The 217,260-nt window shown below is 38.6% G+C and overlaps 4 protein-coding genes and 1 long non-coding RNA gene across 7 annotated transcripts; 4 read left to right on the top strand and 1 right to left on the bottom strand.

The window, feature by feature from the left end:
- Positions 1 to 11,254: 11,254 nt before the first annotated feature.
- On the top strand, positions 11,255 to 19,157 carry GTF3C6 (general transcription factor IIIC subunit 6). Its single transcript, XM_031456163.2, has 6 exons — positions 11,255 to 11,391; positions 11,738 to 11,818; positions 12,866 to 12,929; positions 13,030 to 13,074; positions 14,585 to 14,698; positions 17,526 to 19,157. The coding sequence occupies exons 1-6, from the start codon at positions 11,278 to 11,280 to the stop codon at positions 17,825 to 17,827; spliced, it is 720 nt and encodes a 239-aa protein (XP_031312023.1). The 5' UTR covers positions 11,255 to 11,277; the 3' UTR covers positions 17,828 to 19,157.
- A 104-nt stretch (positions 19,158 to 19,261) lies between these two features.
- On the top strand, positions 19,262 to 56,507 carry RPF2 (ribosome production factor 2 homolog). Of its 3 annotated transcripts, none has more exons than XM_010991993.3 (10): positions 19,262 to 19,629; positions 26,021 to 26,153; positions 28,446 to 28,483; positions 32,190 to 32,229; positions 35,272 to 35,353; positions 36,010 to 36,086; positions 36,942 to 37,041; positions 44,385 to 44,487; positions 49,712 to 49,856; positions 50,592 to 56,507. In XM_010991993.3, the coding sequence occupies exons 2-10, from the start codon at positions 26,097 to 26,099 to the stop codon at positions 50,766 to 50,768; spliced, it is 819 nt and encodes a 272-aa protein (XP_010990295.1). In that variant the 5' UTR covers positions 19,262 to 19,629; positions 26,021 to 26,096; the 3' UTR covers positions 50,769 to 56,507. The 3 variants fall into 3 exon arrangements, with proteins under 3 accessions (XP_010990295.1, XP_010990293.1, XP_031312020.1); XM_010991991.3 differs by lacking the exon at positions 19,262 to 19,629 and adding an exon at positions 22,263 to 22,355; XM_031456160.2 differs by lacking the exon at positions 19,262 to 19,629 and adding an exon at positions 22,308 to 22,355 and having other exon boundaries at positions 26,025 to 26,153.
- A 35,773-nt stretch (positions 56,508 to 92,280) lies between these two features.
- On the top strand, positions 92,281 to 194,893 carry SLC16A10 (solute carrier family 16 member 10). The gene is made up of 6 exons (XM_031456164.2): positions 92,281 to 92,781; positions 148,781 to 148,925; positions 152,644 to 153,106; positions 177,337 to 177,480; positions 186,536 to 186,764; positions 189,032 to 194,893. Exons 1-6 carry the CDS (start codon positions 92,445 to 92,447, stop codon positions 189,262 to 189,264), a joined length of 1,551 nt encoding a protein of 516 aa, XP_031312024.1. The 5' UTR covers positions 92,281 to 92,444; the 3' UTR covers positions 189,265 to 194,893.
- On the bottom strand, positions 170,720 to 209,768 carry LOC135321489 (uncharacterized). The gene is made up of 3 exons (XR_010381270.1): positions 209,569 to 209,768; positions 185,212 to 185,293; positions 170,720 to 172,178 (listed from the first exon to the last, which is right to left on the bottom strand). It is a non-coding gene; the product is annotated as an uncharacterized LOC135321489 (long non-coding RNA).
- A 132-nt stretch (positions 209,769 to 209,900) lies between these two features.
- Positions 209,901 to 216,753, top strand: MFSD4B (major facilitator superfamily domain containing 4B). Its single transcript, XM_010991998.3, is given in 5 exon segments — positions 209,901 to 210,212; positions 212,086 to 212,254; positions 213,360 to 213,476; positions 214,782 to 215,992; positions 215,994 to 216,753. Coding segments are annotated over 5 exon segments (1,584 nt in total). The 5' UTR covers positions 209,901 to 210,161; the 3' UTR covers positions 216,030 to 216,753.
- The last annotated feature ends 507 nt before the right edge of the window (positions 216,754 to 217,260 follow it).

Here is a 217,260-nt window from a genome sequence, read left to right as displayed (position 1 = left end):
TTAAAGAACTGATTCATTAAAACATCAATTAAAATTATTGTCCCAAATTATTATGAAAAATATGTATTCACAGAAATCTTAAAAATTCCACATCTTATGTTTAAAAGCAAAGCTTCTATTACATTCTCATTAAATGAAATACTAGAATGTAATTCTCTATGTTTTTATTCATTAGCTAGATTGTCAGAAACAATACTAAAAAAGTCAAATACTAATGGCATTAAAATTTTTGGCCTTTGAGCAAAAATGTCAGTGTTTCCTCAATTTTATCCTTTTGTTAATAGCAAAATTAACTCAATTTCACACATCTGATTCCTGACCCAACCACTTACATGGTCTTTGACCTTAAATAAGTCCCTAAACCTCTGTGGATCTAACTTCTTTTTAAAAATTTAATGAGTTGTGTTAAATTGTCTTAGACATTCTTCTAATGCTAACATTCTACTGTAGGTTCCTTTTTACAAATAGGGAAACAGAAACTAAGTAACTTTCTAGAAGTCACATGATAAGAGGAAAGTCTAAATTTAAAAGAATCCATTAACTGTATCCAGTCTGGAGTCATCCCCCAACAAGGAGCCCATTGTAGAAAAGCTGTCCTAAACTCCCCAGGCACACCTGCTGTCAAGGATTCATCCTCGAGTGATCAGTTGCCAACAGTCATCTCACTCTAAGAGGGAGAGTTATAAGCTCTCTGGTTTGGTCTTGGGATTGTTTTCCGTCTGCCAGAGGCCAGCAAACCTCCTGGAGACAAGAGTAGGAAGGAAGAAGAGGCCTCGCAGTCAACGTGATCTCCACAGAGACCTGGGACGGGAGATCACTTGGCCATAGCATTGTGGCTTCGATAGGCCTTCTGTTTTGTTACCCTTCGTAGCTACTCAAACACTTTCTGGTAAGTGAGAAAACACATTAGACTCATTTGCATCCCTGCCCTTTTTATTTGATTTTAATTATGAGTAAGGTGTACAAAAGACTGAGTACTGATCTCTGGCTCAGCAGCAGGTGGTAAAAGATCTAAGCTTTCTTTGTGCAGGTTTGCCCTGCTGTAAGGCAGTATCCTAGCTCAAAGTGTCTACCCCTCTAAGGCAGAAAAGTAGAAAGGAAAGAAAGGACAAACTCTGAGAGTTAGGTTTTCTACAGTAAGATGGGCTATATCCAGAAATGAACCATTTTGTTGGAAAGCGCAGACTTTTCTGATAATGGCAAAAACATACACATGGTGTGTACGTGGCCAGGCTCTGTTCCAAGCATCTTACATATACTGACTCATCTAACCCCTACAACATTTTTCTGAGATAATTATACTGTTCTTCCCATTTTGTAGATGAGGAAACTGTGGCACAGGGAGGTTAAACAGCATGCTCAGAGCACAGATTTAGTGATGAACTCAGGCAATCTGGCTTCAAGGTCCATGCTTTTAACTGCTGAGCAGGTACGTTCATGGGCCTTGTGTGTGAGTCCTACCTTGTACTTAGGGCAGTGGTGCTCAGACTTACAAGAGCATCAGAATCATCTGAGGCACTTGTTAAAAGTGCATATTTCTGGTCCTTAAACCCACCCACCCAACCTCACCCCTACAAGATTCTGATTCCAGTAGGTCTGTGGCTGAAGAATCTCTATTTTTAACAAGCATCCCAAGTGATTCTAATATAGGGCATCCAGTACCACACTGAGGAACACCAGCTTAGGGTAAGAAGACTCTTCTAAGGGTAAAACATTTTTCTTTGCAATTTATTCTTCTATTACAGAAACATTTATTAAGTACCCATTGTACACTCAGAATTGCATGAATTCTAAAATCTGTGTGTAAAAGGACTGGCTCTCTGCAGTGAAAGAACTTGTACCCTTATTGCAAAGACTAAACCCAAGGTATATTAATTCCTTTCAATAACCAATCAGCATTTTCTGAGCACTTAACATGAGTCAGGCAGTGGGTCAAGTCACTCCTGTAGAGAAGAAATAATATAAATGGTGAATGAGTAAGGGTCAAAAATGAGTGATTCCAGTAAAAAATGCTTATGGAGGAATGTACAGAACAGAGGTAGGTCACTCAGTTGAATCATCTACAACATAGACCTCAAAGCTGTTGGACTTAGAATGACTTTTTATTCTATTAAAACTTTTAAATTCTAGTTAAGTACTTCCCTCAAATTCCTCTGAGTTAAACCAGCTTCACATTATTTAATTCATCCATCCATTCACTTAATAACCTTAACAAATCCACAACACTGTACAAAGAAGCCAAAAAAGGCACTTAAAATCAAGTTGAGAAAAACATACATATACACTAATTAACAAATACAGGGCAGACTGTGAGCAATATGATTTAAAGTTGTCTTAAAAGATAAAGTAAGGCATAGTAAAAATTTTAAAGAGTTTTTTTTTTTTTTTTTTGAAAGGGGAGGGTATAGCTCAGTGGTAGAGTGCTAGGTTTTAGGTCCTGTGGTAGAACTCAGCGGTACAGTGCTGCTTCACAGAGTCCTGGGTTCAATTCCCAACACCTCCATTAAGAAGTAAATAAATAAATCTAATTACCTCTCCCCTCAAAAAAACAAACTGAAAGAAAACTTATTTTTAAAAAATGAACTTTTCTCTCTAAGTTTATTTGAGTAAAAATCAATTCCAATTTGACAGTGCCAAACTGGAAGTGGTCAGAAACACCCCATCCACAGGATCTGGGGAGAGATTTTTACAGAAGATGTGGAAGTAAAGTAAAGAATTTATTAACTTAAAGCCTAGTTGGCTGTTTGTGATAGGTTGCTCTTAGGTTTCAAATTCATAGCCTTGGGGCATTTACAAGCTTAGATCTTTGATTACTTACTTAGGCTGCCGCAGAATTAGAGCCACTTCAGGCTAACGTCCTTTTTGTTTAGTTAATTTAACAGTTGCGTACAGAAATTCATAGAAAAAATGGAAGGAGGGCCTGGCACATATTAAGTGCTCAATAAATGTGGGTTGAATGAATGAATATTAGAGTAGGCTAGTCAGGACAAGTTTCTTGGAGTAAGAGAAGTAATAGGCAGGGACTGAGAAGGAGCAGCCTGGCAGAGTAAATGACATTAGCAAAAGCCCAGTGGCAAACAGAAAAAAAAAAAAAAAAAAAGGGAGGATGTAGAGTTTCAACAGATTGGCTTGATTGGAACAAAAGGGTTAGTCAATGGGTGAAAAGGAAGGGTGTGAGGTTTGATAAAGCATGGTTCGTTTTGATAGGAGCCCGACTGTCATAACACATTAAAACATTTGTAACAACCTAAATATAAGTTTTGTTCTTAGAACTTTGACTTCCTTTCTTGAAATGTATTGATAATAAAATGTTACTTCTGTAAGACCAAGCTAATTAAACAAGTAATATTTTGTAAATAGACCACATGCCATCAAGATGATAAAGCAAAAATATAATGGTCTAGGAAATGTCATGGATGGAAAAAATTTGGGAATTCACTCTTCTAATTCAACCCCTCTTTTACCAGATGAGGGGTCGAGGATCCAGCAGGGTAGGGTCCTAAGGTACTGACAATGCCAGGTTAGGCTGCTGCCCATTTACCAACAGGTGATGGAAACTTAAATGTTGACAACTCCACCTGAACTGCATAACTGTTATTATTTGAAGACCAATATGGAAAATGTGAAACATATAAATAATTTTAAAAAAGAAAAGATACAGGCACCATACACAGGAATGTCAAAATCTAAGGATAGGAAGTTTAGACCTGGATTAGAGCAGTAGTCAATGAGAGGAGAGGCTAAGAGACATTCCAGCTGAAAAAGTAATAGTACTTTTTCTGAGTGACTTCCTGAACAAGGAGGCCAACAAAAGAAGTGAAAACAAACAAACAAAAAAAACTCGAAGTATGAACCTGAGCGTCAGCCCTGATGGTTAAGTTTGGAAGTTGCTCAGTTGTTCAGGTGAAAAGGTGACAGCATGAAAATAGATTTCATCAAAAAGCAATTCTTTAAAAAGTAATTCTTTGCCAGATGAAAAAGTTTTGGAGCTTGGTTGCACAATGATGTGAATATATTTAACTACTGAAGTGTACACTTAAAAATAATTAAGATGGTAAATTTTATTTTAAAAAAGAATAAAAAATAAGTACGTAATTGAAAACAAAGAAATTATTTCTATTAAACGTTTGCTCCAACTACTTTGGAGCTATATCAGCTTTTTATGTTTTGGGAACATAGACTCACTCAGGTCACCTCAAGTAATGGGAAGCCTAGCTATTTTAAGGACACATGTGACAATAAAGGAGATAAGGATATCATAGGGACCTAAGAATAGCAATATGATTGGGCTTCAATTGGGAACTAAAATGAACAAGGAACTGGACAAACTCCAGGCATACCTAGGGACTAGGGTTAACTTGTCACTCTCAGCTGCAGCAGGAATGCAGTATTCCCAAACATAGGGTGTCACCATTCCTGTCTGTCTCTGTGACTACCAATGACCTAATGTAGTCATAGCTCTGCTTACTCATAATTCCAGCTTACTCATAGTCTCTCTGTGACCGACCTTCAGCTTCTCTCCCCACAATCAACAGACTGATTCTCTCTGCACAACCCACTTCAAATTCTTAAAAGGAAGAAAAGATCTGGCCTAGCTCAATTTCCAATTTAAGTGTGCATCAGAATCATGTGGAGAGCTTGTTAAACCACTAATTGTTGGACCTTATTCTCACCATTTCTGATTTAGAAGTTTGGGGTAGGGTCTGAGAATTTGCATTTGTAACAGAACCTGGGGTAATGCTGACTATGTGCATCTCGGGACCACACTTGAGAACCATTGGTCTGGTTAGTCACCCTTTTATCTGTTTGGGCAGAGCAACTGGGGCTCTACCTCATGTTGCAAATGCCATACTTCTGAACTGACTCAGGCTCATAACTGGAGGTTTTTTTTAAAAAAATTCTTTCTCTTAATGACCACTTCATTTAAGCAGTCATCCAAGTCTTACTGCTTTTTCAACTGGAATGCCTCTGATCTCTCCTATTTTCCCCAGTCACTGCCCTAATCCAGGGTCTCATCTCCCCAAACCTGAATATCTACAGAAAAGCTTCCTGTTCTGAGCCATGGCCCCTGCTCCAACATCAAAATTACCTTTCCCAGTGCCAGCCCCCCAAATGCTCATCTACTGGCTCCCTTTGTCCATCTCATGAAACTGAATGCTGTGACACCTCTTAACTTTTCCCTTTTAAGTCAATAATATCTAAATGCTTGTTTTTCCACACTGATATTTCCTTTCTATCATGACTTCGTACCCTTTCCCTTGAGAAACTCACCTATCTAAACTCCTTTAGGATCAGATTTTTAGGGAAAAGCTTCAATTTCTTTCTTATAAAGATGACTCTAGAGTTTAACCTCTAAACCCTCTCAAGTTCTATGACATTTCAACTACTGGCTGCTCACTCCACCCAACTGTACTCTGAGAAGTGCAAACTTGGTGTCCAGGGCCAGCCTCAACATTTATCCCCTAATACGAGTTCCTCCTCATGTTTTCTTATTCCCTTAAAAACAAAACAAACAGGGGGGAGGGTATAGCTCAGTGGTAGAGTGCATGCTAGCATGGTTCAATCCCCAGTACCTCCATTAAAAATAAACAAACATAATTAACTCCTTCCCTGTAAATTCCCCTCCCCCCAAAACAACAAAAACAACTCCCATTTAACCAGTCATCCAGGCTCTTAATTGTAGTTATTTTGTTTTTCCTCTCTTTCTGCTCTCCTCTCTTTTCCCCTTACCCTAGTCTGTCTAATTAGAAGCCAAGTTCTACAGATTCCACATGTTACAGGTGCTGCTGAAACCTGGCACTTCTCCAACTATGAACGTCATCATGATGTTCCAAGGCAGTATTTCTCAAACATGTCCACAAAGGAACCTCTAACAGCAGAGAAAGTATAAACCTTTAGGAAATGTATCCCTTTAGCAGCTTTGAAATCTTTCTCTACCCATTTTGGAGAAACTTCTTGGTAGACTCCTGAAAGCTTTAAAAAGTTGGGCAGATTTTGCATCCTTCTCTATCTACTTTTTTTTTTTTAAACTGCCTCTTTCTTCAATTGAAATATAGTCAGTTTACGATGTTGTGTCAATTGCTGGTGTAAAGCATCATACATACAGATACATATTATTTGTTTTCATATTCTTTTTCATTCCTCCACCTATTTTTGTTTTAGCATTGTAGGAAGCTTTTCGTTAATTGTCAGTGAGCCAGAGTGATGCTCTGGGAACATTTTCCATGTTTATCAGGAGCTTTATATGGGGACCCTGTGTCCTGGTCTGAGAAGGGCCCTGGTAGGCTCCCCCTGGTCTCTGTGCCCTCAGTCTGTGTGCATGTACCATTTTACTGCACCACTGCCTCAAACACACTCCAGTAGCTTCCCATAGGGCCACGCTGCTACCAAACAGTATACACTGGTTTGTTTTGAAGTCAAAGCCCTCTAAAAATGGTCATTCCAATTTTATTTCCAATACTAGGTACTTTTTTGCAAACTGAAATGCTTTGGTTAGTATGTTCTCAATATTTAATTGAATCTGGTTAATTGGCAAGCGGCTTACTTCCATAGCCAGCTAGCTGACACAGTAGTTCTGAAAGTGTATTCCCCAGACCAGAAGTATTAGCATCACCTGGGAACTTGTTAGAAATGTGTGTTTTCCGTCCTGTCCTATACCAGACCTGCTGAAGTAGAAACTCTGGCTGAGCAATCTGCGCTTTAAAAAGCCCTCCAAGGTGACTCTGAGGCAGCTCAAGTCTGAGGGCCACTGATTTAGTATTTCGTTTTTGGATTTAAAACACGGTAAAAGTGTAGCACAACCAACTATATTCAATGACCTGTGATGAAAAAAATATGAAAAAAAGTATATGTATAACTGAATCACTGTGCTGTACAGCAGAAACAAATACATTGTAAATCAAAAAATTAAAATTGAAAGAGTAAAAGATGTACTTAAAAAAGAACTTAATGGAATATAAACTATTATTTAAATGTAAAATGTTCATTTTAAGACAAAATGTTAATACTCACTAACGGCTCTTTTGCAGGAAATCCACTAAATATATTTTTCATACAGGCTCTTCTTAATTTAGAAAATGCATTCTAAAGGAAGAGCATTTCAACAATTTTTAATTCATCTGTCTCCTCCTAGTGGCAGGCTTTTAAATACTGAGCACAACATCCTATCTATGTTTCTCAGAAATTATATTTCTGACTTTTTCCATAAGATTTCCCTTATTAACTACAATTGAAATCAACGGACCCTACCACCAAATTATATAGATTTTTCTCTATTAGCTCCAATTGTGGCTGTAGAAAACCATGTAATTTGCCCCTTCCACGGTTCTTTTTAAACTGACTTGTAAACCTCCCCTTATTTTGTTAGCCATAACAAATTCTAGCAGTAGAATTCATCACTTAGAACACTTTGAAATGAGTTTTCTTCTTTTACAGAAGGTCAACAGCATCCAGGTGTTTACCTTTCTCTCCTCACCACCACTCCCTTTCTGGCAATGCCCCAGGAACCACACAAGATCTCCAGGGTACTCAGAGAGCCTCTGCCACCTTTTCAATGAGCACTTTAAGGCCTCAGGCTCCTTGGCTATATTGACTCAGTGTGTGAACAAATTCCTTCGACTCTTAAAACCAACAAGACAAGGTTTGATTTCCTGCAAAAGGTTTTATCGATACAGCAGGACAGTTTATGGAGATAATAGTACACTACATTTTCCCATTTATTCCTTCAAGCAGGCAGCCAGACCATTTGTATTCCTTTGTCTGGGATGTCTAAGGGATGGAAAGCTGAAGCTACTTGGAGACTGTGTCTTTTCCTGCCTCTTGTTAAGAGTCTGAGCTCAATGAAGAAAGTACGCTACATGTCTGAGAGGAAAAAGGGAAGAGGAGCCTTTATTTCAAAAACTAGAGGGGAGACTTCCTTAGGCTGGGAAGGAGTGTAAACTGGTGGGTCCTTATCCCCCTAGCAGAACCCTACAGAGGTGTCAAGACCTATGGTCTGCTTAGAAAGGCTAGCCCTCTCGCATCAAGGTTCCTAAACACAGCAGGGATTCCCATGCTCTGTGGAAACAGAGTCCCTGCATTTCAAGGATCTGTGTGGCTTCCACCATGGGCATGACAGCAGCATCCAATGTGGGCTGAAGACTGGAGCAGTCTCTCCAAATACTGTGTATGAGCCTTGGGTATAAACGGGAGAAAACTGCCAAGAGATTAAATTTCCCTGCCATCTGGATGTGACGAGGGCTCAGTCAAATTCAATTTGGTTTAAAGAAAATAAACACACTTCGTTTAGTTTTTAAAAACAAATCCAAGTTTGTGACTGCAAGTCACATACTAGGAAATACAACAAAGAACAAAGCAAAAAGAGATGGAGAATATAGTAATGCACAATTCACAAAACAAAGGACGGTGAACCTAATGTCACTCAAGTCTTACTATACAGATGACATGGCACACACTAGGTGAGCAGCTCCTAGGTCTTTGCCTCCCCTTTCAACTCTGTTAAAGTTGGATGCTCGGTCTCATTCCTCCAACCTTAGCCAGCTTGACGCAGGGGTTGGCATCCCTACCAGGTCTCTCAAGCTTCCTGCTTTCCCAGAAAAGAGAACAGAGTATTGAGGAACAATTCAGACGATCAGTTTCCTAATTTCCTAAGTCTCAGTTTCCTAATGTGTAACATGGACGTTAGACTAATATTTAGCTTGTATGCGCTGATAAACTACACCAGTTATTAAAACTGTTGAAACTCCTAGTTTCAGTCAGTAAAAAGCAACTGCCCCATTTGCTTCCCAGTTTAGTTTAAAACTAGCTGCTTCTATTACTGTTGTCCTTTTTTTAAAAAAAATAACAGCTTTATTAAGATACAATTCACATACCATAAAATTCATTCTTTTAAAGTATACAATTCAGTGGGTTTTAGTATATGCAGAGCTGTGCACCCATCACCACTAATTCCTGAACATCTTCATCACCTCCACAAGAAACCCCATATCCAGTAGCTGGCATTCCCAGTTCCTCTTCCCCCCAGGCCCTAGCAACCACTAATCTACTTTCTCCAGCTATAGACGCGCCTATTCTGGACATCTCTTACGAATGGAATCATGCAATACGTGGCCTTTTGTGTCTGGATTCTTAGCGTAAGTTTTCAAGTTAATCTGGGTTATAGCATGTTTCTGTACTTCATTCCTTTTTATTGCTGAATAAGATTACGTTATATAGATATAACACATTTTGTTTATGGCTTCTATTTTTAAGCAAAGATAATTTAGTTTTTTTTAAAGCTGGCATCTGTGCCTTATGATCTCTGGTAGGATTGAGTAGAAGGTTTTAAGAATGGACTCCAATTCCAGGCCATGGAAATTCCTCCCAGTCACCAAAAGGCTTCTTTCAAAGCTGATGCTGATGGGTTATTCTGCCCAATAAATTTCCTGTTTTCTGTCTGAGAGATGTTTCAACTTTTAAGCTAATTTTCAAAGGGCATTAGCTCTAAGCCTTGGAGCCAACTCTATAAGGTCGTCTTTCCTCCCAAAGGAATGGTTTTCTAGTCTATGTGCTATAATATTAAAATCTACACATTTTGTATAAGCATATGTTTTTGTAAGTACATAGAATAGCTCTTAAAGGATACACATAAGCTGGTAAAAACGGTTGCCTACAGAAAGGTGAGCGGAGGAACATGATGAAAATCTTACTTTTCAGTCTATATCCTTTTGTAAATCATTTAACATAAATAAAAATAATAGTTACTTCCTAAATAGTAAATAATAATCTTGACTAGAAGTATGAGGCTTGTTTATTTGAAAGAGACATTTCAAGTTACTACACTGACCCTGTAAAACATGTTTTCATTCCTCAAGCCTTTATGTTTGCTGCTCCCTCCGTTTGGCTTGTCCTCCCCCTTTATCCTCCCTGAATCCCCAATAAAATCTGACAATTTATATAATTTTTCAACTTACAAAGCACTTTGAGATACATGATCTAATCTTCAAATAAAAAACATGCAGTAAACTATAAATGTTTTTACCCCCACTTAATAAATAAGAACACCACGGATGAAAAAGTGTCAGCTTTGTGCCAGATCATACTTCTTATATTTCAGAGCTAGAATTCAAATCTACAACTTCTAACAGGTCGAGTGCTCTTTCTACTTTTTTTAAATCTATGAAATCCTACTTATTTAATGGAGCAACTGGGTAAAAATGCACAAAGATGTTTACTAAAGTGTTGTGCAATACCAGTATTACACAAAAAATATTATCACCTACATCTATATTTACCATGGAAAACATGGGAAAAAATCCATACTACACATAGTGAGGAAAGAAAGTTTAAAATAGATGTACAGTTTGAACACATTTTTTAAAAAGTGTGCATGTAGAAAGAAGCTGGAAAGATACACTGCGTTGGAAATATCTTTTAAAAGTCACAATACTCTAATTTTTGCATATTATTACTAATAATAGATTAAATGTAATTAAGTGCTTAATATGTGCCAAATGCTATTTTATACGTAACATCTCATTTAATCCTCTCAATAACCAATTTGCCTCATGCCTTGCTGTTAATAATGCAGCAAATACTAGACAAGTTTCAGATCCCAAAGCTCACGCTCTTTGGCGCTAGATAATCCTGTCTCCCGTACAAAGATCATTTATTTTGAAATCAGAAAAACCCATGAGGTTACTTTAAGAAAATTCTGTTCAAAACCTCACTTCCCCGGGCCCCTAGTACTCCCATAACAATCTGTGTCTCTTACAGCACCGAGGGCAATCTGATTAGCGTATAATCGGTTGCTCTTTTATCTACCTCTCCCGCATCTTTTGCGGCGGGAAACCCAAACTCACTTCCTAGCGCGGGCCTTTACGCGCCGTGGGCGTTCGTTACGTGATGCACTGAAGTGCGCCCTTAACTTGGCTTGAGGAGCACTTTAATTGAGGATCGGTGCTCCCAAGATATAAGAATTTCTTAACAGCAATGTAGGCTGAGGCCACACGAGGCCTCTCCATTTCCCTCGCGCACCGTGGTCTCCTTGCTAACATCTTCTTTAGCCCCTCTACCCCGTCCGCGCTCTAGTCACACCTGGGCTGGGGTGCCTGAGGGTTGCCTAGGCCGCGGGACCTCCCCGACCGACGCCAGAGCCCCGACCCCGCTCTCCGGACAAGAACAAGGGGACGCCTGGCGCCGGCTCCACGTGGGCCCGGGAGCCGCCATCTCGCGTGCTGGCAGGAGCGGCGGGCGCGGCCGGAACCACCGCGGAGCAGGGAGCTGCTGCCCGCACTCAAGATGGCGGCCCCGGAGGGCGGGGCCCGCCGCTCGGAGGCCGCGCAGAGGGGTGGCAGTATGGCGGCGGCCGAGGAGCCGACCCGCGGGGAGGCGGACGAAGAGGAGGAGGAGGCAGTGAGTGCAGCGGCGTCAGCCCGCGCGGCGGTGGCGGGGGTGGCCGCGCCCGCTGCGTGCGGGGAAGGGAGTCGGGACGCGGCTGTCGGGAGGGGGCCCCGTGCGTCTGGCAGGATGGTGCCCGTGGGTGCACGGAGCGGCGGGCAGCTGGCCCCAGCCCCCGGAGCCACACGGGAGGCGGGAAGGAGGGAAGTTACCTTAGGTAACGCTTGCTTCCTCTCGTTGAAAGCAGAACCTGGTTTTCAGAGGTTGCCGTCATTGCATTGGGGATGTTTGGCTGCTCTCGTTAACTGCCTCTTCCTGCCCACTCGCCTGCTAGCCTAGTAACCCCTCTTTCTTCCATCAGGAGCAGTTGGTTCTGGTGGAATTATCGGGAATTATTGATTCAGACTTTCTCTCAAAATGTGAAAATAAATGCAAGATTTTGGTGAGTCTTGTAGACTGGGAGATTGTTGTAGATGTTCTTACATTTAAAAGAAGAATGAATGGTGAAATACACCCGTCCTCTAAGAGTGATAAATTGATTCCACGTGAACAAAGCAGTGAAGGCTTAAGACAATCACAGGAGTACAGGGGGACTATGGGAGCAGTTAAGGGAAATTAGATGCCTGACCCTACTTGAGTGTCTGAATATTGGGCAGGGAGTTGAAGATTTGGAGGGGTAGCATTTTGATATGAAATATTGTTTTGGAAAAAATTACAGTTTTAGATAGGAGAGTGACAGAAACACAAAGGGAAGGGAGGATAATCAGATATGCACACAGAGGTTAAACTGGACAGGAGAGAGAGGATACCTACTAAGAAAAGACCTCAGGGACCTCACACTGCTATTGATTTGAGTTATGGTATCAGTTACTATCTGTTTTTATCACAACTTTAAAATCTTGGAGCTATTGTTGGCAAAACTCTCTCTGTTCTCACTTTAAGTTGAAGAGGATGTTGCCTGAGAAAGATCTTGCTACTTGGGTGTGTGTGAATTAAGTAGTCTTGAGGTTGTAGCTGCTGTGATCTGAGCAGTTTTAGCTTATCTTGTACTTGCTAGGACTAAAAGCGCCAGATTTGGAGATAATCTCCTTGGCAGCAGTTATGTGTAAAAAAGCTTTTTCTTTCTTTTTTTTTAATTGAGATATAATTGACATATAACATTATACCAGTTTCAGCTCTATAGTACTCTGACTCAATATTTGTATATATTATGAAATGACTACCACAATGTGTAGTTAACATCCATCGCTACACAGTTACAAATGTTTTTTATGTAATGAGAACTTTGAAGATTTACTCTTAGCAACTTTCAAATATGCAATACAGTATTATTAACTATAATCACCATGAAGTACAGTATATGCCTAGGACTTATATATTTTGTAACTGGAAGTTTGTCTTTTGACCCCTTCCTTCACCCATTTCACCCACCCCCACCAAGGCTTTTTCCAGTGATGATTTTTTTTAATGCTCCTACATTCTCTTGCAGGGAATTGACACTGAGAGGCCCATTCTGCAAGTGGACAGCTATGTCTTTGCTGGAGAATATGAAGGTAGGAAGGTGTCAGGAAGATTAAACTTCTTTTTTAATATGTCTTTGAGAGAAAGTAGCTCTGTTTTTTTCTCAACAAGTTACCTTCACTTTTTCTGCAGACACTCTTGGGACCTGTGTTATATTTGAAGAAACTGTTGAACATGGTAAGTGATGCTATGTTGCCTCTTTTTACTTTGAAATATTTCAGACATACTTATATATGATGGATATTAAACATCTCATATGCCCATTGTCTAGCTGTATCAAATCCTACCATTCTTCAGGTAGTTAAAAAATATTCCAGATACATTTGAAGTATACCCCTCTCCAAACTTACTCCCTTCCTTCTGTCTTCAGAGGTAATCACTCTCCTGAGTTCGGTATTTTTCTTTCCTATATCTGATTTGATATTACATATATATGTATCTGGAAACAATAAATAGCATTTTCCTTATATTTTTGAACTTGGTATAGCATATTATATATATCATCCAATATCTTTTTTCAATTAGTGCTGTTTTGAGATTTTTGCATGTTGATTTATATAACTGTTTTCCCTGTTACTTAATATTCCATTTGTAACTATACCACAATTTATTCTCCAATTAATGGACATGCTGGTTGTGTTCATTTTTACCAGTCCTTGTTAATAACTACTAAAGTTTATTGAGTGCCTTCTATATGTCAGGCACTGTTCAAAATGCTACATGTATTAACTCATTGAATCCTCACCACAAGTCTATGAGGTATGCCATTGTTATCTGCATTTTATATTTAAAGAAACTGAAGCACAGAGAAGTAAATAACATTCTCAAGGTCATGCAGGAAGAGGCAGAGCCAGGATCTGAACCCAGGTGGTCTGCTCCAGAACCCGTTTTCTTAATTACACTTATTAACTCACTGCAGAAATGCTCCCATGAATATTTTTATGTCTCCTTGTGCACACATGTAAAAATGTCTCTCAGGTATACACTTAGAAATAGGATTGCTAGATTGATCAATGTGTGTATTAGATTCAGCTGTATGAAAATACCAATTTGGGCTGAGTATCAACAGTTTCATGTGGTTCGACTTAATAGATTATCGCTGTGTTGCTTTCTAAAGTGTAGTATCAGTTACCCTGACAGAGGCAAGGTGTGGAAGTTTTCAGCGTGCTTCACACCCTTAGCTCAGAGCCTCATCCCCCTTCTGCCCGTGCCCACAGTTTTTATAAAGCTGTGACCCTGGGCAGCAGGTTGGCGGCAGTTTTTTCTCATCTGTCTTTGATGATTGGGAATGTCCTCCCTCCAGTCTGGCTTCAAGTAGGAAGTCTGGCTTTGGTCCTTCATTTTCAGTGGCAGACTTTTAGACCTCCCTGGAAGGCCAAATTCCTGCCCTACTTTTCCTACTTTAGGGGTGAAGCCTAACAGCCTGTAGCTTTAGTCTCACTCACAGCTTTGTGTTTCTGTACCCTGGAGAGGTTTGTTGTTTTTGAGTTCACTTTTGCCTTCAGTTTTTATGTATTTTATCTGTCATTTCTCTGTACTTAGAGCAAGAGGATTGAGTTAAATCTTGAACTTACTACACTATCTTGACTGGAAGTAGTTTAACTCTCTAAACTGGAATCTTTGAAGCTTAACATGATTATTTGATGACATCAAGCAGTATAGTAATTGCATTCATTTTATGTTCTAGCGGATGCGGAAGGCAATAATAAAACAGTGCTAAAATATAAATGCCACACAATGAAGAAGCTCAGCATGACAAGAACTCTTCTGACAGAAAAGAAGGAAGGAGAAGAAAACATAGGTTAGTTCCCTTAGTTCTCAGGAAATAGGAGATTTAATACTGGCTTTGACAATGACACATTGCTGCCGTGACTGTCTTTGTACTTTGTAGTAGCAACTATGCGTGATGGGTTAAGTATATTAAAATTGAGGGTACCCAATGTAGATTTAAAATTTAAGTGAGTTCTTACATTGCAGAGGGCACTTGAGGCATAGAAGAAACCTCAGTCTGCTTTGCATTGGAAACAATTGTAGGAGTTTGTCAAGAAACTTGACATGATTTCCAACCCCTTGGGAATTCAGCAATCTCCTCTCTCTCTTTTTAAATAGAACGTCTTTGTAAGTACAGAAGGTATGATGATAGCAGTTCTGGATTCCCAAGGAGTCACCCCACAGGATGTCCTGAACTTCTGGCATGGGTAGCAGCCTTCCCCAGGAAGCTCACAACTGGGAAAAGCTGGCTTTGTGAGGGAGGGATGCCGGGACCACAGCTGTTCGGTCCTGAGTCTTGTTCTTAATAAGCATCCGTTTAGCCACCTCCAGACTGGAGACTTTAGGCCAGTGCTTCTTGCACCCATAGCAGGCACATGTTTGCAGAGATGAGCAGATAATCATTTGATGGTTTAAAAACTCGTTGCTACTGACTGCACCAACCTCTTTCTCCTGCCCTGGGGAATTTGGGACACGGTCAGAATAAAGGTGTTTGCCTGCCAGAAAATAAAAATGAAAAAGGTTCATTGCTCAAAGACATATTTGAAATTCTAGTAAATAAGACCCTGTTGGTGAATATTTATGGCTTGACTTATTGTATTCTGAGGAATAAATATTTGAAGGTACAGCAATCATTTAAAAATTAATTATACCAACTACACATAACTATACAACAAATCTTTGTATCATGTATATCCCACAGCTAACCCTTTTTTTTGGCACTCTGAAAATAATAGGTAGAAGGAGGCACTTGAAGTGCTACAATGAACTTCAAAGGCAGATAAATACAAGATAGCTTAGCTATCATTTAGATACTCTTTTTAAAGGAAGTTTAATATAGAGTTTTGCCTGCTATAGTCCTTAATAATCTAATAGATATTTGGGAAGATTTGGGTGTTTCATTTAATAAATAAATTAGTAACCAACTATTCAAGGCTGTATTGGTTATCTATTGCTGCATAAAAAATTACCCCTAAATTTAATGGCTTAAAACAAGAATAACAAAACACCATCTTACAGAGTTTCTGTGAATCAGGAATTTGGGAGCAGCTTAGTTGGGTGGTCTTGGCTGGGGCCCCTCATGAGGCTGCAGTCAGTATGTTGGCTGGGCTGCAGTCATCTGAAGGCCTAAGTAAGGCTGGAAAATCTAATTGTAAGATGGCTTACTCACATGGTTGACAAGTTTGCACTGGCTGTTAGCACAAGGCCTCAGTTCCTTGACTCTGCATGGTACTATTTGAGTGCCCTACTGACATGGCAGCTGGCTTTCCCAGATCAAGTGATCCTTGAGAACAAGGTAGAAGCCACAGTGTCTTTTATGAACTATCCTTATAAGTTACATTAAGTTACATTCTTCCATTTTTGTGATATCCTATTCCATGTGGGAGGAGACAACACAGGGGCATGCATATCAGGTAGGAGGGGATCACCGGGGACCATCTTGGAGGTCAGCTACCAAATATCGCAAGATGCTGGAGACAGAACAAAATAGACAGATGTGATCCTTACTTTCTAGGAACTTGCATTCTAAGGTAAATTACATTGAAACAGACATGAATGACTGTGACTGGACCCCCATTTCACTCAACTTATTCTAAGTATCTCTTATGTGCCAAATATTATGCTCAATAACAGAGTAGGCTTCGGGAAGTCTTTAAAGTTTTGAGCTTGTTGACTAGGAGAATGATGTTATCACAAGAAAAAATATGAAAGTCAATAGCTGAAGCTGAACTGGAGGGGAAAGAACTAATCAATTTTTGAAAGAGAGAGACTTTATAGTAGTAACACTTGGGAGAAGATGTGGGATCAGCAGTAAAGATATTTCAACAAACAGCTGTAGAAGAGTTAGTTTTGTAATGGGGGATAGGAGGAGATGGATGTGTGAACAGGGAGGCAAGATAGGTTGGGGTATCTTAGAGATATCTAGTGGAGTTTTGAAGATAAGAGTAAACAGCTTGGGCTTGCCTTAGAAATTGAAGATCCTTTTGAAAATACTTGGCTGAAAGGGTCATAATGATAAAAATAAAAATGGCTAGCATTATTGGAGCAATTTTTTTTTTTGAGTTTAGTAGGAGCAATTCTTGATTATGGGAGTTCATTGAGGGGTAAAGGCTTTGTGAATATGGAAAGGAACAAAAATTTTTTTCAAGGTTTTTTGGGGGGGAGAGGTGTCTTATTTCATAATTTGATTTTTCCAACTCAAAATGACAGATATGTGTTAATTTAGAAGATGGTAGAGTAGTATCATCCATTATATTATGAAAAGTGAGTGGGTAAGGAGAAAACTAGGGAAGTGACAAAATTTTCAAGGGAAGAGATGGCAGTGGGAGCTAAAATTATCTCTCAGAATGAGTTGAGAATTGGACTCTGGTAAAAGGGCTTAGAATAGTAACTGAAGTTGATTACTCTTAGTGATTTTTATGATACATACCCCACAGGCATTCCAGGGTCTCCAAGTAAGATGGAAATTAGACGATTATTTATCAGTAGGTACAGGCATCATGTTCCTTGCTTTATGTTGGGGTTTTATTTTGATAAATACTCATAGGATGAACATTTAAATTAAAAATATATTTAAGCAACTGAAATTATTTTTCATGTTTCTTGGTTTGTTCTCCCATCCCTCCCTCCCCCATTAGGTGGTGTGGAATGGCTGCAGATCAAGGACAATGATTTCTCCTATAGACCCAACATGATTTGTAGTTTTCTGCATGAAAATGAAGATGAAGAAGTTGTAGCTCCGGACCCAGATAAACCTTTGGAGTTGGAAGAGCAAGAGATTCAAGTGAAAGATAATTCAAACCTAAGTTACGAACAGGGGAAACCACCAAACTTGGAAACAGAGGATTCTGGTCCTTTTATTGATATCCCTTCTTCTGAGACAGAAGGCTCTGTTTTTACGGAAACTCAAGATACTGCCTTAGAAGTCACCCCTAGATGAAAAGTTTCTCATAATAGCTAGTCATGAAATTTTTAGGGTTTTTTTGTTTGTTTTTTTAGGGTTTTTATATAAGATAATTGGCTTTATAGCTTTCAGTTCATAATTTCATTATTTTTGTTGGCTATACACACATTTCCAATTACAGCAGTTTGATATACCAGAATTATTAAGGACCAGATATGAGTTTTTTAAAATATGGTTTATATGACCATAGTGACCCTTCTGTGATGAGTCCTTTAAATTGCAGGTTTTACTAAGGTAAGTGTGTAAGTTTCTTTTGCAGCCATCATAAATTACCACAAACTTAAAACTGGCTTAAACTACCTAAGTGCATTGTCTTACATTTTGTAGGTCAGCTGTCTGACATGGGTCTCACTTGGGCTAAAATCAAGGTATTTGTGGAACTTCATTCTTTATTGGAGGCTGGAGGTGGGGTAGGGGACTCCCATCTCCTTGCTTATTCAGTTGGCAGAATTCAGTTCTTGGCGATGGAAAGATCAAGGTCCCATTTCCTTACTGTGGGCCTAGAGGCATTCCCCTCTTGTAGAAGGCTGCCTGCATTCCTTGACTCATGGTCCCCTTCTCTTCAAAGCCAGCAATGGTCAGGTCCCTCTCACTCTCTGAATCTCTCCTTCTTCCATCATCCTGTCACTGATGGGCCCTTCTGCCTCCTACTTTTAAAGATCCATTTGATTACATTGGGTACTTCTGGAATTTGCCTGTTTTAAGGTCTATAACCTTAATTCCATCTGCAAAGTCCCCTTTGCCATATAATTTAAATAGGCATAAAACAGAATTATGGCATGAAAATTTTGGGGCGGGGGCCACTTTCCAGTCTACCAAAGTCAATGTTACTTCTGAGAACATTAAAATAATTCAGAAGTGCTTAAGGATAAAAGAATAGTTCCTGATATTTCAGTGTAATTCCACTCCTTTCCCACTGAAGAAAGATTGGAATTCAGCTGTGAATAAGTCATTCTACTATGGTGATAACCTATATCTGCTCTAACTTGTATTTTTTAAAGTAGATTATTCATATAACTTTGATACAGGTTGAACTGTATGAAATAGCCAATATTTGTTTCTGACTACAAAAACCAGCAATGTCATATGGTTTAACCCGGTACTTAGTAAGTTCAAACACACCTCACATTAATTACATCTCACAACTGTTGAGGATATAACTTTGTTGTGACAGATTCTAATTCTAATTCTGTTCGTAATTCTAATGTTCTAGAATGAGGAATTTTTTCCTTCAGTAAGTTTTGTAACTCTTTACTATTTAATTGGAAAACAACTTACCCTGATTAAAAGTATTTCCAAATCATAAGCATGTGTATCTTCCTAATTTTTATCTGACTTTAGTCTCAGCTTTTGTTTAATCAAAAGCGTACTTTTTCCACCATATGTATGTGGAGAGACTGCTAATTACCTGACCCCATATCTGGTCTTCCTTTTTTTTTTTTGTAACAGAATCCCAGAGTTTATTCAGGTTAATAATGTGCCCAACCTCCTTAGCATATATAAAAGTAGCCATATGACTGAGTTCTGGCCAGCAACATGGAATTAGAAGTGTTGAGTGATTGATGCTTCTGGGAAGTTTCCTTAATATTTAAGGCATAAAGGGAAATGAACCAGCACATCTCTGTTCTGCTGGAACATGAATGTGGTTGCTAGAGCTCCAGCAGGCTTCCTGGATTATGAAGTAACCTTGGAAATAGAAACCATGATTAGCAGAGCAGTAAGATGGAAGATTGGATCATGAACTGTGGTGCTGCCCTGGACTGCTGTGAATAAAGAGGGTTAGTAAAACTTTTCTCCTTGTACAATGACCTCAAGTTTATGTTTCAGCACTGTCTTCTCTGGAAATCTACTTGGCAAGGTAATAATAGAATGTCAGCTGTGATGCCAGGCAATATTGTTCATGATTAAAAATGACTCCTTATTAGTAAATTGTATCTGGACCAGGAAAACTAATAAGAACTACAAATGCCTATTGGAAAACATGGGCTTTAGGCTTTCTTAAGTGCTCTGTCTTCTACAACAAAGATCCCTGGAAGCTACAGTCGTGGACTGTTTCAAGTGATACTGCTTCTTGGGGAGTATGAAGCTCCTAAGCCAGTGTCAGATCAACATGATCTTGTTTCCTCACACCTGAGCTGATACTTGGGCAGTTGGAGTAAAGACTCCTACCAAACCAAGCCTCATGCTGCTGTGCTATTTCCTATAAAATTAAGTGAGTCTAGTGCCTAAAGCGTAGTGTATGGCCCACTGGGTCCTGTGAATGTGAATGCCATTCCAAACTTCGGACTACTGCTGTTCAGGCAGAGAATGCATTGCAACTACCTACCTTTGGTCTTTTATATGAGGGACAAATAACTTCTCTCTTGTTTAAGTGTCTGTAACAGCCACACTTAAGCCTAGTTGATACATGGTACATTTTGAAAAATACAAGGAAGTAGAGTGCAGGATTCTTGAGATTTGTAATCTTGCAAAATTAAACTGATCCAGACTATGATGTAGTTCTACCTTAAATTGAAGAGGATAATAAAATCTCATTCTAAAGAGAACATGATGTATTTTAGCTTCTTACCAATTAATGTTTGGAATTTATTAAAATAAAATCTTAATTGAAAGAGACTCACAGATTTAGAAAACAGACTTACAGCTACAGAGGGGGAAAGGAAGTGGGAAAGGATAAATTGGGAGTTCGAGATTTGCAGATACTACTATGTATACAATAAACAGCAAGCTTATATCGAATAGCACAGGGAACTATACTCAATATCTTGTAGTAGCCTATAATGAAAAGGTATGAAAATGAATATATGTATATGTCTGACTGAAACATGCCATACACCAGAGATTGACACAATACTAAACTGACTATACTTCAGTTTTTTTAAAATGGAAAAAAAATCTTAGTTTTGTAAAATTAGAACTTCATATATGAATTTCTCCATCATTGATCTGCTCACTTATTAGAATTAACCTAAAAACTAATCCTGAAACCACAGTCTCTATATAGCAGCCACACTAAATACTATTTCTGACATTGAATTCAGTGGGTGGCTTTTGTTTACAAATAATGGCGTTCTACTTAAAAGGATAATATTGATATGTGATAATTCTTGAGAATTGTTCCTGAAAGCCATTATAAAAATGTTGGAAAAATCTATCCATTTGTTCATTATGTACTACACAACTGATCATAAATTTATTGACAGATATGGCCAGCTTAGTGAAACTTGATTTGTGCTTCTCTATTCATATAGCAGCAATTTATAATTTTTTAGAAGTTACTGTTTTCATTTCCTCTTGTTCCAACAGCTTATGTGAACCTGAACAAGCTTCCTAATGAACTCTTCCTAAAGAACTGAAAACAAAAACTTGTACATGAATGTTCAAAGCAGCATAATTCATAGTAGTAAAAAGATGGGGATGCAAATGTTCATAAATGTTTGAATGGATAAACAAATATGGTATATCCATAGAATGGACTATTATTTGTTCCTAAATAAATAAATGAATGTACTGAGAATGAAGTACTGAGACATGTTACAACATATATGAACTTTAAACGTGAACACGTATGAACACAGGGAGTGAAATAAGCCAGACACAAAAGGCCATACATTGTTTGAAACCACTTATATGTTCTCAGTAGGCAAACCTATGGAGACATAAATTAGTTGCCAGGGGTTGGCAAGGGTAGAAAGTGCGGAGTGCTACTGAGTTACGAGAGGGCTGGTAAAAATGTTCTGGAATTACATGGTGGTGATGAATGCACATCTTTGTTAATATACTAAAAACCACTAAGTTGTACACTTTACAGGGGTAACATGGTGTATGAAGTTTAAGGTAATTTAGAATTGGGGGGGAGGGTATAGCTGAAGTGCATAGCTCATAGAGCACATGCTTAGCATGCATGACATCCTGGGTTCAATCCCCAGTACCTCCTCTAAAAACTTAAAATAAACCTAATTACCTCCCCCTCCAAAAAAAAAAATACTGGTGAGTATTTTTAAGGTCAGCAGTGTTACTTTCTGCACACCTCTTATATGCTAGAAGTTGTGGCTGTTATAAACTCTGCTTCACTGATTTCACAGTCCACTAAACAGTGCACATTTCACATTGATCATTTTAATGACTGAGTACTTACCATACTGTCAACCTTTCTAGCATCCTTGTGATTCCCAGATGAGTAACACCTGGTTCCTGAACGTGATTCCGCGTATACACACCAGTGTGTACATCAAGCTGTTAGAGGCCATGTTACTTAAGAGCGTTAATTTCGGGAAAAGTGGAAAAACAAAAACCTGTAACTAAGGGAACAGAGCGCTATTACACCCAAAATGACCGCGGGCGCCGCCAGGCGGCCGTGAGGCGGCGGCCCCAGGAAGTGGCGTCATGCGCAAGTTCCGGTTCCGCCTGTTCCGGGCACAGCTGTATCTCCGGTAGCCGCGCGGGGCACGTGCGTTCGCTGGGTTCGCGCTGCGGTAGCGATGGACGCCTTGGATCGAGTTGTGTGAGTCCGCCGGGACCTTCCCCGGGTAACGCTGGGGAGAGGGGCTCCTGCAGCCGATGGAGTGACCGAGCCTCTGTCTCCCGCGCCTTCTGGCCGTCTCCTCTCCTTCCTCACGCCGGTTGCCAGTCGGGGAGGATCGACCCACTAGCTTGGGTCTTCCTCTGCTCGTGCCGCCTTCGGGGGGCCGGGAGCAGGGAAGGCCATGAGTAGGGCCGCGGGGTGGAGGTGGCACCGAGGCGCTGGCTGCTTCTCTCCTAGCCAGTTAGAACTGCCTTGGCTTCCGCAGGTGTGTGAGGAAGGTGGTAGACTGAGGGGTTCCGAGCACAGGCCTCGGTGACAGTCCGGGCGTGTCCACTTAAAGCTTTGCGACTGGGCTATTCTCCCTAAGTCTCAGTTTACTCTGTAAAATAGCGTTCATAATAGTCATACTTCTTACAGCTGTGAGGATTATTTGCGAGAATATAGGAAAAGCCTTTGCCACCGCACGTAGAAGTAGCTCACTAGCTTTTTCTCTTTCCCAAACTTGTACACTTCTCCCAGTTATCCATGTGTAGTATCTTTTAAATTCGTTCAGAAAATATTTACCAGTCTCCTAAATAGTTTTGCTCTTGTTTGCTATGGTTTTTGTTTCTGTTTTTTTGTGTGTGTGTGTGTGTGATTTACCCGAGTTAACGTAATCAAAGCGGCAGATTCTTCTCTTGGTCTTTAATTCGGGAGTTTTTGCACATCTGCTCTAAATTCCTCCAGGTGTGGGGACTGCAGAGATGAGTAAGATTAGTTTACTATCTGGAGGACAAACAGCTAATAAAACGTACAAGGTGTTATTTGCATTAGTTGCTGGTTAGTGAGAAGTAACAAACTACATGGCATGTAGAACATACACACTTTTATTGTCGTATAGACACACTGAATCTCTTGATTTGACTTAAATAATGTACATCCTTATCAACTAGTAAATGATTAGAGGCTTTATATGTGCTTAACATTTTATCTGGAGGAGAATTTTTAAAGTCTGTTTGGTAAAGTAAGTGTGTTTGTGTGTATTTTTTTCTTTCCGCAAGTGTCTGTGGGACCGGAAGGAGGGAGGGTCAGTTATTTAAGAAAGAATTCTTGCAGTAGATGGCAGAGAACTGTTAGAAAATTAAGATTCTCGCTGTAGTGAAAGCAGAGGTGAAGCCCTCTTTCTGAACATAAATGTATAAAAACATTCTACTGCTCTCTCATCATAAAATCAGAATAATGGATTTGTTTTCCCTTCATATTTTGCAGTGATTGGTCTAGGTGTTTTTTTTTTTTTAATTGAAGTGTAATCAGTTTACAATGTTGTGTCAATTTCTGGTGTACAGCATAATGTTTCAGTCACACATATACATACATATCTTCATTTTCATATTCTTTTTAATTATAGGTTACTACAAGATTTTGACTCTAGTTCCCTGTGCTATGCAGTAGAAACTTGTTGTTTATCTATTTTATATATAGTAGTTAGTATCTGCAAATCTTGAACTCCCGGTTTATCCCTTCCCACCCGCACCCCACCCCCTGTAAGTTTGTTTTCTATGTCTATGAGTCTGTTTCTGTTTTGTAAATAAGTTTGTCTTTTTTTTTTAGATTCCATATATAAGTGATATCATATGGTATTTTTCTTTCTCTTTATGGCTTGCTTTACTTAGAATGATGATCTCCAGGTCCATCTATTTTGCAGCAAATGGCATTGTTTTACTCTTTTTATGGCTAAGTAATATTCCATTGTGTATGTGTGTGTGTATATTATATATATAATACATACATACATACATACATATACATACATACACACCACAACTTCTCCATCTAGTCAGGAAACTTCCAGCGGGCCGTCTGCGCTCACCCCCACCACCCCAGCTGGTGAGCGGCGCCCCCTTGCCAAGGCTGTGGGCAAATAACTTCTTGCTCAGCCGCAAGTGGGCTGCGGAGCTGTGGGAAAGGGACCCTTTCCCCAGACGCTTACCAGCCCGGCTCCCTGTTGGGTCGGGGAGAATAATCCCCTCCCTCTTCCCTTAGGATTGAATCCACCCCCGTTCTGTACATAGCCTTTTCTGTTGGTCTTGTTGAAATCTAGTTTCAGATTTTTAACTACCCAAATCTGCTGGGGGTGGGGGTATCTCCCCCCTCTTCCTCGCTGGGTGCTGGACCCCGTTTGGCCTGGGCTCTGCCTTGCACTATTTCCCCTCCCTGGCCTGGCGGCCCCTCCCCCTCCTTCAAAGGGGCAGGTTCAGGGGCCCGGTGCTCTCCCTCTCTCCCAAGCACCCCCATGCCCATTTGCACAGCTGCCCAGGTACCCCCAATAGTGGGGGGGGGGTTACAGGAAGGGGGTAGCGGGACCAGTCCCTATATCTATTTAAAAAGTGATGATGTAATATATTGGGGTTGGGGGAGGTCAGGTTGCCCTGGGCCTCATCTTAGCATTTCAGGTGATGGGGGAGCCCAGGGCTGAGGAGACCTGAGGCCTAGCCCCAGGGAGTGAGGACAATGTGGCCTCCCCTCTCCCCCCTTGCGGCTTCTCCACTCAGTGCCTTAGGGGGGGAGGCAATCCCCCCTCTCCTGTTCCCCTCCCCTTCCCCTGCCCCCCACCTCGGGTGTAAACGACAGGAAGAAATAATAATAATTTAAGATTCACAAAAAAAAAAATGTAGCTCATTTTGAAGATGGGATTACTTGGCAAGCTGTGTGACCTTGGGCAGATTACCTCTCTAGCCTTAGCTGCCTCACCTGGAAAAGATTAAACCTTAGTAGAATGACTATGAAAGAGTCAGTCATTATTCCTATTTGGTGGCAATAATGTTTGACTTTCTCAGCAGTGATGTTGGAGTAGGGCAGTATATACTTCCTGGTAGGTGTTGTTGTCTTTCCTGGAGGAAAGATCAGCAACAATCAGCCTCCCTGTGTTTAGTAGCTGCCCACAGGTTGATTAGCAGTTGGTGTGCAATTCTTTGTGTTACGGTACAGAGTACTGTTTTGACTGCTTTAAGATTGAAGATAAAGTAATGGAGTGAAAAATAGCAATATTATTCACTTGAGTCCTTTTTTTTTTTAATAAAAATCTTTAGAAAAAAGCAGTAGTAAAAGAATGCCAAGAATATAAAAATCTTTTTTAAAAGACCAAAAGCAAATAAAATTAACACTTATTTAAGAGTAATAACGGAGTATCTTTTAACTAATATTTCTCTTAAGAAATGAGGTTTTGTTTAGTGGTAGAATCCTGATAAATGTTATGTAATGTCTCTTGGTTTTTAAGAATTTGCACATAAGTCATGGTTTTATAATATGAGGAAAATGTTGGGGGTTTTTAATATATATTTTTACTAAAGTATAGTCAGTTTACAGTGTGTCAATTTCTGGTGTACAGCACAATGCTTCAGTCATATAGGAACATATATATATTCATTTTCATATTCTTTTTCACCATAAGTTACTACAAGATATTGAATATAGTTCCCTGTGCTATACAGTATAAACTTATTGTTTATCTATTTTATATATATATTAGTTAGTATCTGCAAATCTCAAACTCCCAATTTATCCCTTCCAACCCTCTCCCCCTCCCAGTAACCATAAGTTTGTTTTCTATGTCTGTGAGTGAGGAAAATGTTTTAAGCTGTTATAAATTGTGATTTTCTGAACAGAAAGCCTAAAACAAAAAGAGCCAAGAGATTCCTTGAGAAGAGAGAACCAAAACTCAGTGAAAATATTAAAAATGCTATGCTGATTAAAGGAGGAAATGCAAATTTGACAGTGACACAAGTACTTAGAGATGTGGTACGTATATATTTATATATATACTTATTTTTTAAATGGTGCTGAAAGTAGAAAGTTTTTAGTGTACTAGTTGGGCTGTCTGAGAAACATACAGATAAATTTGCCTTGCCCTAAAAACTGCTAGCTGTAGAGAAAAGCTAAAGTTGGAGGTTATTTGCTTTGCCAAGGCACTGAATACTGGTTTTCCTTATAGCAGATAGTTCCTTAGTAAATTTCAACTGATTTCAATAACTGGATTTGATCTACTCACTTTTAAGGAACATATCTAATTTGTAAAATGAGATAACTGCATATTACTATCAATTTATTCTTGCAGTAATGCCAACTACTGTGCTAGCTGCTGGAGATTAGTAGTTATGTAAGACAGTGTCTCCCTTCAGTGAGCTTAGTGAGGGAGACAGACAAGTAAAAAATTATAGCATTGTGAATTAAGTGCTGTGCTGGAGCTACTCACAGGGTAGGGTGGGCAGGCTGAGTTAAAATCCATGGAGGTTGCCGCACACAGTATGGGCTTCCTAGAGATGATACTTAAGCTTCATTTTGAAGGAGGAGTTGGAACAAGAAGAGGGAGAGGAAGAGAAGAGCTTCTAAGGCCTAGGAAAAAACTTGTGCAAAAGGGAGTGTGAATGAGCATGATGCATTTGGGGAACTGCAAATAACGGGATGGCTAAAGGAGAGCGGTCCAGATGAAGGCAAAGGAACAGGCAGGATTCGATAGTAACAGAGAGTTTGAGTTTGGTAGTGAAAGCGCTGAGAAACCACTGAAAGATCACAAGTGAGAGGTGTGATCAATCCTTTCAATCAATTTGACTAGAGAGGACCGAGAGCAATTGTAGGAAACTAATTAAGCTATTGCTGGCAGCCAAGTAAAGAGCATCTGGAGTCTGGTGGTGGCAGTGAAAATGAGAGATGATCAGAGAGAGCAGATGTTGACAGTAGAACAGTTTGGGTGTGGGTAAGAAGTATGACCTAGCAGGTTTCTGGGTTGGATGTCTAATGAGCAATAATGCCAATTAGAGAATGTATCAAGTGGAGCAGGTTTGGAGGGAAAAATGACAGGTTTGTTTTAGGACATGTAATTTAAGTGAGGAAGATCAAAGCTCTTTTTTTTTTTTTTTAAATCTCTATTGTGTTGAGTCTAATTGTGTCCAGCTCAACTTAGGTGCTCAGTAAATGTTCAATCAGTGAATGAAAGGCAGGCATAGTTTGTGGAGAAATCTAGTACTTAGTTGAGTATTTAGGCTTTGAGTACAGGAGATAGATTGTTTGAGTTAAATCAGCTAAATAATTGAAAAAGTTTAAAAATTTGACTTAACTTCCTATACTTAGTAAACATGATAGTTCATACATCCAAATTTCTGATATAAGCTTATCCTTTTTGTTTGTGTGAAAGTCGTGTTGATGGGATAATGTGTCGTCTTCCCAGCATCGCGTCAACACAATGGCTCTACATACTTGGCTTAACTCTAAGAGCAGCACCATATTCCAGATTGTTATAGTAGTTAACATTTGAATTGATGACTCTGAAGTTAGCCAGAAAAGATGGTAATATTCATTACGCTGAGGCAGGGAAACATTTGGTCAAGAATCATCAAAAGTTTTAGTACTTAAAAAGGTAGATTTTACTGGTGAATTCCCTTTGTTCACCAGCTCTGATAGTTGATGAATGATCATTTCACTTTATTTTTCACTGTTTCCTCATTTACCCCTTTCTCTAATGCAAGGTAGTCCCTTATGATAAGGGCAGTACTGACCATATAGGAAATGAGTGATCATTAGTGAGTGGGTAGGTGGAAATAAGTAGGAAGAAAAATGAAAAGAGGGTTGAAAACAGGAATTTTTCAAGGGCTAGTGTAAACTCTGGCTAGTATTTTGATTGTCGTCATTGTGATCATTTCTCTATTCTCTTTTTTCCACACAACATTATTTCAATTTTGTCAGCCTTTCCTCATAGGATTTATTTTTTCTCTTTTCCTCTGCTCTTCTTTCTGTTCTCAGATTGTTTGCCTTGAAATAATGGAATAGGTAGAATTTAAGGAAATGAAGGGAATCATTTAAATTGGATAGAATATTGAAAGGACATGGAAACTTTTAATTAGGAAAGTTCAGTCTAAGAATATTAAGCTTATGTTGCAGGTTGTTATAAGTGATCAGAAGGGAACCATGCAGAAGACATCAGAATAGGATTCAGGGACCAGGGTAATCTTGTATAATGACTGTTACAATGCTTTATTTTTACCTCTGCTTTTCAGAATGTGTTTTGTTTTGAAAGTTGTAAATTATGTTTTACAGTATGCACTGAAGAAACCATATGGCGTTCTATATAAAAAGTAAGTCATTATCTCTTCACTTATTAAATCATATTCCATTATACAAGTAAGAAACAACCACTTTATGGAAGAGTTAGAAAAATAATTTGTTTAAAAAATACTACAGTTCCTTACATACATTACTATGAGTATTTTAAAACGTATTTATTTCTCATCTTTGTTTTCATTTGTATTGAATATTCTTACATAGTTGTAATCATAGCATGTATATATTATTTTGAAATAATTATAGGCTTACAGAAAAGTTGCAAAAATTAGTAGATTGCCCATATACCCCTCCCAGCATCTAGAATATTGATAACTTTCATATTCACAGTGTAAGTACCAAAAGTAAGAAATGAACATTGGTTAAATAATGGTAATTAAATCACAGACTTGATTTGGTTTGCACCAGTTTTTCCATTAATACTCGTTTTCTCTTCCAGAACCCCACATTGTATTTAGTTTTCATGTCTCTTTAGTCTCCTCCAACTTGTGACAATTCTTCAGTCTTTCCTTGTCTTTGATGACCTTGGCACTTTTGATGAGTATTTGTCAGTTATTTTGTAAAATATTCCTCAGTTTTGGATTTGTCTTAAGTTCCTCATGAATAGATTGAGGTTATGCATTTTTGGCAAGAATACCACAAAAGTGATATGCCTTTCTCAGTAAATCATACCAGGGAGTATATGACATATTATACTGGTGGTGTTAACCTTGGTTAAAGTGGTGTCTGCTGGGTTTCTCCACTGTAAATTTACTATTTTTCCCTTTGTAGTTAATGAATGTTTGGAGGAGATACCTAGAGACTATGCAAATAATCCTGTTTCTTCTCAAAGTTTTACTTATTAATTTTAACACCCATCGGTGGATCTTGTCTACAACATTGATTACTGCGGTGTTCTAGTGGTGGTTTGCGATTTCTCTCATTCCCTCTACATTTATTAATTGGAATTCTGTAAGGACAATCTATCCCTTTTCCTCCATTTGTTTACTTATTTATATCAGTGTGGACTTAAGGATATTTATTAGATTCTTTTGGGTTAAAATCCAGTGCTACCATTATTTATTTTGTTGCATAAATTGTTCTGCCTTTGGCCGTTAGGCTCTCTTTCAGGTTGGCTTGTGTGCCCTTTCAGCATGCCCCCTGTGTTGGAGGGCTTCCTTTCTGGCACCACAAGATGCACCAGGCTCACTTGTATTTTTCATTGCCACAGCCCTTTCTCCATGGAGTCCTCGTTCCATGTATTGGAGGCTGATAATTATCTGGGCACTAAGTATGCTCATTGGTTACTGGAGTGTCATTGTCACTAGGTCCTGTCAGCAGTAAAATTACGTACTATATTATCCTATGTACACATGCACATTGATATTTGTTTTTATTTATTTATATATTAAAAAGCCCTGAGTTGATACTGATACTTCCTAAAAAATCATGAGTTCATACTAATGCTTCTGATTCCAGTCCAACACCACAGACTTCATTCCAGCCTTTCTCCTTTTCTTCTTTGTAACGCTTTTCTTCTGACAGTAAGAAACTTGGCTTTCATTATAGTATATTTACTTATTTGTATAATTCTGGTAGTTTCAGAATTTCTAACCCAGTAAGAAACAATTTTATTAACTAGAGTATGGAATCTATGTACAGTTCTTTTTGTCTTTAACCTCACAGTATCCAGTCAAAATGTTGTTTTCCAGTGTAACTCCAGTGTAGGTTTTTTCGCCCCTTCATTGTGATTGTGTTAGTCATTTATACTATAGTTAAGGTTATTTATTACAGTTTGTATTCTATTTTGGTTTTCCATCGCACCCTGGCTGTTGTTTTAATTTACATATGTGAAATCTGCTGTTTGTGGTGTACACTTTTAAGGATTTGACAAATGCATTTAGTTGTGTCTGCTACTGCAGTCACAGTACAGAAACAGTTCCAGTATCCTAAAAATTCTTTTGTGCCTTTTTCATTTGTATTGTAAGCATTTTTCATTTTTTTGTTGATAGGTGGTCCTTTAGATGCTTTTTGGGAGGGTGGTATTTGGTTTATTTATTTATATTTAGAGGAGGTAACTGGGGATAGAACCCAGGACTTCATGCATGCTGAGCATGCACTCTACCACTTGAACTATACCCTCCTCCCCTTTAGATACTATTTTTAATGCCAGTATAATACCTATTAAATGTTTGTACTAAAATTGCTTATTTGAGAATTGCTGTTAGGAGAGTGGGTATAGCTCAGTGATAGAGCACATGCTTAGCATTATGAGGTCCTGGGTTCAAGCCCCAGTACCTCCACTTAAAAAAAATTAATTTTAAAAAAGAATTGCTGTTAGCTATTAATCATAAATGCTGCAGTAATTTTTCCTGGTTTGTTTGCCTTGCATCATTTTTTTTAAAATACCTATTCTTTTAACTTTTTTTATTGAGTTATAGTCACTTTACAATGTTGTGTTAAATTCCAGTGTACAGCACAAGTTTTCATTTCTATGTGGACATGTATATATTCATTGTCACATAAAATACTTTTTTTTTTTTACTGATTATAAAAGTAACATGTCTCTTAGATAATTGGGATAATGGAGTAAATAATCACCCATAGATAACCACTGTGTACATTTTGACATATTTTCTCACATGGCTTCATATCTATACATCTGTTTTATTTAAACAAAATTGAGATCGTGTTGTATATGTAATTTTCTTTTTAAATTCATAAATTATGAACTGCTTTATAGACACTTTAAGTACATGACTAAAAATCAGAACTATACAGTGACAATATGAACACACACTTTTCCCAGAACAACCACCATCATTAGTTTCTTATATATCTTACTAGAATTTCTTTTGTGTATTTCAGCTAGTAAAAATACATAATCTTATTTCTCTCTGTTTTGCATGAAAGACAGTGTGTTCTACATTTCCCTATCCTCTGCTTCTCCATCTCCACTATTATTATTCCTGATCCATCCCACCATATTTTTTCCTTTTTCTCCTGGATTCTTGTGATAACTCCTTATTAACCCCTTTACTCTTGCTGGGCTACGTTCCATTGTCACATAGCAGACAGAGCAGACCTGTAAAAACATTTGAATCCAGTCGTATCACTCTCTTGGTTAAAACCCCCCAGTGCTTCCCATTACTCTTTTAATAACCACATACCTCACCTTGACCATCAAGGCCCTTCTTAATCTGGGCTGTGTCTACATCTTTGACCTTATACCCCACTGTTACCCATCTCTTTACTCACTAAGACCCAGTGACATTTGCTTTTTTTCTGTTTCTTGAATAGTTTAAGCTTGTTTCCATCTCAGAATCTTTGCTTATTCTATTCCCTCTTCCTAGAATACTCTTAACCTCCCAACTTTTCCATGGCCACTCATTTATCAGGTCTCAGCACAAACAGTCATTTTCCACTCTTCACACTAACACAATGCCCTATTTTATTTTTGTCACAAGAGTTACTACTTTTTGAAATTGTTTATTTTTCCACTAGAATGCAGGCTCCATGAAAGCTGGGATCTTGTTTGACATGGTACTGTCGTATCCCCAGCTCCTAGAATGGTGCCTGGCACATAGTAGGCAGTAAATAAAAGCTTGAATGCATTAGTATTGTTCCAGCTTCTTTTTTTTTTTAACATCTGAATATAAAATTATCTTAATCTATTAGTTTATTGTGATGGGTAAATTACTTATTTAGATTTGTAAAATTAAGTTCACTTTTTTATATTAGGAAAAATATTACAAGACCATTTGAAGATCAGACATCATTGGTAAGTACAAGAATCTTTCTGATTTAAGAGCATATAAGTGATTATTCAAACTAATTCATTTAATAGTACTCCTAATTTATGATTTTTTTAAATTAGACATCATCCTATATGAGGGAATTTTGATGTAAAATACAGAGGAAATAAGACTTAAACTTATTTCCTTAAACTTACTTAGTTAAACTAAAGTATAACTATAGATCTTATATTTCACTATGACTAGTATGTATTATTCACTGCTTGGAAGTATATTGATAAAATTTTTTAAAGTTAAATTACATTTTAAGTGTATAATTAATGGATTGTCAAAAGGAAGCTTGCTATAAATCCATTTTATACAGCAAGTTTAATTTTAAAAAGTTTTACTTTTCTTTTTTTGGGTATTTTTAGAACAAGAAACACTGCGTGAATTACTGCTAACGATCGTCAGTTGTTTCACTAGAGTTAATCAAATTCCTGTTTGAGTGTATTGGCAACCAAAACTAAATGAAGAAGGCTAGTGAATGAAATCAGAAGATAAAAGGTGGTAGATAGTAAATGGCAAATGATGAATGGACTTTGAGTATGTGATGATATTAGTTTCTTTTTAAAGAAAATCTTAAGGAAATACATGGGTTAAGCTATTTAAGTTGACTTAAAAAAATCTGAATGTGATTATGTTCTCTTGACAGGAACACCATTGCTTGTTCTTTTAGTTAGTAAATTTAAAAGAAAAAAATTTCTGAATAGAATCACAATAATTAATTAGAAAACTGACATTGAAGATCTTATCCTAATGTGGCAACTAACTGCAATGACAATTATAATAGATTAAGAAAAATATTGTCAAAATACTGAGTTTTTTTTTTAATAAAATTGCTTTCATCACAGTCTTGGGTTTTTCACAGTCATTTGTTGAAGAGCTCATGAAAGTAAAAATATAGGGTCTAACCCAGAATTCTCCCTCTTCTATACTGTACAGGACTTACCAAGAGCTGGTTTTGTTTTGTGACACTATAACACTTTTGGTTGAATGACCACTTTGTAGCAGTGTTATTTTGTAGAATCTGTAGCATTCTGTACTTTTTCAATCCAGTGTTGTTAGGACAGCTTTTCTTACACTAGAAATTGTGACATTTCCTCTTGTTGATCTCCTCTTTCCAGAGACAGGATATATTTCATTGACTGTAATAAATCTCAGACCACTAGAGCTCAGAATGGCTGTGGAAACAGTGGTCATGTTGGAAATTTGGTTGAATTCCTCTTTCTGACCACTCGTCACCCAATAGCACATTTCTTACACTACAGTCTAGGAACTGTGCTTTAGGACAAGAATTAGCAAATATATCTCCTGTGGGCTAAATCCATTTCTGTGAGACCCATGAGCTAAGAATGGCTTTTACTTTTTTTTTAATTTTATTAATTTATTAATTTTTTGTTGAGGAGGCAGGTAATTAGGTTTACTTATTTACTTTTAGAGGAGGTACTGGGGATTAAACCCAGGTCCTCGTGCATGCTCAGCATGTGCTCTGCCACTTGAGCTATAACTGCCCCCCTTGTACTCCCCCCCTGATTTTACATTTTTTTAAGTTGGTTTTTTTTTTAAGCATAAGAAAAGCCTAAAATATTTACTGTCTGGCCTTTTGCAGATAATTTAACTGCTCTTGCTCTAGAATTTTAATGGAAGACAGACTTTACGGAGAAGAATGACAGATGAATACTATATATATGTAAAAGGTAGTTTATGGAAAGCTTTGGGGTGTTAATCATAACAGAATGTCAAAATTTTTTTTGAAGGATGGATTGTCATTGACTTGGACATTTAAAAAACAATTTTTGAACACCTACTTTGTGCCAGACACAGTCTAAGGAAGATACTTTGACATATGACATCTCACATGGCCCTTGGAGAATTTTGCAGGAGGTGATTTTTTTTTAAATTTTTTTTTATTTACACATGATAAAGTTAATTCTAAGAAAGGTTGGCCAGATCCCATAGTAAATAGCAAAGCCAGAATTCTTGGACTTTCTGACTCTGCACCTTTACATGGGGAGTGGATAGGCAAGTGGGTAGCTGTTTGCCTCATTTGCTTCTAATTAAAACACTGGAATGAATGATAACCAAACTAAAGGCCCACACCCCAAGGGGGTCTTGCAGTCAGTAAAGGAACGTTGAGGATTATGATTGTTTCAACGTTATTTAATTTTTTTTGTCATTAAATTAGGAAGCTTTTCCAACTAGGCTAGAACTGGACTAGCACACATGCAAGCTAATTTTTGTGCTGAAATTGGGAATGTCTATAAACCAAATCCAAGTATGCGGAATGTGAAGAGACATCAGTGTAGACAGACACTGGTTTAAAAGGAGCTGTCTAGGATTGGAACCCTATAACTGTGTTTCCACTCCTCTTGAATCTGTAGTGGAAGTCAGTACTTTTGAGAGCCATATGGAGGAGCTGCCTCTTATTGGTGGGAACATCATAGATCTGTCAGTCAGTCCTTGTTGGGTTCACAAAATGGAACTAGTCACAGGTGAAATGGTGTGGAAATTCTAGGACAAGATTGCTGTGTGGATGAAGCTTGCAGTAGAAAGTAGTTACATGCTTTGTAAATTTGTAAGTCCAGTTATAAACATCCCCAAAACACCATATTGATTAATTCATGTAAGCACCCATTATATTTGTGTTCTGAATGCATGGATGGACCACTGATGATAGCAGTATGTCATATGAGTGAAGGCATCTGTTCAGCAAATGCAATACTTGGTATGCTATTCCAGAATAACTGCATAGCTGAAAATAAATGGCCTCTTTTATTTATTAACTAGTAATTTTCATATATTTTAGTCTTAAACTTATATCTTTTCCCTAGGTACCTCAAATCAGAAAATTTGAAGTAAAAAGCTAGAAATAAAACCTTTTCCCTCTGTTTATTCCTATCTAGTTTATTAAGTCTTCTTTAACTTCCACTGAAGAAAACCGATAGACATTTTTTTAGTTCAGAGGTACAGTACTTAAGTTTTTTATATTTATGCATTGATTGAATGGAATTTCTTTGGTTTTACAGGAATTTTTTTCAAAGAAGTCAGATTGTTCTTTATTCATGTTTGGCTCCCATAATAAGAAGCGACCAAATAATCTAGTAATAGGTAAATATCATTTACTTTTTAACTTTTATTTACAGTCAGTTCTGTGACTCAGATTAATTGATGGTATTGAGGATTCGGGAATAACCAGTAAGCCCTAAACTGTTTTTTTATTTTCCTTGTGAATTTTAATAGAATTTTTTTTATTTACCAGTCTGCAGGTAAAGAATGGGCATGTAAATATCACCCTACCTCAAGTTGTAGAAAATTTTTTGAATGTAAAGCATATATATCCTGAGTCAGTCAGTATTAGATTTAGGGGGGAAAAGTAGCATACTTAGCCATGTGAATTAACCCTTCCCTAATAAATACCTGTGTAATGAATATATTTGAAAATGAACCCTTGCCTGTATTGTGTTTTGAAATTTGGACTGGCGTGTGGACTGGCGTGCTCACTGGCTTAGGCAAGCCCTTTACCCTCTTTGGCACTTTACTCTTATATAAATTAAGGGATTTGGGGTAAGTGATCTCTAAGATCCTTACCAGGGCCACCAATTTATTCTAGGCAGAGTTAAAAATTTAAGAAAGAAGCGACATTCTTGGGAGATATAAGAAGGAAAGAGGCAGATATTAGAGCATTTTGACATGCAGATAAGTGGATACACATAAGGTGGCTGTTTGGGAAAAATAAATGGTTAAAAGAAAATATATTTTTCTAGGTCGTATGTATGACTTCCATGTGCTGGATATGATTGAATTAGGTATTGAGAAGTTTGTTTCTCTAAAAGACATTAAGGTAAGATATGATCTTAAAAATAAGCATTTTATGATGTTGCTCTTGGGCAATAGTGACATCTTGTGGTGAAGAGTACTGTACAGTTTTGTAGCTTAAATCTTTTTTACTCTAGTGTGCTCTAAACTAAAAGCGCAATTTCATTGTACCTTTACTTTAAAACGCAGAATATATTTGTAGCGTATAACACATCTGAGCAGTTAGACTTTAGAGTGATTCCTAACCCTTTGTCTAGGCCCATAGTTGAAATGCTATCATCTCCTTAATTATCACAGCACCTATTTTATGGAACCCCAGAAATATCACAGTTTTCAAATGAGCCCTATTCTAAAGCTTGGAAGCTTTAGCTGATCCTACAGTATTTTGACTGCTAGCCACCAAATTGCAGGCTCAGTTATCCCCTTGAGGACTTGGATCTTTGTGTCTCCTTTGATTGAATGGGATTATGAAATAGAAAATAGTAAGTAGTCTTAGAATGGCAAGAAAAGTGTCCTAATGTGGCTCCTGGGTCCAAATTGGGCTTCTGCTCCTTCAGACCATAGATCTAGTACAAAAATCTATAAATTTAAAAAAATCCCACTCTGGTTTTTAAATCTAAAGTCAGTATTCAAGGGGGGAGGGTAGTAAGTTGAAAGCATGGTTAGCAATGCACAAGGTCCTAGGTTCAATCCCCAGTACCTCCATTACAAAACAAACTAAAAATTAAAAAATTAAAATCAATATTCATAAACATAGTTATAGGACGGATAAAAAATGTGAAACTGAATCACTGTTTTTAAGTATTGACTACTTTAAAATCAACATATAGACAGTTTAGACTTGATAATTTTATATAATTACTTTTCTTTTATTTCCTAGAATAGTAAATGTCCCGAGGGAACAAAACCTATGTTAATATTTGCAGGTGATGATTTTGATGTAACAGAAGACTACAGAAGGCTAAAAAGTCTTCTTATTGGTGAGTATTTTAATACTTATCTGCAAGACAGCTTAGGTAGGCAGTCTTAAGACTTGTCATTGGTGGTGGCCATTTGCCACTTCATTCTAGATATACAGCTTTTTCTTTTTTATCTCTTTTTTCCCTTTTTATTATTTTTATTTCCCCACTAGCAGCAGGGGAGAGTTAAAAGGATGTTAAACTCTATAGATCATTATTACTTTTTGATGATACGGTTAACATCGGGACCAACCTATTTATATAGAATTTTATACTTTATGAAATGCTTGCACTTACCTCCTGTCATTATTTGCATCATTATATTAAATTTGGAAAATTGAAAATTTAAATTTTCAAGCTTATACTTCATCCATATTGAACTCAAAAACCTCTAGTAGTTTTTCTTACTCTTATACACAAGGCTTTTCACACTAAAAACCTCATGTAATTTGTTTTTTTGATCTCCACCAATTTCCTTCCTTTTCTACTAAAAAAGTTTTGTTGAAAATATATTATGCACATTCCTATTGTCTTTACTAAATCATTCTTATTATCTAGTTTCTTCCATTGTTGCAAATTTCAGATGAAGTTTCATTCCTAGGAAGCCCTCAGTGACCTCCCCAGCTCCTTTTATTTCATTGTCATCATCATCCTAAGCGCCAACCATGTGCTGGGTACTTTATGTATATTGCTTCATCCTCACAGTAACCTTGTGAGGTTGTTTTATAGATGACTTATTCCTAGTGAGCTACACTCATTCCTAATGATATGTAATGACTACATCCTTTTCTATGTGTTCACAAGTCTCCTCCTTAAAATCCAATATACAATGTATAGTTACTGTCTGGGATTGATTTAAATTTACCAATTTTAAACCACTTGTTCTCTCCTTTTTCAAAAAGCTGACATTACTGTTTTCTATAATTTCTTAACACGTTGATCGCCCACTGTGGGTCCAGTGTGTTTCCTGCGGAGCCCAAATTCACACTTCATAGCAGTGTGACACACTAACAATATATGTGCTTATAATTAATCTGTTTGTTTCTCCAGTATAATTGGAATTATTTAAAAAAAACAATTTCTTTTCTTACTTCCAATTTTTAACCTCTTTATATTATAGTTTTATTTCTTCCTGGAATGTCATTGTTCTGCACAGAATAAATTCCAGTAACAATAGTCTGGGACGCTGTGGCATTACTTTGATATTTGTTAGCTCGAGAGTGATATGCGATCTGATTAGTAGAACCGATTGATAAGCAGTTGTTTAGGATGGTACTCTGTTCACCTGCTCTGTTTGACTCAGCTTGGCAGTTCTATTCTGCATCTTTCAAGAGTCATTCTGTGACTTTTGCTATCCTTACAATGTCTGTCAGACAATGTAGAAATACAGCTGAAAGTGACACTAGTAGTGATGATGAAGTGATCCATGTCAGAAGAAGATACATTAATTAAATTTTTTCAAGTTCAAGCTTAGAGAATGAGGAGAAAGACGATGTTGAAGTTGAAACTGAGGAGGTTTTAGAACAATTAGTTGCATAGGAAGAGGAAGAAATAGATGATGATGGCGCGCTGGGCAGTACTCAGTAGAAAGAGTTCACTGGCAGCCAGAAGTCGTTCATATTCACAGGAAAAAGTGGATTTCTGACAGAACTACATTGTGGTATCAGTCCAGGCTAAGCTCTTTTGCTGTTTTTAGATGATGAAATAATAAACCCTCCAGTAAAGGAGACAAATAGATATGCAGAACAAAAAGTACTTCAACATTTAAATACATAATATAGTCAAATAAAGAGGTAGAAATCTACTTCTTCTGAAGAAAGTAAAAAAATTCCTTGCTTTTCTGATTTGGATGGGTCTAGTGAAACTAATGTTATGGACTAAATATTGGTCAAATGACCTGCTTTACAATTTCACATTGCCACGTACCATGAAGTCTTGCCATTGTTTTGAATTATTATAAAATTTCCACTTTGCAAATCATGAAATGATTGAAAGAGGTGATAGGCTTGGGGAAATATTACCATTGATTAATGCTTTGACTGAAAATGATATCAAAACATTTTTTCACTGGGCCCAGATACCATAAAATCGATGAGACAGTGGTTCCTTGAAGGGGAAGTCTTATATTTAGACATTATATACCGAATAAGACACACAAATACTGAATAAAGTTATTTAAGTTATGTTTGACCAAAGGTTATATGCAGTTGATAAAAATATATTTTGGACCAGAGACTAGTAGAGCCAGGCAAATTGGATTAGCTCAAAATGTTTGCGGTGAGCTTGCAGAAAAATTATTGAATGAAGGTTGTATCTTGTATGAAGATAACTCCTACACCAGCTTCAAATTGGTTCTAAAATTTCTGAGTTTGAAAACTCATGTTGTTGGGACTGTGCAGCATAATAAAGTTTATGCCAAAAGATGTTATGTCCCATCCACTAAAAAGAGGTGAAATGGTGTCACGAGAAGATGACAATGCAGTGTCAATGGAATTGTCATCTTGAAATGGAAAGATGTTCAGGATATAAGAATACTTTTGACAAAACATGCACCCATTATGGGACCAGTTCAAATTCATCTGCTTGTCACTGCAATCTTATAAAAATGAAACCACCTACCATACTTAATTATAATAAAGGATAATGTGGCATCAGTAGAGGTGACCAGATGGTTTCATACACAATGACATTATGAAAAAGTATCAGTGGTACTGGAAATTAGCACTACATCTACTTACTGGGATTTCTGTCACAAATGCACATATTGTATACCAGCCAAAGGCAAATTAAAACTTAAAATATCAGAATTTAGGGAGCTTTTAGTTAAGGAATGGTTATATTCTTCAAATATTAGGTCCAGTAATATTCAAAGGGATAAAGGAGAAGAGATTCACAATTTGCAAAGTAGGAAAAATCCGCAAGGCAAAACAATCAGAAGAATGTGCGTCCTCTGTTATCAGAAAAGCAGGCAAACTTTGGAATGACAGGAAGCTAGAAAAAATGTAGAAAAGACAGGAACATATTGTTCTCGTCCCAAAACATGGCAGCAACTTTGTATAAATTGTTTCAGTGATTATCTTAAGAAACGTAGTATTAAGTAATTTTGTTTAAAAGAAAATATTTTTAGCTATCTGGGTATATACTTACATGTTGTTACTATTAAATAGTTGTGCTACTAATGAAAACTGTTGCAAATTACTTGTAAAAAGCTGCATAAGGAAAAGTAGCACCTATATCTGGGCAACGGGGCCCCTGAGGAAACACAGCTGTCACCTAGATTTGAGTGACATGGAGATTAACGTGTTAAAGGTTACTAATACTTAGTACTCTGTGATCACATCTGCCATCTCTGTTCGAACTCTGGAAAGTGATTTAGTTTGTCCCAAAAGATATGAACTCTTCTGATACTCAGTGGCATTTTCTCAAGTTTAAATAATTTATTCCATTTGAGCTTTTCTTGCACCATTCTTAGAAGGTAAGCTGTAACTTCTTTGGTTGCCCTTTTGGATTTTTTTATACTTTGCCCCCAGGATCACTTTTGAAAATTCGGTGGGTATATATTATAAATAAATTGTATACATGCTCTTTACAAATCTGAACCAACCAAAAAAGTTTGTGGGCAGACACATTGCTTTCATTTTTCCTTATTGGGATTATATATGGTCTTATTTGGGGATTACAATTTTCAGGACTTCTCGTTTCTCTTCTTAATAATGGCTGTTTTTGAAAAACTGAATATCATTATTACCTGTTCAATCCTTACTAAAGCTGTTGAGTTTGGTGACGTTTCATTTTTCCAATGGGAAATGGAGGTATGGAGAGGTTAAGAGCTATTAGGTAGGTGAGCCAGAATTGAAACCCAAAGCCTATGCTTTTCTGCCTCTGCTGTTCATCTTGTCCATGGTGAATAATTCCCTTGCAGTCTCTCTGCTGTAGGTTCTTACTTGTGTTGTCCATGAATTTATATTAAAAAAGCTACATGGAAGACAATGACCACATTTCTTTCAATATTACACACCCCAAAACATCAAGGGGGTTTTTGGGGCCAAGATTCCTAGTACTTGTACTCCACTGGACCAGATTTCCTGCTTATTTCCCCCTTGTTCTTCTGTATAATTATAATTTGTTATAACAGAGCTTTATTGCTTTTGTTTGAATGGCTTTATCTTCTTATTTTGTGCTTCCACTAGATGGCAGGAGTAACCACATACTGCGGTGATAGAGTGAGGGAGTGAAAACCGAAAAGGAATCTGGGTAAAGAAGAAAGGAAGGCAGAGGGATGGAGTGAGTTTGTCTGGCACTGAGCAAAGTTGAGTTTTTAATACAAATAAGAAATAAGAAAGTTGCAGACTTCTTGGTTTGCCTGGTGTGTTCAAATGAAATAGAGCAGTAGGAAAAGAGTTTTTATCAAGGGCTGTTTTCCTGCTAAAGAGTGCCCCCTCCTTTTTTTAATTGGCTAGAAAGAAAAGCTAACGTCAGTATTTTCATGTTAGATATCCATTTTATTTATTATGAATTTTCCTTATGTTTTGCTTAAATATTATATAGATTTATAGTTCATCTTAATGGGTCCTGCTTTTTCTGTTTTTTTCTTTTTTTTTTTTTTTGAAGAAAACCAGTATTTTTTGATTCAGTCCATCTTACTTTTTATGGTTACTTTTTAGTATGACAACTTATAAAGATGATAATGAATCAAGTAATAGGTTAGTTTTATTAAGTATTCCTTTAAAGCCAACCTTAAATTTAACTTCCTGACTGGGTTATTTTTCCTTCATTGCCTTTGCATCAGTAGTCATATACTGCTACATCTGCAGTTGTCATTTAAATTTTTTTTAACCTTTCTCATTTCCTAATTCTTACCCACTTGAGTATATATATTAATGAAAGTAACCATAGGTTAGGTCTGGCAATTTATTAAATTTAACCCTTTCTACAACTCTGCAAAGGTAGTTATATTAGTCTCCTCAGGCTGCCGTAACAAAATACCATAGACTAGGTGGCTTATAAACAACAGATTTATTTTCTTGCAGTTCTACAAGTCTGAGTTTTTGGTGAGGACTCTCTTGCTGGCTTCTTACTATGTGCTCACAAGGCTCTTCCTCTGTGTATTTGCATGAGAGGGAGGGAGGGAGAGACAGGAAAGAGGGGTTCAAGCTTTCTGGTATCTCATCTTATAAGGACACTGAACCTGTGGGGTCAGGCCCCACTCTTACTCCCTACCTCATTTAACATTAATTACTTTCTTAGAGGCCTCATTTCCAAATATAGCCACAGTAGAGGTTAAACATTCAGTTCATTACAGTAATATTATTCCTATGTTGTGGATGAAGAAATTGAGACCAGTTAACATTTGTCCAGAGTAAAGAGGTAGTAAGTGGCAGAATCAGGATCTGATCTCTTCTCTGACTCCAGATCACCTGATCTTTCCCATCTACAGGAGTAACCACATACTGCAGTGATAGCAGGAGGGAGTGAGGTCAGCCCCCTGTGCCCTTTCCCAATGTGTTTACTCATGGACACAGCCACACCTGAGGTGTTATTTTCACTTGGAATTGAAAAAAATGTCCAAACTGGGGCTTTCCTTCTAACTATAACCAATTTATCTTCTACCTCTTCTATCCCCTACAATGACAAATGGGATTGTTTTCCTTAATTTTTTTTTATGGTAATTCATTGTTACAGTATAGGAATGCAACAGATTTCTGTATATTACTTTTGTATCCTACAGCTTTACTGAATTCATTGATGAACTCTAGTGTTTTGGAGGGTACATCTTTAGGATTTTCTAAGTTTAGTATCATGTCATCTGCAGACAGTGATGTTTTTTAAAAAGCAGAAGTTTTATATTTTTGTGAAGTCTATTTTATCCTTTTTTTCTTTAATAGTATGTTTTTACAGTGTTTTGTTTAAAAAATAAAACCTTTGCTTATCCTAAGATTGCAGAGATTTTTCTCTTAAATTTTCCTTTGAAGTCTGATAATTTTAGATCTTACATTTAGGTTGTGATCCATTTTGAGTTAATTTTTGTGTATGGTGTGAGGTAAGGGTCAGTCTTCTTAAACGTTCTACCTCATTTCATTCTTTTCTTTATGTCTTAAAAGCTTATGGAAAAAAGCACCTATGCCTGTGAGGTTTGCATTACAAAAGCTATTTCAGGGAGGACTGGAATGTACATATCTTGTTCCCCAGAATGATTCTGACTTCAGTAATGGTGCCACAACAGTGAGTGGGTGTTTACGTTAGTAAGTTGGCCACTGAAGGAGAATCAGGCTTTGGCAGAATCATGGGAAAGTTCTTCATTAATTGTGATCAAATTTTAGATCAAAATACCTTGAAAAAGTGCATATTTGGTTTATAAAAATATCCCTGAGGGATTTTTGTTTGGGGTAGTAGGGAAGGGTGGTGTATACAGGTGCACTCACACTTGCATCCATTTTATGTACATTAGTGCTGTAATTTTCTTTTAGTTAACCATGAGAAAGAAAAAGCAAGCAACGAAAGATGTTTATGTCCATGCACATGGAGATAATTCCCATTTTATGAGCTAATGGGAAGAGGGAAGAAAAATGCTGGTTGACTTTAGATTGGGACAGAATGAGATTTTTCCTGTTCACAACATCACCTCTCTTGGGGCAGCTCTTTCTAAGTAATTAAGTTGGATGGCCTTTTATGCATGATTTTTTTCTTAGCTAAATGTTATTCATATATTTCCACTTATCCTCCTCCAGGTTTAATCTTCTTATCTGTAAAATGAAGTCACCAAACATTTTTTTTTAACATTTTTTATTGATTTATAATCATTTTACAATGTTGTGTCAAATTCCAGCGTTCAGCACAATTTTTCAGTTATTCATGGTGAAGTCACCAAACTTGATTGCTATTTATATCCAAGCTTCCTTCATTCATGTGCCACCTTTATAACTTCAGCCAAGTCCATGTAGTATCCATAGTATTGTTCACTGGAGATTTTTCTTTATAAATTGATTCTTCTTTTTAAAAGGAAACTTTATGTCCCTGCTCTGAATGGAAAATGGTATGTAATAACATAAAGAATGTATTGTAAATTATTTCTACTTGTATATTATTTAAAATCATCTCACTTGATATGATCTGTGGGAAAACAGCCTACTCATTGATCTTGATGGTTCTTTTCGGGCTTTGACACTTAGTTTGCTTTTCTTTGCTCATATAATTGAGATTTCTTTGTAGAATTTTCTTGCTTATTGGCCTCCACCGTAAAACAAAGGCTAGTTTGATTTAATAGTCAAAGTTTGAACAGCTGAATTTTAAAGGTGTGTCAAGTTTTGTGGGGTTTTCTTTGTGTTTTGTTTTTTTGTTTTCAACAACTTAATATGTGCTTTTAGATTTCTTCAGAGGCCCTACAGTATCAAACATCCGCCTGGCAGGTTTAGACTATGTTCTGCACTTCACTGCATTGAATGGGAAGATTTATTTTCGAAGCTATAAGTAAGTGCATTTCTTAGCATGTTTTTATTAATCCTCAAGGTTAGCATTTTAATGTGACTGTTTTATAGAGCTCAAACTTAGAATTGGTGTCTGGCCAAAAGCCCGCTTGGAGAGTTTGCAGGGTAGTAGTGACACAGCAGCTCTGTGCTTGCTGACCCTCAAGTCTGCCATCCCCCTGCTAACTTCTGCCTCGGAAACCCTACTTTTACAGGGCTCTGGAGCACTGAAAGCTACGCTCCTTCTGAGCTTTGAACACTGATTCAGTCTTGACCCTCCCTACCATTATGCAGTGTCTCCTTACTTTTCTTGACTGGATTTAGAGTGCCAAACCACAAGTTTTAGGCCAGCCAAAGCAAATCTCAAAACCCCGAGTCTGAAAAGTGGAGTCTGAAAGGAATAAAGAGGTATCAGTGGCTAGATTCATTTTACCTTCTTTCTCCAGCCCAGGCCTTTCTACCCTACTCCCACCTCAGTATAAATATAAATCCTAACAAGCTGATTTTGTTTTCATTTAAAACCTTAATGACATGCTACAACTGTGCCTTTTGAGGTAAGCCTGACTTTTTTCTCTTATTTAAAATAGTGTTGGCACTGGTAATGGAGCCCACGCTTTTCTAGAGAATACATTGACCCCCACAAACTGCCTTCCTTTGTACGTCGAATTCAGACTGATCTCTGTTTTGCACTGCAGCATGGCATTGCTGCCTGAGGGCTGACAGCCCAGTGTGGACGGTGTCTCCTGTACAGTAGTGCTATTTGTGCAACCATTTGTGGACTTGAGCATTTTATCCATGGTTGTTTTTGGTGGTTTTTTTAAAAAAAATTTATTAAAGTATAGTTAATGTACAATGTTGTGTTAGTTTCTGGTGTACATCATCCATGGTTTTAATTTTGCTTTTTTCACAGTGGAAAGTGTGAGTTTTTTTCTTAGTTAAATAATAATAATAGTAGTAGTAAGGCAAAATGCAGTAAAATATCCACATGACTGCAAGATGTAATTAGGGATTTTATTCTCATTTTTAACTAGTTGAGATTAAAAGCCCTTTAAGTCTGTTTGAATTTCCAAATTTGATTTTGGGGCCTTTAATAATGTTACAAAGTAGGTCACTACTATTTATAGAGCAAGAATTAAAAGATGAAAATCACTAACATAAAAAAAAAAATCTTTTTCAAAACATACTAAACAAGAAGACCCTGGGGATACAAAGAAAGCTAGGAATATAAACATCTTTGAGAATGAGAAATGAATAATAACAATAACCAAAAACTCACAGTGGACAGTTTCAAAGAAAGTATTCACTTGTATCAGAACTTGTATTTAGTGAGAAGAAAGATTAACTTGAAAAGAAAGAAATGCAGAGAAAGTAAAACAAAATGGACAGAAAATTAGCAAATCAGACTTACAAACAAGGGTAAGTTGGCAATGTAACTGCACATATCCATCCATCCACTTACTTTAAGAAGCATATAATTGCTGGAATCACTGTTAGGTTAGCATGGCATCTCCCATGATGAAAAAAAGATTGGAATTTTTAAAATCAGAGACACTAGTGTGAAATTTTAATCCCAGTTGTTTCATATAAACCCTGTAATACCTGTTAGCTGTTGATTTGAAATAGAAAATGGACAGTGTGATTGAGAGCGAGCCGCTAGTGGGAAAAAATCCCTTGACGTGGATGAGCCCCCAGGAGTCATGCCATGCCTGGGAGGGGAGGGAAGAGGTGGTCCCAGGAATGAGCATCACCTCTGAGCCCAGTGACCTGGCTCTGTGCTAGGCTTCACCACATGACACAGATAAGTCACTTCTCAGGGCCTCTATTTTACCTTTACAAAGTGTAGTGATACCATTTAGGTGATTCTGGGGTCCTTCTGAGATGGATGGTTCTCATTTATAAGAGGGAGAGGGGTGTGGATAAAAGTGGGAAGGTGCCTGAGAAGTGTGTCTGACACAGTGGGGCCTCTTAGGCGTTCCCACAGGCTGCTCTTGGGTGTCCTGCCTTCTTTCTTTTGCTATGAGCCAACCCTTAAGCAGCTGGTAAAAGATAATATTTAATACTGACACTAATTTGTGAAGATCGATAAGGCTTATAAAATGATTTTGAGCTTCTGGTATGAAAGGAACTCCGAACACTGAATTACATTGATAGTCTTCGACCCGACCTTTTGGGGAAATAAATTATAGAGTTCCTGACATCTTCCTGCATTTCCTATAATTAAGTCCTTGGAGAATTTTATTTACCATAGGGCCAGAACTATTACTATGAAACAGAGAATCTTTAGTAACTGCCACATATACCTTTGCTATGGCATTGGTTAGGTTTTATGGGGAAAAATAAGCAAAACAGAAAGTATTTGCATACCTTAAAAAGCAAACACAGCATTCTAGGCAAGGAGTTTACGTAATAAAAACAGAATGTCAATAGATACGGAAGAGAGAATAATAAGGAAATTACAGTTTAAACAAGAGTCATAATTCCTGTCTTTCTCAAGAAATAGGGAAATTGTATTTAAATATGTAACCAGTTAACATATTGAATAGCCTAAATACATCTGAGAGAAAGAACTAAGTTCTGTTTGTCTTTGTGTTCCTGCATCTTATACCATGTAGTCTTGCAGAACTGAAAATCACTTTTGATTTAGAGCTTACAGGGAAACAAAAAACAAAACTTGAGGTTAGGATCTGAGATGGAGATTAGGCATGTGATACAAAAGTTTGGGGCAGTAGATATTTGGCTGGAGATAGGAAGGCCTGGAACTGAAATGTCTGTCTTTTAAAAAAAGTGCAATGTGTATGATGGGATATGGGTAAAGGAAAGGGTTTTAACTTTGCTTGTTTTTAAAGAGTCAGTGTCTACTAGTTTCTTCATTTTCCTTAGTCTGATCACAAAAATCCTTTATAAATTCTCTTATTATTTCCCCAGGTTGTTTTTCAAAGGATTAACAATTGATGATTTTAGATTCTAGATTTCACTGTTAAGAACTATTAATAGAGAGAAGAAATATTAGCCCCAATGCCAGAAACTATATGCAGAGAACTGAAAATTGGAGAAAGTGTCCTTCTATTTTTTAAAATATATTTTTATTGAAGTATAGTCAGTTTACAATGTTGTGTCAAGTTCTGGTGTACAACACAATACTTCAGGCATATAGGAACATACATATATTTGTTTTCATATTCTTTTTCACCATAAGTTACTACAAGATATTGAATATAGTTCCCTGTGCTATACATCCTTCTATTTTCTATGAAGTAGAAATAGAATAATAAACATACTCAGTGAAGTGATTAAGGTAAGATCATTCACACAGACAGTATGGCACGGTAATTTCATTCAATAAATAGCAACATATGTAGTTACGTGTAGTTATTTGGAAATAATCTTAATTTTATATACCACTCAAAATATTACTTTGATACATCTATCAAAATTCATCCAATTGTACACTTGAAATACGTGTAGTTTACTGCACAGTAACCATACCACAATAAGGGTGTTAAAAAGGGGAGGGGGAAGGGTATAGCTCAAGTGGTAGAGTGCATGCTTAGCATGCACAAGGTTGTGGGTTCAATCCCAAGCACGTGCTCTAAAAATAAACAAGTTATGCCCCCCCCCAAAAACCCCAAACCACAACAACAACAAAATTAAAAAATTACTTTGTTAGGAGGACGCTTGCATAAATAAAGAGGTACTTGGGTAATCTGCCAACCATCAGGCATGGCATGAACTGTTCTGGATTGACAAATTTTCCATTTAGCTGAAAATCAGCATTTTAAGTGGTAGAAAATTTTTTCATTGAAATTTTATTTATGCAGTTTCTTAAGCAATCTACTGAACCCGAGATATTAATCAAGATTTATCTTGATGAGAGTTCTGCATGATAAATGTCATTTATTTGGAGGTACTGAAAATGTGGATGCAAATTCAGAAGGACCTGTGATTTAAGAGTTAAATGGTCCCTGCAGAGGTAGGCTTTGAATTAGCTATTAGGGAAGATCCCATGATGTCAGCCAACTTTAGCCTCTACTAGTGTTTTCCCCTCCAGTGAGCCTGGGACAGGCTTTCTCAGGTCTCTTCTGGCACCACTGTAAGGAGAGTGTACTAAGGGCTTTTGATTAGGTTCTTTTACTCTGCTTCTTTCCTTCATGTCCCATGTCAGTATTTCTTTTATCTTTTACAGTAGTATCTGTTTGTTTGTTTGTTTGTTTAACATTTTTGCTCTTTACATATCCTAGGCTGTGGGGGGTGTTTTTATTTATTTGTTTGTTTTTTGTTGTTCAGTTGGGTTTAATTTACTGTGTCTAATACAGCGTATCTATCATTATGACACTTCCCATAGCTAGTAAATATCCCTCGCATGAGTGGACTGTGTTGGTTGGTCTGCATGCGACGCAGGACTGTTAATGAGCTTTTGCACCCTCACTCCTGCTTCCTGGTGTTCACGTCTCTCCTGTGTCTTCCTTACTCCGCTTTCCTCTCCTGTTCTCTCATCTCTCATGTCAACTATTGCCTCTTTACACTCCAGCTTTTATGTGAAAAGGCCGATCTTTTTAAACATTATTATTCAGTCCTTTTTTTTTCCATGTGGAGATCTGGCCACCATAACAAATTGAGTCTTTCAACTCAAATAACCTTCAGCTTTTTGAGCTGTTCTTGTGGTATCACTCACTAAAAGAATTTGTGAGAATCTCTTTTTTTCCCACTGTATCCCTCATATGTTCTCAGATCCAGTGCTGTTTGGACATATGGTATCCAGAAAGTTGTGGTTTTATTATTAAGATTTTTGAGTTCATTCCAATCTATAGAGAGCAGTAAATGTTCTGTGGAGAAAAGTTGATGCTGAATGGGTCTTAGAGAAAAAAGAATTTGTTAATCATGTAAATATGATGTTTCAAAGACCTAGTTAAAATTATTTTTATTCTTATGTAAGATGAAGAAGTAAAATCAAAGGATTTCATTTCTTAGAAGAATTGTCTGTTTCATTTGCTGTTTCTCAACAGTGTTATATACTTTTGGTTTTGATTTTTAAAAATAATCAAACCAAAGAATATACTTGGCCTACATGTACAAGTATTTAATAAGCTTAGCCTTTCTAAATATTTTATATTATTTATGGAACTGATTTTTGTTCTCTTGAACATGGGAACAAAAATATTTGGGGGCAGAGTGGGGATGGGACTTTTATCAAAGTCAGAGCAACATTTCTTTTTTACTGTTTTGTAAAGGTTGCTGTTGAAGAAATCTGGCTGCAGAACACCACGAATTGAACTGGAAGAGATGGGACCCTCACTGGATCTGGTTCTGAGGAGGACACACCTAGCATCAGATGACCTTTATAAGTTATCTATGAAAATGCCCAAAGCCCTCAAGGTACATGACTTGCAGATTGATGCAATGTTTATTTATATACTCCAGTCTTATTCCCAAAAAGGATTTGTGCCTTATTACGTTAAAGAACATACATAAAGAGATTAATAAGGTAGATAAAATTAGACTATCAAAGCCAAGGAAAGAAGGAAGATGCAAATATGCCCACTGTAAAGGATAATAGAATTGTAGAAACCAGGCATCCGGTGTTGCTGGGAGTTTTCTGGTAGCCAAGACTGCCAAAAAGTTTTCAGCCAAAAAGAGAATCATTTTGGGCATTGTGAGGAGGGATTTAAGCATAGGATGTACTACCCGGGTGCATGCATAAAATGGATTTGGACTTTTGAATGGTTTTAAAAAAACAATTAGAAATGGCATCTCTGGAATGCCAACAAAGATGGAAATGATAGTCACAATTCCTTAAGCTAAACACGGGAAATTCTCTCAGTGCACGATATTGTTTAGGGTACTGTGTATTAATGCTTCTCAAAGTGTGGTCTGACAGTTTACCTGGGAATTGTTAGGAATGCTGAATCTCAGATCCCACTCTAGTTTTGCTGAATTAGAAACTGCTTTTAAACAAGATCCTCAAGTGATTTACATGTATACCTAAGTTTGAGAAAAAGGCCTTTAAGGCTATAGACTCTGTATTTCCATTGGTGCTCACCAGTGGAAATTGATACCAGTTCCTGCTAGTAGACACCATTAAATATATATTTATATATTCTTGTTTCATAGCCAAAGAAGAAGAAAAATATCTCTCATGATACTTTTGGTACAACTTATGGAAGGATTCATATGCAGAAGCAAGACCTAAGCAAGCTACAAACCAGGAAAATGAAGGGGTTAAAGAAACGACCTGCTGAGAGGATAACAGAAGACCAGGAGAAGTCAAAGAGAGTTAAGAAGAATTGATGGAACTTAGCCAATAACTACAGTTTAATTGTAGTCTTTACTTAAGAGAATTATCAAGCATCAGTTATTTCTGAATTTCTTACAAAGTTTTGTTTTATATTTTTATAACTTGATAATTTACCTAAACTACATTATGTATATTATGAACAATAACGTACTAGTATTAGGTTGAAAGTTATCTTCTTACTTGAAACTGTACCGTGGTGTGCCATTTTCTCTCTGTGATATGAATTTCCCTCTCATCCCCCACCACACACATACACAAAGTCCCCTACCTCATTGGGTAGGTGAGTGAGGAGGGATCTCCAGAACAACCACTGGTATTAGAGAATTTTGGATTAAGCTTTAGGTAAAGGGAAGAAGTCATGGAAAGTTGAAATGGTCCAAAGTAACTGTATACACACTCAGTACCTGGAGCTACCTAGAAAGTTGAACCCATATCACAAGACGTACTCACAACCTGAATGTATTTTTTTCTTTCCTGTTACTTTGCCTGAATTTCTACCAATTAGAGATTTGTTTTGAGATTTTAAGCTTTTTGTCTTAAAACACAGGTCTGAAAGAGATGCCCAGTACCTGATCATTGATATATTACTTTCTACTGATTATTTTAAGAGATTTTGCTACTAAGTGGAGCCCTATCCCCTTTCTTTGAAGAAAGGAAGTTTGATAGGGATAAAAATGAGGAAGGAAAGATCAGGTAAGTTTTAAGACACAGGACACTTTAGGGCACTGAGCAGCTCTAGGCAGCTAGAGGTCACATGAAGGCCCTGGGTGTTTGCATACCAAGTAGGAGTAAGCCAAAGCCAAACAGCTTGTTTTGAAATTTTCTTGAAGACTGGCCCTGTGCCTAGGATAACTGGGAAGAGCTTTCTACTTCCTCATCCTAGTATTGCACACTTGTTTTCCCTAAATGTAGAATTTAGTTTCCTTGATTGAGTCCCTGGCAAAGAAGCTTCTTTATACAAGTGTAAGCCGATTATGTTGTAAAAGCACTAACATACATAAACCATGTGTTATATGATGTAGAAATGCTTTTGTTTTCAGTTCCACGTTAAGGAGCTCCTTAGTGCCTATGTGTGCATGCATTTCTGAGTTTGCTGACACTAAGCAAAAGCTGGAATCTCAGTTTTACATTCTGTATCCTTTCCCTTCTCTTAGAAACTCATTCCTTAGCCTTCCCTCTCCAGCCCCTCCAGATGGCTAATATTCTCTTCCCCATAAAAATGGGAGCGCTGATATCACTCATTTACACTTAGTGCTTGATTATACATTTAATCAGACTACACAGTTCTGGATCTGAAGTAGACATTTGCATTTTATGTCTAAATGGGGAGATAGGGCTAAATTAAAATGATTCATATCCTGCCATCTGCAGGTAGATGGACAGTAGTTGGGGAGACAGGCAGTCAAGAAAGGGACCTCAGAAGTGGTTGCAGTCCTTCCCCAGTGGCTCCCCTTGACTGGTCCAGCTAACACGAAGATAGTGATTCAGGAGCTGAAGCAATGGGACCTTCTCGCCAACCACTTCCAGGAAGGGTCCTGACACACTGTATGGTTGTTAGCATGACTGATGCCATCTTGGGCCCCATCAGTTCCTCCTGTCCTTCAACTGACCCTTCCTAGGGCTGTATTGTGTAGTAAATCTCTTCTGTTGTCAGGGGAATTGTAGTTAGTAGATGTTGTTTAATGGTCATTAGGTCCAGGAGGCCTCTGTGCTGTTATTCTCCAAACAATGATGAAGATCTTTGCTGACGTATTCCTGGCGCCCGTGAGACTGGTTACCCATTTGTAAATCTTGTTTTAGGAATGCACTTCCTGTCTCTGAGCACGTACCCCCATACCCTAGGTTAACTATAAAATTGTCCCAATGGCAGCAGCAAATGCTTCCGGATGTCACCCACCCAGTCCCATCCTGTGAGTGAGCTACTCTATAATAAGCTAAGCCATTGATGACGTGGAGCTGCCTTCTTCATTTTTCAGCCTCAAGATACCGTCTCAGTTTGGTGGGTATTTTTCATACCATTTGTCCCAAAAACACACACCTTGACCCCTATCAGGAAGATCTACCCCAGCAATTCAACCAATCTTGATATAAAGGTGACCACGTTTTCTGCAGATGGGATGTTGTCTTAAGAGTGGTTTTTTTTTTTTTTTTGGTTCATTTTAATCAATAACTCTCTCATTTGAGATTTGGTAATATCATCCTGTTTTCCTATGTAATTTTTAAATTTCTGATAATAGTGTCTAATAAGTATTTGGATGCATCTTCATAAAAGAAGTACTATATAGTATTACTGAAAGCTAGTTTAAAGCTTTTTGTTGTAGTTGCTCTTGAGCCACCATTTATGTCACTTTTATGGGGAGTGCATTTTAATTTCCATTTATCCTTGGACTTCAGAACACAACATATGTAGATTGGAGAATATATATTCATTTCAACAGAGGTGCTAAATTGCCTATCTTAAGTTTAACTTTGAATTTTAATAGTTGAGGAAAGCAGGTTTTTTTTAATGTATATACCAAGTATCTTGTATTTTCTAGGATGTTAATACTAATACCAAACTATACGTGATTTCATGAAATTTAGTTCCTTTTTTATAAGTTAAATGCTGGTATTCGTTTTCTTCGTATTGAACATAATCCAAAGTAGAGAGATTATTACCCAAATCAAAAGAGAAAGGAGAGGGAAAGAACTTACCCCAAATTTAGTTTGTTTTCAATTATCTGATTATCCAGCTGCTTCTGATCTTTCTTTCCTTTCCCTTTTATTTTTAGCCATTTCTCCTCCCCTCCACCTAAGGTTGAGGCCAAGAAAAGATTCACAGAAGCTTTAAAATGGAAGAAGTTAAAACTACTAAAACCACTGCTAAATTTGACACACAGGGAAGGTCTGTCTTTTAATGGAATTTCAGGTATCAGTACTTTGTCCGTTATAAAAATAAGAGCCAGCAACAATACAGCGTCTTCATTTATGTCCTTAATGCACTTTTTTTAAAATTACTTTTTTGGGAAGAGGTAGTTAAGTTTGTTTATTTATTTCATTTATTCATTCATTCATTCATTCATGGAGGTATTGGGGATTGAACCTAGGACCTTTTGCATGGTAAGCAGGCTATACCACTGAGCTATACCCTGCGTCCCATCCCTGCTCTGGTAATGCACTTTTAATACATCATAGAAGTAGTCAAAACATCCCAGAGCTTCATTAAAGGCATGTGTATCCTAGTGTATATTACATTATGAAACTGTATAGAATATTATTCACATCCTTTTAAATAAGCTACTGTCAACAAGAAGATAAATTGGGCTTGGTGGCTTGAGGTTTATGCTAGTTACTAGAAGAAAGTCAGCTTGCTTTTAAATGTATATTGTTTTCGGTAGGTAGGTAGAGAGAGAGAGAGAAAGAAAAGAAAGAAAGAGAGAGAAAGAAAAAGGAAGGAAGGTAGGAAGGTATGTTGTTTTCCTCTCATACCAACAACTCAAGTGATTCAAGTTTATAAACAGCAAAGATATCACTGTGTGTTTCCTGTACCAGCCAGAGTGGGCCATGTTATGCCATGTTAGGAATTTTAACTGTGCCTTGGTTGAGTTGGAGCCATTTTGTGCTTTTCTCAACTCAAAGCCCTTAGGGAAAAAGTTTTAGAATACAGCATAAATGTAAGGTAGATTTTTCTTTTTAGATAACCAGCATGCATTTTAACTCTGTTCGTATTCTGCTTCTGCCTTTAAACAACTTCCCTCTCCGTCCCCTAAACCATTGCAGTGCCCCACCAGTACCCCTTCATACTCAAGCATGGGGAGAAAGATCTGGTGCTGTGCCGGTCAGGGCCTCTGCTACTTAGTGGGGCTGGGGCCTGTATGAAAGAAGGTGAAAAAGGGGGAAATGGCAAAGCTGCTAGAACTCAGCAGCTGGGGCTTTTGCCAAGCAAAGATCAAAGCCCCTGAGCTTTTAAGTTCTTTACTGGATTGGGATTGATTCCTTAAACTAATAACTGCCTCAACCAGAAGCAGAGTGGCAGCTGTTGCCTCTGTGAGGCGGGCCCTCCTGCTAAGCTGGAACCCAGGGCTGCAGAGGCACGAGCTCTGGGCACCAGATCAGCGGGTGGGAGCTGCACCCAGAGTTCAAGTTGAGCTAAAGTGGACGCTGTGTTCAGGGAACCCCTCTGTCCTCAAACAAAACATGGCATGCAGTCTCTAAAAGAGGTTCCCGGAGGGCAAAGCACAACCTATTTAAAGTATGTTTTAAGTGGACTTGGAAGATTCACATTCATCACTTGTTTATTTTCCCAGTCCCTTAACTAGTTCCCCAGAGTCAGCTGACAGAGCAGATGGCAAGGTGATCTGAGTAGAAACATCACTTTAGATGACAGCCTGTAACAGGGCTTCTAGCTTGGCCGCTCAGAGGCAACCCGGGTTTATGGCACTGGGAGAAAGAGTGCTAATTCATTGCTGTCCCCTTAGGCCCCATTTCCATCATTTGGCTCATCACTTAAAGCTAGTCTGTGTCACAAATGAGTTTTACACCCAGCACCTACCTCCACATAGGGAGACCTTGGGGAAGGATTAAACTGCATCTTGAAAAATCAAAGATCAAGTGGTGTGGGGGATCCAAAAGTAGAGTATGTGGGAGGGAAGTGGGCAGTAAAATGCTGGGAGGTGATGGGGCAGCGGGGTGGTGGTGGTGACATTAAAAGAAACTGTCATCCTCTCCTGATGATCTGAGCTGAGCCTTCAGCTAATATTTAAAAGGACAAGGCCGCAAAGACAGGGCAGAAAACCATGGGCAACATCAGTTTGTGGTATGGTTCTCTAAGAGTGATGTTAGAAATGTTAGTTCCCAGCATTTTTCCAGAAATGCAAAGGAAATAAATGAAGCTTTGTTTTGTTTTGTGGTGGTAGTAGTATGACAATTTTTTTTAAAGGGGGCCTGATAAGGCAATTCTGACTAGCTGCCAGAATTCTGTGATTTCCATGCTTAGAAAGTGAGAGTAGCAGAGCCGTCATGGTTGAGAAGTGGGGCATTCTACCCTCAAGGGGGTGAGATGTGGTATCAAAAGCACCAGACTGATTGAAATTACTTGGAGCCTCAATCCAAGAAGAGGAACATTGGCTAACCTTGAAGGAATTGTGAGGAAGTAGAGGGAGGCAGAGGTAGTTATTTTCTAGATTTGGTTCTGGCAACATTTGGGGAAGAATCATTACATAGGTGTCTTGTTAGCTCTTAGAAATAAGGACAATCATTGCTAAGAGCCAGTGTGGGTTCCCTGGGAGCTAAGAGTGTCAATTAATCCCATTTCTTTTTTGAAAAGAGTACTTGCCTGGTACTAGGATAGGGGAGAAATCATTCACTCCAGATTTATCAAGCATTATTATGTTTCAGGCATTGTGCTAGAATAATGCTTTACATTGTATATATTTACAGTTTAGAAAGCATTTTCTTTACATTTTTAATTTTTCTCCTGATTATAACAAATCATTTTTTTTTTGTTATTGAAGAGAAAGTTGCAGAGAAGAAGATAAAAGTCACATGTAATTTCACCATCCAGAATGCCACTATTAACATTTTACTGTATTTCATGCCACTTTAAAAATACAGGTTCTTAAAATAAGAATATGACCTTATATTATTTTGGAGTTCTACTTTAAAAAAAAAAGTAAACTTTTTAAAGTAAAATATTTTGAACTAATACCCACAAACGGGTAAGTGGTCAGATGAGTAAATGCAATGAATTTTTACAAAGCGAATGTATTGTTATAACTATTATCCAGATCAAGCAATAAAAGTATTGTCAAGACCAACAAAAGCCCTTTGTACCCCCTTCCATTTTTAACCAGTAGTAGTAGGGTTAACTGCTAGGTACCCTGCTCTTTAAAATCAATATTAGATTATAAGCATTTTCTTGTCATTAATTATTTTTTTGAAAACACTTTTTTTTTCTTTTTGAGTCAAATCTCCCACCATCTTGGGCCTCAAGACCTACTGGGAGTTGAATCTTCCACCATCTTAGTGTTAATTGCTGTGTCATTCCTTGAATGGCTGTACCCTGCCCTCCTTCCCACCCATTGCATTCTCCCCTTAAGAGATTTTACTCCCATAATCTTATGGGGTTGCAGAGGGGTGATGAAACAACTTCCAGGTTGAGTAGGGGCGTTGACCCTGCCTATCAGGGAGTAAAAATCTCTGAATTCCTAATCTAGGGGCCCCAGAGGCAGGACAGCCTTTTGTTTTTGTGTCAGGGTCATATGGACAGGAATCCTTGCAGAGCCATCATCTGATGTTGGACTGTTGTAACCCACTTTTTCCACTGACTTCTGATGAAGCTTCTTAAAGATAAAGCACCTTTGTAGCAGCATCTCAACTGTCTATAACGACAAAAAACTTAAAAGTCATGGTCAAACACCTGTAATTGATAATGAGACTTGTTTGCAACTACTAAAATTATGGCTGATTATATTTAACTTAACATACCAAATAATCCTAGTTAATTTAATATCTAAGATGCTTCAGGGTTCCTTTAAGGCATCTCAAAATTAGCTGGAGCTTAAAATTGGGAGCTTAAAATCCCAATTATGCATAAAACTCTTTTCTCAGTGTTTCTTTTCCACAAACTTTCTTTTACTGAAAACACACATCTTATTTTTCTACTATTAGGGAGATGTTTCCTTTATTATTTTAGTAGCTTTAATTACATACATTATAACTTTAACCCTTAAAAACCTTAAATGTCTGGCAAAAACCGAGAAGCAAGCCATTGTGAATTGGTTGTCATATTAGTGTTTCCTGACTGGAAACTTATACTTTAGTGTAGTGTTTTGTTTTGTTTTGTTTTGTTTTCTCTAAGAAGGCAAAGATTGGTAAACTTAGACCTACCTAGCAATTAATGTTTTAATATTTTATAAATGACATAGATAGTGAGGTTTTTTTAAACTTAGTTTTAAGTACCAAAATCTGGAGAGACAATTTTAATTAGACATTTCCAAAACATAATTACTCCTCTAGTCAAAGCTCTTATTTTGTTTATTTTTCTTTTCTTGAAAGGTTTTTTTTTTAACATGAGTTACTTTTCTTGTTGACAAATTTGTAACAGGTATAATAAAGTCTTATTTGACCTCTAGAAAGCCTAGGTACAACATAAGTATTATACTTAACATTGATGACTCTACAGACATGTTTACATTAATTAAACCAGCAAGTTTAAGCTAGCTTCAATACCAATACCAGAACTAAATACTTTCTAGATAACATGAACCTGAAATTCATTTTGGCCGGTTTCCTTTATATTTTTGAGTATTTATATAAGACTTAATTTCCTCTAAGCCAATTAAATAGAGCTCTTTTACCATTTAGTTTTGCCAATATCATACATCTATGACATACAAACATACAGAGACCTTCTAGTCTCCACTTTAAAATTTTAGCCATGAATCAGATATAAAAATGTAAAACTCATCAGTTAAAAAAAGAGGCTGGATTTAAATTGAGTTTCTGGCAGATAGAACAAATCAAAATTGCCTGTCTAGATGGGAAAACACTATTTTTGATAGTACATACTATTTGATTATATGGATGTGTTAAAATGTAGTCATTCTACTATTGGGCATTAATGTCAATTCCTTTTGGTGTTGTAACATTTAATGTAATATATATCTTCTCACACAAGTATCTTTAAAAAACATTTTCACATGTTGATTTCATTTGATATTTAAAATATCCTGTAAGATGTATAGTGCAAGGTAGTATATATACTTAGGCTCAAAAAGATTAAGTAACTTGTTTGAAGTTACACAGCTGAAAACAGTAAAGCTGGAAATAGAACCCCTGTCTTCTAATTCCTAGTCTAGTGAATTCTCAACAAGACATCTAAGTCTGTCAAAGTATTCTTGTGATTCAAATGGAGAAATGGGATGTAACTAGAAAAGCTTCAGGCCAATTCAAGGTGATTTGAAGCACCAGTGTACCCAAAGAGTGATGAATGACAAGTAAGTCTGTGGTATCTGCAAAGGAAATCTTTATTAGCAAGCCTCAGAGCTCTGTCCTTGACCTTTGCACCTTAAACAGTTTTATCTTCCACCTGAGTGAAAATAGGACACATTTGTTAAATTTTTGGATGACACAAGCAGTGAGAATATTAGAAGACATAAATGTAAAATACCTTGGCAGTCTTGGAAAGTGGATTGAAGCCAAAAGGAGAAATTTAATCACATAAGTGAAAATTTCAGTACTTAGAGGGCAAAATATTGCTAGAATAAGGGAGAGGTAGTTAAATAGTTAGGAAATGACCCAGGAGACATACCCAATGCCAGTCATCAGTGTGAGCAGATTTCTAGAAATGTTCACAGAAATTTAAGTTGCACTGAGAGAAGTAGAACATTCAGGCTGACTGAAACAGTATACATAAGACAAAGTCTGGAAACAGCAAAGCCTGGTAGGAATGTACAGCAATAAAAAGGTGGAGTAACAGAGGCCCACTGTACTCTAATCTGCTCAAACCCCGTCTGCAGTGCTGGTTCTAGTTCTGGGCACACCCTTGGAGGAACTTGAGCTACCTGGAGTGTGTTCAGAAGGTGGTGGTGAAAGTGATGAAAAATCTCTAAACCTTGCCGGATCAGGCAGAGATGATTTACCAGGGGATTGTGAGGGGAAGGCATTCACTGAACAAAATTTGTTTTTATCAGCTTAATTGGAAAGTAATTTATGCACAATGAAGTACATCCATTTAAAGTGTATGATGTGAGTTTTGACATTTGTAAAAACCCATGAAAACACTAGCACTTTAAAAATGGGGACATTTTCATTACCCCAAGAAGATTTCTCATGCCTTTTTGTAGTCCATTCTCCCTCTATCCCAAGTTCCAGGCAACCACTGATCTGCTTTCTGTTATTATAGATTAATTAGCATTTTCTAGAATTTTATTTAAATGGAACAGAAGAGGAGAACACTTATGACTGGCTTCTTCCACTCAGCCTGAAGATTTTGAGGCTTACACATCTTGCCTCATCTATCCATAATTCATTACTGAATGGTATCTCATCATAAAGATGTACCACATTTTGTTCATCTGTTTATGGACATCTGGGTTGTTTCCAGTTTGGGGCTATCATGAAAAAAGCTACCATGAATATTCATGTTAACAAGTTTTTGTATGGACAAATGTTTTCATTTCTTTTAGGATACCTAGGAATGGAATGGCTGGGTCCTACTGAACTCTCAGTTCCACTAGGAACGATACGAACAAGAGAGACAGGTTCTCAGACTCACATTCCAGGAGGGAGAGGCAGTAAAATATGTAAACAAATAGGTAAATGATAAAGTCATAATTGATAGAGGATGATAAGAGAGAGAAAATGGAGAGTGACTGAGACACTAGAATGACAAGGGAAGAGCTCTCTGTAAAGAGGACATAAGAGTTGAGCTGAGTCCTGAATGTTAAGGAGGAGGCAGTGTATGAAGATTTGAGAGAGCACGTTCCAGGAACTGGAAAATTAAAAGTCTCTGAGAAAGGATGGAATTTGACTTAAGAAGGACATAATAGTTGTCTCCAGATGTTCAAAAATAATCAGGAGGAAAAGGGATTACATTTATTCTCTGAAATTTTATAGACATAAATATGACCAATGATCAGACATTAGATGGAGAAAGTATGGGTTCAGTCTAAACTTTTCATAGTGGGACATTTGGGGGTAGGAAAATTACCAAGTTTTAAGTTCTTTTTTGTTGTTGAGGTTTTTGGTTTTTTTTTAAATTCCTTTTGTTGTTGTTACGACCTTTCCTACTAATATGAATAGAACCACAACTAGATGGACCTGGAACCAACTTGTGACTTTGGTTTTTCAAAGTGAAATTATTGAGTAGACACAAATCCAGCTAAAAAACCAACTGCAGTAATTTGCACTAATTTGTAATGCAATTGATAGAAAAAATATTTCATTTTTCTAATTCTAGGCTTAACAATAGGCACTTAAAAAACATTCAAGTATTCTGTGAGAGGCCGGAAAAGGAAGTATGCATTATCTCCTTTCAGTTAAACAACACCTTCTATGGTTAGTGTACAAGGAAGTGTGTACAAGGAACATGTTAATAAAAATGGGGATAGTCCTATAGCATTTACCTAAATCTGTCTATTTAAAAATAACAGTAGTGATCTGAAATTAAATGATACCTACCAAGGTATTAACCCAGATAAAAGACACAGTCTATACAACTGGAAAATGTATTAGAAGACTAAATTATATAATTACTTATCGTAATTGTGCAAACTTAAGAACAATAAAGGAACAGACAAAGGAGAAAAAGGAAGAGGAGGAGGACAGAGAGGGAGAAAACCATCTCACTGCTGTAAGAAACTGCAGCTTTCATCCTTCCACGATGTCTTCAGTCCTTGCCTATATGCTTCTGTGTCATCAGGTAAGCATGCAGGCATGTTTTTAGTACTATATTTGACTTTGCAGCATATTAATTCAATAAAGTACATCATTAACAATTTCATGTATAAATGAGTAGTGTATTTAAGGTTATCAGCAGGAGGATTTCTTGGCACCTTCTTGCAGTGGGAAGGGCGCATAACTGATAAGAGTAAGATAAGACTCCCCAAGGGGGGCTTTTCAAGCTGTGGTTCTGTCACCTCTAGGGAATGTGGTAGGACCTACTTTTCCAGCCCTTGTCATCCTCAGGGTCCTCAATTTGCGCAAGAAGACAGCTCATTTACCAGAAGCAGAGAACAGCTGCTCTCCATGAACTATTCAGGGAGTATAATTTTCATTGAGATATACTCATGTATCATAAAATTCATCCTTTTAAAGTGTGCATATCAGTGATTTTAGTATATTCACAGAGTTGTACAACTCTCATTACTATCCAATCCCAGAACATTTGTATCACCCAGAGAAGAAATCCCATATTCATTAGTAGTCACTCCTCATTCTTCCCTCCTCTGGCAAGTTCACTTTCTATCTCTATGGATTCGCCTATTCTGGAAATTTCATGCAAGTGGAATGGTACAATATGTGGTCTTTTGTGATTGGCTTTCACTTAGCGTAATATTTTCAAGATTCAAACATGTTTTAGCATGCGTAAGTACTTTATTCCTTTTTATGGCTGAGTAAGATCCCATTGTATAGACATACCAGGGAGTATAATCTTGAACTTACTGTCACACAGTACTCAACAGCTAGGCCTTGGAAAAATGGGTGAAGTACTCTAATGTATATGAAGAACAATGCTCTTTATGGAATTGTGCTGCAAAGGTCAAACAATGAAATTAAGATTGTCTATTCAAGTTATTAAATATGTTCATAAAGTTACACATCTCCAAAATGGAAGTTTGATTCACTCCTACTTGTAAAAACAACATAAATCTTCATAAATTTTTGTTTTATTTTTTTAAGATAGAATCAGAATCAAATCTTTTCCTCCTCACCCTACATGTTATTTACTATGAAATGTTCATTCCTGTTTTAAGTGGAGTTTTTGTTTATTTTATTTTGCTTGGGTTTGTTTTTTTTTTTTTCTTCTTAAGTGTGTTTCTTTTAAACAACTTTTTTCCAACACTGGTTATCTCCAACTTCAAAAGCTAACAGTGATCATTTCTAGGTGGTGAAACTATAGGTGATTTTAATTTTCTCTTTTCATTTGTCTCTAATTGTCTCAACAAACATGTATTATGTTTGCAAATAAGAGGGGAAGGAAGGAAAAAAATAGGCTAAAAGAAACAGTTATGGAAGTTCTCCTGAAAGATGTGCAGTCTGTCCATTTCTCTGGAGCACATTCTTGGATTAAGCAAGAGGGCATGGAATTGCATTTTTCTTTAGTGCCCTAACCAGTGGTAAAGAGTATTCTAAGGAAATCCTTAAGTTTGTGCATTTCTTGAAGGATCTCTTGAAGGATATCATCTCCCATTTCTTGAAGGATATCACTGTCATTTACCACATTTTACAGGATACTCTCTTTGAACATCTGCAGGAGAAACATCTCCTCAGTCTCAGTACCAGGAATAGTAGTGCTTCTCCCAAGGAAGTAGTTTGCTTTTTTAAAAAGTACTTAGTGTTAATTTTGTAAACAGCTTTATTGATATATAACTTATATACCACACAATTCATCTGTTTAAAATATACAATTCAATGGCTTTTAGAATATTCAGAGCTGTGCAACTATCACTACAGTCAATTTTCTGACATTTTTTCTTTTTTTGTTTTTTTTTTTACAATTTGAAGATTATTTCATTGAGACTTTGTTTGTACCTTGCTATAAGTATCTATGTAGCATCTTTTATTTTATAGATAATGCTGTTTCATAATTATGTCAAATTTATATAATATTTCAATTTTTAATTTTTTTTAGTTGAAGTATAGTTGCTGTACAATGATGTATAAGTTACAGGTGTGCAATACAGTGAGTCACAATGTTTAAAGGTTATAATTCTTTTATAGTTATTATAAAATATTGGCTATATTCCCCATGTTGTACAATATATCCTTGTAGCTTATTTTATATCTAATACTTTGTACCCTTACTTGCTTACTCATATATAGTTCCTCCCACTTTCCCTGTCTCCACTGGTAACCACTAGTTTGTTCTCTATATCTGTGAGTCTGCTTCTTTTTGGTTATATTCATTAGTTTGTTGTTTTTTTTAGATTCCACATGTAAGTGATACCATACAGTATTTGTTTTTCTCTGTCTAACATATTTCACTTAGCATAAGGCCCTCCAAGTCCATCCATGTTGCTGCAAATGGGAAAAATTCACTTTTTTCTGGCCAAATAGTATTCCATTGTATATATGTATATATACCATACCTTCTTTGTCCATTCATCTGTTGATGGACACTTAAGTTGCTTCCATGTCTTGGCAACCATAAATAATGCTGCTATGAGCATTGGGTTCATGTATCTTTTTAAATTAGTTTTTTCATTTTCTTACCGATACATATCCAGAACTAGAATTGATGGGTCACGGTAGTACTATTTTCATTTTTTTTGAAAAACTTCCATGTTATTTTCCACAGTGGCTGCACCAATTTACATTCCCACCAACAGTGTATGTAGTTTTTCCACATCCTCACTGATATTTGTTATTTGTGTTTTTTTTTGTTGATAGCCATTCTGATCAGTGTAAAGTGATATTTTATTGTGGTTTTGATTTGCATTTCCCTTATGATTAATGATGTTGGGCATCTTTTCATGTACCTATTGGCCATCTGCATTTCCTCTTTGGTGAAATGTCTATTCAGTTCTTCTGCCCATTTTTTAATCGTGTTGGTTTTTTGTTTTGTTTTGTTTTCTTTGACATTGAGTAGTATGAGGGGTTATATATGTTGAGTATTAATTCCTTATTGGTCATATCATTTGTAAATATCTTCTCCCATTCAGTAGGTGTCTTTTTATTTTGTTGATGATTTCCTTTGCTGTGCAAAACTTTTAGGTTTAGTTAGGTCCCATTTGCTTATTTTTGTTTTTATTTCCTTTGCCTTAGAAGGCAGATCCAAAAAAATAATACTGTGATTTATATCAAAGAGTATTCTGCCAATATTTTCCTCTAGGAGTTTTACAATATCTCATCTTACCTTTAGGTCTTTGATCCATTTTGAGTTTATTTTTGTATGTGGTGTGAGAAAATGTTCTAATTCATTCTTTTACATGTAGCTTACCAGTTTTCCCAGCACCACTTACTGAAGAGGCTGTGTTTTTCTCCATTGTATATTCTTGCCTCCTTTGTCATAGATTAATTGATCATAGGTGTGTGGGTTTATTTCTGGGGTCTTTATTCCTGTTCCATTGATCTATGAGTCTGTTTTGATTAGTGTAGCTTTATAGTCTAGTGAAGTCAGGAAGCATGATTCCTCTAGCTCTGTTCTTCTTTCTCAAGATTTTTTTAGCTATTTGGATCTTTTGTGTTTCTACATTTTAAAATTATGTGTTCTAGTTCTGTGAAAAATGCCATTGATATTTTGATAGGGATTGCATTGAATCTGTAGAATGTCTTGGGTAGTTTGGTCATTTTAACAATACTGATTCTTCCAATCCAAGAACGCAGTATATCTTTCTATCTGTGTTGTCTTCAATTTCTTTCATCAGTGTCCTATAGTTTTCTGAGTATAGGTCTTTTGCCTCCTTAGGTAAGTTTATTCCTAGGCATTTTATTCTTTTTGGTTGTAGTGAGTTTTCAAATAGAGAAATGTGAGTCTTTTAACTTTATTCTTTTTTAAGATTGTTTTGGCTATTCTGGGTCTCTTGAATTTTCACATGAGTTTTTAGGATCTGCTTGCCAATTTCTGGAAAGAAAGCTGCGATTTTCATAGAAATTACATTGAATCTGTAAGTCAATTTGAGGAGTATTTCCATCTAAACAATTTAAAGTTTTCTTTATCCGTACACGTAAGATGCTTTTCCATTTATGTAGCCCTTTTAAAATTTATTTCAATGATGTTTTGTAGTTTTTAGTGTAAGAGCCTTGTACTTCTTTTGTTAAAGTTAGTCCTGTTTATTCTTTTTGATACTATTGTAAGTGGAATTCTTTTCTTTATTTCATTTTTGGTTGCTCATTATAACTGTTGCATAGAAATACAATTTATATTTGTATATTGACCTTGTATTCTGCAACCTTTCTGAACTCATTTATTCTACTAGTATTTTGAGTGGATTACTAAGGATTTTCTACATGCAAGATTACATCATCAGCTAATAGAATAGTTTTACTTCCTCCTTTCCAATCTGGATGCCTTCTACTTCTGATTGTTGCCTAATTGCTGTGGCTAGAATGTCCTGCACAATATTGAATAAAAATGTGGAGAGCAGACATCCTGGTCTTGCTCCTCATCTTAGGAGGGAAGTACTCAGTTTTTCACCATTAAGTGTAATATTGGCTGTGGATTTTTTTGTAGATGCTCTATATCAGGTTGACTAAGTTTCCTTCTAGTCTTAGTTTGTTGAGTTTTTTTTTTTTTTTTTTTAATCATGAAGCAGTCTTAAATTTTATTAAATGCTTTTTCTACATCTATTATGATGATCCTGTGGGGTTTGGCCTTTATTCTTTTAATGTGCTGTATTACATTAATTGACTTTTGAATGTTAAGCCAATCTTGCATTCCTGGGATAAATCCTATTTTGTCATGGTGTATAATCCTTTTTATACTCTATAAGACAAACAAATCTGAGCCTTTAAAATCTACTTTTACAAAGATGAAAGAAATAGAAAGTGAATATTTTAACACACTTATTAATATTACCCAAAAAATTCAGAATAAGTAGCTCTAGAATATTTGATATCTTTAGGTATTATATGATTTCATTTCCAAAAATATTGTTTGCACACAACCATCTAGGAACACAATGTCTTTTAAAATAAGGCACACCTATGGTTATAAAAATGAGAAAAAGAGAAAGCTAATATATAGATTTCTTTTAGAGGTAAAGTCATTATCTAATTATTGAGATAATTAGCCAACTCTGCCTATATTTTATTCATTTAGCAGAAACATGCTAACGTAGTATTTTTACTCCCTTTCAGTATGTTCAGAGGCCCAGAAATCTTTGGGACAGAAAATCTTTGAAGTAGATTTTATTAGTGGAACTCCATGAACCCTTATTATGTCCTTATTTTTGACTAGTTGGTCTCTCGGGTTTTAAATAAGCTTGGGAGTTTCAAAATAATACTATATTGTTTCAACAGTCTGGAGGCATGAGGTTTTCAGACAAGGAGATATTTATGACCAGTGAGGCAGGGCAATCACTGAATCTCAAGGTTTCACCTTAGGTGTAGAGACTATAATAGACTCTACTTCTTTTTCTTTTTACTTCTGGCTCAGTGTTAGAGACTTAGAGCACGTACCAATTTCCATTTGTTAGTCATTGTGAACCAGTTCAGCCTTTGTGATATGTAATAATTGGAATAATCTTTCCTTCTACAAACTTTTAAAATAGTTTGAGTTTTGTTTTTTTATTGCTGGATTGTTACAAAGGGAACACATAAGGGTTTGAATACATTTGGATATCTTCATTTAATAAACTAGATGGAGCTTGGAGCAGAGTCAGGGAGAGATGTGTTACCAAGCCACATTTGGGTCTGCTCACCCGTGTGCAATAAAGCCAATCTACTGACAGCGGATTGTGGTGAAGGAAAGTGTAGCATTTAATGCAAGGCACCAAAGCAAGGAGCACGGTAGGCTCATGCTCAAAAAATACCTGATCTCCCCTTTTAGCAAAGCATTTTTGACAGCAAGGTGAAGGGGGGCATCCCAGGGTATGCAGTCAGCTCCTGCTGATTGACTGATGGTGGGATAACAGGGAAGTATCACAGGGGTTAAAATTATCAATACTTAGATGCCAGTAGTTCTGGGGGCCACATGCTCATGATCATCAAGTAGTTTCTTCCATTTGGTGGGGGTTTTACATCTGTAAAATAGCTCAGGAAAAGTGCATCAGATACTATTATCTGGGTACTTCAGAGGGGAACTGAAGCAGAGGAATACAGGGGAGGAGTCTGTTTCACGAAGGCCCCCCCATAGGGCCCTGCTTGATTACAGATGTGTTGCAGTTGATGAAATTCTAACCAGTTTTAAGTCACACAAGTACTTCCAACACCCTGCCTCACCAAACTGTTCCTGGAAGCACTAACAAGTGAACTGCTGGGAAGATCATCTTCACTCCTCACCAATGAGGTCAGTAAAAAGTGTCAAGAAGGTTAAAGGAAGCGGGAGAGTGTCACCTCACTCTCCCTAAACCTTACAGGCATATTTGTGGGTCATGTTTGTATCCAACTGCTCTGCATCCTCCATCCTCCATTCTCCATCCTCCAGGCTTGCTCTTCCTTCTCTCATTCCACACATCTGCGGAAGCCATATGTGAGCTGAGGCCTGTGGGACAAGGAGTTGGTCATTTAAAAAGCAGGGGAGCAGAGCTCTAGGGAGAAGGAACAGTGCATGCAAAGGCCCAGAGCCTGGAACAGGGCTCACCTGTTCTAGTAACTAAAGAAAGTCAGAAAGGCAGAGCAAGGGAGAATGGCATCAGAGGGAGCCCAAGGTTAGTGGTGATCCAGACCATGCTCAGCTCTTTTGAGTTTGCTAGGCATAGGATATGTGCTGTTGTTTCTACACTATGAAGCAATTAACTATCTACTTGGACATAGGGTCAGATCTCACAAGTCCTACAAGAGGCTCTCCTGCCACCCCTTCCCCCTACCTCTTGTTCGACTAATTTGCTAGAACAGCTCACAGAACACGGAGAAACATTTTACTTACTAGATTGGTGGTTTATTGTAAAAGGGTATAACTCAAGAACAGCCAGATGGAGGAGGTGCGCAGGGCAAGGACCTGGGAAGGGGCATGGAGCATCCATGCTCTCTGGGAGTGACCCTCTCCCTGCATCTCCACGTTTTCACCAACCCAGAAACTCTCAGAACTGAGTCCTTTGGGGGTTTTATGGAGACTTCATTACACAGGCATGGTTGATTAAACCATTGGCCTTTGGTGGCTGAACTCAGTCTCTAGCCCCTCTCCCTTACTCAGAGGTGGGAGTAGGGGGATAGGACTGAAATTTCCAGTCCTCTAATCACATGGTTGGTTCCCCTGGCAACCAGCCCAGAGCCTTAGGTTACCTAGGAGCTTTCCAAAAGTCACCTTATTAGCATAACAAAAGACACCTATATTGAGTTTATCACTTTGAAAATTCCAAGGGTTTTAGGAGCTCTGTGCCTGGAAGGGGAGGAAAACCAAACATATATTTCTTACTTTAAATCACAATATCACAGGCTACCATAACAAAATAGCACAGACTACGTGGCTTTGCAATAGGGAAGAAAATCTGACTCCATATTAGATCTGTTCCTTCAGCTCTAACCCTGTGCTGTTTTCTGTACTTAGTCATGCGAGTTCTACACCTTTTGTAAAAGAATGTTGCCTATAGCCTGAAATGTACAGCATAGTGCATTCTCAAGGCTCTGACCTTTCAGGGTATAACACTTTTCCGGTCATAGATAAAAAGTTGCATAACAGAGAATAACATTTGTCTTGGAGATTTACAGGAACATCATGACCTGACCTACGTGGACAGCTTTGAGAACAAAGGATTCCGACACCAAGAAGTTTGCAACAACCAACCACACCCCTCTCCTTTCTAGTATAACAGGAGCCTGAATTCTGACTTGGGGAAGATGGTTCTTTAGGACATTAGTCTCTTGGTCTGCCGGCTTTCCAAATAAATTTGTTATTCTTTGCCCCAACACCTCATATCCCGATTTATTGGCCTGTTGTGTGGTGAGCAGAACCAGTTTGGACTCGGTAACAGCTTAAGGAAAAGGAATTTACTTTCTCACAGTGGAGAACTGAAGTCTGGAAGAGCAAGACCGAGGTGTTGGCAGTTCAGTTTCTCCTGAGGCCTCTCTCTCCTTGGTTTGCAGGTGGTGCCTCTTCACTGTGTCTACACATGGCCCATCTGTGCCCATGCCTCCCAAGTGTCCCTTATGTCCTAATCTCCCCTTGTAAAGACACTAATCAGATTTGATCAGGGCCCATCCTAAATGCATTTTAACTTAATTACCTCTTTAAAACCCTATCTCCAAATCTCCAAAATTCTGAAGTACTGGGGCGTTAAAAAAATAAAACGACAGACCCCAAATGGAGTTGCTTATACTAAGCCCTGTGTTACCAGTCTGAGACTTAATTACAGTTTTGGCTCTCCCAGAAATGGAATCTTAAACCAGTCAATCAGGAATTGCCTGATAAACACTAGTAGATAATCTGCCTGAGAGACCCTGTCATCCCCTAAAGGAAAGTGAACTTGCAATAACCAACCCGCTTTCTTGTCTAATATAACTTCTTGTTCCTACTCTCTTCTGGCTATAAAAGCCTTTCATTTTGTACAGCTCCTCAGAACTCCTTTTGTTACCAAGTTCAAACTCATTCTGTTTGCCACATGACAGGCCAATAAATCAGGAGACAAGGTGGTAGGGCAAGGAATAACAAATTTATTTGGAAAGCTGGCAGACCAAGAAGATGGCCATCTAATATCCTAGAAAACCATCTTCCCCAAATCAGAACTCAGGCTCCTTTTAAACTAAAAAGTAGGGGGTTGTGGTTGGTTGTTGCAAACTTCTTGGTGTCAGAATCCTTTGTTCTTGCAGCTGTTCAAGGTAGATCAGGTCATGGTGTCCCTGTAAACCTCCAATGAAACAAATGTTATTTTCTATTCTTCAACTTTTTATCTTTATCTGAATGGTATAAGTGTTATACCCTGAAAGGTCAGAGCCTTGAGAATGCACTATGCTGTACATTTCAGGCTATAGGCAACATTCTTCTACAAAAGGTGCAGAACCAGCATGACTAAGCACAGGAAACAGCACAGGGTTAGAGCCAAAGAAACAGATCTAATATGGAGTCAGATTTGTTCTTCCCTGCTACACTTTCTATCTGCTAGATTGGCTGTTACCCAATTCTAATTGGTTTTTGCTCAAACTTTTAAAAAAGTTAATATGCCTCAGTTTGTCTTTTAACTGGAATTAGGGGTTCAATGTATGAGTTTGGAGGGGACACAATTCAGTCCATAACAGTAATATTAAGGATTTCAGTTTTCTTCTTAAGAGCAGTGGAAAACCACTGAAAAGTTTGAAGCCAGGACTATGTTAAAGGGAAAGTAGCAAGTGCTTCTAGACATCAGTTTTTTACTAACAAAGCCCTGTTTTCCGTGCAAGGTATCAATGTGTTCATTCAAAAATGCAAATTGACTGGTTCCCTTAGCACAGGGAACCCCTTGGAAAGCCATGTGACAGTTTAAGTGGCTAATGAGATACAATTTGGAAGTCTATTGAGCAGACTTCAATAGTCTCAGAGAAGGTATTATTTTACAGATAAGAAGGTTTGTCCTTTGTCCTACACTCTTTCTTATTTTTCCTGTCTTGGAAAAGGATACAATGCCTGGAAGTATAACAGCCATCTTGCAACCATGAGAATGAAGGTTTTATGCTAAGGATATAAGAGCAGGCAGATAGAAGGAAATTGGTTTTCACATCAAACCCTTTGAGCTGCTATATAAGCTCTCATCAGTCCACACCCAGACTTTTTGTTACATGGGAATAATAAATCCCTACTTGTTTAAACCACTGAGGTAGGGATTCCTGTTACAAGTGAACACTGCTGTCTGGTACAGAGGGCTGGAGCGAAAGGAATACCGGTTTTGAGGCCTTTGCCAGAGTCCAGAGCAGAGAAGACGAGGACCTGCATTAGAATGGCAGTGATGGCCTTGGAGCAAAGTGGATGGATTCCAGATCCAAGATACAATGCCTGAGCAGTGCCTACGTTTGGTCCCAGAATTTCCTCTCATTTATTGGGGCCACTGAGCCCAGTTTGCTTTATTTGGCCTTCCCTTGAAGTCCTATAGCATGTACAGCCTCAGTAAACGTTTTCAGAGCACCTACTCTGTGCTAGGTTCTGTACTTTTGAGGTATTTCCTCCTGACTACTCAAAAGTACATTGATCACTCCTTCTTGTGAAATCAGCTATTTTCAACTTTATGTCCATAATCTACAGTGATATGTTTAATTAAATTAAAAAATTTTTTAAATTTTTGGGGAGGTAATTAGGTTTATTTTTTTTTAATGGCAGTACTGGGTATTGAACCCAGGACCTCATGCATGCTAAGCACGCCCTCTACCACTGAGCTATACCCTCCCCAATAAATATATTTTTATATCATGACTGGAGCATATGCAACTTGATACATAACTGACAAAGAAAAGTTTCACAAAGCAGTGCTTGAAATATGTGCCACAAGCTTCAGTATTTTCCATTCTATTCCACTGTTTTAGAAAAGATCCACCACTCACTCTACTCTCATACATAGTTTGAGAAAACAATCTCTACCATTCTTTTGGCATCCATTCTGTACTATCTAGTGATATCTCTTGCATTGATATTTGTCTTACCACCTGGACCACGAGTCCCTGCCCGCCTTCTTTTGTCTTTGTCTCTATCCATAGTGCCTAGCACTGTGCCTGGCATATGGTGGATTGTACACTCCTTGAGATCAAAAGTCACACAGTGTGGCTCTTTGGGTCCTCTTGCCACTATGAACTTGAGAAACCCACCCTTCCCCTTTGTCTGGAGTTGGGTAGGGGAAGGTCTTAGAAGTTCAGCAAAATAGGAGATCTTGTTTCTAACAAGTGCTTCAGGCCTCTGTCCACATTTCTCTTCAATAATCTGCCTCTTTTTAGGACTCATCATATTAAACCTCAGATTTTTGGTGCCTTTCTGAATATTCAGTGCATGGACTAGTTGATTTGGTAAGGTAAGGCACCCTAACAAGCTAGCAGGATACAGCTAGGGCAGAAGGCTATTCCTCTAACTGGCGAATTTCAAGAAAACTAAGAGAAAAGGGCCATGGCAAGGAGATGGAGGGACTTCTGTGGGCAAGGCTGTCACACCATCCTTGGAGCAGCTCATCTGAATTTGAGGCAGTGGAGAAACTGAAGCCTGGAGGGCCGGGGGAAGTTTCCTAGAGCATGTGGACTTCCATAAGCCAGTGAACGTGACACAGAACCCAACCTTATTTCTGGAGCAAGAATTAGTCTTCCAATCTGGTTTTCTCTGCTGCCTCCATTTATTAACAAGAGGCATGCCTGCCTACTGGGCTTCTGAGTGCCTCTACTCTGCGGGTGGGAGATGGAGAGATCAGACTTAACATTCCTGGCTCACACGGGCAGACCTGGCAGGGAGGCCACTTGCTGCCTGTCAGTTTGGCTCAAGAGAGGGCCTGCCGCTCCTGGGAGAGCCACCATTTGTTGCCTACTAAAAGTTGTTTTTCCAGTAAAATGAACAAGGCAGCTTTAATCTGGCAAATCTGGAACGGGCTCCAAGATACGCTGATAAGTGGGGGAAAAAAAAAGCGCAGACAGTGTGTATAGTATGCTTCCATTAGGGGGAGGAGAAAGAAGACTCTCTGTTGTAAATGCATGTTTGTGTGTATGTAGAATATCTCTGGAAGTACACACAACAGACTGGAACCAGTATTATGGTTGAGGGGAACTGGGTGGCTAGGAGATAAGAGTGGAGGAGGCTTATTTTTCACATATACCCTTTTTGCATTTTGTATTTTTTGCCATGTACATGTTATAACTAATTCAAATAAATTATTATTTCCAATCAAAGCAGTTTATGCAGCCACTAAAAGTGGTATTTATAAAACATGTATAATGACATAGTTTATAATATCGTTTTATTTTATTTTTTATTGAAATATAGTTGATTTACGCTGCGCTTGTTTCTGGTATACAGCATGGTGATTCAGTTATACACAGAAAATATTCTTTTTCATTATAGGTTACTACAATATATTGAAAATAGTTCCCTGTGCTATGCAGTAGAAACTTATTGTTTTATAGTATCATTTTAAATAAATCATTATGTGTATGCTAACAATAAACAAAACCTAACAACTTTACTGTGTACTAACAACAAGCAAAACCCTTATGTATATACAAAAAAGCTGGAAGGAGATACACCACAAGGTTAATAGTGGTTTCTGAAACTATAGGTATTCTCTCCTGTTTTTCATTGTTTCCAAATTTTCTTTTATTATATCTTTTATTTCATAATGGTGAAAAAAATAAACCTTATAACGAAGAAAATAAGTTGCTTTTCCTTCTCAGGTTGCAACAATTGAGCTGTCCAGAGAAGGACGAACCTGTCCACGTGGTCTTGACTCCCCTTCCAGCCACAAGGGCAGATTTGTACTAGAGACTCAGTGGGCAGAGTCAGAGAAAGAGAGAAAGACAGGAAGGATTTCAGCTGCCTTCCACCTGAGGGATTTTTCTCCACCTTCATCACAGATGTTTGCCCAGTGTGGGAGAGTCAGGCATTCCTGGCTGGATGTATCTGCTCCCTCTGTCTACTATGCTCTAACTTCTTGGGTCACAGACTCTTCTGGGTACTTTCTTGTTTGTAGTTCATGATGTCATACTTAACTCCTATACTGCCTGTGGGTCTGTCCCTGCCTGTGCTACAAGTCCCTATCTCCTGCTCTACAGTCTTGTTATCAGCTGCCTCCTGAATTTCTTGTGGAGAGCTCCAAGGTGCAGTAAATAGGTTTGGTGTGAACCTGAGTTTCCCCTGCCAAACCTGCTGGCTCTGTTAATAGCACAGCATTACCACCCACCCAGTCGCCCAGCCAGGGATCTTGAGAGTTCACCTTGACTCCTTCCTCTCCCTCTCATCTGCCAGTTCTCCTCTCCTCTCCATACCTGAGCTCGCCGATCACCCTTCATCTTCAGTCTCCCAGTCTTTAGTCTGTCACCAAGCAGCTCTCCTACTTAAAGACTCCCAGCAGAGCTCTGTTCACAGGATAAAATCCAAATTTCTTGTGTGGTAGAAAAGGTTCTTCATAGTATATTCCCAGCCTGCCTCTCTGGCCACATCCCCACCACTGCCTCAATTACACCAGCCTTTAGCTTCTTAATGAACAAAATACGTTCTTTACAGTTCTGTACTTGAGTGCATGCTATTTCTAGTACTTAGCAATCTCCTACTTGTCCTGCAGAATTACCTGAATTATCACCTCCTCCCTGAAACCTTCCCAACTTCCCTGGGTGATATCTGCAACTCCCTCCTCTGTGTACTTTTTTTAGGCCTTAATCCTTAATCCTTACTACTATGCATGACAGAGATTGTATAGTATTCTTTTTTATATTCCTAGAGCTTTCCTTGCTCAATGCCCTGCACGCAGTAGATGCTCAAATGTCAAATGAATTAAGAAAGTTTTGCATTTCTTCTGTACTTCTATTTGAGGGTTACTATGTTATACTGGCCTTCAAATGTTGTCGGATCACTGGGCAACATAGAGCTGAGAATGAGAGAAGCAAAGAAAACTTCTCTTTCACCAGTTTCCCTGGTTCCTTCCCTCCAGCCCTTTCCCCCTTATCTCTCAATCAGCAGACCTGGGCTCTGTGGGTGGCGGTATGCATCATAAAACACATAACCTTTGATTTGATTCTGTTCTTAATTTTCATCCTACTCAATTCTATTGTTTGTAAAGGTTTAATAAATAAGCATGAATTTTTTCTTGGCATCAGGCTGCCAGAGGATTCTATTACAGCTAAGAATCACTTGAGCAAATAGAGAAAGGAGGAACATCAAGATTGTGCTGAAAGGAAAATGGCTTTCAGGCTCTTGAAGAGTTGCCCACCCTGATCTTTGATCTCCAGGCTCCATTAGAACAAGGTATTAGCTTTAACCAGTTCTTTGTTTCTATGCCAGGAATGTAGACCAGGGGGATGTACTTAGAAGTAATAAAGAATAACAACAACAAATTGCTGTCAGAGTTAGACATAAGACAGTATTAGGGATGGGACCTTATCCAGAAGAGACAAAAAGCAAGAGCAGGCTTGGCTGTGTTCTACAAACACAGGGAAGGAGGTAATCCCCTCCAGGGGAAACTTGAGTGGCAGCTCTGGCTGACCAGAGGAGACCCAGACCCAGGACTTCCTGAAGGCGGGCTCTGTGGTCCAGAGGGAGATCATCATGTGGGCAGAGTGGTAACAGGTAGGAGTGGGAGCCACCATCCCAGAAATCAACCACAAAGATGTACCAAAGAGCATTGTTAGGATGAGACACCTAATTGCTAAGTACTTCCTAGCCCCTCACCACACACACACAGTCATTCATGGTCACAGGCATGTATTCTTTCCTTTGCATCTCCTTTCAATTCTGTTTCATTGTTTGTGGCTAACTCAGGTAGAAGGTTGTAATAGCTAGGATTATGACACAAGATGATGTTCAATTTAATATATGTTTAATATACATATATGGGTTGGGAGAGAAAAAAATGACAGTAATATTAATTTTTCTTAGCCCAAGATAACCTTTTAGCAGACAAACCACACTGATGTCCAAAGAACACGCCTCTTCTAGCCCAGCAAAGAACAGTGCTACGTGAACCTCTTCTCTTTTGTTCCTAAACTGCTGAAGACTTCATCTCTCCTGTCTACTTCCACTTCCTCACCACAAACCCACTCATCACTTGGCAGTGTGGCCCCCTCCTCCACTTCTTTCCTGAGAAAACTCCCAGCCTCCTGAGTCTTCTCAGACCATGTGCTCGTCTTCTCTGGGAGAGTGGCAGTGCCAATCCCAGAACAAGGAAGTCAGGGGTCTTTCATTTACTGGCTGGGAACCTTTCAAGTCCTCTTTGCCCCTATTGTCCACATCCCCTCCCTGTCACCAGCCCATCATCTAATGAGTGGCCAGGTCCCACCAAGTCCACCTCACAGACTCTCTCTAGCATCTACCAACCCTTTTTATTCTTGCTGCTGTGGCAAAGCACAAAAGTGGGAAAGGGGACACTGCCACTGTCAACCCCAACTCTCCAACTGTGACCTTCTTCCTGTCTCTACTTATTTCCTAGGGTTGCTGTAACAAATATCACAAATGGAGCACCTTAAACAACAGAAATGTAGTCTCATAGTTCTGGAGGCTACAGATCCAAAATCAAAGTGTTGGCGGGGTGAGTTCCTTTTTGAGGCCCTTAAGGAGAATCTGTTCCACTCTGCTCTCCTATCTTCTGTAGTTGCCAGCAATCTTTGGTAGTCCTTGGTCCCTGACCTGTGCCACTCCAATCTCTGCCTCTATCCTTACAGGGCATTCTCCTCTCTGTGTCTCTGTGTCTCTATTTTGTTATGAGGACAGCAGTCATCGAATTTAGGATCCACCCTAGTGCATTCCAATTTCATCTTAACTAATTACATCTGCAAAGACCCTACATCCAAACTTCCTGCAGTTCTGAGTGGACATGGACTTTTGGAGGACACCATTCGACCCGGTGCAGAGTTTCTCCAGCCATTGCTATCTCACCCCTCCCACACTTCATCTTTCTGCTCATGGGGACCTCCAGTCTCACTATCTCCCTACTGTGTCCAAGTGTCAGTCTTCTGTTGACCTATGACTTTCCTCCCCAGCTGTGACCACACAGTTGATGACCTGAACCTTACCACCCCCTCCTCCAACTTTCTGTTGCTCACTCTACAGTCGGCCTCCCTCCATGGAACACACAGGCTCTGTCATTTGCTAAGGGAAACTGCACACCCCTGAGGACTAGGGCCTTAACCAAACCTCTGTCCCCAATTGCAGCTGGGCCCTCCATACCAATAAGCAAAGCTTCACGTCTTTCCCCAAGCCCCTCCCAACTGACCCTCCTCATTCAATCTCAAGAACTGACTCCCTACTTCATTGAGAAAATTGAGCCAGGAAGCTTTAAGAACTTAGGAAACCTGCTCCCCCTCCATTTTACCTACATTTACTGCAAATCACACTTCCTCTCCCCATGTCACAGCAGGCTGTCCCCTCTGCTCAGGCCCACCCAGCTCTCTCCCCACCCCTAGGGAACTCACTCCTTCAGCCACCTCTGCTCTGTCTCTCAGCGCCCCCACACACACTCAAGTCACTCTGGTGTTCAAACAAGCCCTCCTCTGACCTGTTTTATTCTACTTAATTCTCTCTCTTTCTGTAGCTAAGCTGCTTGAAAAATAGTCTCTGTGGTGTACACACCCTTCCTTCCATTGACTCAGAAGCCCTTTGCTCCATGAAGCATCCCCATGGGATGTGGTCGCTCCTCACTGCCTCCTTCCTCTAACCTACCATGCTCCTGGTAGGTGTCATCCCGATGTGGAGAAGTGTGGCCTTGCATGTGCAGACAGTTGATAACTATTTGTGGGACATATAAAGACTGTAAAGTCAGCAGGTTCTGGGCCGTAGTGTGTTCCTTCATACCCAGTTAAAGTGTCCGTTTTCCTCGGTATGGCTGGATGAACGGAGTGGGCCACAGCAGTGGAAAGAGACAGCAACTTAGCAGGAGAGTAAGCAGACCCCATCTCCCAGGGTCTCCACCCTGTGAATGCCCCCTGCCATTGCCTTCAATGAGCAGCAGGTACTGGCAGCTTCAGGGAAAGGGGGGAAGGGCTCTCCCAGTGGTGCCAGTCCCCTGTTTACCTCCCTCTGACCTGAGCCTAACACGTGCACAAGATGCAGAGGAAGCCTGAATCTCACTTCACGTGTGCTCTGGTGGGCTCAGTCTTTGCCAGCCCAGCCTGTCTCCTCCACCTCCACGATACAGTGGTGGGACAGCCTCTCCTCCCGTCCACAACTAGGTCTCCTCCATTATTCTCTGGGGCAAGAAAAGCCACTAATTATTAGACACAATATGTTGGGCTCTGAGCCAGGTGCTTTGCATACCACTTCCTCCAGGCCTTACAGCAACTCAGTGAGGTAGCTACTACTTCCCCCATTTAATAGGTGAGAAGTAAAAACAAAGACGTTAAGGAACTCCCCAGGAGTGACACTGCTGGTCAGTGGCAGAACATGCCCCCAAGGCCTGGCCTGGATGGTGCTGGAGCCCATGCTTGTAGCCACATTCCCAGCCTGCCTTCCTGTCTCCAAAGACCAGCCTCAAGCTCAGTGTGCACCTGATCTCACGCATAATGGTTCTGCGTGTATGGACGAGGCGCAACACTCTCCCTCTTCCCATGAGGTTCGCCTGCTAGCTCTCTCCCATTATCTATCACAGAAATACTTGAAGGGTTGTAGATGGAGAGGGAGGGACTTAAAAGGGGCAACAGATGTGAGCTCTTACTAGGTTCCCTCCTCCTCAGCTAAGGAAAGGATTGGAGCTATGTTCTGTCTCTAATGCCCCTACATATGTGCTGAGAGAAGGAACACGCTCTTACTCATGATCACAATCTACAGGCACATTTATTTATGTCATGGAAGATGTTGCAGAAGATCCTCATCTCGACTTGCTTCCTGCTACACTGTCGGAGCATCATCTCGTCAAGGCATGATCCTGTAGGTGCGCAGGGATCCGGAGCCTCCAGGGTCTGTTGCCAGAAACTTGCAGATGGTGCAGAAAAAGTTTCTATGACAATTTATAATATGATAATGTACTAAAAACCTGGCACAGTCTTTACTTAAAGGGAAGTGGTTAGTAAAGTAGCAAAACATACATTGACACAGCCAGTCCTCTACAGAGATATCCAAATAGATGAGGCAAAGGGGATGGGCAGTAACTTTTGCACTGCTTCAGATGACCATTTTACCTTAATGTTATTCTTGCCACCGTGTGTGGCACAGATAAACACATCAGAACCTGTCACTTCCCTGCTCTGATGGCTCTCCATTGAACTCAGAATAAACCCAGCCACCTCCCCTGACTCCAAGCTCTTCTCCATCTGGCTCCTGCCTCCAGGGTCTCATCTCATACCCTATCCCTTCCTGGTTTCTTGGATTGGGGAGCAGCCCAGAGCCTTTTGCTGTTCCTCTTATCCTTCAGGGCTTGGCTGAAGTGTGTCTCCTTTCCTGACCTCACAGCAGTGTCTTCATCTTTTTTTTTTTTAACCACTGTATCCTCAGCGTGCCTGACAAATAGATGTTCAGGAAATAGTTGTTGACTGAGTGCATGAAGGAACTAGATGGTTGCCACTTTAGGTGGGAGAGAGGAATCTTGTTTTCTTGGAGCCTGTCTGACCTTGGGGCTGTTTTCAAGGGGATGCTCTGAAAGAGTTTAACATTTTTGGTACTTAAAAAAAAAAACAACTTTCTATTTGTGAGGCTAGTAGAAAATTGCTTGAAATATTTTTAGCAACCCCTGAACACCATCCATTTCCTGGTTTTTTCCTGTTGCCCTCAGCCTGAGCACTAAATGTACAGCAGCTTAGCTTAGGGTTTCCACTACTGTTTTCTGGGTTTCTTGACATCTTGCTTTCTTGATTTCCAATCTAATAACAACAAAAACAACAACAAAAACCCTAGTTACACAGCTTTTTATCCCAGTTAAAATTTTTCTACAATAGTAGTAAGAGGAGTGCGAAATATGTATCATAATCCGATGGCCAAACTTTTCATCGAGAGTTGGTCAGTTTCTCTGATCATAAACTAGACTCCCTGGAAACTTTCCTGCTACAGTGGAGAGAAAAACTGTGGTAGGTTGAACAATGGTCCCCTGGAGCCTGTGAATACGCTACCTCCTGTGGCAAAAAGGACTTTGCAGGTGTGACTAATGAGGATCTTGCAGTGGGGAGATTATCCTGGATTGTCTAGATAAACCAAATGTAATCTCAAGCAGGAGGCAGGAGCACAGAGTCAGACACTGGAAGATGCAATACTGCTGGCTTTGAACATAGATGAAAGGGCCAGAGAAGGAGGGATGTCTCTAGAAGCTGGAAATAGATTCTCCTCTACAGCCTCCAGAAGGAAAGCAGACAGGCCCACACCTTGATTTCAGACCAATGAAGCTGATTTCAGACTTGTGACCTCCAGAAGTGTAAGATAATAAATCTGTGTTGTTGGGGGGGGGGATAGTTGGTCAGTTTCCAAAAAGAGGCCAGAGTAGAGCTGCATCCTCTCATCCAGACTTTGTTAGTAGCCAATGGCGAGGATCTCAGCCAAGGGGCAGAAGGTTTAGGGGCTTCTGGGGAGCTGAGGTGTTGCCTCTGAGTATCATTAGGAAATGCTCTACAAAGGAGAAAGAAATGAGAGGGACCAGAAATCTTTTCCAAGGGAAAAAAGAGTTAAGGAAAAAAGCAAATGAATGTTTACTAATCCCATGAAAACAAAAAATGCAGACACTGAAATATGAGGTTTTATAGATTTGTTCACTTCTTCATTCTCTCCTGTATTTATGCATCAGTTCAACAAACATTTGGTGCATTGAGCAGGCACCAAACTTAAGTCTGAGATAACGCAAGCATGATTGAGTTCGCATTGTAAATAGCTCACATTACATAGCCAAATGATACAGTGTTGGTGAAGAGAGCTTGTGAGTGGCCCAGCACTACAATGTGTTGGTTATTCTTCCAACACTTAAAACAGTGGCTGGCATTGAGCAGGTGCTCAAAAAAATGGCTGAGGGAGAGGGTCTGAAACAACAGGCTATAATATGTGAGAACTAGAGACTATCGGGGCTGCAAACGAAAGAGGAGACCTGTATGATTCAGTAAAACAGCAAACAGGACTTCTAGATTATCCCAGAGACTAGGAACTCAATTTTCTCAAGCCTCTTTTTTTATAACCATGTGACCTTGGGTGACTTAATCTCTCTGGGGTTGCGTAAAGGAGTACAACCGTATCATCAGACCACCTTTGATATGCTTTATTTGTTTGTGAATTGGGCTCCATCCTGAAGTTTGTTCAAGAAAGTAGCTGGAATTAGAATAACACATGACTGCCTTTCAGTTGTAAATCCCTTCGAATCCCATGGAAGAAAACAGATAAAACTGTTGAACAAACATTTCCTTTTCTGTGTAGGAATGTGGTCATTGCAAATGGAAACCACTGGTTAAATTATAACCTTACGTGGGTGCTTACGTTAGATTTGTCTTTCCTGGTTGAACTTCAGGAAGCTACACTGAGGGGTTAGTTTTTAATTTGGGAATTAATTAACTTGTCAGGCTTTGAGACTTACCAGTTTCAAGAGATTTGCAATAATAGTGCCCAATTAACTCCTTCAATTTTTTATATCACAAAGTGACCATTAGTGGATATAAATATAATAAATAGAAAATTAGAAAGGCTGTTTGACCATCAAAGCCCATATCCCTCTTAATTTGTGCCAGGTCAGGGAAGAAATCCCAGAGTGAAATGTGGCCAGCAGCCACAGTGCAGAGAAGTCTACCAACTCCCCAAGTTCCAGAGTGAACTTGGAGATGAGTCAAAACTTAATCTTACCATCTCATAAATGCTTTATGACTATAATTATTACTTGAAGCTATCAGGTGGTTTAGACATGTGCTACTATTGTGGAAATCGAGTAGTACATCTAAGTTTTCCAACAGAAAGATTACACTGAGGGTTAATTTGCCATAAGTGGTAAGGACCTATTTTCCACTAAAACATGTTGATGTATTTCATTAAATGGTAAATAAATGTTCATTACTGAAAAATTAGAAAATGTAGATAAATGAAAAAATCCCATCCTATAGGCAACAATCACAACACATACTTTTTAAAATTAAAAAATGGTGGGATTATACTATTTGTAACAGGAAACACTGAGAACCTAAGATCAAAACTTTTGCTTTCATATTCCTCTACTAGAAGAAGCAGCACCAGAAAGGAATAGGGGTGGAGGCTGACATTTATTTTATAAATTATAAACACAAAGGGAAATGAAAACTTTGGGGAAAAAACCTGATCTTAAGGCATTTTTCATATGTATTATATTTGTATGGTATTACTTGAGGTCAGAGAACTTGAGTTTCTTTTGTGCTTAGTCTCATAAATGCTTATTGAATTATTTGCTGACTAGTAATGTTCAAGGGTTCCACTTAAGCTGTTAGATCTTTTTTTTCCAGATAAATTGCTTATTTTATTCTTATGTAGCATAATATTCTATAGTTACTATTTTAAAAAGTTGTTTATGCATTTATTTTACAATATCATATTTTAAAAACTGAAGTGTAGTTTATGTACATTATATGTTGTATATAATATAATAATTCACAATTTTTAAAGGTTATACTTCATTTATTGTTATTTATAAAATATTGGCTGTTTTCTCATGTTGTACTGTTAGATCTTTATTATCCTCAAGAACCAAGTTTGCTAGGGATCAGCCTGGTGCAGTGCTTTGCACCTAGTAGGTTCTCAATCAATGTCTGTTGAATAAATGAATAGATGTATTTAAATCATAGTTTGAAGTATTATTTGAGAGAACAAGCCTAGGATGTTGTACTCACATGAGTTCAGAGGTCTTATCTTAACAAACTTCAGAACGTTGTTTTCTTAAGAGACTTGATTGACATGCACAAACTACAGACTGACATCATTACAGAGACTAAGTGACATGCTTCATAAAGTGCCCCAGAGTTCGTCTGGGCAGCCTGGACCATTTGGCTACTAAGAGGGAAACTGGCTTCACAACAGCAATCAATGAACTGTTAGGAAAGATTTCTGCCCTTTACAAGAAAGAAAGAATAGGCTGAGAACACTGGCACAACAACTCCCCATTGGAGAATGATAAACTTTGTTTCGTAGACAAGGAGAATTCCAGAGAAGAGGTAGTGACTTGCTCAAGGTCATACAGCTAATTAATGGAAGTGGTAAGTCTAGAACGCAGGCCCCCTGAATCCTGATTATTACTTTTCTACCACCATGCTCCTTAATAATAGCATGTGTCCTACAACTGCTGGGTCAATGACCTCAATTTCGAATACTTTCACATCACATTTCTAACTATGAAAAGCAAATGCTTGCCATCTTTATGGTAGACAGAATAATAGTTTCCCAAAGAAGTCCACGTCCTAATCCTCAGAACCTGTGAATATGTTACTTTATATGGTGAAAGGGAATTAGGCAATGTGAGTCGGGGAGATTATCCTGGATTACCTGGATGGGCCCAAAGTAATCACAAAGGTCTTTTAAAGAGGAGTCAGGAGTGTCAGAATCAGAAAAGGAGAGACAATCACAGAAGCCAAAAATTGGAGCAATGTAGCTGTGAGCCAAGGAATGCTGGCATCCCCCAGAAGTTGCAAGAGACAAAGAACAGATTTATCCCTGGAGCCTCCAGAGGGAATCAGCCCTGATGACATCCTGATTTTAGCCTAGTAAGACTCATTTTAGACATCTGACTTTCAAAACTGCATGAGATTCAATTTCCGTTGTTTTAGGCCAGTGAATTTGTGGTAAATGGTTACAGCAGTGGGTAGGGAAATAATACAATATTCATTTCAAAATGGTTCTATTATTTTTTATTAGACTATTGAAGGGTGGAGGGTGAATAGGTGGTAGGAGAAGAAACCCTTCTTGCTCTGTGGGTCATCGGATCTTTCCTGCTTTGGTATTTCAAAAGCTTTGTAAGGTTTTATGTTTATCATAGTCATCTGTTTTTGACTCTCCTTTTATCAAGCTCTCTAGTTACATATCCCATTCATATTTTTTCTCCTCCTGTTTAAGCAAACTATCTTAACAAGAGCTTATTAAGTCAGGAAGAGGCAAAACTGAAGCTTCTGTTTGTGCCTTTTATCACAAACCTCCCACACGTCTCATTCTTTCTCTCCATCCCGATTCTTTCTTCTCTTTGTCTTTCTTTTTATCAAAATCCCCCTTTCCTCCTGCACCTTCTTTTCTGTCCTCTGCTCCGTTTAATTCCAGTTAAACTGCTTAATCATCCACTTTTTTCCTCTGGAGCTCTCTCTCTCTCACCCTGTCACAGTCTTGAGTTTCTACCTGATCTTGCTCAAAATAGCAGACTCTTTCCCTACTTTTCCCATGTTCTGCAGAATTTCTCACCCGGTGGCTGAAAAGCAATCAGAGGAGTCAGAGATCTCAGAGTTAGAAAGTCCAACTACTCATTCATGTTTGGATTCACACCTCCTCCCTAATATATTTGACACATAACTTCCTTTCTTTCACAAGTCTTGTTGATTTTTTTTTAAATACCTGTGTGTTCAACATGTGCTCAGCCTTTGCTTGAACACCTCCAGGACGGAGAGCTCATCCCTTAATAAGACGGTGCATTCTGCCTTTGGATAGTTCTGATGGAGAAGAGTTTTCTCTTCTGTTGAGCTAGAAGCTTTTTCCTTCTAACTCTGACCCATGGGTTTAATTCTAGCCCTTAAGTCACATGGAACAATATGACAGTCCTTCAATATTTGGAAGTGATTTTCACATTTGCTCTGGGTTGTCCTCTTTTCCAGACTAAACATCTCTAGTTCTTTGAACTACTTCTCAAATGATTTTTCCCCCCTCTTTGTTTATGTTTCATTTGAAGAACGATGCCCAGGACTGACTGACTGAATGCACCAGAGCAGAGGGGAACTACTACCTTGCTCTCTAGATCAGTGTTGTCCAACAGAATTTTCTGTTAGAGTAGAAATGTTCTATATTTATGACGTCCAATGTGGTAGTCACTAGCTACATGTAGTTGTTGGGCATCTGAACTGTGACTAATGGAAAGGAGGAGCTGAATTGTTGATTTAACTTTATTTTAAACTTAAATCGCTGCATGTGGCTAGTGGCTATCACATTGAACATCACAATTCTAGATATTATACCTCTTATAAGACAGTTTAGTTTTGCATTGCTTTGGAGTACCCATAGATTCATTTTAAGCTTTTTTTTTTTAATGATGCTGAGCTAATCCATTGTCATTGGCCATATAAGTACACCTGCCATATAATGGGAGCAATCCATTTTGTGTTAACCAAGGAAAACCAGTTCTCTGCCGTTCTGGATTCTGACTTTTGACTGTCTGTGAATTTCAAGTTGAGCTCAGTCTTCTCTCCTGACTGTACTTCCTAGTCTCCTGACTAGATTCCTGGCATCTGGAATCCAGAGTCAGAGCCGATTTTCTATAGACCTTCTGCTTGTTCTCATATTGTAGACGTCAATTATTTGTTCTGTAAGCATATGCAACACACCAAGTGCCAGGCGGAGCTGATCTGGGTTCTAAAAAAAGGCAGATAAGTAAGACACAACACTTTCTCCAGTGTTAATTGGTCTCTAACCTGCTTATTTTGCAGTTTTGCTTCCTGTCCTGACTCTATCTCAAGTTTTATCTCTTGGTCTTGAGTCTTACCGTTTGAGGGTGGGACAGGGATGGGCTGGGCAGATGGGTGGGGAGAATAAAGAAGAGCTAAGGGAAATACTGTGGACCTCTAAGGAAAAGCTGATCAAACTTCCTAGAGTTTGCACATTCTTTTTCTAAGAAGAGATAAATAAAAGCTTCTCAATCATGAACTTCTCATGGCCAGTAGTTACCTTGCTTGTCTTCTCTTCTCTAACCATTTCTTCCTCCTTTATATCTCCAGAGCCTTCTTCCTCATGTTCAAAAATATAGCCTGTGGAAAAAACCAACAAAAAAGAGGCTCTGGATTTTGTTTCATTCTTTGTTTTCATCACTCCTTTAGTAACTGTATGTAAGATAGTGCTCACCTCATCAGGAATTATTGGTTGAAAAATATACACCCTTTCAAGGCCCCTCATTTAGGATGGCAAAGGGGAGCAGAGCAAGGAGACGGAATGGTCTTAGGAAAGAGTGCAGAGGAAGCATTGCCTTTTGCTGGCTTGCTTCTCTGAAGTCCATCGCAACTAGTTTCGAGGTATGGGTTCTCCATCAGCTGTGCCAAATTGCCCCCCACAGCCCTTGACCAACCAGAGTTCATCATGGACCAGTTCTCTGCAGGCTTCTTCCCACAGCCCATCTCTCCCATAGAAAGGAACTATGCTTTATCTTAACTTTCTGAGGCCAGGCTCTCAGGTGACCCTTCACAGGAACTGGCTAAGTAATTCAAAGAAAAAAATCCCTACAAACATAAGACTAGAGGGGAAATAGTCACCTCCATCCTCCCAGAGGGGTCTCTCTTCTGGGGTCACTGGTATGTTAGGCCTTTGGGAGAAGAGCTGGCAGGGCCCCCTACCTGTGCAGCCACCACAATGGGGGAATCCACGGCAGATGGAAGGGAGAGGAGGACCCTTCATCACCTCTCTGATGGAGGACTGATATCTTGCTCCTAAAATAGAGGTAGGAAATATGGTGTCTCTATCCATGAAGACAGGAGAAGTAATAGGAGGTTCCAAGGGAGGCCACGACGAGGATCAGGAGGCCTGGAACCTTGTCACTCTCATGCTGTAGATGTACGTGCTTCATGGAATAGTCCAAGCACAGCAATTTCCCTTTTCCCACGCTCAGTTTCTTCATTTGTAAGATGGGAGCATTGGATAGAAAGTGTTTTTCAAACCTCAAATCAAAATTCATTAGTAGGCTGTAAAATCAGTTTAGAGTTTTCACCAGCAGGTTTTTTTTTTCCTCCATGGAATGAAATAGATGTGCTGCTGTTCTTAGCATCATAAAAAATTGTTTTGTTAAACTTTTATTCCATTTTGTGTGTGTGTGTGTGTGTGTGTGTGTGTGTGTGTGTGTGTCTGGCTGTGAAAGCAAATGTGTTTCTGTGGATCACGGTAAAAATATTTTAAATCCTCATGATTCCTGAGGCTCCTCTCTCCTGGTGTTTAGGTTTTCCTGTGTCTGCAGAAGGCACTCCCAATAGATTCACCTCCATGGTGATTTGGGAGAATGTTTCCATGACACCACCCCACACCCTCAAACCAAGCAGCAGTCTTTGCACTGAGCCTGTGATGAGCACAGAACCTTAGAAAGTAAGGAGGGGCTGAGGTGTAACTGTGAGCCCTGTTGTTAAACAGTGGATTCCATGACATCGTGTGGGCTTTTTTATATGTGGACAGAGTTTCTCACACATCATAGACCCTTTGGTTTTGTGGTGATGCTTTAGAAGAAACTCTTGCTTTAAGCAGGAAGTGAAACAAAATAATAAGATCCCTTCTCTAGAGGGAATATCTTACGATTTCAAGAAATATTTACATCTAAGGACATTTTTCCAGCAACAGTAATGCCACAGCCCCTCCGCAGGGAGGCACAGGTCACAGACAGCCTCTGGTCATTATCCCACTTCATCTCCTCAACAGTCCTGGGGCCCTGGGTCAGCAGCTTGTGAAGTGTCGAGCCAGGACTTGAGTTCAAACCTCCTCCACCCAAAACCCTGTTAAATTCCATTGTACCACGTAGAAAGGGACTATTCTTACCAAATTTAAATGATCAAATATGTTTTTCCTTCTTGTGACAGTAAATTTAATTCCATTCAATATACTTCAACAAACATTAGCAGAGCCCATGCCAGTGGTGGGACACTGCAGTTGACAAACCTGTGCTGTGCTTTGGGGACACTTGGTGTAGATGGACAAAGCATGGGGAGCCAGAGGCCACCAATAGGATGCACCCTTACAATTTGGGATAGGGGTGGACAGTGTTACCCTCTGCAAATGAAGCTGATTAAGTATCTAATCCACAGTTCTCATTTCAGAATATTTGCAAAGGCAATGCTGCTAAAGAATGGGTTTCCCCAAACCTCTTTAGTGATACTAAAATATATCTGAGATAAACTGTAGTATGACTGAGTTAATGCTGTTGGAATGGAAGGATGGAGTGTGGGGTGGGTGGATTGGGGTTAGACGTTGAGGAATTGTGTTTGGGTCTCCAACAGTGACATGCAGAGAGGCAAGTGACTGAGCCAAGGTCACACAGATGGTAAAGTGACAGAAGCTCATCTTCTGATTACAAGAGCTCTTGCTTCCATAGCCTGTGTCTTCTGTTGTAGGGTGTCAGTGTAGCACAGCTTGGAGACATTTTCTACCCAAACACTATTCAATCTTCTCCTTCTCCTTTTTGGTGGGGGTAGATACTTAGGTTTATCTATTTTTTTATTACTTCCGGTGGAGGTACTGGGGATTGAACCCAGGACCTTCTGCATGGTAGGTCCTGGGTTTAATCCCTAGTACTCTCCCCCAAATTCAACCTTCTTAATCTGGTTCAGGATCCCCTACTAGAGGTTAGCAAAGGTTTATGAAACAATCAATAGTATGAAAACTGATGCACAGTATTTTGCTTTTAAAGACACTTTATATGAAAACAAAATACTTCAAGAAAGAAGTCACTGCATTACAAGTTATTGCATTAGAAAAAAAGGAAATGTTGAAGTTACTTTTAATTAGAAATGTAGAATGGGTAAACGTGTACACACAGTGAAAACTTATCCATTAAAGATGCAGGAATGGGTCTAATATCAGCTATAAAATGAAAAGAGTATCTGTATTAGGCTGGTGTTCATTGTCTTAATCTAGTAGAGCATATGCTTTACTGTCAAACTTAGACCAAAGTAAAAATAAAAATGTAATCGTTTTTACTGTGTTAGCAATAACCAGTTAGAAGTTCTCATGGAAAAAAAAAATCATTCACAAAAGTAGTGACAACAATTTCAGCAGCAACAAGAACATGAAAGTGAGCTGCCTGAAAATAATCCTGACAAGAGATGTGTGGGATCTACATGAGAAGCATCAACAGCATCAATAAGAAAAACATCAATTTCCCCGTTGGAAATTGTGGCGAATGACTAGCAAGAGACCATTTATAAAAAGGGATATACAGATGATTAATACATATGATCTTTGTCACTTTTAACCAAAGATTTGAAAAATAAACTAATAATGACATTTCATCTTAATCCTCAATTGGCAGGATTTAAAAAGTCGTATTTTTCCATGCTTCCTGAGGTGCACTAACATGGGCATGCTCATGTAGTGCTGATGGGAGTACATATTCATAAAAGTCACTTTAAATTTGATCAGTGTATTCAGTGCTTTAAAATATTCATATGCTTTTTACCAGTAATCTCACATCTAGAAATTTATCCTAAAAATGATCAGAGATGCTGATAAAGATTTGTGTGTAAGGGTGTTTACTGCAGTATTATTTATAATCCTGAAAAGCCTGAAATAAGTTATATGTGCAGTGATAGGAAGTGGTTAAATAAATTATAGGCTATCTCTATAGCTGAATCTTTTATAGCCAGTAAACTTTTTTTGAAGAATATTTAATAATATGGGAAGTTATTTATGACGTGGTGGGTTAAGTGAAAAAACTTCAGGTTACAAAATTGTATATCAATTTGCTAGGGCTGCCATAACAATATCACAGACTGGGTGGCTCAAACAATAGAAATTTATTTCTCGAAGGTCTGGAGGCTGGAAGTCCAAGATCAAGGTGTCAATAGGTTTGTTTGGTTTCTTCTGAGGCCTCTGTCCTTGGCTTGCAGATGGTTGCCTTTCTCCTGTGTCCTCACATGACCTTTCCCTGGCATCTCTCTCTCTCTCTCTGTGTCCTAATCTATTCTTCTTATAAGACCTCCAGTCAGATTGGATAAGGGCCCACTCTAATGCCTTCATTAACTCCTTTTTTTATAGGCCCTATCTCCAAATACAGTCACACTCTAAGGTACTGGGGATTAGGGCTTCAGGATGAATATTTTAAGAGGGGACACAATTCAGTCTACAACATTGTGATTCTGATTTTATTTAAAAATGCAGAGAAAAAAAGACTAGAAGGAAATGTAGTAGATTTGTGGCTTTGTCAGGAATCCTGAAGATTCATAATATATGGTAATTGCTAAATAACTTTGCTCATGTACAAATCTAAGTCACAAGGACTTTTTTGGAGGGGAGGGGGGTGTTAATTTTGTTTTTATTGTGCCTGACAAAATACAGTTATCCAATTGTTCCTCAATTATGTTATTTTAATAAAATAAATTAAATGTAGGTTTAATGGCTGTTTCCTCCTTTTAAAGTAATACTGAGCTCACAGGTTGAACTCCAATTGTTCATCCCATCTGGAGCAGAACTCAAGAGCCCAGAACCTCTGCTAGGAACAAGGGCCTTTGAAGATGGCCTATGGTAAAGTCTACCAGGCATCCTCATCTCATTAGGTTTCTTTGTTTCATTCCTCATCTTATACGTAGCAATTTTCACTAAAAGTTAAAAGACTCATGTATTTTTTTGGTGATACATATACCATGTTTTATAGGGGAAATATGCAACAATTGTAGTTACAAAATTGATGCTCTATCTTCCATATATATATATATATATATATAATTAAAAACTATTAAGGGTTATGAAGTTATTTCAGTGGTACAGTAATAAACTTTAAATTTTTATTGTTTTAATGTAATTTTTATACATATAAAATATATTAAAATTTTATTTAAAAATTTGTTTTTAATGTATAATATAGTATCTGCTGTAATAAGTATTAATTTTATAATTTAACAAATTCATGTTGTTTAAAAAATATTGAATATTTTCCACCTGAAAATATAGGACCAACTTGATGTGCTCAATTTCATGCTTTGTGCTTTGTGATTCTCAAAATTTTTTTGCGTTCGATTCAATTTGGTTCAACAAATACTTGTTCTGTACCTACACTATGCATGGTACTATGGTTCAGCTCTATGAGACATCATCTGACCTGTCTGAAAGTTCTTACTCTAATTAAGGAGATTGAAAACCACTCTACTGACTGAGAAAACTGTTATAAATAACATGGAAGTCTGGAGGAAAATTGATAAAGGTGACTTCATTTTAGAGTTAAGCCCTGAAGATAGAGTAAGAATTCACCATTCAGAAAAGGGGAAAGGAGGATAGGCAAGAGTGTATTTATTCCTCCCTTATTTATGTACTTGATTATTTACTTAGATCACTATTGACTCATGGATATTTATGTTATAATTTGTGTTATAATCTGTATTTTTTTTGGATGTGCTTTCTTTGCTCAATAAAACATTATGGACAATTTTCAATGTTCACAGAGGTGAACAACATAACTTTTAGTGGTTATATAGTACATATTTAATCAATTCTCTACTGATGCACATTTTTGCTTCCACTTTTTCTTTATTTCCAACAATGCTGGAATAACATCCTTGCACATTTATTTTTGTGCACATGTGTGACTATTCCTTAGTTTACCACTGAAACCTCATCTCTAAGACGTATTATACTTGAGCTTTGTTCCTTGTACCTCAAGCACATCCTGCTTTCCCTTAGCTAACACTGTTTTCTCCACCTAGAATGCTCTTCCCTTATCTTTGCTCACTGAAGTTGCCTGTATGATTCAGGGCTCGGCTCAAAGGCTATTTGCTATAGAACCTCTTCTCTAGTGTTTTGAAGAGAATTTAATGGTTTTATCCCACTTCTCTTTGTTGTACATGTATTATAACACATCATCTGAGACTCCTATTTTAGACCAGGACTTCTTCCTACTAGTTTTTGAACAGGTAGAGGCAGAAATGAGATCAATCATACTCATTTGTGTACTCCATCATAAAGTAACTAGCTATTTTGACTTTGAAGTGAAGAATGAGTAACTGAGAAATTAAGAATTGTGCTCAATATTGCATAGCTAGTTACTCTTCCTTTCTTTTACATACATTGTTGGTCCGTGCTTAGGGGAGACAAAGGAGTTGAATACAGGTGTTAGTTTTTGTTTCAAGTGCAAACAACTGTGCTATAGTTTAAAAGAAATGTTTTCTAGCTGTCAAAAATGTTATTTGAAGACTTTGGTGCAAAATGAGCCTCTTCAATATGCCAGATACTCATAGGAAACTGTGTATGAATTCAGGAGAAATGAAGTAATTAAATAAGGCCTCTGATCTTTCCAACTTCCTTTTTAAGTAAGCAGGTGGCACAACCTACCTTATATATTATAATCAGTAATAAGAGGTGAATGCCAAAAACCAAACCAAACCAAACCAAACCAAACCAGAGACAATGTTAGTTTGGCTGTGACGCTGTGTCAGTGAGCTGAGGTTAAAGAAGGCCCCCTACTGCGGTCCTGATGACCACCTAGTCTGCACCTAGGACACGCTCCCTGTCCGTTAACACCTTGAGGCCCGGTGACCTACACAACTGTGACCCCCACTGCGTAGGAGGCGGCCCGCTGCAGGCGCGCGCGTAAAATCCGTCACCTGGGTCCGCACGCCGCGGGCGGGGGGCGGGCCCCCTGCGCTCTTCCGAAGCCCAATCATCTGGAGATTCCGGGGCAGGTCCTGCCACCGGCCACGCCCCCAGGCGGCGGGGCCGGGGGCGTCTTTAAGAGCTGGCTGCCCGGCCGCCTGCTCAGTCCGGGTGCGTGACTGGGAAGCCGAAGTCCTATCTTTGCGTCGCCCGCCAGCCCGCCAGGGGCTCCACCGCCCTCACTTCGGCCTCGCTAGCCCGCCTGCCCCACTCGGCGGCTCCTCCGCCAGCAGGCGGGGAACTCACGCCCCTCGCGCTCCCCCGGCGCCCGAGGGGGCCGCCTCGGGCCATGGTGCCCTCCCAGGAGGATCCCGCCGCCGCGCGGGGGACGAGCGAGGCGCAGCCGCCCGGCCCGGCGCCCCTTGGGGCCGCTCCGCTGCCCGGCCTGGGACCCTCGGACAGCCCCGAGGCGACGGCGGCCGAGAAGGTGGAAGTAGAGCTGGCGGGGCCGGCGGGCGCCGAGCCCCCCGAGCCCCCTGAGGGCGGCTGGGGCTGGCTCGTGATGCTGGCGGCCATGTGGTGCAACGGGTCGGTATTCGGCATCCAGAACGCCTGCGGGGTGCTCTTCGTGTCTATGCTGAAGACCTTCGGGTCCAAGGACGATGACAAAATGGTCTTCAAGACAGGTGAGGAGCAGCACCGGCTGCCGGCAGCCCCGGGGGGCGAGCGCGAGGACCCCAGCGCATCCCGCGTGTGGAGTGCGCGTTGGCGCCGCGGCTTGCGCCTCGGTGGCTCCAGTGTGTGCTGGAGGGTGTGAGGGGTGGGTCTGTCCAATGGCAAAAGGGGCTTGCAGCTCCCGGGGCCTTGGTGCGCCTGTCTTTGTATTGAATCCTTATGTAGCGACTGGATTTGGAAGGAAGTCGGAAAACTTATTTGCCTACATTTTCCTGCTTTCCTCTCTGCAGAATAGGTGCTAAGAGTCTACGGTAGACTTTGTCTTGATTTTTGAAAACAAACGGAACCTTCTGAACCCAATTACACGCTCTGTCATTTTTACGGTCTCTTTCGTGACCATGACGGTTGGGTTTTTGTTCATCTGTCCCCGGCGCTGCAGAGGGTTGTGTATACCGGGGGGAGGCAGGTTTGGCAAGATGAAAGAGACGTATTCCAAGGTCACGGGGAGTTCCGAAGGGAGCCCTGCAGCAGCCACAGTTTCGTGGGTTTTTTGAGGGGGGTGGGGAGTGGAGTGAGGGTCTCACCCTGCGAGATATAGGAAACATAGGAGGCAGCCAGATCAGGATCTGGGAAGAGCAAGGTGAAGGGTTGCCCTTTCCTGTTGTGTGTTTTTTTTTGGTCATAATTAACCATATACCAAACTAGATGAAAAAGGTGCAGACTCAACATTTTTTTTCCCCTGTAGAGGGCCATTACCTGATCTCTTGACTGATTAGGCAAAAAACAAGACCTTCTGCATGACTTTTTAATATACGTTATTTCACCTCATCCTGCAAGGCAGGCATTGTCTACCCCATTTAGGTGAGAAAAGTGAAGCTTGGTGAAATAATGCATCTTAGTGAGCCCAGAATGGAGATGGAACACACATCTTATGTCTTAAAGGGATAAATGATTTCCAATACTAAATCAGGCTCCCTCCCTACCGTTTGGGGAACTTTATAAAATAGTCTTTTTTTTTTTTTTAACTTTGATTTTCAAGTTTTTTACGAGTGAATTTTTCCTTAGGTTTTTTAGTGTGCATACAAGGTATATGCAAGACTGTCATAACAAATTCTAAGGGAGCGGTAAGGTTGAGAGTTTTAAAGCCTTAGGTATAAATAGTATTTATTATATGTATATTGTGCAACTTGCTTTTCTTCTCTTCTGCATTATGTTTGTGACTTTATCCCCTTAGTACCTCAATTTGAGCTGATAGCATAAATTCTTTGCATTTTAACTCCATTCTCTGTTGTAAGAATATATTATACTTTATGCATTCTTCCTTTAGTAAACATTTAGATTACTTCTAGATTTACTATAGACAGTGCTGCCATGCATATTCTTATATTGTCTCCTTGCTGAAGTGAATCAGGTACCATATTTAACCTGGAATTTCTGTTCCTTAAATAGCTCTTGAAGCTGTTGTGTTATGCAGGTCACAGGGCTAGGTACAGAAGTGTTCAAAATGTAATACCATGTATTTCCTTGGAAGACAGGCATTGTGAAGTTTAGCAGGATAGATATGCATATGCAGTAGTAAACAAAAATAATTTTGTGCATTTAGAATATTCTTGCCCAGGATTACAGATTTTAATGTAGTCAAAACTCCAAGATAGAACAGTCTTGTTTACCACTGGTTTGGCAAACTCAGGTGAGTAGGTTCATCGGTGTCTATGGAGGTTTTCTTTTCTTTCTTTCTTTTTTTTTCTCTCCTTCCTTCATAACGTTTTTTGAGAGAGAGAGAGTGAGCAACTGCTAGAGAGAGACTATAACTTTGCCAGGGGTCAGAGTTTTGCAGTGTGGATGCCTCTGCCTTCCTCCTGTCCCCCAAATTCCCATTGATTACAATATCCCAATTCTGGGTAGCTGCAGGGCAAGGGAGGCCACAGGGACCTCCTCTCTTGAGCTTTTTGAAAACTCTAAACATATTTTCAGCTTTGAATATCTTTCTCCATTTACTCAGTTAAATCCTTTGCAGCTTTCAGTCATATTTACATATGTGTGGGTGTGTATCATATAAACAGCTATACAGGTGTGCCAGTTAAACATTGAAGATCTTTGTGCTTGTCTGCGTGACTGCCATGTATAGTTGTGCCCTTGCACAAAGATGCACAACTCAGGTAAATGGTGACTGAAAACCAGCCTGCACTCTGCGTGCCCGTTATCTAATTCCTGCAAAGGGGCCCTGTGCACTTGTAGTGACCATGTGTAACACAGCAGCTGGATGGAACAACAGCCTGAACAACAGTCGATATGTGAAACATGTACAGCAGATAAATTTTAAGCTTTGAGGAAGAAAACAGATTTAACCTCACCTGTGAAAAAATGGTGATAGGATAGTCTTTAAAGCCAGTTAATGTTGAGATTTCTCGCTCTCCTCCACTGCTTTCTGTTTCTCCCTCCCTCTATCCTTCCCTTCCTCCCTTCCTTTCTCCCTTCTTCCCCCTCCTTTCCTCTCTCCCCACTCTTTTGCTGTCTCACACACAGGTGTTTCACATAAACTACATCCTCTACAACAGACATTGAAGTATTGGAGAATACCTGCTTTGGAGTTGGACTGTTCATACTTTTCAAATTTTGATATTGTAATGCTGAGTCATCCGTAATCAAACATATGCAAGCTTCAAGTACAATGCAAGGAATATCGCGAATTGTTTTGTTTTGTTTTTTAATTGGGAATTGTTTAAGGCTTTTATTTTCAAAGTTTTGGTCATTTTCTATTATCTTATTCATGTTTGAGAATCTGGGTATTAGAGGACAGTTAATTGTCTCCATGTGTTCATTAGCTTCTTCATAGTGAGTAGCCCAGGGACACACAGGGAGGTGGTGGTGGAAGGGGAGCCTAGACTTCCAAATGGTGGTTCACATTTCTTGAGAACTTCCTATGTGCCAGGCCCAGTGCCAAGCACTTTACATTCATTCCTGTTTAAACCTAACCGCAACTTCATGAGATAGGCTTTATTTAATCTTTCTTTTCAGATGTGGAAACTCAGGCTTATAGAGATTAAGCAGTGGAGCCAGGGTTCAACCTCAGGTTTATCTGAGTCCAGAAGCTAGGTTTTTGGTTGATCGTATTGCATGGGCTAGATAACATTCTGCTAATCCAATGTTCTTTATGTTTGATTAACTCAAGTGTTAGCAATTGATTGAATGCTATACCAATAATTCTGAGGTTAGAAAAGAAGTCTAAAGGATTAGGGTCCCTGCTTATTGGTCTTATTTTGCTGTCAGTAAACAATTGCCAATTGTTAATATTCATTGAAATAGATCTTTGAAGATGTTCATGGAGAAACAAGATCATTTCATAGGGCATTCAAGCAAAAGTTTGGAGTTTGCTTTGAAGAACCAGGCTCCTTTAGACTGATCTGCAGCAGAACAGTTATTTCCAGGCAGAACTGCAGAGGAGTATTCCTCAGTCTTACTTCTCTTTATGTAACTAATGATCCACCCAAAATTTCTCAGGAAAGGGCCTGAAGAAGTTCTTTCACACTAAGATATAAGTGAGTTTACTCAACGTTACTCCTCGTTCATTCTATGAATGTTTAGATACCCTCTGTGCTGGCCACTGGAGGTGGTAACTGAGAGAGACAAGGTCAGCTGTTTCCAAGGAGCTTTTGATCTGCTGTGGGGTGCAAATAAGTAAACAGATAGAATACTTCCCTTTGCAATATACTAGGACTCTAAAAAGGAAATTCCAGCGAATGGTGGAGGCTGGGAAAGGCATTTGATGGCCTCTTTCTCTGTGGTAATAAATCTCACTATGAAATTAAGACTTTGGAAAGAGGAAGCAAGCTGAACTCCAACTTAAGCAGTAGAACCAATGAAAAATGTTGAGTGCATCACAGCTCCGTTATATTATCCTGGCCGCAGATGACATGGCACTGGGAGACATGCCTTGCCCGTACTGCTGTTAGTAAGGTCCATCAGAGGGAGCAAGCTGAGCTTGAGCTGTCTCTTTTCAGATCAGTTTGCATCTGTTCACATGTGCATCCTTCTTGCCTGGGTGGGGGGAAATCAGACACTTTTGGGAAAACTTAAACAGATACTACAGATTAAGTGGAATATTGTTTTCCCTTAGACATTGCAGCTTTGCTTTCACTTTGCTGGTTGTTGGATAATCTGTTTTAGTTCCTAGGTTTCTTTTAGCTTCCTGATGAAGTGCCATGGACACTCTCTGGGATCTTACTAGGGTATTAATCTTGTTTACTTATCTGCTTTCTTCCTGGAAAAAGAAAAAAAATTGTAATGGCATATTGACATTTAAAAAATAACTATTTAAAACAAGTATGTCTTCAGAATCAGTATTTAGGATCATTAATAATATTCTTCTGAAGAAAGCATGTCTTTATGGTCCAAAGTCTTGGTCACAAAGACCTCTGCTTCCCAAAATGTGTTCTTTAATAGCCTTTCTTTAAAGTAGGGGCCTGTGGTTAAATAAGTTTTGGAAACACTGCACATTATGTTCCTTTCTTGGATATTTCCAATCAAGGTAATATTTCAAATGTTACAAATCAAGGTATTAAAAGTTAAATAGTTTTAAAGGAAAGTGGGCTATCAAAAAAGGTTCCAAAAGGGAGGCTCTTTGGTTACAATCTGTAATGCAACCCTGCCATTCCTGTATGGAGGCAGATTGCTCTTTAGACAGTTACAATCACAAAGTAGAATTTACAGTAGCATTTAGGGATGAATGCATCTTGCAGCACCTCTCAGTATAGTCTTCCTGGCACCTCTGAAACTTTAAGTCAGATAATTATTGCTGAAGATTTTTTTTTTTTAAAGTTTTGCATCTACAGACTGATAGTCTGCTGTTATTTTCATACTGCAGTTGTATGCTGCACCTGAACTTACAGGAGGTTTTGACTGTAGTTCAGAGCTTGAACTGGTATGTCTGGCTTTTATGCTGAGGGCTTTATTTTTGGTGGGGAAAACTCCCTGTGTAACTAACCATTCCTGTATCATAGAAAAGTTTTTAGTAGTGGTGCTTTGTCGAGATGGTGACAGTGAACAAATGATCTGGCTCATGGTCCCACACTGTACATCTTTCACTATTAGAAAAATACCTGTTATTTGCACTCAGAGCGAGGTTGCTAAGCTAAGAGAACTCACTTTTGACAGCTGTTAGGATGCCTGAATTTCCTTCATTCTCCTCTGTCTTAAAATATCCAACCTTATATTCCACATGATTCATCTAAACTGCTGCTAAAATAAGCCCTTAAACCACAAAAATGCTTCCAGGATTTTGGGATAATAAAGAAATTAGCATGGTGTGAGCATTTCATATTCCATTTCCAGAATGTGTCTGAATTCAGAGCAAGACTGAAGAGTGTAAATAGAGTATAGTGAGTTCTGATTAACTACAACAATGTGAGTGTTCCTATGGTGCTTTATTGTGGGATTTTTATCAATAAAACTAACTGCTAAAGGAACCAAATCTACCCAAGACAAAAGCCTAGCGAGTTATTTCAGGGAGAGGTTTTGAGATGGCTTCTAGAAGAAAGTGTTCTGGGTGCTCTGGGTGTGATCTGCTGAGTCGTTTTATATGGGTCCCTGTTGAACCCATGTTGCAGTTCCTGGAGGCTTAGTCGCAGGCCAGGTACTTGCATCACTTTTCCTGCCTTTCCTGCCTGTCTCACATGCCAGTGGCTCCAGCCACTTTCTTGGGGTTGTTATTTCCAAATACTCTTCTTTGTATTCAAGTCCCATACTAACTTTCTGGACAGGTCCATTTGGATGCATAGGTGCATCATACTCAACCTAAAATGAACTCATTTTTTAGCCACCCCATATAGTCTTCATCTACCACCAAAACCAACAGCCCACCTGTGGACGGGTGTAGCCTTCTTTCTGAATTCTCAGTGCATACATAGCACCTCTGGCTACTCAGGTCAGAAACCTGGAATCCACCTTAATTTCTTATTTCCCCCCTTTCCCTTCCTACTTTGTTAAGTCAGACGGAGTCCTTTTGGGTTTACCTCCTTAATGCATCATCCGTCAATCCTTCTTTTCCTTTAGTGCTGTGCCTTAATTCATGCCTTCATTACTTTTGGCTTCAGTTATTGTCTTAACCTATTAACTGGTCTGCCTGTCCTCGGTTATACACGTAAGTGATTTTTCTGAAACATTAGACCATATCATTTTTCTGTGTAAAAGCCATCAGTGATAACCCATTAGTTCTAGGAATATGTCCAACTCCTATGAAGGCATTCGAGCCTTCTCACCCTCTTGCCTTGCTTCTCACCTCTCTCTCTGTTCTGGCTCTTACGCTCCAGCCTGCCTGAAGGTCTTGCACTTTCCTAAACCGGTCCTGCTGTCTTCTGCCTCTGTGCCTCTATGTGTGCCACTCCTCTCTTCAGTGTGGTTGTTGGTCCTTAGAAGATTCTGACGAAATGGTTAGCCATTTTATTCCCTTTTATCATGGCTGTGGGGTAAACAGTGCTTTTATGCAACTGTTGTTACCTTTTTTTAAATTGAAGTATAGTTGATTTACAATGTGTTAGTTTCCGGTGTAGAGCAAAGTGATTCAGTTATACATATATATGTGTACATATGTATATTCTTTTATATGTATATTCTTTTCATATTATTTTCCATTATGGTTTATTACAGGATATTAAATACAGTTCCTTGTGCTATACAGTAGGACATTGTTGTTTATTTTACATTGTTATATTTTTGATGCATATGTGCACATGGAATGTTTTGGGGGTAGCAAGAATTCAGATGGATTATGAATTAAGCTGAGAATGGAAGACAGAGAACCTAATTTCAGCCTATTCTAATCTAGCATTCTGTGAAAGACACTTTTAAGATGACTCATATTTAGGCGATAATTTGCATAGTCCTTTACCATAAAGAAAGAGCTTTCACATACATTACTTCTTTTTATTTTTTAGAGTAGTCCTGTGGTGTGTCATTACCTCCATTTTTAGATAATGAAGCTGTGACGTGCACATTTTTAGGGTTGGGGCACATGATATCAATATTTACATCCATTAAGTTGAATTAAAAAGCGTCTTTTTAGCTGGGTGTAATTTTATCCATATGTTAAAGTTGTCTTGAATTGTAGAACCCTGCCTTTTTCCCTGCCTTGAAACAATTTTCTCTGTACTTACCTGTATGTTGCCTAGAACCTTAATGGTGTCTCCTACCCAAGTTATCAGAAATCCTCTGAAGTTGTTTTTGGAATCAAATTCCATTTAGAGTTATCACAGCTCAACTAGGGATTTGATCTCATATTCAAGTGAAACAAACAAACCTTAACAAAAACAAACAAAACCCCAAACTCCGCTCAAAGAGAGCGCACCACAGCTCTGTGCCCTGGCCTCATCTGGAGCCACCCACGTAGGAACCGTGGGTGTTTTTGTTGGCAGTGATTGAGAAGGGCCAACTCCACCCCTCCTGGGAGCTGCAGGGAAGTGCCACACAGAGCCACCCTCCACCTCTGGGACTGGAATGGTGGAGAAAAGTAGTGCTTTTAGTCAACCGTGGTCCAAATGTGCTAATAAGTTTTCTTCATTAACAGCAAAAGTAACTCCCCGCCTTACACACAGGAACTACAGCTAAGGAACTGTGAAGATGACTTGCCTTATTCCCAAGTTGGAAGTCTTTTTTCGTTTCAGTAGTTTTTAATTACGGGGTACACATGAAATAAAAATTTGAAATAATATTCATGAACCAAAGCAGTGTTTCTAACCCCCTTTGTTCCCTCTTGATAAACATAAAAATCTTGCTGTGCTTGGACACTGTGATACACACCTTCAAGGGTAGTTTACCTTTTGAGTGAGATTCCCCAATAACCAGAAGATAAAGCGATGTGTCTGTATTTACCCACTAGCTAAGATTTTGTCACTTTACTTTTAGTGGTATTATGGAAGTGATTAGGATTCTTTTTTTTGTTTGTTTTTTTAAAATACAAAATTATAATATTGAATATGCTTTTTAAAACTGAACGTGCCTCTCTGGGGCCTTCCTCCTCCAGTCTTCCGACTTGAGAATCACTGACTGAAGTTTTACATTCAATTCAGGGTATGCTTTTCTATCATTAGATGGTTAAGTCTAAGTGAAAGACCCTGGTTAAATTAGTGGATAAAAGTCAGGGAAAGGTGCATTGGTCTGTAGTTCAGCTATTAATAGTTTTTTGTTTTTGCTAAAGAGTAAATTGCATCAAGAGAGTTCTGTATGTGATCTGAAAATCAAAATTTAGTCTTGTGACGAACTTAGATTGGATCCAAAACCCGGTTTTATGAAAGTAGAAGAAAACCACCCACTACTCATTAAGTGGGGATATTTATTGACTTTTCTGGGTAGGTAGGTATGAATGCCAAGTCAGGTGGGTTAGTCTGCTGACTGTTTTTAGTAGTAAAAACCTTTTCATCTTGCTTAATTATCCTTTTTATTAGTTTTGACTTCATGTTCCAATTTCAAATGGCAGCATTTCAGAGGATTCACATTTGTCCATGGTTGTTTAAACAGTGACATTCCACAAAGTTAATTGATGTTTTAGCACAAATAGGGGCAGAAAGTTGTGGTTGTCCTATAGTAATGCAGCACTTGACCTTTAACAGCAATGTCCCCAACTCCAAAGTTACCTCCCAGTGCCGGGTTTTTGGATTTCTTGCTTTCTGTTGGTTTATCTGTAGCTTCTAATTTTTCTATGTTGAACAAGTGTTACTTTTATAATAGCAAAATATTAATATTAAAAATAATTAACCATTAGCATTAGAAATATTAACTTTAATGACTATAATAGTAAACTTGTCCTAAGAATAAGCAGTTTTGTAGGAATAAATGATAGATGTATGGAGTTTTTGTTGTAGGTGTTATATTTTGTCTCCTCAGAGAAAAAATGTTAATTATAGAACAGGCTGGAACTGGTAAAGGGACCTGATTTTAAATAAGATCAGATTATTTGGCCACATTTTGTTTTGGATGAAAATGGAGCTACATAATATCAGATGGACAGTCGTTAAAAGTGAGATCATACAATGCCAATCACACCTGAGCCCTAGCCAGACACTGCCCATTAACTTCTTGTTGATATTTCTCTTTTTGGGGGTAAAGGATGATAGAGGAGGTAGGTCAGAAGAGATAATAGATGAGTATTTGTGTTTGTATGCATAATTGTATAGGAAACATTAAATCCAGAGTGATAATTCATAATCGAAAATCCTCTTGTTTGATAGTACTTGTGTGTTTTTGGTACACAGGCCCCTTGTATGGGGGCAAAGGCAAATAGAATGTTTTCCCACATTTTGCTGCTGGCCACCAGAAATAAAAAAATCTCAAAGACACATTTTGTTGCCACCAGGGGGGAAAAAACTTTGCCTAGTAAAAAAATGTTTACATATTAAATGTTCATTTAAACTAAAAGATTTAAAGTAATGCTTTTACATGGCTTAAATTTTAGATTAGTGTTCTTCATAAAACATGAGCATTTATCATTTCTTTTAATAAACTTGTGTCTTTAAATGATGCTCAGTAGGACAGAAGACTGACTGTTCTCCAGAAATGCTGTGAAATCTTCTTGAATCTAAGTAAAAAGAGAGAAGTTCAGTTTTATTGGTTTGGGATTTGGTTTGTCTTTTTCATACACTCCTGAAGATGTTAGCATTATAAGGAGCCTTTCTGAGAGAATACACTCCTTTTGAACACTTTTCAACAAATCCAAGGAATATCAAACTTTAACTCTTTTACTTTATTTTTAAAAAGTTTTATTTATTCATTTATTTTTTGGGGGTAATTGGGTATACTTATTTATTTTTGGAGGAGGTACTGGAGATTGAACCTAGGACCTTGTGTACACTAAGAGTGTGCTCTACCACTTGAGCTATACCCTCCTCTCCTTTAAATTTTTTTTTTGTGATTTTTTTTAACTTATTTTAATTTTATTATTATTTTTTATTTTGCCTCTTAACAGAAGCACTGGGGATTAACCCAGGACTTTGTGCATGCCAAACATGTGCTCTACCACTAAGCTATACTCCTCATGCCCCTCTTTTACTTTAAATTTATAACTGATGTCATCAGTACATAGTCACAGTCCGTTATCTGAAACTCTTGGGGCCATTTGTGTTTTGGGATTTTTAAAAAGTAACCTGATTCATACACCTATATTAATACCTCACATTCCCAGTGAGTCTGAGGCAGCACCCTGTAATCAAATACACTGATGTTTCTGCCATAAAATGTATGGCTATTCAGAGCAATCAGAAACCATAAATAGCCGCATGGCAGCTCAGATCCTGTTTTGCTTCCAAGTGAGTATTGATACCATCTTACAAAAAACTTTGGGTTGAGGATTTCAGAATTGGAAATAAGAAATTGTAGGTTTATTTGTGAATATTTTGTTTTTCTGTTTCTCAATGAACAGAATTTTAGGTATGTTTTTCACATATCACATAATGTACCTGCTTCTGTTTTCAATATGTGCAGTGTTCAGCAGCCATGCTGACCTACCCTGGATTACTCAGCCAGGCCTCCTGTGCTGGGTCTTTGAATCATAGGCCGTGTTATGCAATGTAAATGGCGTATCTGTATGCATCTTTGAACAAATTATATTTTTTCCCCTTTTGGATTGCTTCCTTGGGGTATATGTCCAAAAGTGAGATTACCAGTTCAAAGGGAATGAACAACTTTATAACACGTGTCATACATTGCCAGATTGTTCTTTATAGAACTTGAGTCATTTTACTGGGCACCAGCAATATACTGGCTTCCTGAGAAACCTACCAATGTTAGCTTTTATTTTTATTAATATTTGTTAATTTGATAATTGCCAATGGGATTTTTTTTATTTTGGGGGGAGGTAATTAGGTTTTATATATTTGTTTTATTTGAATGGAGGTGCTGGAGATTGAACTAAGCATGCCGTCTATCACTGAGCTATATACCCTCCCTCTCCAATGGTACTTTTAAAAATTAGTTTTAAATCACATTTCCTTGCTTTTAGGGCAGTGCGTTTTCCAGCTTTTGAGCCCTTTAGAAGCAGCAAATGACTTGGGAATGATATCTAAGAGGACACACATCTGTGAATATATTGGAGTAAAACTTGGTTACCACAAGTGGGAACTCTGGAAAGGCCTGAGATCATCCTGGGCCTTAGATTCTCATCTGACATACCTTGGCAGGTGGGGCATGCTCTTCTCTTGTTCCTTTTCCTCCACTCTCTCAGCCCAGGTGTCAATGAAGGCCTTTCTTGGGGTTGGGAGAGAGGATGGTAATTTAGCACCTGGAGACTTGGCCTCGAGGAGTTAGTGACTCCTTCAGGTGACATCTCATCTGCAAGAGCAGCCCTGTCTCATGCTCTCTGTGCTGTCGCCTTGCCTCAGCCTCCCTTGGACCCCGCTAATTTTGAAATAGCTTTAATTAATTAATTTGGTTGTATGTGTTTACAATTATTATTTGTGCTCTTATTTATTTTTAAAAGTGATACAGATATCATTTGAGCACGAACTGTACTAGGAGCCATGCACAAACAGGAATTTGACTTATTCCATACTCTTGAGGTTATGAGAAGAGAGGAAATGCTATGTACATAAATAACTCGAAGGCAGTGTGCCAGCCATGTTAAATGCAGTGTAAACAAGGTATCAGATTTTAGAGGAAGGCAAAATGACTTCTGACTGAGCTGATCAGGGAAAGCTTTCTGGAGGTAGCTTTAGAGTTAGGTTTTAAAGGATTGGTAGATTTTCCTCAGCAGATTTAACAGAAAAAGATATTCCAAGGCCTGGGTAGGGGCCAGGATGCAGTCTAATAACGAATGTGTTAACCATACTGCACTGTGTATTTTATAGTGTTTTATCTCTCCAGGAATCCTGTGGTATAACTGCTGTTATGACCCTCACGTTTTAGGTGGGCAACTGAGGCTAGAAAGTAGTGGAGCTGGGTTTGAACCTAAGTCTCTGGTATCACGATTCTTTATACTCGACTACACACTGGGCTCATTAAGTGCATGACAAGGAGTTTGATTTAGCTAGAGCCCAGAATATGTAGAGGAAAGTCCCAGAAGATAAGGCTGGGAAAGGAATGGTGGAGCTGGGGAATGGAAGGTTTGAGTGCCGAGTGAAGAAATGTGGATGTGATTTAATAGACAGGCAATGGGGAGATATCAGGGGTTTCTGAAGGGTGCCTTGAAAGGTTGTGACCGGGTTGCAGAGGGAAAGAAGTAGGAGGAACACCAATTCCAGAGTTCTTGGCTGGGAGCCGGGGTGGATTTGAGGTGCAGCAGTGGAAGCGGGCAGAAAGGGGCAGATGTGAGACATTTCAAAGGACAGACTGAGAGAAGTCTGGGAAATGATGGATGTGGACAGTAACACGGAAACAGAGATGATGCCTGTGTCTGGAGACTGCATCTAAATAGTTTTTGAACTGGGAGCCCCACATTTTCATTTTGTACTGGGCCTTACAAATGATGTAGACAGTCCTGGATGGTGCCATTGACAGGGCCAGGGGCATGTGGAGGAAGAGGTGACAGGGAAAGGCTGACTGAGATGCTAGACATGTGAACGTTAAATGCCAGCAGGACATCAGGGAATGATGTCAAGTAGATAACTGGGCATGTGAACTGGGAGCCTTTGAGTGATGCTGAGGCCGGAGGTGGACCACGCTTTGAAAGAGCCCTTGTCTCTAAGAAGAATGTGGTGTAATAATAGAAACTGAGAAATTCTGTCTCAAGAAGCCCCAGGGGCTGATCCTAGGAAGCTTAGTTGGTTTCTATTGAAATCACCTTATTTAAAAGTAACAAAACTTCATTCTTAAAAAAAAAAAAAAAACTTCCCAGCATTTAGATTTCTCTAATTCAGATTTGCAGCTTTCCAAAAGTCAGATTGTATTTTTTACTATCATTGTCTTAAGTATGTCCAAAACTTAGTCCTAAGACTTATTTTTTTTTTCCTTTTAGTTTACATGACCTTTGAGACTGTTGGTATTTACTCTTGCATTCATGATGTAATTAAGCCAGTCTATAAATCTTACTTTAAAGATTTTCTAGACCAGGAGCCTGTGAGAATGGCTTAGAATTTTTTCAATTAATTTATATATTTCTCATTTAAATGTAAAGTATTGACAGTGGTGAAAAACTTGTTCAACAGGAAGATGTTATCTTATAGATCAGCTTTCACAGAGTTTAGGAACTGAGTCAGCTACTTGACTCACAATTCGTAATGAAAACAGCTCTTTTAGGTGTAGGCCCACTCTTTAAAAGCATTTTCTAGGAAAGCTACTAGAAAACCAGAATAAATGAAATGAAGTTCTCTGTTGACTAGGACTAGGATGGAATATTATACAGTTCCTTAAGAAACAGGACTTGACTGTGGCACATTCACTCCAGGCATCTGAGGTTTGATGGAAAGGAGGAGGTGTCATCTTGTGGTGCTCGCTGGCCAGGAGTGGAGTCAGTCCTAATTCAGATAAAAGCTGACGGCCTGGCTTCAAAAAAAGCCACTTGCAGTTTTGCTTTACCCGGGTTTCCTGGTGCACAGCATAGCGGTAAGACTCCGGTAAGACAGTGGAACGTCACAGTGGTTTGGATGCACAGAGCACCGCAGAGATGTCAGACACTCTTGTTACTGAGTAGGTTGGCACACTGCCTAAATGTGGGCATGTGTGTTGACTCACGTGCTGTGCTGTAATCTCTCAGAATTCAGGTCCTGAATTGCTCTCTTGTGATTGAAACCCAGCTGAAGATGCTGGAAGTGCAGTGACCCTGGAGGAAGAACCAGTAAAAGCAGGGGGTGGATGAAAGGGAACTGATGGTTGTGCAAGAAGAGGGAGGGTATCTGCCTTATTTTGTAAGCCAGTACACCCCTACCCTTCCAGTAACCCTTTCGTCTTTCCATACCATTTGGCTTCTTTACAAGGTCTGTATTAAAGCGCCCGTCAGGGTTTGAGGCACTGTCTTGACCACGCCTGGCTGCTGTTGTGCTTGTTGAGATGAACTGAGGCCCTGGCTTGCTGACAAGTGAACTTGATATTCAGTAATTCTGGGGAGGGGGAGGCAAAGGGAAGTCAAACTAAAGCATTTTTCCCTCAAGAGTTTGGGAAACAGAAGTCATATAGCCTTTTAAATCCCGTGTCAACACACCAGACGGATATGCTAATTTCCAAGTTCAGGAATCACAAAAAAGCAATGTATGTTTTTTAGTATTGACTTCAAAATACACAGTTTTCTATAACTTAGTGTTCATTTGTTAAGTTTGTGCTATTGTAATTAGTTTTGTCTATGTGGTAGTTGTTTTCTGTAACTTTGATTAGGAAACAGATATTGAGCTACTTAAATCAAAAGGCAGACTGTAACTCTTTTTGGAAAAAAAAATCAAGTAAAAGTAATGCTTAATCCAATTAATCTGTCTTCTTCCTCTAATTCATCATGATGACTTCAGGTGTCTGGTGGCAACTGAGAATGGATTATGGAAGAATGTCAAGGCAATATAATCCCTATTATTTATGGTCATTTAAGAAGATAAATTAATCATTGGTGACTAATCTTTGGATAATTACTCTGGTTAGCTGGAAATCTTCTTAGTTTTTTGGAAAGCAAGTCAGTGAGTCAGTAGAACTGTCAAAATCGATCTTTTCTAAGACTAATAATAAGTGAATGGAAACTAGTTGCCTTCAAGCTTTTCTCCCCTGCATTATAGCATGATTATTCTATAACTCTGGAAACTGTATGTACAACCACAGGGAACATACATTAATACACCATCTTGTGGTTTTCAGGTAGGCATTCATAACTCATCTCAGTGAAAGATTAAAAAGCTATCTTAACAGGTAAAGGCTTGTGACCTGTGTATATGTTTCTGGTTATTAGAATTAGGCAAGTTGATAACATTATAAAATTTGTTTAAATATAGACTGTTTAGGAAGTGAATCTTCCCGTGACAGCAGTTCCATTTATTTATGCATTAAATAAATAAATATTTTGAAGGAGTCAACATTAAGTACTGTTTACTAGGTGCTAGGGCTCGGGTGGGAATAAAGAAAAATGTATATTTCAATTCCAAGGAATAAAAAGAGGAGGAATATAGGGGAGGGTATAGCTCAGTGGTAGAGCACGTGCTTAGCATGCATGAGGTCTGGGGTTCAACCTCCAGTACCTCCATGTAAAAAAAAATAAATAAACTTAATTACCCCCCCCCCAAAAAAAAGTTAAAAAAGAGGAAGTCCTTGTCCTGTATTTTCCACATAGGTACAGTGTCTCAAAGGCAGAGCAGTGTTCTCGCCTTTTGGAGTTAGAGGTCTTCCTTCATTCAGGAGTTTTCCTTATTTGAGAGTAAATGAGCAGGTGGAATCCGTGACATACTACCTAATTATCATAGTCAAAGTACTACTCTGTTGATGATAACAGAATTCACTCTTTTACGTTGTAAATTGTTGCCTTGATAAGGCTTCTGGAAATAAAACAGAATTCTATGTATTGTTTCCAGTCAGTTGAGAAGGAGTTGCATCATTATGAGAAACACAAGACTCTGTATAGGATTGAATTACCCTGGAACTACAATATGAATTAGGACTATGGAAAACAAATGCAGACTCAGAAATCTTAACTAGGATGCACTTTAGAAGACTCACTTTAATTAACTTCCAGAAGTCAACTTTATTTAGGGGTAATTTACAAATGATAAAATTCACTAATTTTAGGTTTACAATAATAGAGTTCTGACAAACGCATACAGCCACATAACCACCATCACAATCGGTATAGAGCCTTCTGCCACCCCCACGTTCCCATGTGCCCCTTTGCAGTCAGTCTTCCCCTACACTTCTGCCCCTGACAACCATTGATCTGCTTTCTGTCACTGTAGGTTTGCTTTTTCTAAGATTTTCTATGAATGGAATCACACAGTATGCCTTCTTTCATGTCTAGCTTTCGCTCACATGCTGCTTTTTAGATGCACCTGTGTTGTTGCACGTACAGTTGGTCCTCCCTATTCATGGGTTCAACCAACCACAGATAAAAAATATTTGGGAAAAAATTCTAGTAAGGTTCAAAAAAACAAAACTTGAATTTAACACGTTCCAGCAACTATTTACCTAGCCTTTACTTTGTATTTACAACTATTTACGTAGCATTTACATTAGGCATTATAAGTAACCCAGAGATGATTTAAAGTATGTATACAACAGGATGTACATAAATTATATGCAAATACTGTCATTTTATATAAAGGACTTGAGCATCTGCAAATTTTGGTATTTGCTGGGGTCCTGGAACAACCCCTCTCAGATACTGAGGGATGACTGTGTTAGTAGTTCATTTTTTTTTTTTAGTGTATGCACTGCCGAAATGAGCACAGTTCATTCTTTTTTTTATTGCTGAGTAGTATTCCATTGTATGTCTATGCTACAATTTTTTAACCATTCACAGGTTGATGGACATTTGGGTGGTTTCCAGTTTTTGCCTGCTGTGAATAGTGCTGCTACAAACATTTGTGTGAAGGTCTTTGTAGGGACATATTTTGGTGTTTCTTGTATACCTTATTCCTTATTTTAATTTTATCCTATATGCTTATTTGTATTTTAAATTTTAACAGGAAGATAATACTATGTTTCATTTTTTTTTTTTAAGTCAAAAGAAATCGTGACCGAATAAGAAGGTGAAGTAGTGAGAGAAAAACCTGGAGAGACAGGTTTTTGACTTGGGTGATTTTGGGTGAATGGTGGTCCTGCCAGTCAAGACAGTTGAATATGGCTAAGATTTTCTATTTTTAAAAAAGATTGAAGAGGACCCATTGAAATGAGTCAATGGGAAGTCACTGATGATGTCGGCCAGTGTACACTCGTTGGCCTGGGTGTGCAGGGAGTAGGGCCTGACTGTAGTCTGTGGAGCAGTGAATGGGAGGTAGGGATTGGGGTGCAGGCTAGGAAATGAGGAAGGGGAGATAGAGGGTGGGAGCTAGAGGAGGGTTAGGGTTGGGATGGGTAACAATTTTTTAAACATGGGAGTAGCTTGAGGACCAGGAGCCTCTAGAGAGGGAGAAGGTAAAGTTACCAGTGGTTAATGGATGGGATAGGGTTCATGAGGAGGGCAGAGATGAGGAATCCAGAGCCCAGCTGGAGGGGTGGGGATGGTATTTGCCAGAGATGCCAGCTACTCAGGACCTGGAGAAAGGAAAGTAAGAACCAGAGGAAGTGGAGGTGGGGCTGGTGGGGGTGGGGAAGCCAGGGGGCCTTTGCTTTCCCTGAGGAGAGGATGTTGCGTACTAAGCGCAGCATGTGGGATTGAGTAGCAGATGAGAAAACGGCAAAGGTTTGGGAGCTGATTAGTGGTAAGGAAAGGGACTGATAACAGTTCTGAGAACTGAACCAAGATTGAAAACCATGAATTTGTAGTGAAACCCATTTTTCTAAGGTTGTGGCTTTTCTCCCCCCACCCCACAAGCTGTGCTCTACAGGCTACAGGAGCAGGGAAGGTAAGCTGAACAGTTCAGTAAAGTTAGAAGAGAATCAAAGCATGGTAACTCCACGTTTTCTGTCTGGTTTCAGCTGTCTGCTGCCAGCTTCCTCTTCTCTTCACCGCTTCTGCACCATTCTGAGACCTGGAAGTACTCATGGGTTTTAAGTCTTTGGTGAAGCCAATTAAACATTTAACAACCGAATGCAATTTTTAAATGCTATTTTTTATTTTTAGTAAAATATATATATCATAAAATCTACCATTTTTACCATTTTTAAGTGTACACTTTGGTGGCATTAAGTACGTTCCCAATGTTGTGCGCCCATCACCACTATACTACAATTTTAATTTGAAGCATGACTTTGTCATCTCTTTTCCTCCTTTGTATCACTCCTGATTTATAAACTAGCATAAGTCTTTTGCTGGGTAGACTATTTGTATTTTTGAAATTGAGGAGTATATACTGAGCTTAACTTTGGCAGGTGCTATGCGAGGCACAAATTGTGGCTTTAGCTTTCTTGCTACTTAGTAGTAATTATTTGTTAATGTCTGTCTTCTTTACTAGATGTATAAGGTCTCTGAGTGCAGGGGCTATCTCTGCCTACTTTGTTTACAACTGTATCTGTGTTGCCCAGCATAGTGCTTGGCAAGTAGCAGGTGTTCAGTGAAGGTTTTGAACAAATGAAAGTCCTTCACTGAGAGAATTTGTTTCTTTAATAAGTTCTTTCTGAATGCTGCATATGAAGTAGGCAAAACTTGTATTCACACATTAATGCAGATTATACAGCATGGCACATTCCAGTGTCTGGTTAATGAGTAGAAATCAAAAAGGGTTTATATTTGCAATTTCACCTGGCAGGGTATTAGAGCAGACTGTGCATTAAACAAATGGTTGTACAGAATTGCCAGCAATAATCCCAAAGTTTGAAGGCTGTAGGTTAATTAGGATAACTTGACAGAAAGTGAGTTAATCAAATTTGAGAGTTGACAGAATGTTCCAATAATTTATGTTGAAACACATTCCAAGTATGTCAGCAGGTAAAAGGAACTTTAGTTGCAGAATGCCCCCAAACACCAGAATACCAGTGGATTTTATGACTTACAGTAATGTTTTGGAGAAAGAAAACCAATAAAATGATTGGGAGCTGTTTGGTTCTGTTACCCTATATTAAGTAAAATACACTAGAGTTTAAAATATTACCTTTGTTAAAGATGAAAAGATGTAGTTTATTAATTAATTTAGGAATTCTATTTTTTAAAGATATATTTAATAATAAATTAGTAATACTTTATTTAAGAAATATGTGTAAATATGGGCATTTCTGTTAGCTGCTACTCAATAAAGTAGTATCATATAATTATGGTTAAATGGAGGTAAAGGGGCAAAATACAAATTAATTAACAATATAACACATCCTGTAAGAGTCATCACAATATGTCCTCTGATTTTGAAAGGTAAGGGCTCTGTATATGTAGAAAAACCCACTGAGGCCCTTTGTAGAAAATAAAATCTGCCTCCACCAAGGTATTTTTGTGTCATATGGGAGCAGAAAAGAAAAAGCTATTAGGAACTCTAATTCTATGATTACCCTTTTTAACTCTTAATAAGCTATAATTCGAGTTTGGCTTTAGGAACCAGTAATGGAAATTTTCTTATGTGCCATCAGCAAAATCTATTATGGAGTGATTATTGTGGCTTTTCATTGATGTGTGTGTGGGAGAATGGACAGACAGATAGTGCACACAGGTCTTTGAATGAACGTCCTTAGTAAAGCAATAGAAGGAGGAACATAAATGAACAGGGAGAGGGGAGTGGAGAGAGGAGGTGGGAAGGAGAGGCAGGCAGGAACAGAAGCAGAGGAAACAGACTGAGGCTGCAGTCTCTGTTGTGTAAATGCCACTTGTTTGTCTCTCCATCCCTGTGCCCTGCCCTGCCCTATGCTGGTGTTGGGCCCCCTTGAGTGAGTGAGAGGAGTCTGCTGTGTAATGGCCGGGTCAGGGGTCTTAGTGCCTGCCTGGCTGACGTCTCTGGCTGGGCTCTGGAGTAGCAACAGCACAAATTTCCAGGCAACAGTTCCTCCTGTCATCATTTTTATTCTGAATCATCATGTTTGGCTATGCTGCTTTCCCCGGCTACTTACGTATCAAGGAAGCTGCTTCTGTTTATCTTCTTTCCTTCCCGTTTTTCCATCTTGTCACTCCTTTTAGCCAAGCGCACACATTTCACACATTTGAACAAAAATGGTTAATATTGCCACTACTTGCTCCTTACCTAATCCTGTGGAGTGTAATGGTTAAAGGTGATACAAATTTGTAACAACATTTGGTAACTCTCAAAAACATAGTTTTGGATGAAAATATGAAGTTGTAGGATGTTTAATGTGATAGCATTTACATTTCCTTTAAAAAAAACATGGAGAAAAATACTACCACAGTTAGTAGAATCTAAAACACTATTGATGCTAAAATGCACCCCAATTTTATGTACACTGACAAAGGGGAAAACCTACAGATTAAATTGTGATGTAATGCTTTATTATGGATTATAAAATGTATCCCAGTTTTAGAGATGTTATAATATGAAAGAGATGCACATTTTAGTATTGAATAAGGTAAATACATTTTATTGAAACATGTTTATGTAATAAAAATGTAAAAACATGCATAGAAATGATACAAAGCCAATTTAGGATGTAGTTCATCTCTGTAAAGGGAGGGAGGGGGTTAGATAGTGGGGCCACACAGGGAGCTTAAGATCTATAATTTTTTTTTTTTAAATCTAAAGCAAATAGTGCAAAAAAAAATAAGATCAGATAGAGCTGATTGGTGAGTTCCTACATTTTTCTGTAAATATTTCATAATGAAAAGTATATATTTAGAAGCTACATAAAAAGCAAGTTGCAAAAGTCTTTGTATAGTGGATCCTATTTTATTTTCTAGTATAGTAGAGTTGGCCCTCCATGTATGCAGTTCTGCGTCTGTGGACTCAGCCAACTATGGATGGAAAATATTCAGGAACTGAAACTCCAGAAAGTTCCAAAAAGCAGAACTTGAATTTGCTACATGCCTGGCAACTATTTACATTGTATTAGATATTATAAGTAATCTAGAGATGATTTAAAGTATGTGGGAGTAGGTTCTGCATTTTCTAAGGTCCCCCCCACCACACACACAATCTCTTCCTCTCCTTGAAATATGAGAGATGTACATAAGTTATATGCAAATACTAAGCCATTTTATAGAAGAAACTTGAACATCCATGCAGTTTGGTATCCAAGAGGGTTCCTGGAACCAATCCCCCGCAGATACTGAGGGACAATTGTATGTGATTTTGTGTTCTTTCGGACTCTTTCCTATATCTGTCATACTCCAGTGGTGGGGTTTGTTTTTGTTTTTGTTTTTGTTTTGCTATTATTGGAAGGCTGAGAACTTTCTACATCTTCATTTTTGTGTATGAATTAAAAGCTGTACTGTGGTGTCTCAGTAATGATAAAAAGGAGAAGGTTGTTAATGATAAAGATGTTATAGGATACATAGAATTGACTGGTATTGTTTCTTGCTGTTTATAAGTAGCAAGATAATGTTTCCCTTTTTTTTGAAGCTGTTTTTCAGGTTGCTCCCTTATTTCTTTCTTAGTCATATGGTGTCTAGAGAAGTGTCAGGTCTTGAGAAAAAGAATTATTGTACAAATTGAACAAAAATAAGTACTATCACAAAATAAATAGTGTACTATTAAAATAAATAGTATCATGCCTAGAAATCAGATAAAGAGACATTTTTAAAATGAGGTCATGAAACTTACAAACACTTTTTTTACCCTTTTATTGAAACCTAGAAAGAGAGTTTTGCCCTTCTATCCCAGATGAAAGAACTGTAGTAGGATGTTTGCTTATTATACCCCAAGGATTTGAGGAGGGTATTTGTTGTATCACGCTACCTTTAGTGACCCACTGCCTCCTACAATAGTGAAAAAATAATATTTTTCATATTCCATAATATTTTTAGCATCACACTTAGGTATTTAATAGTCTTTACTGTTTGATTGAAAAACAATTTGGCAAGATCTATTAAAAAATGCGAAATATACATGTATCCAGAAGGAACCTTAATTCAAAAATATACGTGCACGCCAGTGTTCATAGCAGCACTATTTACAATAGCCAAGACATGGAAACAACCTAAATGTCGATTGACAGATGCATAAAGATATTGCATGGATAAAGAAATTGTGGTATATTTATACAATGGAGTACTACTTAGCCATAAAAAATAACCATAATGGCAGGGAGGGTATAGCTCAGTGGTAGTTTGTGCTTAGCATGCCCAAAGTCCTGGGTTCAATCCCCGAGACTACCATTAACATAAGTAAATAAACCTAATTACCTCCCTGCCCTAAAAAGGCAAACAAACAAAAAACACAAAACAACAACAACAAAAATAACCATAATGCCATCTGCAGCAACATGGATGAACCTGGACAATGTCATTCTAAGTGAAGTAAGCCAGAAAGAGAAAGAAAAATACTGTATAATATCACTTATATGTGGAATCTTTAAAAAAAAAGCCAAATTAACATATTTATAAAACAGAAACAGACTCACAGATATAGAAAACAAACTTATGGTTACCAGGGGGAGAAGGGTGCGGGAAGGGATAAATTGGGAGTTCAAGATTTGCAGATACTAACTACTGTATATAAAATAGATAATCAAAAAGTTCCTACTGTATAGCACACGGAACTATATTCAATATCTTGTAGTAACTTACCATGAAAAAGAATATGAAAATGAAAAAAAAAAGTGCCAAATAGAGTTGCACCACTTTACCCAGAATCTCATTCTCTGAGACCTTGCCTAATGATTCATAAGAAAGAAAAAGCTTTATGCATGAAGATCTTAGGATAAAAAAGTAAAACTTGGGAGTCAACTTAAATGCCCTCAAATATAGAAGTGGTTAAATAAATGATGTCAGTCTACTTTATGAATTATGTTGCAACTGATAAATGATATTGACTTCTGTGTAGCAATGTGAAAAATGGTGAAAAAAGCAGATGTCTCACATGACTATGACTCTAAAAATGTGCATGAACGTGAACAAAGATGAAGGGGATATGGAAAAACAAACCAATAATAGTATTAGAATGAGAGAATTTTGAGTGGATTTCTCCCCTCGCCATTTAAAAAAATTGTACTTATTTTTTTGGGAGGAGCCAGATCTTTTAAAGAAAAATGTGAATTTCTAAAAAAAAATGGCAGATGTTAGGATGGGGGATACTAGAAAATGAAAAGTAGTGGCCCTTTTGATGATAAAACTGAAGCATTCTAAACCAGGATTGCTTTAGCAATGCACAAATTGATTATTTAAATTTTGTCTTTTAGAAGTAAGTTGGCTGAGGGCAGTTGTGTGGAAATCAGAATATTGAAGAGGATTGGTACAAGAAGTGGGAGGATCACAGCCAGTGTGACTGGCTTATTCTTTTGCTCTACCAAATAAACCAAAATTTGGACTGTGTCTGTGTCAGTCAATATTGGGTTATTTGCCTTGAAGCTATTTGTTTGCAATAATGCCATTAACATCCTCAGCAGAGCCAAAGTCTGATCCTGACGTGGTGGAATCTTAACTAATTTTATCATTTACATAGAATCCAAAACTTAAAAAAATTTTATTTTTTATTTTTAATAGACTTTATTCTTTTAGATCAGTTCAGGTTCACAACAGAATTGAGCAGAAAATACAGAGTTCATGCATAGCCCTCCCCACCTACACAGATATACTCCTCTACCCTCAACATCCCTCATCAGTGTGGCATATTTGGTACAACAGATGAACCAACATGGACATATTATTATCAACCAAGTCCATAGTCTACAGTAGGGTTCACTCTTGATGTTGTACATTCTGTGGGTTTTGACAAATGCATAATGACATGTAGCCACCACTATAGTGTCATACAGAATAATTTCATTGCTCTAAAAATCCCTTGTGCTCCATCTATTCATTCCTCCCTCCCTCCCTCTTCCCAACCCCCTGGAAACCACGATCTTTTTATTATTCCTGTAGCTGTGCCTTTTCCAGGATGTCATTTGGTTGGAATCATGCAGTTTGTAGCCTTTTCAGACTGGCTTCTTTCATTTAGTAATATGTCTTTTAAGTTTCTTCTATGTCTTTCCTGGCTTGATAGATCACTTTTTTTTTATTGCACATGTATTTTTAAATTTACATATATGTACTGTTCATTGTTTCTAAGAACGTTTAGAGCTTTAGCTTTTAAACTTACATAGTTATCAAAGGAATACAGCCAACCACAAAATAAGAAGTAACTCAAAAAGATACATACACCCTGCTATTAACAGCAACATTATTTATAATTGCCAAAATATGGAAGCATCCTAAGTGCACATCAATACTTGAATAGATAATGAAGATGCAGCATGTATATATATATATATATATATATATATATATATATATAATGGAATACAACTCACTCATAAAAAAGAAGACTTTTGCCATTTATGGCCCTTCATTCACTTTTTTTTTCCACTTCAAAAACCAGAATTTTATAACTGGAAGAGACATTTCCATTACATAAAAAACAACAGAATACCTAGAAATGAACTTAACCAAGGAGGTTACCTATACTCTGAAAACCGAAACGACACAAAGAAACGGAAAGATTTCTCATGCTCTTGGTAGACTCTAAAACTTTTGAGGACACAAAGGACTATTTCTTTTCCCTACACTTCTTGTTTTTGATGCTGCCAAAAAAAAAGTCATAATTAACATGTCAAATCAACTTGCTGTCATAGGTAGAACAGGGCTGGTGATGACTGAGGAAGTACTAGAAAAAGACTAATAGACCGAAAGAATTTTAGACATCTAATTCCTGACCAACTAATCCAGCCCCTTCACTTTATAGGTAAGTAAAATCTCAGGGACTCAGCAATGAACCCTGTGTCTTAAGGCTTCAAATCTAGTGACCTTTCTATTGTACTGCAAGGAGAGGAGGAGGGAAAGGGAGAGAGAGCAGAGCAAAATTATTGACCTTTTAGGGGCTACTTTTTCAGAATGGACAGAACATTGGATATGATACCATTATTATTTAGTTACAGCTTTTGTAAAAAACGACCACTCCAAAACAAAAATAGATAGAAGACATCAACAGATAATTCACCAAAGAAGAAATACAGTAACACAAAAAAATATGCAATGACATTGAAGAAATGTGAATAATAAATGCATCTTTCTGCCTCACGGTGAAACATTTACATATGAACTTTATTATTCAGACCATTGGTCTTAGAGGGCTTCTTGTTGACTAGTTCTATTTTTAGGAAATGTAATTATACTTGAGAAAACTGGTGCAAATAGTAAACGGCAAAGTACAACCTGGAAAGGGAATTTCATGAAAATTGTGGTAGCTTTACACCTCCTTATTTATTCGCTCAGTCCTGTCTGGCACCCATAGATGAATGGTCTCAGGGGACATTTGCCAACAGTGGACCATGAAAGGAAGCTGTGAGGGCTCCAAGTTGAGAATAGGTATCAGCACCCAATATTACTTTCCTCACTAGAAAAGCTGATTCAGATCTGACTAAGGGAATGTCCTCATCCCCATGCAGAAGATACTTCAGGGCCCCCAGGAAGACAAAGCCAAGGAAAGAGAATCATCCAAACAGAAGCAGGACCAAAGGCAAGCACGGTTACTAAAGGGTGTCCTGCTGAAGAAGACAGGGGTGGCACTCTGCTATGACTCTGAAGCCAAGTGTGGTTTAGTGAAGCCAAGATTAAGGGGACTGAGTGGGCTCTCTGTCCTCGGTAACCATGTGCCACATCTTCTGAACAGACCTTATCATCTGGGCTAAATCAGCCCAGGAGTTCTGATAAGAGGATTTAACTTGATATCACTGACACGCAAATAGTTCCCCTCAGATACTATATGGAAGTAAGCAGGGTAAAAGTAGTAAGTATTCCATGGTGCTTTCAAAACTAAATTAGACATCCTAGAGGTGGGCCCCATCAGACCACAAAGAGATGCTTCACTCTTTTTCATCGTCTGTGGCAGTAGTTGGCAAATGGCCTTTGTAAAGGGCCATATGGTAAATATTTTAGTGTGGGCCAGATGGTCTCTTCAGCACTGCTCAGCTCTGCGGTTGTACAAAAGCAGCTACACACAGCGGGTAAATGATGGGTATGACTATGTTTCAGTAAAACTTTATTGGTCACTGACATTTGAATGTTATATAATACTCATTTGTTATGATGTACTCATGATATTTTTTAGCCACCTAAAAATGTAAAAACCACTTTTAGCTTGGCTGTACAAAAACTGAGCAGATTTGGCCTGCAGGCAATAGTTTGTTGGCTCTGTAGCAGCACTGCCTATAGAAATATAACACAAGCTGTGAATGCCAATCAAGATCTTTTAGTAGTCATATTTCAGAAAGTAGACAGAAACAGGTAAAATTAACTTTAGTACTATATTTTATTTAACCCAGTATACCTCAGTACTATTATTTCAATATGTAATCAAGGTAAAAATGACCATTTTGTATTCTTTTTTTTTTTGTATTGAGTCTGAAATTTGTTGTGTGTTTTACATTTATAGCACATTTCAATTTGGATGCTTGATACTGATCTTGTATTTAGAATTCTTAAAAAGTAAATTCACATACATAAAGTTTTTGCAAATGTACTTAAAAGTTTTCCCGTAACTAAATTGCATATCAGATTTAAGTTTAATTTTCAAGTGCTTAATAACCACATGTGGCTGCTGGCCACTCTGTTATATAGTACAGCTCTGCAATATTCCATTGTGTGGATGTCCATAATTACCTGGACATCCTTTACTGTCCTAGACCAGTTAATTAAACTGGATATCTAACTGGTCCTTTTAATGGACCATGTATGGTTTCCAATCTTTTTTAAACAATGTTATAATGAATATTTTTGTACATATAAATTATTAACATATGTTGGTAAACTTGTAGATATATTCTGAAAAATGAAAGTTTTGAGTCAAAGGGTATGTGCATTTTTCACGCTTTTAAAAACTTTACTTAGCAGTAAAGTTTCAAGAATAAGAATAGTATAGTAGTATAAATATCTATAAACCCTTCATCACCTCCTAACATTGTACTCCATTTACTTTATCATTTTTGCTCTTCCCTGTGTCTCTCTGTGTACATATACATATACACACATATATTTGAGAAAAAAACATATTTCTGAACCATTTAAGTATGAGTTGAATATATTATAACCCTTTTCCTCTAAATGCTTAAGTGTATATTTCCTCAAAATTAGGATATTCTGTTATGCAACCACAGTGAGTTATCAACTTTAATAAACTGAACATGGATGAAGTACATTTCTCTAATATATATCATCTGAATTCAGTTTCATCATTTGACCCAACTATATCCTTTTTTGGTATGTATTTCTAATTTTAATAAAAATTACCGTATTGTCTCTGTAGAGGTGGTGCCACTTTACATTCCCAAAAGCAGTACATGAAAATGCATAATTTACCCTCAACGACACCAACACGATTAATTTACACTTTCTTACAGTCTGTCAGAGAAAGAATGTTATTTTAAGTATGACTTGCATTTCTTTTATTCTGGGTAAGATTATATTATGAATAATTATTTGGGTCATTATTATGGTATCTTATACGGGTAATTATTATGAATAAAGTCGAGGATCTTCTCCTAGTAGACAAGGTCACTTGTATTTTTTCCTTTTTGTGAGCGGTTATATCTTTTGCCTATTTTTCTATGGGGATGTTGGCTTTTTTTTTTATTATTGATTTGTGGGATTTCCTAATTTATTGAGAAACTCAGCCATTTGTCAGTGACGCGAGTTGCAGATATTTTCCCCAGTTTGTCATTTGCTTTCTGTCTTTGTTTAAAGTGTTTTTTAAATTGTTGTTGCCATTTTTTTCATTTGAGGTGTTTTGAAACCATAATGTACAGGCAGGATAATTCGGAATATTTTGTATCATATTTAGATTTTACAGTCAAATCCACAAATGTGTTTATTAACATATCAGCAGATATCCTAATAAAAGAAAGGAAGAGGCAAGTTTTCAACTTTCAGTATAAGGAGTGAGTAATCCAAATAAAAAAGATGCATTTATTTTGGACTTAAATAATTGCTGTTAACCCCACTATGCCATGAGTTCTAAACTCTGGCTCTCAGGAGAAAAAAAAGTTATGGTGAATATATTTCATATTGTCTGAAACTTGATCATATCCAGGCCTTACCTAGGACTTGGAACTTTGGAAACTAAACAACACTGCAAAAGAACACTGTAACCTTACTGATTGGGAAACCATGATACTGGTATGATTTCTGCTCTTTATTTTTTTTATTCTGGATATCTTCCATCAAATATTATATTTATTCAAACTCATAATTTCCATGATAAAGGAATTTCTTTTAAATCATACTAAGGGCAGTTTTTAAATATGAAGTTGGTTTAAACCATTAAGCAGTGTTAATGGGGATAGCCATCATAGAAGTTAACTTAAAATATTTGGAAATATTAAAAATGTAGTCATAACTGCATTGCCTGTATCTGTTTCCATGAAAGCTTTATTTGCACATGTCTTCATATTGCAGAGTCAGACTGATCTTCAGAGAAACATGCTGACATTGTTCTTCCAACATCTCTAGTTTGGGTTTCATGAAGCATTTTTTCTATTTCTTCTTTTTCTCTGTGTAATACTTCCTCAGATTCTTGGAAAAATAATCAAGACATTTTCCTCTGGGTCTATTTATAATCATTGGCATAAAACCAGTGTGAAAAGTACTCATTAAGATTGTTTTAAAATATACATAAACATGCAAAAATGGGTCCCTACTTCAGAGGTTAGAGTTGATAAATGTCAGTTTTCCTACATGTCACCATTTTAAAGATTTAACTATTTAACTTAGTTTAGGGCCAGATAACTTTGGCAGCCTTTGCATTTTCAATATGTTTTTCTATAGTTAAGAGTTTGCACACAATATAAATTTCATACCTTAAATGGAAGTAAAATAAAATATCAATAGGAATCTAAAATTGTGTGTCTGTCTGTGGTCCAGAGTTACTGGAAAAAAAAAAAAAGAAAAAAGCAGGCATATGATTGTAGATTTGTGTTTTCTATTATAAGTCTATCAGACATAAAAAATTACTATTTCAAATTGCTATAAACATTTCTAAGCACTATCAACTTTCTTTAGTTATCATGCCATTAACTGGTAATAGTTCATGGTCCAGTACCCATCCGTGGACCTCTTTAAGCATTGGTCTTGGTAACTTTAACTTCTGTTATTTGCCACTGGGTATTGTAGATTACTTGAAAGCCTTTTAAAAAAGAGGATGAACATCATGACTTCCCTGGTTATTAGTATTTGAACAAGATGGTAGAATTGTCTCAATCACTGCAAAGTGGTTAATGTGATTTTTTTTTATTGTTGTTGTTGTTAAGAATTGATTTGACAATATCTGCCTGAAGGTGTCAGGGTTATTTTTACTCTTCAGAACTTCTGGTATAAACTGACCTACTCTGAAGTAAAACTTATTTTGTGGGGAATAATTTTTAAATTGTGTATGTATGTGTGTGTGTGTGTGGATATGAGGCAAGTAGGAATTTTATTTCCTTAATGGGAAAAAATCTATAAAGTGTTTTGTCAAATATTCATTCATTCATTCATTCAAAGTGTATTTGGAATGTTTATTACCAAGTGATTTTGGAATATACACTACGACATCTCCTTAGAACTCCAGTTTAGTGAGGCATAGTTCAAATAATGACTTGTAAAATATAATGACACAAACGGTTCTCACACTTTTTTGGAGTTCAGGCATCCTGGTTACCCTGTAGGCCTGGATTAGTTTAGTTCTTGGCACCAGCATTATCAAGATTTCATTGTATTTGGAAGAGCATAATTTTTGGAGAGATTCTGAGTAATTCTTCCATTTCCATTTAAAGCATAGTTTAAGGAAACTTGATGGAAAGCTACAGCCTAACCTAATTTCTTTTTAAGAAATTTTCATGTTATACCAGAGAATCAGGCAGGGCTGGCTTCCTAGGCATGACACATAGGCTCTGTGCTCAGAGGGGTTCTGTGCTTGGTTTAATGCTTCGCTGTCAGGATCTTGAAATTCTTAATAATTTTATGTTTGATCTTGTTCTATAAATGAAATCCACTGGGACAGTGGAGCCTGTGCTTTGGATTTGGGGCCTTGGCTCATGTGTGGTTCCGCCTTTTTACCTCCCTAGGAGGCCCTGCCCTGCTTCCCTTTTCCATCCACTGGCTATGACCACTGCCACCCGGGGTGGCACCTGGCTCATGTTGGGGAGGAGGAGGCCCATGTTCTGCTGCCACCTTCCATGTCTCTCAGTGTTGTAGGGAGAGGTGGCAGCCAACCCTGTGACAAGCTGGCAGCCTTTAGCTCATCCTCAATCCATGTGCCTTGCGTTTTCAGGTGTGGAGGTTTAAAAACCTTTGGGCATCCCTTACCATGGATTACAATGGCTGACCAATGGTCTGGGGAGATGCCTGGCTCTGCTTCCCCACAGCCTTGGTCTTGGTCCATAGAAAGAAGGGAAAACCCAGCAGCCTCAGGCCTGAGCAGATACCTGCAATGCTCCACCCCCATCCCACTTGCCCCTTAAGAGTCCACACTTTTCCCATGAGTATCCTTGTGCCCAAAGGAGTGCTCCTATTGGTTCAGCTACAGGCCCGGGGCACCCACTTTTCCTCCTTCCAATGTTCTTGAGTCTGGCTTGAATTTGTCTCTTCTCGTTAGCTCGAGGTACCTCCTGGGAATTTCAGTGATTCTGCATATAGTTTAAACATTCCTATATTTGCACTTAAGACTGCCATTGCACAGCATAAAGATGATGGTGAAATTCATGTTAATTATTTAAAAAATGTACTTTAAATAAAAATGTATGACTGTGCAGTGTCAGTGGCATCTATTGATTTGTTTCAGATAGAAAGATAAGCTCTCTTCAAGTTGGATCATACAAACATACATGAAATCTGATGTGTGATAAGTGGAGCTGTGAAGCTTTTTTGTCAAAAGAGTAATCTCACTCAATTTACTGTTTTCCCAGCTATATACAGTAAATTTTGCCGGAACACATCTTTCCTATACTAAGCATGCAGTTTTTACGTGAGCATGTAATGCCAGGAATGATTTCTGCTTCAAACTGAATTGCTTTGCCATCCCTGTGCCTGTCACCTTCCTGGTTTCTGATTGTGGGAGCCCTTGTCCTTTTTGACCATGGCTTGCCCTTGTGGTTGCTTGTGAGTCTCCTCGCCTTGATGGATATGGCCCTTCATTCATTTGATCATTCCCCTCTTTGACAGCCGCCTGTGTCTTGCTCTTGTATGTCCTGAACTTGGACCTGGCTCTGCCCCTTGGCTTTAGTCTCGTCTACTTCTCGGCATTCTCTAGAAACCCACCTCAGTTGCACAGACAAGGGAGATGCTTTGGGATTTTAAAGGTGGAACCCAATATGCTGACTATCAGAAAGGAGTTTTGATTCTGGCTTGGACTGCGTCACTGATTTTCCCTGCAAGAGAAACGTTAATGCTTGTTGCACTGCCTACCAGTGAGAACTGTTTTCTCCGCAGTGGCTGGCTGGCGAGGAACTCTGGCCTTTTATCTCACTGTGCTCTTTAAAGCTTCCAGGGCATGACTGAGATCCTTAGGTGCAGCTTTTCCACGCAGGCTTAGCACTTGGTTTAGGTGAGGCCTCTCGTTGCCCTGTTCTTACCGAGTTCTTAGCACACTCAACACAGCTTCTGCTTCCTGCTTCCCGGGAGAGAACTGGTGGGTTCTGTTTAGGCTGTTTGCCTGGTTGGAGTTCACCCTCAGTTGCTGACGGTCTCTTGGGAGAGGGGTGCTGAGTATAATCACTAGATACTGCTGTAGGTATTTTATTTACTACCAGTTCGTCAGTACTTAAGAACCATTTCATTTGGAAAATAAACATTGCCTCTCCTGTTCGTGGCATAATATTTTCACATTTGCATTCACTCACATGTGGCATATTAACTTTCCTTCTGAGAAGATCAGCGTGATCTTGGAGCTAGTGTGAGCTGGATCTTGTTACTCCCCATGTTTGTGTTTTTATCATCAGGCACTGCTTTGGACTCCAGCCCCATCTTTCCACCTGTCATCATCCTAATAGGCTGATCTCTGCCTGCTTCCACACTAACTTTGCTTTTGGATTTTAATTTCTTCTCCTTACATATTGTTTCCTCCCCTGTCAAATATGATTCTCTCATGAGCAACTGTGCCTGAGAATTGCAGTGTGAAGGCCCAGGATGTTTTAATGCTTGCAAGGAAGTCTCTTCAGATTATTGTAAAAGACTCCTTCCCCTTTCAGCATCTTTTCGCTTACCGGATCAATTATTTATTCACCTGTGTAATTCATGTCCTTGCTCAGGTATGTGTTGGTGTAGCACTGAGACTGTGGCTCCCTCTGGAGAAGGGTCTGTGCCTGACGTTAGCCTCCTTCCTCAGCGTCTCATTAGTGAAGACTAAACTGGGGAGACCTGCTAGCTGAGATTCACTGTTCCCTCAGTTACTTGGTTTTCTGTTTGAGCCTCAGAGTCAGGAGGTGACAGTAACTATGTCTGATCTGTTGTGTTCCAATAGACTAACAACTAGTAAACATTCCTGAATATTCTGATGTAGGTCTAAGGGGCAAATAGGAATCTGAATTGGAGCCCCTTATCAGGGATGGTTTCCCTGGGATGCTGGATTTAAGTCTTTGTCCTTCCTCATACTAACTTCTGTGACTCTGAGCTCGAAGGGTCCTTTCTCACCTAACTGCCCTCCTGAAGAAGGTGCCAATATTCATGCATCAGAAGAAGAGCCGTGCAGTTTGTGTTATGTTACCATCAGGAAGATGCTGGCTTAAATCCCACCCTACCTTTTCTTTTTTTCCTTTTTAAATCTCCAAGAAGTTGAGGGGTCAGGAGTGGATGAGAAGAAGCTGGAAGGTTAACCTGTCAGAGGTGGGAAGGAGCCAAGGGCCCCAGTGCTCTGCTCCAGGGCACGTTGAGAGGAAGCATTGGAGCAAACAGAACACTCCAAGGTCCTGAGAGAAAATCGCTGTAAATTCAGGATGGTCTCATCCTAAGACATAAGTTGGAGGGGTTCTTGATTACCAGTGGGCTTTCTCATTGCCACGAAGTAAGTAAATGCTGGCTGATGGGATTGGCCTTGGAAATAAGTACACGGGGCCCTGTGCTTTCAGCTCTTAAGTTAGGGCTTTTACCTCCTTATTCCGAGCTTAAGTGTTCAGGGTTGGTTGATGGCTGAGAAATAGACTTTTGTACTTTTGTTTGAAAAAAAAAAAAAAAAACCAACTTTAAAAGATTTTCATTTTCCCCACTAGAGTGCTTTTCCTTTGTTGAATCCTTAGAACTCTATTCTGGCTTAGGTTATTGGGTGGGATTGGCTGTAGAGTGGTCATTTTTAGTATGATGTAAAAATAAATCTCTGAAGATAGGAAGTAGAAAATGTTCTTTACAGTCTTTCTATAGGAAAAATAAATGTTTATAAACTCTGCTTATCAGCTGTTTGTTTTTCCTACCTCTGCAGTTTCATCCATTAATAACCATAAGAGTTCAAATTCAGTTCATTGCACAGTATCTGGAAATTTTCCTCACTGTTAATTAGTAAGACTTTGAATTATATGTGTAACTGAGCGAGGGCTCGTGTGCCTGCGGTGCAGAAAGCCGAACTCTGACAGTGGGTGTTTGCTGCAAAGTAAGGGATTACTTGCAGGGTGCCAAGCAAGGGAATGGGAGATAAGTCTCAGATCTACTTCATCTTGGCCTTTGAGTTTAGGGATTTTTTAAGGGGAAGAAGAAAAAATCTGGGGTTAATCATCGTCTTGTGACATTTCTGAGTTGTAGTTTCGGGAGTCAGGATGTCTCCGGTTTACGATCCTCTGGCCAGGTGGTCCATGGTTTGGGAAACTTTGAGCTCATCTTGCCCTGGAGAGACAACCTGAGTTTGACGTTAATGATGATATCTGCAACAGCAATTTTAGTACAATAACGATGCTACTGACAACAGCAGTCTTAGTCATTTGACTCTGGTTGATTAGTGTTCAGTTGGCACAGGTTTGAGGTCGGAGGGGACAGAAAGGGAATAAAGTTTTGGATAGAGAGATTAATCATAAACTTGGTAAGGGAACTCAGTTTTAGGGGGGCTTAGTTTCTTAAGTGCTGATGGCTAAATAGCACAATTCATTAAATGAAGATAGTCATACTTTAGTACTGCTGTACTGGGAAGATGAAATATAATTAGAAAAGTATTTTATTAAAATATCTTAAAGTTTATTAATAAAATTAATTTTAACCCTGAATGTCTTTATTTTTGTTTCTAAATTCCTCAACTAGATCTAAATAGGTCATGAAATCTCTAGAGACTTATTTTAATCCAAAGATCTTTCTGTTTCTATAACTGACAACACTAAAGCTCACATTGTCAGCCTTAAAAGCAATGTTACTAAATTTTGGATTATTAGTTCGTCTCCAGGGCTGGTGGAAGTAGTTTAGGGTGAACCTTTGTAGAAGTGGTAGTTACTGGGAATTATCTTAAAGTCTAAGAATCAGGGATATCAAGATTTTTGTTATTTGATTTTTTAAATTTTGTTTATTTTTTGTTTTTAATTTTTTTTATTAGAGATATTAAGATTTTGAAGGCTGTTCAAAACAGTGTCCTAGATTGTGTGTTAATCTCATTTTTCCCCACATGATGAATGAAGGAACCAATATGCCGGTGTTTGGTTATACAGATGAAGCTGACTTCACAAGGAGTGTTTCTGTGGTATCTATAGGTCCTCTTTTTGATGCTAATCCTTTGGTTAGCTTCTTCCCATACTTTATACTTAGGCCGTTGCAGCTGAAGGGTAGGTGGGTAGGACATGTATTGACTTACGTTGAAATATCGCTAGGAGTGTCAGATTCATGGCACGGCTGACAGCTGTGCCAGAGATGAAGTGTGAGATTAAAGAATTTTATTCCATACTGAGTTTCTTTTTGACCTAGTTAGATGTATCCTAGGCAGTTTGTGACTATTTTAGGATTGTAATGTATCTGCCTAGCACTTTATATTTTCCAATCTGTTTTTATATATTTGCACCTCGTAATAAACCTGTTAAGTCATGTAAGATGACATGGTTAGTATCATATTAGAAATGAAGAAATCTGACTTGGAGCTAGTACAGTACTGTGGTTAAGAATATAAATTTTTATATTTTTATATATTTTTTATGAATCAGACTAGAATCCTGGCTCTGCCAATTACTATCTGAGTGACCTGAGAACAAGTTAATCTCTCTAAGCCTTGGTATTCTAATCTGTAAAATGGGGGACCTTGTAAGGTTGTTGAGTGTTTAAATGAGATAAATGAATACAAAGTGTTTAGAACAGTGAAGGCATCAAGCAGTCAGTCAGTAAGTATTAGGTAGCGTTATCATCTTCAGGGGTTATTACTCATTTATTTATTAACTCCACAAAAATTGAGAGCCCTTTCTATGTGCTAGTCACTAGGCTATCAGGGACATGATGTTGAGTTAGACAGATAGGGCCCTTAGTCTAACAGAATTTACGCTTTAGTGATAGAAGTGGTAAGTGCATCAATATGAATTTCATAGAGTGGCAAGGACTCTGAGGTAAGCAAAGTGGGACAGTGCTTGGAAAGGGCATTCTTGGCTGGGAAGTCCTGTGGCAGAAAGTGGCATTTGATCTGAGACCTGAGTGGCCACAGCCATGTGAAGGTCTTGGGGTGATAGTCTTCCAGGAGGAGCAAGACAGAAAAGTGTAAAGGCTGAGAGGAAGGATGAGGGCATCACAGAACAGGAAGGTGTTGTCCAGTGTGGAGAGGTAGAGGGGCCAGGGGGAAGAGCTTGGGTTTCTTCTAAGTGTGGGGTGTTGAGCAGGGAAGGGATGTGTCTCATTTGGGACAAGCACCAGGCCAGGTGTTGTGAAAGAAACAGAGGTATAGCTTAGAATCTTCTGTGTCATAAAAGAAGTGCCTGGCAGACGAGCAGTGGGAGCACGCACAGTGTTCTGCTGGTGTACGCCTCACCTGATAACGGGTGCTGTTCACGTATTCTTGCAGAGTCAGCTCTCAAGTGGTAGGGCTCTTGTTCTCTGCTTCTCTAACAATCTAAAGCGAATGGACGGTGGAGACAGTGGGGGAAAAGGGTAAAGAGGCTGTATCTGAACACTGGGTACAAAATAGAGATTAGGAAGTAGAGGAGTGAAGAGAAAAGCAAGATCCTGCTGTGCACAGAGATGGGGGATGCTGTTTAAACAGTGACTCCTCGAGGTTGCCCGGTGAGCCTGCATGGGCTTGCTGTGAATCCAGGCACTGCAGCCTCCGATGTTGCTGCCTTGGCTCTATAGCCCAAGACGATGTATCTTTTCTCATCTCTACCGAGGACGAAAGGGGCAGGGATGCTCTTGTGTTTTCTTCTCAGACAGAACAGGGTTCCAGTCCCTTGGAAGTGTGTTTCTTTGAATCATTTCACCAGTTTAGCTATGATAATTATCAATGAACATTTTGCTAATCATATATCATTAACATGGTTGCTAACATATATTGAGTGCTTACTGAGAGCTAGTTACACTTTACCTGCATTATTCTCCTAATCCTGAAACCCTCCATGGTGGTGCTTTCCATTTTACCAATGAGGAAAACGAGGCAGAGAGCTCAGTTAATCTGCTTGTGGTCCCAGAGCAGGTCAGTGAAGCCAGGGCTCAAATCCATGCTTCACTCTAGACTAGAGACTATATTCTTAACACTTCTTCACACTTTTATATATTTATCAGTTACTTTAGAGGTCCCATAAGAAGAGGGGTGGTGGCGTTCTTCTATTGGGAAAAGTAGACTAACTGATCAAGGTAATACCAGTTGTTTTTAAAAAGGACTAATATAGAAGATAATTCCATAGCACCATACAATAAACCTTTCTACTCTGAGGGGTTCCACTTCTACACCACATGAAGTGCAATCCTTTAAGAAAAGCTGTTTGTTGAGGAGAGAGCTAATACCTCTGTTTCTTCAAAAGAGGTTGTGTTGTTCCTTTATAGAGGAGGGCTCACTCAATGAGAGACTGGGATTATTACCTCCTTGGTGTTTTTATTTTTTTATTGTACAAACAATATAATGATAGTAATGTATAAATCAAGAAGAATCTTCACCCCAGCACATTAACTGCTTTTATTTTTCTCACATTCACTTCCAAGTTCTTGTGTTTTTTTGGTGTATAATTTGTACATAGTTACAGAGTATTAATTTTTCACTTAACATTATGTTATGGGTTTTTAATTTAATCAGGAAGCCTCTCCAGTGAAAAGGACAGGAGTGAAATATGAAAAGGCTACAAGGCATTAATGATTGATTGGGGTGATGCCTACCAGGCCGCCACGTCAGTTTTAGAGCCGGCCTTGGAAGGAGCAGCTGCATGTGTGTGTGTGTGTGTGTGTGTGTGTGTGTGTGTGTGTGTGTGTGTGTGCACCTTGGAAAGTCTTCATCTTTCCGTGCAGTCTGTCAGGCTTCCAAGAAAGCCAGGAGGAAATGGAAAAATACAGTGATTTGGAACCATGCGAAACAAACAACGTGGTTGAGCTCGGTGTTTGGAAAAGAGGAAAAACAATCCCTACCTGATATGGTACTTTAATTGAGGGTAAAGCTTTAATGATGCGACAGTGCATCAGAGTTTGTCAGAATTATCAATATTTTGCTCTTTTCGGTGGCTTTAATGGTTACTTATTGTTTATAAAACCAGCTTTATTGGAGTGGAAGAACAAAGTACATACTTGACAAATACTACTTGAGTGATAAAGCTGTTATTCTGTATTTGCATTCAGTTTAATTCAAAGTGTTTTTTAAGTTTCCAATTTGTGTAACTATAGACTGCCACTTGGCATTCAAGGCCTCCAAGATCTAAATCAGGACACCCTGAGGATGGAATCCCATATTCAGCATCTTTACCAATAGCTCCCCCATCCAAATTGCCCCCTTTCTCTTGGTCTCCTGGATGTGACAAGAGGTAAGTGAAAGGCAAAGTAGAAATCCTGTTAGACCTGTGTGGAGAAGGCCTGAGATGATTTTGAATTTTACTTTTTTTTTTTAATGGCTTTGTCACATTGGATGCCATCTGGTTGAGGGAAAGTAATTTACATAAACTAGAATTCCAGAATCAGGTTTTATGTTAAATTCAGGCCATCACACTTTGAATTAAGGAAGCCTACATTTGAGTTATCAACTGGAGTATTTAATTATAAGACACATAACTGTATCAGGATATGTAGATGGCTTTAAAGCACTTCTTTGTGTGCTCTGAGACTTTTCCCCCTATAGACGCTAGTACTGGAGCATATATATAGGTCAGGGGCGTGTGTTCTAAATGAAATGCACCACAGTGGACAGCACCGTGAGATTTCTGGGGGAGTAGGTCTTCCTGTTCAGTTCACATTGAGGCTTTCTTCTGTACTTTGGAAACTTGTTTGTGTTACAGTCTTTGGTGTCCTTTGTTTACATATAAATAGTGCCTAGAAAGAAGCATCTTTCCCCAAGCTGTTCTATTTTGGGCTGGGCAGTTGAATGGCTACATTCGTACTCTGAGCACCAGACATCCTGGTGTGTGTGTGTGTGTGTGTGTGTGTGTGTTTGTATGGAGTGTATGGAGCTGCCTTGTGGTTTGGTAGGCATTACGCCTGCCCTCTGGGAGGCTGCAGCCTTACCAGGCCAGTTGTGTTTGCTGCTGCTGTTTACCAGTACCTCTCTTTCTGCAAGTGCACCCTCCTCCCTGGGCACCAGACTTGAGTTCCATTTGGCCATCATCCATGCTCCCACCTGCCCATGTCTGCTTTGTTCATGTCCTCTAAGGTAATAGAGTAGTGTTTCCCCACCAGGATAATCTTTTTTTTCAATAGACAGGCAGCGATGTATAGCAGTTAAAAGCACAATCCAACTGCCTGTGTTCGAATCCTGGTTGGATTACTTACTAGCTACGTAACCTTGGGCGAGTTACTTCATCTCTCTGTGCCTAGGTTTCCTTGGGTTAAAGGGGGATCGTAATGATGCCTTCCTCATAAGGATTATGTGAGTTAACATTAAAAAAAAAAACACTTAGAACTATGTCTGACATATGGTAAACATTATATAAGCATAAAGTGAAACAAATAATTTTCCCCCCAATTATAGAATTCACTAACATTGTAGAAGACTTGGAGAATTCAGAAAGGTTGTATTACTTAGTAAGAGTTGGAATGAGTAAATAAATGAGGTGTCAGGGTGGCAGGAATGTATTTCAGGCAAGGAAGTGTGTAATGTCAAGGGATTAAAACTAGAATCTGGTCTTTGAATCCTTAGCCTGGTTGTCTTACTCATCTTGTTGGTTCACTTGTTTTTCCAGTTCCTAGATCTTTCTTCCACTGTTGATGAATCAATAAATTTGGTGTATTTGATGAGTGAATCTTTAGCAAGCTGGCCCCAAGCCAGCACTCTACTAGCTAGCTCTGTGGCCTTTTGGAGAATTGCTTAATCTTTGTGAGCCTCAGCTTTATTACCAGTGAGGTGGAGCCCGTGCTCCCTGTCTGGCAGAGTTGCCGCAAGGATTAAATGACATTTGTATATGGAAAGCCTTTGGCTTGTGCCTGGCCAGGTGCTCCTTGGACGTTCTTTTCCCTTGGTTCACTCCCAGCTCTTCTGACAGTATTGGAGTTGATCACTTAGAAGGTCCCTGGTTGTCTCAAGGAGCGAGGAGGATCCTGGAGAGCTGTATGCTTGACTCAGATCCTCCAAAAGCTGAATTTGTATACAAACAGTGAATGTGTACTGACGCCACGTCACCCATACTTTATCTGAAGTTTAGTTGAAAGATGTGTAGTGTCCATCAGGGTCAAGTATTGTGACCCTCTGAGTTGCTTTTTCCTTTTCCTTTCCTCCTTCTTTTACTGTGAAATATAATCTTTGTACAGAAAAGTGCACATACATGTGTAGTTTGAAGGATAGTTATGAACCCCCTTATGAAGAAACAGAACGTTGCCAGCCCAGCCCACTTCTAAAGTACAAATGGAGTCCTGCATGCCTTCTGTCTAAAAACTCTTAAAGTATGCTCTCCACCTTGACAACCTTCATAGCAACAAAACTAGGAAATAGTTATGGCTTTAAATAATTGAAAGTTAGCAAAATACCAAAGATGACTGAATTTAATTGTTATTTCATGTATCTTAGTATTCTTTTAACAGGCCTGTGGTGTTTTGATGAGTAATAAATAAAGACATATTCAAAGATTACTATGTAATTATTCTATAAAATAATTGGCCTTTATTTCAGCAAAATCACTAATTATTATAATCATTATTATAATCAAGATATTTTGGTGTACTTATAACAAGATCTAGTTTCAGTAATGATTTAAGGATTAAAAAGTAATTGTATTCAGGCCACAAAATTTGGATGATTTTCAGCAAAGATGTAAATTAAAGTAAATACCAAAATAGATATTGTATGATTCCATTTATATAAAAGTCTAGAAAATGCAAAGTAATCTATAGTGACAGAAAATGAATCAGCAGGTGTCTGGGAAGGGACAGGAGGGAGAAATTACAGTGGGGCATGCAGAATCTTTTGGAGTGATAGAAATATTCAGTGTGGATAATGAATAATGATTTATAGAAAAATTCATTGATTGTGGCAATGGTTGGGTGAGTGTACACTTGTCAAAGCTTCTTATTGAACACTTTGTGTGCAGTTTATTGCATAACAATTATGTCTATAAAAACCAAAAAATAAATGAAAATTTTGTTTTATAGTGTTATTATTTTTCTTCTAAATATTAAAAATTATTAAGATAAAAACGCAAGCCAAGACAATTCAGTAGGGAAAATGATGGTCTTTTTAACTAGTGGTGTTGGGACAACTGGAGAATCACATGAAGAAAGAAGTTGGATTCTTATCTCACACCATATACACAGATTAATTCAAAATGGATCAAAGACTTAAATGTAACAGCTAAAATTATGAAACTCTCAGAAGAAAACATAGGCATATGTCTTCATGACCTTGGATTATGCAGTGGTTTCTTAGATACGACATCAGAAGCAACAAAAGAAAAAATAAATAAATTTGGCTTTATCAAGATTAAAATCTTTTGTGCTTCAAAGGAAATGGGAAGAAAGTGAAGAGAACCCACAGAATGGGAGAAAATTTTTTGTAAATCATATTTAAAAGACTAGCACCCAAGAAAACAGAAATAGACTCATAGACATAGAATACAAACTTGTGGTTGCCAAGGGGGCAGAGAGTGGGAAGGGATAGACTGGGATTTCAAAATTGTAGAATAGATAAACAAGATTATACTGTATAGCACAGGGAAATATATACAAGATCTTATGGTAGCCCATGGAGAAAAAAATGTGACAGTGAATATATATATGTTCATGTATAACTGAAAAACTGCTCTACACTGGAGTTTGATACAACATTGTAAAATGATTATAAATCAATAAAAATGTTAAAAAAAAAAAAGACTAGCACCCAGAATATATAACAGACTCTTGCAACTCAATGATAAAAAGACAAGTAACCCAACTTAAAAATGGGCAAAAGATTTGAAGAGACATATCTCCAAAAAAGATGTACAGACGGCCAATGAGCACATGAAAAGATGCTCAATGTCAGTAATCGTTATGCAAATAGAAGTCCAGTGAAGTACCATTTCACTCCCACTAGGGATAGGCATTACAAAAAAGGATGAACAAAAACAAATATTGTCAAGGATGTGGAAAAATTAGAACCTTCACACATTACTGGTGGGAATGTGAAAGGGTGCAGTCACTTTGGAAAACAGTCTGGCAGTTCCTTAGAAAGTTACCATAACACCCAGCCATTATGCCTGCAGGACCTTATACACAAACATTCATAGTAGCATTATTCATAATAACTGAAAAATGGAATCATTCAATAAATTGATAAGCAAAATGAGGTGTATCCATAAATGGAATATTACTCAGCCACAAAAAGGAGCAAAGTACTCACATATGCTACAAACTGTGTGAACTTTGAATACATTGTACTAAATGAAAGAAGCTGGACAAAAACAGAAGCACATTGTATTTCCAGCATAGTAGTTCTATAAAGACAAGTTAGAAAGTGGTTGCCTGGGCTGGGGGGGGTAAGGTATGGGAGTGACTGCTAATGGGTACAGGGATTCTTTTTGGAGGTGAGGAAGATGGTCTGTAATTAGATGATCATGATGGTTGTGTAACTTCGTGAGTATGCTAAATACCACTGACTTTTATATTTTAAAAAGTCAAGTTTTCTGGTATGTGAATGAAATTTTATTAAAATAGTTACATGAGGGGGAAAAAGGCAAAATACAGAATATAAATCAATAATTTATATTTCAAAATAAGAACTATAGCTGAGTTTGATTTATGTTTGAAATTTAACAGTCTTATTAAATAGTCTTTATAAAATCAAACTGTTCTAGTGTTCAGTGTCTATTAATTTCCAACACAGTCAGTGTCATGTTTCACTCATGTTAGTTCCACCAACATGTGTATGCATTTAAAAGTAATTGCTGTGGCTACTGTGCTGCTTAGTGAGAACCACCACCAGAACTGTGACCTGGAACAGGAAGAAAGGCAAGAAAACGACCACTCAGCAGTACTTGGAAGTGAAGCTTCGTTACGCGGGAATCCGTTATATTCCTGCTCTCGTGGAGGAAAGATTTTGCTTTTGTCTTACCCAAGTGCTTCCACCATTCAGGTCCTCTGCACATACCCAGTCAAGTCCTCTGTGGTGCCAGTGTCTGAGTTTGGCAGTGGCACAGCCACAGCTTTGTGACATTTGGATGAAATCTCTTTTTGTTTTATGGACGTAGGACAGCAGGTGTGGAGATGCGCTCCTCTGAGTTCTGAACGAGGGCAAGTGCTCAGAGTCTCACTGTATCTGTGCCGAGAATCCATGTGTTGTTTAATGAGATTTCCGTGAGCGTGTGCATCTGTGATCTGCTGGGCCCCTCCTGTGGAGCTCTGGGGAGTGTTGCTGATCACATCACACCACCTTTAGGCCGTATGTGGTCATCAGTCTACCTTTTCACTATTATACTGTCAATAAAATAGATGCCTGTTATTTAAATTTGATTTTGAGATTAAACATAATGGCAGAGATAATTTTGATTTGTTCCCAAACAAATCTTTCTTTCCTTTCATGCTATGGACGAGAAGATCAAGATTTCTAGAACATAGTAGAAAGCAGCAAAGGGTGAATGGTTTAGTATTCTTTCTTTCTTTCTTTTAAGCAATTCTTTTTCCCTCAGTCATTCATCAACTCAACTTGTCTTAATAAATTTTTTAATATAAAAGATGATCTGGGTCCAATATCCACTGTCAGGGAGGAATATAATTACAGCCTTGTCTTGTAACCTGCCTATATGTGCAGTTTATGTTTATTTTGGCAGTTTAAATGTTACTTCTTAATTTCATGCCATTTAGTAGTGACTCTGGCAGATTGTAGCTTGGAATGCTTTATCCGAGTATCTTTGTTTAGTTGGTACCTAGGACAGGGCAAGGAGGCATTTGATTCACAGGGATAGGTTTCTACCTAACAGATGGGTTTCTACCAATGTGGGTTGATGTTTTCTTAGATAATCAAGACTTGTTTTGTACATGACAGTTTCAGGAGGAGGTGCCTCAGTGTGTTGCCAAAGGTTTGCTGTAGCTCTTTATAGAAGTTGGCTGCTCTTGGTGGGGAGTAAGGCGTGGTTAAGAACACGGCCTCCAGACTGTCGGGTTCCCTTCCTCCACTCTCATCTTTGGGGCCTTGACCACCCTGTTTAATCATTCTTTGCCTCAGTTTCCTCCTTCGTACAAGGATAATAAGAGCACATCAGTCAGGTTTGTTGTAAGGATTAGACAAGTAATGCATATAAAGTATTAACTTAAACACATGGTAAGACCGGCACATAGTAAAACCTGTATAAATGTTACATAGCACAAAACTATAGGAAGTATATACGAAGTTCTGTGTTGGGCTACAGAAAGGGTGACGGTTTGAGAGTAACTGGAAATTTTACCTTGGAGCTTGTCCTAGACCTACCGGATTACTTGTACCCAGATAAACCCCTTGGAGTGCAGTGAGCAGTTCTTTCTTCCCTCTGGAAGGAAACAAGAAGACTGTGGCTGTCTAGGATGACCGTGTTACTCTGAGCTCTGCAAGGTGTAATGCTCCCTTTTACTTTTTAAAACAACTCAAGCTGCTGTTCAGTATTAAAGAGCAAGATAAAGCTTTATGATTTTGAATTACTTAAGTTCTTTAAAATCCCACAAAGGACTTTTTTTGAAGTAGTTGTCTTCCTCTACTGGTGCTGGCCTGATATCTCCCTTCCTGGGCAGAACTGATAAATTGCTTGGAGAAGCAGCCTGTTGGCAGTCAGGACCGTTCTCCAGCTTGCTGTCTAGCTGTTACTTTAACCCTCCGTTTCCCCTTCACGTTGCAGATACTCTCATTGCTAAAAGAAGGACAGTTGTCTTTATGCTTTCAAGGGCTAGATGTCCTGGCAAGTTAGTACTTGCATTAAGTTTCTAGCTCAGACAAAACAAGTTATAAGCATAAGGTTGCTTTCTATTACCTACCTGCCTGCTCCCTGGTCAGGAGAAGCTGTGTTCTGACTTGGCTTAGGAATGACCTCTATCCTTGATGTTTGACTCACAGATTCAATATCTTCCTAGGAATTCGGATCACAGTTCTCAAATCTTGAGTCAGACCATACTACCATCATGACTCTCCTATTCCCAGTGGTTTGTTCTCAGCTTAGGCTGTTTGCTTGGGTAGTTTTATTAAATTATTTCATCATAAAGGGGTTGTATGGTTTTTAAAAGCAGAGACTTGGTATATGCCCTGATTAATAACTTCTAACAAACTTGATATCAATTTTCTTTCTAAAATTATTTAATTTTTATGTTATCATGTAATTAGTTTTTATGTATATAGTATAAAAGACCCTATTTCTGAAAGGCTTATAACAGAAAGTAGCATTCCCCTGTCCCATTCCCCCTCACTCTGGGGCGTCCTGCTGCAAAGGCAACTGCTTTCAACTCTTGCAGCCGTTTCTTATGGTTATCTTCATATTTCTAAATGAAATGCTTATATGGTTGTATTTTGAATTTTTAGCTGAATCTATAGACTTCCTTCTTTAGAAGATGAAGATTTAACTCTTTCATCCTACTCCTTTTCTCATCCTATTAATGTAGGCTATATTGCAATTTTTGGTTAAATCATTTCAAAGGCAGTATAACATAGTCAGGGCTCTGGACTTGAATTTCAGCCTCACCACCCACTAGAATTGTATGCTTTTGAGCAAGTTTTTAATTTTGGTGCTTCAGTTTCCTCAAGAATAACCTGCCTCTTAGGATAGCTATGGCTGTTAAACAACTTAAGTATGAAGCACCCAGAATGTCTGGCACATAGTGAGTTTTAAATAAATTTCAGCTGTCACCATCATCATCAATATCATTAAGGTCTACAGCCATCTAACATCTCCCTCTGCTTTTAAAGGATGGCACTGGTGACATTTACAAATGAGCTGGCCACCTGTAAATCTCTCCTACAGGCTTTGCCCTGTAAGGTGTATCCTGGATGATCAGAGAGTTTGGACCTCCTGAGGACAAGCCACCAGGAAGGAGGAGAGAGAAGCCTGGAAAGGGGCTGACTGAGCCTGCTCAGTTCCTTCTAACAGCGGCACCAAGCAGGTAGTCCTCGTCCTCAGGAGAAGTCGCTCAGGGGTGGAGACAGGACTTGAGTTGACTCCACTGGAAAGTCCCCAGAATGGAAACTAGAGGCTGAGGAGTAAAGAAGGGTCCTTGTGGCAAGTCTCTACTCAAAAAATTTCAGGACAGATGTTTTTGTCCTATGGGAGCATATTTGTGATCCCCATGACATAACTGCTTACTCATGGTGTTGCTTTCTGGAATTTGTGACATCCAAACACCCAAGGGTGAGGTATATGCCCCCAGGACAGTTATAAACCTGTGTTAAATTTCTTTGCTTCTTTTTAACCAATTCTGTCCCTCAGGTGACTCGGGGAGCATCCAAAACAACAGTTGAGGTAGTTTCTGGCTTATTTGTCTTCCCCAACAATAATTATTCAAAATATGGAAATTGAGAAAGTGCCCCATAATATGGGAACCTTTGAAGGAGAATTTAATATAAAGCAAGTACTTCTTCCCTGAGGAATAATTTCAGAAAAAGAAACTTATCTTACATTCAGGAATATTGAGTAAGTTGCTGATGTTTTTTGGAACAGACTCATCATATTCCCCTTTCCTCACTCCCCAAACCTGATCATTTTATTTATTCTTAGACTCTGCCCCTCCACCACATTGTCACCTAGTCAGATCTTTTGAGTCAAACTTCTTGCTACTCCCTTCATCTTTTTATGTCTAATGAATCATAAGTTCTATTGACTCCATCTCTTCATTCGGTCCCTTTGAATACCCCACTACGTCAGAGTTCAGATCATTGCCATTTGTCACTTGTAGCAGCTGTCCAACTGCCTCCCTTCCAATCTCCCACTCTCCAAACTTGGCAGAAGTGAAGTTTCTAAAATACCGTGTGATCGTGTAATTCCCAGGTTAGAAACTAATGATGACTCCTTAACATCTAAAGGATAAAGTCTGCATTTGACAGGCAAGGTTGTGGTATGATTCCTGGCTGCACCCTTAAGCAGTCCCTTTCGGATATTAATTTGGTAGATGCTTCTCCCTCTATTTGGAATGTTCCTGCTTTCTCTTTCCTCCAGCCTTGCCTGATAAAGGCCTGTTTGTCCCTCAAGACAGTTTGGGTGGTACTCTGGAGGAAAGAGTGATCTTATAGTGATCCCATAATACACGATTCACAGCATGGTCAGTTATCACACTGTACACTGTTGTGTCCTTGTCTGTCTGTCTTGATTATGAGCTCCTTGATATTAGAGACTTGAGATCCCCAAGGCCCAGCAGAGTCTGTGACTTGGTATATATTTATTGCATGAATAAAGCTTTATTTCCCATTCATATTTGTCCATGTAATTTCCTGGACTCTACATGTAAAATGCTATATATTTTTTCTCCATTAAATTTCATTTTGTTGCTTTCAGTTTTTTCTTTATATGGATTTTGAGTCCTGATTTTGCCAATCAGCAAGTCAACCATCCTTCCTAGTTTTTTTGTGCCCTAGTTTTTTGCTCTGAATATAATTTTAGTGTTCCTAATGACCATTATTAGTTCAAGTTTTAATTTTTGGTGTAACCACTACCCATGGTTCCTGCAAGTAAGAAAAGAGACCAAGGTTCACCATGAGGGAGAAGAGGTAGACAGAAATAGGTGTAGGGAAAATGGCTGTTTGAAGGGGATCTAATTAGAAAAGCATTTTTCTTCATAGCCCAGAATTTATAATAATGTCATAGAGCCTTATTAGAAAATGATGATCAGGTGAAAAACAGTTTATTTCCTTGAAATTTTGAAGAGTATTTTTCAATACCGTATATAAGAATTCAGTAAAAGAAAAAAAAGAGTTCCTCTTGACTAAATTTCCCACTGTAGGCCATTAATCCTATTATTACTGCAGAGTTTAATCAACTGTAGTGATAACAGGGTTATATGTATATTAATTTATGCTGCCTCGTTCCGCAAAGAATTTGAATTGGTTTTCAGCAGTATAAAAACACTACACAAATAAAATGGTAAGGTGGGAACAGAAAATAAGACACCAGGAGCCATTGAAAATATATGGTATATGGGTAAGACCAGGGGGAAAATAGTACCTAATCCATAAGCTGCAGGGCCTTTGTTATAATGTAATAACAAATTTGACTGTAAGCTTCCTGGCACCAAAATGAAAAGGGAAGCATGGTGGACGTGCTTAAGGAGGAGAACATGTACCTCTTACTTAAGGAAGCCAGGTGTTTTCCCACTCTTAGCTTTCTGCGGGAAGCATAACAACTCACAAACCTTACTCCACAATAATTGGGGGTGTGTCAAAGGGTGACTAGAGCCAACTGAAAGAGCTCCCAATAGCCAACCAGATAAAACAGTATTGGGTTATGTCAGAGTATAAAGTAAACATCCACGAGTCTGTATTGATATAAATAATTGAATAAACAAGTAAATGTAGGAGAATAGATAATTCTCCCATGCAGAAGAATTCCAAATAATTTATGTAGGTAGACACTTTGCCCTCAAGGAAGTGGAGCATAATTCCTTCCTCCTTAAATGTGAGCTGCGATTAGTGACTTGCAGCAGTGTGGTATGGAAAAGGGGAAAAGAAGGTCCGCTCTGCAGTGGGGAAACCTGACAGACACTACCTGAGCCACGTGACCAAGGTTAATGTCTGAAGTGGTAAGTCATATTGGTACTGTGGACTCTTGATGTGATGTGATGAAATGGCACTTTACTTCTATAAGTGTCTAACTTCCCAGAAGCTCCTAACTGCAATCTAATCATGAGAAAAACATTAGACAAATCCCAATTGAGGGATATTCTGCAAAATACCTGATCAGTACTCCTCAATACTGTCAACGTCATCAAAAATGAGGAAAGTCTGACAAACTGTCACAGTCAAGAGGAGCCTAAGGAGATTTGTTGACTTACGGATAACGTGGGCTCCTGGATGGGATCCTGGAACAGAAAAAGCTTAAACCTAAGGAAATCTGAATAAAGTAAGGACTTTAGTATAGGCTGAATACTGTATCATTATTGGTTCCGTAATTGTGACAAGTGTACCATACTCGTGTAAGATGTTAATAATAGGGAAACTGAATGTGTAGTATATGGGCACTCTCTGTACTGTCTCCACAGTTTTTCTGTAAATCTAACACTATTCTAAAACAAAAGTTATTTTTTAAAAAGAAAAGTCTCAAGTTCGGACCTCATAGGTAAGATAAGGCTTGAATGTTTTTATCTGAAAATGAGGTTTCCAAGAATTATATATACCAGTTAGCCAGGCAGTCAGTATCAGTGAAACCACAGACTATAACCTCAAATTACCTGTGGTTTTAAGGCATATGTACACCTTAGAACATAGTCGGAACTCTGATCTTAACTGCCAGCACCTGTGAACTTGTACCCCTCGCAAAAGATGCCTTTCTCCTCTGTAAACATCGTGAAATGTGATCAGTATACAAAAGTGATGGAGGGGGGAGGAGTAATAGCTTTTCCTTTGTATTTGTATTTGATGTTTTAAAAAGAGCCATTAATAATTGTGAAGTGAAGAGAAGCTTCAATTCCAGAGTGGTGGAATATTTGAAATTTAAAGGTTTCAATTTTGCCAAAATAATCTCTCATTTTTAAAGTGAGCTTTAGTGGGGAGGGTATAGCTTAGTGGTAGAGTGCATGCCTCGCAAGCTCAAGGTCCTGGATTCAATTCCCAGTACCTCCATTAAAGAGAAATAAATTTAAAAAACCCTAATTACCCCCCTGCCAAATAAAACAAAAACATAAAGTGAGTTTTAAAATGGAAGCAGTTTGAAATTGTTTTCCTTGTTTTTAGCCCTTTTTTGTAAAGGTATTTTACCTCTCCTGGAATAACCTTTTGAGGATCTGAAAACTAGCTTTATGTATCTTTTTAAAAAATTATTCAGTTATTTGAAACAAAAATGTAGAGAATAGTATAACAAATGCCTACTCTATATAACTACCTCTTAGTACTCATATTCAAATATTTTCTCCCTTTTTCAAAAAAATGTTTTTCTCTTGTCTGGGATAATTTGATTGATTGATTGATTTAATGTAGGTACAGGGGATTGAACCCAGGACCTTGTGCATGTTAAGCAGGCACTCTACCGCTGAGCTATATCCTCCTTTCCAAATATTTTCTCCTTTTTAAAAGATGTAAAACATTAGACTCAGTTGTTAGTCCCTTGTGTACCCTCCTCCATTCCTAATCTTTATTCATGCCTTCCCAGAGCTAATCACTATCCTGAATTTGCTTTTATTATTCCCATCATGTTTTATACTGTTAATTCTTATGTGTGAATCCATATCCCATTGCATGTGAAAAATAAATAAAAAAAGAAAAAGAAAATAGAAAAGAAAATAGAAAAACAAAAAACAAAAACCAAAAAAACCATGTCCCATTGCATGTATTAATACCCAGGTTTCTTTATTTGTTCTAATGGTGGTGGGTGGGCATTTACATTGTTCCCAGTCTACTATTATTAACAGTGCTTCCGTGAATACTCTTATTCGTGTCTCCTTGTGTACCTGTGTGAAGTTTCTCTGGAGTACATACCTGGGAGTGGAATTGCTAGAATTTGGGTATGCACATCTTGGCTTTTATAGATGTTGCCAAATTGCTGTTCACAATGGTAATTTCAATTTCTGTTGGTATACATAAGAGTTGTTATTTCCCCATCATCTCACTAAAACTTGGTGTGGTCAGCCTTCTTAATTTTGGCCAAATTACGGTGATTTATTATTATTTTAATTTGCATTTTTCTGATTGCCAATGAGCCTCTTTGTCTGTAGCCTCCTCCTCCCCTAGAGGCTTGCAGAGTTCCATATCTTTAATGTGTATAGGAATCACTAAATTCTCACCTCTAGCACTCTGTCACACGGTGTGGGAGAGTTCCAGCTCTGGCCTTAGTCCATGAGCTTGGCTCTCCTTTTCTGTCTCACAAGGAGCACTTTCAGTCCTCTTAACGATCGCTGATGCCTGCTTCCCGACCAGAAGCCCAGAAGGCAGGCCCAGCCTAGCCCAGTAGCCCATCCCTTTTTGCAGTGAGTCTGTAGCTCATGACTTCGTCTTTTTTGTGTATTTTTAAAAAGTAATCTAACTGTATTGTTAATTTGGAATAGAGGATGAATTCATTGATTTACTGTGTCATCTTGATTGAGGTCTGAAGTTTGTTTTAGTTTAACTAGATTGTGAGCTTCTCCGGGGAAGGATAGCTTTTCATTTACATCGAGCATGGTGCTGGCTATGGGTGCCTGGTGGGTTTTTAATGAAGGACTCTTGGGCATGTCTTCTTGTTCCTGTTTCCAAAGTGGTTGTTCGATTTTTATATTCCCAGTAGCAGCGTATGATAGTCCAGTTGCTCTGCATCCTTATGAACACTTGGTGTGATTAGCCATTTTAGCCATTCTAGTAGGTATACGTGGTTTTAATTTATATTTTCCTCATAACCCATGATACTGAGCATCTTCTCAGAAATGTGTATTTTTCATTTGTATGTCTTTTTTTGTGAAGTGACTGTTCTAATCTTTTGCCCAATTTTTTTGATTGGGTTGCTTGGTTTTTATTGAGGTCTGGGAATTATTTTTATAATCTGGTTACAGGTTTTTTAAATTGTATGTATAACTTGCAAAGCTTTCTTCCCAGATTGTGGCTTATCTTTTCATTCTCTTAACAGTGTCTTTCAAAGAAAAATTCTTAGTTTTGATGAAATTTAATTTATCAGTTTTTTCTTACATGAGTTTTATTTTTGATGTTGTATCTAAGAAATCTTTGCGTAACCCAAGGTCACAAAGATTGTCTCCAATGTTTTCTTCTAGAAGCTTTATAGTTTTACATTTAATGATCCATTCTGAGGTAATTTTAAAGTATGGTATAAGGTAGGGATCAAATTTCCCTGCTTCCTATATTTCTGAAGCTCCATTCTATTAGGTATTCATACATTTATCATTGCTGTATCTCCCTGATGCATGGACACTTTTATCATTATGAAGTATCCCTCTTCTAATGCTACTTGTCTTGAAGTCTGTTTTGTTTGGTATTAGTATGGCCACTCTAGCCTTCTTAGGGTTATTTTTACATGGCATATCTTTTTCCATCTTTTATTTCAAAGTTATTCGTATTTAAAGTGCATCTCTTTAAACAGAATATAATTGATTCTTGATTTTTGAAAAAATCCAGTTAAACAATCTTTGCCATTTAATTGGGGTCTTTAGTCTATTTTTACTTGATGTAATTATTGATAGGTCATATTTAGGTTGGATGTTTTGTTATTTGTTTTCTATTTGTCTCAGCTGCCTTTTGTTCTTCTGTTCTTTCTCTTCTGCCTTCCTTTGCATTAATCAGGTACTTTTTAGTAATCAGTTTTAATTCCTCTATTGGCTTTCAAGCTATACCTGTATTTTTTAGTACCTTCTCTAGGGATTATAATATGCATCTTTAAGCTATCTCAATGTAATTTAAGACGGACTTGCTTAAGATAAAATATAGCAAACTTGCAAATTTTCATTTACTTCCATCTTTAGTGCTGATATCCTATATATAGTACATCTATATACAGTGTTAAAATTTTTGCTTTAAAAGCTATGTATCTTGTAAAGCAATTATGAGGAAACTGTGTGTGTGTGTGTGTGTGTGTGTGTGCACGCGTGTATGTGTGTGTACTTCATTCCTTCCTTTAGACCCAAGTTGCCACCTGATATCATTTCCCTTCAGTCTGAAGAACTTTCTTTAATATTACTTGTAGTGGAAATATCCTAGTGAAAAATTCTCTCAGTTTTTGCTATCTGAAAATACCTTTATTTTGCCATAAGTTTTTGAAGGCTAGTTTGGCTGAATATAGAATTCATGATTTACAGTTTTGTCTCTTTTTCAGCACTGTAAACATGACATTTCCAATGTCTTCTGTCCTCCATTATCTCTTATGAGAGGCCAGATGACAATGGTATCATTGTCCTCTCTGGATGTAGGAGATCATCTTTTCTCTGGCTGCTGTCACAAGTTTCTCTTTATTTTTGGCATTCAGAAGTTTAACTGTGGCCTGCTTAGGAATGATTTGCTTAAAGTTTATACTGCTGGAGTTTCTTTGAGCATCTTAGTTACTGTTTTTCGCAAAATTTGTGATTTAGGTGGAGGGGTTCTTATTTCTTCATATATCTTTTTTTGCTCCTTTCTCTAAGACTTCCATTATATTATGTTGGGGTTCTTGATTTTTGTCCCACAGACCTTTAAGACTTTGATAATTTTGTTTAATATTATTTTTTTCCTCTGTTCTTTGGATTGGGTAATTTCTGTTCGAATTCCCAGATTCTTATCTTTTATTTCCAATCTGCTACTGTGTCTATTGAATGCATTTTTTTCAGTCATTGTACTTTTCACCCCTCGAATTTCAGTATTTTTTGTAGTTTACACTTTGCTGTTGAGTTCTCGTCTGTTCACTCAGTAAAACCATATTTTAATTTAATTCTTTGAAAACGTTATCCTTTAATACTTCTAACATATTTATAATAGACGTTTTTGTTTTGTTTAGTTTTGGGGGAGAGGTAGTTCGGTTTATTGAGTTATTTTTAACAGAGTTACTGGGGATTGAACCCAGGACCTTGTGCATGCTAAGCACACACACTACCTCTGAGCTATACCTTCCTGCTGCTTATAACAGACATTTTGCAGTCTTTGTCTAATACATTCAACATCTGAGCCCATCCAGAGTCAGTTAATATGGATTACCTGTTCTTTGCATGTCTAGTAATTTTAGGTTGAATAGATACTGTAGATAAGATTTTGAAGCAATTCTGAATAAGTGTTGTGTTCTTCCAAGGATTATTGAGTTTTTGTTCCTAGTAGGCAGTTAGCTTGCCTGGACTCAAACCACAAAATCTGTCTGTGTGATTTGTAGCAGCTGATAATCTTTGCTCAGTTCATACACTTCCAACTGTTGCATTTTCCTTTTTGTCCAGCTGCTGCTTTTCTTTAACCTGGCCGCCTACTAATCTACCCAGCACCTGCATAGCTTCTTGATCCTCAGGAAACTTGTACTACTTATTTCTTCCAGTTGCAGCTTTTCAAGAGTAAACTCTCCTCCCACTTCTGTTTTTAGACATTTTCCAGTGTGTTTAAATAAGTACCCCCACCCCCAATTATATAATTATTATCTGCAGGAGGGTTTACTTAACCACTTCCCTCTGATATCATTAACATAAGTTGATAGCAAATAGTTTTAAAAACAGTTCTAAGTAAAATGTAACTTCTAAATAAACTTTAGGGTGGCAGTAAAATGGTTAAGTACAATCTACTCATTCCTGAATTTTTGTGTAGTTGCCAGACAACTCCATGCCCTAAAAGCCACTGGGACTTTGTTAAATAATATTTTGCATTTTAATCTCGGTTTTGCATAGTATTGCTTCATTTCGCTTGAAGCTATTATACCGATGTTCAGATACTATAGAGCAAAGCTGTCATCTTGAAAGAGGCCAAGATCAAGTGGAAATGGGGGTTGGAGCTATCAAAACAGGGCAAAAGAATATTTATCAACCTTTAACTGTAGTAAATCTTCCCTTTGGGTGTTTTCCATTGCAAAAACTTTGTCCTTGCGATCATTTACATCTGCATAATTATAACACCTTGTTTTACTTAACATGTGGAAAAGTGTTCTTAAATCTTAAACCTAACCACTTCCTCTGAGTGATTTGCATTCTCCTTTGGCCATACACTGAGAGCTGAGGGTTTGTTCTCAGCATGGAGTAGGAAACAAAGAGGGTCTGGATGGGGAAATTGGAAAGTTTTTAAGCTTCTTGTTTTTTAAAAAATATGTACAAGCACATTCTAAAGCCTTCCCTCCTTCTTTCCATCCTCCCTTTCTTCCTATGGCTAACTTGAATCATAGACGAATGTCAGCCTCAAAATCAACTTCTTACATACATATACCACCCCACAAACAACAGTAAATATATTCAAGTACAATTCATTGAGAAATAATATCGAAGAGGTACTATGAAGTCGTTAGTGTTGGCATTTCACTTAATTGTAAAAGTGCCTTTATCCAAAAATAAATGTTGGGGGAGGGTATAGCTCATTGGTAGGGTGTGTGCCTGGCATGGATGTGGTCTTGGGTTCAATCCACAATACATCTGTTAAAAAAAAATACATAAATAAACCTAATTACCTCCCCCTCCAGAAACAAAACAAAAACATAGATAATCCAGTTTCTTAAAAAAAAGAAAAACCTCACAAAAATAGATATTAATATGCTACTTCTAGTCTTCCTAGATGGTTTAGATTGTTTCATAAACATGATAGATGACTTAACTTTTTTTTAATAAGATTACATTATTATGCATCAGTGACATTTTAATGTGACATAGACTAAAAAAATCTGACTTCTCCTTGAGCAGACCCATACCGAACAGCTCTGCACATATAGGGAGGGGCTTGTGCTAATTCATCTGGCCAATCACCTCTCTCTCTCTCTCTCCTATCCACTTCTGAATCCCCCCACCAACACCTAAGTCAAGACTGCATTGGTTTTTACAGTCTCTTCATTGTGTTTTGTTTTAAGATCACAGTCTCCTTTCTTTCTGGTAAAGGAAGAAAAGAAAGAGAAATATGGCTGATTAAAATATAGATACTTTACAAAATAATTTAAAATGTGAGAAGGCAAAGAATTAAATGAAGTTGTTAGTCTGGTAAAACTCCATTTGGACCCTGGTTATTAAGAAGTGGTCATTTGCATAGTCTGGACTTACTTCCTTTGCTGAGGACGTAGAGTAAGTACTATACTAGTAGACTGTCAGAGCTGGATGGAGCTCTAGAGATAACTTGTTTCATTTTATAAGACAATTTGTTACTGTTGTTAAAACTCTAAATTATTAAGTGCTTCTGTGCTAGATACTGAGGTTTAGATATATTTTCTCTAATTTTTAATAATTCTGGAAATGTATGTGTTCCATCCTTTTTCAAGATGAGAAAACAGACTCAGGAGAAGAGACTTGGTGAAGGATGTGTTATAGTTACAGAGCTGGACCCAGAGCTGTTTGTTTTACATAGCCCATGTTCACTTAGGTCCCCTTAGCTTATTATACCTTTTAAGGATTTACAGACCTGATATCCTATAAGATCACTCGTATCTTTGGCACAAATTTGTGATCATTTGTACTTGATGTGTTTCTCTTTCTTGTTTTCCTTTTATTTTGGTCTTTACAGAATCAGAACAGGAAATTAGGACTTCTGATTCCTAAATCTTCTGTTGTGAAAGATAACATACTTTCAGAAAAGAAGATAAATACCTAGTAACTATTGTCCAGCTCAACAAATAGCCTACCTGTGTATGACTTGATTCCATTAACAAAAGCACCAAGCCTAGGCAAATATTCAATTTGCAATTACTGGGTCCAAATGATTATAATCCCCTTTCCTCCCCTGTCTTGGTCACCAGTGTCTTGACTTCAGGGGTCATTATTTCTTTGTGGTTTGATTACCTAGGCATACATTCAAAAATGAATTTTCGTGGATTAAAAGCCGCTTAAAATCATAGATACCAGGATAGAGATTGGTAGTGTTTAGGTCACAGGAGACTGGCTTATTTAAGAATCCAAACCTTGAAAAGTTCAATTAAACACAAATAATTACTATGCTAATTACAATGAGTATTGGCCAATCCTTTGAGCTTTGATTCAAATTTGTTACCAGCTTACTCCAGTTTCTCCCCATTCATCAGTCTGGGTGATATCTTTTTTGCGACAATACTTTTCTAAATATATATTATGTCCTATGAGATAAAAAGAAACAGAATTACCATGTCATAACGTCCTTTTCCCCCCCTCTTTTACAGCATGGGTAAGTTCTTTGTCCATGGGGATGATTTTCTTTTGCTGCCCAATAGTCAGCGTCTTCACAGACATACTTGGTTGTCGGAAAACCGCTGTCATGGGTGCTGCTTTTGGATTTGTTGGACTCATGTCCAGTTCTTTTGTAAGGTAAGGACTTGGTTTCTTCATGTTGCTTTTCAAAAACTGTTAGATACTTCAGAGTCTTCCTTTCAGACACTTTGCTGTTTACAAGGAAAAATTCTCCTTTTCGTTGCTAAACTTTAAGCAGTATCATTTATACATTGTTGTCCACAGCAGCAAATCAGAGTCTGTGAGGTTGAATGCTGTTGCTTACAGTGTCTAAGAGTTAGGTGTCAGCGGGATACCTGTGTTCCCTGGAGCCAAGAAAAAATGTTTTCTCCCGCTCACATAAAAATCCTAAAGAACTCACGAACAGTGAGTTGTCTAAAGCAGTGGCCTTTGTTTAAGGTCAGCTCAGTCCGAGGCCCAAAGGGTAAAAGAAGTGGTATTTTGGAAGCATTGTTCATAGGCTTGATATGAAATATTTTTATTAATGAGATAAAAGCTTTGCTGTTTATTTCAGCTCAGGTAGAGAATTCCTGTCTGCATTTTTTTTTTTAAAAAAGAACGTGATGAAATTTAAAAAGATCATGACAAAATGAAGTGGTCAAATGCACCTTAAAATAAAACTTCCTATCAGTATACTTTGCCTGTGTCTATTAAAAGATTCAGCGCACTGCAGAGGAACCAAGTGTAAGGAGCTGATGGGCACATTGCTGTGGAAGCGCCTCTCCCTCCTGCTCCAGCTGTGCCGGTAAATCCCCTTTCATTGTTAAAGTAATCCCCAGTTAGAGAAGCGCTGGTTAATAGGTATCTCTGGCTAGCAGGAGGTGATTAACAAGAAAACCCTTAGGATGACTTCCATCCTCGGTCTCTGTCTACTTTAGTGCTTTATCTTCATTTCCTGTCCCTTTCCCTTCCCTAGCTATCTTCATGCTCTAGTTGAAAACATTATTGTGGTTATTAGAGAAAAAAAATCACACTTACATTTCTTGCCCTCTATATTTTTAAATACCCGGAATTTAATCAACAGAATCCTTGGTTTACTGATTTTATCTCTCACTCCCCCGACGTCAACACTGAAGAGAGCCTCTTTCTTTCACCTAACTTAGAAATTTTATTTGTTTTCTAAACAACTTTTTTTATGAAAGTATAGTCAGTTGTAATGTGTCAGTCTCTGGTGTACACCATGTTTCAGTTGTACATATTACATACATATATTCTAAACAATTATTTTTATTTCTTATTAGAAAATAAATATTTCACTTTTAAAATGCCTTTGTGATTTCTTTTTTCTTCTTCTTAAGTAATTTTTTAAAGAAACAAAACCCAGTTTTGTTTGGAATAAGATTCTGCTTAGGTAACTCTGTGAAATCATTTACTTTTAGTTCTTCTTTATCAGTGATACAACACTGTTTTGTTACTGCCTCATCAGATACCTGCTTTGACCTGGAAGCCTGTAGGTACCACTGTCAGTCCCTGGGATCCTAGCACTTGCCGAACGTATTAACACTCAGGTTTCGGTGGAGGGAGAACTAAGAGATAGCAAATCCATGTAACTTACTACCTAGTTTGGTAGATAAAACACATGTACACAAACCTACTTACAGCAAGCAGGGTTTCTCAAACTTTTTTGACCATTGAGAAATAAAAATTATGAAGTGTATTTTACATTGCGACCTTGTTCTTTTTTTCTCTCTCTCTCCCTCCCTTTCTCTCCCTCGTCCCTAGTTGATACAAAATGTCCTGAAGCCATCTTTACCTTACTACACATAATGTCTCTTATTTTCTATTCTATTTCATTATTTAACCCACTGATCAAAAGCTACTGAACTTTCAGAGCAATACATAGGAGCAAGGAGAGATGTGGTATAAATTCTAAGTGCTGAACAGTGGACCAACCCTCTTTTCCTCTAGTTCAAGTTCTGCCTTCTTAGGAAAGCAGCCTTCCTCTAGAGTAATGTCAGGCCACACCATTGTCCCTTCTTTGAATCCTTTTTGCACACATAATTGGTATCTTTCTGATTTACGTTGCATTTATTCTGTTGTCAAACTTCAGCAATTTGAATCATCTGTTTCTAAGGGAAAATTTAGAAGTGAAAAAGTTTCCAACGGGAGTGAAAACACCATCACAATGTGTAGGAGAGATACAAAGCTAGTATTACCCAGCACTCAGTATTTAAGTGCTGTGTAAGAGAATGTTTGGATTTATGTCCGAGGCTCCCTGATTTTCCAGCTGACAGCACAGTACAGCACCGTGGTATAACTTTAGAAATTGATGTCCATGTTTGCGATGAGAACTGTGTTGTCAATGCTATTTTTAATATATACTTTGAAGAAGGCAGAGAAATATATTTAGATTTAGATTTTTCCTTTAAAATTGTTAAATAAAAATAAATTAGCAGCTAGAGAAGTTAAGTGGCAATTATCTGGAAAACTACTAATGTGGAAAAACTGATGCAGTGTGGATGAAGTATTTATATTTTGTTCTGTATTGTAGTATTATTATTGTTTGGGGTAGATGTCTTTTTTCACTAAGCAGACTAGAAATAGGGCATAACCACATTTTTAATATTTTTTTCACCAAGTATCTGGAATATAATAGCTGTTAAATATATATTTATTGAATAAAGCATGGGGATTCAGTAAAGGGTGATCATAGTGAGGTAGGCTTCATTTGGGAAAGTCTGGGAGTGATTCTTGAGCCTGATGTGAAGATGGTGCTAACTGTGGATTAATAGAGGGGGAAAGGGCATCTCAGAGAGAGAGAGAGGATTGCCAACAGAATTAATTTTATCAGATTTAGAGTTCCTTCTGATTACCTCAGTGTATTGCTCAGCTAGATATTGTCCAAAATTTAATTATTAACCAACTTTATCTTAGTTTCTAATAAATAGTTTGCCTTTACTACTGATAAATAACCTTTTGAATTGAACTTTTCAAAGGAAGAGAACTTTAATTTTCTTTTTCTCCTTTCTTAATTGTTTCAAAGAATGTAATGCTATGTTCCTTTACTTTTGTAAGAAGGATGTAATTAAGTTATTTGGTTAAACTATTAAATTCTTAATCCTTTATTATTCTCTTGAGACTTACGTGCCCTAACACTTAAACCTGGAATCAGTAGTGAACACGCTTCATTTAGTCCTCCTGCAGCAGAATGTGATTTCTTGTTATCTTGCACAACAGTGAGAGCCATGCAGTCCAGGGCGAAGGTTGGTCTGCAGCACTTAGGCCAGCAAAATGCGACACATCTGCTCCTCTGTGCAAACGATCCTGACATAACCCTGGGGAGGAAATAGCAAATGCAGCCTTTTCTTTGAATAGACTGCTTAGCAAGTGCCTGGAAAAACTCCATAAAATAGTGAATTTTCATAGTTAATTATAATTTTTAATAACTTTTATGGAGACTAGGCTTTTTGTTTGTTAGTTTCATCTTGGTCATTTTTACCGAGGCCCTTCCTGGCACCGTCCTTTATTCTGAGTTGTGGAAGGCACACAGTTTTTACCCAGTGCTGCATGGTTCACCTGAAATCCATAGAAAAGGGGGGACGAATCAAATCACTGATGACCTTAGGGGTCTTTTTTCACATACTTGAGGCATTTTTTAAATTATTCATTCAGATTAAATTTAAATGTTGGTTTGCATTCTTGATTAATTAACTTTTTCACCTCTGTCTTTGGCTTTTATTTGTAGAAAATACATTGATTAACGGAAACCCACTCTGTCTGACTATAAGGTTTTATTTTACTAAGCACATGATAAAAATAATGAAAGCTGCTTTCCGTCTTTTCCGTCTTTGCACAGCTCCATCGAGCCTCTGTATTTGACCTACGGAATCATATTTGCCTGTGGCTGCTCCTTCGCCTACCAGCCGTCGTTGGTCATTTTGGGACACTACTTCAAGAAGCGCCTGGGACTGGTGAATGGCATCGTCACTGCCGGCAGCAGTGTCTTCACAATTTTGCTGCCTTTCCTTTTAAGGGTTCTGACGGACAGCGTGGGCCTCTTTTACACACTGAGGGTCCTCTGCATCTTCATGTTTGTTCTCTTTTTGGCTGCCTTTACTTACCGACCTCTTGCTTCCAGTGCCAAAGAGAAAGATAGTGGAACCAAAGGCGGCAACAGATTCTCCCTCTTTTCCAGGAGAAAATTCAGTCCTCCAAAAAAAATTTTCAATTTTGCCATCTTCAAGGTGACAGCATATGCAGCGTGGGCAGCTGGAATACCACTTGCACTTTTTGGATACTTTGTGCCTTATGTTCACTTGGTGAGTATGCTTCTCTGGCTTTACTGGTAGTGGGTATTATTATTTCATACACGAAAACCTTTTAGAAGAGCAAGGTAGATCAGGTTGAAGTGGCCTTAAACATTATCCTAGGTGTATTGCAGGGACTCTGGAAAATTCAAGGTCTCCTGAGACAAAGTCAGCACATCCACCAGATCATTAAACAGTGAATATGTTTCATGGGCTTTGGTATTTTAACAAACACCAAGCCTATATAAACAAAAACAACTTAAAAAAAAAAAAAAAGAGAGAAGGCGGCTAAAATGTTGGAACACAAGTAAGTCATCAATACAAAAATCTTGAGAGGTCACTTTTTCTTCAAGTGGCTTACAAATCACAATCAGGGACAGAGATGCTGCAATGATTTTGTCAGCATCAGTAAATTGTTTTTCAAAAGGGTGCACAAATTAGTTACACAGTAAAAGCCAATGTCTTTGACACAAAGAAGCATTACATCTACTTGGGGGACACTTCTGGGAAAGTGGGAATTCTATTAAGAGGATTATTTGAGAAACGTTACAAGTTCCAAGTGAGAGGGGAGAACAAGGGTTTCATAGGAAATTAGGATTTCAAGTGCTCAAGCAATTTATATGGTTTATTTCTATTTCAAAGGCAAATTTCAGCCTCTTTACAATGAAATAAGAATAAGCAGTGTCTAAAGTATTTGCCCCTGGCAAAATGTGCTCCAGAGTGCTTATTATGTTTCTTCCTTTTTAAAAAAAAACTCTTGTGGGTGAAAATGTATTTATAGTTCAACATAGTTGATAAATGATAAATAAAAAATGATACTAGGGTACATTATTCTTTTGTGTGAACTTGGATCCTTTCTAGCTTTCAGTCTACTTTTAGAATTTGTGCAGTTTTTCCTTAAAGTTTTGGCACAAGTTGGCAATGTAGTTCAGAGAATTATTGGGCTCGAGGGGGGTCAGCTAGTAAACTGTATCATCAACCCGTTGTGGGTTCCTACATTTAGTTCAGAAAGGAAACCCAGAGGGAGGCGGTAGGCTGTCTGGGATCTAAGGTGATTCTGATTTCTCTGTTCTCCTTGTTCCCTTTGTGCTGGAAGTACTGAGGAAGTGGTTGGGATGACCAGTGGGGAGACAAGGAGAGGACTAGTCTTTAGTACTCTGAGCCACTTGGCATTTGGCAGAGACTGAGGTGCAAGGTGAAATGCTCTAGTCTGTGACCTCTGTCACAAAGGCAGTCTGTGGCCACATCTTTATCTGATAGTCCATTTTCACACTTTTACGAAGGCATAGCTGAACCATCTGAGGCTATTTTTTGTTGAAATATAGATCCTTTGTGGAAAGATCAACTTTACCAATTACCTCTTCCGTAGTTTCTGTAGTTAAGAAAACATTTGTTGTCCTTCTCAGAAATAAGTAGATTAAAAAAAAAATTCTCATTGTTGCCACAAGAACACACCCAGAGAAATTAATATCTCAGCTTTGCCAATACCAGACATTTATCAAAGGACAAGTGGTAGGTGATTATCTGGTTATTTCTGGGGATATAATTTTTTTTCCCCTTCCCTTCCCCTCTGGTGATATAATTTGTAAATTAATCTCACATATATTATTTCATTTGACTCTCACAATAACCCTGTGATATGGGCAAAATAAATAATGTCAGCTTACATTTTACAGAATGGAAAACAGATCCATCATTAACAAAGATGTTAAGTGACTTCCTGAGAGCCACGTAGCAGCAGAGCAAGGGTTGGCTGCCTTGTGGTCTGCTTACCTGGGAGTATATCTAGCACAGTCTGACTCTGGGGCATATGGGGTCCCTTCCTACTGACCACCAGATATGTCCGTCTTATTGTGGGAAAAATGAGTATGCCTGAGGAAATTTAATAAATGTGCTATTGGTCTTAAATGAAATTTCATAGTGAGTGATGGGTTAGGCAGTGTTAGTTAACTGCTGTCATCAGGCGGCTGTGTACTGGACAGTACATAGAACAGTTAAGTCTCTGTTAACTCAGATAACAGACCAGGCCTTTTTCTGTTCTCCCTCCTTCCAGGCATGTTTTCTTAGAAAATATGTTGAATTTTTCATTTGGGATTTTCTCTTCGTCAGACTGTTTTGGCACTGAAGGCCATGTTGGAGAGCAAACACCAGACAGCTGAATGCCATGCAGGCTGTTTAAACGTCATGTTTTGTGGGTACACTGAATTTGTCACTGTATTGTAATTTAAGGTTTGAATTATGGATACTTAATCCAGGCTTCATGTAATGGGAGAGTACTTTCCTCCTTGGAGGGAGAATAGGTGTCTCAGATCTTTCCAAAGACTAGGAGACGATGTTCAATTCATGGTAAACCCTTCACTGGGTGTTGAAGGGGTTACATGTAAGGCATGTAACCTGTTCCGAAGGAGCATAAAATCTATTACATGTAATAATATAAGCAGTTACAGTTTATAAAAGACTTTTACATACATTGTCTTTATCTTCATGACAATGCAGTACCTGTAATGTGTCATCCTCATTTCATGGATGAGAAGACTGAGGCACCGAGAGGTTTACAAACTTGTCCAGGGTCGCAAGACACAGCGACTGAAAATTATTAGTGTAGTACTTTTATACAGAGGGCATTATTGTGCAGTGGGTAAAGGTAAATAAAGGCTCTGAAGTAAGACAGATCTGGGTTTAAAAGCTGGTTTTGTCCCTTACTAGTTTCATAATCTTGGGTAGCCCCTCTAAGCATCAGTTTTTCATCTGTAAAATAGGGATTAAACCCAATTTTGTACAGTTGTAAGGATTAGAAAATCTATATAAAGTATCTATCCAGGTCTGGTATAAAAATGAGAGTTATTTAAACCTAAGACAGTGTGATTGTTGATTGACTGGTTTTAGTTGGGGCTACAGAAGACTCAGAGGAGAAAGATGATACCATTTGGAAAAGTAGTTAGTAAAAGCTTCACAGGAAGGGAGTTGGTCCTTAAGCATGAGATTTGTTGTTAAAACTGGAGCCTTTTTCAACTAGGGGACTAATTTATCTATCTAGGTCTCCTTTGAAGATTCAGAAATACAGTGAAGTGCTGTCATGGTTATGTTAAAAATTCTTAAGATCTTTACTTGTTCATTAGACTATACATGATGATTTGAGAGAAAATATGTATGCTTTGTGGCATTCTTGCTCTCAAAGCAAAGTTGGAAGTTTTCTTTTAGCAGTTGAATTTTTAAAAAAATGAAGAATCAGATTGCTTCCTGGAAGCAGTCAAATGGTCTCTTTTAGGACTACACACTTAAAATCTCATTTTAAGGGTATGAATCCTTTTTTTTCTTCCAGTTTTACTGAGATATAATTGACATACAGCACTATATAAGTTTAGGATGTACAACATAATGATTTGACTTACATACATCATGAAATAATGATCACAACAAGTTTAGTGAACGTCTATCATCTCATGGATGTAAACTTAAATACAGTAAGGGTACAAATCTTACAGATCACCTTAGGTTGATCTAGTAGCAGTGGCTTCTGTTTTTATGAATTGCTCCTTTTGCCTGAGAGTTGTTTTGTTTTCTGGGTTAACTTTTTATGTCTCTTCCTCATCCGGTTTTCCTTCATTAGCTTCCAGAAGCACAACATGCTCTTAGTTTCCTCCTACCTCTCCATCACTCCTCCTTAGTTTCTTTTCTGGTTCCTTCTTGTTCACCCTGATCCTGAATGTCAGTATGTTCTAAGGCTTGCCCCTTGGTCTTTTTTCCTACTCATTCCAACTGATGGTTTCATCCAGTCTCCTGAGTTGAGACGTCACATATATCCCAGTGACTCGAGATTTGTATTTCTAGCCCAGACCTCTCTGCTGAATTCTCCACCAGACTTTTGTAGCCAACTGCTTAATATCTCCACCTGGATGGCTGCTAGATGTTTCAGGTTTAACATTTCCAGTCCTGAAGTCCTGATCTCACCCCCACCTGGACCCTGCTCTGCTCCCAGCCCTCCTCCTCTCAGGAGATGGCAGTTCAACTGGGCCCAGAACCTTGGAGTTGTCCTGGGCTTTCCCTTCTCACACACCGCACTCCTGATCCAGTCTGGGAAGCCTGCTGCTTCTCTTTTCACAGTGTATCCAGCATCCGTCCAGCTGTCGTCATCCTCACTGTGACACCTCACACCGGGCCACCATCTCCCCTAGCCTGGGTCACCACAGTGGCCTCCTGCCCGTCTCCCTGATTCTTTCCCTGCCCCCTGCAGTCTGTTCTCTACACAGAAGCCACTGTGTTCTTTCAACACATGTCACTTTGCTGAAAATCCTTCTATGGCTCCCTATTGCTCTGAGAGTAAAAACTAATGTCCTTAGAGTGGCCTACAAGGTCCTCTGTGGTCCGTCCCCTCCTAATCTCATCTTCTCGCTACTCTGGCTTCTTTGCTATCACCTTTCAGTGAGGCTCACCCTGACCACCTGGTTAAAACTCCCACCTTGCCTCTCCCCTCCAAAGCATTCCCAGCCCCCCTCACACTACTCTGTCTCTCTCCAGAGCACTTCATACCCACTAACATGTTATGTAGGTTACTTGTGATGATTCTGGTTTGCTCCCTGTATGTATACCTCTGCTAGAACGTGAACATCACAAGGCTGAGGGTTCTTCCCTGTCGTGTTCAGTGAATGACACCAAGCACCTAGCACAGTGCCTAATGTACAGTGGGTGCCCAAATATTTGTCAAATGACTGAATAAGTCCAGAGTGATACTGTACAAGCAACATTCATTTCCTCAACATTTTGATCTTTAAAATTCTCTACTTTGATACCAGAATGACGTTTCATTTGTTATACATGTAGGACATTATGGTAGCAGATTCATTCAACACTTAACGAGTAAGCTCAAACTCAGCAGACCTCAGACTGAATAACACTAATGCCATCCATTGATGGAGAGGAGTTGATGTGTTTTGCTTTTGAGCCAGAGCTTTATATGCATGTTGAAATTAAAACTTGACAAATGGAAGAGATTTCTGAGTCTCTGGCACTGTTGTAAGTGTATGGAAGGAGGGAGCAGGAGTTCTTGTGGCCATCCGCATTAACAAGGAAAGCTAGATGACTGGTGTCTGCTCTGCTGTAACAGCTGAAGCTCTCCAAGAGCGCGGGATGGTGTGTGAGTACGGAATGGGGATGCAGGGGTCGGAGCCTGACCCAAGTCCGCGTCGCTGTGATGGGGCACTTGACCACAGCCACATGAGTCAGATGACTGATAATGCCTACAGATGACAACAGAGAAAACATTCTGTCCTCTGTACAGGATGATGCCTTCACATCCCTCCATCACTACTCGCCTTGAAAAGCAGCTATTTAGCGCCTCTGTTCTTTAATTCCAGAACATATGCAGTCAAGTTCTAGTTTTTAAGCTTTGGCCCACATAGTTTTCTGTCAAGAGAGAAGATGACTAACTCATGTGTTGAACTCTGCAATGTGTGTTTAGTAGCCTGCTTTCAAAAAAACTCCATAAGATGAAAGTGTGCCGGTTTTGTGGCAGATAGTAGTAGTTCTCAAGAGAAAATCTGATCTGATAGAACGATCCCATTTATCTGATACTGTGATTAAAGCAACATCATTTACCTGCTAACAGGGCAATTAATTTGACATGAAGTCCAGTTGTAATTGGGGACAAACAAGTTGTATTTTTAAACTAGGAAGGAGATTTTGAGGCAAACAAGTCAATAAATGGGGCGTGTAGTACCTCAGGAGATATTTTATGGCTTTGATTAATGCCAGATGCTCTGGCGGGTCAGTACTGGAATGTGGCTGCTGGACCTCACTGGCCAGGGCACCTCTGTGCATGTGGTGGTCACAGCAGGAGTACTGCTCCAATCCAGAGCTCAGGGCGCTGAGCCGTGCAAATAGGAAGCACAGACACGCTTTCATCTCTCTGTGGCTTCCTCAGAGGGAAAGCCAGATAACATTTGTCGAGAATCTATCATGTGCGAAACATTTTCACAAAATCTTACAACCATCACAGGGATGGGTATAGTAAGTGTAATAAATAACCATATACTTGCACCTAAGGAAACGACTTACTTAGTAAAGTAAGCCATGCTTGTTGGAAGTCACTCACTGAGTTGTGCTCAGAGCTGGGATTTGAACACAGGTCTTAGACTCTAAATCTCACATTCTTTTTATAAAAAAGTCTGCTTGTCCTTCATCAGGTCACCTCAAGGGTGGAGTGCTTGCTGCCTGTTGTCTGCTGCACTGGGCCTGGACAGAGTTTTCTTTGCCTTGCGAGTTTCCCCTCTCTTCTCTGAGAACTAGGAACAGAGGAAGTGTGGGACCAGCCTAGCACTCAGAGGTTGCTGCACACCACGGAGACCACTCCCGAGGAAACGGGCTACTGAAGTGAGAGGGTATCTCATGTCCTCTTTCCTGCCCCCACATCTCCTCTTCTAGTGTCTAGTATGTTGTGAATATGAGGAAACTGAATGGGTTTTCACAGCCCGTGACAAGCAGAACATGGAATACACATAGTTCATGTTCAGTTTTATTTCTTACAGTGAGCATTAAACACAGCAGAAGAAAAAATGGACAGTGTACGAATTTATAGCAAGTGCTATCTTATATTTGATTAATAACATAAGTACTTTTGTAGGGAAATGGAAAAAAGCAAATGAAATTTAGTGTTACATATAAACTCTCTGAGGCCACTGGTTGATCATTAAGTGTCCTGAGAAAGCCCTAAAGAGTTAGTGTATTGGCAAACTCATTCTTCTCCCTTGGATAGGTTGGTTTCTTTTTCTAGCTATGTCTATAATGCTTTTCTTTTTATTGAAGTGTAGTTGATTTACAATACTAGTTTCAGGTGTACAACATAAATTCAGTATTTTTATAGATTATACTCCATTAAACGTTGTTATAAAATATTAGCTATATTTCCTGTGCTGTATAATGTATCCTTACAGCTTATTTATTTTATTTTTTATTTTTTAAACTTTTTTTATTGAGTAATAGTCATTTTACAATGTTGTGTCGAATTCCAGGGTAGAGCACAATTTTTCAGTTATACGTGAACATACATATATTCATTGTCACATTTTTTTTTCACTGTGAGCTACCACAAGATCTTGTATATATTTCCCTGTGCTATACAGTATAATCTTGTTTATCTGTTCTACATTTTAAAATCCCAGTCTGTCCGTTCCCACCCCTTGTCCCCTTGGCAACCACAAGTTTGTATTCTATGTCTATGAGTCTGTTTCTGTTTTGTATTCATGTTGTTGTTTTTCTTCTAGATCCCACATATGAGCGATCTCATATGGTATTTTTCTTTCTCTTTCTGGCTTACTTCACTTAGAATGACATTCTCCAGGAACATCCATGTTGCTGCAAATGGCATCATGTTGTCGGTTTTTGTGGTTGAGTAGTATTCCATTGTATAAAATATACCACCTCTTCTTTATCCAGTCATCTGTTGATGGACATTTAGGCTGTTTTCCATGTCTTGGCTATTGTCAATAGTGCTGCTATGAACATTGGGGTGCAGGTGTCATTTTGAAGTAGGGTTCCTTCTGGATATACACCCAGGAGCGGGATTCCTGGGTCATATGGTAAGTCTATTCCTAGTCTTTTGAGGAATCTCCGTACTGTTTTCCACAGTGGCTTTCCTTGCTTTCCTCTCCCACTCTTAATGATTTAGATATCTTCTTTTACAATTTTGTGTTTATTCTATTTGTAATTCATGGTAGTTTTCTCCTTTTCAGTTATGAGTTTCTCATTTTTGTAGCATCCCTCTTCTTTTCTATTTAGTGTAGACCTGTCAATATTTCTTTTAGCATGGGTTTAGTGTTGTTAAACTCTTTTAGTTTTTCCTTGTCTGTGAAGTTCTTTATCTCTCCTTCTATTCTAAAGGATAGCCTTGCTGGATAGAATATCCTAGGCCGCATCTTTTTTTCATTCAGGACTTTGAATATATCTTGCCACTCCCTTCTGGCCTGTAGTGTTTGTGTAGAGAAATCAGCTGAGAGCCATATGGGGGTTCCCTTGTAACTCACTCTTTGTTTTTCTCTTGCTGCCTTTAGGATCATTTCTTTATCCTTGACTCTGGCCATCTTGATTATGATACGTCTTGGTGTGGGTCTGTTTGGGTTCTTCCTGTTTGGGACCCTCTGAGCTTCCTGTACTTGGATATCTGATTCCTTCTTTAGGTTTGGGAAGTTTTCAGTCATGATTTCTTCAAATACCTTTTCATTCCCCTTTGATCTTTCTTCCCCTTCTGGAACCCCTATTTTGTGTAGATTGGCTCACTTTATATTATCCCACAGGTCCCTTATATTGTTTTCATTGTTTTTTATTTGTTTTTCTCTCAGCTGTTCTGATTGGGTGCTTTCTGTTGTCCTGTCTTCTAGGTCACTTATTTGTTCCTCTGCATTATCTAGCCTGCTTTGTACAGCCTTTAGGTCAGCTCTCATCTCAGCAAATGAGTTTACTAATTTTACTTGGTTCTTCTTTATAGCTTCTATTTCATTTTTGACATATTTTATATCTCTAAACACTATTTCTTTTAGTTCCTTCAATACTTTGATCACTCCTTTTTTGAAATCTTGATCTAGTAGGCCATCAATGTCTGTTTCCTTGATCGTGCTTTCAGGGGATTTCTCTTGCTCTTTTAATTGGGAGTGGTTCCTCTGCTTCTTCATATTGCTCATATCTCTCTGGCACTGTGGCCAGTGGGCAGGCAGGTCACTCTCCCTCACGATGCCCCGCAGTCAGATGCTGCGCTTGGGCGAGGCAGATGGGTGGATTGCGTCCCCTCCCAGCACCGTGGTCAGGTGCTGCATTCCTGCCAGAAAGGCGGGTGGTCACCCTCCCTCTCCCGGCACAGGTCGCTTCGCTGCTCTGTGCAGCTGCTCGCTCCGCCTCCGGTCGGCTCTCTGTAGGTGGGCTTGGGGAAGACCGCGGAACTGCCCCACCCCTGCTCCGTGCCAAATCTCAGCTCCTTGTCTGTCTTGGTGGTGCGAGTTCTCTGAGGTGCCAGGGCAGAAAGATCCTATCTGCCTCGGCCTGTAAACAAGTCTCAGTCCTGCCTAGGAGGTTGCGGAGCCTCCGGGTGCAGATTCAGGGCTCGGCCCCGCCCCCGCCCGGGCGCTGCGCACAGGAGATGGCAGCTGTGGCTTAGCCCCACCTCTCTTTTCGTGAGAAGTGCCAGTAATGGCACCATGGGTCATCTGAGGAGACAAAGGCTACGGTGTCCCTCCCCCACAGGGCACACCAGCCTTGTTGCTTTGCTTTTTTCACAATTTATGGGGACCGAGGTGGTTCTGCTCCGTATCCCCTCCCAGCCACGGCACGCAGCACCCTGCAGTCCCCTGGGGCTGCCTCAGTGCAGCTGCCTCAGTCCTCCGCCCGGCTTGGGCAGCCTGTCCAGGACCCCAGCTGCCAGCTTGCATCTCAGGCTGGGTGTCGCACGGACCCTCTGTGTCTGTTTATCTTAGTTCTGTTGGTCAAGGGGTGCTCGGGGCAGATCTGAGCCTCGGAGGCTCCCCCTCCATCCTGTTGCCCTCTCTGTTGGAGAGGGGAGACCCAGCAAACAAGTGCTATTCCTCCTTTGCTGCTCCCTCCCTGTGGGGCAGGTCCTGTACTGTTTTGTTTTTTCTTCTTTCTTTTTCCCTTTTCTCCTACTAGACTTTTGGTGTCTTTGTCTTTCTAAGAGGGCGATGTTCCTTCGGAGTTCGGCAGGTGCTCTGGTTGGCTGAGTAGGTCCGTAAATGTGAGTTTTGGTGTATTTGTGGGAAAGGGTGAGCTACAAGTGTCCTACTCTGCCATCTTGCTTCTCTCCTCACAGCTTATTTATTTTATACATAATAGTTTGCAACTTTTAGTCCCTTGCCCCTCCCCTTTTCCCTCTCCCGACTGGTAACTACTAGTTCTCTGTATCTGTGTAAATTTCACCAGGTTTTTTAATTTTGTTTTTAAATGTCTCTGGTTTTATTTATTAGAATATATTTTTTAAACATTTTTTATTGATTTATAATCATTTTACAATGTTGTGTCAAATTCCAGTGTAGAGCACAAGTTTTCAATTATACATGAACATATATATATTCATTGTCACATTCCTTTCTCTGTGAGCTACCATAAGATCTTGTATATCTTTCCCTGTGCTATACAGTATAATCTTGTTATTAGAATGTATTTTTGAATAATCTTAAATTCTAACTCTAATGTGGATATTTGCTTAACCCTCAAATCTTTGGATTAATATCAGATTAAATTTTGAGGGACCTAAATTTAGCTGGTAAGGGTCCTGTCATGATTTTTATATCAACTAGAAAATTTTTATATCAACTAGATAGAGGATAAATAAAAATAGAAATCTTAATTTGAAGACTCTTCCTTTGTGAGGCACAGGCTTTTACCCCAGATTTACCAGGTGGCTCTGCTGGGTGGAGAGAGTTGTCTGACCCATTGAGAGTACATTTCTGCTAGTTTAACCTTGTCTCTAAATTCTGGGGCATCTCTTTGGAAAAGCCCTCGTAGACACTAACTCCAAGGATTACAGAGCATCGGAGCAGGGGGCTTATGTATTCTTGCCATAGGAAAGTGTCTTTAGATCCAAGGAAAGTTTGAGGGCTGCACATCTCTTACGCATTAGCCCCCAGAAGCCCACGCCACACTGTCCACTTCTCCTTTGCTTTTCTCCCCATTTTCTCTATCTAGTCCCCCTGCCTTCCAGCCTGTTGACAGCTCACATGTAATCAGAAAGTTTATAGTCCTTTGTAACAAACTGGAGAAAAGCTCACTTAGTGGTAGGCAGTGCCTACCATTTGGAGGCAGAATTGCAAGCATGGACAGCTGGTGTGCAGTTATGCAATCCAGCTGTGTCTGTGTCCATGTCAGATTGAACTGATTGCTTCGTACAGTAACATGGCCAGAACAACTGTAGCATTCATGCTTCAGAGCATGGTTTAAGATTCCGCATACTCCGTCCTCATGGCCATACAAGGATTTGTTTCAAACTATAAGTTTCTTTTAAACAAATGTAATATTTATTGATTTCCCACATTTTTATGAACATTTAGTTTATAAGAAGCTCCCACAAACATTATCTCTCTTTGGAGCCTCGGGGCCACACTAGGAGGTGGGTAGGATCAGTGTTTCCATTTAGCAGGAGAGGAACCAGACTTGGGATCTTAAGACAATTTGCTCAACTTGCAAGGCTGGAACGTGGTGCAGTTGGGGCTTAAACCTGGTCTTTTTAAGAGTGTGACTTTCAAGTAAAACATTAGGTGCCTGCAAAAAAAGTATGACAGTAATCTAGGAGTTGAAGGGAAATATAGGTCATTTAATTGCACTTTTTAAAAAAATTAAATTAACATTTTTTTGTGGGGGGGGTAATTAGGTTTTTTATTTATGTATTTATTTTAATGTAAATACTGGGGTTGAACCCAGGACCTTGTGTATGCTAAGCATGCACTTTACCACTGAGCTATACCCTCCCCCACACTTTTTTTTTTTTAAGACTGGTAAAGGAACTAAGGCTCAGAAAGATTAAGTTGCTTGCCAAAAGTCACATAGTTATAAAAGTGGCAGAGCCAGGTGTAATATCCAAGAATATCCATGGAAAATAAGTGGAAGTTTGTTGTAGCCTAAAATGTAAACATGTACATAGCGGAACCAGAATTATTAGAGGACTGAAATTTCTTCACCTAACATAACCCTTTAGTCATTTTATAAGGTTCATTTTCCAGTCTGAAGGTTGCTTTGCCATTTTGACACAGTCCAGTTCTTCAAAGTTGCCAGTAACAGTTGTACTGGGTTTGTTGTCTGTCTTTCATGGATATATTTAGAGCTCAGGGTCAGGCTGTTATGTGGCAGTGCCCTGAGAATGCAGGGCTCATAGCAGAACCCTTGTAAACCAGAAGAAGTTCTTGTGTATTGGGCCAGGACTGGCTGCTGAACGGACCTCTCTTGCTGTGTTTATCTGTGTCCACTCTAAGGTTCTGACAGGGGAAAAGCCTTGGGGCCCATTACGCGTCCTCAGCCTTGGGGATGATGGATGCAGGGTTTTGGAAACATTTTCAAAATGATTTACAGTGGAGTTGTATAATCTGAAGAGTTGCCCTATCTCAGTCTTTTTGGCAGCCAGATTAAAGGTAGAGCTGACATTTTAATTTTGTTTTTAGCCTGGAGGCTAAACACTAGATTCTAAATACTAGGGGCTAAAGTTTCATTTTTTCCTTCCCTTCCTTCTTTCTTTCTATTAGATTTTGGTTTATTATCCTGATTATCTTTATTATCGCTTTGACTTTTTTTTGGCTATGCAGAATGTTTTGGCACTTTGCAAAAGAAGAAGTAATCACATTGCTTTTTCGCCAAGATTTTTAAAGTAATTTTTGTTTTTCTATTTTTCATTAAAAAATAGGCTTATGACACAAGAATACTTCTTTGTATAGTGTATTAATTTAATTATCAGAATTAGGCATTGAGATTCACTGTGATTATATACACACATGCCCATCCCCTACGTATTTTTTTGTAATGTGGTCTGGGAATGTTTTGCTGTTCATTCATTTCCATTTCCTTTCATTCATTCATTCTCATCTCAGTGAACTTCCACAAAAAGTATGACGGTAATTACACATAGATTTTCTGATTCAACTCTTAAAGCAGCCTTTCATGAGGAAAGCAGGAGAACTGAGGAGAACTGATACTGGTTCTCCCACTAATAGATAAGAACCTTGATGATTAGAAAGGTTTTATTTTGCTCAGGGTTGCACAGTACGTGGCAGGGATGTTATTAGAATAGAATAGAATGGGTTATTCCATTCTGTTGCTGTTGTTTTTCTCTTTTACATGTATGTGACTTCCTCTGATTACAGCTCAGTTGTGCAGATTCAGGTTCACCAGATTCAAGCATTCATCCATTTGACTGAGTACCTGTTGGGTGTCACTGGCATTCTAGGTGCAGGGATGCAGTGGTGAGAGCAGATGTAGTCTCTGCTCTCACCAAGCTCAGTGAATAAGTAAACATAAATAAACAAGGTAGTTTTCAAATAGTAATACTTCCCTTGAAGGAAATAAAATGAGATGGAAGGTGATAGTGGGAGGTTACTTCAGTTTCGAAAGTCAGGGACAGCCTCTTTGAGGGCTGGCAGTAGGTGCATTCTCTGGGTGAAGGGCAGTATTAGGTATTTGGAAGACACAAAAATAAGACAGCTTCCTATTGTCTGTGAGAAGCCTATGACATAGAATTTCTCTAGTTTCTGTCTTCAAGGCCAGCCAACAGCTGATGAATTTTTTAATCCAGCTTATTTTTATCTGATGTGTTATATTAAAATATGCATGTTAAAAATTAAAAATTCTCGCATAGGACCCAGGCATTGCTTTTCCTCCAGATACTTCACTACTTACATCTTCTAATAATACACTTCCTCAGTTCTCATGTAGTTATTATGTGAGTGAGTAGACATCCTCTCTCCATCACTTTATCCCCACTTTTTTCAGATATTTTCAATGGTGTCTATGCTTTTCTTGCTTTTCTAACCTTGCATTTATTTCCCTGCAGATCTCAACATCTGCTGCAATTTGACTGCTCAGGTTAGTGAAAATTTGCCCATTTATCAGTTTTGTGCCTTAGGCAGTATTCACCAGCATTCTCCTACTTGAGATGGATAAGGATCTTTACTTCTGGCCACTTGTGACTCACTAATGGGGAGGTTAAATATCTACAGAACTCTCATCAAAACAAGCTAGTTGGGGTTTTTTTTTTTTTTTTTTTTTTTTGAGTATTTTTTCCTTTCAACTTGTAATACACTAGCATAGGAACATGATAGGAGAACACTCCATAATTAATACATAAGAAATCTAGAAAACCAATCATCTACAAAGAAGCCAGAACAGAGCTGCTGCTTTTGGTAAGGTGGAGTAAGTTTGTCATGTGTTCCAAATTTTATTTAGCTAAAAATAATTATTTACAAATAATTCAACAGTAGTTTTTAGAAATGATGCATGGTTTATTCAGGCATGAAAATTATCCCTAGAATGTAGGCCCAAACTGCTAAAAGATTTATAATACATGGGAGAGAAAGAAATCCACAACCATTTAAAAATAATTTTAACTTAAGTTGGAAAGCAGCTGTAGTGTATTTTTGTTAGGCCCTCACCGTGAATAATGTATTCAATGTAAGTATGGGAAAGGCTGGTGAACACTGTGGATTTATCTCCAAAATACATTGGGGAGTTCTGTGTGGGAAGCGTCCTAACACCTTAGGGCATGATAAAGAAGCAACAGGTAACGCAGACTGGACACTTCATCAGGTAGGGACAGCGCCCCTTCATTGCTCCATCCCAGCACTGAGCTGTGCCTGGCACTCAGAAATTTTCTGGCCAATTTCAGGCTGAGATTATACATTGGTTGAATTGTTGGACTGTGATGTCTCCTCACTTCCCTACTCATGACCAACTTTAAATTCGAATAGCACTTCATGTTCTTCAAATTCTGTTTTCATTGATCTTCAATATATAGCCCTTGAAGGTGGGAAGTTTTATTTCCATTTTACAAGGAGAGGAGTTAGTTGGCTTAGAGATTGAAGTCATACACATATAGTGACAGGGCGTGGTTTAAAGCTTAAATCATGGAAGTCAAAGTATGATTATCTAGACTAGTTTCAGTGTGGAGTAATTTAAAGATACAGAAGTGGGTGGCTAGAGGTACACAGTCATCCCTGCTGAAGTTAAATAACACGTCTTATGTCTTGTACCTACTCCCGAGCTGCTTCCAGGAGAATGAAACACGTGAGGTGACCAGAGCCCAACAAGAAGGCACATAGATGCCCACACCCCTCCTGACCCATGCTCATACCTGTGAAATTTAAAATGTTGCCATATGTTGATCATTGGATCTATGAAGCATTGTAATAGCCTCAGCATAAATCAGGTGTCCCTGTCCCTACTTAATGGTACGTCTGTGAACACATAGTTTCCTTTTACATGTTTCTTACTCCTCAGGAGTTGTCTCAGGGACTTTTCACAATTCTCTGCTAGTGTCTTCTGGCTCCTGTTCTCAGCCGTTGGGGTCAGAGGGGGAACTGCCTGTTCCTAGGGTCTCCGTCCTTCCTATTCCTTTTGAGGTGCTTTCTCAGCCCTGTATCACATTCACCTTCACAACAACCTTGTCACATATCTAGAGCAGGGTGTCAGACCCAGTGCCTCCTTTTCTCTCCTGAAACAAAATCCCTAGACCGTAAAACCTACTTATACACATAATTTAAAAAAATCAATAATGCCCCCACTTGTAACCTAAAGGAGAAGTAAAAAGTAAGTTTTGAATAATAATGTATTTTAAAAAGTAATGCTTGGGATACTAGCAACAACGTGGATTAACCTTGAAGACATGCTAAATACGTAAGCCAGACACAGGTCAAATCCTGTATGATTCCACTGAGATGAGGTACCTAGAGCAGTCAAATTCATAGAGACAGAAAGTAGAATGGGGGTTGCCAGGGGCTTGGAGAAGGGGAGGTATTGGGAATTATTTGATGAGTACAGAGTTTCAGTTTGAGAAAATGATGAAGTCCTGGAGATGGATGGTTGTGATGGTTGCACAAGGAGGTGAATGTACTTAATGTTACTGAACTGTACACTTAAAAATAGTTAAAATGATAAATGTTAGGTGATATAAATTTTATTTAAATAATTAAATTGGAAAAAAAGGTAATGCTTGGGCACAACTCTGTGAAAGATCAAAAGAGCCTCCACAGATTTCCAAAACGCCCCCAAAGGGGCGGTACTGCCCGCACTGTAAAGCCGTGTGCAGCACAGGCTTGAAACCAGAAAACGGGTGCCCAGCATCTTACTCAGGAAGGAGTAGAGCTCATAATTTGACTCTAAAGACTTTTTTCCCACTATGCCTACACCTTTCAACTCTCAATTCACAGAAGTTTTCTCTGCCACACCAGCGGCCTTCATCCAGACCACTCAGGTCTTTTACTTTCTTATCAATTCTCCTACAAGGGTGCGGTCCTTTTCTTCCTGAACACTTTAAAATCACAAGACAGAACTGACCACATTGAAAATAATGTTAATCACCACCTCCCTCCAACTCTGAAAAAGTCTTATTCTTAAGAAAGGGTCAAAAAGGGTAAAAAACTGGGGTAGACAATCTCAGAAGTGTGTGAAAGTGACAACAGCGGAAGGAAACTGATCCAGGCCTAATCTTAATTTTGTATCTTCATTCAGATAACATTTTTTTTAATTTGATGTGATACTAGGGAGAGAGTTGGCAGTTAGATAACTCAGAGTTAATAGAGAAGACTCAATACTGTGTACCTCACAAAGACTGGAGGAGAAAGGAGGCTTTGGTAAAGGGGTTCTGTAGCCAGTGTCACTCGTCTGAGGGAGTTTTAGTGAGGAGAGGTTAGAAGAAGGTAGAATTTTCATGGAAGGATCAATCTTTTTTCACTTTAGAATTAAGGGCAAACTTTAAACTGAATGAGAACTAGTAATGCTGCAATTTCTCTGCTTCTCTCAAAAATCAGATCTACCTTAAACTAAATAAATTAAAATTTCAGTAAGCCAATAGTCTACACATCTTCCTCTGTTCAAGAAGAAAAAGAACCAATTTTGATAATTTACAAAATGTCTGGCTTATTGACGTTAGAGCCAGGGTCATTAAGTAAAGTTATAAAGTTATCCAGAATCTCCTAGTGATTTAAACAATGCTCTTTGAAATTATCCCTTCCTATTTTAAGATGAAGTCCATCTTAAACTTCTAAAATTTAGGCTTAATTTTACTAACCTTTTGCTGGATGCATTTGTTCATTTTGGACTACTTTTCCCAATTCATGCAATTCAGCTACTGATTAGAGACTCCATAACCCACACCTGTCTTTTATTTGCATATACATTTAGCTAATAGGTGATTTTCTCACCAGATAAACCCAGGAGTAAGTTTAGAAGAGCAGATCCCTTTAAAAAAACAAAACAAAACAGTGCAAACATGAAAACACATGATGCCTCAGAGGAGCACTGATGATATCCAGGAGTCCATGTCTGCAGAGCCTTGGCAACCACCATGTACCTTCAGAGTGCTCTGCTGAAGCACTGGTCAGGCAGCCATGCAGGCGAGCTCTGGACCATGGCTGAGCCTGCCCTGCCATCCTAATGAGCAGAGTAGAGGTAGTCTACCTGTTAACAATTCACAGTTCATTGTGATCATCCAAACTAACCTGGAACCAAGGGTCTGAGAGTGGGAAACCTAGTATGCCAAGAATGAGACTTCAGGACAGAAACTGTTCAGAATCAAATTTGGATTTAGGTGGAATGAATAAAAATTTAAATAAACCAACAGATTAACACCTTTCATTCTTTAGGAAGGACTAGAATAATTTTTGATAATTTGAGAAATATCTGGCACAGGAAGTATTGTCAGGGTCACTAAATAATTTCAAGTTACCTAAAAATCCTAGTGACTTATTTTCTATTTTAAGATGAAGTTCATCTTAACTTCCAAAATTCAGAATTATTTGAGCTAAATCCAAATTGGTTCTAACTGATATTTCCTCTAAAATATTTTGCCAGACTTTGAGCTGATCTAAATAATGCTATATCAAGGATGGACTTTTTTTCTTTTAGTCTAAGGAAAAAAAATTTTTAATGGAAAAATAATAAAAGCTTTAAAGACTTTTTAGAGTTAAATAATGTTTTCAAAATCATACGAAGGTTTTGCAAACCATCAGCCATCTTCCTTCCAAACTCTTCTTTTTCTACTCTTTGGTGGCTGTTAAATAATCTTCACCCTGGAAACCCTTCCCTGTTTTTTCCCAGTCCCTGACTTTTATGTGTCTTAACAGCACCATGTGTGATTACTGGCACCATGGAAATCCATCTTAATGAAATGGAAAGACTGGCCATTTAAAAAAACAAACAGAACCAACCACCCATGCCTCCTGACGTCCTGTCCGGCCAAAGGTCTGCTCTCCACTCAGTCAGCTGCTGAGGAGGCAGGAGCACCTGCACCATGGATTTAGTCACAACTGGTATCTTATTAGTAAAGCGACACTGGGCTGCCTAAGATGTTAGTCCTTAGAAATGCTGGCAGGCAAGGAACTGTTTTCACTTCAAGCACATCTTAGAGCCATTTTATTTCAAAGCACAGTTGATCAAATTTAACAAGTTAAAATTGTGTTTTGAGGCTGACGTAACAATGATCTTAATAATAAAGTCCTGTTTCACTATTATATGATGTAAAGCACTCAATTTTATGTACCGAGATCTCTGGACTTAAGTTTTCTGCCACCTTTAGTCACCTCAGCGGGCTTGTACAGTGCCCATGTAAAACTTCCCCCGGCAGTGCCCTGCTGCTCTTACTTCCTTTTCTTTTCTTAGTGAAAACAGATAGAAAAAACACAGTTGTTTAAAAAAAGAAAGAAAAAAACCAAACCCTCTTCCGTTCAGAAGATTTCTGTTCATCTTTCTTTGAAGTCAAAGGGTAGTGTTAAGTTTTGATGTGCAGCGAAATCTGAGATTATCCATTAACCACCCTCGCAGGCCTTTTACTCCCTTTCAAAGGTACATGTAACTTTTAAAGGAGCCAGGCTCTTTTCTTTGTGTTTATTTATTTATTTTTTAAGTACATTTAAGTAGAATGGTCTCTTAAAGTTATAGGGTAGCTTTTCAGATGTTGAAAGGATACATTCTTTGAAATTACTCTAAATTGCATGCGAATGAGGCAACAAGCTGAAATTGCTAATCCCGGGAGTGAATAGCAAGTGAGCAGAAGTGCTCTGAACTCAGCATCCCTGTTGGGAAGTAGGAAGCTGCAGAAATCATTCTGAATTCCAAACCCCTGAAAGTACTGTGCAGCGTTTATTACCCCATTTTTGGACGTACCATGTGGACGTACCGTGTAAACGTACACGGTACAGGCCCTCCACCCCCGCCAACAGCTGATTCTCTCAGAGGCAGAAGGAGCACACGTGACTTCCTTTGTCCACCTTTTCAGTTTGATGGTGTGGATCTGCAGAGGAAGGGCCGAGGACCAGGGAATCAAATCCTCACACACAAGGACAGATGATGGCTGTGTGCCTGGAATCCGTTTATCTCCCAGAGGGCACAGTAACTGCAACAACAGTGCACGATAAATACTGTTTCGTTTTTTCCCTCAGTTTTGCAAAGGCAGTTGTGGTTCTGTTAGTCCCACAGCCTGCAGTGCTCAGCTTTCCTGGCCTCCCTAAAATGCTGCCCTTGTTAGCACTTGGTACTTGAGTTAGTCAGCTGTTCCCATAAGCCCACTGTCAGAAATAAAGTTATCTTTGTTTTATGTCCCCTATAGTTTTCCTCCTTTCTTAACTACTATTCCCCAAAGATATACAGTTTAACTTGTATGTACCAAGGTTTTATATTTTTATGTAATGAATTATATAAACATTACATAAAAGACATTAAACAGAAACCCCCGTCCCCTTAAAAAGGTGGAGGAGAAGGACAGTGAGGCTACTGTCATAGCATGGCCAAATAACTCAGTCTTAGAAAACATTACTGTTGGACCTTTTGGACCAGTGACCTCCTTGCTTTGCAGATGTGTAGCACCACTGGGTTTCAGGAGCTCCATAGATAAAGTGATTTGGGGTCTCCTGTTGCACCTTTTTCTATTGTGAAACCATTTGTTCAGAAGCTTGAGTTCTAATGCTGTTACATCAGCTGTATTGGAGCTGGTTTTGTACTGTGGCCACCCACTGAACTTTCTTCATAGTTGACTCTCTGAGAGCCAGGGGACTCAGCCTAGGTCCTCAGTGGGAGAACACTGTCTGGCTCTCCAAATGTTTGGCACTGTGGCTCCCCTGTTAGGGAGAGGTGGAGAAGGAAGAAACCAGGGCTGAGGCCAGTCCAGCGAGATGGTCACCACCTTAGGCTGCTCCCTCCGACTTCTCACAAACAGATCTGCCTCTGGGCTCTAGTGAGGGCAGAGGAACTTCTCTCTTCAGGTGTCTGGTCAGAAGCATGTCATCCATAGAGAGAGGCTGTATCACCATTTAAGGTAGGGATGGTTAGGGGAAGGGCTGTAAACTGTGAACCAGTTTTGTCTTTTTTCCTTCTTCCACCCATGGGTAAGAAATGAGCAGATATTATGAGATTTAAGTTCTTGGTTATCTTTGGATAACAGAACAATAAATAGGGTTTCACACAATCCAAAAATGGCTTCTGTGTTTAGCAAAAGTTGAATGATGGAAAGTTTCAGGAGCAGGCGGCATTCAGGCTGTCAGTCAGCAAGGCTATGGTAATCCCTGAGGTGTGCAGTAAACAAGTGTTTGAGAACATAAACGAAAGACTAATTTCTGCCCTAAAGGCACACATTTGAATAAAGTCTACTTTAAAGAACTGCTCTATAAAGTGATGTTATTCCCGGGGTAGATAATGGCTTCTAGTATAGATTTTGTATTGGTTCAAATAAGTTAGGTTAAATATGGAGATACCTGTTAAACATTTTCGAGTTCCTACCCGACTCTATTAGAAATACCAATTTTACCCAATATTCATGCTTTCTGCTAAACTAAAATGTGTGCCAGTCTCCAGAGGATGAGAGATGGGTGGGGATTCATGAAATAGTTTGCAGCAATCATGGACGGCTTAGGCCACAGGTAGAACCCACCAGCTCCCCTGGGTGCTGCCCCCAGTGAGGAAGGGTCTCCAGGACCCAGAGATGCAGCATCCCCGGATTCTATTCTCCCATTCCCCAGATCCCCTTTCTGACAAAAAAGAAAAGAAAAGAAAAGAAAAAAAAACCTTTTATTTTGCAAATTTTGGCTGAGGGTGGCAGAGTGGCTGTCAGCAGCTGAAGTTCTTGCTTTATTTAAACAACAATAATTCAATGAAATAATGCCCCTTGTATTTGAAGAGCTAAGTTTCCACTTAAGCATAATTTGATTTTACCAAATTTATTTTCTTTTGAAAGACCCAAAACATTTCACCTTATTAATCCTTTTAAGGATTACAAAGTGGATGGTGGGGGGGAAGTAATCCACTGATAAAAAGATTATAGCAATTTGGCTGGCAGGTGCTTTTAGTTTCATCAAAAGAATGATTGGTAAATTGTCTTTTTTGAATACTAAAGTATGTCTCTTAAAAAGTTATACTAGATCCTTTGGGTGTTTCCTGAAGTGGATTTAGTACATTAGAGTCTGGATTCAAATTCCAAATAAAGCTGATGAATACACATAATTATATGTCACCTGCCTTAAGATCAGGTTATTCGTTTTCTTCAGAATTGAGCTGGAAACCATTTTTTTCTACTTTATCTAATCTCACTTCATGGGAGTGATAAGGACCTAGAGGAATTAGCCATTTTGAGCTTTTATCAAAAGCTGTTTTATCTTTGCAGCCACAAGTAGATTTCTTGGACCAGCACTGTGCAACAGAAATATAATGCAAGCTATGTATGTGATTTAAGATTTTCTAGTAGCCATATTTTAAAAAGTAAAACAGACAAAAACCCCACAAATGCAATTAGTTTCATAATTTAAGTAGTAAAGCCAAAATATTATTCCAATATGGAATCAGTGTTTTAAAATTACTGTGATATTTTGCATGCTTTTTTTTTTTTCCACTAAGTCTTGCAAATTTCTGTGTATTTTACACTTAAAGTACATCTCAATTCAGCCTAGTTACATTTCAAGTGCTCAACAGCCCGCATGCGGCCAGCAGCTGCTGTCCTGGACAGCACAGTGCGAACGTGGTGTGTGTGAGGTGGCAGCTGGATGTGAGGCTCGGTGCAAAGCAGGGAGGCTTTATCAGTCAGACCAGGAGTTGGAGCTTTATCCTGAAGACTGTGGGGCCATAGAAAGATCCTAAGCAGAGCAGTGTTATTTTTAATTTTGAACTTAACCTGGTGGCCTCAGGGAATACAGGTTGGAGCTTTGGGAGTGGGGGCTCAAGCACAAAACATATTAAAGGCTGTTGCAGTGGTCCAGGTAAGGAGTGATAAGACCCGGAACTAAAACCCTATGGGAACACAGACCAAAGGAAGTGTGTCTGAGAGATTTAGGAGGTAAAATCATCAGAATTTGGTGTTGACTACTGGATGGGTCTGAAGGGAGGGAGGGGGGTAATCTAGGATGGTTGTCTGCTTCTTTCTGGGAACTTGGGCCAAGAGCCTGGTGTTACCTGAAGTGGAGGGGGCGGGTTGTGCAGGCAGGTGAGTGCAGCAGGGGTGTGGTGGCTCTGGGGTGCCTCGGAAATAGGCAGGTAGATGTCTAGTTTGACATGGAAGAGTTTACTCAAGAGAATGTCTAGAGTTAGAGGTGAGAAAGGCTGGGTAGGAACACTCAGTACTTAAGGTGCCGGTGAACACTAGGCAGTAACCAGAAGGGGATGTAAGGGTGAGGTAACGGAGGGCAGAAAAGGTGGGACATAAGCAGAGTCTTAAAGAAGGGTAGAAGAGGCAGCAGAAATGTAGGGAGATGAGAAGGTATCAGACATGTCGAAGCGACACCGTGAATAAACCCTGCTGAGCCAGATTGGATTAGGGCTGAGATCAAAGCTGGCCTAATGCAGTTTGCAGACATGTTTTGTTTGGCATGCATGCGGTTGGATCACGCAGTGTTCTAAATTTAAGTTAGGTACCAGCATTTCCACACAAAAATCCAGATTTCTGACTTCTCTTTAAAAGGTGGCCAGGAGGTAGATTTTGACAACACTGGTGGTCCTACATGGTAAAGATTATCTGAGTGGATGTCCCCTCACTCCAGCAAGTCTGTTTTACTCCTTTATGTTATCTGCTTGAGTCCTATAGACACTGGCGTTTTCTGAGTCAAGGACTGGTAGGTAATAAAGTTACAGAGGTAGACTGGTGACAGATTATGGAGGGCTTTTAATACCAAACTGAGGGGTATAAATGTAGTCAGTGGGCAACTGGTGAATGAGGGATTGATGAGATTAAAGCTGTATTTAGGATTATTCGGGATCAGTGTGAAAAATACCGAAGTCAGGGAGAACAGTTAGCCAGTTTTGACAGGAAAGAGACAGATGTCATGGTGTTGGCAGATCCAGGTAAGCTTAAAAATGCAAATAGAGGTCTTCTGAGGAGATAACCATCCAGAAAGGCTACAAGTGCCACGTGGGGACCATCTGGGCCTTTGAGGTTTCTGGGAAATTTGCTTTGCAGGCTTCCAGAATTCAGGCCAACATTTGGTGTAAGGGACAGTGAGTCTGATTGTTTGAAACAACTGTGTTTGTTATAATAGCTCAGTGATTTCAGAGAAAGCAGTCAGAGCACAGACTTGCTTTCTCTTTTTGCTGTGAGCACAGATAGGTGATTCTTGAGAAAATGGCAGTGAGCAAGGGGTGGACAGCGTAGAACTTGGGGGCTGTGAGAACAAAGCGTGTGTTAGACAGTGGGTGCTGAGCCGCGTGTCTTGTCACCCATTAGAACACCTGCTAGTCACATCCTTTTAAAACATTGTCAGGTTGTAGGTTTGCAGTCACTGTTCTAAGTAGACTGTAAATTGAGGGAAAATATCCTTTAAAAAAAAGGCTAAAATTCCTATCTGATCACGATTAACTGTTCTTTACACAAATATCCAATCCTTGCCAGCACTCTCCTGGAACACTGTTGCCATCTCCATTTTATAGAAAAGGAAACTGAGGCTCTAGAGGTTAAGATCTTATCCAAGGTCACAAGGCTTATAAGGGGTGGGACCAGGACTTGAATGCAGGCAGTCTCTCTGGGGACCTTTCTTCTATCCCCTGTGTTAAACCGACTCTGTGTCTTTATCTGTGCTAATGCCACACAAATAGGCAAACCCACAGGTAGAGAACCTTATGCTTTTATCCTGGAAGCTCTAGTACAACTTATTTCAGTTTGGTTCAGGCCCTCCTAGAAGAGATGAAACTCCAGAATTAGGCCTTCAGCTGCCTTGCAGAGGGGCAGACAATGTGCTGGGTCCTTGGGCGACCTTGAGAGGACCAGGCGGCGTGGTGTGTTCAAAGGTCTCTTCTCTCCCTCTAGCTCACGGCCTGCTGGTAACTGAGGAATGTGTGCTGGTTACTTTTTATTAAAAGAAATTTTTTAACCCTCATAAAAATTCTTATTTTATTTATGCAAGCTAAACCATGTTAGCTTTTCTTCATATGTTCTCGTGAAAAAATTATCAGAACAAATTCTATAAATCTTTGACTTTGGAAGTGGGTGAGAGTCCATAACATGGTAGACACACAAAGCTTCCAAACTTGTCAAGTTGTCCTACCATCCTTACTGTGGCTTCCTTCTCTTTGGTCTACAGATGAAACATGTGAATGAGAGGTTTCAAGATGAGAAAAATAAAGAGGTGGTTCTCATGTGCATTGGCATCACTTCAGGCGTCGGACGGCTGCTCTTCGGCCGGATTGCAGATTATGTGCCTGGTGTGAAGAAAGTTTATCTACAGGTACTTTCTTAATAAGCCTTTTTTTTTTTCTCCAGCAAATGTATCCTTATCACCTAATGGCTCATTGTATGCACATATTTGCTTAAATTCTTCTGTAAAAATAAGAAGTATTTTCTAGAACCTAATCTTTACCAACAATTTTCCAAGGGCAAAATCACTTACAAGTTTTGGGCTTCTGACATGAGAAACTGGCAGACAAACAGCAGTCTTCTTTGTTTTGTCATGGAACTCCAGCAAACCAAAATGTTTTTTGCCCATTGCATTTTCTAAGAATGTTTTATTTTTGGCATAGTTCTCATAGTCATGTGCCTTTTGCAGTACCGTGTGAAATTCAGGCATGTGTGTGTCTTTTGAGTTTCTTTACTGCAGGTTGCCTCCAGGGCGTTGTGGGATGTGCTCTTCCAAGGTCATATGGACACTCATTTGACAAATATTTAAGTGACTCCTCCATGCCAGATACTGTGCTAAATGCTACAGGTGAAACATGGTCCGTGCCCTCAGTAGCTCAGGGACTCCTGGGAAGACAGATAACGCAGTGCTGCAGCACAGTGGGATAGCAGGTGTGCAAATGGGTGCCATAGGAACACAGTCACAAAGCATCTGAATCACTAGAGAGCGTCTGGGCAGGCTTCCTGGGCTGGGGGAGTGTTAAGAGATTAGATAAGGAAAACAGAGAAGGATGTTCCAAGCAGAGGAAGCCACACAGGCAAAGAGATGGAGGTGTGACATAGTATGCTATACCTGGGAAACTGAATGAATGGAATAAAGAGAAGAATTAGGTTGACTGGCTGGGGGGCAGGCAGGAGTCAGGTTGGGAAGGGCTTTTATGAGCATAAAAGAGGCTGAACTCTATCTGGAGCCATTAAGGATTTTAACCAAGGGAGTGACATGACGTGAGTTGTATTTCATAAAGCTTAACCAAGTAACTGTGAAGGGTGGAATGAAGTGGAGGAGAGGGCAAGAGTTCAGTCACAAAAGGCCACATACTGTGTGGTTCCCTTTAAATGAAGTGTCCAGAACAGGCATATCCAGAGACAAAGTGTAGAGCAGTGGTTGCCAGCAGATGGGGGAAGGAAGGAATGGGGAGTAACTGCTACTGGGGGTTTCTTTTGTGGGGGAGAGAAATACTCTAAAACTAGACAGCAGTGATGGTTGTACTTGATAATGAACTAAAACCCATTGTGAATAGTTCACTTTAAATGGGTGAATTTTATAGTATGTGAATTTTTTTCCCTCTTAGCAGTCATCTTTATTTTTAAAAATTTTTAAATTGAAGTGTAGTTGATTTAATGTTGTGTTTGTTTCTGATGTACAGCATGGTGACTCATTTACACATATATACATCTTTAAAATGAAGACCCCACACTAATATATAATCAGACGGTTAGATGATTCTGTGGGACAATTTTTTTCTTCCACTTACTTTTTTTTAATAACATAGAATTATGTTTTGACATTTTACTTCAATTCTTCAGATTATGTCAAGAAAAGAGTCTATTCAGAAACATAGACCATTTACATTTCTCGAACGAATTGCTCTTTTCACAGTGAAAGATCAGGCCTTGGGCTCCAAGCATTTGGAAGGCAGTGCTATCTGGCAAGAATTATGATTAAAAAAAGTAGTTTAAATTGTCTCCTATTTATATCCAATAATACTAATTGTTATAAGTATATATGGTTTCCTTTAAAATTTTTTTCTCCTTTTTTTTAATTGAAGTATTATGGCATGTTAATTTATATTTCAGTAAAGCTTTTGGAGGCTTGGGGACTAATTGGAGAATATTGAAACAGTCTAGGCAGAAAAACCAAGGCAGAGATGTTGGGATTGATGAGGAAGTTAAACAGGGATACAGGGAATGAGACTTCAGTGGGACCACCTGGGTCTGGGGTTTATGGCTCGAGTAACAGTGAACAGTTTTGCTGTTTTATCAAGATCAGTAATTCAGTAAATCAGAGTAGGATGATGAGTTAATTTTTGCCATGTTAAGTTTGTGGTGCTTGTGGGAAAGCCAAGTCGAGTTTGGAGCTCATGAGAGTATGGCTAGGAGACCCGTGGGACTCTGGCTTTTATGCACTGTGTGGGGTGAGTGGAGGGTGTGCCAGGGAGACGGTAAGGTAGGGGCCAGATTGGTAGGAAAGAAGCCGGGCACACAGTGTTTCTGGGGCAGGAGGGGCCAGCGGTCAGTAACTAGTGAGAGTGTAGGCACGTTAAACACTAAAAGATTTTCACTGGATTTAGCAGCAGAGAGTAGTTGCAGTGGAGGGGCAGATACAGAAGACTGATCATGATCAGTTGATTAAATGGAAATACAGGCAACTTTGTCCCAAGGCTTGGCTGTGGAAAAGAAGGTAGAGGGGAGCCAAAAGGGGAATTTGGGACTGAGGGTTGAGCACGTCTGTTCACTGTAGAGATGAGAGGTATTTGAGCAGGGCTTTGAAGGGAGGGTGGAACGTGGGTGCATGAAAATGATTGGAAAAGGAATTTGTTACAGATAAATTGCCATTAATTGATTTGAAGTAAAAAACCATTTCCTGAGCAGTTCCTCATGGCAGACAATGAACTAAGTGCTCTACATACATTATCTCTTTTACTCCTCAGCCCAGCTCCTTGAGGAAGGTACTTCCACTAATGGATGTGGACACAAGGAACAGGAACAGAGAGGCTGCTTCACTGTGGGGGTGTGTGTAAGGTGCTGGCAGTCAGCCGCAGGAAGGAGTCTGGTCACGCAGCGAGGAGGAAGTGCAGACAGCTGGCAGAGTGCAGCTTTTTAAAGTATTTACTGTGTTATGGTCATTCCCTCTTTTAGTAATACCTAACTGGATATCCCTGTTGGACATTTAGTGGAACAATGTCTTGTTCTCAAGTGTCAAGGGAGCCCTCTAATGGACATTTGTTGCATTGCAGAGTTTCAGCTTCCTTTCATTTATTCAAAAAATTCCAAGTGCATACTGTGCCCCAAGCACCGGCCTAGACTCTGGTGGGGTGATACAAACACGACAGACATGGTCCCTGAGTTCCTGGAGCAAGACTTGAGGCAGGAAAAGCTGGGTGTGTCTGGGAATTCAAGAAGGCAGGGAGAATGGGCTGGGAAGAGGTTGGAAAGAGTGTGGCACAGGAAGAGAAGGGGCCAGACTATACAGGGCCCTGAAACCCAAGATGAAGAGGTTTTACTTTCAGTGTAGTGGGTCTTTGCTGGAGAATAACATTTTACATTTTAAAGTCTGTGTGTGGAGGATGGATGACTCAGAGGGGTGCAAGAAGGGGAGGAAACCCAGTTAGGAGAGCAATACAGCGGTGAAGGTGAGAGAGAGAGGCTCAGACGGAGGTCTATGATGGATGAAGTCATGGTATGTTTCATATGGCAACACTTTACTCCAAAACAACTTAAGAAAAATTTCCTCCCTACAGGTGGGGCAGTCAGGTCACTTACAACATTTTGGGGGCACATGTTAGTACTTCATGTAATTTACAAAAGAAGATATGGCCTTTCCTAACTAGTCCCATGCTGGTCTGCATTTACATGGCAGTGAATTAAGAGTATTTTCATTTTGGATGAAAGGTTAGCCACAGCCTGGCTGCTTGTCTGTCGTATCTGGTATTTTCCATCCAGATGTGGTGCAGAGAACCTGGCAGTATGTGCTGAGCCACAGGTGAGATGACTGCAGTCCAGGGAGCCCCTGGAGGAGAAAGGTGGCCTTCATGTGTCCTGTGATGCCAGGAACCACCGATGGGCTCTGTCCTGTGAACACAGCGGCACAGGAGGCAACACAGGCCCAATCCACGCAGTCTGCTGGGCTCGCTCCTTTATATCACTACCCGCTCTGTCTCCTTTTCCTGGCTTCCCTGCCCCGACTCCCAAACGTTCAGTGGGTTTTTATTCTTGGCCCTTAATCTTGTCTGCTGCCACCAACTCCAGGCTTGCCCGTTTGCTCTGTCCTCACGCGCTCTCCCTGCCCGCTGTCTGCCCTGTGGCTGGAAAGCTCCTGCTGCTTGTCTTCCTGTCCTTCCCATCGCTGGTGCCGTTTTCCCAGACGTACCCACTGCCGGCTTTCATCGGTTACAGCTCAGCCGTTGTGGGGCTGTGGCAGCTCTCTTCCCGCCCTGTCCCCCTGACGCCAGTCATCTTGGGTTTGGGGGCTGCAGAGCAGGGAAGCACAGGCTCCGGGTGAGGGATGGCTTGTCCCCACACCTGGCAAAGGGCTGTGCGAGGATTCATGGTGACAGCTTATGGAAAGTGCCGGCTCAGAGCGGATAATTAATGAATCCTTGCTTTTATTATGTTTTAATATTTTATTAAACACTGAGGCAGATCCTGGTTTGGAACAGGTCTCAAGAAAGGAGACCTTGTTATCTTGATTTGGGGATCTCTGCTTATAGGTAACAGTTTAGGAATGTATCTTACACTTTTGCTGTAGAGTTCTGAATTTAAACTTCCATCAGGGTCCTGGGTTCCAGGTATTTTCAGCCTAACATTTCTAAATGTTGAGCGAAGAGATGACTGAACTGCATTATGTAGAATAATGGTTAACGAATGTCTTTGCAAAGGTTCCTGGGGTACATACCCTATTACGAGAGGAAAGGCTGTGTCCTGGTATCTTCTTAACCATCTATTTTAATTTCACAGGCCTATCTTTCTAGTCACCATTAAATTACTACAGATTTGTGTCTTTAATATGTGACTGTTTCAGAGGCTTGGAAGTTATAACTCTAATGAAGGAACTGAAAACTTTGCATTTAGATCACTTTCCCATTGTGTCATATTTCTCTGTGACATGGACATACTGAAGTGTGGACAGCATATCCCTGTATGTAAAGCAGATAAGCCCAGACAACGCGTGTGTGCACAGGGAAGGTCTAGAATCACCAATTGTTGAGTGAGGTTATTTCTGATGAGGGCATGGGTTGAGGGTGGGAGGGGGTTGAAGACGACTCACATGTATTACTGTATACATTTTTCTAAGGTTTGAATTTTGATAAGAATGTATTCATGAGTTACTTTTGTAATACAGAAAAAAATTTTGTAACTTAGAAAAACTAATCACTTTTAGATCCATCTTCCTATGTACTGTGTACTTCTGGTTGAAGGAGAATGAACTGATCAGTGTTGCCCAGTTGTTTTTTATTTTGTGTGTGTGGGGATGTTGTTGTCTTTTAGCATTTTACATTTTCCTAAAGATACCTTGGGATAAAGGTATATGCTTTTCCAAACAGAAGCTGTTTCCAAAATGGTATCCAAATACTTAGCAATTCCTCAGCCTGAATAAGAAACCAGACTATGGCACTCTGTTCTCACCTGGGCTGTGGCACAGGGGCTAGTTCCTCCGTCAGGCAGGAACAGTGGTACTCATGTACCCTGGGGAAAGCTGAAAGCCTCCCTGTGAAGCACTTGGAAAGGACTCTATGCTTTAGAAGAAGCCAGCCTCTCGGCTGTGGCCTAAACGCTTCCTTTTAGTGTGATGGACCAGTAGACTGCTGCTGCCAACTATGGGATTCCTAGCCAGAGGCTCTGAAGGTCTGGAAACTTTATATTGAATAAATTTATAGGAGCAACACTTGAATAACTGTGGCCAATTGTGCATCTGCTTAAAGTACCTCCCTGCTTATTCAGGTGCAGCTTACTTTTCCTCTTCAGCCATATGCTTGGATTTCTGAGCAAAACTTCCACTGACATTTCTCCAAAAATGCTCTCTGTGACAGAAATGAGAAAGGTAACAGCAAAAAAAAATTTTTTTGGTTTGTTTTTGGTTATTAACTAAGCAGGGGGTTATTCTAGAGCTGTAATGTTATGAGAGAAGCTATTTCCTTGTATGATTTTAAGAAAGCAGAAGCACAAAAGACATCTCAACAGTCAAGGCCTTATTAAATGGCAGTGCCGGAGCCTAGGAGAGATGTAGGAACCTTTGAGTCCCTTATTTAAATCTCATCAGAGCTTCTGTGTTTGGGGGAGATTGTATGTAATACTAAATATATTCATCTTTCAAACTGGGGCCTGCTGTCTACAGATCAATAGATATTTGGGAGGCAGTGAACCTCCTATATGCATATGTGCTCAACCTCGCCCGTGCTCCTCATGGCTGGAGTGTCCCTGCCTGTGGGGAATAGGTTTGACCTTGCCAGCTCGTCTTGCTTACCTCCTCATTTGGCTACTTTGGGGGTAGTTACACCTGCTGGAATAGAGCAGTGTTTCTCACTACTACAGCGACAAATAAGGCAGAAATAGCTAGGTAGTTTCTGAGAAATGCTAAAAAATATACGTGTAAATTTTTATAAATTCAATTCTTAAAGAAAAAATAAGGAATTTTAAACAACAATTTTTATTTAATAATTGTTATTAAAATTTAACAGCTTTAAATAACAACAATTAGTGTCAGATAATTGAAAAAGAGAATATAAATTACTGTAATTTGAATTAAGAAAAATGAGAACTTGCAGTTAGGTAAAATATTAAAAAGTAATATGCTCAAAATATATAATAATAAATTTGAAACTCTTACATGAATGATCTCTTACAAAACTGACCAAGAAACAAAAATTTGGAGGGGCCAAAAATGGATAGAAAGATCAGGATAACTACCGTAAGTTAACTACCTGGGTCTCATGTTACATAAATTGGTCCAAGAAAACATGCATTTATTGAGCAAAACTGACTTTGTGCTAGGCTTTCAGCATTCACTTTGGTTGTCTTGTCTGTACTGAACAGAACAGGAAAAGAATAGGAAACATGCAGAACTAACCTAGTCTAACTACAGTGGTGCTGTGGGATTATTTGATCGATGGCTTTACTGATTAAACCCACTGAATCTGGTCCCATAATGTCCTAACATTTTATTCCAGATTCTCTGGGATGTGTGATGAAGGATTAATTCCTAAGATTCAAATGTTTATCTCCTTTTGTGTTTATAGATAGAATAAAAATGTATCTAATTAAGGATATTAGGATTTGTCTTACTAGTTTTTAAATAAAAATAACTCCTTAAATCTTTACCTACTGTTAGTTTCAAACACTTGCTCCATTTTGATATATCTTTAGGTCTCTTTTTGTATAGATGAGAAGCATCAAGGAGTCTTTTTATCAAGGTCACAGACAGCTAGAACCTAGTCTTGTCCCTGTAAGCCTTAGTTCTTTCCAGCCTTCCAGGCTGCAAAACCAGGACTTACCCACTACCGAGAAATTATGCTTAGTTGTTAATGGAAATCGGATTGGAGAAAAAGATGTTTAAGTAGAAAATAAAAAGTCAAAATGGGGAGATTGTTCTTTAGGAAATGTGAAGTACCAGACATATTTTTCAGATAGCCAACTCAGAGTCTTAAACTAATTCTACCATGAAGCCATATTTTAATAATGAAGAAAAATGTATTCAGCTATATAATATGATGGTGTCAAAAAGAGACCAACCTGGAGTTTGAGACCTTTTTCAAGAGTACATTTCTTATTGTGGGGCCAGGGGACTACCTGTGTCAAAGTCACCTGGGAAGCTTATGAAAACCACCATTCTCAGATCTCTGCTCCTCAGGTGATCCTGAGGTGCACTAAGGTTGTGAGGGGCTGCCCCGAGGCATGCTGCCAACCTTGGTATGCCTTGGATGTGCCTAGTGCGTCCTGGGAAAAACAAAGCAGATGAAGATGGTGGTCCAGACGGCTGCTTTATGTGGTCTCTCTCTCCCTCCCCAGCCCCACTGTCACAGGAGGGTACCCTCCAGGAACCATTCCATTGTTGCCTGCTACTTACTGCCAATGCAGACCACGGGTTCCAGGCTGGCTCCATCCAGGGTTACTACTAAACCTCCCAGCATCAGTATCACTATCTTCATCTGTAAAATAGGGAAAACATTACTACCTACCTCAAAGTTATTAGGAAGATCACCATCTAAAGTTCTTAGAACACTGCCTGGCATTTAATAAACACTAAATAAATTATAGTTGCTACTATATGCATACTTTAAAAAAACTGATTCTTTTAGAAACATTTCTTCTGCTGACAAGTGAATTATCCAATTTTAACTAGTTCTTTGCCTAAAAAAGTTGTTGAATTGTCTGCTCCTTTCTTTTTGGTATTTACCATAATTTGAATATACAACTATAGCACATCAAACACTTCACGTGCATTTATTTATTTAATGGTCAAGTCCCCACAACCCAAGGTAGGAACCAGGTCTTATTCACATAACACAGTAGCTACCAACGTGGCAGGAAAAATTAAGTGTTTCACTCTATTAATTAGTCTAACACTAAAATAAAAGTGTTTAATAGTTTAAAATATTTCTCAGCCTCAACTTGGGTGCTTAATAGGGTATATCTGTTTCATCAGAAGACATAATATTTGAAAATATTCTTTGATAATAATATATTGATTTACACTGTCAAAGTAATAAAATTGGATTATATAATTAGTTCTTAGGATGTTATAGTAGACTATGTTTACTGTTTTCACTGCATATTATGCATCCTATATTTCCTATGACAGTCAAAATTTAATTAGAATTTTAATAATCAAAATTCAGTATATATTTATAGAATAGCAAATCATAGTTACTTATTCTAATCTCTCTCACTTGGTCTAACTATGCTCACCGTGTCTGGAATATTAGTGGGTAAAATATTACAGGTTATTTACATCACTGTATTCCCCAAACTGGGAGAATGGATCTGGCTGCCATATTTTCATTTTGCAAAGGACTAATACCAATAAAGTTCATAGAATTTCAGCAGTAAATTTTTAAAATCATGTTTGATGAGTAAACTTGAGCTGATATTCAAAGAACAAATATTTATTGAGCACTAACAAGGTGCAGCATCTTTAAACCTTATGTAATATATAGTCCAAAGATGACTTTTGTATAGATTCTGGCCTCAAAGAGCTTTCTTTTTGTCCTTAATGGAAATACTGAGAGAGTGCTGGAGAACTTGGGGGAGATGATTATAGGAGTTGATTATGTATATAAAAATCAAGGTCAACTGGGCTGGGAAGGCAACTAATCAGTAGCACTCAAAAGTCCTAAGCATGTGCATCACTCTTCCTGAGAGCCAAGCTGACACTGTGGTGTCTATCCCAGGTCCTCTCCTTTTTCTTCATTGGTCTGATGTCCATGATGATTCCCCTGTGCAGCGTCTTTGGGGCCCTCATTGCCGTCTGTCTCATCATGGGTCTCTTCGATGGATGCTTCATTTCCATCATGGCCCCCATTGCCTTTGAGTTAGTTGGTGCTCAGGATGTCTCCCAAGCAATTGGATTTCTGCTCGGATTCATATCTATACCCATGACTGTGGGCCCACCTGTTGCAGGTAAGTTAAATTAATTTATAACATTTTCTATTGTAGGTCCTAAGTCTCACTTATATGTAAAGTACATTACAGTTTATTGATTACTGGTCTCTTGCTTTTGTATGTGCTTTATTTATACATTTTTAATAAGACCCGCTATAGAGGGCATGTTGGAAAAATCTGCTGAAGAGGCTCTCTTATCCTTATTTATATCCAAAACACTCAGTAAAATATGTAGCAGTTAGCTTCTAGACTTTTAAGCTTTCAGAGTTCCTATATTACACTTAGTATGTGTTTTGGAGGAATGGGAATATGATTTCTTGTTTAGAAGAGGTAGAGATTCTGAAAGATTTCTAAATATGTATGCTTTGTGTAAAAGATCATACCCCCCTGAGAAATAGTGAAAAGTAACACTTAGTGGAAACAATCCAAATATCTGCCAGCAGATGAACGGATAAAATTGGTATGCCCATATGATGGAGTATTATTTAGCCATAAAAAAGAATGAAGTACTGTACTGATACCTGTTACCAAGCAGATGAACCTCAAATATTAAGCTAAGTGAAAGAAGCCAAATACAAAAGGTCACATATTATATGATTTCATTTATGTGAACTACCCAGAATAGGTAAATCCATAGGAGACAGAGAACAGATTGATGGCTGCCAGGGGATGGAGGGAAGGAGGATTAGGGAGTAACTGCATAATGTATGGAGTTTCCTTCTGGTGTGAGGAAAATATTTTGGAACTAGACAGAGGTAGCAGTTGTACAATATTATGAATATGCTAAATGCCACTGAAAGGTAGAAATCTTCTGAATATAAAGATGTCTCATGTTCAGAATTAACTGGGTACCAGTGTAAATTATTATGGTAAGAGTTGATAAAATTATTATAAAATTTGAATGTATGTACTATCATCTGTGGCTGGTACATGAGAGGCTCAGTGAAAGTTCAGTTCAATTCATTCTCATATTCAGAACCACACATATCAGCAACTTTGCCAGTTGGGAACCTAGTCATGAATCACACAAGCAGGGCCACTACTGAGCAGACTAAATAAAACTGAAGTTCTAAAGATCACAGTCTCCTTGTAGGAGAACCGTCCAGTCCTTCCTCTCTCCCCAGGTAGCAGACTATTTACCCTGCTTTTACATCTTATATGCTTAGTTTGTTAGGGTTTCCAACTCCACAGCAGATTACAAGCAGCACTTTAGCAGAAATGGTGTTTGCTACTAGAGATGACTATAACAGACCAAGAATTAAGGAAGTAACAGGAAACTTCCAAAGCAGGCAGAAGAACACCAGGTGGTTCGGAGGGCTCATAGTATTACAGCCAAACGTCGTAATTCAAATTCATAAGAATGAAAGGTTCAGTTATATGTGTAATATTCTGATTCAGAAGATATGAAAGGCATTTGTGTAGATATATTGTATATTTAAGGTTTCAATCCAGAATGACTGTATGCATTTTTTAATGTGCTGGTACTTACCTGGACACGTCCTCGGCTGTTTATTTAGCAGAGTCAGATGTTCAGCACAATGTGTTCCTGGGACATTTCAGATAATAGGTTGCATAGTAAAAGTTAAAAGTTACAAAAGTTTAAAACATCAAGATAACTTTTAAAATCTGGATTTTGTTAGAGAAAGTAGAAATAAGGAGTGCTCAGTTTTCAGAAGAAGAGGACCTATTAGATTACCACATGTATTCTCATATTTTCCTCCCATGTGCTGACAAACCTTAGTATCTTTCTGAGATGTATTTAACGACCTAGCCTTTTCATCCTCTTAGATATATAATTTTTCATGGTTTTGGATTATGACTTTAAACAGTTTTATGTTATTTCATAAACAGGCCCAAGAAAGGTTTGAATTGTAGACATTCTGAGGTCAGTGTGTATGAGAGAAGTTTCAGCTTGGTGGTCCGTCCACCTTCAGCTGAAGTAAGGACCTTCATCCCACATGTCAAAATACCCCAAATGGCCTCTAAGGAGTTTTGAGAAAGCTGAAGCTTCGTTGCAGATATTTTTTTCCATGTAATATCTTGGTAGGAAAACCCAGAGGACTATCACAGACCTGTAACAAGATTAAAGAAATTAGATCTTTTCCTACCTTACAACAGAAAAGGTTTATATTTCAGACCCATTTCCTTAAAAATGTCTGATATCTGAGATGTTTGAATTAGTCCTGCTGAGATGAAGTTATTTGGCTGGCACCAGGCATCAGTGTGACCGAGACCCCGAAGAGCCATACTTGTTCTCTCTTGGTGACAGTTTCTTCCCTTCCCAGGGTTACTTCGTGACAAGCTGGGCTCCTATGATGTTGCATTCTACCTCGCTGGAATCCCTCCCCTTATTGGAGGTGCTGTCCTTTGTTTTATCCCATGGATCCACAGTAAGAAGCAAAGAGAGCTCGGTAAAAGCACTGAAGGAGAAAAGATGGAGAAAATGTTGGAGAACCAGAACTCTCTGCTGTCGAGCTCATCTGGAATCTTTAAGAAAGAATCTGACTCTGTTATTTAATGTCATATACCTCCACCAGACTGGACTTGCTTTCAGAAGTTTAAGCAAGTTTTCCTTTTATATAAATTGCAAATTTCTTATTTTTTTAATCACATCTTAGGAATAGCACAATAATCGGGAAATAGAACCCTTATTACTACAAGAACCATTTTCTGCCATTGAATAGCTGTCTGATATTTCCATGAGTCTGAGGGTGGAGACTCAGACTCCAGTTTTCATGTACAAGAAAACATGTCTGAAAGTCAGATATTGTGGCGATATGAAGCTCTCTCAGTAAAAAGCAACTCTGGAAACTGTGAATGCTGTTTAGCTTGTACAAATATTTAAAAATACCTCAAGCTATACGGAAAGGGTTGCAGTTTGGTTAGGACTGGAAATATTGTTTGTTGTCTCATGTGGTGTTTCTCATTTTGGTATCTGTTTTAATTCTTCTGCTATTTGGGAGCTTCTTAACAGTATTAAGCGTGGATTCTAGATACTATCAGATCTACGAAACCTCAAGTCTATGTTAAAATTACTTCCCTGCTGTTAAGAAAGCTATGAAATTAAGTTATTCAGACTTGCTCCAGTGTCAAGGGACCTTCATGGAGCAGGTGCTAATGGTGTATTCAGAATCAATCTGTGAGATGAACAGGATCCTGTTCCTAAGGGCAGAGCAGTTCAGAAATCAGACTTTTCTTCCATTTATATTTTTTCCCTTCGGATTTGCAGTGTGTTTCACTCAAGCAGCCAGAAACACCCCAAATTTCTGAATTTGTTTAAATTGTAACAATGAAGTAAAATAGAATGATTGAAAGGTAATTCTGGCATTTTTAACTTAGAATTTTTCTGACTTCTGAATTTGCTGCACAAGGACCAGACATTTAAACAAAGTCTTACTGAGTATGTTACCGATTTGCCGTTTCAGGCACAAATGGGAAAAAACATCTTTGTGAAGAAAATACATATTTCTGATAGGAAGAATTGCTCAAATTGGTTAAAGAAATTAATGGTTCTTGAAAGGCTAAAAGCATTTACAAAGAGAAACAACTCCTACATTTCCAAAAGTTCCTGGAAAAAATTTGCATTCGTGTGTATTTATCCTAGTGTGTTCCTCATTAATATTCCCTGTATTTTTTCTATTGTAAGAAAGCTATTAGAGTTTTAAAGACTTAAAGCTGAAGTCATGCTATGACCCATACTCATCTTTAAAATATAGGAACACTTCTCTCACCCTTGAAATTATTTTAGTACATTTTTTAAATTTAGGTCTTTAAAAGTTAATAATATGCAAAGCATATTTAAATCCTAAATAGAGATGTATATTATATATTCCTCAAATGTAGCTTGTTCACCTGGGGAGAATACTGTCTTTTTCTAAAGCACCTCCAGATCTGGATCTATTTCTAAATTCTCTGTACTGAGAGAAACAGTCTATTATCTCCCTACTTTTCTTTTCAGCTTCTATCATTTCTGAAAGGCAAAGTCCCTCCATTCCTGTCTCTTGCTGAGGATGGAGATGCTTAGAAAGCATATGGGTTTGCAGTCGTTGATGGAGGAGGAGAAGGGAAGTGAGGCTGTTAATTAAACAGAAAACCCAATAATTTTTCCTTTCACTATCAGCTTTCTCATCTGCAACCTTGAAGGTTCAACGTGTAAAAATGCTAAGTGTGGAATTTACTTTTAATAGGATTTTAAATAATTTTGATCCTTGAAGACATTCAGCAACTTACTATGCCATACACACAGCCATAACTTAATACTTCCACCAATACTTCCGTATTTCATATTCAGGGGACTTAGATAATTTGTGTTTTGGAAGGTTCTGTTACATTAAAAAAAAAAATACATTTTGACCATCCTGCCCTTTCATGTTCTTATTTTAAGCCTGAACAAAATGATTTAAATAGCAATGTAATACATTATTAGGTTCTTCATTTATTCATGCCCAGTTATATAAAATATTTTTTCCTTGTTATCAGTGCCTTTGAGATCAGCAGAAACATACACAACTAAGAACAGTCATCAGAAATTATAAAATGCTTATTTTTTTTTTTTTACAGTTTCAGCACAGACTGCTGACTCCCCTGCAATTTTATAGAAGTAGATCTAAAATAGAAAATTTATTCTGTAAAGACCTAGAATTTTTTATTTTCAAAATTTGGCTAATTTTAGGAAAAGGGAAAAAAAGTACTAATCTGAAATTCAAAGATTTGATCTCGCTTGGTATTTTCCATAATAAAAGATCAACATGACAAGTATTAATAATAAAACTTAGATCTCAGAATATTGTGTTTGTGTATAATATTATATGTAGTTTTCAGTCTGATGGAATGAATCAAACAGGATCTATAACACTGAAAAAGCTCTACTATAATAGACTGATGGAGGGTGCTGTGCTGATATAAAGTTAAAAAGCATAAAAGGTAAGATGCTAAACTCCATACAGTGCATATTTAGTAATATGCTGTTTGGTACAAAAAGTTCTAAAAGTCTAAAATATACAAACTAAGAACTAATCACAAAGATTTTAGACCAAGAAATATTTAATCTTTCAAAGTAAATCCTTTCTAATTTCTGAACAGAGTATTAGTATTGCAGTAAAGTGACCTGATGGGCCTACATTTTTTTGTTTGTTTTTTGTTCAATCCAAGACACTTTTCTGAGAGGAAAAGAATAGAGACAGAATTTGCTTTCTCATTTCATCATCCTAATTCTAATAGGACTCAGCAAATTCTCAAATTTAAAAGGTTCTGGCATTTGAGGCCAACAATAACATAAGAAGGGGAGTAATTATTTCTCTTTACAGATCTGATACTTTGCAACAGATGCCCAAGGATCTTCAGAAACATTTTGGTTAAGTTTTATGGCATTGGATATTGTTGGGATGCATCCATTTCAGCCACCCAGATTACTGATACTGTATTCAAAATTTATAAGGCTCTTTGATCACAGTTGCAATGCTTCATCTATAGCCCTACTATAAGACTTGTAATTTCCACTGAAAATTGCATAGTGCTTGCATTAAGCTTCAATTTATTTATAAATAGAAATAAGACTTCATTTGCATTTCATGATTCATATATTATCTGTTTATACATGTTTGCAGACGATCCCATGGGCTCTGCCCAAGTATGGAAAACCTTTAACGCTATTAGCTTCAACTTTACATGCTTTTAAAGTAAATGAATGCTCACTTGTAAGGTAAACATATGTTTACTTCTGGTAATTCTAATCCTTTTAACTGTACTTAAGAACATTTTAATTTGTGCCATTGTTATTTGTAAACTGTCCCATATCCAGATGACTCTTCATGTTAAATCAATAGGAGACTGAATAGAAAATGTGGTGTAAGATTAGGGATAGGCAACCTAAGGCAAGGGTGGCTGTGAGGAGTTCCTGGTGGTGCACTTCCATGCCCTTTCGTATGCCTCTTTTTTCCTTACTCTTTATATATTCTCTTTATCATTCTTTTTTCCTTGCCTTCCCCCCATCCTTCAAAAACCTGCTGAAGAGTCACTGACATCCTTGCTTAGTGCTCCTGGTTGCTTAGCTGCACTACTTACTTGTCCCTATGGTTTCAGAGGATGGAACCACATCCAATTTTGTGTAACCTGGAAAATGGCTTGCTCGCAGCTTTCAACTTAAGAGTTCTAATGGTACACTGAAATTTTTTTTTTAATTATGTGATTAAAATTGGGGGGTAATCATATAATTGTCACCTTTTGGGCTAATGTATAAAACTTTATTTAAATGTTTAAGGTAAATGCTTTGAGAGAAAAGACTGCCAAGTTCTTAGCATAAATATTTTCAGAGAGCATACTTTTTAACTTTGATTTTCATATTGCATTAAAGTTTTATACAATCTGAGTCCTGAGAGCACATCATGGAGGATGCCTTGGACTGTAGCGGGCCTCTGGGTACAGTTCCTAATGAACCTGCCTTAGACTTAGGCTGGGTTATACTTTATGGCGAATGGTATTAAGAGTAAATTCCCAGAATCAAGAGATACAAGTGGAAAGTATAAGCTAATTAGCTCCAATTAAAAAATATGTAAATAATTTAAATAAGTGTTTAAAATTCTTCGTGAAATTTATAACTATGAAAACTTCATTGTTGCTGGAATACACATTAAGGAGCAAAGAATAACAAGGTGGAGAACAGCAACACACAGCTCCTGGACTTACTGTGATATGACAGCCACAGCCATGTTTATCACTTTGTTGGCAGAGACGAATGCTTTGTTTTGTAAATACACTGCAAGTGATAGGTTTCAATTTCCAAGAATAGCTAAATGTGAAATCTGCACATAATTTAGAATCATAATTATTGACCTACCATAAATAAGTAGTTTTACACAATGACTCCTTCTGAGACAATAAAGACCCATGAAACAATTCATTGCCACATCTCTGAACTACTCAAACCTTGAAACCTGGGGCATAGTAGTTTATTTAGCTTGTCCTTTTAAAAATTATTACTTTTTAGAAAGCAAACATTAATCATCTTGGTCTCTATACAAAGAAATCCCCCATGGTACTACTTTTTTGACAGATATAAAATAATATAGGAAGCTACCTCATGTATGAAACAAGATTTCAATTTTTTATTAGTACGTTGGAAAGACATTGGGAATGAAATAAAACCTCTGTAAGTACTCGATCATGACGCTTACTTGACCACGGCAGTCTATCTACCTCAGCTTTCGGTGTCCAGCTAAAAGCCCAGCTTAATCAATTGTTGCTTAATCAGAAGGCAGCTAATGGTGATTAAAAGGCAAGGGAGTGCAAATTGTTGAGGGGGTTGAAATATCAGTAAAATTTCTTAAGAGCTTTGTTCTGATAAATGGATTTAAAAGGAACAGAAATGGATTAGACTGTATGCTTGTGCCTTAACCTTACAGCTTACATGTTAAACTCCTGTAAGAGGCACCCCCTTTCTAGTGGGACAGGGACTGTGGCAATGAATTTTTGTCTCGCTGTAGTTTTTGAAAATGCTATCTTTGAATGTGGCAATTGTGTAAGAGTTAATCCACAAATTCTCAGTCTAATTAAAGATGTCTGTAGCCTTTTCAGAATGGGTGCTGTGAAGAGTATTTTAGAGTTGAATGGCACTAAGCATGTATGTGATAGAACTATCAATATAAAATAACATTTCAGAAGTCAAATTGGGTCTGTGATACTATTTTGGCATCTCTGATAATACTTTTATTCTTTACCAGATAATATGTTTCAGTATGTCAGTTATTAGAAGAGTCCATTTGCTAAATGTGTGTATAAACACATAAACCATTTCTACTGTGATCATCCCTAAATGTAATCTTCCATAGTATGTTCTAATATGCTGGAAAGTAATAGGTCAACATATCTCATAACTCAGCCTATATTGGAATATTTCAGGGACCCAGGGTTTGTTTTGAGACTGCTGTATTTTGACCCTGGACTATGAACAGACTGTATTTGGTGCCTTTTTTTTTCCTACCAGAGAAAGACTGGTGCTAAATTTCATGCTCCTTTCAAAATTATTTTTTCTTTTTAAACATATGTAACACAATAGGAAACATGCAGATCTAGCAGTATTATACATGTTGCATTTTGTATATACATCTGAGGAAAAAACCTATAAAGCAATTATTGAGTTCAAATATCTACTTACTGTTATGTAATTTTTGTTAACACATAAGACGTTACAGTTTGAAACCCCCCCAAAAAATCACCAAATGAAAACTTAATGACAAGCATAGCCCCTCAAGGTAATGACTTTAAAGAAAAAGTCCCTGGTCAATGTTTCTTGCACGAAGATAGCTATTCAAAGTATTCTGTAACTCTGAGGGTATATGACAAAAATGTCATGTATATTTTATTATATATATATTTATATATCTATACACAAAATAGCTTTTCTATTGAGCTTAAGTAGATATTTTAAGTTATTTTTCAGCCTAAGATTGGAGTTTCTGGAGTCTTAATCTTAAAACTTGGGTAATAAGTTACATTTTAAAAAACTGACACAAAGTGTATAACTTCGTTTTTCAGATTTAACATAAAGACTCAAAATTAGTAAGAACTACATCTGGGTCAGTGTCAGCGATTCTCAGACTTATGATTATCAAGGGCTAACAGCATCATGGTTGTGGCTGATTGTGTGACACTCACCTAAAACTTTCTCCAAAATTCCATGCCAGTCTCTGAGTCCTAATGTATGTGTAAGTAGGATTCAGAGGAAGTGGGACCATAAGTTTTTAACTTTGTTGTCTTTGTAGACTTTGCCTTAATTCTATTTTAAGAAGATTTTATAAACAGAAATTAGGAAAATAAAACACATTATCATCTTCCTAATTAGGAAAACCATACATTTAGAATCTACTAAAGTACAGTGGATTCTCTGTTAACTAATTAACTCCATTCTACTGTTAACATGGGTTGTATATGGAAGGAAGAATGGGGGCTTGTTAATCAGAAGTTAGATTAAATATCCCTTTAGTAATACTTCTCATGTAACTGTTAAAATATTGTGGTTTGAGAAATGTCAGATTGTAAAGACACTGCACAATGCTTGATACATTTGCATTTTGTTCTCCTATCAGTTTATTTTAGCCTGAAAGTTATAGCTACAACTGAACCATGCAGTATAATTGAGAGCTTGGATATTTTAAGTGTCTCCTAGTACAATAAGACATTTTTCATGTCAACTTGCTTTATTTTAATGTTTATCTGAAAAGTAATTTTTAAGTTATTTTGCATGTTTTCAAAGTTAGAAAAACATGTATCTTTGACATCAAAACCAAATTATTCCAGGTGCACACTGCACACTGCAGTGTGACTCTGCTTTTCTACCTACCTACATGGATGCCACTTTGGCACAGTAGTTGTTTAAATATGTATCACTATATGAAATGATTATGCTGGGTTTGATCATTATTTTAGTACTTGCCTTCTTAAAAATTTTATGTTTCTTTTTAAAGAGTATAATTTATAAATGATTTTTTTATAATGTGCAATTTAATATAGATAACCAAAAGCTTTTTAATGAAAAGAGCTTTGTAATCATTTGGAGGATAAGATCATTTTACTGTGGAAAAATGTGATATTCTCAGTAAATACAATTAAACAATTCTAGCAAATTTCTATAAAGATTTGTGATTATGTTTATGGATTCCCTGGGGAGATGGGGAGAAGGAAAAAGTACTAAAAGGAAGGAAACAGTCTGTGTTGAGTAAAGGAGAACTAAGCCATGCACTTTAAAGCTTCATATATGTATTTCAAGTGTTTGGGGGTGGTATTTCTCTGGGGCAAAGAAGAGGAATGGAAATGATTCAATAGCATTGATAGTTCAAAAGCTTTCTACTTGACATTCCTTTTTTTGGTAGTTGACTTACATGATTGCTTCTTTCACTTACACTTATTACACTTATTAAATTCAGCTGGTTCTAAGTGACCTCCTCCTAATGGACAAGTTCAGGGGATGATCAAGACCCAGGCTGGAATTATAAAAAACAATCCCTGCTCTTGTGGATTATCCACTTGGAGAAAAACCGACTGTGCAGTCAGGATGTTTATTATTTGATGAGACCTAACTACAAAGCAAATCATTACTGATGTTTAATGGTGCTAAAGAGATTTTATACATTAAACTCAAGAACATGAAATTTGTGATATGTCATTTAATCCATGCCTATAAAGCCATTGGAGGGCTTTTGAAGGAAATGGGAGAGAATGGATATGACAAATTGTTACTGATACTAAACAGGATAAAGTTCACTCTCTTGAAAATAATTTTTAAAGAAAAAAAAACTATAGTGCATACACAACAACTTTCTAGAGGTACATACAACCCAATCAAATAATTATCATAGTATCAGACTTTTAGGATGTAAAGTTCTCTTCTCATAGTCTCCTACAGATGAACCTAAAACCTTAAATTCAAGAGTTCTTTTTAAAAATCAACTCAAGAGTCACCAGTGTTTTCTTGAACCCCCAGGAATAGGAAGCTCACTACCCCCACACAGTGGTCACCAACAGAGATGGGACTTCTGTCTCCCATGCTCACCCCATCCAGCTCTACCTCAGTCCTGTCCTTGTCTCAGTCACCTGTGGACCCCCCTGAAAGAACTCATGCTTTCTTTCCTGTGGGATCTTATAGGTATTGCTCCAAAATCTTTGAGGACTGAAGTCGCTATGGAAAAAAACTGAGGCCATCATTTGGACTCCCTCTGCTACATCACACCAAGGAAGCTCTAGTATCTCAACCTCACTAACTGCACACCACCACTGAATCCCAGTTTTACTCAGCCAACCAAGTAAATGTTAGAGCCAGCTCCAGGTGCATGATCTAACACTCTGAATCCACAATATCCAGTAAAGTGTACCCATATCAATGAATTCAGCTGGATCTAACATTATATTCTGCTCTCCTTGCTCTAATACCCTTTGTACCTACTCCCACACATTCACCAGGTTTCTGCTAATATACATTAATAAATTATTGCAATTCTTTTGGTGTGCAAGCTATTTCCTCCTTGATTACAGTATGTACCTGTCCCCTTGAATCATGTTGAGATTTGATTCTTGTTATGGGGCTGGTGGCAATTGGGAATGGTTGTCATGGTCCTCAAGGAGAATGGCATCTGCCCCAGGAGACATTGTCACAGTTTTTAAACAAAGACTAATCTCTTCAGATACTAGAGAGCAAGCAAGTTTCATTGGTAAAGGAGACTTGCCACCTAGCAATGATCATCCTTCATCACCGTATGCCTATAAATTTTAAAAGCTTTGACGTTTAAGAACAAAGGTAGTATCTCTGAATTACTTACCACATATTAACTTTTGTTATGAAGCATCTTGGAAAAGAGTACCTTTATCCAGAATCCTTACAGCAACAACTGTAGAAAATGTCACTCTCTTCTGTTGCCCCTGGCCATCTTATTTGCCAAGAATATTATTTGCCAAGAATATTATTTGCCAAGTTTTGAGGCAGACATTTTACATGAGTAGTTTTCAAAGTCTTATTGCACCCCAGGGGGCACTTTGGAAATTTGTGAGGGTGTCATAGTAAGTGAGAGTAGCTCCTGGCATTTAGTGGGCTAGACATCCTACAGTGTGTGACATAGTCCCGCACACTGTCCAACTTTTAAATGTCCTGCTAAACATCCACTGAGTGCAAAAAACTTGTTTTAAATTATCAGCCTAGACTCTCTCTTGTACATATAAACATAAAATTTTTTTGCATAGTTCCAATAAACACCAAATTTTCCAAGAATGTAAACTATCATGTAACTTGAGGGAAGACTGCATTTTACTCTAGTCAGAACTTTACAAAGAGCAGGTCTCCATTCTGGAAAATCACCAAAGACAATGCCACTCATGGTATTGAGTAGTTGATGCTCACCTACTACAAGTCTGTATTTATAATGTGGCATTCACCGTGATTTGATCTATATGAATATACTTATTTAGTCCTTATTTCATTAATTATAGAGAAAAGTATCAATACTCAGTTGAATATTTCAAATTGGGTTTTATATCTTTGCCCACAAATCAAGTTACCATATGTCCATTTTGTTAATACATTTTTCTCTAATGAAGCAATGAAATCATCAAGATTGAGTGACCACTTTACGAAGCACATCATGAAAAGTTGGCAGAGATAATAGCATTCCTAAGATAAAGCATTCTAAAAAGTTTGAAAACTTACTATTTACTGGAATGTTTAAAAAATTTTTCCTAATCAGAAAGATGGTTTTATTGTTTCTTTAAGAATAGCACAAATGATTGCGAAACGTGGTAAACTTCAAGACACTGGTTTTTGGCAATGATTTCATGGATATGATATCAAAAGCACAGGCAACAAGAACAAAAATAAATGGAAGGGGGTGTTGAGCCAAGATGGCGGAGCAGAGAGACTCACAGCTCGCCCTCTCCCACAAATACACCAAGATTTACATCTACAAACCCACTGAATCACACAGAACACCTACTCAACTTTGGCAGACTGTCTCTCACTTTGAAATACAGGAGGATTCTCACAAAATCTGCTAAACAACAAGTTTATACTGTATAGCACTGGGAACTATATTTAATATCTTGTAGTAACTTATGGTGAAAAAGAATACAAAAACGAATATATGTATGTTCATGTATGACTGAAGCATTGTGCTGTACACCAGAAACTGACACACTGTAAACTGACTATACTTCAATAAAAAAAATATATATACCAAACAAAAACCCCAAGTGGAACTACATCAAACTAAAAAGCTTCCACACAGGAAAGGAAATAATTAACAAAATGAAAAGGTAATCCATGGAATGGGAGAAAATATTTGCAAACCATATATATGATAAGGGTTTAACCTCCAAAATATATAAGGAATTCCTACAACTTAACAGTGAAAAAAAATGAATACCATACTTTAACAATGGTCTAAGGACTTGAATAAACATTTCTCCAAAGATGACATAAAAATGGCCAACATGTATATAAAAAACTGCCTAACTCACTAGTTACTATAATACTGTTCTTTCCCCTCAATTCATCTTCTATCCTCATCACCTTTTGCATATAGACTCCAAGGTGTACATACACACACACACACACACACACACACACACATGCACTAGAGGTTGTTTATCTCTAAATGCAGTAGTATTTAAGATAGTTTTTTTTTTTGATCAAGTCAAAATATCCAGAGAATTGTTTTATTTACAATAATGAACTACATTGATGAAGCCAAGTTCTTGGAGAATCTGTTCGTTTTCTCCACCCTGACATACCTGTCTTGGTATGTCACTACCGATTTCATTAAGATGTCCCACCTCTCTTTTATTTACAAATAAATCTTGTTGGTTATTATATAAACTAACACTTGTTTCATTCTAGTGTCTGTCTGTACTTCTATTCCTTCATGTCCTGTGCTTCTTTTACAAAATGACTTCTTAAGTCTTTAAAATCAAACTTTTTGTTATGCACAGGGGAAAACATCTGATTATTTTGTCTTCCAGTGAAGGGACCAAAGTAATCACATTGTGAAATACATATTACTTTACCATTGATCGCTTTTAAAATTTTCTCCTGTATATAACAATGAGGTTATTATGTAGTCGTTTTCTAAAATGATGTCCAGAGGTAGATTATGTTATTGTTAATTTTATTTCAGATTAGTAAAGGAGATATAAAGGAATACTGGTTATACAAGGGAGCATGTGATATCACAGGGTTGAGAATCACTGTTTTACGTCACCACCAACAGTACTTTCATTTCGAGTACCTTCTCTGTACTAGGCATTATACTAGGTGTTTTATATATGCTATCTCGTTTCATTGTCACCAATAACCCAGTTTACAGATCAGGAACATGGGGCTTAAAGAAGTTAAGTAAATTGCCCAAACTAATAAGTGAGGGAACTGAGATTTCAATCTAATTTGCATGACACCGAAGATGTTTTTCCTACTAAATGAAATGCTTTCCTCTGAGAAAAAATAAAATTGCTTTGAAAATAACATCACACTAATGCACACTACTTACTTTCTGTAAGAAAAATTGTCTTTTACTTCCTTCTTTTAAAATACATGCAGCCTACATACAAAAGGAACACCAAACTTGCATTCAAATGTATTAGTCCCAATGTTAGGGAGATTCTGGAATTGAATGTCCTGAGTACATGGTCATTATTAATGTGGTAATATATACCCAACATTCTAATTTTTACTATGTATTTTTACTGTGATTTTACTATGATTTATGTAACAAGAATAAAATTGGTAAAGGACAGACCCAAACAACTTCCCAAATGAACCTGAAGTTTGCCTGCTCTAGTATTTTGTTAGCCTGGTTGTTGGAAATTAATAGTTTACAAAGTAAATCTACTTCTAAAACAGCACTTTTTTTTTTGTACCACAATTTATTTTTACATTTTCTTATTTTTTTATTGTGGTAAAATATACATAACATAAAATTTACCATTTTAACCATATTTTAAGTGTACAATTCAGTGACATTAAATACATTTACAATATTGTAGAACCATCGCCACTTTATTTTTATTATCTTATCATTTTTACATTTTATATATTTGCACTGTTTTAGATTTTTTTATTGAAAAGAATGCTGCTTTGACCATTTTAATATAGTTTTTTTTCTACAATTCTGGTAATTTTCTTCACTTGATCTGAGCCAAAAGGCCAAAAAATGATTTGATAATTTTCTTAAGCTTTAGTTCCTAGAGTGGAATTACTAAGGCAAGATGAATGAATACTTTTTTTTAATGCATATGTGAGTTGAGGCTTTCAATCTAAGTAAGGGATACACAGACATGATGCAAATGTGTGCATTCTTGTCTCAGGATGTGACCAGATATGGCCTGTGGACTTAGGTTTGCTCACCCCTGTCTAATCTAGTGTTTGACTTCCAGCCTGATCCTATTCACCGGGAAGGGGGTCTAGGTCTAGGCAGTACTACATACAGAGCAGAGCACTGTGTTTATAAATTACCATCTTGTGGGGCTGCTCTTATCAGTCAGTTTTCTGGGAGATGCCCAGTTCTGGATGAACTAATAATTGAGTTCCTAACCTTGGAAAGCTGAGCTCTGAAGAGACTTGACCTTGGGGTCTAGCCTGAGTAGCTGATCCATTTCACTTATTCATTCATTATTCTCTCTTCCTATTTTCACCATCTCTAAATGGCAGCACCAATATACATTAAAATTTTTTTAAATAGGTTAATAATATGACTAACAAAACAGGGCATTTTTTTAGGTTTAATAATCACAGTCTGCATTTTAAATATTTGAGTATAAAGGAGAAAATATGCAGTTATAGCAATTAAGTCAGCTATTATCATGAAAAGTTGTTTCCTGCATTAAAAACACAAAACAATACTGTGAAAGATTATATTTGAGTCAGCTCAGGCTGCCATAACAAAATGCCTTAGAATGGGTGGCTTAAACAACAGGAATTTATTTTTCACAGTCCCAGAGGCTGGGAAGTCCAAGATCAAGGTGCTGACTGATTCAGTTCCCTGGTGAAGGCTCTCTTCCTGTTCAGATGGTTGCCCTCTCTCTGTGACCTCACATGGCAGAAAGAGAGTGAGTGTGCTCTGAGCACTCTTCCTCTTCTTAACAGAGCACTAATCCCATCATGGGGACTCCACCCTCAAGACCTCATCTAAACCTAATTCCCTCCCAAAGGGCCTACCCCCAAGTACCATCACACTGGGGGTGGGATGTCAACAAGTAAATTTTGGGGGAAACAATTCAGTCCACAGCAGATTATTTTTACATCTTTATGAAATTATCATCAAAGAAGCTAGGAAACAGTTGAAAACCTAATCAGGGAGATCTAATAAACCATTACTGAGCAATTCTTTAGATTATACAATTAATGTTACCTAACTGTGAAGGAACACAGTAATACAATAAACTATTTGTGTTAATTGACATTACATAAACCAGATATGTTTGGCTTGATGAGCATGCCATTTTGGCATGTTAAGTCCACATCCTTGCCTTAACTCCTCATTCTTGTGGTTTCTCAACCCCCTTATTTTAGCTTATTGTTTCCGCTCCTATTCTTTATCAGGCCCCTCTGCTTAATGATTCAGTATGACCAATTCTCACGGATTCTGACTCCTTCAGCTCCCTTTACTAGACTGTCAATAAGTCTACCCACTGAGACAAGAGATAAGACTCATTTGTCTCAAGCTAATGGACAATTGAGCTGACCCTTGCCCAGATTCCTCATCAAGGGCTGGGCTGGGTGAACACTTTCTACAGTACATAATTTCTCTCTTTGAAGAGGCCTGAAAGCTAGCTCTAAGTTCTCGGGGCCATATTTTTCACATCATTTTGTAGGGTAGTTTAGATAGAAATGAGCATTGGGCAGGGGAAGAGGAAGGAGAAAGGAACAATCCAGAACACAAGGAACCTGAGCTGTCAATCAACCAGAGCGCAGGGAACCTGAGTTGTCAATCAATCAATCAATCATGAAACCAGGGTCTAAAAACAGGAAATACGAGGAAATGGAGCCATTTTTCCTCTCTTGGATTAGCCCGTTTCCAATTCTCGGGAGGGTACTATCTTTCACTAATTTTTTTTTTTTTTTACTTCACTAATAAAAATCTTGCTTATGTCACGCTTTCTGTCTCTCGTCAAAAATTCTTTTTTTCGGGTGATTAAGAACTGAGGTAATTCTTATTTCCCTTTTCCCGGTAACAATTTGAGACTTCATTATATCAGGGTTAGTACCAAGTAAGCACACTCAAAAATCTCCATTAGTCCCTTACTCTTGGTCACTCAAAATAAAGCTACAATTGAAGTAAAAATGATTTATGTTGAATACAAGTCCCCTAATTCTCCCCATCTTCCAACCAGATTGTTATGTCCTCTTATACAGAAATTCTGGCACTGCCATGGAACATGTACATACAGAAGAAAACAGACAAAAAAGAAAGGTCATGGGAATTGTTGCCTCTATACCCACCCTTCTATTCTCACCAAGCCACTGGTACAAGCATAATTATCTCTTTGCTGAACTATGTGATAAAACTACTTAAGTCATTTCCCATTCTCAAGTTTCTTCCTGCTCCCATTCAACTGGCCAGTACTGCCTGTTCATGTTCTCAATCCTCTGCTTTCATCATGATACTCTTACCACTCAAAAACCTGCAATACCTGTAACGGCTTCCTGAATTCAAAAGATGAAGTTCTCAGTTTTGACTTGTTTGGAAAGTGAAGGTGAGGAAAGTTACATAATTATTCAAGAACATGTGTGTGATTCTACAAATCCAGTGCATTCTCCACAGGAGATTACAGTTGATCACATGCATTCTTGAATTTTGTTTACTTGGCCTCTAAAACCAAACTCCTGATTTTCCTCTTATCTTAGTCCCCTTTGCAAGATATTCCTCAACTTTCCCATCTTGACATGTGGGATGCCCTCAGGGTTTAGTCCTTGGCCCTCTTCTTTCTATACTCACAATTTAGGTGATCTCCCCCAGTTACACAGTATTAAATACTATCTATGCATTGATAACTCTCCCAGTTTATATCCACTGTTCTGATCCTTCCACTGAAATGAAAATCCAGTTATCTACTTGATGCCTTCATTTAATTATCTAATAAGTATCATACTATTAACACATTCAACCTGAATTCTTAATTTTCTTCCACTTCCTAGGAGAAGTGACGCTCCTCCCAAAATCTTTTCCACCTGAATAAATAGGACCACTATTTACCAGTTGCTAAGGTGACAAAGAGTCTCCCTCCAAACTTTGACAAAACTTTAGTCAAGATATTCTGAATCCTCATCCCAAGAAGGTGTCAACTTTTGGACTACCATGTGCATCTCTGTATCACCCAATTTTAGGAAGAATCCTGCTAAATTGGTTTAGCTAGACTCCCCTCTTAACCTTATATTTCATCTTAAAAATTTTCTATTCACTGACTACTCCCCACCCCAACTGGGCTCCTTGGCTATAAATCCCTGCTTTTCCTTGTTGTATTCAGAATTGAGCCCAGTTCTATATGGAGGTCACTTTTCCTCTATTATAACAGTTCCTGAGTAAACTCTGTTTTTCTAGCCTTAACTACTGTTCAGCTCTGGTTTTCTCTGACATAGGTCAAAATCCTTGAAGTCATTTTTTTTTTTAACATTTTTTATTGATTTATAATCATTTTACAATGTTGTGTCAAATTCCAGTGTTCAGCACAATTTTTCAGTCATTCATGGACATATACACACTCATTGTCACATTTTTTTCTCTGTGAATTATCATAACATTTTGTGTATATTTCCCTGTGCTATACAGTGTAATCTTATTTATCTATTCTACAATTTTGAAATCCCAGTCTATCCCTTCCCACCCGAAGTCATTTTTTAAATATTGTTTCTCTCATACACCCAGTTCATTAGCAAATACTATTGTTTTAATCTTCAATATATTTCCCAAATCTGACCTAATCAAATCACCTCCTAATTAGATCTCTGTTCTCTCGACTCTCCATCCTGTCCCTCTCTGGTGTGTTCTTCTAACAGAGCCAGAAAGTCCTTAACACAGCTGTACACAGTTAGACACCTTCCTTGATCTCTGTCCTCATTTTCTACCAACCTTCCCTTCATTTATGCTGCTCTGGCCTTTATTATTTCTTCCCCACACCGGCTCTCTTGCCATCGGATCACAGCACCTGCTGATCTCTCTGGAATGCTCTCCCTGCCTGGCGGTTCCCCCTCTTCAACTAGGGTTCTGTACAAATGTCACTCTAACACTACCTTAACATAAAATAACCCCTGCTGTCATTCTTCTCTTTTTCTGCTTTATTTTTCTTTAGAGTATTTATCACAATTTGACATACTATTACAAATGTATTTGTTCACTGTCTAGCTTGTCCATGAGGGCAGGAATTTTTGTCTGTTTTTTCACTGTTAGAACAATGCCTGGCACATGCTCAGTATTTAACAGCTATTTAATGACTAAATAAGTGAACAGGCGAGCTTCTAAGTAGTTTGCTTAGAAATTTAAAAAGAAACACTGTGACTGGGATTTCCCCAAAGGTTCTGGACTTTTTCCAAGCAGGTAGTATCAAGTGAGGTATTAGATGGCAGTGTCAAACAAGAACGCTGAAAGCCACCTGTACTTTGCAGCTCTCCTTTGTTTCGGGGCAGAGCAGTGCACAGCTCGGGAGAAGCGGGCTCTTCCATGCACAGATGGAGATCAGACTCCTACACGGTACCTAAGCTGAGAGTGGCTCCCTTTTTACCGCAGGTGTGCCTAGTTGCTCCTGAAGCACCTACTATTGTAAGAAATGTCGGTCTTTTTTTCTGAGGAGCCTATAGTATCCATGCTCTCAATTTGGTCGCTTTGTCTTTATTCTCTTGATAAACTGATTTTGGTTAATAATTGTACAGTACAGCAAAGATTTTATCTGATCAATACAGCAAAGGAGACCACTATGATGGTAAATTCAGAGTCCTGTAGCCCTAAATGTTACAATGAATCCAATTAAAGGAAATTGTAAGTTTGTATTTTTTAAAAGGAAATTTAAAAATCAGTAGGTTTTTATTTTTAATAAGGTAAAAACGTTAGTTCCATGAGACACCAATGTTAGATCCTTTCAATATTATTTCTAACTTTCCAAAATACATATCTTACTGAAATTAAATCTTTGTGAGAGTTGGTTTTAATAGATGGGGCTTTTAGTGATAAGGTTAAAGAATGATTGTTTACTTTCCTGATAGGATAGCTTATGATGACACCTAGTTTTTTTATGATACACTTTAAGCACAAATGAGACATTATTTGATAAATAAAAAGGATGGTGCCTCCAGAGAATGAAGATTAAATAGGTCCTAACAGTGATGTACAGTCCCCAAGTATAATGCATCTAACACTTCACTCTCATCCAAAGCACAGACTTTGACAATTTAACTGACATTGAAAATTCGTCCACAGAAGGTGATATGAAAGTAAGGTGACATGAAACTTGCAGCCTGAACTTAACCAAGCTGACTGCCTGCTTAAACAAATATTCTCCAGAGAAGGATTTTAACAGGACTCTGAGTCTGCACTGTGTAACTGTCATAATGTCCAGGATACAACAGAAAATTATCTGTCATGCAAGAACCAGGAAAAAGGTGACCAAATCCCAAGAGAACAGACAAGCAATAGACACTAACCTTGAGACAACACAGATGTTGGAATTTTCAGACAAAGACTTTAAAGCAGCTATTATATGCTCCAGAAAGTAAAGAAAAACATAAAGACAGCCATCTTCAGCAGAGAAAAAGAAACTATGAAAAAGAACCAAGTAGAAATTTTGAACTGAAAGGCACAGTGTCTGAAATAAGCAAATTCACTGGATGGGTGCAAGAGCAGAATGGAGATGAGGAAAGAAAGAGGCAGTGCACCTGAAGATAGGTAACTCAAGAGAAATTATCCAAACTGAAGAGCAGAGGGAGGAAAAAAAAAGTTGGGGAAAAACAAACAGAACATATGAGCATCAAGGACCTTTGCAACAATATCAAAAGGTCTAATGGACAAATCATTAGAGTCCCAGGAGAGGAGAAAGAGATTGAGATCTTTAAGTGCTGAGAGAAAAGAACTGTCAACCCACATGCCTATATCCTGTGAAAATGTTTTCAGGAATGAAGGTAAAATAAAGACATTCTCAGATGAAGGAAAACTTAGAAAGCTATTATCAGCAGACCTGCCCTAAAAGAAATGCTGAAAGAAGTTCTTTAGGATGAAGGAGAAGGGTACCAGAGGGAAACCTGGCTGTTCAGGAATGAAGGAAGAACAACAGAAAAATATAACTATCTAGGTTAACATGAGAAACTTTTTTTCTCTTAAGTTCCTTAAAATATGTACGATTATTGAAAAGATAGGCAGGAATAAGGCAAGTGCTATTAGTTAGGGGAGATGATGCTACCGTAACAAAAAAATCAGTGATTTAAAAGCCAAAGAGATTTTCTCTCCTGTAACATAGAGGAGGATTCCAAGTTGACAGGAGGGGTAGCTTTGCTCCTTACATCATTCGGGGATCCAGGCGCCTTTCATTTTATGGGTCTATAGTGCCCTAAGGCTTTATCGTCATCTCTGTAGTTGAAACTCTGTCACAGCCATGTGCAGGTTCCAGTTGAGGAAGGAAGAAGATGGCATGGAGGAAGAACACACATCCAGGGTCAAAAGGCTTCTGGCCTTTCTGCTCATATTCTGTTGGCATCCCTAACTGCAGATTCTGCTGGGAGATGTAGTGGAGCTGGGCAGCCATGCGCTGGGTTATAATTTAACTACTTAAGAAGGTCAAGTGGATTTTGATGAATAGCTAGCAGCCTCTGCCACAGCAGGTGAAAGAGAAGGGAGGCATTTTAGACAGAAGGAACAGTATGATCAAAGGTAAGAAAGTGAGAAACAACATGAGGTGAGCAAAGACCTAACAGCAATTTTGATGTTGTTGGGATGCAAATAAAAAGACGGAGACAAAACAAGGTGAAACTAGAGAGATGGGCAGGGGCAGATAAAGTTGGATTTTATTTTTAAGGAGGAGTTGAAGGGTTTTATGTACTAGATTTTCATTTCAGTTAGGGGTGAAAGATGGATTTGGAGAATAGAAGACGAGATAGAGAAAAGCAATTAGGAAGTTGGGGCAACAGTCTTGGTGAGATGGTAAAGTTTTAAAAGTAGTTTGTGATGATACGTACGGAGTAGAAGCCTGATTTTAGAAATATCTATAGAAGTAAAATAGGCAGGTCTTGGTGATAAACTGAAGGGAGAGAAAGAAGGAAGCATCTTGGTAGCATCTCAGATTCCTTACGTAGACGACTGGGTGGATGGTAGTACCAGTATGGAATGCCACAGAGTAGGTACAGATTTATTGAGGAAAAAGATGAGTTCCGTTTTAGGTGATAAAGATGAAATATTGTGAAGTTTGATACTCCTACAAAATATTTTTTATTTTATTAAACCTCAGTATGCCAGTAATAGTATGTTACTCAAGTCAAAACTCTTTAGTATGGCATACTTAACAATTTGAACCTAACCTACCTCTCCCATATCATCTTCTATTCTCTTTAAAATATGTATTTTTAAAGAGTTGAAACTTTTGTTTCAACCACATTAAACTTTTCTCAGAGACATTCCCTGACTCTGAAAAACTAAAACAGGTTCTCTTAAATCATAGCATCTGGGTTGCAAGGGAAATGATGCGACTCAGGTGTGCATAATCTGGGAGCCTAAGTGGATGAGCGGGAGAGTAATCAGGTGGAAAAGAACATTTCAGATGGATGATAAAGAAAAATATTTACACATTTTGAGGCTGTGGGCTGTGTGGTCGAAGAGCAAAAGAAAAAAAAAAGTTGGGAGTAGGATACAGAAGATAAGGCCTTTCTTTCTCCCCTGGCATAACCTTATTCGGGGACTGCAAATGCCCTGTTCCACTTCCTTACAACAATGCAATTATTTGTAGGGATTGGGTTGAGAGCGTGCTTGAAACCGCAGCTTTGGTTCAAGATGTCTTCCTTTAATTACTGTTACACTGTTTACATACAACCACTGATTCGCTGACTGACCAAGGGCAAGCTGCTACTTTCTGTGACTCAATCCTCCCATCTATAAAACGAGGATAACATGGAATTTAAACTGTTCAGGAGGATCAACTTAGATAATACACTTACATACGTGGTTCAGCAAATATTATGGAGTAACAGATGAACGACAGATCAAGAGACGACAGAGCTCACAGGAACTAGGGCAGGAGTTTTAGAAAGTTGTATAAGGGACAGACCTTGAAGTTCCTATGCCCCCCAGGAGACCCGGGAGCGGACGCGAAGCCATACCTTGCATTTCTTGACCCCTACTTCCTCGTGACGGTTTGGCTGCATCTTAACTACTGATTCGTCGGGTCCCATGCTGCAGCTTCAGCGAACTCCGCCACAAGGCGCCCGCCCGCAGGGCTCCGCGGGTTCAGCTTCGCGTGATGCTGAAGTCCGAGCGCGACGTCGGGTCGCCTGAGCAACGCTACTAACTTCCGGTTTGAGGCGAGGCCGCGGTTGGCGAGAGACCACATTTCCGTTACGTGAGCCGCGCAGGCGCCCTGCCTGTGGGAGGGCGCGCGCCCGCGGCCTGCTACACCCGGCGCGTTCCAGCGCTTCCCCTCCTGACTAGGGCCGCCTCCTGGGAGGAGGCGCCAGCGGGGACAGCCGGGTCTGGAGGCGCCGGCTCGGGGCAAGGCTCCGAGTTTCCGAGGCTCCGCTGAGAAGCCGGGCAGCAGCAAGACCGCTGCTCGCGAGCCGACAAGCTGCAGCTGGAACTGGAACCCCGTGGGGCCGAGGCCCCGGCTGCCGGGCAGCGGCTCCTTCAGGCCGAGGCCCCAGCGGAGAATGAGCCGCAGGCAGTGGCGAGCTCCCGCTGGAGCGGCCGGGCCGGGAGCATGCTGCGCTGGTTCATCACTGTACTCCTGTGTGCCTCCTTCCTGGGGCTGGTGAGAGAGCCGGGTCTGAAATCCTCCCATGCGGGAGCGTGAGCAGGCGTCCTGCAGGGAACGCTGCTTTCTGCACTCAGTCTCGTCTCCGCTACTTGCAGACTCTGTGACCTTGGACGCTTGAATCTGCCCGAGCCTCAATTTTGTAATCTGAAAAATGGGCACAGTTGTAATCTTAGAGAGTTATTGTCCAGTGTGAACTCGTTTTTCCTTAAATATTTTTCCGGCTCCAGCAAACCTGCCTACCTCTCCTCTGTGGGGTTGAGGGATGCAAAAGGGTTTTGCCAGGTCTATAGCCGCTGCCCCACCCCTCCCCTTCCCACCAACCCCCCCAAATTATTGCACAAATCTGTTTTTCTGGTATTTCTTCTTCTTTGATCAGATTCACCCCTTATTTTTAACAGGTGGGGAAATAGACCCAAAAAAGGAAAGTGACTTTTCCGAATCATACAGCTGGTTAAATGGGCCAGGAATATCTCTTATTCTGCCTACAGCCTTAAGTGAAACAAATTTTCAGGTCCTTCAGTGTTTTTCTTAGAGCAAACTCTAAGGCTGGAAGCGCCTTTTGGCAACCCCCCGCCCCGCCGCGATTACCTTACTCCAGAACCCACCCCCCACCCCGTCACTTGTCTTAAATATTGAGATACTGGGTTGGTGGGAGAGTGAGTCCTCTGAGCAGAGTCACCTCTGGTCACTTAGTGTCTTTCTCTGAGCCACACTTGATTCTTAAGAGTATTTAGATTTAAAGAAAAGTCATTGCAGACGCTTGGTAAGGCCTCACTGTGCCAGGTCTGTTGTCAAGTGCTTTGCAGGCAGGAATTAATTTGGTTAGAACTGGGCCTCAGCCTTCCCTCCTGTAGCAGGCTTTTACTCTGCGCCTCTGCCCAGGCCTGCCCTTAGCTGGGGACTGCTCAGGCTTGGGGAGGGGAGGGGCTACATTCAAGCGTTTAGAGCAAAGCAGTGCAGTTAGAATCACTTATTTTTGAAATGTAGACCGATTGGAAACATTTTTTTAAGTGTCAAACGAATTTCCTATGAAAGCCAACTGTAACCCCTAATTCCTGCTTATATTACTTCACCCTTGTATAAAATTTTATTTTTAAACTCATTGCATATATGTGTATGTAATACTCTCTTAGAGAGGCCTTGCAGACTGCTCCTGAGGCTTGGGTTTTCTTTGAAGAAAAATGTAGATTTAGAAATGTTCAAATTGTTTATCTCTTGCATGTTGTATATGTGTAATTCAGAGGAAAGACCCCATCCAGGAATACTGCTGTTTTAACAACATCAAAAAATGGGAATAATATTTTGATGGCTTGATAACAAATTTTGTTTTGTTTTTTGGGGGGGTGGGTAATCTGGTTTATTTATTGTTTAATGGTAGTACTGGGGATTGAACCCAGGACCTCTTGCATGCTCAGCATACACTCTACCACTGAGCTATACCCTCCCCCTGATAACTTAAATTTTTAATGTCAAAATTCTTGTGATATTTGTACATGCAGTATACTATACAAAACTATTTCAAAAAATTTTTAATGTTACATTTTACTGTTCATAGAAAGTACTATAGTCTTTCATGGTATTGTTAAAAAAGGAAATAGAATTGCAGCAAAAAGCCAAAAGAATTAAATTTAAAAAAACAGAGTTGTCAAAACTAGAAAAACAATAGAATTTGGCACACCTGAAATAGGAGTCTGTAGCTCTCGAGTACTAGTATTGTCATCATGAATGTATCCTGACTGTGGAACTTAATCTCCTACATTACATTGAAATCCCCTCCTCCATTTTTAATACTGAAAAAAAAACTACTACATAGATAGATATTATTTTAGTAATTGTAAGTAAAAAGTTCTGTCTTTTTAAATTTTAGGGAATGAGTGTCGCTATTCTGGGACCCACGTTTCAAGATTTGGCAACAAATGTGAACCGCAACATCAGCAGTCTTTCTCTGATTTTTGTGGGCCGTGCCTTTGGATATTTGGGTGGCTCTGTGATTGGTGGAGTTCTTTTCGACACTATGAATCATTTTCTACTTTTGGGTAAGTAAACATCAATTTTAACTTCTTTGTGACTTTCAAGGAATTTACAGTTTGTTTTTAAATATGAAATATACTAACGGGCAGAATGGTTGACAACTTAAAGGTGTACTATTTAGGCATCCTCAGAGGAAATCAGGTTTCCCTGGTGTCGGCTTTCATCTTGTCAGTTACTGGGAATCCATGCTAGACTGCTCTGGAAATTTGGATTGGTCCTAGCGTGCGTTAGCAATCCTTAGCCTTCACAATCTGCACTGTACTTTAGGCACCACTGCTGGATCACATACTGGATGTCCAAAGAGCTCTGCTTGTCAGGGTTTAGGGCAGATCTCCTAGGGCCATCACAGATCAGAATGAACTCTTTAAATTTGCCCAGACAAGACCTAGGACTGAGAATGAAGGTGGGAGGACATGGTGGGTGAAATGATGAAGGCTAAATTTTTGTCCCTCCTGCCCCATGTTAATGATGACCCCAGATCTCTCTACCTCACCCTTGAAATACACTGCAAAGCTTTTAGCTTACTCTTTTTTGAATAAATGTTTAAGGGAAATCTGGATTAATGTGATAAAATGGCTTTGGAAGTAAGGAAAATAATTTACTATTGTTGATGAATGAGTAAACAATCCCTCTGATTTCCAAAGTGGGTTGAAAGAATATATTTCTTACAGTTCCCTCCCTGTTCCCCAAACTAATTTATTTAATACATTTCTACTACAAACTACTGTAGTAATTGCATTTAATTTTTGTCTTTTTTATTTTTTACCTCATATCTAATAATCTCTTTAGGTTCTTAAATATGAAACATTTAAATAAATTTTGAGCTGTCTGTTTTGCTATAAAATTTTGCCTCGTGGTATAATTTATAGTTTGATTATTAGCAGTACTAGGAATGTATTTATATTAGAATAACTTATATTTTTTAGTCCATAAAGATGATTAAAAGCTTTTAAATTAACTATTAGTAGAAGCTGAACCTCTCATCTACTCTTTATTACTCAATTTTAATTTGACCTGTCTCACATTTTTGAGTCTTTATGATGTTGACGTGATCTATGACTCTTCCCATGAATGTTGTTTTTTATAGCTGACCTTTACCTTTCTTCTCAGGGATTTCGATGTTTGCAACTACAGTTGGTCTTTATCTTGTTCCATTTTGTAAGACCGCAGTGTTACTGATTGTCATGATGTCCATCTTTGGTGTTTCAATTGGCATTCTGGATACAGGTTAGTGAGCCCTCCATCTCTGGGAGTAGGGACTTTCTACTAGAAAAAAGTATATCAGATGATATTAAATCATCACTTGCAGTGTCCCCTAAAATGACACACTGATCTACTGAGTTGGTCATGAGGTCTCCCAGTCAGAACCACCCTTCTGGCAACTACTCTTCTTGTCAAGTAGGGTGCCGGTTGTGGAGCAGCTAACCACAGGGTGAATTCAGAGAATTTTGGTCTTTGAGAGATTGTTGATTTACAGTATTCAAACAGGGAAGCCACCCCCACCACTACCCCCGACTCCCCACCATGTGGGCAAATGAGTGAGCTTTCGTCTGGGGATAGAATATTATCATTGCAATATGGGAGGAATTGATGGGTTAATAGGTAAAACCAAGTTTGGAACCATTACTTGGCTGAGGAAGCACAGAAGCAGCTATCCAGTTTAAAATGCACTCTGCCTTTTGAACCAAGAGAAACCTGTACTTTGTTATTTTCCTTCTTTTCTTTTTCTCTCAAAGTTCCTGTCCTCCTGCGGGAGATCATCTCTTTGTGTCTTGAAATCTTTTAAAACATACTAAATAACACATGTGACATTTGTTCACCCCTAAAACCAGCTTTGTCCCTCTCTTCCCTGCTCTACTGCTTTTTGATAGATTAGGGAAATATTTTTTACTTTGGACTTAATTTGGTTGTGAAATTACAGGATGGAATTATATAAGAAAACATAAGACTTGATATTTCTTGCCTTTCACCTTGTAGCTATACAGGCAGTGTAACTGCAGATGTTAAAGAGTATCCTTGTTCCTTGTTTCCTGTAATGGGCCCAGCAGAATCCTATACTGTTCAAGTTCCTGAACGTGTGTTTCACATCTGCTGTATACATAAATAATTTTCCTCAAGTGGTTGCCAGTTGCAAGTGTGGAAGGATTTGATAATTTGGCCACTATCTGATGGCAGTATATATTTAAAGTATTTATAAATAAATGTATAAATAGCCTCCGCTCCTAAGCCTGCTGTTAGAACAGCATTATGAAAAAAAAAAAAGCCTTAGGCTAATGTGCCTGGCTCATTAGTAGTGGCTTACTAGCTTGTAGACTTCTATTTGTGAGTGTGTGATGTTACAGTGCTTAGAGTTCTCTGGTGTTGTTGGGATAGAGTTCCTTAATCATAGAATTGCCTTAAGTGCAACACTTGATAACTTAGAATATTATAATCCTTGTGCCATGTAAAATAGACTCATCTTCTAATAGTATTGAACTATTTTCTTTACGAAGTTACTATGATTAAATCATTCTCCCCGTCTTTCATTGGTAGGTGGTAACGTCCTAATCTTGGCTATTTGGGGGGACAAAGGAGCCCCACACATGCAGGCCTTACACTTCAGTTTTGCCTTGGGTGCCTTTTTGGCTCCACTGCTGGCTAAATTGGCACTGGGCATGGCGGTGCCTGCTGAAAACCACACAGAGGCTGACTTTAACCATTCTGCCTTCAACCAGTCACCTGAAGCTGACTCAGAACCTCTACTTGGAATACCTGATGATATGAATTTACTTTGGGCTTATGCTGTTATTGGTGCTTATATTTTTGTGGTTTCTCTCTTTTTATTCATTCTGTTCTTAACAAAAAGCTCCAAGTGGGAAAAAGCAAAAGTGTCTGTTCAGAGGTCTCGAAGAGCTAAATATCACAACACCCTTCTTTGTCTCCTTTTCCTGTTCTTCCTTTTTTATGTTGGAGCGGAGGTAACGTACGGCTCTTACGTTTTCTCATTTGCAACCACCCATGCTGGCATGAAAGAAAGTGAAGCAGCTGGGTTGAACTCCATCTTCTGGGGGACCTTTGCTGCCTGCAGGGGCATGGCAATCTTTTTTGCTACGTGGTTACAACCTGGAACCATGATTGTGTTGAGCAACATTGGCAGCCTGGCTTCATCTTTATTTCTGGTACTTTTCAACAAAAGCACAGTTTGTCTCTGGATAGCAACTTCAGTGTATGGGGCCTCAATGGCAACCACGTTTCCCAGTGGTGTGTCTTGGATTGAGCAGTACACGACCATCCATGGGAAAGCTGCAGCATTTTTTGTAGTCGGTGCTGCTCTGGGAGAAATGGCTATTCCTGCAGTAATTGGAATTCTTCAAGGAAAATACCCAGGTTTGCCTGTAGTTTTGTACACTTCTTTGGGGTCATCAGTAGCCACTGCTATTTTATTCCCTGTGCTGTATAAGTTAGCCACCTCACCTCTTGATCGTCAGCGAAAGGAACACAGGAAAAGCGAGGACCAGAAAGCTTTGCTCTCTGGCTCTGGGCTAAATGACTATGAGGAAGAGAATGAAGAAGAAGATGCAGAAAAATGGAATGAGATGGACTTTGAAGTGATTGAAATGAATGATACAACGAGGAATTCTGTAATAGAGACATCTAGAAATATTTCGATGGAGCCCACAACTGAAGTCTCCAACCAATCCTACTCAAATGTGTTAATGTTTGACTCCTCTCCAGTTAATACTGGCAAGTCCCCTGGGAACCACCTTGCAAGAAACCAGGACAAAAGGGACTAATGCTTAGAGGAGATGGATTATTTACTGACTTCCTTGAGTTATCACCAGTTCTAAAGAAACCAGTCAGAGCAAAGCATAACAGATTTTCAACATGCTTTGGGGATCAAACTTTCTAGGTCCGAGTATACCAAATGCTGAAAAGTTTTGAAACGTTCTGTAATTCCCAGAGTCTTTCATAAAGAATCAGTGGTCTCATACAGCAGGACCTTGTTGTGAGGCTAGTGTTTGGCATGTGATTGATTAGTTAATATTTTTTGGCCTTCCCCCTGCAGAGCATGCAGAGAAGGCGTTTGTTTTTGAGAAGTTGGGTGCCGTCCTGATAGAATGAAGCTGTGTAGTAGTTGAATTGGTTAGCTGAACAAAATATTAGTCATCAGTATTCTACCAGGGAAGTTGAGGAGAGTCATTTCATAAAAGAGCATCTTTGAAAATGGACATAGATTTTTATTAATTGCTTTACTCTGTAGCGTTGGACCAAAGAATGCTAATGACTCATGATTTCTGATTTCTATGAAGAGAACACAGAACAGGACCCTAGAGACCTGACTTTAGGCTTTCACAGATGCTTACTTGTCTTCTGACCCTGTACTCAGTTATTTAACTTATGTAAGCCTCATTTATCTCATCTCCTGATCTGTGATTCTGAATGAAAATAAGATGACTTTCAAACTAGGAATCCATAAGTTTTGAAGTTTGTGCAAGATGTCTTCTAGAAATTAATATAAGTGCCACCCCAGTCTTCATTTTAAATGAGAAGTGAAAAAAATTGATAGCTTTAAGAATGTCTACTGATTATGAATACATGTCAATTTAAGAGACTCAGTGTTTAATACTTTATTTGAATTATTTGAATAATTATCTGAAGAATACATTTTTACTACTGTATTTCATTGATTCTGAGATGCACCTTTTTCACATTTTTAACATCTCTAAAATCAGGATATGTGTTAAAATCAATGATCATTTAACATTGTGACTAAACTTAATTGACATGTTTTTTCCATTTACTTATATAAAGTAATGTTGCATTTTACAGTCAGTGTCTTAGTTTCAGTGAAATATAGTAAGTAATTCAATAATGGAGATTATACTATTTTTACAGACATTTAAAAAAAAAAGAAGTTATTTTTATATGCTAATTTTCTTTGATTATGTTCAAACTGGATTTAGAGATGCCTTGTTCTAATTTTAAAAGCTGTTTCAGAGTTACTGTGCTAGTAGTAAGGCTGTGGACATGG

Source organism: Camelus dromedarius, chromosome 6, assembly GCF_036321535.1.
Source record: "Camelus dromedarius isolate mCamDro1 chromosome 6, mCamDro1.pat, whole genome shotgun sequence".
In the NCBI taxonomy this organism is placed as follows: Eukaryota; Metazoa; Chordata; class Mammalia; order Artiodactyla; family Camelidae; genus Camelus; species Camelus dromedarius.
Note: the sequence above shows the minus strand (reverse complement) of the source record. Positions and strands in the feature narration are given on the sequence as shown.

Bases quoted from the DNA above. Each gene is read 5' to 3' on its own strand.
- GTF3C6 (XM_031456163.2), top strand. From the start codon at position 11,278: ATGGCGGCCCCGGAGGGCGGGGCCCGCCGCTCGGAGGCCGCGCAGAGG. The intron at 11,392-11,737 runs GTGAGTGCAGCG...TTCTTCCATCAG, and splicing joins ACGAAGAGGAGGAGGAGGCA to GAGCAGTTGGTTCTGGTGGA. The intron at 14,699-17,525 runs GTTAGTTCCCTT...CTCCCCCATTAG, and splicing joins GGAAGGAGAAGAAAACATAG to GTGGTGTGGAATGGCTGCAG.
- RPF2 (XM_010991991.3), top strand. From the start codon at position 22,333: ATGGACGCCTTGGATCGAGTTGT. The intron at 36,087-36,941 runs GTAAGATATGAT...TTTATTTCCTAG, and splicing joins TTTCTCTAAAAGACATTAAG to AATAGTAAATGTCCCGAGGG. The intron at 37,042-44,384 runs GTGAGTATTTTA...ATGTGCTTTTAG, and splicing joins GCTAAAAAGTCTTCTTATTG to ATTTCTTCAGAGGCCCTACA.
- SLC16A10 (XM_031456164.2), top strand. From the start codon at position 92,445: ATGGTGCCCTCCCAGGAGGATCCCGCCGCCGCGCGGGGGACGAGCGAG. The intron at 92,782-148,780 runs GTGAGGAGCAGC...CCTCTTTTACAG, and splicing joins CAAAATGGTCTTCAAGACAG to CATGGGTAAGTTCTTTGTCC. The intron at 153,107-177,336 runs GTGAGTATGCTT...TTTGGTCTACAG, and splicing joins TTGTGCCTTATGTTCACTTG to ATGAAACATGTGAATGAGAG.